Genomic DNA, 288,358 nt, shown 5'->3' with positions numbered 1-288,358 from the left:
ACAAAATAATACAAGCCAATGGTTTCCCAACAGCATGGTAGGGATATGGATATGGTTGCTTAACTTCATGTAATGGCTGTATTCCCTTAGCTCTGGGACAAGCAACACTCAGCCTCCTGGCCAAAGCCCATTTCTGGCATCCTGGGTTTGTTTGTCTTTCTGGCATGGGAAGAGAATCTAGCTGGGTATGACCACACTCATATTAATGGTAGGCAGCCTTGGATTTCCCCCACAGTATAAGATTGAATGTGTATGTTGCCTGCCACAAACCAGTTGGAAGCAATTGCTTGGGTGCTACACTCCAGAAGCAGCCATTTAGTTCTACCAAAAATAATGATAATGTATGCCCCCCCCCCGGCTGAAATGTTGACTGAGATTGAAAGATATTTCTGTGGTAGGACACAACAGTTTTCGTAGCAGAGATGTCCATTGCACAATAGTTATACCCCAGTCAATGGATTTGCACACCTGGTCACATTATGATCCATGTGTCACGCAATCTTACATTCTAATAACCCACCATGGCTCAATTTGTAGATAACTAAATCTGCAGATTGGGGCCACGTGGAGACCAAATAGATTTTTCAGCAAACTTGGGGCACTACCCAGGTTTGCAGAAAAATCTGATTTTTTTTAAAGCATGAGGGGTTAAATCCTCTGAGAAGTAATGTTGGCTGTGCAAGCACAAGCAGTGCTTTTTCCTTCTTACCTGTGTGGTGGAGCCTGGGAGCCACGGTGGGCTATTCAGGAGCTGATCTGGGGTCAGCAGCAGTAAGCACTATGAGCTGCTTCAAGACACTGCTGCTGCTGGGCTCCAAGGCTGAGCTATGTGGTGTTGGTAGGGAGGGGGGAGATGGAATATCTCCCTGTGTTTCCCAGGCCCCCACCTGTATAGTATGTTTCCTTCTGATATGAGGAAGTCTTTCCGGGTGCTAAAGTAGGAAAGAGCTGGAGAGGCTGTGGTTAAGCCTCAAGGGGAACAATATTCCACAGGCAAGAGCTGAGCAGTAGAAAATCCCTGTCTCTAGTTGACGCTCACATCACCTGATCGGTAAAATCAGAGTCCAGTAGCACCTTTAAGACCAACAAAGATTTATTCAAGGCATGAGCTTTCGAGTGTAAGCACTCTTCGTCAGACTAAGAACTGATCATCATAACAGTAGGAATATATAAGCAAAAGTTAATCCTGTTACATTAGCAAACTGTGTCACGACATCCACACACAGCCACATGATAATTCCCTGCCAAACCAGCCAATCAGACCCCTCGAACCCATTTGTAGTTCACAAAGACATATCAGAACTAAAACCGTCAAAGCCAGTGATCCACGGCTTTGGTTTGGCAGGGAATTATCATGGGGCTGTGTGTGTCTTAAAGGTACTACTGGACTCTGATTTTATTGTGCTACTTCAGACCAACACGGCTACTCATTTGAATCACCTGATCAGGTTGTGCCCCAGAGAAAAGTCTTAACCGATGGGCTGGACAGCACAGTTGGAGGTAGCCCTTCAAGTACCTCCACCCCAAATGGTTTAAGACCTACAAGACAAGAAGCAACCCTTTGAATTGTGCCCAGTAGTAGATGGGGGAACAGAGCTGTCAGCACAAGAGTGACACGATGCCTACCCTACATCCAGCTCCTGACAATGACTGCGTTGTATTCCCATGTAAAAAAACTTTACAGTAACCTGATCTGGCTGTGATCAGAACATGGCTCAAAGAACCAGTCTTTTTAAATGAATAAATCAAATTGAGCAGCAGAAGGAAAAGGGTTCACAGAAATGTTCACACTGAAGAGATTCCCATAAGGATGGAATTACCATCCCAAGTTGCGGGAATGGGGCACGTTTGAGAAAGCTTTTGTGAAAACAATCGCTCACTCCAGACATTGAAGAATACCAGAGCAAGGAACATCAAGAGATTCTTTTTTAAATGTAGTGTGCTTCCTTGCCAACAGGATTTGTTTTGGTAATCTCTAACGTTGATAATTTATTCATAGCCTTCTATTTGAGGGTGAGATGAATGTCCAGCAGGTGGCAACATATTAACATATAGTTTCCCCCCTTCCCCTTGCAATACTTAATATGAAGAATATTTCTGCTTCACATTTAAGTAGCTTTGCAGACCCAGAAGAATGTCTATTATACTGCATCAGTGTTACTGCTACTGTTATTGCCAGAAATTTGGGCGTTTTGAGTCGTTTGGACTTTAAAAGCTTTAGTGAGAAAATAATAAACTCAGATTTCTTTATTCATCATCAACTGTATAGTGCATAAGAATGTGGGACACCTGACTAACAAGGAGATAGGACTGCAGGCTGGGTTTCTTGCTTTGCAGAAGGGCTTCAGCTAAGTTTTGGCAGAAATTATCTTGTAAAAGAGACGTTGCATATTTGTGAATCTCAAATAGTAAAACATAATTCACTTTTTTAAAAGGGGGAATAGCTGGCTATTGCCCTGGAAATTGTGTGCTATTCTGTTTATTGCTTCAGTGCTTGAATTTTGGGCCTTCTACCTACTTGATCGTCTTTTATATGCAAACCAAATGTACTGAAAAACTTGGTATCATTTCACTCATACACCCTCTTGCTTCTGACATCTTTCCATATAGAAAGAGGGTAGATCCAGGACAGTATTGTTCGCATTCAAAGATCGCAAGTCATGTTCTGCTGGTGGAAGGAATCTTTGGCATCTCCCTTTTCTGCGGCGTCATGAAATCAACTCATAAGGGCCCTTTTCAAACAATGCAAGTGATGGTGCAGGAACTTGTAATAGCAAGAGGGCATTGTAAAGCTTCTAATTGCACAAATAAAGGAACATATGCAATTTTTAAAAAAGAGAGAAGAAAGAGGAGATTAGTAAACACTCCCCACTTTTGCAGTGTGAAATTTCCCAGCTTTTAGGAGCGGCTTTTGGGCACTGGAGAAGTAACAGCATGTGAGAACTTTCATCAATGTGAATACTTTGTCTCTAGGGGGAGGAGTACTGTTCAGACTGAGTTTGTTGCTTGTTTCTCTTGTACTTCCCTTGCATCTTGTTGTGTTTCCTTTCTGCCTGTAAGTTAGTTCTGTTATCTTCCCTACTGTTGGAAAGTCTACAATCTGCTATTGCGTTTTGCGTTCCTGATGTTGCAGCTGTTGTGATAGAATGCAACTCTGGACGTGTAAGGCTGATTTATTCTAACATTCGGAAGGAGGCGTCTATAGAAGGAAGGCAAAGACAGCAGGGAACTGTTCTGCGAGTTGAAGTCCACTTATTGTTCTCTGGATCCAAGTCCATTAACGTGCGTGCTGCCTGCAAGCACTAGGTGCAGGGCAGTGATCTGTAACTCCATTTAAATCACAGAATAACAAATTATCCATTGAATATTATGATATTATAGGTATTACCAAGTCAGTTCCTAGTCCAGGTTCGTCATGTCAAAGGATCTCTGTCATCTGCAGGGGTAGTCAACCTGTGGTCCTCCAGATGTTCATGGACTACAATTCCCATGAGCCCCTGCCAGCATTTTCTGGCAGGGGCTCATGGGAATTGTAGTCCATGAATATCTGGAGGACTACAGGTTGACTACCCCTGGACTGAAGTATTCAAAGTACAGCAAGAGATAAATATAAGGAAGACCAAGTATTCAAGCTGCAAGTTACTTTGTTACCTTAACAAAGCACAGATTCTAAAGATATGAAAAGTAAGTAAAGCAAAGCCTACAGTAAACCATGTCTTGGAGAGGAGCGTTCCAAGATCTTAGTTCTCCCACTGCTCCCTCTGTTTTTCACTTCCTTCAGAACATTATCTACAAGGAAGGGGACTTGCGTTGTCCTTACTCACCTGAATTGGATGCTTGTGGGGAAAATGGCTTTTGGGCGAGAACCTTTGTTTTTGGCCCTGCTTAATGAATAAAACTCTTTAACAGATTCTGGACCGAATGTCTCCCCAGTCGTTATTAACATAGCAGAGGCCTCTCTTTGTTGCATCAGTGACCAAGAGGTCGCGGAGACGTTAAACTTGATCTTGCAGCCCTGGTATCTGAAAGTCAGAGGGTATGTAAAGAATGCCTTTGATTGTGTGTAGACCAAAGGGATGCACCTGTACTGGTCTTTACTGGGAACAACTGAGTTTAGTCACACAGGTTGATGATGTTCTTGCCAGAGAACAGCACCTGTTGGTATCTGTTCTTCATTCAGTTTAATAACCCCAGAGGCTTGCTCACAAGCAGATAATCTGAAGTATTAGGAGTATTTACGATAAGGAAGGAACATGATCCACTGTAAACAGACTGGTTCAAACTGGAAAACTTTAGATACAGTTTCTCTTATCTTCCTCTGTGGTTAATAAATTTAAAAATGGCTGGGAGAACCTGAAATGGATATGAAACTAATCTAATCTTCTAAAGATGGATCTGGACCAAAGAAAGGTTCATCTGGTCAAATACTTCATCAGCACCAACTGAGAGCTATCTTAGCTTTTTCTTTTTATTTGCATGAAAATAGTAAAAGTTAAGAGGAATCAAAATAGTTAAGATATAAACCGCATCATGCTCTCTTTATATGCAGCAAACACCAATCGCTAATTTTTCAGAACTATTCATGGAAACAGTAATGAAATATAAACATCCCAGTGGTTATTCTTAATTAATTTTTTTCCTCCTTTCCAGCATTTGGCAATTTTGCATACTATTGTGTGCCAGATCTTACTTGGACGTTTTCCCAGTGAATGATGGTTCTATAAGAGTCATTAGCAAATCCACACCTGCTGGAGGAAAGCCATATATATGGACCTCCAGCCTCAGGTCAGCCAATTAGGGTGGGGATGGTCCCTTGGGTATCCAAACCATTTATGACCTCAAACGCTCAAACCAGCATGTTGTATTGAACACAGAAACAAATCAGCAACTAATACAGATATAACAAAAGCAGTTTCTTGTAGTTAGCCTGATATATTCCCATAAGGAGCCTGATGTCTTCTCTGAATTAGTTCAAACAACAGCATTTAGAAGAAACAGAGAAGACCAACGAGCAACAATGAAAACCAGCAACATTCATTTACAACATGAACAAGAAAAAAGCACCTTCTTGCCTGTTGTTTTCAAGGACAACAAACTCAGATTCTCTCTGAAAACACTTTTCCACCAATGAACATTTTTTGTCTTTGTAAATTGCTGCTCCTCTAACTTCTGCAGATCAGGTCACTTGTAGCAGAGCTTCTGAAGCTTAGGGCAATTTAGAAATAGATATTGTGGTCTAATTAATTAATTATTTCCTTCCAAACATAGGCTTGCAGGTAAGTTGGCAGTTCAATGAAACAGGACATTAACACTAAGACAATGTTGGCCTCAAAAGACACCAACCTCAAAGTAACTGTCCAGCAGAAATGAAGTGTTCCCCCTTATTTACAGACCCTTATAGAAGAGATCTAATAAGTTAATAATATGATTTAATTAGGGAAGTGAAATTGTTATTGATTGTTATTAAAGTAACTTCATTGCATGTACATGCCTGTTTGAGGGAGAGGGAGAGGGAGAGGGAGAGGGAGAGGGAGAGGGGGTCATATGGGCCAACTAGTCCAAAAGTGCCTGGTCGCTTCGCTTCCCTTCTGGCCCTGCTTCCGCTGGGTTGTCTGTGTAGAAGACCAGTTCTAGTTCCAAGAGCAGTTTTGTCCTCTGTATTACGACAAAAAGGGAGCCAAGTGTTGCCTATATCTTCACGGTGAGTGAAAGAAGGATGAATTTTTAAATGCATGTAACTTAATCACTTCTTGTTCCACCATTTCCTCATCATGCAGCTTCAAACATTTAAAAACTCATCCTTCTGTTATTGATACTGATTATAAATGTTTCCCTTTTTACCTACATTTTAGCATTTTATTACCATAGGACTACGTCAAGAAGCTTCCTCTTTTATTCCATCTTTATATGTCTAAATGAATAATAGAAGCAGAGTCATGAGAAGGGCAGAGGGAATAAAGATATAAAAGAGGAACAGACAGATGTGAATTGGTACAATATTGAATTCGAGTAGAATTCTGAAAAAAAAGAATGACAAGCCTAGTATCTGGAGCTGCACTTCATCTCTTTCATCTTGAGTCCTGGGTGAAGAAATTGTGCTTTCCCCCTATGGTAATATGACCTTGCCTAGAGTAAGATAATTCAATATTGGGGAAGTACAAAAGTAATGCATTCATGTGTGACCTATCTGGCCTGCTGTGGAAGGATAACTCTGTGCCACATGACTCTGATTAATATATTTTTGTCCTGAAACCTCTGAACACTGGAATTCTAAAAAAGCAACTGACGTTTATGTGGAAATTTATGTAAAGGATGAGGGAATTTAACATTTTAATATGTTTTGATTTATGTAATGTATATCCTTATCCATTTTTGGATAGCAATTATAGGAGAGACCAAACAGGCATAAATGGGCTCAAGGTTCAATCATCCTTCCCCCCCCCAAAAAATAAATAAATAAGAGATCACATTATTGCATTCAACAAAATCACATACTGGTGCTTCCTGAGCTGTATCACTTCAGCCTTATGGAAAGGGAAAAGCCATACTCTCTGGAAGCCGGATCAAGGTATTGGGGTATTCAATCAGGGTAGCCTGCCATGCAGAGAATCCTGGTGTTATCATCCTACCACAGAGTCACCTAAGACAGCCGTCGTATAGGAACTGTTCATGTGTTGCTTCTCTGAACTGATCTTTCTTCCCAGAAGTCAGCTGTGCAAGAAAGCTAATGTGTGATTTTTCCCCCACCACAAGATAATGAGCCAATTACTATGTTAATCTAGCAAGTGGTATTATTTCCCTCAGCTTCCCACTACTTTGAGGCATTCTCCCAACATTTAAAAAAGCTATTAATTTCATTAAGAGTAAATTAAAACTGGACAGTGCCCAACTCCCTGCCATGTCACTGATTTGGACTTCACATCACGTCACTTAGTTGGACATCACATCACTTAGTTAATAGCCTGGCTCATTTTCATGTAATTTGGGAATGGTTAAGTGACATCAGTTCAGTTTAAGTCGCAGATTGTGAGACGGCTTCAGATCTAAGGCATTTGAACGGTATGAATAGCTTAATCAGGGGTAGTCAAACTGCTGCCCTCCAGATGTCCATGGACTACAATTCCCAGAAGCCCCTGCCAGCATTCGCTGGCAGGGGCTTCTGGGAATTGTAGTCCATGGACATCTGGAAGGCCGCAGTTTGACTACCCCTGGGCTTAATCTTTGATCAAGCAAGCCCACTGATGGATAGCGTTAAGGCACAGAGATACATAAAGCAGTGAGTTTTGTTAAAATAAACTCATGAATAGTAAAACATCATTGGAGTCCAAAGGCACCTTTAAGACCACCTTTATTCAAGGCGTGAGCTTTCGGGTGCAGGCACACTTCCTGAGACAAGGGAACCAGAGTCATAAGAGTACAGATATAAGGAGAGAGAACATTACAAGTAAATTAGTAAACGGCCTCACAACAGATATGCAGCATGATAATGACACTCACCTGAATAAATAGTAAGAACTTTTAGTTAAGCCTTTCTCACACATGCATGCCCAGAGGCCTCCATCCAACCCATTTCTTATTACTGCTTCTCCCTCCAGTACAGTATAGCCAGGATTTTTTTTGTTAGGGGAGCTTTTTTGTTTGTTAGGAGGGCAGTTTTGCATGGTGCTGAGCAGCCCGTTACGAGTCTTTACAGATTCCCAACCTACAAAACAGAAAATATACCATCCAAAAAACTGCCAACTGTCCAACTATAAATCAGGCTCCCTCCGTAAGTTTAAGTAGGCAGGTTCACAAATAGAAGAAGAAGAGTTGGTTCTTATATGGCACTTTTCTCTACCCGAAGGAGTCCCATACCAGACACCCTGTGAGGCAGGCAAGGCTGAGACAGCCCTGTTATCCCTGCCCGGTCAGAACAGCTTTATCAGTGCCGTGGCGAGCCCAAGGTCACCCAGCTGGTTGCATGTGGAGGAGCGCAGAATCGAACCTGGCATGCCAGATTACAAGTCCGCACTCCTAACCACCACACCAAACTGGCTCTCTCTAACTTGATATAATTTAATTAACATAATATAATTTAAACATTAAGAACTATTTAGCAATGTCAGGTTAATTGTGTGAATCCTATTGTTACCTGCCCTGAGCCAATGGGGAAAAACAGGCTATATAAAGTTGTTGTTGTTATGAAAGGAGGAGTTAATGGAATTGGAGTCTCATTGTAAAAACCATGACTATGTGATACAGAGTAATTCCCAGCTAGTATATTGGGTCTGAACACAGAAAATTCAGCTTTGAAGCTTACTGCATGGCTTCTGACAAGTCTCCAATTCAAAGAACAGTTATTAGCATAAAACAAAATCAGGACCATAGCCTGCATTGTGTAGCAGAATTGGATAGAAGTGACCAATGTGGTGCCCATTGTAACCACCAGCACCTTTGATCGGGGAAGTTGTAAATGAGGGCTACAAATCGGGCCAACTTTGTGCCAAATTTTGCACATGAACCAGCTCATGTCCAACAAATAATGCCATGTTTGTTAGGATCTGTCAGAGCCATGAGAAACTGAGTTTATTAGTTGGTAGAGATGATGGGGGATGGCATGTCCCAATTAGTCCTCCAATCTCACCTTCTCCCTCTGATAGTCCTTTTGATAGCTAAACCCTTTTGTGTCGCTGCCCAATGATAAGTTCTTTCCAGAAGTGTACCCCAACAAAAATAAGCCAGACGGTACAAATAACCTTCCTCAGGACAAACCCAGGAACTGTTAAGGCCCAGCCAGAGATTAAAATAGCATCTGTCTGCCCTCCATAAAATGTGCTGGAAGTCTATGACAGATATCTCAGATACGAGAGACAGAAAACAGAAGCCAATAAAAATATTATGACTATGTTGGAAGAGTATAAGAGAGAGGAAACATATCCATTTGTAGAACTCTTAGGTTGGGCGTATAATAAAGTTGGATTGTAGAGCCCTGAAATAAATGAGTCGACTGTAGACCTTCCTTTTCTAGGTAGGGGATACCTGTTTTGCTATTTCCTGCATATAAAATTGCAGTAAGAGAACTAGCATGAGAGAATTTAACTTTCTGCATGTCATACTAGTACTTGACTCTCAGGATCCGCTTTGAATCTTTCTTGCTAAATTCAGACATTTTCTTTCCTTTGTCTTCATTGTTTTTCCTGTTTAGCAGGAGAACAGTATTTGAAAGATCTTGAATGCCTAGTCTGTAATAGCACAGTCTGAGCATTCTGTTGATACTGAGATCAGGGAGGAGAAGAAACAAACAACGCAGTAAAACAGAAGAAACCTCCATCGGCTCTTGATTTCTCCCTTTCGTGCCTTCTGGACGCACCTACACGAAATGTCTCAATTGAGGACGTTTTCCCTGCTGACAGCTGGGAGAGAGGAGGCAGAGTCAACTCCCGAAGGTTAAGCATGAATGATAAGGAATGTGCAGTAACAATGCATATCTGCAGATGTTAATGGATCCTAGGGCATCTTTGGCTTGAGAAGGGACTGTGAAATCAGAGGCAGAGGTTCCCAGATAAACCCTGTGGAGAACATGCTGCTGCTCCCATGGATCTAAATCACCTCCTTTTTCCAGCTGTTCAGTTGTGATAAGACTCAACTAAATATATATTATATATTCCCTTAGCGCTGCCTTTTGGTGGCAATGGATGGAAATCTTCTGTTGTGTATTGGAGGGGAGGGGCTGCGAAAGAGCTGGTAGAATCACACTAATAACCATGACATCATAAGGTTATTTGAATAGGTACAAGGTTAGATTCACGGTTGATCTCAGTAGACATAACAGTGTTGGCATGAACAAATGATCTGGAAATGTATAATCCATAGTACATTAAGCAATCCATGTTGACTCCATGATGTCAGGCTTCTTATGGAACATGAGGCACTGCTGTGACTGGCTCGCCCACTGCAAAACTTGCACACTTGAGTCCAGTATGTCCAGACCATGGCCAGAGATGTTGCATTCATGACTGAAGCAGTGTGGGAGAGAGCACAAAGCTTTGTGTAATGTTCTTGCTACAGTATTTCCCATAGAGAGGGACAATGAGCAGTGGCTTATTGCTTCAGTAGTGGAAAATGCTGTGTGCAGAAGAAGGGTGGCATGGTTCTCCTCTCTGGGCCCATAACTCCTTCTTTGGGTCCGAGTCACACATCAAATTTTATTGTGGACAACCATAAAGCAGTAGAGCTAGAAAAAAATAACATAGGCCCAGATGGAGTAATGCATGAAAATGATGCATTAATAACAAAGTAACACATTACGAAAGTGTGACCAAACCAAACACATCTTCCCAGTACATTCTTTGTATCATGACAAAATAACAATAAAATATTTGACAACAGGATGCAATTTCTTAGGAGTCTGAAAATTTCAAGAATCTTTCTGTGTGTGTACATATGTACATACATGCACACACCACTGTATAAATAATAATTCTTGTTTACTGGAGAACTTCTCCTGTTTGTTTACCTGGGTACACATAGGATAATTCAGTATACTTTGGCAGCTGGATTTTCCTGTGCGGAACAGGAAAATCTACTTCTAAAGTGCATTGAAAGTGCATTATCTATTGTGTGCAGAATAGGCCCTGGAAGATCAGACTGGCTTTCATGTCACAGAATCTGTCTTTCCCTGACAGCCATTTCTTATGTTTGCTCTTAGTGGATCGTTTTCTGAAGTTACTAAACCATATCTCTAGATATAGCTGGTGGCCTGTTTCAGAACCCAAAGCAGGCACTGCTGTTTAAAAATAAACTTTGTGGGATTCAAGGCCATGGAAGAAACACAAGGATCCATGAATTTAGGTAGGTAGGATCAATTGCACTACTAGAGATCAGCACTCCACTGGTTCTTTTTAGCTCTTGCTTGCAAATAAAATCATCCAGCTTTCACAGCCATCCTTTGTACTGTCAGGTCATCCATCCATCCATCCATCCTTGATGGAGAGTGACAAAATCCTACCATTGTTATTTTCTGATCCACATTTGGGCAATGTGCCCTGTACTGGTAAGAGAATACATAGCTGGGACCACAGACAATAAATGCTTATTTTCTCCTGTCCATAAAATTTGGACATTGGTTGATGATCTGGCTCCGTATATCTGGTTTTCTCTCCTGATCTCCTTTGTATTAATATTGGCTGTACTGTTAGAAGGTACATCAATGCCATCCAAAAACTGTTATGCAGACATTCTACCGGATGTTGTAGCCAAAATTTCATCTCCCACCCCCACCCTAGGATCCTAACTACTAAATAGCTGGCACCAAACACCTTCTCCTAGAACTCAGTTAGTATAATTTAGTGTTGGTACTCTTCTTTCTAGGACTGCTTATTCAGGAAAATTGCTTATTGACTTCATTGGGTGTCTTGCCCGCCTAAGCGCTGCCAGATGCAGCCCTTAGAAAGCACCACTCCATCAATCAATGTTAATCAGCTAAAGGAAGGTACACAGTACAACCTTATTGAGTTCATAGCTTTCTACAATCTCATTCCAAATCATTAGCTCTTTAATTATGAGGGTAATTAAAAGATGGTTAGGATGAATCGTAGGAGTCTCTGCTGCCCCAAAGTTCTCAAAGTAGTTTGTTAAATTAAATTATTCCAGTGATGTTGTCTGTAAATATTATTTATGGACCATTAAAACAATCTACAGTCTTTTAAAAGAAAATGATTCTAAAGAACAACATAGTCATTAAAACAGGATTACACATTTACCCAATAGGGAATACCAATTCTTTCTCCATTGATAAAGAACAGGCAGTATCTGTTGTTGGGTATTGTAACTCTGCTTGCAAGAGCAGTGGTCCCCAACCTTTTTATCACCAGGGACCACTCAACGTTGGGGACCACTCACCAGGGACCACTCAACGCCTTTTACTGAGGCCCGGTGTGGGGGGGGGGTAGTTTACTCCTCTACTCTCAACCACTGCCCTAGCGCTCTCTGATCGCTACGGTAATGTTTAAACATCCCTTCAAAATAAGATACAGACACGCCACCACAATGAAGTGTGTTGTAAAGGGCTGGGGGGGGGGATGAAGTAAAGGGCCGGGGGGGGGGGGAGAAGGCGTCCTTCGGGGCCCACCTCCAATTAGTCGAAGGACCACATGTGATCCGCGGCCCACAGGTTGGGGATCGCTATGCAAGAGGACCTGAGATGGAAAGCGTCAAGAGAATTCTCCCACTTGGGTCCACCCTCTTTGGCAGTAGCTTGCTTTCTGTTTTTATCTTATATAGGGCCTCTCTTCCTCTGTCCGACCTGGACTTTGAGGTGTAGCAAGTTAACCTTTTTGATCCAAAGGCTGGCCCCGGTCCTGTTCCCAGCCCAGCAGACTAGGCCACTGGGCTGTTTCTGGCATTGGGGGCTGAGGACAATGGAGCTGGGGGTGATATCACATCCAGTGGGAGTGTCTGAGTGTTGCCACTTCTGGTGACATGTGACTTCTGGGGGTATGGCAGGGAGGTGTGGGCTGCTGACATCACTTCCAGGGTTTCTTGAAGCCTATTTCAGGGGTTTCTCAACAGTAAAAAGGTTGAGAAGGGCTGCCGTTTGTGTACCTTGAATTTGTGAAGCTTGAATATCAACCTAACATCTTTTGCACAGATGAATTTCCCCCTGAGAAGCTGCTTGTGTATTTAGAAAAATTGTTGGCTGCCTCTGAGAATCTCCTCAAGGATCAATTGTGCAAAGTGTTTTTTTAATGTACAAAATCCTCCTGGGGATGCATGAACCTGCTGGTGCACCTAGCATAGCTCTTTTAGTCCTAATATTTGTTTTCCAGTGGGTCACATAGTATGTTTGGATATTGAGTAAGAACTTTGGAGTGCTCAAGCAAGCAGTAGCACTCTTAGCACAAGCAGGCTATTTTCACTATTGCTTTTGTCGGTGTTGATACAAACCACCACAATAGCGTTCAAGGCTGAAAGGGTGCCAACTAAATAAGGATCTGACTCCATCCGCTGTGTATAACACCTTACTTTAGGGGTAGTCAACCTGTGGTCCTCCAGATGTTCATGGACTACAATTTCCATGAGCCCCTGCCAGCATTTGCCCATGGATATTGTAGTCCATGGACATCTGGAGGACCACAGGTTGACTACTTACTTCAAACTGCCCCTGTGTGTTAAAGAATGAATAAACCTGGATAGTGTTCAGAATTTAAAGGTGTCTGATATGGGAATATAACTGCTTTTCTTATGGTAATGAGAAAGTTAAGTCTTCTCTGTGGAGATTTGACTTGCTATTAAATTTGGAGCATGAGATTCACTGTTAAGTAGAACATATAATTTATTCACATGCAACTTAGACTGCTGAAATATTAAAAATGAAATATTAAAACTGTCTCCTTAATTACCATTTCCAGTCCTTCTGGGACAGTGAACAATTTTGTACATTAGAATCTTTAGAATGGTGGAGCAATTGTAAATTAGACTTCGATGACCTGTTACTGGAACTGTATTTCTCCACAGTAGTCCTATAGGAATGGATTCCTAATGTCTAAACTTTGAGGCAATTCAATATGCAATTTTAGGCATACAATTGAATCTGAAAGACAAGTTTCCTTGGTGACCGGTTTGAATAATTAACCTTCCATATACATTTTTTTAAAGAAAAAGGGCAGAATAAATGGAGTATAGATAGAGTGGTAACCTATTACGCCCAGTAGGAATTACTGGTTCATTAAAAAGACACACATCTAACTTTCCATTCTTGACCCAAAGACAAGATCATAGGTGCAAGGCATGGTTCTCCTTGAATACTTGGGGACAAAAAAACCCCAAAAAACAAATCAATAGAAGATCTGATTCTGAGTCCACATGAGGCTCTGAAACCACTTTGAGTCCTATAAATTTTGGATTATGATTAATTGACCAGGAAGACTAATTCTACTTTTTGTTGCCATTGCTTTACAGCACCTCAATGATTGAAATATAGGCTACTATATGGAAGCTTGCCCTTTGATTCTTGGGCCCCATTCTGCACCCGTCTCCACCTCAATCTTGATTCTCCATAATATTGACAAATAGCTTTTTTCTCTTCCAAGCCAAGTTTCAAAGTCTAAACTCACACAAGCTCCTGATAATTTCAATACCTTTTCTTCAAATTACCTGCCCTTACTGTCATAGGCAATATAGCTCCTGCCACTGGCAAAAGACAGACACTTCAGTAATAAGTTTAACTGGATGCCATGAAGAAGATGGCTTTCCAACTCATCATGTACTTCACAGTCACTCATAAACATCATACAAAGGATTTTAGGGGCCGTGACTCAGTGGTAGAACTCATGCATGTAGAGTTCATTTGAGGAAGAACAGGATAAAAATGTGAGTGTGTGGGAATAAGAGTACATCCCAGATATCTCCAGTGGAATGATCTGAGATAGCAGGACTTAGAATAACCTCTGTCTGAAACCTTGGAGAGCCATTGCAGGTCAGACTAAGCAGTGTCTGACTTGGCATGAGGGAGCTGTAAACACTGTTTGTCTGGAAAATCAATAATCAGTTTGAGGCGTGAACAGTTATTGTTACTTCGATGGATAATTTAAAACAGTAAAAGCATCTGAAGGAGCAGAGTGAGGTACCATAGGCGCCACAAAGCAAGGCGTTGTAGAGGTGAGGCTGAGAGAGAACTGATGAGCTTTGTGGCTCAGGTCATTTTGGACCTGGTCTAACGCTGGTCTCTGTACCACATACACTCTCTCTTGGATTTGTTACCCTTCTGTTATTTGGCGTCTTTATAAAGACACAGAGAAGTGGCGATAGCAAACTCAATCAGCACCCTCTGCATCGTCCCCTCTAGGTGGTGAAGATTCGGGGTTTTGGCTAGCAGTTTTTCGCCATTTCATCTTGGTTTTATGGGGAAGGATATTTGTATAGGTACTGGTTTTTATATTGTTTTATTGGATTGTATGTTGGGGTTTTTTATGGAGTGATGTAACCCCATCTCGAGACTTCGGGGGGAGGCTGGTAATAAATAAAATGATGATAATAATTAAAGAATAATAATATTGTAAAGGTTTTACATGTAGGTCAAGATTAAGGTACCCACTCAGGTTCCTGCTCTTAAAGTCCTACAGCAGAGATGGGCGTGTTCAAAACAAACTAGGCTCTCCAGGTGGCCTTGGGACTGAGGAGCTGTGGTGACACTGAGTGTTTGGTGCACCAGTGTCACCAGTGATGTGCTCATATCATTTCCTGTGTGTACCAGAAGTGATGTCACTGCATCACCAGCAATGTCGGGGGCATTTTGCTACTTGGGCAAAACCTCATGTTTTGTCTCTAGCATTTTGTCCAAATGCCAGAGCAGCCTGATGTTGGTGACATACTTATATCACTTCTTGGACACACGGGGAGCACTGATCGTCCTCCCCCCCCCATGAGTTTTGCCATCACTTGTCCTCTGCCAGCCAGATGAACAGCTGCAGCGAGCACCTCCTGGGCGGTGGGGATCTTCTACCCCCAGCAGTAGCAGTATCTTTTCAACATGTGTGATTTATTTTTATTTATTATTAGATTTGTTACCCACCACTCCTGGACCAGCCGGCTTGGGTTTTTTTTTTACATCAGAATCAGGGGAACATTTGCACATGTGCATGTAGAACTCATAACTATTTTAGAGAGCAGTGAAATAATTAAAGTATCTTCAGTAGCTTAATTTTGGGCTAATTAATCAATTAATTCCAATTCAGATTACTGGCCGTTTTTCTGCCGAACCATTTTTCTGCGTGTTTGTTTTACTGTGCCATCCTGAATAAATATCACAGTCTGCTAATGGAGAACTTGGAGAGCTCTGATCTTTTATCTTCTGCAGGGGCTTGAGCTTCTATGGCAAGCCGTAGTGGTCAAGAGAAGACATCTGTCCACTCAGTTTCCATGAGCACAAGGCCAGGGGATGTCCGCATTTTTATTGCCCTGTGTCTCTCGTACATCCATTGACTCTCCAAGTGGGGAGCCATGTTGGTCTGAAGCAACACAGCAAAAGAAAATCAGAGTGCTTGCACTTGAAAGCTCACACCCTGAATAAATCTTTGTTGGTCTTAAAGGTGCCGCTGGACTCTGGTTTTCTTTTGTTGTACTCCATTTCAGAACTCAGTAGTTTCACAAACTGAGCAAACATGCCTTTATTCTCAACTTCACTGATTAAAATTTCCTTCCCGGTTAGTCAACTAAATCTTTAGTTGATTAATCGGTAAGGGCTAATGTAGCCTTAAACCCCTACAGAACCCAGTGGGTGTTGTTCAGTACTAATATTTAGTGTATATGATTACAGATGACCTTTCCTGACATAAAATGTATATGTGTGTGTGTGTGTGGGGGATTCTGAAATGCATAGTTTAATGCATAAATTGCATATTATGAGCCATGATCAGTTGATAATAAAAACCCAGCCACGTGTGATACACATTGGATACATAAGCAGGTGTTCTCTGCATAACTCCTATGATAAAATTATTTAAAAAAATACTAAACAAGTTGTTCGTTTCCATATTGAGAAAACATTGTGCCAAACCTTGCTACTTTAAGGGTAACTTAATTAAAACAGCAAGAAGAAGAATGTCCTTGAAGGGATGATTGTATATCAAATGTCCTTGTAAAATGGATGGTATAGAACGACACGTTCAATTGTTTCTGTTGTATCAGACCGACAGGGACAGCGGATGTTGTACATATGGGGCATGGACATAGATCTTCCTTCATAAAGGACAGATGGGAGAGTGTCAAAACGGTCCAAGGTAAAAAGCTGTAGGATATTTGGGGAATTCTAATGTGTCGAGGCAATTTGCTAGAGTAAAACCTTGGTCACTGTTCCCCAGAGCTGGAAAGTGGAGGCTCATCTGTCAACTTTGAGTAACGTATCTCATATTCTCTGTTTAATTATTACTCTAGCTTCCAAGTACCCACGACATGGTAAACCTAGGCAAGAGACATTGTATTATTATAATCTGGCCTCTGTTGTACGCATATGATTTTAAAATGATGGAAGCTGCCCTAAACTGGGTTGCTGGGAGGAGTGAGGCTCAAATCCAATATAAATATAAATAAATATTGCTCTCACCTAACTGGAGTGGAAATTGCCTGAAAGAATTAATAAAGTTAATCTGGGGAGAGGGAGAGATTAGTGAGCCAAAACCATATAGCTTGGAGTCAGCCATGTGCTTATTACCAAAGTCTCTGTACAGGTGTGTGTTTGGGTATAAAAAGAAGTTTGAGAGAAATTATATAATAAACTATGTAATAATAATAATAATAAATTTGACAGTAAACAAGATAATAAGCAGGAACTTACTGTGATAAGGAAAACCATCTTTAGTGTTTTCCCCTCTGCCTGGAAGAGAGGTCTACTTCTCTTGGTCAATATAGGATGCCACAAGAACTAAAATCACACATCTCAAAGAAAATGGAACAAACGGAGAAGAGAGTACACAACCACAGCAGTTATTACTGAAATTGGTACTTCTGTGTTCAGAACATGAGCTTCTTTAGCTTGAAATATCCTTCAAGTCATAAAAGGAAACCTCTTGTTGCCACCTCTTCCCTTTCTACAACTCTTCTGACTTTGCTGCTGGTATTAGAGCTGACTGGCAGCTTGAAAGGCATCACACATACGCACACACCTACTTCCTCCCTTGCTTCCTGTTCCATCGTCTTTAGGTGCATCTGACGTTGTTTCAGCAGTGTTGGGTAGCCTGCGGCCTACATTTGACAGGTCGCATTTCATTGCCTCAAGTTCTGCCAAAACAGTATCTGAGGTTCTGGGGAAGTGGGAGGGGGAGGGGAGGGGGAGGGACAGCAAGAGGCTGTCTCCATATTCACCTGCCTCCTTGCTTGGCTACTGGCTGGACACCATCACCAGCTTGCCAGCCTGCTAGCTACAGTCGCAAAGGGGCAGCATATTTGATTGGGGAAGATGGAATGGCAGAGGCTGGAGGCAGCTACTATGGGGGCAGTCTGAAAGGAGTGATGAGAAATTGGCAGGCTGTTAAGACTTGTCCAATATTACTGGGCCCTTTCCAGACTGAGCCTTGGGCAGTTCTGCCACTTCTCAAAGGTAAACAGATAATCATCATTCACATTAGTGGCATCTGCTTTTTTTGAACCAATATCTACTGATATTTTTGACAGTGCTGTCCATAATAAATATCACAGTCTGCTAATAACGAGGTATTTAGCAGGCACTCCTTCTGTGTCTAAATAAGGCATTTGACATGGACTTTTATTTTGGCAAATCAATTCCGTCAAGCATCAAATGACATTTTAAAACTTCTAGAAGGACAGATCTTTCTCAAAATATGATTAACTCTTGTCAACATCAATAAAAGAAGGAATATCACATTACAATTTGGCATGTCGTTTCCTGCCAGGGGTTGTTCTTATGAGCATAACACTACTATAAATTGCTTGAATGGATTTTTATGATGGCGACAAAGACAACAACAACAGTAATAATAATAAACACTTTCTCTGAGAAAGGCAATGGCAGTCATCACATGAGCTCATTGGTGAACAGACTTAGAGGATTATTAACACAACAGAGTTTGTAAAAATTAGTTGGGTTTCCCCAAGGCAATCATGTTATGAAGTCATACCCAATCTTATGCATTAATTTTAAATGTGAATGTAACTTTTCTTCATTGTTTGTATGTCCAGAAGGAAATTTACAGTGTAGTCATTAGGACATAGGATGAAATGATATCTTGCATGAACACAGTGTTGCTGTTCAATTCTTGCAGCCTCCTGGCACTTTTAAGCATGTGATTTATCGAAGCACTGGACAATGATTCATGCAAAGCTTTCAGTAGAATCCACAGTAGGCTCCTAGTTGGAAAAAAAAAACATTTACTTGAGCTTGTTTCATGCTGACCTTTCCTAAATGCATTAAGATTTCCCTCCCATTCTCCATCAACTGAAAAAAGCTAGTAAGTATCTGCTGAAACAGCGTGACCTAAAAAACAAGCAATATATCTTAAGTTTATATGCCATGTTCACACATTTGTCCAGCTTCACTGTACAGCAGCATATCTAGAATTATTGCTGGGTATTGTTAATACAGTGAATAACAAGCAAAAGGCAGCTATGGTGCAAACACTTCCAAATACAATGTTACACACTTAATACTTGCTTAATTTTTTTGTATAAAGATGTATTTCAAAACGGTGGTAACTGTTTAACAATAAATACTAGAGATTTAAATGCTGATATATGGTTCAATGTCTGATGCACCATCAGCAAATGCTGTGTTTCAAAACGTTCTATATCAGCAGTAGTAATTTCCAGATGCAAAACTAGAGCTCTTCATAGGGAAAAAGCCTCAACTGACTCCAAAATTTATCTTTGCGACCAAATCTCTATACTGCAGCATGCATGCTTGCAAATCAGAGGGTCATTAATAAGCAGTCATTCCCACCACCACAACCACCACCCTGATCAAATACTGGGTGAGACTGAAAGCCATTTGCTCATTAGAAAGAGCACACTTGAACTATAACAGTCTGTTGTGTCCAACAAATTCATACTTTGGAAATTTGCTATCTATTGCAGCAGTGCAATTTGCAAAAGATATTAACCTGATGAGGGTCTTTGCTAGATTTGTGAGAATTTTGACACACTGCTTATGTAATTCTGCAGTGTGGATAAGCATACTGGTTAAGATTTTAAAGATCAAAAGATTTTCAAGCTTTTGACAGAGTTCCTTTGGTCAGATTTGAAAAAAACTTATATTCTGGTCTTTTAAGGCAATGGTCCCCAACCTTTTTATCACTGGGGTTGACAATTTTACTGAGGCCTGGGGAGAGTAGTCTTTTGCTGAGGGACATCACCGCTTCCTGAGCCCCTGTTCCGCTTGCTTTCCTTCCGGCGCTCCTGACTTCCCGCCACCCACTGGGGGGCGCTGCCAGCAGCAGCTACGCAGTGCCATGCCAAGGGGGAGCCCCAGCCATGGCGGCCACTGGAGAGCACCAAAGGTAAGCCAGTGGCCCCCGAGGCAGCAGCCAGGGAGGAGGACGAGGAGGAGCCGTGTCCCAGTACCGACTGATCTACGGACCGATACCGGTCTCCGAACTGGGGGTTGGGGACCACTGTTTTAAGGTACTACTGGACTCAAATCTTGCTCTTCTATTGCAAACTAATGCAGCTACCCACCTGAAACATTTTTAAAAATTTATCTTCATCACATGTTAACAAAAATCCCACATGGTGCAGGTAGATGACAGGATGTTCACTGTTTAGAATCAGGCTTGGAAAATATTCTTACAGCAATACTGTACTGTTGGAACAGCTGACACAAGCTGAGATCCTTTATGTATCTGAATAGAAAGTCTATTATCTACAAAAGAGCAATCCAATAACATAGTTCACAATTCCTTTGTCTGTTTTTCCTTGAAGAGAAAACACGGCTTCTGCCCAAACACCATGTCTATATCGCTAAACAACAATGCTCCAAAAATTCTGTAAAGCCATTTGATGTCAGTGGTGATGCTAGGAAACCTGCTGTAAAGTATATGTTGAAAAATATCAGGGAAAATTATACCAACTACATTCTAATTAGAGCAGAAGCTCAGGTTCAGTTCTCAGCTTAGCTGTGGACTTGCAAGTTTAGCACTGACCCATTTGCAGTGTCCTCCTAAAGAGAATGACATTTACTTAAGTGCATTGGCATCAGTAGAATGGTATAACTCTGAATGGTATAACTCTGTTTGGGATTGCAGTGTCAGATTGCAATAGAATTTTCTGCAGAACCCTCATATGAAATTAGCCATTTAATTCTGTTGATTGAAGATACGTAGGAGGGCTTTGCACAAAGGGCTGCTTCTGTTTGCTTTCTGAAATGGGTTCTCAAGCATGAACATCAGGCTACTGGTCATATATTGACAGAGATAAATCAATTGCAGCTTCTGTCAGGCTCTCCTTCAAATGTGCATTTTTAAATAGAGCCGTGACTTACTCTGTGCTTTGGAATCAGGTCTGGAGTAAGAAAAATGGCATGTAGATTTTCCACCATCCTAAATTTTGCTAATGCCCTTTTCAGGGCTGTCCCAAGGCCTGAGGAGTGAATGGACAGAATTTGGGGTCACCTTGCATAGGAATTTCAGCACCTTTTTTATTTTATAAAAAGAAGTACTGAGATTTGAGAGTTGAGAGTTGTCTGCACATCCTTCTTTCTGCATAGTCTTCTTCTCCCATTCTTTGCAGTACATTCTGCCTAACCAAGTTTCTGGACTCTTCCAGCTCCTCAGCACCCACTGCATTACATCAGTGTGCAGCAGTTCCATTATGGCGTCATGAGTTGTGACACTGCATGGGTGAAGCTCATTTGCAGAGTCTTCTTTGATTGGGTCTATCTGCTCGTACCTCAGCTCTTACAATTAAGGCTTGTATGCAAATTACAATTAAGTCTAAGTATGCAAAATAGAATTCTTTCATCAGCATCGCACAAGCGTAAATATCTTTTTAAAAATGATAATGCTCTTTGCATACAGCAGGCATGGAAAAGAAAACCTGAAATGTCTTCCACCTGTTCTGGAGCCAAAGAAATGCTGCACCAACCTTCTAGCTATAGGGTGGCCCATATTTAATTTCACCATAATCTTCCATGCATTTCAAATTGTGACCTTTAACTAAATGTTCTTCTTTCTGAAGATATAGTATTCTTGAATATGGTTTATTCCCACAAACGGTTTGAATTGAGCTGTAAACCTCAAGCAGCAGGTTTATGAGAGAAGCCAATAGGAATGAGGCACCTGCTCATACTACTTTTATTCACACAGTTTATGCTGCGTGCAAATCACTTCTAGGCAGCTAGAAAATGTTGATACATTTTTAAAAAATGGCTTTCAGTGCAGGGACTGGTCAAAAGGTAATCTGAAGGTGCGATTGGCACCAATCCCAACCATTGGAGAGTGGAGTTTGATATCACACTCTGTTGTGAAACATCTCAGGGAGATTCATGCAGCAAATCCTGTTACTTGCATAGTTGTGGCAATCACCAAAGAGAACTAGGTTCATGAATTATTTGGCACATGGCCCCAGAAAAGCAACAACCCAACTCCAACGGAACTAATAACATTGTTTATACGAGAGAGCAAATGTTCTGGAATTGTATTACTGCATTACAGTCTGAAAAATCAAATAAATGTAATTCCTCTTTCTAAATGGCATGTAACGCAGTTTCCTCTGTTTATCCAAGAGTTCCTTAAATTTTATTTTGTGATGTCCTGAGCTGGCAGAACATGACAAGGCTATGCCAAACATAATTATGATGAGAAGTAACATCCTTGCACTGTCAATCTTTTCATTTATGATAGATTGCATCATTAATGTCCATGGTAGGACCGTAACCAAACGTCTCTGACTTTAAAATAGAAATGTTGATATAAGCAGAGGTGACCATGAGAGGTCACAAAAGGTAGAGCCAAAGGTAACAAACAGAGAGAGCTGAGTAACAGGTAAAGTGAAGGTTACAATGGATGAAATGTGAGCAAATGAATTTAGGCTTCTCATCAGATGTACAATTTTTGTACCATTTAATGCGTAATGTTAAGACTTATGCAGCCCTTAGGTTCTTTCTGGTTGCTCCAGACTTTTGCAATCCTTATGCATTGTTTAATGAATGTCCCATTTTGTTGATTGTACTGGCTTATTATGAATCCGTGTGAGAAACACAGCCTATAAATGACATAAATAAACAATGTCATGCAGACAGGAGGCCACACAGGGATAGTCGTAGCATATTGCCATGCCCATCCATAGTACATTCCAGACAGGAACTCCTGGGGGAGCGGGGTTTAGGGAACAAAATTACAGGGATCCCTTAAGGTCACCTTGGAAGCTCCTAAAGATGGACATGGTCTATGTTTGTGATGTTTGGTTAAGGCGTGGATAGTGTAATGGTAACAAAAAAGGCATCTGTGTCAAAGAGATCATGGTAGCTCTCAGAGATCTTGCCCCAGACCAAAACCCTGAGAGAAACCCCAGGTAAGTAGCCACTGGAAAATCTGTGATTGCCTAGGCAGCTTTTGTTAAAACTATGTTATTCACGTGGGCTTTCTGCTCAGGCAATATAGTTCCATTGTACTAAATGATTCATAAATCTATTGGGCTAAATTGTTAGGGACTGTGGTCCATACTACAGTGTTTAGCTTGCTGAAACTAGAATTCTACTGTGTACCTTTTGCCTCTTTTAATGTGTCATATATTTACATTTTGCTTCAGTTCTGTTCTGATTGATTCTACAATCCTAACCCTAGTGCACTGTTTACTGAGTGTCCCATCCTTGTTAATTGTATTGTAACCCACCTTGAATCTAAATGAGAAAGGCAGGCCACGAATAATGTCCATAAATAAACAATTATCTAGAAACCGACATTCTGAAATGAAATGCGACATCTCAGAAGACTACTAATCCCCACCCCAACATAGTTAAACTCAGTCAGTCTCAGTTAATAGCTTTCTGGTCCTTCCAATCCTCCAAATATTTCTTTCTTTGCAAAAACTAAAGCAGTAAGTTGGCCGTTACAGAGATTGGCTAACAGCAGCCGTGTTTCCAGCTGTTGCAGACTGGTTGAACACCTTAGGAATGTAGTTTCCATGGTGTTTTCAGGGATTAGACAAGAGAGATAATTATATCACTTGAACCAGCCATTCTTCCTTTCCGGTTTGTATTTGAGACCTACGCAGATGCGTCCTAGAGCAGGGGTAGTCAAACTGCGGCCCTCCAGATGTCCATGGACTACAATTCCCAGGAGCCCCCTGCCAGCGAATGCTGGCAGGGGGCTCCTGGGAACTGTAGTCCATGGACATCTGGAGGGCCGCAGTTTGACTACCCCTGTCCTAGAGTGTGGAAATTCCTATTTGAAGCATGGAAACATCTGGACAAGCCCTATGCCTAGTTTCCCACACAACAAAACACGATCATTGGGTGTTTATTTCTGACAGAGAGATTTATTCCCTTGTTGTAAATATTACACACGCACACCCTTTTGCTTTATATCTCACCAAAGCAATTTTTAGGATAAGCATTGGCAACAAAAGGCATATATTTGAATCACTGGAGAATTATGAAATGTCTACCTACTGGGGAAAATCGGGGGAAAGCTCTCAAAATGCACATATGGGATTTAGCAGCTGTAAGTCTTAAAACAAAAGGTGAAGGAATGCAAAGCATTTCTGCTGGTTGTGAATTAAAAGAAATGGGGAACTGAAGTGCCCGGTGTAAAATTATCCAATGTTTTATGGTGGTTTTCTGGTCCCGTTTCCTGGTGAAGTCAATAAAGATTGTTGTGTCCTGGTGTTTTGTAGAGAAAATACCCCCCCCCACCGGCAAGCTAGGCATGTTTTTTTGTTCGATGTCAACTTAAAATAAATTATATAGACCTGTAATTGTTATAATTATCCTGGCATATTTTTAAAATGCAGGTTGGCTACATGAATATTAGCCAGCCTCTAAATACAAACTGGCACAAGTGAAACAGCTTTGATCAGAGGTTGGGTCACACACAGGTAACGAATTATCTCTTTATTTGTAGGGGAAAATAATACTCATAATTGCAAGTTAGAAACTAAAGCTGAATGAGTATCCTCCTGCTGTTTCCCAGGGAATGAACTCTTGTGTTAGTGTTGACTTCTAATCTGGCGAGCCAGGTTTGATTCCCCGCTCCCCCACATGCAAGCATCTGACCTTGGGCTCGCCAGGGCACTGATAAAGCTGTTCCTACCAAGTAGTAATAAAAGGGCTCTCTCAACCTCACCCACCTCACAGGATGTCTATTGTGGGGAAAGGAAAGGAAAGCAACTGTAAGCCGCTTTGAGACTCCTTTGGCTAGAGAAAAACAGCACAGAAGAATCAACTCTTCTAAATTCAGAAATGGGGTGAGGCTGTTTGGAACTGATTTCAGCTCCTGGTAAAATAGCAGCCTTACAACGTTTTAAACAAAAGATAACAGGTATGAAGATTATTCTCCATATATATATATATATATATATATATATATGAAGGTTTCAGAGCTAAAACAATGCCTGCAGAAGGTAGAACCAAATTGATAATCTTTCCCCTGATACCTCCTAGGAAGAAGGAAAGCTTGGAAGAGAAGTGGAACCACACACTAACTGAGAAAAGCACAGGTTTTTATCAGTCCTCCTCAAGATCCAGTTGAAATCTCTTTCGCTTGAATGAGGGCAATAAGCCCTGCCTTACATTGGCCCTGCCCACTTTCCCAAAAGCTCAGTGGACATCAAGGGAAGTATCAGAAGACATTATAGTGCCTATGGGCACCACATTGAGGGAACTTGATCTGTATGCTAAAGGATGCTTCTCTTTCTGACCACAAAGAAGCGTGTTTTGCTAAGGTGTGTACGGAAAATGCTGTGATTGTTTGCCCTTGAGCTCATCCCTTTCATGTTTTGGGTGTGTTTATTTGTCTCTGGAAGCAGAAAGATGTTCTAGAATGGGGGGGGGGGTTTCCACGAAGGAATTGCTGACAAATAGTTTTAGATGAGGAGAAAAATTGAGAAACAAACATTTGTTTCCCATGGAATAGTCTTATTATTGGCAGTTACAGTGAGCATACATATTTTTCTTCCACGGAAAAAAAAAGAAAAATGTGGAAGCATCTGGAGGCTGTCTTCCAAAGATGTGGCCAAAGTACCAGTGCCAAGTAGATAGTGGCTGAACTGGACCAGAAGGCTGGGATGTGAAAATTTTGGATTAGAAGGTTACTGCAGGAAATGGGTTTTCTATAGTGTTAAGAGTTCTACAAAATTCAGTCTTGTCCCCCATGGTATTTAATCTCTGTATGAAGCCCTTGGAAGAATTGTTCTGGGTTTTGGAATACAGTGCTTTCAGTATGCTGATGACACCCATCTCTGTATTGATCTAAATCACCTGGTGATGTTGTAGTAGACTCTGTGAACCAATGCATGACTGCTGTAGTTAAAAGGCTAATGGTAAACTAACTGATACTGAATCATGATGAGATGGAGGTAATACTGACTGGGAAAGCCAAGGCCCAAGAGGTCATGGGGCTCCCCACTTTTGACTTGGTCCGGTTGTCTCTTGTTAATTTAAGAACCTAGGGGGGATTTTGGATCTGGTTTTATTGCTGAATTAACAAACAGATGCAGTTACAAAAAAGGCATTACCAAGTTAACACACAGATTAACAAATAGCTTGGAAGATGGCCCCTTCATGCAATTGACCTGGCGACATGAATTCACACTAAGGTTCCCTCAGCGCTAGGCTATTGTAATGCTCTCTACCTGGGTATGTTTTAAAGACAGCTTGGAAACTTCGTGTGGTACAAAACACTATGGTCTTGCTGCTATTAGGTGCTAAGCAAAATCTGCATGTTACTCCTACTTTTCAGACACTCAGTTGAGTACTGATCAGTTCAAGGTTCTGTCACCTACAAAGCCTTCAGTAGCATCAGATCCACCTACCTGTCGGGCCACCTCTTCTGCTATGTTCTACTAGGAAAGCATCACTCAACACAGCAAAGCCTTCTGAAGGTGCCACAAGTGAAATTGGCAATGGCTAGTTCCCATACATTCTTTTTGAAGTCTCACGCATTATGGAGTAGTCTTCCTGAGGCTTTTAGAAATGCCCCCACCACTTCTATTATTTTGCACATTGCACAAAGCAGAATTGCTTGGGAGGACATTCTTGTAAAGGAGTGGACTTGTGATCTGTGATAGAAAGGATCATCTCAGCAGGAGATCTGTATCAGGGATTATATGATTCCCCCCCCCCTTCCAGTTCTTAAATCCCAGTCCCACTGCATTATGTTGTTTTGCTAAGAATCTTTGCTATTAGGCTCAAATGTTCTAATTGTATTTTAAAATCTGATTGACTTCATAACTTGGTTTTACTAGGAATCTTAGCTATTAGATACAAATATTGTGATTCAAAATGTTTTATTTTGTAATCGACCTACTGATTGACTGAATAGTTTAATGGACTAATCTGTCTGGAATCCCAGCAAGAAAGATGGACTATAAATGAAATTGTTAAAAAATGTAAGAGTTTATATGCTAATTCTGTTTAGATGGAAGGGAAAGTATTTGATGGAATTATATGGATTGTATGGCGATAGCTGATAGAACAATGAGATTCAATACTTATTATTATTGAGATGAGATTCAATAGGATAGAGTTATCCATGGATATGAAAATATGTAGGACATTTGAACTGTGAACAGTTATTTATTGGGCAAAACTGGAATAATGTGGAGGAGACATCATGCCAAGAGACTTGGAGATTGTTTCTCTCTTTATATTTTAGTTTCCTTTGATGAAAATCCATGTGTAATTGAGAGAGTCTTGTGTGTAACATCTTTCCCAAAATTCACTGCTGTTTATTTAGGTCAGATGAACTCTCCCAAATCCCTGCTATCTGTTATTTTATACATGGCTGGGATTGAGCAGAATCCCTTAGCTCAGAACTGCTGAGAACAGTAACTCCCCAAATTAGAAAGGACCACAGATGCATGATGTTATGCCCCGTCTTGTTTTGCAAAGACCTTTTGCTTCTCTTTGTTTTTATGCTCAAAGGCCTCTAGCAGTTCTCCAAAGAGTCTAAAACCAACAAAGGAGACATTAGGGGCCTAGCCAGGAAACATGAAAACAGAAATCCATAGATAAGTCAGACCTCATTGTCCAGAGCCAGTATCCCCAACCTTCCCTTTAAGAAGAGCAACTTCTGAGCAAAGGAAACTATTTCTGTGTTACTCTCCTGTCTCCCAGCATGTTGCCAGGTCAGTTCTGTCCTAGAAACAGAACATGGATTAGGAAGTACACCAGCCACGAAGCTATTAGCTAAGCACTAGTAGGGAAAAAAATCATCATGGAATAAAAGATTTTTTAAAAAGTCACTCAAGAAATCCTCCCAGTTGGAGACCCTGATCCAGAAGCTTCATGTTGCCTTTGAAAAACTGAGGCTAACGCTGCACATTTCTATTCCTTTTTGTGCTGAAGTTGTTCGTAAGGTCTGATTCTCATATAGTTCTCACTGGGCTATGACCCATTCTTGGAGTACAAGGCTCCTGGTTCAGAACAGAACCGTCTGCACAGTGGAATGTGTGCTGGGATGCAGACTTTGTTAGATAGCTTGCAATTATTACATTATTAAGCAATACACAAAATGAGAGCACATCAGTGCAAACACAAGAAATTGGAAGTGTAGTGAAAGCTGAGAAACTTGACAATCTTCATTTGATGGACATTCTGTCCCTGAGGTCTAGACAGCTATGACTGCATTCTATAAATTCACTTGATGGATCAGTGAACTGAGTGCATCTGAGGCTGCCCTTCGGTACAGAGCAGGCTTTTCATATGCAAAGGGTTGTGAAGTTTTAGCACTTTTAGCCAAACATGTGGATGGCGACTTTATGCTCTTAAATAATGAATAACTGTTTTGCATTGTGGGTCTCAGCAGCATAAAATATCTTGATGCACATCCAAGTGCTGAGCTAAATTTTGAAGAGGACGTTAAAATCTGAGTTAGGCCGTACTACCATCGGGATTACATAAGCTACTGTACTGGGCAAAAGTGAGAGAAGATAGCCATGACGTAACGGGCATTGTGTCAATACCTTTCACGTTTTTGATTGGCCTTTTCTTCAAGGATCTCAGGGCAGTATACCAAGATCTCCCTCCTCCAGTAATGCCACCATTTTGGTGAGGTGATTTTACAACAGAGTTTTGTTGGGAAGTAAGATGACCTGATTCTCCGTGTTAGGAATTATAGTGGGGTGGATCCTATGCCTATCCAACCATTTCATTTAGTGAAGAGGAAAGTCTTCCTTAATAAGCCATCCAATTTTATATATTGGAGGAAGAATCACTTATGTTTAGGCTTACCAAGCCCTCTGGTATAGCCTGCTACCATAGGGCACTTTCTCACTGCCACTCTGATGGTCAGTGGAGGGGGAAATGGCAGGAAAATGGGGGGGGGCATTGGTAGTATCCCAACCTACTGATGTCATTTCTATGGGTCACTGTTGGAGACTGGTTAAACTCTAGAGCAGGGGTAGTCAACCTGTGATCCTCCAGATGGGAATTGTAGTCCATGGACACCTGAGGACCACAGGTTGACTATCCCTGCTCTAGAGTGTTGCCCAAATGCCAGAGTGCCTCTGTAACACACTGATGTCACATCTGGGTGCAAGGGGAATGACATTAGTACATAATTGATGACATCAAAAGTACGTATTGATCCAGAGACAGTTGTGTACAATAAATCATTGTGTGTGAATAATGTTGGCGAATTACCATACTTGATAGTGTATGGTAATTCCTGAATAAACATTTATGTACTCGTTAATCAGGGCTGTGCACCTCCCTGTGTTATTTACTCTGCTAACACATAATCCTATGCATAACAAAACTGAATGCGGTGGCACTTGTTGGCATACTTAGATGTGTATTCCTTTTTACATTGGAATCAAATGAGGAGTAGATAGGAAGGAGCATCTTCTTCTACCTTTTGTATATGGATATTGAGATCACGATTAACGAGATGGATGCACCTGCAAACTTGCTTTCACATATATTGTGGGGAATCTGAATTTGTACATGCGTATATTGCCTTAATTTAGCTTGCATGCACCACAAGGTGTATGGAAAGCAGATTCTTGCATCTGTTACCTTGAGTTTGTAAGCCTGCATCATTTCTTATACATATGCAAAGACCCTACTAGCAAGCTGGATGCTCCTTCGGAGTGCTGGAATGCTGTCAATCCTATTGTTCCCCTTTTAAACCAAAAATGATAATTTTTACAAAGAAATACCAAGGATGTTCCCAGAGCAAGGTATCACTACAGAATACAGATGATTAAAAACAGTAAATGTACTTAAGGATATATTGAATTAACTATTGAACTGAACTACTGAATCCTAGGATAAAGTACAGATTTGTTAAAAAGGTGAACGTTCAGTAAATTGGGAATGATACTCATTACATAAGAAATAATGTATGCATGTGGGGTTGGGTTACATTACATTAATAGCAACTTGCTTTTTTATTTAGACATTATCCCCCACAGTACCATATTGTTAAAAAGCTTTTATCAAGTTGCTTCTCCAAACAATAAGTATCTGTATAGCACAAATAAATGAAAATGCAAGTTGTAAAAAAGACCTGCTGCAGGAAAACGATTTTATTTTTATCACAGCAATCGTAAGTACAATCTCTTTGAGAAATATATAAATTTCTTTTTTCAAATACATTTTTGCTCGGGAGTTAGAATTGTTTTGTTCAGTCAGAAACTGTCTGAATTCCATAACTTTCCTGAAACTGGAAGTAATTTTTGATATAATAAAAGACCTCTCTGTGTACTCATTGAAGGAAGGAGTCAGAAGAACACTGCAGAAAACATACAATATTTTGTAGGATCAATGGCCTGGAGGTATAATAGCCATGGAAGACTTAAAGTATCCTGGATAATTCTTACTAGCAGAGCACACTTTGACACTGTGTATGTCAGACATTTTTTTTCTATGTACCAAGTTAGAAAAATGATAGCCTGCTTTTTAACGTATAATTTGAGTGTCTTCCAATCTTTATTTTTACTCGCAGCCGTCTGAAGGCAGATTCAAACCAAGAGATAGTTGATACTGAGTCAAATAATCAGTGCTGGCATTTGTGGCCCTCCAGGGTTTCATCTAGTGTTGGGTCCTGAGTGGGTCCTAGAGAGCACATCTGATGATGACAAAGAACAGTCCCCCTGGATAAAATGGATGCTTTGGAGGGTGGAATCTGCAACATTAAGCCATGGTTGAAGACCTTCCCCTTCTCAAATCCTGCCCTTTCCAGCCACCACACTCAAATCTCAAGAAATTTCCCAGCCTAAAAGGTAAAGGTATCCCCTGTGCCAGCACCGAGTCATGCCTGACCCTTGGGGTGACGCCCTCTAGCAGACTGCTTTTCATAGCAGATTCAATACAGGGTGGTTTGCCAGTGCCTTCCCCAGTCATGACCGTTTAACCCCCAGCAAGCTGGGTACTCATTTTACCGACCTCGGAAGGATGGAAGGCTGAGTCAACCTTGAGCCGGCTGCTGGGATCGAACTCCCAGCCTCATGGGCAGAGCTTCAGACAGCATGTCTGCTGCCTTACAACTCTGCACCACAAGAGTCTCAACACAAAGTCTGCAAACACCCAGGATTAAACTGTATTAGTGACCATCCACATGCAAATATTTGTTTTGAACAGTGATTTGTTCTTTTATTTTAGCCGCTCACGGTGGCTAACAATGTATGAGACCTCACATTAAAACCAACCGTAAAACCCCATCACATAAAAGATATAACCAATTCAAGACAGCGGTGGCAAACCTTCCCTCCCCCAGCTCATACAGATGGATGAGATCTCATGGTGGGTTAAGGGGAGCTACGCCTATCTAATTTGCTCTGTGAAAATACAAACGCAGAGAACTCTAGGGTCATAACTCTGTCACAAACTTCTGACTAAATTTATCCTTCGAGTGCTTAATAATTGCGGTCGAATACTTTTCATGCCATCCCCACCACCACCACCAATTTGTTGTTTGTCTCATGTGGGGCATGATATAACAGGCTTTCAAACAAATTGTTTCTGTTTAAAATTTGACTTACAGTGCTGCAGATATTTTGACCTTGTGGTTTCACTCACCCTCCCGGCCTGACACTTCATCTCCATTTCTCTTTTCAAGACTACTATCTACATGGCCCTTAGGGCAATGGAGGAGCTTTTAAACCCTCACCTAGGTTGTTTCTCACATAGATTGTTTCAGAGATAGCTTCTGCAATTTTTGTGGCAATTCTCAAGATGATCCAGAGAGTTATTTTCAGGAAAAATCTGTTTGCAAGGCCCACTGGTTTTAGGGTCACAGATTTTAAATACATAACATTGCCTAGGAGGAAGTGCTAATTTTTCATCTCATTCCCATATGCATTGGCGATTACTGTGAACCGACCACTATAGAGGAGCTAAGGAAGAGTCAGAATCATAAGAAAAAGGGTAAAATTAACTGTGCATTCATTTGTGGTAAAAGCATAAACAACAGACAGGTTTTTGTCTGTGCTTATTTATTTTATTTATTTATTTAGATTTCTATAGTGCCCATTTCTTTGCAGCTCTGGGCAGTTTACATTGAACATTATATACAGGACATGGGATAACTTGGGTAAAAGTTCAGAATGAGACTTCAGTGTGAAAGTAATGAATTAGAATTAATCAAAGTGTTTGACACCGGCTTACATAACAAAGACATTAATCAATTCATCTCTATATTTACATGGTTTCTATACTTATTTGCTTCATATATAAGTCTCTCTGCGAAAGTTGGACCATAAGGAGGGCCGAGCATCAAAGAATTGAGGCTTTTGAACTCTGGTGCTGGAGAAGACTCTTGCGAGTCCCTTGGACTGCAAGGCGAACAAACCGGTCAGTCCTAGAGGAGATCAGCCCTGACTGCTCTTTAGAAGGCCAGATCCTGAAGATGAAACTCAAATACTTTGGCCACCTCATGAGAAGGAAGGACTCCCTGGAGAAGAGCCTAATGCTGGGAGCGATTGAGGGCAAAAGAAGAAGGGGACGACAGAGAATGAGGTGGCTGGATGGAGTCACTGAAGCAGTAGGTGCAAACTTAAATGGACTCTGGGGAATGGTAGAGGATAGGAAGGCCTGGAGGATCATTGTCCATGGGGTCGCGATGGGTCGGACACAACTTCGCACATAACAACAATATAAGTCTCTGTAGTTTGATTTTATGTTAATTCTACTCTGATTATCTACCAACAGGTGGGACTAGGCATGTGCACTGAATAAAAATTCAGTAAGTTTCAGATTTGAACATCAGGTGATTTGGCTGACTCCAAATTACTGGAATTCAGATCTGGCTGATTTAAATGTGGCTGCCAAACAGCTGATGCCACTGAGAGAAGTCTCTCAAGGAGATCAGCGCTTTGTTGGCTGCGGGGGGGGGGGGGGGTAGTTCACCTGACAGCCAGCTGATCTGGGGAGAAACTTCTCCCCTTAGATTGGGTTGAGTTGTAGGGGTGCGTAGGTGACTTGGATCGGGCAGAGTGGGCATGGAGCAGAAAGCCCACTCTGCCTGATCCCCGCTGAAAGCTGGCTCCAGAAATCTTGGGGAGGACATGTCCACACAACACTTGCCCTCCCCAATCCCAGCTGTCAGCCAGATGCAGAGGGCTTGGGGTGGCTTCCCCCACACACCCAGACCCTTCCCAGCCAGCAAAGGGAGAGGAATTTAAAGAGCTCTCTGTCCCCTTCCCAGGCTTTGAAGAGCTCTCTGCAATCTGCAGCCTAGGAAGGCCTGCTCAATGCCGAATAAGCTTGAATCAATTCAGGCATCTATGATTCGGCTGATTTAAACGGATTCATCTTTAATTTGGCTTGAATATGGCCAAAAAGTTCCTGAATTGGTATTGGATGCAGGGACTTATCGGTTTATCCAAACTAAATCAACCATCCCTAGTCTGGAGTAGTTCCCACACACCCTGAGTGGACTGATTCCTCTTCAGTTGGTTCTTATCATATATTAGCCTCTCCTTGTAATTTCTCCATAGTATTCCCTAGTATGAATTTAGCTGATTTGAGTGGTTACTCTGGTGATCTAGTAAAGTGAGGATCACTAACTTAAAAGTTTATGCTGGAACAAATTCTTTTTTAACATGCTTCCGGCCTGCTGTTTATCTCAGGCAATAGTAGACATTCGAATGTCCAGATACTTAGAGATGTTTTGCCCTAAACAGGTTTCTTTAGCAACCTAGATTAAATGCTTCATTTCATATTCATTACACTTGACATGCCTGTCACACCTGAATACTGCATGCATCCATCCATAAGGAAGGGTGATTTACATAGTGACCTTCATCTGTAGAATAAGTCCCGCAAAACATAAAGGGAACAGACTGCCAGTTACTCATGCTTAATTTTTGAAGCTGTAGAAAGGAGGGAGGGCCGGAGTGTGGCTTCCTGTGAGGAAAACAGGTGTTTGTTTTTTCACCTAATTATGAAAAGAAAGTTACATTTACAATCTGGAAAATGTTTGATTACTAATTTTTTAAAAAATTAAATATCTTTAAAATAACATTTCTTCCCAAAACTAATGCATTATATATGCTTCCCTCCCACACTAAAACCCCATGCCTGTAGAATTGGGATCTATTTATTAATTGAGTGCTTTTCACCATTTTTATAAACTTGTCATTTTAATGGATACACATTATAGACATGCATTATGTACCAGCTAAAACTCTGTGTATGCCTTTGGGAAATACAGATGTCACAGGTCTATTAGCGTATGTTTTGGCAGCATACACCATGTGCACAACCGAGTGAAGGCATGAATCATAGAAGGACCAATATCATACATTGTTACTCCTAAGTAAACTCACATGGTAAATCTGCAGGATTGCAGCATTGTGGCCCCAATATCATGGTTCTTTAATCTGAAGTTAGGCCTGGTCATTACATGAGAATTAACATCCAGCAGAAACTACTCTTGAACTGCAACCTGAGGACTGTGATTTTAAGTAACTGTTTACTGTAAGCCATCAGTCTGGTTCTGCCTCTCAGACAATCAACAAAACTAATAATGGATTCTGCTCCCTTTTCTGAAATCTTAAAACTTTGATTACTGGTAGTGTAATGGCAAGGCATCTAACTGCTAAATAGCGATTAAGTAGTGTTCCATTCAAAGCAGAAAAATTACTCTGCTAATTTACACAAATAGAAATCTACGTTTTGATTTGCCTGTAGCATAGTAGCAATACTAATACAGTTTGATTTAATGGATTTTGTATGTGTTTTTTTTTTTACCAAAAGTCCCCAAACTGGTTTTCAACCCAAAGCTTTCCCAGACCCACAACTGAATACAGTGAAAACCAACAAAATCCAGTAAAATAAATGCAAATTCAGTTCAACAGCAGTAACAATAAATAAAACCCCACTCCCTTTCACATTTTTCTTATTAATCTAATTCAGAGGCCCTCCAGAAAAGGCAGGCGGTCAAACCCATCCCAAAGACCTTTCGGGAAGCAGTTATTTTCCCTTGGAAGGACAATGAGGAGTAGAAAACTCTCATGGTGGCAGGAAGTCCAGCATTTTTGTTCTGGAGGGAAGGAGTTCCACAATCACCCCTTCAGTCTTTTCCTGGCAATAAAGAAGGCAGGATTTTGGAGATCTGAGTGCTGTTGGTTTCAAAGCTCCTGCTTGAAGTACAATATCTTGATTCACTGCATTTGTCTTATCTTCAGCAATCGCCCCTGACTTGCAAAGCCATTAAGACAACTGGTTTGGCTCAGTGGAGCTTTGAGAATTTGTAGTTTTGCAGTAATACTGCATGGAAATAGCAGTTCATTGAACTGTAGGAGGTACTGTGTGCCCAGCCAAACTCTAAGCACCCTAAATCAGGACATAGAGCTCTTCCTGGACCATTCTCTTCTTCCCCTCCTCTGTGAGTGTGCACGTAAAGGATGAGATGGCAGTGAGTGCCAGCATAGCGGTGTGCTTTCTTCCCATCAAAATGTGACCATGCCTTTATCGCCTGCAATAAGACAAGTCAATTGCCCATCACTGTTTCCAAGACTTTCTTCCCTAAAAGCAGGGTTGGATATTTACCTATCAGTGACCGTTTATGCACTGGGAACTTCACTGCTCCAGCTCCTATGCAGGAGCACAAATCGTGAGCGGATGAGGTACACCAGGCCAAATGCTCCTGCATATGGGTATAGGAAGAGGTGGGACAACCTGCCATGACTAAAACTGCAGCCTGCAGCACGGCATGAAACCTCCAGTGCATAAATGGTCAGTGACTCCAAAGGAACTGGAAGGAGAGACAGGAATTGCAACAGGAGACAGGAATTGATAAACATCCCCCTTCACCTTTCACAAATGGAAGAGCCATACCATTGGATGGGAGAGCACCTTAGGATCCAAGCCACAGTTTAACATATCCGAAAATGCTTAACTATCCTACTAAAATAAATTGAATACCAAAGAATTTATCTATCTTTGGCTTGGCCATGCTCAAACACAGTTGAGCAAGCAACAGCTATTTGTCTGGTTCTTCTTTTGTATCATTCAGCTTTCTTATAAAGCATGCAGTCAGCCCCTTTCCCCTTGAGAGGACTGATTCTTTTTTCCATCGAAATGTTAATCTCCATTTTTAGTGCTGATTTGCATTTTATTTTAATTATATACACTGATGACAAGCAGTTCGATGTGCAAGATTTCACTTAATTTGTATTGATGTTCAATTCCCTTAACCATATCTTATGTTATGAGGGGAGGTTTGATACATAAAGCTTATAAGGGATAGTTAACAACATTCTTTAAAAAAAAGATTGTCATAAATATGAGCATGTAAGTGGACATGAGCTCCATATCAATAGAATTTAAACTATATCAAAACTGGTGCTGGAAACACTTATTGAGCACAGTATTTAATCAGGATTCTTGCTTGGCTCCACTGTATATCACAGATATGTTTCTTTTTGTGGATATGTTCTAGTAGTAAAACATCTAACTATTAGAAATCAGTCAAAATTATGGTACTGGACAGTATATTCCGCACACAATGCTTCCTTTGAAATAACCTTGGGAGTATGTTGGGGAAATTTTAAACTTTAGATAACCATCCAAAGGTGAGCATATTTAGATTCTTCAGCCTTGCCCAGTTTGCCTATACAATTTTCGGACATGTAAAATAATGGACAGGTCAAAAGTGACATGATCAGGCTACAGGCTACTGTTGTGACAAAAGCCCCTAACCCTTTAATGAGACAACTGTTCTTTACTGCTTAAGGAGGAGATGTTTGTTGGATTTAAGCTTATTTATTGCCCAATCTATATTTTTTTTCCAAAGAAGAAGTAGAAAATATACTGGGTTTTTTTGTTGTTTTGCTTTGTTTTGTTTTTGCTGTTTTTCTCAGTCATTTTTAATCACAACAATTTGTCAGTGGAGTAATGCAGAAACTTAGCTGGCAGGAGGTGGTCAAACCCACAGCTCGATAGTTATTTATTGTTTATGCATGACCACAGCTGGCTATTGTTCCGATTAAGATTTATGCATTTGTTTTAGGGATGACCTTGCTCCACCTTGAGTCTCACAGAGGAAAGCAGATTGTAAATAAAGCAAGCAAGTAAATGAATAAAATATGCCTTAGTTGTACTAATATGGACAAAACAGAAGTATCTGCCAGGAAACTAAACTGATTTTCTGTTCTTGAACAGTGAAGTTTGTCATCGTGTTATGTCACTTCCACTGCAGCAAAGCTTCCTCCTTTTTAGCAAAAAGAGACCTGACAGACTTAAGCAAGGCTTAGGGAGAACAGAATTGTCCTACTATTCCTTTACTGTCATAAGAGATGGTTGCATGAATAGAACAACATAAAGGTTGAATCCAAAGAGGCTGTTCCACCGTTGGAATGGCAATGATCAAAAAGGTTAAAGTAATACAAATATGTGGCCTAATAATTCGCCAGGTGAGACAACTTGCTATTGGTACCTGATCTGGTCATCATGATCCATGCAAAGTCACCTCCAGGCTAGACTTCTGTAACTCACTCTACACAGGGCTGCCCTTGAAGATGATCTGGAAACTCCAACTGGACAGGAATGCAGCAACTCAAAAGAGGGGAACAGACAATGAGTTTGGGGAAAGAGACTTTCATAATTTAGGGCAACTACTGAGAAGAGCTTACATCCATATGAAATGGAGAGTTGAGCAGGCCTCACTGGGAGGAGAGAAGCATCATGCAGCAGTAGACATGGAAGTTCCATTTGCCTATCAATCGTTCTGTGTTTCTAGTGGCAGATCTACCCACAACATACAGGCCACCACAAAAAGGAGCCAATGCAAATTGGCAGTCAATGCAAAGCTTTCAACATAAGTGTGATAGAAGCTTGTCCCTGACAATATGGACTGCTATCCTTCACACTTTTTGCAGTTTCCAAGCGGTCTTTGAGACAGCTTCACTTAGATCCATTCTGCATCTTTGAGGCAGCTTCAATTAGACCCAACTTCATTTAGACCCATTCTGCATCTGGTGTTTCCTGGGTCTTCTCATGGGAGAAGATTTTCCCTGCCAGACCTGGGCCACCCCCAGATTATTGCCTCCACATGAGGCAGCCAGGGCAGAAAGGTTCTGCCATCCTTCATTGTGGCAGGGTTTTGTTTTTAAATTTTCACAAAGTGGGGATTGTATAACAATTAATCCAACCCATTATTTGGTTATATATCATTAACGTCTGCCATAATTCCAGAATATAGGGTCCCCAAAATTCCATCTTCGACTTGAGGCTTCTTTCCATCACCACCAAGACCGTGGTGTTGTTCTCCCAAAGCTCATGGTTTTTGTGGAAGGCCAAATGAATATCTATAGCAAGTTAATGTTTTCTGATGGAATATGTTCTATAAAAAGCTGCCTCTTTCCTTTACCAGCATTTCCTTTCACAACTGAGCGCTGCCGATGACTGGTCTTGAGAGGCAAGTACAACTCTTCCCACCCCCTCTCCTCCACCAGATTCCAAAATGAAGAGCGTTTTGAATTGTCAACCAGATCAGAAGGCAGCTGCTTATCTCCAGCTAAGCTCTGCAGTTGGGGATCATATCTGCAATGTTATTAGTCTGCTATCATACTCCACAGTTCACAAGGCCTCTAGTCTCACCTTCTCAGCTGCGAGAATAATTTTTTTTATCTCTAAAAACCAAACCCTGAAAAGCACCCAGTTAACAATGCAGAAGATTGACCGCTGGAATCAAAATGTCAAGGAAGCAATGATGTGAGCATTCGCGTAAACATAATCCACTTCGGAATCTGAAATGACATAATCATCTGGTGTCTGCCCTTGGTTGGTATAACACCCTCTGGGATTTACAGAGCTCCATGCTGTGTGTTGATGAGGTTTCTCACAATTAGTACGCTTCCTGCCTCTTGCAGCCTTGCGATCTAACAGCTGCCTGATTGAACCCACTCACAAAGCTGAAGGAAGCAAGACTTCCCTTATAGCACAAGTGTAGTGTCAGAACAGTAGGAAATCATCAGCTTAACCAGCCATCCCTCCTCTTGGCAAAGTGTAAGGCTCCGGCTACGTGCTCAAGGCCTTCTGCTTTTATAGCAGAGACAAATTCAATTGGGTGAATATATTGCAAATGATACATTCAAGGGGCAGGAATACAGGTGGGGATTGGGGAGGAAATAGACTGAGCAAAGGTTGCTGAAAGGCAATCTAGAATCTTAAATTGATGTTTGAGAAGGGAAGGGAAAGACGAGACGGTTGGCTGCTGGGTCCGTCTCACATTGTGTTCAGCAATTGTTTTTGGCAGCTTTGCAGCAGTTTACGACACTGTGAGCCAGAGTTGCCAGACTGTTATCAGTTTCAGCCAGTGTGCAGTCACCTGTAGTGCTATTCCTATTTAAGGAGCGTGTTTAGCTTCTAATAGAGCTGGGCATACTAGAGAAGTGTTTGTTTTGCTACTCTCTCCATCCCTTAAGGTTGCCAGCTCCAGGCTGGGAAATACCTGAAGATACTGGGGGCAGAGCCCAGGGCCTGAGGGATCTCGGCAAGGCAGAATGCCACTTAGTCCTCCTTCCAAAGCAGCTGTTCTCTGTTGTCTGGAGACTATTGTAATTCCAGGAGCTTTCCATTCACCGCTGGGAGGTTGCCAACCACAGAGCCATTGCTTGTATCATGGGAGAAGTTAGTTGCTTTACAAATGCTTTAGAAACAAGCACAGCAGACTGTTCTTATAAAATAGGCAAAAAAAATCACATTGATACGGGGTCAATCCAATGTCTGATTACCCTTTCTGGCTGATTGTTCCTGGGGAGTTACCAGATGTTGAACTCTGCAATCTGCTTCCTTTCCCCTAACTTTTCCTTTCCCCTAACTTTTCCTGTTCTTTGGGTCTGAGACAGGGCTCAACTCTTACTGCCATTATTTACTAACCTGCAAGGATGACATGGCCAGGTCAAATGGCACCATACTTCAGCATCCCAACTAATCCAAATCTGCATAAAGTTATTTCACAGGCAAGGTTTAATGTGTAATGCCATCTGCTGTTTTGAGGGATACCCTCTGAAGATTATGTTCTTGCGGTGTCGGTGCCAGTGAATCCCTAGCCCATATGATTTACTTTGCCTTTTATGACCCTCAATGTAAATTTTACAAGAAGAGTTTTTTAGCTGAGAATATCTCTGATTTCATTAAATCCCATAGTCTTCTTGTAGATATGGTGCCTTAGATATTTGAGAATGCAGCTAGCTTCCTACAGGGTGTTCAGTTTAATTTTCAGAGGCGCTGATGAGGTTACAATTGAGATTTTATTTGTTTTATGTACTACTGTCAATTGGCTTTCTTTTGTATAATGCCAATAAAGGTCTTATGTATGTATGTATTAACCTGCAAGTTGAAGCTATGCATCATTCTTACAACATTTACACTTCCTATGTTTAAGCTCTGTGTCACCCAGTCTACAGTAGTATGTATCATAAGTAAGTTCTGGAAAAAGCCACTCTTATGGAATCAAGGGATGGGTCTAGGGGTTGAATTCTGCTAATGGAATAGCCTTCTTCTGATGACCAGCCATATACATTCTACTTGAATTATGCCCACTTTCTATTCCTGAGTTTAGAAGCTAAAGAGTTGGATTTTAAATGCCACTTTTCTCTACCTGAAGGAGTCTCAAAGTGGTTTACAATCACCTTCCCTTTCCTCTCCCCCCAACAGACATCCTGTGAGATAGGTGAGGCTGAGAGAGCCCTGATATTAATGCTCAGTCAGAACAGCTTTATCAGTGCTGTGATGAGCCCAAGGTCACCCAGCTGCCTGCATGTGGAGGAGTGGAGAATCAAACCCGGCTCTCCAGATTAGAAGCCACCCCTCTCCACCACTACATATTTACTGATCTAGACCATTTATCACAATAGCCCATATTCAATATAATGTAGATTGTAAGTAAAAATGTATAATTTCTTGTTTAGAAATGGTGATCATGAGCTTTAGTTTTGGAGGGTTTTTTTTCTCCTCTTTATGATCCAGGATAGTTATAAAGTTCCTTTCCTCCTGCTTTAAGATTAGCATTCAAACATTGTACTGCTAATTCTTAACATATCATGTGGCATCTTTGAAATATTGTGTTGCCAGGCAATGCAGAGGCTATCAACAGATCCAAATGGGCTGAAATAACCCATGATAATGCGGAGCCTTTCCCATCATTTGTAGTGTAGGAAATCATTTTCTGACTCAAGAGTGGCAGTTAAGAAGAGAAGTTTTAAAAATAAATTACATTGGCTTTTCAAACATGTTTCATGCTGTCCTTGCAGTTAGATGCCATGTTGGTTGTTAATTTCAATCACAGCTGTGACTTGTTTCATCTGCATGCAACATTTTTAGACACTTATGAAGTCTGTGTAATGTTATGGTTACTCCTGATTCATAACCATGTTTACTCAGAAAGAACTCCTGTTTATTTCAGTGAGATCTACTCCCAGGTGTGTATTATTAGGACATGAGCCTAAGTTCTATATTTCTGGTTTCTGAACTGTAGTTTGTAAAAGATCATATCTCTGAAAAGAAAAGCACCAAAGTGCTTTTCTCATTACAGCTAACTTGAAATTTTCATTTTTTAAAATACATAAATGTTTTAATCCATGTGTAATTTCTGTAAAAAACAGAAAAATTCTGTAAAAAACAGAAAAGATTTACATTTGTGGGGCATGACTTCCTCACCTGAATCTTCCTTCTGGAGTCCAAAAACACCCTGGAAGGCTGCTTTTGGAGGACAGAGAACACCCTGGAACAGAAGGGGGAATAATAGGTTTGTGCTGCAGAGAGTTAGCAAAATCCTTTCCATCCATGGAAATCTTCTATTGGAACTAAGCTGAATCCTTGCCAGATATGATCTAAATAACATCACCAAGAATAACAATATCAGTACATATATTTGGTTACATGCTACAACCACACAAATACAGACTAATAATTTATCACTTGAGGCCTTTGTTGGTTCCAATGCCACATTAATGCTCAGTTTCCATTCTATGCAGACAGATTTCTACAAAGAGATTCGGCTTAAATACAGATGCTGGAAGCTACACCATGCCCTGTCATTGCAGAGCAAATGCAAATATAATGTGTTCAAGGTGTGGAATAGGGATTGATGGAACGCAAAAATTCCTGCTTAGCAAAATAAGAGTAGTGATGACCACCACCACCACCTCCACAAAAGGATGCACAGTAACATTTCAATGTCGGTACAATCATTATAGATAAAGAGGCTCGACCCGCCTTTGAATGTGTTTATCAGTGCTCTTCATTCTTATCGTTAAAAATAACCAAACTTCTCTACCTCATGCTGGTGACATTGGCAAGGGTCCCTGTCTGCATTTGGAAGTGCCTGGGCCTTTTTTGTGATTGCAGCACATTTATTATTATTATTATTATTGTTATTATTGTTATTATTGTTATTATTGTTATTATTGTTATTATTGTTATTATTATTAACATTATTATTAACATTATTATTATTATTAATAATAATAATAATAATAATAATTTCTAAACCACCCTCCTGAGACTGAGATTTAGTACATCGATTCCAGACGTTCCTTGAGAAGAGCCATTTGGCCATGCATGGGCAGACAATTCCATGTCTCATACAAGATAGATAGAGCAGGGGAAGTCAAACTGTGGCCCTCCAGATGTCCATGGACTACATTTCCCAGGAGCTCCTGCCAGCGAATGCTGGCAGGGGCTCCTGGGAATTGTAGTCCATGGACATCTGGAGGGCTGCAGTTTGACTACCTCTGGCTCAGAGATCTGAGCAATATGGTCCTCTGGGATTCTGCCCTCCTCTAAATAAGTTTGTTTTATTCTTAGCTGGACAAAAGCTGTCACAAGCTGGGGTTACAGGAGTCACAAAGCTCCTCAGCATGCTGTGCTTGAGAAGAATCCTGCTAGGGAACACCAAGGCAATAGGTAATTGAATGAGTTCAGAGGAGAGGTGTGTGTGTGTGTATACACACACATACCCCTAGTGAGCGTGTTTTCAGCAAAGTTCTAATATGGCCACTTCTGAACACTTGTTGAAAGAGAAATGGTTTATGGGCTTCACTACCTTTTGAAGCTGAATAGCTCATTTTTATTCTTCCCCTCCCCACTTCATCATCCTTGAAGAACTAGCACAGTGTAGAACTTAAAACTTTTATGGCCCAGATATAATGTTGCTTAAGTTTTATGTTTGCTTATATACTCATCATTTTTAGCCAGCAATAAATTGCTATGCCTGGCTTACCATGAGCCATTTTTTTTTAAAACTGTCTCTTTGTTCCCAGCAGAGGTGGAATTCTCAATTAGTAATACCATAATTCAACATTTAGATGGGACAAGCACTGAAGATATAATGTGTTGGTTAGGATGGACCACATCTTACGCAAGCTATTTCAATATTCATTATGTGGAAGAGTGAAGCCAAAATAAGCAAAAGTATGTGAGAAATATCAAAGCTGCAAGAAGAAACAGCAAGAAGTCAATAGGTTTGATCAGTTATGCTGTGGTAGATTTCCCAGTGCTTGAGTTAGTCTCTTGCCATGTTAAGTGTTCCCTCGATATATTTATTTTCTTCCAAGGGTGGTTTTAGGTCACTCAAAGCACAAGTATTGGGAAAGGTTGGTGGTAAGTAACTCCACAGACTTTAAATTAGAGCCAGGGTTTAAATCCAGAACCTCTTTTCAATGCCATGGCTTTGACTCAGAATCTGCGAAGTGAAAGATGAATGCATCTACATGGATTGCACATGCTAAGGAAATGCAGGTCCAAGTTGAATCTCTCCCAGATACCATCAGCATAGTTCTAGAATTTAATACTGGAATGGACATTAGTGTGGGGGTCTAGGGATAAGCTGATTCTCCCAGCTCCATATTATTATTATTATTATTATTATTATTGAATTTATTTCCCGCCACTCCCTTGCGGCTCGTGGCGGGTTACAACAGTATAAACCCCATAAAATACATTAAAACCAATTAACATGTCAATATTAATGACTACCTGGCAAGAGCGGCTAATCAACTACCCATTCCCCCTTAGCAAGTGGAGAGGGGATACTGATGGTACTCATGTCTAATCCCAATCCTCAGGTCCCGGGGGGGCGTAGGTGTTAAGCCTGGTCTCAACCGTAAACCTGGCGGAAGAGCTCCGTCTTGCAGGCCCTGCGGAATGATGGAAGGTCCCGCAGGGCCCGCAGTTCTCCCGGGAGCTCATTCCACCAGGCAGGGGCCAGGACCGAGAAGGCCCTGGCCCTGGTCGAGGCCAGGCATGCTTCCTTAGGGCCGGGGACGACCAATAGATTTTCTCCCGCAGAACGTAAAGCTCTACGGGGGGCATAGGGCGATAAGCGGTCCCTCAGGTATGTGGGTCCCAACTCGCGTAGAGCCTTGAAGGTTAAAACCAAAACCTTGAACCGGATCCGGGCAGCAATTGGCAACCAGTGCAGCTGCCTCAGCACTGGCTGGATATGGGCCCTCCAAGGTGTACCAGTGAGGACCCTGGCAGCTGCGTTCTGCACTAGCTGAAGTTTCCGGATCAAGGACAAGGGAAGGCCCGCGTAGAGCGAGTTACAGAAATCTATTCTGGAGGTGACCGTTGCATGGATCACCATGGCCAGGTGTTCGGGGGACAGGTAGGGCGCTAGTAGTCGGGCCTGGCGAAGTTGGAAGAATGCCTGGCCTGCTACTCTTTTGATCTGTGCCTCCAAAGTTAGGGAGGCATCAATGATCACGCCCAAATTCCTGGCCTGGGACGCGATGGTAAGATGCGCCCCTCCCAGGGTGGGCAAGCGCGCTTCCTGATACTGCCCCCTGCGTCCCAGCCACAGGACCTCCGTCTTGGAGGGGTTGAGTTTCAGACGACTCTGCTCGAACCATTCTGTCACCGCTTCCAAACATCTGGCAAATGGTTCCGGGGGAGAGTCCGGGCGGCCGTCCATGAGGAGATAGAGCTGGGTGTCATCAGCGTACTGGTGGCAACCCAGTCCAAAACTCCGCACCAGCTGGGCCAGAGGGCGCATAAAGACGTTAAATAATGTGGGGGAGAGGACCGCGCCCTGTGGGACTCCACATGGAAGTCTGTAGGAGCGCGAGAACTCATCCCCCACTGCTACCCTCTGGGTCCGGTCCTGGAGAAAGGAGCGTATCCAGCGTAAAGCTGTGCCCCGTATCCCCGTTTCGGCGAGGCGGTGGACCAACAATTCGTGGTCCACGGTGTCAAAAGCGGCCGACAGGTCCAGAAGAACCAGCACTGCCGACCCGCCTCTATCCAGCTGGCGACGGAGATCATCCAGCAGGGCGACCAGCACCGTCTCCACCCCGTGGCCAGGTCGGAAGCCAGACTGATATGGATCGAGTGCCGAAGTTTCTTCCAAGAATGCCAGGAGCTGGTCTGCCGCGGCCCTTTCGACCACCTTGCCCAGGAACGCTAAGTGCGATACTGGGCGGTAGCTGTCTGGGTCTCGCGGGTCCAGCATAGATCTTTTCAGGAGAGGGCGGATATAGATCATAAATCATTCTTGTTTACTCTTGGGGTTTGGTGCCAGCAATCTTCTATTAAATGTTGTGAACATTGAGAAATCCTCAAGAAGCAAAGAGAAAATGCTCCTTTCTATGGAAGCTTTAAAGTGATGCAAGTCCAAATTTTCCTTAGAAACACGGAAATCGCTTTTAGTTTTTTTTTGAGGATCCAGAGACGAATTCTGTGCCACCTAGTAAGTAGCTAAGAGTGTTGAATTCTCAATGAAAAGGTATGCAAATATTGTGTATACTGCTTTGTGACCACAAATGGAAGAAAATGACTAATGGAGTAGGTGGCAGGAGACCAGCCTTTGCTGGACGTGGCAGAACACAGCTGTTTTCTCAAAAAAATTGTTTTTAAAGTGCCACATCCTTGGACCAATGCTGAATGCACAAAAGTTCACAAAACATCTGGCAACAAAAAGCCTTTTATGTCTTCGGCAGCTCATTCTTTAGTGCCACCATTTGGGCACTCATGGACCTTGGCAGGCAAAAAGCCACCACCTCTGCTGTAGTTGCTTCCTTGGTGGTGGGGCCAGGAACTGAGTGGGTTGGGAGTGGTGGGACACTGCTCCAGCACTGGAGCAGTGCCTCCAGCACTGCTGCTGATCATGTGACACATTCGGTGGCAGACCTGGGGCTGCTAGCACCACCCAAGGCTGTCACTTGCTGCAGCTTCTCTGGACCCATCCAGGAGCCCACCCTGAGGCTCTTTTAGCATCCTCATCCCAGCACCTTAGGTAATAACAGAGGGCTAATAACCTAAGGGCTGGCCCTGCCCTAGACACAAATGACTAAAAAGGCAAGTGGAACTGGGTGAGGATGTGTCTGAAATTGTGTTGCTCTGAAATCTGCCCTAAACCATAAATCCACAGCAGGAAGAGTATTACTTCCTTGTTGTACCTTTGGCATTTTTAAAAGATCGACAACAGCAGAAGCAATACCATTACAGCCTTTGCATTTCACTTTGGGAAACAGCAATTACCATAGCATCACACATGGTGTTGACACATTGTGGTTTATGGAGACAAAATCAAAGATGCTTAGTACATTGAACCACACCTTCAGCTGCTACATGTACCACTGGGGTGGTTTATCCTGGCTTTAAATGCAAGCCTTTGGGGTGAGATGAATAGTTTCCTTTTAGGATTTTTCTGTGCCTTTCATCATGCATAGACTCTGATGTTAGCATTGTGCATTTTACAAAATGTAGGAAAATGGCACGATAATAAAGGGGCTTTATTGTTGTATGAAGAGCCTCTTGTGGTGCAGAGTGGTAAGGCAGCAGTCATGAAGTCTGAAAGCTCTGCCCATGAGGCTGGGAGTTCGATCCCAGCAGCCGGCTCAAGGTTGACTCAGCCTTCCATCCTTCCGAGGTCGGTAAAATGAGTACCCAGCTTGCTGGGGGGTAAACGGTAATGACTGAGTCTGCCATGAAAACGTTAGAGGGCTTCACCCCAAGGGTCAGACATGACTCGGTGCTTGCACAGGGGACACCTTTACCTTTTTATTGTTGTATGGGATTGGATCCAGACCAAAGTTTTCCATCAGCATAATAAAACGTCCGTGTTTCATCTTCCCATTGCAGCCCAACTCCACAAAATGATGGTCTGCGGGATCAGGGAAATTGGTAGAGATTGCCAGTTTAGGGCCAAACAAGGTTTTACAGCATCCACAGGTCCGACCCATGGACACTGAAGCCATTCTAGAGATTTATTCAGCCATTCCTAAATGCCACAAGGCTGGATCCTGATCAAGCCCATGGTGCATTTCCCCTCTCCATGCACCTTTTCACATGCTGAAAGAGTCCCACCCCCAGCAGTTTCAGGACTTGAAAAGGTGCGAGGAGAAATACGACCATCGAATCCTGCTTTGGGTTCATGGCACTTTTACATGGCCAAATACACTTTTTAAATGGTGTCAGAATCCACTAAATGTCTAGTTTGGCCTTCAGCCTGTATCCAGTCCATAAACTGTAACTATGAAACGTCAGCAAAAGATGCCTTTCATGGCCAGTTTCATAAATCATTCATATTCTGGGGCTATAGTGTATCGATATGGAGAGTGAAATAGTAGCTCATTCATGCAGATTCAGATCTAATAGCGTTTTCTCTCAGCAAGAAGCTGCCTTAGAGAAGAAGAACTGGGGGGGGGGGGGTTGTACCCCAGTTTTTCCTACCTGAAGAAGTCTCAGAGTGGCTTACAATCCCCTTCCTCTTCTCACAACAGACACCATGTGAAGTAGGTAAGGCTGAGAGAGCGCTGAGAGAACTTCACATGACTGGCCCAAGCTGGCTGCTTGTGAAAGAGTGGGGAATCAAATCGGGTTCTCTGGTTTACAGGCTGCCACTCTTAACTACTATACCAGCCTGGTTCGCTGTAGGAATATAACAGACCTGGGAACTTTATTACAGATATGGATGTTGGTTCTCTGATATTATATGGTTGTACAGCCAGGACGATTCTGCGCTGTGTCCTCCTAGCTTGAACTGCCTGCAGTTTCTTCTTCCAGTGGTAGGCGCAGTAGTATAGGGCAGGGGTAGTCAACCTGTGGTCCTCCAGATGTTCATGGACTACAATTCCCATGAGCCCCTGCCAGCAAATGCTGGGAGGGGCTCATGGGAATTGTAGTCCATGAACATCTGGAGGACCACAGGTTGACTACCCCTGGTATAGGGAACAGGGTCTCAACTGGCTGGTGTTGACACTTCATAATACATGAAGTTTCTAGAAAGTAATTTGAATGCATCAGCAATCAAAATCCTAGACACGTGAAACTGAGATAACACTTGTGCTTCCTTTGTGTCATATTGGATGCACATGTAAATGTGGGAGGGTCATTCTGAAACTGAACGTGTGCGTTGTTTTTCGATTAAAAATGCACAAAACACAGTTCATGTGTGAAAAGAACCCAACTGTGCATCTGTGCTATAAACGGCAAAGTATATTTTGTCGGAATGGAGGCAGGAGTGGGGGGAATAGAAAGGTGGCAAGAATAGTGGTAGAAGTGAGGGGAGAAAGTAGCCTTGGAGAACAAGGGGGGCAATGTGATGTGACTGGACCCTTTGGAGGAGGAAAAATGATGATGGTAGGGACTATAAAGCATCCCGGACACACAAAGCAGTGGTGTGAATATTGTTGGAGAAGAGAGAAACAGAAATCAGGCAATAGGGTTCCTAGCCATATGACAACTATAATATGTAGCTCTCAGGGACTTTGGCCACTACTGAATGTCCATCTGATACTGGTCAGGAGTTTGTAAAACCTTAATTTTATTAGACCAACAACAAAATGGTTCATTCATCATTGACAGGTTTAATACTTGTGCAGTAAAAAAAAAAAACCCAAATTAGTCAATTGTTATTATGAAGCAACGAAATTATTTTTATTAAAAGTATAATCAGCTATCACTTTCAGCAGCGTGGCGATGGTTTCTACAAAAGATAATTCATTGGATAGATAACTATTACCTTTGTCTTTTGTTCTGAACACCAGAGCCAGCCTGAAATGACGGCTTCAAAAGGCAATAAAGCAGCAAAAGGGAAGGAAAGCGGCCATTGAAACAAAAATCCGGCTTTCAAGAGCAGTCGTGCTAAGCAGGCATCCCGCCAATTCAGCTGGCTGATGCCTGCCGTTAAAGCCGGGTGCCATTAGCAGATGTCTGCTGGGCTGCTAGATCAGCCACTGTGTTGCAAGGCAAGCATACAAATAGCCCACACTCCGCGGTTTCTGCCAATGACTCCGTAATGAAGGACCTACAGGGTGGCATCTTTCTTGATGAACATTTGGCGGTATTTAACTGCAGCGACAGCCCTGCGCTGGGACTTGCTAAACAGCGATGACCTAAAGTTTCTGATTGCTTTTAAATTGACTGGGAATTGATACCTCCCTGAATACAAGATCCTTGTTTTGCCACGCTCAGTGTTGCCTGCTCTGACAGGAAGTCTCCATAGACACAGGAGGAGGTCTTTCACATCACCTACACAGACTGGTGGGAGATGCTGAGAACTGAACCTGGAATCTTCTATGTACAAAGGAGATGCCCTACCATGAGCGATGCCCCTCCCCTTCAATTCTCAGAGCAGCAAGAGGGACATGTATTGCATCCTCACTGTGGCTGTGTGTTCCCACTGAACATTAGTGCAGAAACTGTTTTCAAGCTATCGCCTACACACATAGTTGCCTCATACCCACTAGACCCCGGGTGTATTTAGTGTATTTTTTTCATACTCTCTTACGTCCTCAAACCAAAAAAGATCTTGAGGTTCTTTACATGAAGATGCCAGGGGTTGAGCCTAAGACCTTCTACCTGTTTGCCACCCTTGACCCTCCCTGAACACACGAGATACAACATCCTCTGTTTTCCAGGTAAACATACACATAAGAGAGCCAGTTGGGTGTAGCGATTATGAGTGGTAGCCTCTAATCTGGAGAACCAGGTTTGATTCCCCGCTCCTCCTCCACAGGTAGCCAGCTGGATGACCTTGAGCCTGTCACAGTTCTTCAAGAGCTCTCTCAGCCTCACCTGTCTCACAGGCTGTCTGACATTGGAAGAGGAAGGGAAGGCGATTGTAAGCCGCTTTAAGTCTCCTTTGGGTAGTAAAAAGCAAGCTACAAAAACCCTGCTCTTCTTTTTATTTTTCTCTGATTTCTGCACAACTTTTTTTTTTTAGTGGGGGGGGGGGCTGGACCTGGAACCTATAAAACTGTTTCCCTTGTGCTGCTCCCCAGTGGAGGCTTTTCTCTGCTGCAGCACTCACTCCTTCAGCAACTAGCCCTTCCAGGAATGTCAAGACTCCCTGAACAATACTGACTTTGCATACCCAAAGGCACTAGCAGCAAAGGAAGGGAGCTCTGCAGTGGAGGAAAGGCTGGGAGAAGCACAAAGGGGACAATGCCATAGGATCTGAGCATGGTTTATCACCAGCCCAAATAACACAGAAGAAATCTATACCAAGAAAAAGCAGAGTTCTAATATGTGGTCTTTCTAGATAATTTGTAAATGTGTTTTTTAATTCTGCCCCTGGGTAACTGGGTTCATAGAAACTTTTGATCCTGCGTGCAAATTTCAGGCTTCCGCCCCATCATTTAACGGAAGTGAAAGAAAGAAGCCTGTTTGGAGCAAGGCATCTTACTTGGCTGTTCGCCCCTGCGCTGTCCCAGAATGAAGACACGTTTATTCTAGGAGCTTTGATCTAATGTGACAGAATTCCCACTCCCAATTAAAACAAAATTACTGCACACTCCGCTGCATGTTTCTTTACCACTCCAAACAGAGCCCACTCCATTCATTTCTGAATTATGAAAGCAGGAAACAAATGATGTGGTGGGATTAAAATTAACCATTTAATTAAGAGTATTTATGAACCACTGAAGGCAGAGATCTTGTTTTGGAAATATAACTCACATCAGGAAATATGCTAAATTAGTTCAATTATTTTTTAAAAAAAATAGGCGGTGATAAGTTGTTGTTCCTTGATGAGAGAATGTTGGTATGAATTTGATTCCATATTCTGCTTTTGACGCACACCCTTTGATACCTTGTCTGTCTTATTAGGGGACAAATTCTTAGACAAGGACTGGTGTCCAGTAGTTTCAGAGTAATCACTGAAATAATTATCTCTACATAAATGTGGTTAGAAGTGAGAGGTATAGATCCTCGAGTTACACCCAGATGTTAACAAGCTACAACAGCAGGGTTCCATCTAGATTCAATTTGGCTTCCTCTCCTTGGCAGGTACGTAATGCCTGGGTAGGGCTTAATGCCTCCGGTGTGAGCGAAAGGGCTCTTATTCCCTGGATTACAGTCTGAGACCTGCATTAGGCTGGCTCATCAAAGAGCACGAGCCCATGATCTCCCCCCCCCCCGCCTTTCATTATATTGTGCTTTAGTATTTTTGCCAACTGCGTTGGGTTCCTTTGAGGAGAAAAGGAGCATAGCAGTGCCGGAAATAACAAACAACCCATAATTTATGAAAGTACCCAAATACTGCTATAGTGGTCCCATTAAATCAAGCTGTACAAGATCACTGCTGTTGCTCAACCCCCGCAAAGTAGCAAGTTGTTCTTCAGGAGTGACCAGCCCTGCTGTGACAAGCTTGTGCTCAGCCCTTTGTGGGCGGTGTGGTTGTGTACACTTAGACTGAGCCATGCTGAGCAATTGCCATGGAGCTGGTTTCAGATGCCAATAAGACTGTTTATGCACTGGAGGTTTCATGCCAGGCTGTAGGCTGAAGTTTTAGTCGTGGCAGGTTGCCCCACCTCTTCCTGCATCCACATGGGGGAGCATTTGCCCTGGTGCCCCTCATCCACCCCTGATTTGTGCTCTGGCACGGGAGCTGTGGCAGTGAAGTTCTCAGTGCGTAAACAGTCTAAGGGAGCTGTTCTTGCGTTATTGCCTTCCGGATCTGACTTCCCCTAAAATGAGTTGTGAAGCTTATTTACTAGCATGAATGATTCTAGAGATTCATTCAGCTAAGAGATTCCCTAGAACAGGCTTTCTCAACCAGGGTTTCATGAAACTGTAGGAAGGAAGAGAACAGACACACTGGATCCTGTTTTCCAGTCAACATTTATGTGCCTGGCCTGCACAGTGCTGCCCTAATCACTGGACCCCATGTTTCCACTGGGGTCTTAGGAACAGGAGGCTGTTCTGCTATTGAAATAATAATGAGTCATTAGTTACTTTTACCAGGAGTTTTAAATTGGCTTCCATGGTTTGTTTTGGTTTGTTTCTTGGCATGTGTGCAGTCTTACATTCCTACTCGGAATTTTGGGATCAGGAGGGCATGGCACATTGCCTGGCAACGATGTGATGCTTCTTCCCTTGCACGTACACTGTGTGTCACTACGATGGCTTGTCCCACGCTTTACATTTACCTACGTGGATTCCCTTACGGGAGAGAGGGAGGAAACTGCCACAGCTCTAGTGGCTTTACGATTACGTTCACAGATACTTCAAGACATTTTTTAGCAATTGAGACAGTTTCATTGATACAAGGGGCAAAATAATCAGACACTGAGAATGTGATGTCGGTGGCCCCTGGCATCTGCTGTCTAGTATGATTAATGGCGGGGACACAGATGCCAAGCAAGCACATAAATTCCACATTCATCTCGGTTCAGGTTGCAAATGGCCCAATCATTTTGAGGCACTGGAGGGCGATTGCCAGCAGACTAGGCTGGGCTGATCTTGGTAGACCAGTGGGCCGATTTGAATATCTGACAGCTCCATGGGAGGGAGGCATCGTCCCACTCAGGTGTCTCCCTATTTTCTATCAGGTTGCCTCTGTAGCTGCCTTTGATTGCATTCTTCTGCTGCCTTTGCAGTAGTGAACAAAAGACCAAAAGAATATGAGCTCTGGAGGCACAGTTACACCTGTGTTCCTTTGTCTGAGAGGATCTTTTATTGTTCAGTGGTTATTTTATGTTGCAGAAAATATGTAGGAGCTTCAGAAGTAGTGTCCAAGGGTGCATCAAGAAGAAAATTGAAGCATTTATAAGTCCCATTGGTTTGTATCACAGCACCTTGTATCTTTGATTTGTAATGGAATCAGTGAGGCTAAAGTGTTTAACTTGGGACTGAGCTGTGTCCAAAAACTACACATAAAGAGAGTTGTGTTAATATTGAACTGTTATTGTAAATTCACAGCATCCTTAAGGGTTTAAGAACTAAATATTAACTTATAAAAATTATGTGGAACATACTGTAGGAGACAAAACTATATCACTAGCCTGTCCCAGTAAACCTTAATGGAGAATGTAACCAAGAAAGTACCACCATACTTGGACAGCTTACCTATCACCTGAATAAAATCAATTATAGAATCACAGAATCATAGATTTGGCAGGGGCCATACAGGCCAGCTAGTCCAACCCCCTGCTCAAATGCAGGATTAATCTAAAGCATCCAGGATAAGTATCTGTCCAACTGCTGCTTGAATTAATTGGTCCGAGTTTATTTTAGGACTTTTGAAGTCATTGAGGCTGTGTGCTCTGAGGGTATGGAGTCCTCTCAGTTTGCATAGAAGTGACCTTTCACATTACTATTCTAAACAGGATGTGATTCATCATTTGCCCAATTTCTAACAAAATGATACAGGAATGGGGGTTTCACTCAGCAGATTTCATTCCATTCATGAGCCATCTCTGAAGCGTTATGGTCATTTTAAACAGTGCCGATTCAAGTGGGGAGCCATGTTGGTCTGAAGCAGCAGAACAAATTGAGAGTCCAGTCGCACTTTTAAGACCAACCAAATTTTATTCAAGGTATGAGTTTTTGTGTGCATGACATTGTATCTCAGGGATTGTGTATGCACATGAAAGCTCATACCTTGAATAAAACTCCTATTAGTTTTCCTATTAGAATCTGAATAACATGTTTTGCAGAGAAAGAAAGCCAACCTTATTGTCCTTGAGCAGTTTGACCTTTAAATGGGGCCACATGCTTCCCCACCTCCTGGGCGCTGTCTGGAAATCTTGGAGAACTTTTGAAGGCAAATAGGAGGCATATAATGGATCATGAAACCTTAAGGATCCAACCATTTACTAATATCCACCTTAATATAAAAGACCTGGCTTATGGTCACCTGTCATAAGAATCTCATAAAACGTATGCCTGAGACCCGTATATTTTATGCATATATGATAAATGCAACTTGATAAGTGCCTTTAAGTTTCTTCCTTCCAGCTAATGGTGATAATATTTCATTCTTAGAGAGTGGAAGTAGATTACATGTTAAAAACCACTGAGCTAGAGGTGTTATCCACTGTAAGAAGCTACTTATCTTTTTCATATTTTGGCTATTTTTTGTATTACAAAAGGAAATCTTTTGTGGTGTTGTAGTCACTCTTTTGTATGTTCACATATGTAGCGTGTTTATGACCACAACTGAAGAGTTGGATAACTTCTTGATTGACAAATGAGAACTAATGTTGTTTTTCTTCCATTCCCAGTAGGTCCAGAAAAGAAACATTGCTCTACAAAGGATCTATAATGGACAAAGAAAGCAATGGCTTCTTACTAATTATTCTACTAATTGTAAGTAAAAAGGACAAACTAGCCATCAAAAGTACTGCTGTGTTCACCATAAGACCTAACAGAATGGTTGAGATGTGTGTTCATGTACTGTTGATTAGCTATATTCTTATACTACATCAAGGGATTGGTGCTCCTATATACATGCATTTGTCTCTTAATAAAATTTATATCCCACCTTTCTGTACTTTCAAGGGCCACCAAGGTGGCTAACAATTTAAAAGATAAAATATATTATATTTATATTATATTATATTTATAAAAAGGAGCCTCTTGTGGCGCAGAGTGGTAAGGCAGCTGTCTGAAAGCTTTGCCCATGAGGCTGGGAGTTCGATCCCAGCAGCCGGCTCAAGGTTGACTCAGCCTTCCATCCTTCTGAGGTTGGTAAAATGAGTACCCAGCTTGCTGGGGGGTAAACGGTAATGACTGGGGAAGGCACTGGCAAACCACCCCGTATTGAGTCTGCCATGAAAACGCTGGAGGGCGTCACCCCAAGGGTCAGACATGACTCGGTGCTTGCACAGGGGATACCTTTACCTTTACCTATATTTATAAAGCCATTAAAATAAACCCACTTCCAAACAAAAATTGATAGAATAGCTAGTAATAGCTGGTAATAACTAGTAGCTAAAAAAACAGAGATCAAATACATCACAACCTTAAAATTGTTTAGGAAGCAGGGATCATTAAGGGGAAACTAAATGAACCGAAAAAGTTATCACCCACTGGTGGAAGATGGCAACATAAGGGGGCAGACAAATCTCCCTGAGGAGAGAATTCTTGGGCTTTGGTGCCAAGTCTGAGTAGACCCTCTTCTGGGTTGCCACCCACCTCATATCAGAAGTTGGTGGCACCTAGAGCAGGGTTGTAACAGTCATACAGGTTCATAAGTGATTAGGTGGGCCTGCAGGCATGTTGGCCCCAAACCATAAAGGCCTTTGAAGGTCAAGATCAGCACTTGGATTTTTCCCAGAAACAAATTGGGAGGCAGTGTAGATGAGCTAAGAGTGGAGTGATGTAGCCCCACTCCAGTCAACACTTTTCAAGGCAGCCTCATGAAGAACATATTGCACTAATCTAATCTAGATGTAACCAGCTTCTAAAACTGTAGACCTTTTTAGACATAATTGAACAGACAAGCAGCCCGTCAATTGCACCTACTGGGACTGCAGGTTACCTATAGCCCCCCCCCCCCCAGATATACACCGCAGCCGTTTCATCCAAAATAGGCACCACATGTATTTTCTGCTTCAATACATCAAACTTTGATTTTCCAGGTTCATGTTGATGTGTATTGAACCTGAAAATATCCATGTTACCTATTTCAGACAAAATGGCAACCATATGTATCAGGATATTTGCCAGCTGTGTGTGCTTCTGGACCTCACAGTCGGATACCGTTAGATTTAACATCTCAAAAGGTATTATGAAATGTAGAAGGCAAGCATCTTTGGATTTGTTACCTTTGGTTTGAACTTTTGTTATTGTGGACACTGTGAAAAATCGTCAACAAAGCCTCGATTAACCCAGCATCAGCTTGATAATATTTGAATTCCGTGAAGATGGATTAAATAATGAAGGGGGTGATATAAGATTAGCCAGCATTTGAAAGGTTAGAAGTTTTAGAATCTCATGTGTGCTGGTTTGCTTTGGTAAGACTATAAAGCACATTTTGAGGTTTTTCAGTTCCCTGTTGCTGAAGCTCACTGATGCTATTTAAAATGGAATAATGGTCTTTAAAAAAAAAACAGAATTGCATTGGGGGAGGGGAGAGAATTGTAAGCATAGTTGACAATGACTGATGACAGAGCTGGGTTACACATTGTAGATGTCTCTGGAATGGGTATATTTCTGGGTAGTTTTCCAGAACCTTCAAGCACTAGTCATTAGCAGTACTCATTGCATGAACGCTGACATCATATTGTGGATTTGCCTCACTTTTTTGTCATCTGGAGTCTTGGCTGCAGAAACGGTAAATTCTCCAATTCTTTGGTTGCTGCTCAGTCCTGGATTATTGGAAAGTGTCTAATTCCAAGTCCAAATTAAGAGAAAATTGCTTCTAATTAGACTACATTTTAAAAACTTTTAGGTATGAAACAGGTCATCAGTCAAAGACATCTACTCTTGTATTCTGTGTTCATGTACTTCTTATAGCAGTTGCGTAATGCGTGATGGCTTGGTGGTCGTATGTATGATGTCGTTTGCTTGTACTTTTAGGAGTGACATCATATATACGGCTGCTAAACTGCCACATGGGACATCTGTTAATCAGTTTTCTTCCGAAGGATTATTTCTGGCCCCTTTTTACCACAGGACAACTTGATTCCAAGGCTCTGGATTACTCATTTGTCTTTAATAAAAAAATACTTTATTTTCTTTGCATAAGGTTTTCTACTTTCCTATATCTGGTAAATGCAACCTGGTCCATCTTTATAAAATATTGCCCTGGGTAATGGTTGTTTTGAGAATGTATTGTGAAAGTGAATGTAACACGTCATGTTGACCAGGTTCCTAAAGAACAGTGCAAATAGGTCCAAGCCATTGGAGCAGCTTTGGGCTGGTAGTTCTCAAATAGCACCTCCCCTGACTTATGGCACGCTGAAATGAGGGGGAAAGCAGTTTGCAATGTGGCATGTGTGTGGGGGGGGGGAGGGAATTTGTCACAAGGGATATTTCAGTGCCAGAAACCATCATAGCCTTGCTCTTAGGTGCACCTAAAGAGTGATCGGAGCTATCCAGCTGGGGATCCCAACCTATTTTTTAAAGATCAAGACCTCCAGTTTCCCGTTGCTTATGGAAAACTGAATACAGGAAGTGTTAAGTGTTACATTTTGAGCAAGCTCATCTTTTCCATAGCCCAAGCAAATGCAGGAACCATTAACAAAATGGATGAAATCTGGGATATATTTGCTTGCCTATGTTTCGGTGGACTTTATTTCACAAAGGAATTAGATGTAAGGCTTGAACAGCAAATCAATGAGTATGATTTTGTTTCACTGCTGAACCCCATGAAATTATTCAGATGGTCGAAGAGTGTTCTCGAGCTGACTGAAAAGGATAAGAAATAAAAGCATAAGATAGGAACTCCAGGTGGGGGTAGAGGTTGTTATTTAACTCGGCAGATGTTCATGTTTTCTTTTTGAACCACATCTGTTTAAATCATCCCCTATTTTTGTAAAACTGCAGAGGCAAGTTGAATGTTTTTAAGTAGATAATCTTACTTCCAGGCCCCCTCATGAAAGGCTAAATGCACAATTTAGCCAAGGCAAATGTAGCAAAAGTTTTAATACTGGCAACAGAGTCACCTGCTTATGTTCTCAGGGTAAAGTGAAATTGTGATGAGGGCCGAGAGCCAAAAAGTAAACATTAAAATGAACAAATATTTCAAAGTTTGCCTTTAAAGCACATTTGAGATTTCACCTTTGATCCCCTGCCATTGGGGAAGCACATCAATTTTATGAGCATTTAAAACTAAAAATTCAAAGGAGAAGCAGATCCACGGGTCCATAGCTTTGCATGTGTAGATCTGCTTTGGGACGTTTGGTACAAGCAAGTCAACAGCAGTGAATGACTGTGCTGCCAAGTGGAGATGTGCTGCAGAGCTCATATTGCTGGACTCAAGGTGGGGCCTGAAACTTCTCCGGGAATTACAGGCTACAGAAATCAGCTGTCCTGATTTCTATGCAAAACTCTTGTATGGGCACAAAATCCTCCTAGGGTTACAATTGCAATCTTTAAGGCAGGGCCTAGGGGTTCTCCCAGAATAGCAGCTACTCTCCAGACATAGCTCGCCTGGAGGAAATGGTAGCCTCAGAGTGTGATCTCTGTGGCATCACATCCTCGCAGAGCTCCCTATCCTCCCCAGATTCCACTTTGCCTAAACACCACTCCCAAATATCTAGGAATTTGCCAAGCAACCCTACGCCCTGCTCCTTGCAATAGAAACAGCAGCACAGCTCCTAGGTAATAGCACAATGTTTCATAATGAATACCAGTGAACAATGTAAAAATCCAGCATAAACAGCAGGGGAGAATAGTGGTTAAACTATTGGACTAGGATTTGAGAGACCCAGGCTCAAATTGCCGCTCTGTCATGGAAGCCTGCTAGATGGCCTTGGGCCAGTCCCACACTCCTCACCTTATTGACAACGAGTTGTTAGAGAGAGAAATAGAGAAGTAAATGGATGCATAAGTAAGATAACAAACTATCTCAGACTATGCTGTCTGCTTGCTGGTCTTGCGGAATTAGAGTTTCCAAAGAGTAGATTTCCTGGCTTCCACTCCAGAACTTTTTCGCATGCGCATGCCACAAGCTGGAGCACAGCCAGAGAAGCAAACCTTCATATTGTCTGACAGCCTAGTTTAATTATGTTGTTAATAGTTCACCTTTCTCACAGACGCTCAAGACGAATTACATAACATAAGCACGATCAATAGGATTTCTAATGAAATAAAGAGACTAGGACTGTTGGGAAAACAAGGCATAAATATTAAACACAAATGCAGTGGGAGCAAGAGGAAAAATGTACAGCAACAAATAAAACATATTAGTAACTAGGGACAAAGCCCGTTGCATTCAGGAATACAACAGGCGCTAGATTGGGGGGTGGGGGGTGGAAGAACTTTGTAGATGGCCTCTCCCTCCCCCCAGGACCTGGAAAGGCTGCAGGCTGGAGGCCACAGGCAGGGAACTCGCCAGCAGGGGCAGCTCTCACGTAGCAGGGATCTGCAGCCTCTGAGCCTCGGAGGGAAGTGTAAGGAGGTGGGAGTGGTCAGGGGTGGGGAATGAAAGGCGATTGGCTGGACAGACAGGCAAGCCGGTTGGAGGAGGAAGAGGAGGCATTCGGGTGGGACAGCCGCCCTGAGTGGGTGTTAAGCACTGAGTGGCACTTGAGCCATGAGACCAGCTCCTCCTCCTAGGCCTTACCAGAAATATTAAGCGGAACAGATATTGTCCACAGTCCTATCAAAAACAGCTTCCTAGATCACCCTGTTACAGTGCAGCTGTATTCCTTTATAAAAATGCCCTCTTGAAAAGAGTTTATGGAAAACAAGATGTGGAGGAGCTTTCCTGACCTTTTCTGCGGAAACTCAGGGGGATTTGACACTCCAATTATGCTGCTGCCTGAACTCTTAATTAATGCAGTCCTCACTTAGTGGACCACATCCAATCCACTGGGGCTGCTAACCGCCCCCCAGGGAGGCTTCCTCTTCTGCACTTTTGCTCTATCCCCAGCGAGTGCTCCTGCGTAGTCTCAGCATGGTTGGGCACAGCAGGTGTACTGTGGAGGTGAGGACCAAAGAGATGTCAAATCCTGCTCCTGAGGGCTTGCCTGCTCTGTCGTTTAAATGAGTCACAGTGCCCTGGAAATAGCACTTCTGCGGTACGACACACGTTGTACAGCTATATTACAAGAACAGAAACAAAAACTTCAGTTCCCACAATAGGTTGCCAATGTCACAAAGTCTTCGAGTTGTAATCCCTGCTGAGTGAACCACTTATGTACACTGTCATGTGGAGTTCCTTTCTGGCACCGTTCCCTCACCGCCGCCATATGGAAACTGACAATTTAGCTAGCACAATCATTGTTGCTGAGGGAATACCTAAAGATGACAATAAAACTAGACAGTGATCTAGCAAATCCTTTTTTCCACTGACTGGCACAGTCACGGTGGGGTTTTCTTTCCTTTTTTTTTTCTTCTGAGCTGCAGTTCAACAGGAAAAAAGAAATCTGTTCACAGATGTGCTCACAGCATGAGGCTGTGGCTAGAAATCCACACAGGGAACGGCTGATCAGCTTCCCTCCATCCATAAAGATCCACCCCAGAGTTCCCACACAGGCTGTACTTAAATGAATGGATATTGAAACCATGGCTCCTTACAGATTGATTCAAATGGGTTGGTCTGGAGTAGCACAATAAAATCAGAGTCCAGTAGCACCTTGCACTCGAAATCTCACGCCTTGAATAAATCTTTGTTGGTCTTAAAGGTGCTACTGGACTCTCCTTATGGATTGTTACCTTACAGGTCACCCGCAGGAGCATCTAGCCAAGAGATGCTCTTGTGGGTAATCAAAGTCAGCAATTCTTGGCAATGTCTCATTCCATCTTGTGTTTTGTCTGCTCTAAAGGGAGCTGTTGTGAAGGGATTGGTCCATACATTTTGCCAGCAGAAACACAAAGACACACACAGAACCCCAATTACATTTCCATAGCAACGTTGCACACGTGTGTGGATCAAAAGGTCTTTGAAGTAAGAATGATGGGCACCTGCAACTGAGTCTTATTCTGTTCTCCTGCGTTTTCTCAGGCATTAACAAGTTTCCCTCTTTGCACAGAGAATGGCTTCAAGTCTTTCTTCTGCTGTCAATGATACCGACCCCCTGCCAGAGCCTATAGCAACCGAAAACGCAGCAATCCGCCAGAAGATAGTCGATTCCCAGTTCAAATGCTATGAGAGGATGAACAAAGAGCCACCTTACGCGAAAACAGGTAAAAGGAGAACAGAAGACTTTGAAATATCTTTCGGATTCATCAAGGTTGCCGGAAGAACTGACAGTGTAAAGGCAGAAATCACAAGGGGAGTTCTGCACTGAAGTTTTGCAGCTCCTTTCCTTACAGCAGTCTTGCAAGCACACAAAAAAAGTACAGATCTTGAAACTAGCTGGATACATTTGCAGTAGTTACAGCCTTCTAGACTCACAGAGTTCAAGAAGTTTAGGAGGGTGTGATTGTCTAAGATTGCACAGTTAGTGAGGCCAACAATCTTCTTAAAATGCCATTATGGGCTTGCCTGCTAATAAACGATCCCGAATTTTCCCCAGGCCTTTGGCCATTGCACCCTCTTCTTTGCCTACTGCATTGGAAGGATTTTTTTTTTAATTGCACCATACAGGTATTTTAGGGTTCATTACCGGATTACAGCTTAGTGCAGTGCTGCAGTTTGTAAGCCAATAGGCTTCTTTGAATGGTTTCTAATTCCTGCTCTGATGTATTTTTTATGCTACTGGTTTTGTGTGGCTTTCATTGTTTAACAGCATACTATGAGAGATAAGTGTTTTAAACAGACAAAAACTGCGGAAAGGGAGTCATTGGAAGGGGGGGGACCCAAAGTGCTGCAGAGATTGGGATATAGCGATGATTCCACAGGGGGCAATGGGCGATAGCTAGCCAGGACTTCTTTCTGGAAGGACTTCTCCTTGTCTTTCTGCAGAAAAGCTACTCTTGGGCTTTTCTTTTAGAACAAACCCTCTCTCAGCTAAAAAGGCAGCTAGGTTTAACCTCTTCTCTTCCCTAGCCAGTTTGCTAGCTCCTAAATAAAGCTTTATTGATCAGTTCAGTGCTCCGACTGCTGCTCAGGCACAGCAAGGGTAATGCCCAGCACCCTGTTCGCACATGAAGTTCCTGTTCCAGGCATACATGGCCACAACAACAAAATCTGGAAGAAGGCACTGTACTTCATCCAAGTGGCTTGACTCCTTTCTGACTTCAAATTGCCTAGTGATTGATAGGCCTTGCGAGAGAAATAGAGACAGGCCTATGAAGACTGCCAGTTCTCACGATCCATGGCTCGCCGTACAATGTAAGTTGGGGCACTGTTGAAGGAGGACAAGCTGCATGTGCAACACAGCAAGGTAAATGTCAGGAGCTCCTCTGTCTCCAGTTATCCAGAGCAGTATGAATATTACCACCATCAATGTGTTGGGGGGGGAGGGGGTTGTGATTTGTTTTTTGCATTTAAACTTGAAAACACCAAAAGCACATCATCAAAATACTGTGAATCTGTTTCCAAGAAATCTGCAGGATTTCTTTTCATACCTTGGATTAAGAATTGGAGTGATATTCTCAAAAAGGATGGTGCTGGGAGGAAGTATACCCCCTCCTGAGTTTCAAACGACATGTGATTATTTTTCAGAAGCTCCTGTATAAAAGGTTATTATGAGGGACAGAGGAGGGACTACATACAAGAGCTCTTTAAAACAGTGGTCCCCAACCTGCGGGCCGCGGCCCGGCGCCGGGCCGCAAAGGCCATGGCACCGGGCCGCGGCTCCCTCTCCCCGCCCGCCCCCCCCCCCCACGCAGTAAAAAACTTCCCAGGCCGCAAGCTTGCGGCCCGGGAAGCTTCTTACTGCGAGAGGGCGGGGAGAGGGAATCAGGGCCGGGCCGCGCCCGCGCGGCCCGCGGGCGCGGCCCGATCCACGGGTGCGGCCCGCGGGCGCGGCCGGGCGCGGCCCGATCCGCGGGTGCGGCCGGGCGCGGCTCGCGGGCGCGGCCCGATTCGCGGGTGCGGCCCGCGGGCGCGGCCGGGTGCGGCCCGCGGGCGCGGCCGGGCGCGGCTCGTGGGCGTGGCCCGCGCGGTCCCTGCGGGCGCGGCCCAATGCCCTGCCGGTCCCCAGCCTAATAAAGGTTGGGGACCACTGCTTTAAAACACTGTATTTCAGTAGTATACTGTCAGACATAGAACAGGGGCTTTCAGTCCTCCAGTGCTTCCATAATTGCACTGAAGGTCCTATCAAAACCTGAAATGGTCCCAGTGTCATAAGGGAGATCTTGTTTGATACCCATCAGCAATTTCATGGAAATTTAAAGATTAACCATCTTCGTTCCAGCATAAATTTTCAGGAACTACAGGCCACTTCATCGGGTACTCTAGTTCATGAAAGATTATGCTAGGATAAAAATATCTATTTAAGGTATCGGAAGACCCCTAAATGTTCCTCTGTAAACAGACTACCCTGAGTACCCTTAGCATTCTTAGCATTCTAAAGGCCTTTTTCCTAGTGTGAGTTTTAATGGAGAATGAATTCTTTGTATCTGAAAGTCATTGTTTAGCTCCGTACATCATCTGTGTTCAGTTTCAAGGGCTGGTTCTTACCTCTAAGGCTTTGGGCTTGGCTTGGGGTCAGGACACTTGAAGGACTGCCTCTTCCTGTACTCCCCAGCTAGACACTTAAGATTCTCTTCCCGTAGCCAGGAGACACACTGACATCCTAAACTATGACCCATGAGGGCTCTAAATTTTACAAATTTTAAATTAGTAAATTACCATTTGTTGTTATTAATACTGTAGGGCCTCTTAAACACGACATAGATTAATGGATTGGTCCAGTTTACTTCCCCTAGGAAAAATTATGTTGTGTTGGAAAATGCAATGTTTTGTGTGTGAGAGAGAGAGTGTGTGTGTGTGTTTTCATTTTGCTGAATGGCCAAATGTTTTAGAATTAAAAACAAAAACCTGCATGCCCCTAAACGGCTGACTTTCGGAGATGCGGTCTGGCTCTCCTTGCTTATCTCTGTCATTGATTGCATGAAGTGGTTCTTTCAGCTTGTACACATGCAGCCAAGTTCTGGAAGAGAACAGTCAGAAAGAAAAATGATTTTGCCTGAGGAGAGTGTAATTGGAAACCAGACAGAAATGCTGCCATGATTTGTTAATAATTGGACCAAGTATTTTACCTCATCCATCTTTATAAAGGAGGGGGAAATATATACATTGTGCTTGGATCGCAAGTGAAACAAAATGGACTTGGGTCGCTTGCCAGTTTCCATTTTTAGCCAAGCCAGTCTTCTCACTTGTCAACACCCAGCACTAAGTTTCCATAGTCATTGTCATCTTTTAAACTCTTCCTGGGTCTGTAAATCTGATTCCTTTGCTTCTTTGAGAAACGTTAAACAGAGCGATCGGTTCTTTTGATTGGTTAGTTCCTTGGCTGGCAGAAGCCCTCATTTGCATCAGTGGCCAAATGCCCACAGACATAATATATATACTGGGTTTTTTTTTTGGGGGGGGGGTTAGCAGAGTGAAATCTTGTCCTTTCTGTATCATGTACTCTCACGATTAAAGAGCTGGGATTTAGGTATTTTTGTGGGAGAGCCAGTTTGGTGTAGTGGTTAGGAGTGTGGACTTCTAATTTGGCATGCTGGGTTCGATTCTGCACTCCCCCACATGCAGCCAGCTGGGTGACCTTGGGCTTGCCACAGCACTGGTAAAACTGTTCTGACCGAGCAGTGATATCAGGGCTCTCTCAGCCTCACCCACCCCACAGGGTGTCTGTTGTGGGGAGAGGAAAGGGGAGACGACTGTAAGCCACTTTGAGCCTCCTTTGGGTAGAGAAAAGCGGAATATAAGAACCAACTCTTCTTTTTCCTCTTCCTCTTCCTCTTCCTCTTCTTCTTCTTCTTCTTCTTCATCACCTGGGTATGGAATTGGTGTCACTGTGGGTGTGCAGGTAGTTGTGAGTTTACTCCATTGGACTAGAATGACTCTGAATTACCTTGGACCAGTCACAGTCTCTCAGAGTTCTCTTAGCTTAACGTGTCCACTGAGGCAAGAGGAAGGATAGGCGATTGTAAGCTACTTTGAGACTCCTGCAGCTAGTAAAAAGTAGGGTACAAAAAAACAGCTCTTCTTCTTCCTTCAAAGAATAATCTTTTGAAGATTATTTTAGAAAGTGAAATGAAAGCTGCACTCAAAGCAATTGGGAGAAACAAATCACCAGGAGGAGATGGGATATCAGTAGCCACAGATATTGAATCCATCAAAAAGCAAGACTCTGCCAAATATTTACTATATATGGGTGTGACAGGTGGACAATGAAGAAAGCGGAGAGGAAGAAAGTTGATTCATTTTAAATGTGACATTGGAGTAGAGTTGTGAATACCATGGGCCACCAGAAAGACAAGACAAATGGGTTCTATATCAAATCCAGCCTGAATATTCCCTAGAATCTACAGTAACAAAATTGAAGCTATTATACTTTCATATTATGAGATGACAAGACTCAATGGAAAAGACAGTAATGCTAGCAAAAGTTGAAGGCACCAGGAACAAGACCCAATATGAGACTGATTGACCCAGTCAAGGAAGCCATAGCCGTTAGTCTACAATACCTGAGCAAGACGCACATCTTGAATTCACTGTGTCAAAATGTGTGGCTACTCTTTTCTCTCACGTATGTGGCATGAAAGCCATGGAGTCTAAAGCTTTTTATATCTAGAAGTACAAGTCCATACCGGAGACATACAACATCTAATGTCTGATCCTCAGGGGTAGTACACCTGCCAAGTGTTTCACCCCATACTACTGGTGAGCTAGGTGTGCCCCCAACAATAATTTACAGATATGCAAATTAATTACCTCCACTTGTTCCTTGGCAAGTCTGTTCTACCCAGTCCTTGGCTCCATGCAGACTACTCATTCCAAGAGCCTTCCATGAACCACAACTGAGAACCTCCTGTCTCCATTCTCAAGAGCAGGATTATGACCTTTGTGAGAATTTAGTCCAAATTTAAGTCCCTAGTTTTTCATTTGTGCCTAGTATTTAATGTAATTTCCAATTTTAAAATAGTAGAAGTGTTAATAATTTCTGCAAATGCATTATTTTGTCAGGTAAATAAACCAGAAGGGTCTTTTTAAATAGAAAAAATATGGTATCCCCTTAAAAAAAACACAGTAAAGTCTTGTTCTTTTTGAATTTTCTAGGTCTGTTCTGCAACCGCACATGGGATGGATGGCTCTGTTGGGATGACACACCTGCTGGAGAGGACGCTGAGCAAAATTGCCCTGATTATTTCCCAGACTTTGATCCAACTGGTAGAGTACTTCTTGTTTTTTTCCTCCCTAAATAGTCAGCAAATGTATTTTAGAGTTTGGAAATGAAGGCACAAATCACATATTTAGAAATAAAAGTTTTGCTATTACTTTTCAAGGGACTTAAATCAATCTCCTTTATTTATAGCAATTCTAAATTGCCTCTCCGCCAACTAGACCCCCAAGAGGAATGCTTCTCTTAATAGCCTGTTGTCGCTCGACTTTATCCATGTGCTCCCCGAAGCCAAAGTAATGAAAATGGCGGCATTTCTTAATGTCTGCCTTCTTTTATAATCATTCCATTTTTAGATATAGCAGCTGTTAAAGCTGGTTCCATCCTGTGAAATGAATCTTGTTATTCCCAGGGTCTTCCTCTTGTATTTCATGCACGGAGACAACATTACCAAGTTCCTGGAAGAACAGTAGTGCAAAAAAAAAATCCACAAAAATCCAAGAACATTTTATTACAGCACAGAGGCCTTCTGCCCCTTACTGTTTCATGCATTATTCATCAAAGTACACATATTATCCCCCAAGTTGACAGATTGCAACCTTCAAAACGATCATTGAAAACTGTGCGTGTGTTGTGTGTACAAAAACGAATAAGCAACAGAAGAGTTCCCCAAATCTTCAAATCTGAGTCAAAAGGGTCAAGCTACAACAAATAAAACATTTGATTTTATCTACTGGTTGATGTTACACACATCCGGAGCTATTGCAAATTCAATACCAGATGGAAGTTGTGTGAGTACGGGCATGGTGAGGAGGATCACCTTATATATAAGAAAATCTTTGCCTAACCACACCGCGTGGGAGATAACAACAACTGGTTGTGAAAAATATATAATATTCTCTGAATATGTGTTATGCATATTTAATGTACTGTATTTGTAACCACTGAGGAAGGCTGTAGAAGCCAAAGTGTTTTATGTGGTTCTTAAGATATATTAATCTACCAAGAATGTGCATAAATCATACAGTGTGACATTCAAACCTCTTATGTTTTTTAATTTTACATGTGCATACTATATAATAAATATTTGATGTTTTGTTTGTTGTAGCATGACCCTATTGACACAAATATTAAAATCCGAAAATCGATAGATCAGTAAACAGGGTGGGCAGCCTGATCTACCTTCATGACACTAAGCAACACAAAAGTTTTTTCCATGCTATTTTAGGGCCACTTCTGCATGGTTGAAAACGCAATGTCTCTGGAATCCCCCATCTTGTGAGTGTTATTGATCTTCATGCACATATTAAAAGTTGTGTATAACAGTAGAACTTTAAACATCAGCTTAATATCTAAGGGGGATGGTAGGGATATAATATCCCAGTGCAAAGTAACTCAAAGCTTTTGTACCTTTGATGATTGCATAGACTTGTAATCTGGTGAGCCGGGTTTGATTCCCCGCTTCTCCCCTACATGCAGCCAGCTGGGTGACCTTGGGCTTGCCAGGGCGCTGATAAAGCTGTTCTGACCGAGCAGTGATATCAGGGCTCTCTCAGCCTCACAGGGTGTCTCTTGTGGGGAGAGAAAGGGAAAGTGATTGAGACTCCTTTGAGATTCCTTTGGATAGAGAAAAGCAGTATACAAGTATGAACTCTTCTTCATCATCTGCAAGATTCTGAAAGGTACATCATTGTATCCAATAACTGAGGGAAACTAGTACTGCAAGTATTGTTCTATTGCTGAGAAGTATTTCAAATGTTACACGTTTTTTCCCCGAGGTATAATTATCACAAAGAAAATTGCTGTTCTGTGTATTGTTTGTTTGTTTATTCATTTGTATCCCACCTTTATTTTCAACTGGGAACACAATAACAAAAAAATACAGAGTGGCAATCCCCCCCCCCAAAAAAAAAGGTAAAAGGAGGAAAAAATGCTTCTAATTGCTCTGGAGATTTCACACACATCTACACCTGCAGATCTTTCTGCTGGCTTTAGATTATATGACCCTCAAGCTAAGTACCTGTACAAAAGAGAGAAACTTGCAGCCTGGATGTTACAACCTGGCAAGCATCTCTCCACCATTTTCCTTCCTGCTCATTTGCTTTGTCACAGTTACGTGCTGTGGGGACCCATCGTGGATCAGAGCACCATATTCCATATACTAGTAATCAGAACTTGACATGTATGAAATAGAAGTCTCCGTTCCATGTGACATGCATAGATGGTATGTGCAATTTCCCACAGGAAAAGACATGTAAGACATGCACCATTGATGAAACAGCACTGACCTGAAAAAGCATGCAACTTTCTTGGAAACTGATTGAAACTGGTTGATAGTGCTTGTCCGTGCATGCTTTCTCTCCCTTTTGAAAGCGACAGTTAACATTTTTGGTGACTGGAAAATCCATTGTAAAAATGGGTTTTCCATTATCTTTACAAGGTGACATTATTTGGCACTAACATCAAAAACCTACATGATATCTCGCATACAGTGTCTTCTAGGAAACACTTTGCACCAGGTGAGCTTTTAGCGAAATCATATCATTCAGATTCATTCTTTCTTTGAAAAAAATTCATGTCAAGTTTTCCTTTCACTTTCTATTTTTGCATATTGTGGAGTCTGCATACTGGAGTCCAGGTGCTTGATAGTCCTCCCATTTCCCTCCGTGCCTGCCCATGCCTCTGCTTCCCTGAATCTTCTCCACTTGGCGCTGCTCCCTTACCTTTCTGCCCTGCTCATTAGTTTTCATTTCAACTGGAGCGCCTTCTCTGCAGGTCAGTTTATTGTGTTGCACTGGCGCACATCACAGTTGCTGGGCATGTCAGCGTGAAGCGAGAAATGGACTTCACAGGTGACTGATCATCGCTGCAAGGTTTAATCAGAAATGGTGAATCGGAAAACCTGTTAGCGACTGCAGGCCAGCTCCTGCTAATAGACGGGGCTGCCATTTGATGGCGGCTGTAAAAAATGTATACCGTACTGCATTGTCTGGGCTAAGCAGATGTGTTAGGCAGTGAAATGCAGGCAATTGTCTTCAGCTCTGATTGGCCCCTGCTAAATGAAACCGTATAGATTCTCAGATCGATGTTTTCCTGGGTTTTGTAACTAAAGCCTAATCAAAGCTCGGGGCAAAACATGGAAAGACAATCAGTTATGTTGCTTGTAAGAAATGCTCAGTGTATGAAACAGCTGTGACCTGAAAAGCTGGGCAACTTGGTTGGAAAGTGGTTGATAGGGGGAACAGGGCTGTCCAGGCAGGCATTTTTACATTCATGAAACCCTGAGGTTCCTTGACGGACCTGGAATGGTTTCCCAAATGCGTGGTATTTATTTATTTTTAATTGTTAAACTTTCATCAGGTGATAAAACCATATGTGGTCATGTCAAACCCATCCCCCCCAAAATGACCAATGATGGGCCTGGAGGGGGTAGGAAGGGAAGGGACCCCCAGATGGGCATGTCCACAGCTATGCTTCCCAACCATATTCTGCACAATTGTGTCACATCTGGGGTTTCTCAAAGCCTGAACAATGTTCTAGAGGTTTCTTTATGGTGAGAAAGTTGAGAAAGGCTGAGGTAGAGGGTGGTAGACTGAGGAACTGAAAAATGAAAGAACAGGAGGTTAGAGGACAGACTTGTATGTCTTCAGGGGGCCTGAGTTCCTTTGTCAGGAAAGACAATGGAAGCAAAGCCAAGACTTAATCAGTATGAGAGGCTCCTTTAATAACAGGCCAAATGGTGTACGCACAGCCCATCAAGTTTTAGATTCTTGGCTTTAAAAACAATATAATCATTTCCATTCAGACCTCTAGCCTTAGAACAGACTCCCTTATGAAGAGAGGCATTTTGGATTCACGTTGTTACAACTGTGTCCTCTTGAGGCCTTAATGACAGGCTAAATCTATCATCATTTGTGTAGGGTAACTGGAACAACAACGTGGTGTCCTCATTTACATGGAGCACAGTTAGAACATGTCCCTTTTAGTCAGCCATTGGAAGCTGTTCTCTGAGGCAATTGGCTGAGTCTTTTTAATTCTTGCCACGTAACTTCGCTTCTTCATTCTACGCTCCACACTCCCGTTGGACACAGAAAAGGTGTTATTAATCAAGTTCTTACCTTGACTCATATTGATGTGCACTTTTATCTTTATCATCATAGGAAATGGTTGTCTTCGTGGCCTTTGACGATTTCTTTCACGTTTTACAGTGCAGAGGTATTGGGGGGGGGGGGGGCTGGTGTTAATTTGCCAAAAGGAGACCAAACACTTAGACCTTAGTAATTCTGTTGTCTTGTTCTTGTACATTCATAGTAGTTCTGTTTTCTTGCACATTCATAGGAGAGCCAGCATGGGGTAGTGGTTAAGAACAGCAGCCTCTAATCTGTGGTGCTGGGTTTGATTCCCCACTCCTCCACATACAGCCATCTGGGTGACCTTGGGCCAGTCACAGTTCTGTCAGAGCTTTCTCAGCCTTGCCTATCTCATAGGGTGTCTGTTGTGAGGAGAAGAAGGGAAGGCAATTGTTAGCAGCCTTGAGTCTCCTTTGGTAGTAAAAGGCAGGTATAAAAACCAACTCTTCTTTTTCTAACTGTAAAAAACAGCCTGTGTTGACATTGTTGTAGCTTAGTTATTGCAGTCTACTTCTATGCTTTCAGGATAAAGGAACTGAATGGCTGTATAGCTGCTTAGAGTTACAGTAAATTAGATTATTTTGTAATATCTTTCTATTGATATTTCAGATTGTTAGGAAGGTAGAATCCTTTCCTATCTAGTACAACTATGACATCTGCTGCTATTATATTCCCCCTCATGAGTTGCTGTGAGGATACAGGGTCTTGTAGTTTAGGAATGTATTGACAGGGTCTGTAGATACTATGAAGAAAATATTGTGAGAACATTGAAAGGATCTTGTCATTCTTCTGTCTCTTGTGAGTTGCTATTTGTATATGCTTAACTGTAGGAAGATCACTGGCTGTGACATTTGTTATTTTGCATTGCTTTCACTATCAATGGATAGCATACCAAGCATTTAGAAATACCTCTTGGCAATTTTACAATGTCACCTATGCAAGGTGTTATGTTATCTAGAACCACACATTCCAGATTCAGTTTGTTGTTGTTCTGCATCGCTTATCTGTTAGGTCTTGGTTTTGCCTCTGTCTCATCTTTTAGGACTTTTTATCTATATTCTGCTAGGAAACACCAAGTTTCAGTGTTCTGCTGCTGAATATAAGATCAGTCACGCACATTGCCAATCTTGCATATGCCAACAAACAGAAGTAGAAACTCACTTTCTTTGTCATCCTTCTTCTATCATTTTCCCTTCCTTTTTAGTTTCCAGTTAGAGCAGAAGATGTGAGATGGGCTCCTTTCTCTTCCAGCATTCTTGTCCATGGGATGACTCTCTGAGTTTATTAAAGTCAGCCCTATGAAAGTGTTACATACACATTGGAGTATGAACATCCTAGCCCCCCCCCATCTCAAAAGGAATACTAGGAGGACATGACACTCCCCCCCCCGGGTCCCCACCTCCTTCACCCCATCGACCAGCTCTTGCCTGTTGGTCACTATTAAGTCAAGTATGGCCAAACCTCTTGTAGGTTCTTTCACCATTTAATAAATGAAATTGTTCTGGCTATACCCACAATTGCCTTTCTGTGGTGTAAGATGAGCTGCTGATGCCCAGTTCTCATTCACTGTAACAGATGACCAATACGGGACAGGACTTTCAGATTTATCCAGCTTAGTATGAACAGTGCTTTTTTGTGACAGTACTCATTGGTACTAACATCTTGTGTAGGGGGGGGGGGTGCTCTCCCAGGTCCTGAATTTCATGCACTGAACAACATGTTATTTATCCAAATATTTACATCTTGCCCTTCGTCATGATTCAAGGTGGCTAACAGGTCACAACTAAAAGCACCACAAAAGATACCTGCAGTTTATGGCCTTTCAGCATACCACTTCCAGGCATTTCTGTTTGTTTTGCTTCCCCCTGCTTCTAAGTGGGGGGAAGCAAAATGGACTGGCCTGAAGCTGGCTGGTTTGTTTTGGGGCTTCTTGGTTGTTTGAGTTTGGACGTTCAGTTCTGGAACATCCCAAATCCCAGAGTGAATCAGAATTTTCCAGTTTGTTCCTCTCCCTACATTAGAGGCCTCCCAGTAATTTCTGTCATTTTCCACCAGTGCCTGAAAAGCCAGTGGAATAAGAATAATGGCAAATGGGGAGACATGCGCATTAGTGTCACACTGGCACGTAAGGGTGCTCCCAATGAAAGACGTGAGTGACATTATAATATCAGGGGCATTCTAAGATTTGCTACAATTCTGCAAATCATAGAGTGCCTGCCCTGATGTCATGATGTCTCACCTGTTTTTTTTTAGGAAGTCATCATGCACTGGGGTCATGCTAGCACACCTGTCCCCATCCCAAATGTCCCTGAGACCATGGACTGTGACATGGCAACCCTATCTACAACCGTGCTGAAGTTGTCTTAGAATATATCTTAGAAATCCATTTTAGTGTAGTTCCATCTTTTAAACTGATTTTTAATGCAGCGCAGCCATTGAGGCAGAGACTGAAAAGGAAATTTTGGCTGGAGAAATTCCTAGAAATTTTGGGGCAATGCCTGGTGAGGGTGAAGTTGGAGGAGTGGAAGGAGGTCCCTGAAGATCCATACTGTAGAGTCGGCCCTCGAAGCTGTTGCTTCTTCCAGCAGGACTGATAGTTGTAATCTGGAGATCTGTGGTAATTCTGGGAAAACTCCGAATCCCACCTTGAGGTTAGTAACCCAGTTTGAAAGTAGGAAAGCAGAGGAATGCACCTTTTCCTTTCACGCCATTCCCTTAGGGGAAATCACCACCACCAAGTGCTTATAGAGCATCTGCTCAGAAGAAATCAAGAAGACTTCTGCTCTTCTGCCAAGTCTGTAAAACAGAAATCTCCCACAGAGCTTTCAGAGCAGCTTTCTGAGGGAAAAGGGATATGTGCACAAAGTGTTTGTTTTGAATGTTTCTTTATTTCATGTTTATTTCATGTTAACCTTTTTGAATTTTATTCTTTTATATGTTTGTATTTTGTTTCATTATATTGTTGCCTTCCTCGGGGCCTGACTTGATGGGGAGAAAGGCAAACTTTATATATATTTTCAATAAATATTAGAAGTAAAACTATAGCTGCTTGGTGCCTTGACCTGAGTTGCAGCCATGTGGTGAGCTTGCATCCATTTGTCCCTGCTCAGTTTTGCAAGCAGCCTACGCCATTTCTTAGCGCTTTTAAATACCTGTCTAATAAGCTAATAAGAGCAAGGGGGTGATTTTGAGTATCAAAATCTCCTTCCCTCCTCACGTTGCCCCAGTGAAACAGTGTGGCACTATAATTTGCCTTCAAAGAGCTAAGGGGATTCATTATTTCCATCAGATCTAGTTTGGCACATAGTACACATCTTTCATTGCCTCGTCTGGGATTACAACCATGGCTTGGTTTGACATGGAGGGTGGCAGAATGAAGCAATCACTTTGACATCTTGGGACTCTTCGTCACTGGGACAAATCTGCCATCATGCTTGTGATTAACTCTCCAAAAGCTATCTACCAGCTACTTATTAAAGCCCTACAGAACGGAAGGTTGTCAATGTAAATATCCGCTGATTAATGATTCTTGCTCATTGCCAATGAGTCAGGCTGGCTGAACAGAGTCTAGGGGAAAGAGACACTGTTTGGATTTCATGGTTACTACCACAATGATCCTGCGGCCCTTAATCACAGGAATTTTCTAAGCAGTTGAAGCAGTATACCTCTCCAGCTACTGTCGTTGTTAATATTATGATCCCTTGGATATCAATGGAAGGACATGTAAATTTGTCAGTACATTGTGTTCTATAGCAGAGTCAGCTTTAATCTCTGTTTAAGAGCTCTGATGCTTTCCAGCTTTAGATGATATCTGGCCACAGATGCAACGGAGAAGATAGCAAGAAAGCAGTCTAAGGTTATCTGCAAGTTAAATTGATGGAGAGCTAAGATAATACATTCTTTTCTTTCTTGTATCTCTTGTGCACGTACTGCAGTTGAACATAGGATCCCCAGTGTGATTGTTCTGAGATTTATTTATTCCAGGATAGTTTCCTTTTGAACTGCTGCAGCGTGCTTATTTCATGGGTTTCTATATAAAGTGTGTTCCTGATCATAGAAAGTAAACACATACCAACCACTTCTGGGTCACCATGATCTCATACGTTTTTTTCCCCCCGTTAAGGTGGGTAGAAACGAAGAAAACATATCAAAAATTAACACAAAAAAAACTTAAAGCATTCATGCTGTTCACTTATGCATTCTCTATTTGGGAACTTTCCTGCTGCTTCTTCAGAAACCTATCCAAGGCAGTTTACAGAATAAAAGGGCTAATAGTGATGGCCTAAAGAGAGTTACACCCTTTCAAGTTCAGTGGATGTAGGAGGAGGTACCTTGTAGTTCAATGGATGTAGGAGGCAATTAAGATGCAGTGTAAAAATGCATCAATTAAATTGCTACTGAAGAAAATAGCATCAGCCTGTGTGGCTTACCCTCATATCCCAGGAAAAACTTGACAGCAATGGAAAAGTCAGACTAACCAGCCAGCTAACAGTTGGCTTGAGATTTCACAAGAAAGGAGGATCAATCTATCCCACTATCAGTACAGATTACCTTGTCCCTATCCCCGAGGCTCAAAAAACACATGGTCCAAACAGGAGGATATTAGGATGTAGTTTTTAGCATGGATCCAAATGAACATTTCTAGGGACACAAGGACTTCTCTGGGTGCATTCTGGTTTTCTCATCTTCTGTGGTGGTCCAGATTGCTCCCCCATCCCCCCACCCCCATTCAAAGGCATTTCTGGATTCCGCTTGAGGGAGAAGATACGAGATTCACACACTGCAGATGGAGGCCCTCGAGCCCATGGAAACAGTTGTCCAGATTTAGCTCATGATAATTTATTTGGCCATCTTTTGTTATTTTACTACAGCAAAGTGAAGACGAGCGCTGTGGTATTTGCTAGCCTGTTTTCACTGAGATAATGAGTGCGAGTGAAATGCCATCTGTAATTAATTAGATGTTTAAAAACAAAGCATTTAAGTGTAGCCTTCTAAATGACGTTATGACCTCTGCCTTTCTACGATCACAGAGTCAGCCTCAAAGACCTGTGACGGCAACGGAAACTGGTTCCGGCATCCTGAGAACAACCGAACTTGGTCTGATTACACACGGTGCAATTCCTTCACAAATGAAAAACGGAAGGTAGGCTGCTAAAAAAATCTGGGTGGCTCTGTCTGCTGCTCAGATTTTACACATTTCCGAGGTATTATGATCAGGGAGGTAGCAGCTCCTCCTTCTCTCCCCTCCTCCTCCGCCAGTATTTCCGATTCCATGCAAATCTCTCCCAGAGGCACAAATTCCAAACAACAAATGGCTACATTTCAAAAACGAAATCATCAGGAAGTTCCTATCCTAAGTATGTTCAATACACATTTCCTCCAGTGCACCCTCTTTATGTTCTGCTCTATCATGCACACTGCTACTCTTGAGTATTCTAACAAACAGCAGTAGAAACTCACCTTCTTTGTCATCCTTCTTCTGTCATTGACATTGTTGGACAGCCAGTCTGTAAGGCCTGGCTGGCTTCAGTGCGCTGCTGACAGGACCAAGGATTTTAGCCATGCAATTTTGCACAAGTTATAGGGTTGCCAGCTCTGGCTTAGGAAGATCCTGAAGATTTAGGGGCAGTACCTTCTGAGGTTGGAAGGAAAGTGAGCTCAGCCAAAGAGTCCACCCTCTGAAACTGCCGTTTTCTCCTGTGACATCGTCTCTGTGGTCTGGAGATGAGCTGTAATTCCTAGATTTTGGTACCCAATTTAAACACAGCCACCTGGGTAAGATCTCTTGCCTCACCAGCACTGTGTTTTAATCAGCCCTTAATGAAATCTGGGATTCCTAAAAGAAGTGAGGATTGCTGTTACAACAGTGGTGTCTCTGGGCTCTCTCAGCCCAACCAGAGCCTTTGTAAAAGCAATATCCTCCCGTCAGGTAGGCCAGCTACAGGTGTGTGGGCTGTGATGGCCTGTGCTGCATCTACAGTGCAGCATCCAGGATGTGGGAGAGAGGGAGCCACGACTGCCTGCCTGCATTGAAGATCGCCACTGACCACTCCTCCCACCCCTTTTCCTCACTGAACCATTGCAACAGAGCAGTCCATCCTATTCAGAAAATTCATCTGGGGAAACTGACTTAATCCATACATGTCTGCAGAAACACTTTATTTGTTTTTACAGATGCCCATTTCATCCTAGTTTGAACAATACAAATGACCTTTGCCGCTTCTGTTGCATTGCTGCAAATGCCACTTTGCAGTAGATTGTGTCAGAGTTGCGGGCTTGTTCCCCGTCAAAAGATGTGGCTGGAAGTAGTTTTGCTGCCAGTAACCAAGTGAGGTGCTGTGAATAATCAGGCTCCCATTACTGTAGATGGACAACATACATTCCAGGAACAAATTTCTTCGAGGAGAAGGGGAGCTTGCTGGCATTTGCCAGCTGCTGCTTCTATTTTAAAGGGTTAGAAGAGCATTCTTGATGGAGCTGCTTAGCAGGGAGCCTAAACCCCTAGCAAATAACCCTTAGCAGGCCAAAAAAGAGCATCTTGAAAAGCTTTCAAGCAGCACAGATGTTAAACACAAGTAGAGCCAGATTTGTGTGTTCTAAATAGTAATTGGGTCGCCAATTATAAGAGGCATCTGGGTTTGTGTGTGGCTGCTTTTTTAAAAGATAATTTTAATCAAGAGTTCTCTACTGGCTCGTGAGGATTTTTGCTTGCTTTTCCCTTGGCACAGGTGCATTCTTGTACTGCCACTTGGGTATTCTGGTGATAGGCAAACACAAAATGCTGCCTGGCAGCCGGGCGATGCTTCTTTCCTTCTAAGTGTCACAGCCCTGGCCTGTCCCATGCGGCACGTTTACCAGCATGGATTTCTTCAAGGACAAGAAGGAGGAGGCTGCATCAACTCTAGTGGCTGTGCAATTACATCCCCAGAAACTTCCAGCTATTTTTAGTGGTCAAGACAGTTCCATTGGTCTAGGGGACTGAATAATCAGCTGCCGAGAATGTGACAGCCGTGGCCCCCAGCATCTGCTGTCTAGTGTGATAAGTGGCCGGAAGATAGATGCCAGGCACAGGAGCTCAAAAACACATCCTGTTTGGAATTGCAAATGGACTGATAATTTTGAGGCACAGAGGTATAACTCAAAATTTGTAATAAATGCTTATTATTTGAAACTTTGCTGCACCATGATGGCTCACTGGTAGAGTCTCTGCTTGGCATGCAGAAGGTCCTAGATTCAGTCCCTGGCATCGCCACTTAACAAGGATAAGATTTGAGGTTGCGTGAAAGACCTCAGCCTGAAGACCCTGCAGAGCCACTGGCAGTCAGGGGAAGGCAGCACTGGCCCTGATAGACCAATGGTCTAACAAAATTTGACTCCAGTGACACCACTAAGACGAACTAGACCAGTGGCCTAGCTAAGGATAAGGCAGTTTTATGTCTTCCAGTGACTTTTCATACTTCCACCAAATCTGTGACTTTCTTCTGCAAGAACAAATCATAATCTCAAAAGCATTCAAGTGAACACCTGTGCAGATTTCATTGATCCAGGTAGCCGGTGGAAGGAACCATGACAGTGCCACCTTTAAGATCAATAAAGTTTTACTCAAGGTATAAGCCTTCATGTGAATGCACAATTCTTCAGATTCAGAAGTGTGCTTGTACAGAAAAAACATAATGCCCCGAATACAAGTTTGTTGGTCTTAAAGGTACTACTGGACTGAAACGTTCTTCTAATGTTTCAGACCAACATGGCTACCCACCTGAACCTCTTAAGGTTTGTGGGAAGATGTATGAATGTTATTTATCTTAAATGCAGAACAGAAAAAGCAGAAATAGTATGCAGAAGAACATGAGTGTTGCTTGAATGGGTTCCACACATCTCAAAATGGCCGCTGCTCATTGTGGGGGAAGGGGGAGAAGCTTCGTATGCATCAAGATCTCTTTTTTGGAAAAGGAGTATTTGCCTCCTTCCTTTCATTCCTTCGGTGGTTCATTTATTTTCTTTCAGCAAAAGAGTTTCAGAAGTTTTCTTTCCAACACCCACATGGTTACATAAAGAGTGAGCTGAGTAATTAGGAATGTGCAAGATGCTAATTGAGCTAGATTTACATTATGAATCATTCAGTGCCAGACTACACGTAATGGTCACAGAGGCTTTTATTTAAGTACGGGTCTCTTCCAGTGGCATATAAATTAAGTGGGTTCAGAATGGCACATGATGTAAAAAAAAAATGAACCCTCACAGCACCCATGGTTTACTTTGACACAATTTGTATTCTTTTTTTTTTTAATTTCAGATGATAATGATTCTGTATTACATGGCTATAGTAGGACATGCATTATCTATAACTTCCCTACTGATTTCCTTGGGGATTTTCTTCTACTTCAAGTAAGTGTTTTCTTCAAGCTTCTGATTTCTTCAATGGCTTCATTAAGAGAGATATCCATGGTTATAAGAAATGCAAACAAAAAGCCTAAGGCATCCAATAAACAATGCAGACAAAAAAAACAGCTTGACATGACATGCCATAACCAGTGCAGAAAATGGAATTACAACAACTGGATGCAATGCAATAAGGGCAGGCTTCCTTTAATAAAAAAGCCCCTTCCTGAACTTTTCCCTTCCCTTTATGAAAATGCCCTTGTGAACAGTTTTGTTTACAGAGACTGCATAATGATCGAAATGTGGTCACATCTTCCTGACCTTCTCAGGCAAGCTATTCCACTTGGTGGAAGCACCTGCAACTGAGAATGCACATCTACAGGCAGCTGTCAGTCTTCCTCATTTGCACGATGGCAGAAGACTTGGCTATGATAAATGGAGATGTTGTGGCAGGGCAGAGCAAGAGAGACATGCATGAAGATACATGAATCAATAGCCATGAAAGGTTTTGCAAGTGACAACCAGTAATTTGAACAGAAACCAGTAATTGATTGGTAACCAAACAGAGTTGCAATATGTATACTCTGCCCAGCTCCCCATCATCAACAAGCCTGGACCTTTGAGTTGCCTCCAAGGGCACATCTCTATTGCATGCATTCAGTAGTCTATAGCCTCAAGGTTGCTGTGGTATGGGTCCAGGTAGCCAGTTCTGCCATCTTGCTCCCTCTTCTAGCAGAGAAATACAGTGCTGTTAGTTTGATTTAAATGTACAACTATTTATACCTTCGGGCTTTCAGTTCTCAGTACTTTATGCAGAATCCCCTTGTGCAAAGTTGATTCTTATGCTGGTCATGTTGTTTGTTTTATTTACTTTGAATATTTACTTATAAATTGGATGTATGAAAAAGGCCAGTTTTGAGAAGAAAACCTTTTAAGTTATGCTGCATGGGGTTTTCCCATCTTTCCCCTTTAGATTAAGAACGTCACCACTTGTACTGGCACTGTGGCTATCCTGGCTTGTCATCTGGCTTTGTGTGCAATGACAGGCATGTAAGCATTGGCTTGCCACACATAGATGCTTAACCAGAGTTCGGGAGGAACCATGCCTGGAGACCTGAGAATATGCAGAACCAAGACAATGATATAATGCTACAAAAATTGTGATTAGTTCTAGTAGAAATCTGGCTGCAAAATGTGGAGATCGTGAAAAATATGCACCAGACTTGACAATTTGGTCCAAATTAAACAGGAAACGGTCTCTTGCTGTATCACCCAAGGAGGAATCAAAACCATTCATAATGTGGATCCAGGAATCCTCCTGACATCCGGGGCGAGGTCCTTCAACTCGGCTGCTTGCCCATTCTTACCACGTTGTATCGTTTCCAGTGTTCCAAAGGACATGTCCTCACCGAATAGTAATTCCACAGTTCACCATTTACATTCGTGCACATTCTCACTGTAGGGTTATTATTCGGGGGGAGGGGCATTATGTTTCGGAATGCAAACTATGAGGTCTTCTTTGCAGTGGGTTGTGGGAACCATATGATTTTAAACAGGTGTAAAAGAAGAACCAAACACAACCACAACCCTTTGTTAGCTCCCAAGGCTTCGGTGCCAGGCATGTGTTTCGCAGCTGCCTGTTGCCGGTTTGCCTTCTGCAAAGAGCGTTGCCAGCATGTGCTTGTAACAAAGTGACATCAGGATCAAAACACTAATTTGCAATTTGTGGTGCTTATCTTTCAGGAGCCTCAGCTGTCAAAGGATAACACTGCACAAGAATTTGTTTTTTTCTTACGTCCTGAATTCAGTGTTTACGCTCGCCTACCTCATCGCTGTTGTGTCTGAACCAGGCCTGGTAAAAAAAGATCCAGTAAGTACTCCACTATTCCCCTTGGCTTGACTGGAGGGAGAATCTGTGATGGACAGAACAGTTGGCACGGGAAGCTTATGCAGCTAAGACAACACGTTTCTTTCTGCCACGGAAACTCTATATAAATCTTAGGTCATACGAGAGTAAACATTAGGAAGATCTCAGCTAACTGCTGTCAACAACTGATTTTATCTTTGTCCATTATTCTCTTAATGTGGCATCTTTATTGTATGCCAATTGTTTCTCATGCAATTCAATCTCAAATGGTTAGGAGCGCAGACTTCTAATCTGGCGAGCTGGGTTAGATTCCTCACTCCTCCACATGCAGCCAGCTGGGTGACCTTGGGCTTGCTACAGCATTGATGAAGCTGTTCTGACTGAGCAGTAATATCAGGGCTCTCTCAGCCCCACCTACATCACAGGGTGTCTGTTGTATGGGAAGGAAAGGGAAGGCGATTGTAAGCTGCTTTGAGACTCCTTTGGGTAGAAAAAAGCAGCATATAAGAACCAACTCTTCTTCAAATTCAAATAGCTGTTTTTTTCCTGTTTATCTCTGGAATCTGTTAAGTATTTTCATTATGCTGTATGTTAATTCATACTCCCTCACTCTGCCTATATGTTTGAACCGATTACTTTCATTCCATCATATTGTATCTGAGGAAGTATGCAGTAGAATGACACCCGTATTCCACAATATATTATATATAAAAAGGTAAAGGTATCCCCTGTGCAAGCACCGGGTCATGTCTGACCTTTGGGGTGACGCCCTCTAGCATTTTCATGGCAGACTCAATATGGGGTGGTTTGCCAGTGCCTTCGCCAGTCATTACCGTTTCCCCCCCAGCAAGCTGGGTACTCATTTTACCGGCCTCGGAAGGATGGAAGGCTGAGTCAACCTTGAGCCGGTTGCTGGGATCGGACTCCCAGCCTCATGGGCAAAGCTTTCAGACTGCATTTCTGCTGCCTTACATACATATATATATATATATATGGAAAGCTAGCAGTTCAAAGAGATTTTTGAAATATGGGAAAGCATTTGTATGTTTGTAGACAGGCCCTGGGCTACCTGAAGCAGTGGGAAGTGCAGTAGGCTTGGGGTAACCTGCTGGTGTCCTGGTTTGGGGCCATTTTGTGACACAGAGTGTTGGACTAGATGAGCCATTGGCCTGATCCAACATGGTTTCTCTGATGATCCATCTCATCTCCCACCCACTAACTTTACTCCAGACAGGTCCAAGCGAACGGTCTTTAATAAGTCCTTCTCAAGATATGTGCAGAGGGCTCATCACTGTCCTGCCTTCCCAGGAAGTTTCCTAACTCCTCCTCAAACAGAGCCCTGCTGACCTAGTCCAGCCTTACTTGACCCACCCTGGGTTCTTCCAGACCATCTCTTTTAAAGTTTGCCCCAGAATTTGGACTCATGTCTGAGATAGGGCCCACCCCTACCCACCCCTACCACAGCCACCCAATGCCCAGGAAAATACCATCCCTTCCAATGGCAGCTGTAATCACCAACTATCCTTGTCCTGTTTCACTTGTCCTGGCCAGACCTGCCCCATGGGCTTTCATGGGGGAGGTTGTTCCTCTACTGGGGTCAGCAGGTTGCTGTCTGTGCCTGCCTCTGACCCTGCCATCTATACCACCATTCCCTCTATTGCTGCTGTGGTCTCCACCTGGCTGGTGGCTTGCAGCTCCAGCTCTTCCAGCGACAGCATTCAGACCTCTGCTTGCAGCATCCCCTGGAAGTGTGCACCTACCCACTCACTCATGCAAACCATTCCACTCTACAGTTCTTCTTCAAATAAGGGAAGGAATCCAATGGTGCGGTTTGCCATTCTTAACACTATTTCAGATATGCTGAACAATCTCTCCTGACTCTCCCACTGTTTCTAGGAGCTATTTGGATACATGCCAGTTTGCAGTCAAGTGAATCAGGCTGAGAATTTAGGTTCAGCCAGGAAAACCAACCCTCAAGGTTTCCTGCTAGATATATCCTCGCCTCCCTCTCCTAGTTTTGTAAGCAATTACCATTCCTTCTGGCCCAACACCTTTATGAACTGTGTTTACATACCTGAAAATTGTCGGGGTTTGCCACCCTTCTGTTTTTCGTTTTCTTAGACTATATATATCCTGTTGCTTTAGCCTCTCTTTGTGTCATTTGTTTTCTAAAACCTTGGGCTCTTTTCAAAACAGTTTCTGACTCACCAGCATTCTCAGTGGCATTGCAGTGATCCAGAATGTAGGGGTATTCCAAAGGAGATCAGACAAGGGCTTAAGACATGGCAAATGCTAGCAGGGTCTTGGAAATGATGCTGATGGGAGTTTTCCAAAGGAAATAATCTCATCATAAATAAGGTTGATCTGGAAGATGAGAATTTAGATTCTGAAACAGATTTAAAGAACTCTCCAGTCCTTGTTTAACTTAGTCACTGAATCCTGCAAGTGGTCAGTTTGTCAAAGGTCAGCTTTGTTACGAATACAAAGGGCAGACAGCAGACAAAGGGCAGATGGCAGCCGGGTTGGAACTCTGCCTTCCAATTTACCATTATTAATCTCCCAGTTTTATCCTTCTTAATCCCTCCTGCCTCTAGAATTTCTTGGTGCAGTGATTAGGAGCGGCAGCCTCTAATCTGGAGGGCCAGGTTTGATTCCCCCCTCCTCCACATGCAGCCATCTGGGTGAACTTGGGCTCACCACAGCAGTGATAAAGCTGTTCTGACTGAGTAGTAATATCAGGGCTCTCTCAGCCTCACCTACCTCACAGGGTGTCTATTGTGGAGAGAGGAAGAGTAGGCGATTAGAAGCCATTTTGAGACTCCTTTGGGTAGGGAAAGGCAGGGTACAAAACCCCCATTCTTCTGTTATTCTTAAAGAGACAGTTTGGGCTAAGTTATCCTTCAAGAGCATCTTGTCTCCTCTCAAGATGCTTACCAAGAAGCATACAGTTCATAATCTTTTGTACAGTTTAATTTCAAGAGAATGATCTATACTGCATGCAGTGGAGTGATGATGAAATAGATTCAGAACGAGTGCGTTGCAAAGTGTTGTTCTCATCCTGCCATCTTCAAGCAGAATTATACCCTTCTGCGTCCAGTGAGGTCAATGAATTTAGAAGGGTATAATTTTGCTTGGATTGGCAGTGTTAATGTGTTCAGTGATCCAGTTCTGCTTGGCTTCTTTTAGTAGCTAAAATAATGTTAGGTCTTCAGAATAACTTATTGGCCTCTGTATGAGACAGGGCTGGACTGATAACAGCATGGCAGATGTTATTTTTTAAACAACAGCATTTAATGGATACATTTAGTTTTATGTTCCTGTCTAATTCATGGTATGCCAATTTTATAATGGCTTTGTAGACCAGCCTTTCTCAACTTTTTTAGCGTTGAGAAACCCTTGAAACATTCTTCAGGCTTAGGAGAAACCCCAATAGTAGCACAATTGATCAGAATACAGTTAGAAAGCATACATGCCCACCCAGGGCTCCTCCCCTTCTCACCCTCTCCAGGCCTATCATTGGCCATGGGGAGGGGGGACAGGTGGGCATGGCCATATATGGTCATATCTCTGATAAGTGTTTAACAAATTTTAAAAATCTATGAAAAATTAACACCCACTCATTCAAGAAACACTTCCAGGTCCGTTAGAAAATCCAGGGATTTGAGAAAGCCTGTAGTGGACAGTTGCCCAGGCTCAGATGATGGAAAGGCAAGTGGATATCTCATTGATACAAATCTCCTATCTGCCCTATAATTTGGAAATGCAACCAAAATAATATATATACAGCCTTGCATACAAAATGGCCATCATTCATGTGGCCATCAGTAATGAGAAATGTGGCCCATAATGGACAGGGGAAAGGATTCTGGACATTTTAATCACTGTTTTATAATTGTGACCTTTGTAACAGCACACACTTAACAGTGTTAATATGAATACCACACTGTTCTGATCACGCTGCTCTATATTAATCACATTAAAGTGGAAATTGTATTAAAGCAAATCACTGATCCACTCATGCAGTTTATTATTACACAGAACAGCACAGGGGACCAATCATTTGCTAAAAGTTAGTCATAACTGAATGACTAATGTTGTACATTCCTAAAGACTTTGTGATAAACCCTTGAACTCCATAAAACCCACTGCTAACAAAATGTGTCTCATTACATTACGCATCGTGCTGTCTGTAAATGTAATAATTCTTGCATCTTTGTGATTTGCAAAAGTTTGACCAATAACTGATAAAATGTCCTCCAAAATGACAGATCATGAGTCATAGAGTTGCCAGCTCCACCTTGGGAATGTTCTGGAGATTTGGGTATATGGTTGCCCGCTCTGGGTTTAGATGTAACTGGAGATTTTGAGGGTCGAGCTGGGAGTGGGTAGGATTTGGGATGAGGAAGGATCTCAGGAGGATATAATGCCATAGAATAGATCTGACTTCAATTGTCCAGTTTTTTTTAACTGCAACTGGATATAGCAGATAGTTCCAAATCTGAAAATAGGTACTGTCACATCAACAGCTATAATATGTTCTGACACAAAATGATTTAAAGTTGCACGGCTTAGTCAAGTAGCATTTTGGAAAAGGTCTGGTTCTCATTTATTCCAGGCTACGGACACTTGGAATTTAAGTGTGCTGTCAGAGAACAATGATCTAATAACCAGGGCAAGTTTAGTTATCCAAACTCAATGCAAGCCTGCTTGAGGCAGAATTATATTGTCTAAGAATGTCCTACTGTCTTCTTCAGATGATAAATATAATCAATTGTGGGTCATCTGCTGTACTCACAGGCAGTGGGACGAATTTTTAGCTGTATATCACCCTTTAAGATGATATGACCAGAACTGTGGATAGTGATCAAAATTATTCATTGAAATGTCACAGGGGATATATGTAGATATGTGTAGATATGTGTATACTTCAACATACATCAGAAAAATGCACTTAGAAAACAAAATCTAACATAAAAGATATATATTGTTGTCTTATAGTTTGGGTTGCATAGCATCGAAATGGACTTGGAATAAATGAGCCCCTTTTGATAAACTTGTTTTCAGAGTTCTACAAGCTAGAACTGTGTATTTGGGTGGGTTGTGATTATACAGCTCAGGACAGACCAAAATCTCTTCCGGCAGTGACTATTTCCACCCTGGTCCTCCAGAGCCTTCTACAAATGCCTGTTCTCCAAACAATCCATGTAGCAAAGTATTCCAATCCCCGTGGTGACTGATATCGTATAAAGACACTGCCAGCCTATACCACTATCCTAGCGCAATGTCTGAGTTTTCCTCACTTATGCAGCAGTGGCTATACTCCATCCTAACTGCCCATTTTTAGCAACCAGAAAGGATTAACCTGTTTATATTATGCATAACTGCACATAGCATTTGCTTCAGTGGTCTAATAACTGCATTTCTAAAAATGACTTTTTCAAAATTACCATATATAAGCTCCCGAAAATTATTCCAAAGGCATAAACTGATGTATTTAGTAAAAACAAACAAACAAACACAACTGGAATCCTGATTCCCCTGCTATATGCATGGCAAGAGTATTGAAAGAGAAGGGTCTGCTGTTCTCATGCATCGTCTGGTTTGCTCCTGCCTTTGAATTTAGCACCCAGTTTATTCTCATTGATCTAGTTCATTCCCACTGCAATCCTAAACAGATTTATACCTGCCTAAGGTCTAAAACCGCTGTTCAACAAAAGTTCGATTTCTGCCTTATTCAACAAAAGTTCTATTTCTGCTGGTTTCCCAATATTTATACTTATCGAATGAACTGGTGCTTCTTCATCAGTAGTGGCAACTGGCATTCCTAAGCTTAATGCTTAATTATTACTTCTGGTTTCCTTGGGAGAAGGGGCTTTTATTTCATTTGCACCTGTGTGTGCAGACAGTCACAGTTAAGAACTTTAAAGTCCCTTAGATGTCAGTCACAGAGCTATGCATACTTGTAAATCTACCATTGACCTTGTAGTACTCCATTTTTTTAGCTCCTTCCTCTCATGTGTAATAATCAGGCCCATGAAACTTCTACAAAAGCAGTGACCCGGTGACTATTTTTCAAACATGGCTTTTCAAATAAGTTGCATTTCATTTTGTAACACAGTGGTTCTCAACCTTCCTAATGCCGCGACCCTTTAATACAGTTCCTCGTGTTGTGGTGACTCCCAACCATAAAATTATGCAAGTGTTCTTTCTCAGAAATTAAACCGAAACTGACCAATGGCGTGAAGATCCATGGTTCATGATTGTATATAGATTGGGTTTTTTTTCCCAGCGTTTCTCAGTTCACTAATGCCTCTTGTCCCGCCATGCCGATCTTGTCTTTTCCGCTGCTCCAGACAGACAAACGCTGTATCTTGATCTACCCCAAAAGGCTGTTGTGTGGATGGTGCCTCCCTCGGCCAAGCTGCCTGCCCTGCCGTGACCCCTGTGAAAGGGTTGCTCGATCCCCAAAGGGGTCCCAACCCCCAGGTTGAAAACCACTGTTGTAACATATGTGATACAATGGTATAATCTCCATAACCAGGGTTCTTTTTGCCTTTATATTTTCATCACATTAAGCTCCAACTCAAAGACTTGAGAACTAGCCAATGGCATTTCACTGGATTATTGTAGTGCAAGTGATCAGAAGCAAAAAACAACAAACATTTGTGGATCAAATCCTTTCCACTTCTCTCAGCACATGCTGCCTATTGTCTATTCATTTATCTTCCAAAAGAAGAAGAAGAAGAAGAAGAGTTGGTTCTTATATGCCGCTTTTCCCTACCCGAAGGAGGCTCAAAGCGGCTTACAGTCGCCTTCCCATTCCTCTCCCCACAACAGACACCCTGTGGGGTGGGTGAGGCTGAAAGAGCGCTGATATTACTGCTCGGTCAGAACAATTTTATCAGTGCCGTGGCGAGCCCAAGGTCACCCAGCTGGCTGCATGTGGGGGAGCGCAGAATCGAACCTGGCATGCCAGATTAGAAGTCCGCACTCCTAACCACTATACCAAACTGGCACCAAAAGTGCTTGAATTCTTAAGAAGAAGTAAATTGCTGTGATTTCCATTCATTGTGAGTTTCCTGTGGGAAGAAACTAGGCAATACTGAAAGATAGGTGACATGCTGGAGTCCAAATGCAGAATTAAATCCTCTAAATCCATTGATTTTAATGACCTTGGACCAGAGTAGGATTCTCCTGGGAGTAAATGAATGATGGCAGTTTCAGATGGCAGCACAGAGAAGGAGGATCTCTGTTAAATGCCTGTAGTTACTGGTGTTGATAGCTGCCTTGACATTTACCTGAAGGCTTCTGGACATATAATGGCTGGTGTAGAGGTTTAGGCTGCCTAAAGCAGTCTAGGAAATCTATTGCATTGAAGATTAGAATGAAATTATCTTTAAACCACTTCTATAGAAATGAAAATCCCATAAATCTTTGTAAGTGAAGCTTTGTTTACTCTGTGCTGAATAAGAGTTCTTTAACCCAATTCATCTTGAAATATGGCTGAGCCTGAACACTTCATTCTAACATTTTCTAATATATTTTCAATTGATGAGATAGAGCTTCAAGCACTAACCTGGCTCATCCTTCATGCCTTATCTAGTAGCTTGTCCCAAACCTATTGCCCATCAAGAGAGTAAGCTTCTGGGAAAGCCATAAATTGAACCAGTGAGAATTAACTCAGAAGTTGGCCGCAGAATTTTTATCAGAAAGCTACAAATGGTGGTTGCTACACATGATGAGGAGTATGAATATGGATGAAGTATGGGAAGTATGGGAAAGTATGGGAAATATTGAATGGAAATGGAATTAAGGCATCACAGAAGCCTACAGTGTTTGCTCAGCAGTTCTGCCAGAAAAGACTATTCTGTTGAAATTGTCTAAGAAAGCAATGGATTAGAGTTGGAAGGACCTCCAGGGTCATCTAGTCCAACCCCTGCAGGACACTCACAACTAGCTCTTGACAGTATTGTATGGCACTAAACTAACATGTCAGTAAAGCTGCAATTCTAAAAATGCTTTCTTGAGTGTAAGACCTGCTGAATGAAATGGGACTAACTTCTGAGTAGAGATGATTAAGAGTCTCCCTAACTGTGACTAGAGGGCATATGACCCAGAAACCTTGGATTGTCTGAACTGAATCTATGCCTGGAAGCAACTGTACGTTTAATCAGAGTTTAGCTTGAGTAATCAGTAAGTTTTCAAAAAAGAATCTTTTGCATCTTCGGAAACTCATTCTAGAAACATTAGTTAATGCCTATCTGAACATATAAATAAAACAGGAAGGGGTGGTGGGAGGAGTTGAGACTCATCGCCTAACTGCCAGTCAGGTAGGTTGTCCCATCCTTGATTGGCTGTCCATCCAATGAATGTTCAATCAGATAGGATGTCCTGCCCTTGGCTGCATCCCCCTCCAACTTCCTCCATGTGGAAAAAGTGTGAAAAGTGTCTGCCCATGGTAAGCTAGGCAACCAGCAGGAGCTGGTAGGGATGGCGCACAGCCTGGGACTGCAGGCCGGGGGGGAGCCCCCTCCTGTGCCTGCCAGGCCTCACCAGGGCCGTCCCTGTATTTTTAAGTACAATGGACTTTTTTCTAGTAATTGCATAAGAATGATCAAGAAAGAACAGGCTACTGTGACCTCCTGGAGTAGTCAGCTAATTCTTTTCCAGGATTTAGGGCTTGAAGTCTACTTATTTAAACATCAGTCTGGAAAAGAGTGCTCTGAAGTGTGAGTTTCTGATAGCAGCTTTTGGAAATTTTGGCTCTTTGAAGCTAAAGCCTCCTGATTTAAGAGGAACATTTACTCAATACGTCTGATTTATTAGTCGCTCACAGATACTGAGAGAGGTGGAAAGCCTCCAACAAATATTGGGGAAGTAAAATCCCTTGTATCCGAGCAATAGTATTTTTGCTTGTTTACTTACCTAAAGTATGCAAAATGTTGCCTTGCCTAGTTCTTGTCCATGTATATTTTAATTCTTTTCCATTTGTCTGACAGGTAAGCTGCAAAGTGCTCCAGTTTTTTCACCAGTACATGCTGGGCTGCAACTATTTCTGGATGCTCTGTGAAGGCATTTATCTTCATACGCTCATCGTCGTGGCAGTGTTTGCTGAAGAACAGCGTTTGCATTGGTATTACCTCTTGGGCTGGGGTAGGTGGGTTTTTCCCCATTCCGTATAAATTACAAATTACTACTTTCTTCTACTGCTGTCACAAACTACGCCCGTAGTCCACAGGAGCTTGGCCCGTCTGCAGAAAAGCACAGCGAGGTTCCTTTTCTGAGTTATGAGCTCTCATCCTAACCATGGAAACATAATGATTAGTGCTTGTAAATCCCGTTTCCTAAAGGTTCACAGCGCTAGTAAATCATGGCTGCAATCGTGTAAGGTTGACCAATGTTGGCCTCATATTTAGGCTTGCTAGCCCCCAGTTGGGCCTGAAGTTCTCCTGGAATTGCTCCAGTCTGGGCCTACAAACGACAGAGATCTGTTTCCCTGAATGAAATGGCAACAGCTGGGCTGCATGGCACCCCACCCTTGCGGAGTTCCCCCCCTCCCAAAACTCCACTTTCTGAAGGCACCACCCCCAAATCTCCTGGTATTTCTCCAGCCAGAGTTGGCAACCCTGCAGTAATGTTAGATCAAGGGAGGTTGAGGGCTAGCAGAATAAGTAGAACTGTCCAATTATATATTTTGGTTTATACTTTTTGCCCGAGTAGCACAGTTCAGATTTGGGGTGGGGGGAGAACAATGAAGGAATGAATGTTAAAGTATAATATCCTTAGCACAGTGCAGCCTTTCTCAACTTTTTTACCATTGAAAACCCCCTGAAACATTCTTCAGGTCTTGAGAAACCCCAGAAGTGGTGCGATTGTGGAGGATATGGTTGGGAAGCAGGGCTGTGGACATGCCCATCTGACCCCCACCTTTCCCGCCCCCTCCTGACCCATTATTGGTCATTGGGGGGGGGGTTCAATATGACCATATATAGTAATATCACCCAATAAATGTTTAACAAGCATAAAAAATATATTAAAATTAATTAACTCTCACCCATTCAGGAAACCCTTCCAGGGCCATCAAGAAACTCCAGAGTTTCATGAAAACTTGGTTGTGAAATCCTGGCATAGTTTAAAGAATTACATATATCCTAGCACTATATGCTTGCAGTGCCAAGTTTTCTTGTATTCCTCTCCTATTCTCCCTTCACAGTTATTCTAAAAATAGCCATAGGGAACTGTTGTTTGTCCTCAGTGGGGCAAACACACCAGCACCTGTATAGGGCAAAGAATAGCTCCACAGGGCCATTTTGGGTTGGAAAATGGCACAGGGAGGGAATGGATTTTCCCCCTGCAGTATGGTCTCAGTCTAAATTATATAGATGCTATTTACAAAGAAAGCACAAGCCTCTCATCTAATTCAACCCTCAGTAGATGAGCTGGATTGTCATGTACAGGTAAAGGAAGTCATTTTATTTATTTTTAGATTGGGACCAATGTACTTAACTTCAGGCCCGGAGCTTGTGACCGGCTTAATCTTGTTTGAGGCACAAAGTTATAACAAGTACCAGTCCCATGAATTTAACATGAATCAGTACCCATGGGAAAGCTATCGGGGAGACGAGCTGAATGAAATATCTGAATTTTATTAAGCAGAACTGTTAAAAATGGACAGCTGTACCCTGCCATCCTTCCACTCCATACAAACTCCTGCCCTTTTCCTTTTTTTCTGTCTAACGGACAGATTGGCACATTGCTATAGTTCAGCAAATATGAAACCATTTGTGTGAAGCGAGAAAGGAAGACTCACCCGTGTTATCTAAGGCTGAAATTAGAATTCATAGAAAGAGAATTGCTAGAAGAGGAGCAGTGTCATGTTCTGATTCAAGCAATATGAATGCCAGTTATTTCTACATGCTTTTTAAAAGTTGTTCCTGTATCATCAGCACTAATACTGGGTTAAAAATCATTAACATTAAGCCTTATTTATTGATAGTTTGTCACCTGCCCTTAGCCTACCAAGAAAGGGGTGTGTGAGCTATATGATTAAAGTCTGTTCTTGTTGCATAAGCTTTGAGATGCAGCATTTCCGGCAGCCCGTTGAGGCTGCATTCCTGCAGACTCTTATTAGGGAGCAAACCCCATCGAGTGCAACAGGACTTAGATCTCAGTGATCTGTTTAGAACTGGACCCTCTGTCACTGACCGTGTTACAGGAAAAGGAGCCCACATTTGTTTTTCCTTAATCTCTACCGAGAAGTATTATCACCCCCGTAGCCTATTCCGTACCACTTCTGCACTTCCAAATTCTTGCATCTGTCATTCTTTTGTCGATCACGTGGGGTATTTTTATGCCCTGCAACAGGTTCGTCTCTGACGAACATGGAACAAATGCTTATATAATATGAGATCTGATATCTGTAATTAATCCTTCTAGGGTTTCCTTTAGTGCCAGCATCAATTCATGCTGTGGCAAGAGCGAAGTACTTCAATGATAAGTAAGTAGCAAGACTTTCAAAATACTTTTTTTTAAATTTAGCACTTTTTTTAATAGCCCAACCAATTTTACTTGTGTTTGCCCTGCTGTGACTGTTTATTCGGTATTCAGTTTATTGATCGGCCATAGGCCGTTTCAATCAAATGTAAAATGCACACAATCAAGATTTAAAGATTAAAAAAAAGATTTAAAGATAAAACACATGGAATCCTAAAGAGGAAAGAGGTGTAAGAGGTGTATAATCATTTCTATATGATTATATAAATACAGTATAACAAATCATAATAATTAAATCTCCAACCTAATCATGCAGTTTTGATCTTGTCTTAACCTGTTTTACTTATTTTATCATTCTTTTTATTCCAGCTGCTGGATGAGCGTTGACACTCAGTTGCTATATGTCGTTCATGGGCCAGTCATGGCAGCTTTATTGGTAAGAATATGAGGTGTATTTGCGTTACTAGTTCTTATAGTGCAATCCTATGCATGTTTACTCAGAAACAAGTGCTGTTGTATTCAGTGGAACTTGCCGTTAGGAAACAGTGCGTTTGATAGGGATGTTCTTCTTCTCCTAGTTACAAAACATAATATTTGAGTCATGTTTGCTCTATTCTGTAGGTCTGCGTATGTTCACATGGTGAGGCTGTTAGCATAAGGGCTTTCCTGTATGATATTTTGCTAACACAACTGAGAAATCCACAAGCTCTGCATGTCCCTCCAGACCCACCCTCCGCCCTCCACATAGTCAAGCATCAAATCCTTGTGATGTATTTTCTGTATGCCATGGTTTCTATTAAAGGATGGGATTTTGATACCCCAGGTTAGAAAACACTGGACATTAAGACCCCAACTTTATGTGATCTTAGAAGTCCATATTTGGAGCTTCTATTGTGTCTTACATCCCTAACATATATTTAGTGTAGAGAATTCAGGGCCCCTGAGGTAAAAGTATGTGTACCTTGACTTTTGTGTTCTTGTTTTTCTTTGGATAACTAATGATAAGTTATCAATGACCAGGTGTAGAAGCATAACAGTGGCCACAAATATCACATGGCTTAATTTGGATATTATGACACAGTTTACTAATTTACCACAATTTATTTTGCCTTATATCTCTACACTTATGATAAATGTCCATTTAGTCTGAGGAAGGTACACACACTTGAAAACTCACACTTTGAATTAATCTTTGTTGGTCTTAAAGGTGCCATTGGACTCAATTTTTGTAGTGGCCACAAAGTTAGTCATTGTTTCATGGAATATCATGGGATGGACTTTGGTCAAATCACAGTCCATCAAGTTGATCATAAAGGGTAGTATTTGACCTTACCTAAGTTATAGAATCAGGTCCCCTTTGGGGTTTATGGAAAAAGCATGAGGTATTTAAAAGGCCAGAAACCAAAGCAAAATGCCTATTAATACGAACACAGCCTTAACACTGTTACATTGTGGAAATACAAATTATAGTACGCAGGATCCCCATGCTTGCTCAGAAACTCTTTATTTACCAGAACTACAGACCTTAGATCAGTGCAATGAAACATTAAGACAGTGATCATATTTAGCTTGTTTTGGGACCTTCCTCTTCTTGGACCCTTTCAGTGCTGCTCAGTCACAGTACTGCAAAAAATGGCTTTAAAAATACCTAGGAGGCAGCAGTGCTAGCAGGCCACATTCTGATATAAATCACACTGCTAAAAAATACAAGACCCAACGCTTGCTGACAGTGGAGATACAATCCCACACAATCCTATACATAGGAACAGAACGGTTGATGAGAACAATGTCTAGAACATAGGAAAGCCAAATGTTTTCTTTCCTCCCCCCTGACATCTTGTTATATATCCGTAGGCAGCCACCATATGTCATTCCTTTTAGGTCAATCATGCGCAGCACCCTCAGTCTTCCCTCATACAGATTGCCTCCCGTTTCTTGCATTATTGTCTCTTGATCAATCTTTATCTTCTAATTAATAAGACTCATGAGGTGCCTTTTGGCAGCTGATTCGTTATTTTGGGATATGTGGCATCAATAGTCCCAGCCCCCCCAGTGATTCCAGATGGCTGGGAGGCACAGATGGTAGCATGGAGATTTTTCATGCTTCTCAGTATGCCAGTAATTGTTTCATTGAAATGAAACACCTCCTAATTCAGTGCAAATTATATCCATTATGTGATATTATATAAATGCAATGCAAAAAAAAAATTCATTCATTTAAACTGCCAGCGCGTCCCATGGAACAGAACAGGTTGTTTAGTTCTGACAAGCTACTGTCATGGACAGATTTCAGTGAAGTGATTGATGGTTGCCAGCACTTCCCAGGGCAACGGCCTACTCTACCATATGCACCTTCACATTATAATCAACCAACTATTCTCTCCAGTGACACAACACTTTCAGACTAGCCCAGCATTCTGTGTGTCCATCACCAATGTGCATATGAATAACTGGAACATATAGGTTCTGTTTTCATATCAGTGGAAGAACCAGACTGCCCTTTCGAGCAGTTTACATCAAAATCACCCTGTATGCGGGAGAGCTTTATATTCACACTAGGACCACAACACCCACCTGGTTCAGAGCCCAAAGCTCCAGTTGTAAGCATCCCTAGAAGTCAGTCCGCATACATTGCCTTCTATGTAGAAATACTTGGGATGGTTATGAATCTGTCATAAAAGGACATTTTGCAATAATTTTGTAGCTGTTCCATTAAAATAAACTCAGTTTTTAGGAAGGATCCATGGGTTGGTGGGAGGGCACATATTTTTCAAGCAGAAAGATGGAGGTCCAGCCAATGGTGACTCTAGTCAAAGGGTCTCTGATGGCAGATATGGAAAAAAACCTTTCTCTACTGTGACCCTGGAGAGCCATTTCTAGTCAGAATATACCATGCTAAACTTGGTGGAACAGTTCTTTGACTCAGTGTCAGGCAATTTCATAAGCTCAAGTTACTTATTAGTTATTGAGTTTCTATTTCTTTTATTAACTCTCTACAGTAACTTGAAAGCGAGCACTGTGGCCTTTATTTATTCACTTAAAACATTTTAAATAGAATTTACTGTCAAAGGTATTAAGAGGGCTACCAGACTTGTATCCTAATCTCTTTATGTACTGCACCGCCACATGAGTACTGATTGGCTTCATCTGTGCCACATCATGATCTCCAACTCTTCCTATTAGCTAGGGATAATTCTGTTTTTGTGTAATCTATCCATGCCTCTCTTTTATCCCCATTTTCACCCTTTGAGAATTCCTTGCTAAGTTTTTGGTGTGAATTTCTAGAGTTGCCATGCTAAATCCACATAAAGTACTATCAGACAAAGAAGAGCCTGTAACAATGTACAATGTGGAGGGAGCTAAGGCAATAATATCTTGGATGAGCATAGTGGTATTGAAAGCATGTCCCTGTTTTCCTCTTTTGAAGGATACATCATCACTTCTTGGTAGGTAGTACCACAATCGCATACTAGCATGGTTTGGTCATGCAACACTAGGAATAATCACTGTTACCAGATACTGCTGGGAATTATTATTGTTGCTGTTGTTGTTGTTGTTATTTCATCATCATCATCATTAATTTATTTGTTGTTGTTGTTGTTGTTTATTGGACTTGTTCCCTGCCACTCTCGGCAAGCCAGCTCATGGTAGGTTACAGAATAAAACGCCATCGTACAATAAAACTGCGATTAAAACCCCAATTAAAATTAACATTAACAATACACAAGCATGGCGGTAAAAACAAGCCCTCCCACACAACGGAACGGCTCCCCAGCCAGGGCGACAGGGCAATATCCGCTGGTCACCACTGATGTATTACAGAAGTGTGGTGGAGTATCTTTCTTAGGGGGGCCCAATTTATATACCGCCCTCATATGCAGCTCAGGATACATTTACATCAATAAAGCTTGCGTATTAAAACCTTAAAAGCAATAAATAGATCAGAATATTAACATCTCAACTTCTCAGCAGTTTTCCAATGCACCTGTCAGAAGACATTCTCCAGGGGGGGGGAGAGTTGTCTGGGGGAGGCCCATTTGGTGATGAAGCAGCATAAAAGCTGTTCACCTTGAATCCTAAACTCCTTTTATGCTCATGGATTCCTTCCTGTCAGTATTTGACCAGGACATTATACATGGGGGTTGCGACCGGCAGATGTAGCAAGCACTGGCTTTTGAAGAAGAAGCTGCCTCTGCCTCTTTGAACCAATCAGTATCCTTACCAGAGCTTTGCATACATACCTGGCACTCCTAACCAATACATCAAGCTGGTTCCTGAGGTCAGAGATCCACATCGAATGCCAAGAATATCATGTGACAATTATATGCCATTTAAAAAAATGGAATTTTAACAGACCTTATTTTTAACCCATGTTCTATTGAAAATTGATGGCATATTCCTGTATGTGAAGTTTTATGTTTGATTTTTCCTGGTAATTAAAAAAAAAGGAAACCCTTTTAACAATGAGGTTTCTGTTCTTGCAGGTTAATTTTTTCTTTCTGCTTAACATCGTGCGAGTTCTCGTCACAAAGCTGAGAGACACCCATCGAGCCGAGTCCAACATGTACATGAAAGCTGTTCGAGCCACTTTAATCCTCGTGCCCTTGCTAGGAATTCAGTTTGTCATTATTCCTTGGAGACCGGAAAACAGACTTGCGGGAGAGGTTTACGATTATGTCATGCACATATTGATGCATTACCAGGTAAGAGTTTAAATCATTAACTAAGAGTTGTGGATGATGTATTTGCTGGTAGGTCTCATCTGGCAAAGGCATTTTTTCCCAGGAAACACAGCTGAGTTCAGCTAATGGATTAGTGCCACTGAAGTCAATGAGCGCAAGTCAGCTGTACACCACCATAATTGATTTGTGGTCTGGTATTTCCTAGATAAGTGATCCATCCTTAAAATATCTGCAGCAGCTTGCCAGTACTTGAGACGCAATTTTATATGCATACTAACTTGGGAATAAGCCTTATTTAAATCAGTGGAATGTATTTCTGAGTAAACAAAGATAGGCTCATGCTTTCATGGCTGGGTCTGTATAATCAGGGAATCTTTTATTGTAGATTGAAATTTAAAAATATATTAAATACAGGAGGCTGGCTAGAGTAGCATAGTGACCGTGGAATGCTCCTGCTCACCGTTCCCTGGCCTCCGCTGCCAGCCAGGAGACTGGTGATAGCAGCAGGGCCAAGATGGAGAATACCCACTTGCTGCTGGGCAGGAGGCCAGCGAGACGAGCAGGACCAGGCAGAGTGCAGTCACTCCCCCTTCCACTGGTCCTCCACCAACCAGGAAGCTGTTGAGAGTGGCAGGGCCAGCACAGAGCATGTGCTGGCCCTGCCAGCTCTTCATCCTGTTCGGAAGTGCCAGGAGGAAGAGGAGTAGGAGACCAGGAGCAGTAAAGAGCCTCTGATTGGCCCTCTGCGGGACAAAGCTCTCATCCCATTGGGGGAATGCTCCCCCGGTGAGGGTCAATCAGAGGTGCATGTCATTAGAAGGACCAAACATTTTTATGTGGTATGATAACAATACGCCAGTCAGGAGGATCTCCCCACCCACCCAGATGGTTTATTTTGTTTGTTTGTTTGTTTGTTTGTTTGTTTATACCGCCCTTCCCTACGGCTCTGGGCGGCTTACATAAAACATTTTTGAACATTCACATAGAACACTATCAAAATCAATATAACAGTATAACAATAACAACAACACATCAACTGGAACAACTAGAATGGCACTTCATCAATAACTTGACAATCCCTCAGTAGGTTCGATCCCTCAGTCTGGGGGGGGGGGCACCTGTAGATGTTATGGGTCAGTCGGCCCCACCAAATGCCTGGTGGAAGAGCTCCTTTTTGCAGGCCCCGTGGAATTGTGGACGTTCCGGTTTATGCCTCTCTGTGTTAATCCATTCTGAGCATGTTGAACAGAAATTATCTGCTTGTGTGACAGAAATACTTGGTGTCCTACACAGTTAATAGGAAGATGGAAGGTGCTGAACCAGAGGCTGCGTGTTTCCATTTGTAGCAGTATAATAGCATTTTCTCTACAGAGTCGTATTCTCAGCTGGAAAATAACACAATAAAGCATCCCCTGCCAGGTTTCCAGACAGAAAGTGAACTTGAACAATAGGAGCCAGTTCAGCTCTAACTGTCCTGCTCTTTTCACAAGATTGTCCTTAACACATCACACTTTTCAGTCGAAGCAGCAATGATCCTTGTCTTGCTGGGTTCTTAGCTTCATAAATGCTTCAGTATTATCAGATCGTTTGGGCATAACGAATGGATGCAGATGTCATATCTGATAAGCTGAGCAGTTTAAAAATGAAACACAAAAATAAAGCAGACTTTCATGTTCTTTTCCAATATGGCAGTATTCTAAAAGAGTTTCTAAAAGTGAAGAGCCTCTTCTCTACTTCCAATTCATATACTTACAGTATTTGCTGGTGTATAAGACTACTTTTTCCCCCTGAAAAACATGCCTCCAACTGGGGGGGTCGTCCTATACGCCGGATGCACTTCAGTTGGGATAGACATAGCTGCCCATAGTGGCCCATAGTACTGTAATGTAATGTAACAAACTCTATATTTTGAGTGGAAATGTTGGGGGGTCGTCTTATACGCCGGCAAATACGGTAGTTTCACTTTACTTGGTCCCCTTATAACGTTGTAGGTTTCCCGCCCTTTTCAGCTCCCTGTGGGTCTCTCTAACGGCTTATCTGTTCCATCATTTTTCTGCTTTCCTTCCCATCATTGTATTTTTCAGTCTTCTCCTTTTCTTATGACAACCATTATTCATTTGGTAAAGAATGTTTCTCTTCAGGACTGCTGGCTGACCACTGTCTGGGAAAAAATTCTGAAGTAGATAGACCACTGTTGTGATCCAGCAGGGAGGGAAAATATGCATAAGGAAGAATCTTTTATATATCTTGTACCAGATAAGGTACTCTTAGGGGGAACTAGAGATCTCTGGATATATCAGCCCAGTTTAAAATGAATCACGTGGAAAAGCACAGTTGCCTTAAAAAAAAACAACAACCATAAACTGAGGAAATCCGTAGATTAATCTGAATGTGTGAAATGATTCCCTAACCCCATAGCTAGTGAGAGCAAGACAAGATGAAAATGATGTCTCTCCACACGAGTGAAATGCCTCAGCAGCCAGAACTGGATACTTCATTTGAGTAATTTGCAAATGGGAAAATCGCCATACATGAGAGTCGGAATAACTCAGACATTGTAAGAAAAAAAAACACATTAAGCGAGTCAAATTTAGGTAGATGAGCCACACAGCTGTAGAAGTCATGATGTGATGCAAATTTGTCAGCACAAAATGCAAAGGACTGCTGGCCCTGAGGTCAGACTATGCATTTCTTTGGAGTCCTCTCTTACCGCCTTTCCACCCATAGGTCCTTGTGGTCTCTCACAACTGGATTTGTGCTCTCCCTGAAGGTGTTGGTATGAGACTTGAGAGTGGTATTACATCCTGGCCCATGGTTGGAAGCTAAAGTTATGTAATGCCATAACATGTAATGTGTTTTATCGAACTCCACTAGTGCACCAACTATGGCTCTTCCCCATAAACCATGATCTGGCTCAAGTGATCCATCTTCCAATCAAGCTCTTCCCTGTCCCTGTTTTCTGTACTCAGGATAGGAGCATAAGTTGAGAGGTGAGGCAGGTGTGGCAATTAGAAGCAGAGTTTTTTTTTTCAAAAGTGGCACCTCAGCTGTGGAATTCCTGGCCCCGTGATTCTTGCCTGGCCATCTACCTTACCCTCCTTTAGGTGCTGGGCCAAAACAGTTTTCCACAGGCTTTTAACCGAGAGGGTCCATTTTCTGTCATTGTTTATGGTCTGCTTCTAGCCTGGGGACCATATTATAAAAAATAACTTAGTCTGTTGACATTTTTTATGATCTAATTTTATATTTTGGATGGATTCTATGCCCAGACAGAGTTTTATGGAAAGATTTTGTGGCTATTAATTAATTTTGTGAGCCACCTTGAGCAAGTCTCTGAAAAGTCAGTGTAAACATTTTCTAAATAAATAAATGAAGGTATAAAACAAACACAAATTTAATATACAAGTTCAGGGGTGAAATTATAGATGCCAGCCCTCTTCTGGTCCCAATTGAAAGCATTCTGGAAAAGGAAAACCATTAAAAGTCAAACTGGTCTCTGAAGTGGCAGCATATAGGTTTCGTAAATCAATACTTTAGCCCTCAAGGGGCCAACATCACTTCTTTAGGAAGAAATTTGCATGGTTTGGGGCAAGTGACCAAAAAATCCTGCATGAAACAATTGATCCTTGAGGTAGCCCATATGACAATGACCAAGATGTCATTGTCTTTGTTGATCTTTGTTGATCTTAAGACAGAAGTCTTTGTTGATCTTAAAGAGACTACTGGACTCTGCTTTTAGAAGTCCCCTAGTACCTGCTCTGAGTGAAGGAACAAAATCAAAATCCTTCAGCGTCCATCTCAGGTAGGAGGTCCAAAAGGATACTATGGTCATGGGCTATATAGTCGCCCAAGGGCTATATAGTCGCCCAAGCTTGCAGCCTGGGAAGTTTCTCACTGCGGGGGGGAGGGAGAGGGAGCTGCAGCCTGGTAGCTGGGGACCACCGGTCTAAGTCATTGATTCTGGTGAGAAATGCAATTCAGTGCCATGATGGGGTGTTAATCCAGATTGAACCCAGGATCTCGACACTTTAAACCAAGAATATTTGAAGCTGTTTAGCCACAATTGTCTCCAAGGTACACTCGGCCCTGTCCGCATATGGCCTTAAAGGTGATTAACAGAACCTTCAGCCTGATCCATAATTTGACTGGTAGCCTTTGCAGTTGATGGAAGATGGGCTGAATGGGAGACCTCCACAGTGTTACTATGAGGACCCTGGCCGTTGCATTTTGGACCATCTGTAGTTTCCAGATCAAGGTTGAGGGCAGGCCTGTGTAAAGCTAGGTGACATTTCCATTTTTCCACACAAACGTTCTCACTAGGAATAGCAACAGGAATTCCATACTAGTATAATTACCTACAGAGCAAGCAGAATAATGCCAGGTTTAAACAGCCCCCTGTTTTCACATCCAAGGTCTATTCCATTTCACCTTATTTTAAAGCAGGCGATAAACAGAGACATCTTCTCACTGTCTTCCCCTGTTCAGGCAATGGCAGCCCTCTTTATTGTGCTGACATTACCTTTTTATTACCCCATTTGTTGCTGTTACTTTCTGTCTTGTAGAAATAACAACTATGTCTCGCTTTTCACACTAGACTTTTATTCTCACCTCAGACAGCAACTTCTACTGAATTGTTAACTAAAATCTAATTTCAAGGTCATCTGAACAAACTCATTGTCTTCAAGCCATGTTCTTCCATTACAGACTTGGGGGCGGGGGCGACACTATATGGCTATAAAACTGCAAATGAGAACAGAAATTAGAAGAGTGGTGGTTGTCTATGATCAAAATGACTTTATTAGGAATAGAAAAAAGAAAAAAAGCTCTTTTTTCAGCTATTAAGAAAATGTTTAAGACACCCTTATAAGTCCATACCACCAGCGTGCTTTCCCTGGCCACCATATGACTGCGTACATCTAAATTAGGACTGAACCCGAGTCTTGTCATGAATACACACCAAACTGTACCTTGGAACATGCTGGTGTCTTTCAGAGTTAGAGCAATGGCCACCAAAGCAGCTGTCCGCGCCCGGTTTGGCGGCTGAAGCGCACAACCCTAGTCAACACACTTTGAATTTGTTTTCAGAGACATTGATTGGTTACATGACATTTTCAAAGCTGACCGGCAATATGACATCGCTATTTCCTGTGATAAAGCAGCTCTCAGTAAGAGATGTGAACAACCAAGAATAAGAGGAGCCTAGGCCTATTTTGTTGTTTTGTGTACTTCTATATATCTTTCTACCACAATAAGTATCCAAGGCCACTCACAAAGATAAAATCCAGTCACAAACATTTCAGATCATAAATATCATTTAAACATGTCCAGAAACAATAAAAAACACTGCCTCCTCATCTATCCAAAGCCTTCTGGAATAAAATTTCGTTTTTATCCTTTTCCATACAAGGCCTGCAGAGACAGTGCAAACATCACCTCCTTTAGAAAGGAGCTCTAGAGTCACCCAAGATGCTGGCATCTGCTGAAAGGGCCTTCACCAGGAGTCTAACTTCAAAAAAGTCAGGCTGCTGGGTTTCTGTAGGAAGCCCATCTCAAAAGATAGACAGGTTGATAGGGAAGAAGGCAATTCTGCAGGTAGTTTGAGGGTGCCTTCAACCTTATAACAGGACCTCTCTCTTTGAAGAGTTAAGTTTCAGGCGACTCTGCTTAATCCATCCTGAACTGACATCAGGGCAATGACAGTACCTCACATGTCCACACTTTTCAAACAGGTACTGTTATTTAAAAAAAATAAATAAAAGGAAGTTAGAGAGACTGTTTTATGAATGTGACTTATGAGACCTTTCTGTGGACTGCCAACCATTAGAAATGAATTTTAGATGCAGTCATAATCCACAGGCCATATCTGGAAACCAATAATGTTATTAATAGGCTCTATAAAAACAGTTTCTGGCTTAGTTTGAAAATTGTATCTTCCTGAACTGACATAAGAGCAAAAATCATGCAGAGAGCAATTTGGTCTTCTAAAGGCAGGTGAAAATGGCTTTCATTTGAAGATGATATAATTGCACATCTCAGCTAGTGAATCTTAACAGATGGTCAGGAGTGATTTTGCTCCAGTTAGATTCAAATGGGTAGCCGTGTTGGTCTGAAGTAGCACAATAAAATCAGAGTCCAGAGCACCTTTAAGACCAACAAAGATTTATTTACCCTGAATAAATCTTTGTTGGTCTTAAAGGTGCTACTGGACTCTGATTTTATTTTGTTCCAGTTAATCCTCCTTAACTTCACAGAACGTAAAGAAGATACCAAAAAGAGTGTCTATAAATGACATTAATCTAAGGGCATTGTAACTTATCTTTGATAACTCAGATACTGCTTTCTGGTGCCATGATATGACTTGAGAAATAAACTGGGGATGTGTCATTGCTGTTCTAATGTCTGAAAAAATACTTGATTCTGTCATTCAAATTACCTGTCCACTTACAGCCACTGCAAAAATTAATCAGTCCATCGTTACCCTCCAGAGAAGACCAATTTTTTTGGCAAATATCTACCCAGGGAGACACTATCGCAGACTATATTCAAATGGGTAGCCATGTTGGTCTGAAGTAGCACAATAAAATCAGAGTCCAGTAGCACCTTACTATAGCAGACTATCATACTGTCAGCAAAACCATCACCAGAAATACCATTCATCCGGTCCTCGAGTGACATATGCTGTCACCTGCCAACAACGCCCTCCTGCTACCTGCATAGATAGGGCTGCCGACTCTAGGCTGGGAAATTCCAGGGGAGTGAACCTTTATCACGGCAAGATTTAGAGAGGGGAACAAACTCAGCCGGGTATAATGCCACAGAATCCATCCTCCAAAGTAGATGATTTCTCCAGGGGAACTGATCTCTGTTCAGTACGCAGGTGACAAGTCTTCACTGTGACCACAAGGATGGTTATTGTGTGAACTGGCCTTATAAATCAGCAGGAGAACAATTCAGTCTCCCAGGACACTCGGCTGCCAATCTCAGAGTCTCCCTACTTCAGATATGGAGCTCTAATATGAAACTGCTGAATAAGAATAAGTCAGAACATTTATTTGATTTGAACAGAATCAAATGCCAGGTTTCCTTTCACTACAGATGTTAAATTAACGTTCTTTAGCTAGAAAAGGGGGGCTGCTTTTATTAAATGGCTCCCTCTCTTCTGAAAACAAGAATAAATTCACTGTGATACCTTGTATTAGTACTAACCAAATAGATCAAAAACGTGTGCAAGTTTCTGAGGTCCCTGGAGGTCTTCATCAGGCTGGATGTTACACATTTTGAAAAGAGAGAACGGAAGAAAGGCAGGTTTGTTGGTCCTTGATATTAAGGTTTGATCTTGCAGGCATTTGCAGTGAAATGTAAGCAGACCACAGCCTTTTCCCTGTTGCTGAGATGCTCAGCTGCAGCACAGTCTCTGGGACTGTGCAGCTCTGCTCTCTTGGATTCTGTTCTCACTTTGTACAATTTCACATATTACGGGCATTTCATAGATTTGAGGGGTCATTCATCTTTCCCCCCTTGCAGTGTCTGTATGAGAGACAGAGACTACATGCCTTTTACGAAGTGAGAAATTTGTGCCACAATAAATCTATGAAGTTTATGGTATTGTTCTTCACCTCAATATCAGTGTGCTTCTCATTTCCCTTTGACAGTGGCATCCAGATAGTAGTTTCTCCTCAGACACCTTTGCATTGATGAGTCCAAATAGTGCAGTGGTTCTCAACCTGGGGGTTGAACGACCCTTTCATAGGGTTTGCGGCAGGGCAAGCAGCTTGGCCAGGGCAGGTGCCATCCACACAACAGCCTTGTGGGGTAGATCGAGATAGACCGTTCATCTTTCTGGAGCAGCGGAAAGTAGTGAGATGGGCATGGTGGGACAAGAGGCAGAACTGAACTGAGAAACCCCGGAAAAAAACAATCTATGTACAATCATGAACAATGGATCTTCACGCCATTGGTCAGTTTCGGTTTAATTTCTGTGAAAAAAACACTGGCATAATTTTATGGTTGGGGTCATCACAACATGAGGACTGTATTAAAGGGACAGCATTAGGAAGGCTGAGGACCACTAAAATAGTGGATATGCCCATCTTATGTCAACTAGTTTTGATTTTACACAAGAGAGGTGGTGAGAGCTAATATTACTGGGGAAGAGGAATCAACACTGAAAACTGTCACTATTTAGCAATCAGAATCTCTACAATACACAATTACGTCTGTTACATGGTGCCTGTATTATGCTTTGTACCATAAACACAAAAATATGAAAGTCACAGGAACAAAATCTAAATCCATTCATTTTTTTTTCTTAGGGTTTACTTGTGGCAACTATTTTCTGTTTCTTCAATGGAGAGGTAAGCATTAAAAACATTTCATTCTAATGTGCATAACTTTAACATAAATGTATGGCAATGAACAATATCTCTGCTCACGCCTGAAAAATGTCACTGTGTCCATGGATCCCTGGGTCACAAACAGAGCATGATGTGCAAGTTATGCCTGTGTGCAACAACCTCTTGGTGTAGTGGTTAGGAGTGGGGGCTTCTAATATGGTGAGCCGGGTTTGATTCCCCACTCCCCCCCCCCCACATGCAGCCAGCTGGGTGACCTTTGGCTCACCACAACCCTGATAAAGCTGTTCTGACCACGCAGTAATATCAGGGCTCTCTCAGCCTCACCTACCTCACAGGGTGTCTCTTGTGGGGAAAGGAAGGGAAGGCGAATGTAAGCCGCTTTGAAGCTCCTTCGGGCAGAGAAAAGCGGCATATAAGAACCAACTCCTCCACCTCCACCTCCTCCACCTCCTCCTTCTTCTTCAGTAATATCAGGGCTCTCTCAGCCTCACCTCCCTCACAGGGTGTCCGTTGTGGGGAGAGGAAGGGAAGGCGAATGTAAGTCACTTTGAGGCTCCTTTGGGAAGAGAAAAGCAACATATAAGAACCAACTCTTCTTCTTCTTTTTCTTCTTCTTCTTCTTCAGTGATATCAGGGCTCTCTCAGCCTCACCCACCTCACAGGGTGTCTGTTGTGGGGAGAGGAAGGGAAGACGAATGCAAGCTGCTTTGAGACTCCTTTGGGTAGAGAAAAGCGGCATATAAGAACCAACTCCTCCACCTCCACTTCCTCCACCTCCTCCTCCTTCTTCAGTAATATCAGGGCTCTCTCAGCCTCACCTATCTCACAGGGTGGGAAGAAGGATAACAAATGTAAACTATTTACAATTGCAGAGGAACCAAGGTGCTTATGGTTCCTCTTGATGGTTCAGGTGCCATTCATTCATTCTTAGATTTGTCCTGAACCGATACCGATAAGTGCTTGAAGTAGTTGCTTCAATCCATGACCTTTTAAAATAAGAATTAATCTTCATAGTTAAAAATAACAACATGGGCAAAATTCCAAAGAACAAGAGCCGTGTCCAAGGTGTTTGCAAATGCACACATGGAGGGTATATACGTTCAACTATAGATTTCTGTAGGATACTCAGGAGTATGAAAGAATCTGGGCACAAACACAAGTGTGCACTTAAGGGCTCTCCTCAGTCATGTTACTGAATAATTGGCAGTTAAAGCATTAAGTGTATTTCTCATTCCAGTTACATGAGTTTGACCTACAGGTATGTGAAGCTCTGAGCAGACTAAGATCTTGGTAATATTCCCCCTCCCCCCCCCCTCCAGGACAGCAAATGCAAATCATACCATATGATTGTGCCATACCATAAGCTGCTTTTGAAAAGTTACTTTTACTTTTCAGATATAACTTAAACCCCCCCCCCCAACCCATCGTGCCATGAGCAGGTGACTCTTTGAGAGTCTCAAAGCCCAGTGTTTCCTTCTGTGTTAACAGTAACCCAAAACAAAACTAAGCAGCAGAAGAAAATATGTCTTGGATCTCACCTGCCAATTTGCAAGCATGTGCTGTGAGACTCATACTGTTTGAGAAAGCAGTGAATGGACCATTCCTAGCGCACATGTAATATGTCATTTTATTCACACATTCAATATGTCATTTTGTTCACACATTTGGCACTGGCCAGTTTCCAAATTTAGCCATTTTGAAGAAGTCAGTGGAAAATCAACCCCTTGAATGACTGTTCTCTCACACACCCATCAATATTTTATATGCTTTCTTGGCTTTTCATGCCTTTTCTTCTGTAACGGTAAGGACTTGTCAAGCACTATAATGGTAAGGACTTGTCAAGCACCAATTTGCTACCTATTAGAATCTTTTCTTGAAAGACCCTTGAAAAGAAGCATTGTGATCCTGTAAGAGGAGTTAACTAGAACGAGCTCCTGAAATAAAAGAAAGGGTCTGATAAAGAAAAGCGAACCAGGTTTGATCTCTATGCAAAGTAATACAGACATTCTGTAAAATGTTATGTGCATATACATACAGATTTTAACAGTTTGTCCAGATCAGTTGCATTTGTTACCTCATAAGAGGAAGAGGAGTTTGAAGTATAGGTTTCTTTGGGCCACTAGATTGGTAGAAGAGGGAGGTTTTCGATTTCCTCACCATTAAAAACTAAACATTTAAGACATTTTGCAGTGTGTTGGACATGAGGAAGAGAGACAGAAGCCAGGGCATCTGTTTCGTGATGCCAAGATAAAGTGCTTCTATGAGGAATGTTTAAAATCTATTAGTTATGCATTTAAACCGATGAACAGTTCCATTGACATTATTGTATTCTGATTTTAACTTTTGAATAGGATAGGATATGAATGCCAGAAAAGCCATGCAAATTATGCCAAATTTTAATAGGATGCAGGGACTGTAGAATCTCTTGATCTTTAACCATGCCTGACAATTCAATCCTAAAAACTGTTTCCTGGGAATAAGGCCTGTCAAATATATGTGAGTAGGATTCTGTGCAGACCTGCTTTAGATGGTAGTATTCCCATCTCAGAGCCTCAGCTCAGAAGTTGATATGTGTTTGAATGAGAGTAAACTACCTTTCAAATGTCAGATATAATGGGATCCCTGGTTGCAGCCTGGCTTCACTAAACTTAGTTGGAGATGGGTCTCATCTCTCCAGTACCAACTTGATGCTTGACTGTAACCAGTTTAGGATAGTCAAAGAAAAAACAGTGATTGGTGAATAACAGCCCCCCCCCTCCCCCAAATTATCAATCAGCTGCCCAATGCAAGACCTTTCTGACTAAAGAGTTGCCTGGCCTGAAGGACAGAATTTAACCTTCTTCTTTTTTTTAAATCCAGGGCATAAAACCTAAGAGGATGGTAAAAACAAAAATTAAATTGTACCATTGATATTCTAATAATAAAGTTGTTTACTGCACATGCTCAGTAGAAATAAATATGCTCTAATTTCAAATGCTTGCCAATTAATCAGAACGCAAATTAGCTGCCACAAATTACTGTTTGAGATGCTATTTTTTCCATTATACATTTTTAGAAAACCAAAGCCCTAATTTCCAGATCATAGCTATGCATTAATTCATTATTTCCCACAGATGTTTTTAAAAATAAATATGCATTAGAAAGGCATTCAGGGACTTCATCTTAATAGATTTGGTTTGCAGACCCCTGTTTCCATTGACTGCTCAGATTCAGAATTTTCAAGTCACTGGTTTAATTTGCTTATTAAAAATGTAATTTTTGCGAGTGAAAAGCATCAAACTGTAGGCTGTAGTCTACAACCAAGCCAAAATTAATTTTAAACTTAATTGGATCCAAGGTTATAGTCTAATCTTACAAAAAAAAAATAACCCTCCAAGCAAAACTCCTTTTTTAAATCAGGTTGTTTCCATTCAGTGAAAATCTCAACAGTGTTTCAATGGGGTTATATACAATATATACAGACTGAGCATTCCGAATGCCCTCTAAGATCCATAGAATGTTGAGGGTAAGTTAAGTTTGGCTGAAGTTACAAAATTAAAACAGAGAAGAGGTGATTGGCCTTATTGATCTCCTAATAGTGGGTATAGCTCTTCAACCCCAAGGGTCCTTTCCGAGTTCCAAAGGTATAAACCCAAGGGTCCTCTCAGGCAAAGTGGAAAAAAGTAAAAAAAAATCACCCTGTTTCTAAACTGTATGTGTTGCTTATGTCTGGCATTACAAAAGCAGCTTCTATTGATGTAGTCCTAACTCCCAATAACCTATTCTACAGGTCAAGGTAAGTGGGAAATTTCCCCTAACCCCTGAGGTCATTTGTGCCACATTAGGATGAAGAGATGTTTCCTGTTTTTATTGTTATTATTGTTATTATTGTTATTATTGTTATTATTATTTTATTTATTTATTTATTTATTTATTTCCCGCCACTCCCTACAGGCTCATGGCTGGTAACAGTAGTCTTAAAATCCCCCATTAAAACCCCCGCTAAAAGACTATAAAAATACCCAACACGGCGGTAAATACCACTCTCCCCTACCCAAACAAGGGCATTGGGGGATGGAGGGTAATGATGACTACTTCACACCCCCAGGGGGGCAATGTTCTTCCTCGCCAACTTATCCCCTGTAAGTTCTTACAAATTGCCAATTTATATATGTAGACATGAATGCTCCCTATAACACTCTTGCCTTGCAAACTGTTCAATAGCTGTTACCTCCGTCATGCTCCCAGTCTTGCAAGGTAAGTTAGGAACAGCCTGAAATGAAGCTTTGTCTTGAGGTAGATAATATGCTTCATACTTCAGTGCAGCTTTTCAGGCTCTTTGAGTTTAAAAAATAATGCAGAGTACGTGGGCACCGGCAGAAAAGACAAGGAACCAAAACGATTACATCTTCTGTGTACGGCATTAACTCAACAAAAGAAAACTGGTGCCATAAAAGCAACCTGGAACTTCCCATATCTGCACAACTTTTTTACCTTCACCTCTTAAAAACCTGAAGAATCCAAAGGATTCAGATATCTGCCCATTTTCAGGAAAAAAAATGTTACTCTAGGTAATCCATATTTTTATGTGGAAGCCATTCTCTAAGAAACTTCTAAGCAATTACATTAAATCCCCGCCAGTTGCATTAATTTCCCCCAATGTACAAATATTACAGTTATGTCGATCTGATAATAGTTTAACACTTTAAAAGCTGAACATACAAGAGCACTGTTTTTCATAATAGCTTTTCTTTGTCTCTGGAACAGCCCTGTGCTGAGGTTGATGTGCAATGTCCAAAGGTCAAGGCCAGGATCCGCAGAATTCACAGTGCAGCTTTGCTCGCTGTGTGGCATTTGGAAAGCCTCTTTATTTCAGATGTGGTTTGACCAATTTTGGTGGAGCCTTTTCTTGGGGAAAGCATACGTCTTCCTAAGTAATTTGGCTTGATTCATATTTCCAAAGAGCATTGTTCTAGAAAATTGTCTTCAGGCAAATGAAGTTCGACGCCTTCTGTTCTTATAATGGGCAAACCTGAAAAGGAGCTATTATTTTCCACCGCCGTGCCATTTGCTCTTGCAAGTGCACAAGGAAAGGAAAAGAGCAAACAATATATGAGCCAAAAAGGAAGGAAGGAGGGCATGACAGCGGAGCCGCTCCCGGGATTAGGTGGAGTGAAGTTGCTGCTTCAAGGACACAAATTGTCAGAAGCTGAATTTAGCATGGCTGGAACTGAACAGTGAAAGGGTTTTGTATTTGTTTTTGCCACCTCCTTCTCCCCATTGAATTCATTAACACCCCCCCTGCCCCCAAGCCATTGGTAATGGTCCAAAACCAGCATGGGTATAATAAGGAGTATTACAGATGGAGAAATAATCCCCCACTCTTATATGAATGCTGGCATGAATTCAGCAAGAGTTAATGCAAGGTGAAATGTTAGTCCCCTGTTACACATCCCCACCCCCACCCCTTAACACGAGAGTCCAGAGGAGTGTCTAATTTACGTTGCTTTGGAGAAGCTGGGAGAACTCTGGTTTCCGCCACCAAAAGTTTTTCCATGGGCTCCAGACATGCCTTAGATCAGGGGTAGTCAAACTGCGGCCCTCCAGATGTCCATGGACTACAATTCCCAGGAGCCCCTGCCAGCGAACGCTGGCAGGGGCTCCTGGGAATTGTAGTCCATGGACATCTGGAGGGCTGCAGTTTGACTACCCCTGCCTTAGATCCAGCACAATCCATTAGATGCATCAGATGGCTATCTAGCCTCTGTTTAAAAATTTCCAAAGATGGAGAACCCACCACCTCCCGAGGAAGTCTGTTCCACTGAGAAACCACTGTGTCAGGAACTTCTTCCGGATATTTAGATGGAATTTCTTTTTAATTAATTTCATCCCATTTGTTCTGGTCTGTCCCCCTCGGGCAAGAGAGAACAATTCTGCTCCATCCTCTACATGGCACCCTTTTAAATACTTGAAGATGGTTATCAGATCCCCTCTCTAGGCTAAACAGACCAAGTAGTTTACATTAGAATAACATTTCCCTATGTACTCAGATAACATCCACAACATTTTACAATGTGATTTATTTAGAGTCTATGCATTCTCTCTACTGAATACATTTTTCTTGGAACAGATTTAGTATTTTTTGTTGGGTCTTGTTTTACTATAGAGGCAGAGCATTAAAATAAATGGATCTTTGACAGACATTGACTGCATCATTCCATTGCAAAAATTAATCTTCACCATCAACTCTGTTTATGAAAAGCTACTTTTAATCCTGTGAAAACATTTAAATGGGCATTTATGGGATATTATAGATCCAATGTATTAAGCTTGTTCAGATTCTAGCTTCACTATTCCAAATGTGCTTAGGAAGGAGAATAGGCATATACGGGAAACTTTAGCCCTTCCATCTATCGTAAGAAAGAACTATCACATGTTCACTTTACAATTGAAAGCTGAATAAATGTGGGGCTTGAATCACACAATGAGCTGCACACACTGAACATAACATGAGAATTACCCAATGGGACATAGAAGTAAAATTCAAATTTACACTATGCATGCATTCATCGTAATTTGTAGACAGAGCTTTTATCTTAATTTGTTCAAACTAACCCTAAACCCCTCTTAGCATTAGTCTTAAATCCAGTTTCTTTCACTCACAGGTCCAAGGAGCTTTGAAAAGGCAATGGATGCAGTACAAAACCCAGTGGGGCCAAAGACGCCGAGAACATTGCTCTACGCGATCTACCTCCTATACAGCAACATCTATCACAGAGGTCCCCATTTATCTATATCCCCATGATTCCAGCAGCGAACAATTTAATGGAAAGTATATAGATGACTCTGAACTTGTTGCATTAAAATCTGGAGAGACGTCCGCCTAGCTTACAGGAAGGGGACACGGTTTCCTGTTTGCCCAGGAGACCGGGAGGAGAAGACTTCAAGGCCATTGCAAGAGCAGACTCTGTCAGAAGACAAGATATGTCATGTGTAAACTACAGAAACTCTGCTTCCTGATGGTGACAGTTTCAAGAGAGTCTGAAAGAGAGGGTAGAAAGGGATAGAGAGGGAGGTGTTCACTGGATCCAGTTGCCATGGAGAGAGAACCAAGGCTGAGCTGTTCAGTGAGAAAAATGGGACTTCCCTAGTTCCAGAACAAAGCCAGTATGAACTGAGGATGCTACAGTAATACAAATTTCTATAAGATGCTGCATGAAGATCTGGGAACTATTGGTGTTTCTGTAAATGGATTTTTTGTTCTCTCAGCTGAGCTTAAACACAAGAAAGAAATGGTCAGTACTGTATAAGGTATTTTACAGTAGACTCCTGATCCATAAACATGAGTCACTTGTCCGTGTCTTGGGGAAACATTGCATTTGAATAGCTCCAGTGCTTTCTTAAGAGTTTTTGCACTTAAGGCAAAACAATTTTAAAAATATCATTCCATTTTATTTAAATCCTCACTATCTCAAGAGGATTCTTTTACAGTATTAAACTGATATCGAGCACAGGACGGAACTGAAAGAAACTATTTATTGTGTCAAAAGTGCTCAAAAAAAGATGACGCATGTGAGAAATACAGTGTGCTGTTGGACAATCTGATGTGGGGACCCGAGACTTTGCTCAGAATGCTCAATAACGGTTGCTTGATAATAACTATTGAAAGGGAAATGATCAGCCATATTTTTCATCCCAGCAGTCAGATATAGGGAACAACTTTTCGCTGTGAATAAACTGTGAAATGTACTTGGGAAATGGTTTTCTTTTTAGAATTTTACCATCGACATTTCTCTAGTTCCAGTCATGCAGACTTTCTTTTACCAATAAAGTTGTCGTCCTTCTGTTTAAAGAGTCCAATGTTCCATGGCGTAGTTAACCTCTAGGCCCAATTCTTAAATTACTGCATAAATTATGCACCTGGTATGAGAGCTACTGCAGTGTGACTGCTCTGGATATAAGAAATGCGTAGCTGGAGGAGGGGGCGGGGCTTGCACCAACTTCACACCATTCCAGTATTACTCTTCTGGATACAGAGAAGATTCACCATGCACATGTGATCCCTTCAAATAAACTTTATGGGAACAGTGTAGAGCACAGAAATATGGCTCTTGTGATGTTGCATGCAATGTGTTGTGCCTAAATCTAGTACTGCAATGGAAAGATATCAAAGAAGTACGTTAATATTTTGTCCGATCATTACATGTGATCATTCCATGCCAACTATTACTTTATGGTTGCACATGGTACTAGAACTTCCCCTTCCACAATAAAGATTTCCCCTTCAGAGCTGCATATATATTCATTTATGCATGGAGATTGGCTCCTGCCAACATACTCAAGAAACCTCTGTGTGCTGACTGTGCTAGAAACAGTATATCTGTGGTGATATACTGTGTAAGGGTGCTCCTGGTACATTTTTTGTCATAGGGTGATGAACAACAACTTTCACCTTTGTAAAAAAATGCACATCAGCTTCCATACCTTACAAGATAAATACCTTAAGTTCCTAGCTATGCTTCGTTTTTGGAAATCGGTAGAAAAATTGGTAATGCCATCCTCATTTTCATGTTTGGACAACCATATGATCTATTTAAATCTGAAAGTACCTAGGAGGTATTTGTCCGCAAGAGTAGTGTGGTGACTGCATTGCTTCCAGCTTTTTGATTTGGGCATGTGTTAGAGTACAGAATGTACAATTTGGTCTGATTTGCAGGCTAAAATTTCATGCTATATAAATTGAGATAATAATTGAACAAACCAGGTTGGAAAGAGTGTAAAGGGATCTTGGACGGCATACAAACCGACCCTGCACAGAATGCATCAGACGAGCCTGTGGATCCACCCAATCTGACGCTCCACAAGCTTTGAGAATATTGCAAATTTAAATTCGTAATACAGTATAGACCAGGGGTAGTCAAACTGCGGCCGTCCAGATGTCCATGGACTACAATTCCCAGGAGCCCCTGCCAGCGAATGCTGGCAGGGGCTTCTGGGAATTGTAGTCCATGGACATCTGGACGGCCGCAGTTTGACTACCCCTGGTATAGACCATGCCCTGAACTACTGGAAGAGTGACATTTGTTAATTGATGCCTTTTCGTTTTGCAAAAAAGGAAGAAATATGGAGAAGTCTTAAGTTGAAATAAAAATGTAGAGGAAATATTAAACTGTTTTAGATTTCGTTATAAAATACTTAACCATATGGCTGAGACTCTGGAATTGTTAACATTAATGGGATTGAATAATGTTTAATTTCAGCTGGAGTAGAGCCAGGGACTAACATACATAGCAATTACATGCTGAGTAGTCTGATCTATTTAAATTCATTACTGCCTTTGTACCAGGATTCATGGACAATAGGGTTGCCAACCTCTAGGTTGCAGCTGGAGAGCTCCCAAGATTACAACTAATCTCCAGGTGATAAAGATCTGGATAAAATGGCTGTTTTAGAGGGTGGACTGTATGGCACTATACCATAATGAGTTCCCTCCCCACCCCAAACCTCACCCTCCTCAGGCTCCATCCTCCAAATCTTCAGATATTCATCACTGATCTGTGCAGTCCCATGTGGGGAATGCACATGAGCAGCCTGCCATAAGTGTGCAGATCTCTGCTTTTTTGCAAATTAACTTCCTTCTTCATGTCTCGTACCAAAGCAGTCTTCCCTGATTGGCCAGGATGTCAGTTCAAAGACTTCCTTGTTCCTGGTTGCAAGACTTTCCTCCCAAGATTTATTTTTGCCCTCCTTTTGGAATCTGTTTTAAAGTGACTGCGTTCCAGAATCCCACACTTCTCTCAGCAGAGATTTGCCGCACACTCCTTTAATGCCGGCTGGACTTCACCTACTTCCCCTCCGCTGTCCCCCCTCTGAGCTTCCCCAATCAACTGCAGAATGCTTTCTGTTTCAATTCAGGGGAAAGCAAGGAGGAGGACCCGAGTTCAAATCAATCTGAATTCAGCAGGATCAACAATGGAAAAAAACAAAGTAAGTGCAGAATCAACCCTGGACTTCCCCAAAAGATACTGGTGAAAATGATGCGTCACCTTTTCCTTGTCTTTCCTATAATATGTAAGAAACCTTTGTTGTTGTTATGTGCGAAGTCGTGTCCGACCCATCGCGACCCCATGGACAATGATCCTCCAGGCCTTCCTGTCCTCTACCATTCCCCGGAGTCCATTTAAGTTTGCACCTACTGCTTCAGTGACTCCATCCATCCACCTCATTCTCTGTCGTCCCCTTCTTCTTTTGCCCTCGATCTCTCCCAGCATTAGGCTCTTCTCCAGGGAGTCCTTCCTTCTCATGAGGTGGCCAAAATATTTGAGTTTCATCTTCAGGATCTGGCCTTCTAAGGAGCAGTCAGGGCTGATCTCCTCTAGGACTGACTGGTTTGTTCGCCTTGCAGTCCAAGGGACTCGCAAGAGTCTTCTCCAGCACCAGAGTTCAAAAGCCTCAATTCTTTGACGCTCGGCCTTCCTTATGGTCCAACTTTCGCAGCCATACATTGCAACTGGGAAGACCATAGCCTTGACTAAACGCACTTTTGTTGGCAGGGTGATGTCTCTGCTTTTTAGGATGCTGTCTAGATTTGCCATAGCTTTCCTCCCCAGGAGCAAGTGTCTTTTAATTTCTTTGCTGCAGTCCCCATCTGCAGTGATCTTGGAGCCCAGGAAAATAAAATCTGTCACTATCTCCATTTCTTCCCCTTCTATTTGCCAGGAATTGAGAGGGCCGGATGCCATGATCTTTGTTTTCTTGATGTTGAGTTTCAAGCCAACTTTAGCACTCTCCTCCTTCACCCGCTCAACAGGCTCTTTAGTTCCTCTTCACTTTCTGCCATTAGAGTGGTATCATCTGCATAATTGAGGTTGTTGATATTTCTCCCTGCAATCTTGATCCCAATTTGTGACTCCTCTAATCCCGCATTTCTCATGATGTGCTCTGCATACAAGTTAAATAGGCAAGGCGACAGTATACAGCCTTGCCGAACTCCTTTCTCAATTTTGAACCAGTCAGTGATTCCATGTTCAGTTCTCACTGTTGCTTCTTGACCTGCATATAAATTTCTCAAGAGACAAATAAGATGCTCTGGTATTCCCATCTCTTTAAGAACTTGCCACAATTTGTTGTGCTCCACACAATCAAAGGCTTTAGCATAGTCAATGAAGCAGAAGTAGACGTTCTTCTGGTACTCCCTAGCTTTCTCCATGATCCAGCGTATGTTGGCAATTTGATCTCTAGTTCCTCTGCCTCTTCGAAATCCTGCCTGTACTTCTGGAAGTTCTCGGTCCACATATTGCTGGAGCCTAGCTTGTAGGATTTTGAGCATAACTTTGCTAGCATGAGAAATTAGTGCGATGGTGCGGTAGTTTGAACATTCTTTGGCATTGCCCTTCTTTGGGATTGGAATGTAAACTGACCTTTTCCAATCCTGTGGCCATTGTTGAGTTTTCCAAATTTGCTGGCATATTGAGTGTAGCACTTTTACTGCATCGTCCTTTAAGATTTTGAATAGTTCAACTGGAATGCTGTCACTACCACTAGCTTTATTCTTGCTCAGACTTCCTAAGGCCCATTTGACTTCACATTCCAGGATGTCTGGCTCCAGGTCAGTAACTACCCCATTGTGGTCATCAGGGATGTTAAGCTCGCTCTTGTATAGTTCTTCTGTATAATTTTGCCACCTTTGTTTGATCTCTTCTGCTTCTGTGAGGTCCCTACCATTTTGGTCCCTTATCATACCCATCTTTGCATGAAACGTTCTCTTCATATCTCCAATTTTCTTGAAAAGATCTCTGGTCCTCCCCATTCTATTGTTTTCTTCTATTTGTTTGCACTGTTCATTTAAGAAGGCATTCTTATCTCTTCTAGCTTTTCTCTGGAATTCTGCATTCAATTGGGTGTATCTTTCTCTTTCTCCCTTGCCTTTCACTTCCCTTCTCTCCTTAGCTATTTGTAAAGCTTCCTCAGACAGCCATTTTGATTTCTTGCATTTCTTTTTCTTTGGGATGGTTTTAGTTGCTACCTCTTGTACAATGTTGCGAACCTCCGTCCATAGTTCTTCAGGCACTCTGTCTATCAGATCTAATTCCTTAAATCTATTTGTCACCTCCACTGTGTATTCGTCAGGGATATGATTTAGTTCATACCTGAGTGGCCTAGTGCTTTTCCCTACTTTCTTCAATTTAAGCCTAAATTTTGCAACAAGAAGCTCATGATCTGAACCACAATCAGCTCCTGGTCTTGTTTTTATTGACTGGATAGAACTTTTCCATCTTTGGCTGCAGAGCACATAGTCAATCTGATTTCTGTGTTGACCGTCTGGTGATGTCCATGTGTAGAGTCGTCTCTTGGGTTGCTGGAAAAGAGTGTTTGCTATGACCATTGTATTCTCTTGACAAAATTCTACCAGCCTGTGCCCTGCTTCATTTTGTACTCCAAGGCCAAACTTGCCTGTTATCCCGGTTATCTTTTGGCTTCCTACTTTAGCATTCCAATCCCCCATGATGATAAGCACATCATTTTTGGGCGTTGCTTCTAGAAGGTGTTGTAGGGCTTCATAGAACTGATCAACTTCATCCTCTTCAGCAGCAGTGGTTGGGGCGTAGACCTGGATCACTGTGATGTTGAATGGTTTGCCTTGGATTCGAACTGAGATCATTCTGTCATTTTGGGGATTGTATCCCAAGACTGCTTTTCCTACTCTCTTATTGATTATGAATGCTACTCCATTTCTTCTGCGAGATTCTTGTCCACAGTAGTATACCTGATGGTCATCTGAATTAAATTCACCCATTCCTGTCCATTTTAGTTCACTGATTCCTAAAATGTCGATGTTCAGTCTTCTCATTTCTTGTTTAACCACGTCCAGCTTGCCTTGATTCATGGATCTGACGTTCCAGGTTCCTATGGAATAAAAATCTTTACAGCATCGGACTGTCTTTTCGCCACCAGTTACTTCCACAACTGAGCGTCCTTTCGGCTTTGGCCCAGCCGCTTCATTCATTCTGGCGCTACTCGTACTAGCCGTCTGCTCATCCCCAGTAGCATATTGGACACCTTCCGACCTGAGGGGCTCATCTTCCAGCGTCATATCGTTATGCCTATTGGAACTGTCCATAGAGTTTTCATGGCAAAGATACTGGAGTGGTTTGCCATTGCCTTCTCCAGTGGATCACCTTTTGTCAGAGCTCTCAGCTATGACCTGTCCGTCTTGGGTGGCCCTGCACGGCATAGCTCATAGCTTCACTGAACTACGCAAGCCCCCTTGCCACAACAAGGCAGCGATCCTTGAAGGGGGGTAAGAAACCTTAGCCCATATCAAATCATCATTTTAGGTGATTCTAGCAGCAGTCAATGATATGGCAGAGAAATGCACCACAAGATGCTGTTATGGTGTGATATTATGGAAGAGTTAGAATGAGTTTAATATAGGGGCGCCATTTTCAGCAGCAACCACGTTACCACTCATAAGCTTTGGTTCGGTCCATAGCGAAAAGTATGTTAAATGCTAGTTGAATGCATTATGCCTTCTAATGGGCCCAACGATTTCAGATAAGACAGATTTTAAAAGATGTGTGCGCCAGATCCCTTCTTTACAGGAGCTCTGCCCAGATCAAAATCTCATGTCATGTCCCAGTAAAAAGAATGGATCCATCTCTCTCTTGAACAGAGGCAAGCTGTACTTGGCCCGGTTCAAAAATCTTGAGTAGAAAATCTTTCACTTCTGCTTGACCATTTCATTTAACAAAGCTTGTGCCCATGTGAAATGCTTGCACTAATAATTTAAAAGAGTACAGTACAAGAAGAGGGACTAACACGTAATGAATCATTGATTCAATCTCAATTTTTGCAGCATTCCCCAAGCAAACTGTCCTTTCACAGCCCAGAATTGTCTAGTTTCTTTTTTTAAGGCAGGGAGGGGTTGTTTGCTGGGAAATCACAGCTGATTTATGGTTTTCAAGGCAAGATACCTTCAGTGGTGGGTAGCTATTGCCTGCCTTTGCACAGAGGTATCCTGTCCAGAGACTAGCCAGAGCAGGCCCGGCTTAGCTTCCAAGAACAGACAAGATCAGGTTAGCCTGGGCTATCCAGGACAGTTGGTTTAGGTACAACTAATTTGTTGAATTGGGCTAATCCAGATACAGATTTGTAATCTGTATCTTGTAGATTTGTGTGGCTCTTTCATTATTAATTACAATAAGGAAAAAGGGATGCTTCATAAGTAATATGAAAATGAAACAATTTCCCTGTCCAATAACAACAACAATCCCCCATGATTTTATTTTGTTTTGTTCTGTTTCTTCAGTTTTCCTGGTTTCACTTCTAAATGACAAACGAATTTAATTGCTATGGACAGTTCCAGCACCAAGTGAGTGTTCTGCTTCCTCCTGGCAAAGCCTGAATGGTGGAACACATAGGGACTGGGTATAATAAATCAATCACCTGGCATTTCCACCTTTTTATTCTGTTGACCCATTGCTGGGTGCAGCTCAGTATTGCTTTAGCCTTACTTCCAGGAGAAGGAGAAGAAGAAAAGTTGATTCTTATATGCCACTTGTCTCAAAGCAGCTTACAATTGCCTTCCCTTTCCTCTCCCCAAAACAGACACCTTGTGAGGTGGGTGAGGCTGAAAGAGCCCTGATATTACTACTTGGTCAGAGCAGCTCTATCAGTGCCGTGGCAAGCCCAAGATCACCCAGCTGGCTACATGTGGAGAAGCGGGGAATCAAACCTGGCTCGCCATATTAGAAGTCTGCACTCCTAACCACTACAGCAAGCTGACTCTCTACTACACCAAGCTGGTAGCCAACCTTTTCCTAATAAATGTGCAGAGAATGCAGAATTTTCCTCAGGGGAGGATGAAGAGAAATGCTTTGGGTTTTCTTTATGGGTTTAACCACTAGGATAACCTACAGAATTGTTCTCTCTTGCCTCAGAGGGACAGACCAGAACTAATGGGATGAAATTAATTCAAAAGAAATTCCATCTAAATATCCAGACAAAGTTCCCAACAGTTAGAGTGGTTTCTCAGTGGAACAGGCTTCCTCGGGAGGTGGTGGGTTCTCCATCTTTGGAAATTTTTAAACAGAGGCTAGATAGCCATCTGACCTAGAGGCTGATTCTGTGAAGGCTCAAGGGGGTGGCAGGTTACAGTAGATGAGCGATAGGGGATGTGAGTATCCTGCATAGTGCAGGGGGTTGGGCTAGATGACCCTTGAGGTCCCTTCCAACTCTATGATTCTGTGACTCTATGTGTGAAGGATCTGATGTGGGACTTTGCCTCCCTTTCACTTTCCAGTGCTTGCCCTTCTCCCCTTGCAGTCTATACTTCCACATTATCCCTAGTACAAGCAAATGTACCTTACTACTACAAATAATGATAAGCTAGCATACATGGAACCTGGCAACTCAGAAACGTATATCCCTCCTCAAACGACCTTTACAAGAATACAGAGCATTGCAGTCCCAAAGTATTCCATCTATACATTGTGGCTAAGAGCCACTGATGGGTCTCTGTTCCATATGTTTATAACTATAGCTAAAGAATGGAGGCAGATAAAAGTGAGTTGGTGAGTGAGAAAAAAAAAGGTGGGGATATGGGCGCTGCCAGGAGGAGAGGAATGGAAATGGCATGGAGGAAATGATGCAGGTGAAAGTGGGGGGCATGCTGGAACTCCTTGTTGTTTCCTCATTTTGCTTCTGGCCCAACCTGGAAGCCAGCACTGCACAACTGAGCTTTAGTTTTCCCAGCTAAAGGCTGCGATGGGGAGTGAAAGCTAAAAACGGGAGGTTGGATTTTAAAAGGCTGGCTGAAAGGGGAGGATTAGGAAAGGGAAGAAACGGTGGGCATTTTCTGAAAACTGGAAGAGGATCTAGTGGGAGATGGAATGCCCCCCACTAGGCCTTCTGGGTTCTCCACGTGTGCATCCTAAAACCCAGAGAGCTCCTTCTCCATCACTGTTTTCATAATGGCATCACCATGGTCAACATATTTTTAAATGGTAGACCAGGATTGGAGCAAAGGGAGAAGTTAGCATAAAAAGCCTCACCTTCCAATTTCTGTCCATTAGTTGGACAATTATTTACTGCTGTTTAGCCTCTCTTTCCAGAGCTTCCACCAATCACTACTTTTCTAGGCTGAACGTATTTCTACTCTTGTCAATGTTTCCTTGCGGAGTTTGCATCTTTCATTTTAAAAAGCAAATCACCAATAGACAGCTTCACATGACTCAGCAGAAAATAGAATTCTACTTGTGGCAATAAGTGTAGTATAAATTAATGGGAGATGGCATGTTTTTACAGGACAGGATTAATTAGACTTTATAACAAAAAACAGTCATTAAAGCTTTTCAAGATAAATTGTAGTGTTTAACCTGTATCAGAGCTGTTTTACTTTTTAAGCTACCCGTCTCTTTGTGGTTCAATTCTTGCTCTTCTGAGCATTAAAAACCCAAATGCATAAAATATAGAAGAACAAGCTGGATGTTTGAGTGTTGCTAGCAATACTTCAAAGAAAGACAATAAACTTATGAAAGGGAAAATACTTTTTCCAAGATTTTACATTTGCTAAATGAATGTCAATGTTTAATGCTTCTTAAATGTGCTTCTTAAATGTGCCTCATTGTAATAAAGGCTGCATTCAAATAATTTTATTTAACTGATGCCTGTCTTCAGCAATTAATTGAATTACATATAAATGCCAATACAATAAAAAAGAATTCTACCCAACATAATCATGTATCATGTCAACCCTTTTGAACACATGAAGCTGCCATCTACTGAGGTATACCACTGATCTGTCATGGAAGAAGTTGTCCAGTAGAAGCTTTTTCATATCACCTTTACCAGATACTCTTAACTGGATATCCTGGAGATGAAACTCAGGACCTTATACTCTATTATATCGCCATGCCCCTATCCCTAATTTTTGTTATATGGTAGGATATAAACATGGATGAGGATTTGTATCTCTCCCTTGACAATGCATTTCACTGGTAGGACAAGGACAATCCCTTCCATCTTAACCTACCTTTGTTGAAGAAACTATGAAATAACTCCATCTATAGATACAACACTCAAAGAACGAAGGTGGGATATAAACAAGCAAGGAATGAAATATCAGTAAACAATGTCAAAAACAGGGTCATCGCCAGAGTTGGTTCTTATATGCCACTTTTCCCTACCCAAAGGAGGTTCAAAGTGGCTTACAGTCGCCTTCCCATTCCTCTCCCCACAACAGACACCCTGTGGGGTAGGTGAGGCTGAGAGAGCCCTGATATCACTGCTCGGTCAGAACAGCTTTATCAGTGCTGTGGCAAGCCCAAGGTCACCCAGCTGGTTCCATGTGAGGGAGCACAGAATTGAACCTGGCATGCCAGATTAGAAGACGGCACTCCTAACCACTACACCAAACTGGCTTATCTTTGAATGTGTCAATTTTGTCATCTTTACAAAGAGATACTGGTAGACTTATTCTGAAGTTGGTGGTGGAAAATGCCAGTGAGTCACAGCTGACCTCTGGCTGTCCTGTAGTACAACAAAAAGAGGTAGTTAACACTTGCCATGGGGAAGGGTAGCAGTATGATTTGTCCCTTTTGTGGTAGCCTGGTCCATTTCACAATGGCTGGTATCCATTGTCAGTCCAAACATTTTGCCCATATGATCATCTGCCAAATACATATCCCTGTTAACGACTTGCAGAAGAACCACTTTAAAGACTTCTAACATAGGTTTTTGTGAACTCACTCCAGATGTATGAGGTGTACATCTATTATGCCGGTTTATAAACACAACCAAAGGGGGCGATGTTACAAAGAGATGCCCGTTCAAAACAAGATCCGATCCAAAGAGAGATCATTTCACACAAAGTGAGTGTAAGACGCTGCCAAGAGTTCTGAGACAGGGAAACAGGACTGCAGGGTGAGGTAAGACTACAGGGTGAAATGAGATGAGCAGGTCTGGTCACAGAGGTATGGTTGAAGAAATTAATGTACATAAGAGATGTTCGCCAAGACATGGGTACATAGGACTCCTCACCCAAGATGGACTGCAAAGGCCACATTGTGACTTGAAGATGGGAGATAGAACAACTTATTTGACTCTGCCCATACAAAACCTTTTCCAGCACAAAAGGACTAGATAAATATATGTGCAAACCCCACAGAAATAGGTTTATTGTACTTCCTTATGACAGAATTTTCCAAAGCCCATCTCTTTTCTCTGTGTTAAATTGCATCCATCCCCTTATTGTCAAAACCTATTCAGTGAAATGAGAAATGGAAGTAACGTAGCTAGTCGGTGCTGTTGTGGCAACAGAGATTCTATATAATCATCAGGAAGAACAAAGCAAGCAGCAGAACGGCAAAACTGCATACTCCAGCAAATATTCTGCCTTCCAAAAAATAAATTTCTCAGAGTTGCAATTGCAAAGAAGAGACAAATCATTACTAATTTCATTTTGCTTGACATTCAGGGGATTCTGCATTCATTTAACTGCTGGGGCGGGGAACGGATAAAGACTTTGACAGCTTTACCATCGAGCTTTTCCCAATTAACACTGCCTAAGTTTGCTAACAGTTCAGTCTTCTCTGTATACATTTTGTACAGTATCAGAGCAAAACATCAGAAATCAGGAACTACGAGTCTTTGTTGCAGAACAGAAGGTGGGAGACCCAATGACCCGCCTGCAGAAAGAGTTCAAGGAGTGAATGGCTTCCCCTTCTCCTTTTTTTTCTGGAACCCCTTCCCAAATGCTGCTTCTGAACTTCTTTGGACCTTGAGAACTCAGTGGAATTTACTGGGCGCAGTTTAAGGGGAAATTCACAGAAATCATAGGCACTTCTACAACTAGGGCAAGACCTGAAGCAGGGGAGGAGGGTGTCTGCCGCCCTCCTGTGCTGGACATTGTTATTTAGGTTTTCCTAACCCTCAGTAATGGCTTTTTCGGGACTTCAAGAGAGGGCTGTATGACAGGTTCGTTCAAATCTCATAGGATTCAACGTCTACTTGGATTAAGGCAAAATTCTATTGGGTTTTACAATTCAAAAATGGAACCCTTGCTTTGTTGTTTTATCCATTATTTCTTCCATTATGAACATATTTGAAATCCAGGAATTTGCAGTACCCCTTAGCAAGTCATGTCCGAGTTCTAAAACTGATGTTTCATCATTTTATATTTGAGAGGAGAATCATTTCATTGTGGGCTAAAAACAGCCTGCTGATTTCAGCTGGTAGAGCACACATTATAATAAAACATTTTCCTGATTGAAATCCAGTGATGTGTACAGGACAGAATAGGCAGCTGTGTCTTCTCTCGTTTTTCTTTGTAGTTCTGTATCAGTAGAGAGAGAAAATGTCTGACCAATCCTGCCCACATATTTCAAGTTATGCAACTATGAATGTGGGATTTCTTTAAAATGCTTAATGACAGGTGGAAGACCCGTATACCTCCAAATGGGTATACCTAGAAGTTGGCACACTCCATTCTGAAATTCCTGAGATGAAAAGATACACCAAAATTGCTGTTTTGGGTCATTACTATGATTCTCCAGAATGGTAAGACAAATTGAGGATTCTTAGGCGCTATCAAAAAGAATGCCCCCCCCCAAAAAAAACAAAATCTTTGTTGCTTTCATGTATGGATGTTTACCATCAGCAAAAGGTATCTTGTTTTTCTTCAACTCTCCCAATTTCCAGGGCAATGACATTTCTCCATTCCACTCAGGTCCTTCCAAGGGATCAGGAGGGGTGTGCTCCCAAATAATTGCCTTCAGCACACACCCCAGAAGACTAATTTGAACCTGGGTCTCCCAGATCAAGTCACTAGACACACATTTGCCACTGTCAGGGAACAGAGAATACAAAGAAAAATGACCCTTCAGGAGTTGTGGTGAGCAAATGAATGAAGGAGCTGATGGATTTGTAGGTTTGTAGGTTGGGCCACCAATACTCAGTTCCCCATAAAGAAGATTATATTTTTGCAAGTAATTTTCTGCATATAATCATTATTTTTGTTAATTACAGAGTTATTGCTTGAGTCTTCGTGCAAACCAGCATCAAAGTTGAATGCATAACTTGTTGTTATTCTATTAAGCCAAAGAGGAAAGTTGTGGAAACCTGTTTATTTTAACCAGTCCATTTTTTGACATTTTAATTAATTTGAATTAAAGCCCCTGCTTCTTCACAGTCAAGGACTAGTCTGTCTGGCCTCTCCACTGGGTGACAGGTCCATGCTAGTGAAATTCTGCAAGGCAGAATAGAGTTCCTCTGCTCTAAAAACCATATAGAAAAAGACACCAAAAATGTCTCTAGTTTCTTCCATGAAAAATAAGCAAGATATGAAATTGCATTTTCACATTTGTTGTTTTGACCCATTTCTCCATTTTTTTAGTGTCCTATTATCAGAAGAGTTAAAGAATCAGTAGGCTTCTCTGATATTCTGCCATAAATAATAGACATGCACAGGAAGTCTTAATTATGCTTGCAATTAAGAAATGAACTAAATTAGGCAGTCAAATCTAGAAGGTTGTTTTACACTTCCAAACCACTTTCATGGCAAAAATGGAAACTTCCTATCTCTCCAATAGTAGCTTCTGCATGTGTTTTCTTATACTTTTGGAATAATTGACTATAAGGATAGTTGTAGAATAGCTAATGGTTCTGGAAAGGCAAGGCAACCGAAGTGAATAGCCTTGAAATTATTTGAAATAAAGTATTTCTTTATGATGATTCATGGCATGGTTCCTGCTCAGCAGTTATTTAAAATGGCCAGTCTAGCAGGCCAAATCAGAAGCTAATTGACCATTAGTCTCGAAATTGATGCTGGGTTAGTCCTACTCCCAACAGATCCCATTCCAGCTGTAACTGTCCATACAAAGTAACTTAAACTTCCTGCATATTTAATGCAAATGAGATTTGAACCATTATTATATTGGGTATCTTCTCCCAAAGCAAGCAATATTGGCAAAAGCAATACTTATTTTGTTGCCATATCAGAATGATATATTCTGCATTTGGATGTCTCCAAGGGAATCCTATTTGTCAGATCTCTAGAACTAAGTATTCTTGGGGGCTGCATGAAGGCCTTTCCTGCTCTTCCAAGCTCAACCTTCTGTTTAAAACAGATGCTGCCAGTCGGCAAAGGCTGTTGCCTCCACTAATTCACCGGCTGTTCCTTTTCTTTGATGATTTCAGTGTACAAACATCGGCCCTTTTTATGGTTCTTTTGGTTGTAGAAAAGCCAAAAAAACATTATCTCAAAGAATATTTTGAGCATCACCACATGTCTTTTCCTCATGTGCATTCCATCATTTTGATAAGAATTTTACCATAAATAGAAAATTATTTGGGATATGAATGTCTCCATGTCTCTGTCATAGATGCTGGAGTGAATCCAAGGAGAATCTTCAACCTAACCACCATTCCACCATCTCAAGCAGCTCTTTTACTGGAAGAAGAGCTAACTTGAGTCGCTACTTAAGTCTCCTGAGTCTAGTTGAAGGCTTCAAACTTTGTGGACTCTGATTTGGAGAACCTGGTTTGATTTCCCACTTTTCCATGTGAAGCCTTTTGGGTGATCTTGGACCAGTCACAGTTCTCTCAGAGCTCATAGAATTGAGTTGGAAGGGTCCATATAGGCCATCTAGTCCAACCTCTCTCAGCCCCATCTACCTCACAAGGTGTCTGTTGTGGGAAGAGGAAGGGAAGGTGATTGTAAGGCACTTTGAGACTCCTTAAGGCAGGGGTAGTCAACCTGTGGTCCTCCAGATGTCCGTTTGCTGGAAGGGACTCATGGGAATTGTAGTCCATGAACATCTGAAGGACCACAGGTTGACTACCCCTGCCTTAAGGTACAGAAAAGTGGGGGTATAAATTTCTACTCCTTTTCTTCAGGTATTTATGTTTTCACAATGGGGATGGGCTGTGGCTCAGTGGAAGAGCCTCTGCTTTGCATGTGGAAGGTCCTCAATTCAATCCCCAGCATTAATAGTTTAAGGACTGGGCAGTAGGTGCTGTGAAAGACCTCAACATGAGACCCCGGAGAACTGCTCCCAGACTGAATTGACAGTACTAACCTTAATGGATCAATGGTACGATTCAGTAACAGACAGCTTCATGTGTGTCCATGTGAAAAACACACATACTTTGTTCTGTATATACGTATATTCTTCCATATTTCTCATTCAACCCAGCCAAAACTTCAGCAGTGATTAAATATTCATTCATTCCAACAGATTTTGACAATTTTATCGTTTGCAGTAAAACATTGTTCCAAACAACAGCAGACTCTTGAGTCAGTAAACATTTCAAATAAAAGAATATAAGCTGTAATTGAAACCATCTCTGGTTTGTTTAGCATCATTCATTGTTCTGAATGTCATATCTCATCTCTCAAGCAGTTATTGTGAAGCGTTGCTGGAAAAGTCATTGGCATACATAATAATGCCAGGAGGCATTTTGCTAAAATTGTTAATTTTACAACAGCATGATCAGGAATTAACTGGGCTGTACATAGAACCACATGTTGTGGTCACTGTAGCAATTATTTGGCTAAAGAAAAAAACTCTCAACGTTTTAATTGGGTAAATGGGAGGCCTGCTGATATCATTAAAGATTTCCGGCCACATTACCCGTAATCTCTTAACCTGCAAAATTCTGAGCATCAGAATTCGTGGTGTAGAAACACATAACTATAACAATGTGCTCCCCTCCCCCCACAAACTCCTACCCATTCAGCCATCATGTTAGGCCCAGAAATTTTTAGGATTATAAACATTTCTAACAAAGAGATTGCCCTGAACAGGGTGCTGCTTTAGGGTTCAGCAATGGAGGGGTGATCCAGTTTTACAAATATCCAATACTGGGTTTTTGAATCTTGCAAAGAATCTTCACCCTAACTGAATACTGAAATTGACATCCTAATTGCACCAGATTTTTGTCCTCCTTTTCCCTCCTGATGTTTCTGAAGAGTAAGGGAGAGGTTATGGCTCAGAGACAGGACATCTGTTTTTCATGCAAAAGGACTCAGGTTCACCTCCCAGCTTCGCCAGTTAAAATTATTTAGTAGTAGGTAAAGTGAAAGGCTTCTGCCTGGCACACTGGAGAGCTGCTGTCAGTCAGAATAGCCAACACAGATCTTGGTAGTCTGCTTCAGTATAAACCAGGTTCTTGTGTTCAACAAAAGAACATGTACTAAATCTGCGTAGGGAAGGTCTTGTACGTGAACTTCAATAACAAAACTGTTGAACCTAAGATTTAGCAGCAAACTCGACTTATTCTGGGCTAGAAATGCAAATTAGTATGAGATTACATCATAGACATTTGGGGTATCAATCCAGATGAGCGACAATTAAATTCCCACTGGGCAAACCCACCGTTTGTTGTTAATCTTGCACAAACCCCTTGCCCTCCTCCTCCTTGAGCATACAGAGCTTGATTATAATTTCCCCTCCTTGGTCGCACTCCCATTTGCCATTATATCCAAATTCAGGTTCCTTGTTGAATTGAAAAAGGAGTCATCTTGGTGTAGTGGTGAACAGCAGTAGTCTCTAATCTGGAGAGCCAGGTTTGATTCCCTGCTCCTCCACATGCAGCCAGCTGGGTGACCTTGGGCCAGTCATAGTCCTCTCAGTCCTCCCTCAGTCCCATCTACCTCACAAGGTGCCTGTTGTGGGGAGAGGAAGCAAAGGAGATTGTAAGCCACTTTGAGATAGAGGAAAGTAGGTTATAAAACCCTTCTCTCCTCCTCCTCTTCTTCTTCTGAAATTAGTTGACTGCATAGGTCAAAAGGTTCGAAACTTCAAGTTAATCCAAGTTCCGAATCCTGTTGAGTCAAGCAAATGCATCCCAACTTGCCAATGCCTGCGTTTGTACATCGCAGTGAATTGTACCTAAATTGAACTCTGAAGTGTTCCCAGACAAAGAGAAGGGAGTTAAAAGGAATAAGCAGCACGCATGAACAGCAACAATTTTTGCACCCAGTTGGAGATCAAATTGCAGCTTGTTGGGAATGCACCCAAAATACAAAGATAGCTGCCCTGTTCCCACTACTGTGGGTGTTCCACTGCACATAGTGAGCTCTTTCTTGTCCGTCAAGTGCTCCCACATTCCTTTCAGCAAGGAAGCAGATGGGTGTACAAAGACATCTATAAGTACAATGCATGCATAGCTGTGCCCTATTTACTGAAATAGGTGTATTAACCTTTTTCTCATATATGAGTGTCCACATGCCTGAAAGGGGATTTTACATTAAGTGGATTGAATATTGTGCTTACAGTCTGGACAGAAATGTTCTGAAGCTAGTGCTGAGCTGAATTTTCAAAGACAGGGGGCAAAGTCAGTTTGGATGTTTAGGTTGTGGATTTCAGTGTTCTAAAATCTGTGGGAGGCTCTATTAAAATCTGTGTGAGGCTCTAGAGGAGGGGTAGTCAAACTGTGGTCCTCCAGATGTCCATGGACTACAATTCCCAGCGAATGCTGGCAGGGCCAGTGGTGGGCATTGTAGCCCATGGACATCTGGAGGGCCACAGTTTGACTACCCCTGCTCTAGAGAAAATGGATGGATGACCTAATGTGTTAGTAACTTTTCTTTCCAGGTCATTTTGTTTGCTTCTCAATCTCCTTGCCAACTGAAGGGTATTCTGGAGCCATTTTTTAAAGCTTTTCTTTGTTCTCTTGCTCTGGAAGCATTGATTCATTCATGAGGAGAAATGGCAAAGACACACCGGTTTTAAAAAGGAGAGAAAACTATATCTTACTAAAAAATACATTTTTGTCTGAACCATAAAAAAGCTCATTGACGCCGCAAAAATCTTGAGATACAGAAGTCATCATTTTTAGTGCATTCTGGTCATTGATAGGTTTCTACAGTTAGGAATGGTTACGTTGTATACTTCTTGCATCTTAATGTTTTCATTCAACTGGTTTTACAGCACAGATGTAATGTGTAATGTGTTTATAGCGTCTTATATACTCAAAAGGTATAGATGGAACACTTTGTCCAGGGCAGTGATGAGCTGTATTCTTAATGTTTGGGGGCAAAAGTGGGGAACAACAACAACAACAACAACAAAGAACAAGAACAGTGGTTCTTATTTGCTGCTTTTCTCTACCTGAAGGAGTCTCAAAGCGGCTTACAATCGCCTTCCCTTTCCTCTCCCTACAACAGACACCCTGTGAGGTGGGTGAGGCTGAGAGAACCCTGAGTAATCTGCTCGGTCAGAACAGCTTTATCAGTGCTGTGGTGAGACCAAGGTCACCCATGTGGGGAATCGCAGATTCAAACCCGGTTTGCCAGATTAGAAGTCCGCACTCCTAACCACTACACCAAGCATGCTCTGGGACCAGAGCAAAATTTCTCCAGCAGCTTCCAGCTGATCCTTCAGCAGGATTGGATTCTGCTGGCTGCAAGGAGGCTGTTCCTGCAAATACATATGAGCAGGCTGCAATCTGTAGCTGGATCAATCTATACTCGTGTTCTTTCTATTCAGATTTGGGATTGATTTTTTTTGGTACTTTTTAAAGGAAAATATTAATTAACTGAACCAAGTTCTCCTAGCATTTTGTCATGTGATGAAATCATACAAGATTTAAGAGCAGGCCAGAATCTGAGGGACCAAACAAACTTTGCATGGTTTGTTTATTGAAAGAACAGTCAAAATGTATGAAAAATAAGGCAGGGAGAAAGAATCTAAATAGATGCATGTCCCTTTCAATACAGAGGACCATCTGATGTATACTAGATCAGGGATTTGGAGAGCAAAAGAAGAGGCCCTTGGATCAGAATGTTCCCTTGACCTACATACAATAACATAGTACAAACCTACTAATGACTCAAGTTGAATCAAAATCATTGGGAGATCCTGGCAACACATGAACATCTCTGCCAAATCTGCCATTGACTGTAATTTGCCAATGGTATGTCTATGTGCACAATTCATTACAAAAAAAAACTGCTGATGGTTCGTGCTGCCTCTTGCACCCGGAGGACAGTCATTCCCAGACAGTGAATCACAGACACTGTATAGCTTATAGCTTATAGCAAGTGATGTGGTAGTACAAGAACCTAAGGGCATCAGCACAGCAAGCTGTTTCCTCATGTGAACTCAGCACATCCAACCGTGGCATTTGGTGCACCTTGTCTTATGAAGAAGTATTCCACAACAATATTGAACTTTCATCGAAAAGATGCTCCCAGCCTTCTCCTCTTCCCAAATTCTTCCTAAATTCTGGACATCCAAATGGTCTTTTCTTATTTACGAAGCAGAACTAATGCGCTAGGACTCTCCCCTCGTTCTGATTTTTAATTTCTGAACCTGTTAAGAGTGGTCTCCATAGTGTAAGTGAACTAAAAGGGAAGAGGGGCATGAAAAGGGTTGCTCCTTTTGTTCGATGTCATGCTGGCATAGCATTCACCCGTGGAAAAGCTCTCTCCCGGTGTCTCAGTGAAACATGGCTGCCAATATGATCCATCTCTAGTGTGCTTCTTAAGCATACATTGTTGCTTTGCATAGACAGCCATTGAGTTTACATGTGAGTCTGCAAAAGGTGCACCAAGTCTCACTGGTAAGCGCTTTTGTCACATCTGCATGGCATGAAAGCTAGGAGATGGCTTGGCTCTGACCCTTCTCAAAGGAACTTGCAAAACCTGGAGCCATCCAAGGCCCTGCAGCTGATGTCCTGTTCTTGGCTCCCTGTCCTGTTCTTGGCTCCCTGTCCTGTTCTTGGCGCCCTGACCTGATTACATTTTCTAATGCGATTGCATACACCAAAGACCACGGCATTATCCCATGGGTCCCTAGCCAGAATAGTAAGTTTAACAATGAACAGGCTTCCTGTGTGCATGCTCAAAACGCCCCTCACATTAAGAAAGTGGTGGGGGAAACCAAATTGTTTTATAATCACATCAAGAAGGTGTGGGGGGGGGGGGAAGACTGCATTGTTTTAGCAATGAGCATGCATGCCTTGGCAATGTATAGGCAGAAAAGAAAAACAAACAAAAGGCAATAAAGGTCACAGCCAAGTTTGCATGCTTCGATTCTGAAATTTAGAAATGTGACTAGATAGAAGAAGACTTGGTTTTTATATCCTTCTTTTCACTACCCAAAAGAGTCTCAAAATGATTTATGATTGCCTTTCCTTCCTCTCCCCACAACAGACACCCTGTGAGGTAGGTGAGGTGGAGAAAGCTCTGACAGAACTGCTCTGTGAGAACAGCTCTAACAAGACTGAGACTGGTCCAAGGTCAGCCAGCTGGGAGAATATGGAGGAGTGGGGAATCAAACCCAGCATACCGGGAAGAAAAGATGTATTAGATCATTAGACAATTAAACACAATATGCTATTAACAACAATCCATGCTCTGTATCAGGGATTTGATTTTTTTTAAGGGAGTGAACCACACTGAAGCCAAGAAAGCAGAGCATGATGGCTGCAGAATGGCTAAAAATAACTGCATAACAGGATTTAACCGAGAGCAAGGAGTTGCTTCATTGAAGCTGCTTTTGCTTATTATTGAAAGGGAATAGAACAGTTGGCAGAAAAGATGGACCACCAGCTGATGACAGCACACACAGAGAGCAATCACCATCCAGGGAAGTAAACATTGGTCCCCTCTCAGCAAGCGTCTCCAAAAGGTGGCTGTGGAGCCAATTATTACTTGATTGTATGGTTTCTCTAGCTGTCCATACCTGGGACTAGTTCTCCTCGCAGCCAAGCCTTAACTCAATTCCTTTTTACCGGCATCACTTAGGGATCATTACACCTCTGTTCAAAGGCCAGACCAGGGCCTAGAGCTGAGGGGAAACCAAGTGAGAAGTCAGACACACAGCAGTGAGTTATAAACAGGGGGAGAGAGGTCAGAGTGTCTTTAGCTTCATCTCCCTTATTAGCAACAGAACAAATGCCACGTTTAATCAGCAAGGGGAAAGTCAAAACTGCAGCTGATGAACATCTACAGGCAGAGGAGGCATTGCCCCTTTTGGAAATCCTAATATTTTCTGTGCCAAGCTTCACAATAATTGCTCAGCCTCATCTGGAAAGCAACAAGGGTTAATATTTTGTTTCATCTTTCTTTCTTTTCTTTTTAAGCCCCCAGCCATCTAAAAGAGAATCGGGATGGGCTTCCTTCCCTCCCCTTAAGCAATAGAAAAGGATGCAGTCTCGCGGGTGATGGATACCATGCTGTGTGGCCGTGAGTTAAGTGAGTGGGGCAGAGGGAACCCAGGTCCAACGCACCGTCTCCACAGCTATTCAGCAACCTGTTTTGCAGGGGAACCTGGTTCGTTGCAAAGCATAACATTCAGTTAAGCCCTTCAGGCAAATTCCACTTATGCCAGGGAGGGAAGGGAGCTGTCCAGCAGCGTGAAGAGCAGGATCCAAGTCAAGGTGACTGAAACAGCAGGAGAGCTGTCCAGCCAGGTAAGTAGAGCTTGAGGCAGAATACAAGGAAGTGGTGAGAAAGAGCGAGTCACACCAGCAATGATGACGCAGCTCCTGAAGGACACGGTGGCTGGCCCTGCATCTCTACCCATTCCCAATGCAATAAGGGAACCACGCTGGTCACAGTTAACTATGAGGCTCTTCTGCAGAAGTTCTGCGAGGAACAGGAAAGCCTCTTGCTTGGAACTGAGGGGTTGCCCTTCACTTAGGATGATCAGCATCTTTGGTCTGAATTGGGAACCGTGGGAGAGAGAGAAGAGATGTTTTAATACCCCACTTTTCTCTACCCTAAGGAGACTCCAAACAGCTTACAATTGCCTCCCCCTCCCCATCAACAGGCAGGAGGGGCTGAGAGAATTATGAGAGAACTGTGACAGGCCCAAGGTCACCCAGCAGGTTAGGAGGTCACACAGCATGTGCAGGAGAAGGGAATCAAGCCCATTCCTCCAAATTAAAATCTGCATGGATGAGTGGTGTAGTGCAGGGATCCTCAACCTATGGTCCTCCAGATGTTCATGGACTACAATTCCCATGAGCCCCTGCCAGCATTTGCTGGCAGGGCCTCATGGGAATTGTAGTCCATGAACATCTGGAGGACCACAAGTTGAGGATCACTGGTGTAGTGGGTAAGAGCAGTGGCTTCTAATCTGGCATGCTGGGTTCAATTCCCTGCTCCTCCACCTGCAGCCAGCTGGGTGACTTTGGGCTTGCCACAGTACTGATAAAGCTGTTCTGACCAAACAGTCCTGTCAGAAGCTCTCTCAGCCTCACCCACCCCACAGGGTTCCTGTTTTGGGGAAAGGGAAGCGAAGGCAACTGTACGCTGCTTTGAGACGCCTTCTGTTAGAGAAAGGCAGCATACTCTTCTTCTTCGTACTAGTTTTGTTGTGAAATAAAACAACAGCTGAAATCGCACTATTGAAGTAAAGCATGCAGGGCATGAGCTGAGCAGGATGTTTAACTCTAGACATTTATTTGTTTGTTTGTTTATTTATTATTTATTTATTTATTATTTTTGTGATGTGTTTTATTCTAGAGTTTATGGTGCCGTCTTCTTCAAGCCAAACTGTGGATGATGCCACTGCTGAAAACGAGGCCTGTCTCTGAGCAGCCCTCCCTAAATCGCAGCTGGAATGAATTTTTCAAAGGGATGAGGAAAAGCCAAGGAATAGTGGGAGCTGCACAGAACAGTCTACATCCAGGTTGTTAGAACTGCACGGAGAAAAGACTTTGTGGATGGCGCGGCACCCTGTCTCCTTTGCCGTAACGCTCTTTGTGCAAGCACCTTGTTTTGTGTAGATCCAAGCAACGCTCCGCACACAGCAGCAGGACAAAAAAACACAAAGAAAACAATGGAAGAATCCTTCAGAAGCAGGAAAAGCAAATGAGAAGGCAAAACCAACAGCAATGGAAGAAGGAAAGTAAATGTTAGCAGCGTGGAATGAGGGGAAAGTTGGAAAACATTCTCTGTGTAGCAGGGGGAAAGGAGGAATGGATGGAAATGGAAATATGGGTAACTTTCCTAAGTACAGAACATTCAAGCACGTATTTTAACAGCATTCATAGTGTAGGGCCCAAAGGATTCCATCTCATCATGTGGAATTTTAAACATCCTTTGTAAAAGTAAAAACTGCTAAACCAAGACAGAATGCGGGCTTTGGGGAAAATGGATGGAGGAGGAGAGCATAAAAGTCAGGACTGTCAAGAGAGGCACTTAGTCCAAAACTGAAACCAAACAATAAGACCCCAGAATAATAGTGAGGCTGGGAGGTCTCAAACTGCTCCCAAATGCCTCAAATGTTGATCGAGAGCATTTAATGTATGTAAGAATAGGCATGGTTCAAGTTACATTCTGATTAGTAAACTTTTGACTGTACATCCTGATATATTTAGTATGTAAGACTGAAGTTCAAGAGGCATTTCTAAAGTCCTCTGAGTCACATGTAGCTAGTCAGAATATTCTTTTGGATCTCAATCTATATTTGGAAAATGGGTAAACAGTTAATATTGTCTCTAGCTGGGCCTATCAGTTTATCTTAAAAGGTTCCAACAGAAAATAACTACATTGAGCCTATTTAATAAACCCCTTAAACAAACAGATTTAACACAGTGGGATGACATTATTTAACTCTGAGCATTTAATATGAATTTGTTCTGTAAATTATAAGTTCAACTTCTCTTTTACATAGCAGCCAGACTGTTGTAGTGGTTAACGTGTCAGACTAAGGTCAGAGACACCTACGTTCAGATTCCCAGACTGCCAGGAAGCTCACTGGGCAACTTTGTGCCAGCCACAAGTTAGCCAGATTTACTGCATGTAGAGTTGCCAGCTCCTCCAGTGGAGGTGGAGGTTCCCTGCTGCCAGGACCTTCCCATTGCCAATCAGCTAGCTGGCAGAGGAACTAACTAGGACAGAGAGGAAGGCCCAGGTGATATCACCAATGATGTGGTGACATCATTTCCAGAGCACACAGGAAGTGACATCATCACTCAAGCAACATCCAGGTGGTGCTCTGGTATGTGGGCAAAACTTTGTGGTCGGAGACATTTTTAACCATGCCAGAGTATCACCAAGACTTCAGAGTTTGACATCATCATCTACTGTGCACACCAAAAGTGATGTTTTCACATCACCTGGGCTTCTCTCTCTCTCTCTCTCCTGGTAAGTCCCCTAAATCTTCTCACAAGGTTGTTGTGAGGATAGAGGGGGAACTGATGTATGCCATCATGAACTCTTTGGAGAAAAGATGAGAGAAATATATATTAGAGAGATTTTTTTAAATTGATTTATTTAATCTCTCCTAGAGTGTGTTGTAAGACCCATCATCTGTTGGAACCTTTATCTAATGTACCAGAGGAATGTTTTGAAAAATGTGTCTACGTGGGAGAAAAAGAACTCTTTGCTCAAAGAGAGCTGTAAGTGAGACACCAGATTAAAATAATCTCTATAAAGCATAATTATTCAATTTAATGATATTTTCAAAAAGAAATTTCCAATCCTGTACTCTGGGTTATTTAAAACTTGATTCATTACAAATGAAAGAAAACTACACAACCAGAGAAAATCAAGTTATAATGGATTTGACTCTGAATGAGAGCTGATGTACATTTCCAGGCAACACAATAAAAGAGATTTGTCAGACTTGAGGTTACCCTGCTCTTGGAAAACATGATGATGAGAAATTTAAACCACCCCCCACCCCCCGACAAAAACAAATTCATCCTTTTCATAGGCCAATGTGGCTTGATCAGATTTTCTATTAGACATAATAATTCAGTGCCATGACATTTCAAGAAGAAAAGGTCTATGAAAGAACAGACACTACACATCCCATTCTGTAAATGACCTTACAATCATGCCCAAACCTGAAGGACTCACTGGAGAGCTACTTGAATGATTGCTACATGAAAGAAAAAAAGCTGTGATCTATTCCCACCTCCCCAACAAGGGCATTAAAAAACCCCTCTTTTTTCTGCACTTCCCAAAATTCACTCAGTTCTTCTCTTGTTTGCTCAGGCATAGAAGAGTGATTGAAGAGCTGCATAACTGGTGGGACGTTTCAGGTCCTGTCTAGGATGTCCATCTTTTCTGAAAAGGCATCTCTGACATTTTAAGCTGCTTTGTAGGATTAGAGGAATTTCAGACCAGAAGACAAATTCCCTAGAGAAGACAATCTGTGCTCATAAAGTACTGGTCCTACTCTACGTTTGAAAGATATGAATTGACTCCTGCAAATTGTTCTGGCAATGGCTAATTACTGTGATAGACACTCCCTCTCCCCCAATATATCAGAGCTAGAGATAATGTGGTAAATACAAGCTCTCTTCTGAAATATCTGGGGTTTCCTGCATGCAAAAGAGGTGCCTTACTTATTGCTACACCTCAGCCCCTCCTCAAAATCAATTTAATGCTAGGGCTTAATAGCATTTTCAGAAAGGAGAAAAAGCAGGGCCCTTCATGAAAGATGGATTTTGTGGATTGGACCCACCTGCTCCTTATTAATATGTCATGGCAAAGTGGCAGAACATCTACTTTGTATGCAGAAGATCCTGGGTTCAGTTCCTAATAACCTCTGTGTGTGTTTGTTTTAAGTCAAATAGTAGTGAATGTGGAAGATAATTTGCCTAAGATTCTGCTGAGCATCTACCAGTCAGAGAAAGAACAACAGTCTGAGTGAGTCTACAGCAGTTTTATGTATTTAATAAACAAGGGAGATGTTGTGGCTGATAGCTGCCCATCTGCAGTCTGTCTTTGTGGATGCCTTTCCCTTCACATCTCTGCTATTTTCTCCCCAGTATTATCCCAACCGGATGAGACATACATCAGTTTATGTCACAAGAATAATTCACTCCAAGCACCAGAGAAGAACATTCCCAAACAAAGTTGGAGTTCGGCCTTCCAAAGTGTGCCCGTGAAATCTCAGTTGTCTCTCAGTCCAGGCTTTAAGTAAATGATTCATTCCACAGTGACACAGGTTCCAGGTTTGGTTTGATTTTTAAATCAATTCAAGCTTTTGACAATGATTCATTAGGGCTCAGGAGGAAGATTTTAATAATGCACATCATTCACATCTTCAAGGTGTAATGAATATTTTAAAAAATAGTCCTTATGAAATGAGGGCATGCAAATCAAACATCTGAATCACTTTTGAGTCCTCTCTTTAAATTTAAGGCGCTCACCAAGTCAAATCAGGTTATCTACTAAGTCCACCTGCCAGAATCATGGTCGTAGGGCAAAGAAAATGTTCACTTCTGGACATGAATTTCAGAGGGATAATCATGTGAATAATCAAACAAAAAAAGTGGATCTGTAGCTCCACGGTACAGCACTTGGTGTGCAAAGGATCACAGATTCAGATATCTTGAATTATTTAATTTGTATGCCACACCTCCGCAAATGGGCTAGGAGCAGATCACAGCAGTAATTATTAGTTATTGCACTTATTTCCCACCCTTTCTCTTTAGTCTCAGGCTGAAGTAAATCATACCAAAATATACAGAAATAGTGTCCGTGCGTGCAAAACATAGTTCAAAACAGTTAAAAGTAGCATACGACTTTCATCTGGCGAAGAACCACTTTCAGCCCAAATACATGAGCTGAGCTAGAGATCAGCAGTCTTACTTGGGAAGCTACACAGCCCTGTTGAACCTTAAAGATTAAAATTAACTATGATGTATACTTTTGTAGAACAGAGCCCAGCTGATAAAAGGGACTTTGGTTAATGAAACCATACAACATCATAAAATGGTGAGTCTTTAAAGTGCAACAATAGCTTTTGGGGTTCACTTTGAAGCACGCTGTCCTGCAATAGTTAAAGGTAAAGGTATCCCCTGTGCAAGCACTGAGTCATGTCTGACCCTTGGGGTGACGCCCTCTAGCGTTTTCATGGCAGACTCAATACGGGGTGGTTTGCCAGTGCCCTCCCCAGTCATTACCATTTACCCCCCAGCAAGCTGGGTACTCATTTTACCAACCTCGGAAGGATGGAAGGCTGAGTCAACCTTGAGCCGGCTGCTGGGATCGAACTCCCAGCTTCATGGGCAAAGCTTTCAGATGGCTGCCTTACCACTCTGCACCACAAGAGGCTCTGCAATAGTTATCTGAGGGGAAAAGGGAAGGCATCTTAAAATATTCAGAATGGACGTGCCCAAGCCACTGGCTCTGCCAAATGTAGCTCAGCATCCTCAGTATTCCACCCCGCCTAGTAACCTCCAGGTAGAGAGATTAGGGCAAGAACCCCCACTCTGTTTGACTAAGTGGAAGGGGGTTCACAGAGAAAACATGTAACTTTTCCAGGACATTTGCTGGATTGCTTTTATGCTTCTCAGTTCTGAGGAAATCAAAGGCTATGTTCTCAACTTGGTGTGTTGTGTAAACATTATTTTTACATCCGACAAGAATGCTTTCCTACATAATAAATCTTAATTTTACTTTCAGAGCCTTTTGGAGGGACCGGTGACTTGCTTGCCGTAACGGGCTTTTTGTGTTGGTAAATAGGTTTGCAGGGTTCCCAACCTCCAGATTGTGGCTGTAGGTCTCCAGGAACTATAACTGGTCTCCAGGCAACAGAGATCAGTTCCCCTGAGGAAAATGGCTGCTTTAGAAGCCCCTCCTCTCCCCAAATCCCACCTTCCCCAAATTTCCAGGCATTTCACAATCCAGAGCTGTCAGTCTTAAGGCTGTAGCTTATCCCCTTGGTGGGCTTACTGTGGTCTTCCTGCAGCTGAAGCAGCTCTCCCAGTAGCAGTAGGAGATATACAACCCTTTGACAAGTAAGGAAAAACTTACACTGCTATTAACTGAAAAATAACTCCAGAATAATTCCAGGTAAGGTCTTCCAATAGTCAATAATATATATAGTTCAGCATCTTAAGTGTAGTTGAGAGAAAGGGACCTGGCATACACTTCTTTTCCATCTAATTCAAAAACCACTTTTCATTACAATGATATAAATCACAGCTTTTATTTCATAATGTTGGATACTATACAAGCAGGATTTTTTAATTTTAAAAAATGTCTTGAGGTTTTTCTGTTCCGAAGATTGTTTTAAAAACCACAGTTCTCTTTGTTTGGTGTCCAGTTGAGTGAAACGTAATGCACTGTAGTTGCCTCTCAACTGGGCCGAGAGTGAAGGAGCCATTATGCCATTAGTCACTTTCCCATGGAGTTCTAGAACAACACTCTGGGTCTACTCTGAAGCCAAGAGCAACATTTCCACTAACATCTCAGCTACCCTCCACCCTTGCTATGTTTATGGACGGGAGTATTTTCTCATGATCTTTGGGTGCATGGAATATGCTGGAAAGCTGCTTGAAATCATTGCCCACGGAACCCTGTAGGTCAGGGAGGACAAACACATCGCCTGAGGTCCAGAACTGCCCATCTGACCTGCAGGCAACTGGTGCAAGGGAGGGAAGACAGGGGAGGGTGGGGGAGGGGAAAGCTGGTGCAGGTGGTAAGATGCATGTGGTCAAAGCTGTCAAGAAACAGAAAGGAAATGGCTGGGGGGGGGGGCTAATGGGCTGAGGTAAAATAATGTGAGGGGGAGGCAGCAAAGGCAGGGAAAGAGGTTTTCTCTTTTCTGCTTCCTCTGACCAATTCAATGAGGACCGACCAATTCAATGAGAACTCACATGGGGAAGGCAGTGACCATGTGGTGGGTTGGCAAGAGTGGCCGTGCTGAGGGGCAGTTTGCCAAAGAGATGGGACTGGTGGAAAAGGGCTGGATTGGGAGGCAACTAGGCTGTCTTGTACATGCCACTCTGAAGGAAAATACGTCCCAGCTCTGGAAGCAAGCGAAGGAGTAAAGGGAAAAAAGGATGTCACTGTCACTGCCACACATCTGAACAGCCATAGAGCTGGGAGGCAGAGCGTCCCAAGAGAGCAGATCTCTCTAGGATAAGAGATCTGAATTTTCTTGAACCTACATTACCCTTGGAGCAAATATTTTATTCAAGTAATGTAGCTTTTAAAATATACATTCTATAAAAATCAGTGGAAAACCTGGTCAAATTCAGACATGAAACACTTTCAGTTAAGACTATTACACACTTCAATGTAGGACATTGTGTCTCATATTGATTATGGTAGAAATATAGAATTAGCAGCAGTAGCTGGGATGCACACATGTCCATGTACTGCACACACAGAGAAAGAATCAACCATTACTGCAGTTGGGTTTTGTACTCTATTTCACTGAAGAGGGTGAACACTTTTCTCCTCCCTTCCTCCTTGTTGTTCTCTCAGTTATTCTGATGAAAGGTGGGAAGTACCTGGAGAGCCAAAGATGGAACCAGCTACAGTTCTTCCTAGCACAGGTTACTTGAGTAGGCCTACATTATACAGCCCCATACCGAGATTTGATTAGGGAGGATGAGGGGAAGAGAAAAATGCAGCACAGCCAAACAATGGCATCGCCTCTCAAGCTATCTCTATCATACTGACTCTAGTGGGCCTTTTCTACATTACTATCTACATTCTCATAATCCCAGCTGCAATCTATCTATGCGATCTCTTGGCCAAGACAACCTTCCATTGAGGATGCAGCAGTTACAGAAATGGTCAGTAATCTCCCAAAGGTGTTTGTTTCTAGATCAGAAATAGTCAGAGAAGGGCCTGTGGCACATGCTGCAGATGTTGGTATCTTGTAACTCAAGATTTCGGTAATGTAAAAAACAGCTGCATTCAAAAGCTGAGCAGCAGAATTCTGCTAGAAGTACAAAGATACATGGGGAGATTGGGTTGAAGACCCTTCCAACCAGTGTATGTTGAATATTTTAACGTCACATAAAGCCAGCACATATGTAGGAGTGCTAAAATGAATCAGAGAGTACATAAACAACCAAGAACAGCACACATACTCTACACGCTAGTGTACACTGTTTATTAACTTTTCCATAATCTGCGGTCAATTCTTTTGACAAGACAGAATTCATTTCGGAAATGAACTTACATTTAAAAGTACACCAAAAGGCAATGGGGCTTAAACATGACAGTAATGTTTTGCTGATGTACATACTCTTAAAGGACATGCACAATTCATAATCTGAGGTCTCTGTAGCAGGCTATCTTTTTAAAATATTGGTTTGTAACAAAGGGAGTTCTCAATGCTGAAGGAAAGTCTACTAGAGCAGTACTTCCTTCACAAAAATCAAAAACAAAACCACGAACTAAAAATATTAACTCAACGTATTTCCTTCTGCATTTTTTTATTTACTATATAATACACAATTAGGACAAATATACAGCCAAAAATGGGACAATAGTGCCCTCTTGGCCACAAAGAGAAGCAGGGGGAGAAAAAGACATTATAAAAATTGTATTTTTGAAGACCACACACACTGATTTTGGAGTGTTTCCAAAGCCAACAGGAAAAGGAAGCTCACAATGTCATTTACCCATCAGCAGTCTATTCACATTAACTGGCCCAAATAATCACAAGACTGGACACTTTGCTCCAATTATCTTTTAGGCCTATCTATATCATCAATAGCTGCCACTAATTTCTGTCGTGCTTTTTTGTTGATGTGCGATCCCAGACAAACATTCACCAAATTGTTCAATTGCTTGGTAGAATATTCCTGGCCAAAAAAAGAAAAGAAAGAAGTTTAAATTCAAACAATCTGAAGAGTTTGTTTGTTTGTTTGTTTATTTATTTATTTATTTATTTATTTATTTATTTATTTATTTATTTATTTATTTATTTGATTTTCATACTGCCCTTTCGTATGGCTCAGGGCAGTTCACAGAAAACATTGCAAGGGTATTACATAGAACAGTCTGAAAGCAAACACAGTCACAAATAACATATCAACAATAAATTAACAGAGGCTTCAAGTAGGGAAAAGGCAGGGTCCAAACCTGTTCTGCACCATACACAGAACCTGTTACTACCTAAAGAAATATTAAATGTTACATGTGGCTACTATTTCTGGCCATAAAGATAAAAAAGTATGGCAAATTATAATGGAAGTTACTCAGTCAAGTGCTGGTCAGAATGCAATTTTGCAAAGAAATTTAAATATCTTAAAGCACATAAAATTTTATTTTCCATTCTTTGGGGGAAAATATGAAAAACTGGCTAAGACTGAAAATAATGAAGAAAACAGACACTTCAAAATGCTGTTTCAACAGATCTGTTTTTAGGCCTCCCGCTCATATTTCTGATTTAGCTTTAGCTAAAGGATTGGAGAACAAATTAACAACATTATATCAGATCAAAAGAAACACAGAATTTTTAATTGCAAAAAACTCACAAAAGTTGGAAAACAGTTAACTGCTACAAAAACAGTGAGGTGTGCCAGGAAACAACTGCCTATTCAAACAGAACTCTGCTGTTAAGACACTGCCAGAACATCTGAATGATTAACAGGGGCAAAGACTAACAGCTTTTAACATTTCTTCTGCACTAGGAAGAAGGGTGAAAATGCGAAAACTCCTATCCAAGAAAAGCAATAGTCTAGCAAGAGAGAAACAGAAGGTGATCCAGAATTACACATTCAATGTGTCATTTTGGAAATTTCTAAATTGCAGCCATCCATAATTCCAACAATTCCACTGACTATGCCTTTAACTTCTATTGTTTAGAGCAGAGGTAGTCAACCTGTGGTCCTCCAGATGTCCATGGACTACAATTCCCATGAGCTCATGGGAATTGTAGTCCATGGACATCTGGAGGACCACAGGTTGACTACCCCTGGTTTAGAGAATGCAATAGTCACCTATAGCATATGTACCAGAATAACAACATACACATCTAACATAGCTATTTAGTATCTGGCACAGGGTCTTTGCATGAGTTGTGGATGGTGTAGTACATGTTTATGTCAGTTTTTGAAGGCTATTTTATTATCCCTGCTCTTTTAATTTTTTTTCTGGCAAACATAGGGAGCAAAATTTGCAGCTGAATTTAAGACTTTTTTTGGGGGGGTCAGATGATTAACTGGTGATCTTCTAGTGCCTGTGCACTTTGTCCTTCAAATGTCTCATCGAGTGAGAAAAACTAAACACAGCCACTGGCACATCCGAGCCATTTTGTTTCCAGGCCTTCCAGATGCAGCATATGGCATTGCTCCCCAGGCTATTACCACCCAGAATATTCCACCAGCTCACTGCAGATTAACGACAGTTCTACTGCATGATCAAAGGAGCATAGAATTATTAGCCTCCAAGTCAGCCTGCATGGTGAGAAGCCATGATTCTGGGAAACTTTCTCTCCAGTTTTTCTTCTAGATCAGGGGTAGTCAAACTGCGGCCCTCCAGATGTCCATGGACTACAATTCCCAGGAGCCCCTGCCAGCATTTGCTGGCAGGGGCTTCTGGGAATTGTAGACCATGGGCATCTGGAAGGCCGCAGTTTGACTACCCCTGTTCTAGATGGTCACATTACTTTAAAAATGTTTTTGATCTACCACCAAAAGGTTCTAGCACTTCTGTGAGCTCAATTCAACAGGAGAGGCTGCTGAAACTGGAGGATGGTTTGGTGCAAGGAAAGCAGGGCCTCACTGGCCGTGGCCTCAGCCTCCAGAAATGCACTCCCAAAAGTGGCCTAACAAGTTAAACAGCCATGTGGATGACAGGATATGAAATTCCTTTTTGGTAAGAAATCTAAAGAGATTTTATTGTGGCTTACAGAAGTTACAATAAGTTATGTTTTTCAGTCTGTTTTCACATCAAAACTGTTAGGGTTGTGCGTGGCAGCGTCCAAATCGGCCGTTCCAGGATGATGCAGCCAGCGGCGCGGCGTGGCGCTGGCTGCGTTGGCCTTAATTGGGAGATCCGGATGCCGCCACGCACAACCCTAGCTACAATAGGACTGTGTGACTCACATGAGTAGATTACTGGAACGGAATGCTATGGAGTTACAGATAAATTATTTTTCTTACTGCTAATTTGTAACAGCAATGTCAAAGATCCGAAGTGAACATTGTTTCCTAGCATAACTTTGACAGTAATAACAGAACATTGTTTAATAACATAAACAGCTAAAAATAACCAAGAACGGGTCCTAAAAGGCCTGTTTCTTAGCATCATGGAAACAGCAATAGATGGGAACTTGCAGTTACCTAATTGAAAAGCAGCACCATAAACCCCTGGGGTTTATGATAATGAGCCCAATGCATTTCAAACATAAATACTTTATTTAGCAGCATATGCTATTCTGGGAGACTAAACAAGTACCACCACTACCACTGCAAAAGATCTAAAGGGTGTTATGGAAAAAGGCTTTTACACCAAGCAATTCCTGGGGGAAGGGAAGGCACATCTTGCTGGCAGTGAGCTAGCTGCAGCTGAGTTCCATTTCAGCTAAGTTTGTTTTCCTCTCCTTGCAGGTATTAAGCTGGGGCCAGAAAGTGCAAGCTGGAGAGCAAGAGCCAAAGAGTTCCTGGCTGCTGGCTCACAGGCTGAAGCTTGGGCCACCAATTAGGATCAGCCTGGGTCGTGTCTGTCTTGTTAAACTGTATTATTATTTTGAACTGGTAAACCGTATGTTAGAACCTCTGCATGATCTTCTTTGGGTCCTTTCGGGGGGGGGGGGGGGAACAGCACCGAAGTACAGCAAATGAATAAAATTTCAACCAGCTGTTTCCTGCGATCACAATTTCTCCCTTGTTGCCTGAGAACCCAATATCCGAGCATCAGTACAATAGATGTTTTGGATTGGAAATTATTGAATCACTGGAAATTATAGGCTCAATAACACTCAGAGTGTGAAATGACTTACCGCTTTGTGACAATTGAAGTAAATGTGTGTATGTGTGTGTGGGGATTAGAGTAGTGGGCTATATTTCTGATTCAGCACATTCTTCCCTCCTCTGCTCCCATATCCAGGGTGCGAAGCCAGTTCTTACCCTGTGCTCCTTGATCCAGCGCTCCATGTCGTTCTCAGTCAGATAATAAGCTTTGATGTAGGTCTCAACAAATTCCTTATCTGGAATTGGTCTAATATCCGTGAGCTTTTCCAGTTTCATTAAAAACTGCTGGAAGTCCAGCTGCATCAAGGCACGGCCCTCGTTGCTGCACTTCTTGACATTAGCGTAACTAAGAGATAAGCAAGACATTAGCAGATAAGCAACAGATTTGTTCAGCAATTGCCTTGATGTTCCAATCAATTTCCACAACTTACTACAGGATGTAGGAAGCGGCTCAAAGCTGTTACGGAAATTGCCATTTATTATCTGTGCGTGAGATATTTGCAAAGCCAGGTCTACTAAACTAACCATTATAGGGTTGTTTTTAATACATATATACTCGACTCGACAGATCAAACCAGATGTGGAGAGGGAGGACTAGGCTCACCTCTCTCCCTAGCGCTGCAATCCCTTCCCTCTAAGGAGTTATTCTGAAGGCTCTCTTTTGTTAAAGAGCAATCCTCATCTCCCACGTCATCTATGCTGACTGCAATCAGTCTGGAACAGGCATAGTCTGGCTCTTGAATGGGCATCCAGGAAATGAAGCTGGAATGCATCCAATCATTCTAAAATGCTATTAAATACTCCCTTGGGGAGAAAAAGCTGTGTGCTGATACCGCAAGCAGCCTGAAGTGCTGTTGCAGCTGTTCCTCCCCAGCAAAATGATGAGAGAAGAGCTTTCACTAATAAGGCAGTAGCCTCACACGTTTGTAGTAGTTACCTGTTAAGGCTCAGTTCAAGGATGCCACTTCCCATGCTGAACAGTCAACAGACTTCTACGTTATGATTTTTATAGGTTGTGGACACAGCTATTGACCTTGAAGGGAAGAACGGGCTACAATAATCTGACTGTAACCAATTACACCACATAACCTGTATTTTATGGTGCCACGAGGAAAGAGCAGGAACAAATCACGTGTAACAAGGTGTGCTTTATGTTTGAAGAAAGAGAATGGTGCCCCTACCCTTCTACAAGAGTTCGATTGGCTAGTCGTATACAGTGCTCCCAAAGAATATTTGACACTGGCAACGGAATACGGACTTTTTTAGATACTTCGCTCAGCCTCCTGTTGAACTGTTCAAACTCCTAGTAATGTATAAAATGTATGTTAATCAGTGCAGCATAACACAGCTACCTAGTAATGAGAAGCATAACTGTGCAGAAAGTACATAAAGCAAAAGTGAGAAATATAATTTATTTATTATATTTATACAGCGCTCTCCCCGGAGGCTCAGGGCGGTTTACATAAAACATATAAACAATACAGGAAACAATTCATAACATATAAATAACCGTAACAATAATACTGATAACTGATAGTTGTAACGGTGCAAACAGTGTAAACAATGCAAACAGTGCAACTGTGCACAAACTGTGTGCACACACGCACATGGGAGCGCGCACACACTGCTTATGCTGTAGTTGATCTATTTCAACATGAGGACTTTAGGCTCAGTTAAAGCATCAAAACAGGAAGCATTAGCCTAGAATCAAGGTTGGTATGGTAGCAGATTAAACGGACAAATAAGTAGATTTGACAAAAGTAATGCACACGTCTTTGCAACCTGTCTAGGAAATTTAGTGAAAATAAAAACCTTATAGGATTAACATTTTTAACTTAGTCTAGGAACTCCAATGTTCTTTTCCAGACCACAGAAACACTTAATAAATGGAAAATAAAAGGATGAAAATTATACTACATTATTACTCAAGGTCAATCTGACCAGGTCCTGGCAAAGCGTGCTATTTATCCAATTCTATTTGGCTCTTTTTCTCTGTGCAGTGTTTCATCTGATCCATTTTTCAAAATTCAAAGAATGCCAGACGCTAAAAATGCCATTGTGCAATAGAAAGTCCAACTCACAATCTGAAATGGACGCTTATGAAAAACAGATTTCAACGTTGAATGCTAACTTGTTACTCACAAGTCAAACTACTATCTTTAATGCCTCATCCATTCTCCAGTTAAATCCTTGTTAAACTTTTAGATTAAATAATGGATAAACCAAACAGGATTTTTTCCCCTATCTCTAGCAAGCCTAACAAAAAATACCACCTACAGAGGAGAGGGGGAAAATGTAACTCTTTTTCAATGCAATCTTGTGTAGAATTACTCCAGACTAAGTCTAGGGTTGCATGGTTTGGCACCCTTAGCAGCTGTTCGCTCCCGATGCAGCCAGGACTGCGCCGTGGGGGGGGGGGGAGAACGCAGGTATTGGCGCACCGGCTCCGCACCGGCGTGTGTGCGCCAACGCCCAACTGCCCAACCCTAAAACTGACTTAGGCTAATCTAACACAGCGTAGAATTATACTGCTGCAAAAACAGCAGGGACAAAAAACATATTTACCTTTAAAAGTGAATCTACATAAATATTGTGCTGGGACATGATTTCCTTCACATCCCATTTCACGTTGGCCATAAGGTGTAGCATCTGTTCATAATCAATGGCTTTAGCAGCTACGATCCAATAAATAGGTTTACGCAACTCACTGGCCGTCGAGACCGTCTGGAACAGGTAAAAGAGGAGTTTTTGTTTTAATCCACATGCCACGAACAAATTGCACAAGATTTTATTGGATAATATAGGACAGTGAACGATTCCTATGTTTTGGAAGTAAAACTGGGGATTTCGTGCAGGATCCTGACCTGAGAGTAGAACTGCTGAAGGAAAGGCTTCTTGGCTGGAGGCATTACAGTATCGAGATGAGGCTGAAGGAATTCAAACTGCTCGGCTAAAAATACTCTGAGAAACAATACAGAAAATCCATTGTCACTGGGTACAGTCTTTCACAAGCCGACTCTCATGTGGTTGAAAAACAAAAAACAGACTTTGGGGGGGGAAATAGTTCAAGCCATTTTGGGAGAGATTTGTATCAATATTGCATCCTGTAAACACAAACCCCAAGATTTCCTCATTAAGTCATTATATTATTGAAAGAAACACAAGCTGAGAAACCTCCCAGGGGGCCAGAGTGATGTCTTCGTTACAGAGGTATTATCTGATTATGTCTGAACTGAAAGCCCACTCTTTCCTATAAACATGCACACACAAAGCTATTCAGACGTGCACTGAAGGAAAGACTTTATAAAACCAGGACAGGTTTTTAAAGAGAAAGGCAACAACTGGCAATGTGAGCCCTGGCAGAGCACTACATAAGGCCTACTAAGAAAGAACCACATGAGGGCACTGACCTTTGTTCAAGATCTGCAATAACATTAAAGTGTATTTCTTTTATCGAAATTCTGCTGCAAACGATGGCTAAATGTTCACATACTTTTCTCACTCTGAGAGTTTCAGCTAGCTTTGTTTTTTTTTTCTAGATTAGAGGGACCCAAAAATCCTAGAAATGTATCCAATATTTATTTATATATTTACATTCGTTGACCGCCACTCCTGGATCCTGCCAGCTTGTGGCGGTTGACAGTAAAACATACTAAAAATAGTAAAACATAAGACCCACCTAAAATTTGAGGTACAGTGATTAAATCATTTGAGGTTACAACCCCTCTTCCTGCCACACAAACCCTGGTTGTTGCAAAAATTTAACTACTGGGTCCAAATATTACCTCCTTAACACAACCATGAGAAAGCTTTTCCTTGCACAGATGACAAGGGGGCTTAGTTGCACACAGGGCACAATGGATAGAAGATTTCTCACTAGAGTAAATCTACAGAGTGTAAATCTGTCCAAAACTATTTATCAGGCATTCATTAACCAATTCCACAACACCTTTCAATAAATGGAAAGAAACCTGGTTTACGAGCTGTAACGCACAAGGATTCTGTGGCCACCACCCTCTCAGCCAAGCCGTACAGAGTGCTGCCAGATGTTAGAACTACAAGGTGACTCAGATGCGGGCTTGGAACTTTCTCCTTTCTTTCTTCAGTGCCGGTAAGAGTTCCAGTGGCATCAGAGGACATCTCCTGCAAAAATTAAAAAATTAAAAAGCAGGGTGAGGGGGAGAAAACTAGCTGAACATGATGCGATGAGCTAGAGAATTAGGGCGTCAGAAATTAGCATGTCGCATTTGTATTCCGCTGAATTTGAATGGAATGAAGACACTCTAGAGCAGGGGTAGTCAACCTGTGGTCCTCCAGATGTCCATGGACTACAATTCCCATGAGCCCCTGCCAGAAAATGCTGGCAGGGGCTAATGGGAATTGTAGTCCATGGGCATCTGGAGGACCACAGATTGACTACCCCTGCTCTAGAGTGTCTTCATTCCATTCAAATTCAGCCGAATACAAATGCTAGAGAGCTAGACAGTTCCACCGCTCTATTTTAGTTTCCAGTGGACAGGTTACCCAACCCCAAAAGTTCACACACTTTAATGGGCTTCTAAGGCAGAGAGGCCTGAAATTTTAGAAACACAATTAATAAGATAGTTCCTTATCTCCAGAGCATGTTCATAGCTACAAGCATAGAGTACGTTTATCCTGCCTGGCTCTAACCCTGCCGCTATTTTACTGATAAAATGAATCCATTTTCATCCATGACTTTTAAGTTTCGCCAGCACACGCACAAAGAATATATATTATTTTAATAATAACCATATGGTTTTTATTCAGTATGATCTCTTTTTCAGTTGCTTGCATTTAATGTTATTCAAACAAATCCTTGCAGGAAACTTGAGCTGAAGATACATCATGCGCTAGCATACTCATTTGGTCCCTAGTGCTTTTGAGAAGAAACTATTATCAGCAAGTTAGAGGAAATTGCCAAGGTAGAAGAAATTGCCAAGGTAATAAAAACAAAACCAATAGGAACCAATACCACAATATTCTAATGCAGATTACCCCAAAAGGTACATCAATGATTTACAATGCAACTGACTATATGAAAATCCTACCACCATCCTATTGAGCATATCTGCATCTATAATTAAATGGATACCCAATTAATATTCAAATCTCCAACATGGACTATTATAAGGTACCCACTGGATATTAACCTGTATCAGACATCATCAAATGCTAGTTTTAAGCACCGTTCTGGTCTTATGGGATCCTGCTGTGTCTGGAATTAATTTCTCACACCAGGGACCTTTGCTGGTTTCTATGGTCTGCATACCATATCACAAATCACTTTTGACAGCTCTCCCACATGTACATGAACATGTGGAGAAAACAAGCACATTTGAGTAAGGCAACCCAGGTGATCAGTGAAAATGTATTTCATAAACTTTTACCAGGTGGGTACTGTGCCAACAAAGTATCAGAACAAATAAGAGAATAAATATGAACCACTTTTGTAAGGCACAATTTATTTTGTATTTATTTATATTTCAATTCCTATACCGCCACAAGCCAGTTTAGGCGTATCTCAACAATAAAAACCCCATAAAACAATCATTAAAATTCCCCAATTACAATCCCCTTGATGGCAAAAAACTCCCTCCAACCCCCCCAGCTCAACAGACCTTCTAGTACTAGGCCTCTGGGGAGATCGTCCTAGGGAGAGCTTGATGACCTCAGTGGGGGCCTGGATCATCTTTGCCCCGGCGTCAACCAAAAACCTGGTGAAAGAGCTCCCTTTTGCGAGTAATTGCTTAATAAAGTTGCTCCCACCAAACAACTTCCCACATCAAAGCAAAAAGATAGCCAATGGAGCACATGGACAGAAACCTACAGAAGCTAAAAGAATTCTTTGCTTCTGTATTCATTATTGAAAGTGCCGGACATATACACACGCCACAGCCCCTACTTTCACCAAGAAACTACCAAGAATAAGTTCAAGTTGATGTGTCGAGTGATAAAGATCTAGACCTACCGGGGAAATTAAAAACTGATAAGTCTCCAGGTCCCTATGGCACACATTCAAGAGTTCTCACTCAAGTGTGAGACTGTTGATGAACTACCCCATATATGCAACGTACTAGTAATTCCAAAGCGCTTTAAAAGGAGATTCATGGGCTATGGCAGGGGTAGTCAACCTGTGGTCCTCCAGGTGTTCATGGACTACAATTCCCATGAGCCGCTGCCAGCAAACGTTGGCAGGGGCTCATGGGAATTGTGGTCCATGAGCATCTGGAGGACCACAGTTTGACTACCCCTGGGCTACGGGTTGGCTATTAGTGACAGGAGCCAGAGGGCATCATCAAGGGGAGGTTTCAGACTCTATGCCCTAAAGAGTAAATGGCTGGCCACCTGGCAAGACAGAATGCAGGACTAAATTGATCCAACAGGGTTCTTCTTATATTCTTATGTGCAATTAAGCAAGGGAATACGACTAAGTAGTACAGCAGTCCCAAACAAAGCAGTCACTCATCCCTAGATTTGTGTCTGCAATAACCAGCACTGAAGATCTCAATAACTTAATGTCCAGTCTTCTCCACAGTAGTAAATATGTGCACCTTCTCTCAACAACTCTATTTTAGGGAATATTTATTACATCAGACATCCCGTCAGATGCGATGCTGTGTTGTCTCTCCTGCACATTAAGATAGAAAGCTATGTCCTATAGAAACACTTTTTAAAAATCCACCTGTGTTTGCCCAGTGAATGAGAAGCAGGCACTACGTTCAGAGCAAACAACTGGAAAATTATTGCAAGAAACTGGCCTGGGGAGCCTGTGCCAAAAGACAGCCTCTTTATTACTGCCTCCGTCAACCTCAAAAAGCTAGTCATAAATTAGAAGAAAAATGCTGTTTGACATTGAAACACCTCTCCAGCATCTGACAAACCTCAGTGCAACAAGATTTCATACTGCTAATGCTTACTGCAAGCATTTTAAAAAACAAATCTGGCTAGAATTACCATTTTTAGGTCAGATCCATCAGCTGTTTTGAGTATACTTAGCAGCAGGTGTATGGAAAATGGAAAGGAATGAGGGTACAAATGGAAAGCTATAATGCAAGCATTTTACAGAATTTAAGTTTGATTATAATTTCAAGTGCATATTAGACTGCTCAGAGGGAACTTATGTGCTCTTTTTCTGATCCCCCCCCCAATAGACTGCAACATGTTTTGTGCCTTCCTTGTACCACATTTCCCAATTCACTCAGGTGTACCCAGCTTAGAAGTAGAGTAGTTTTGTTTAAGATTGCATTGCCAGCTCTGGATCAGCCTCATTTGGAGTACTGTGTTCAGTTTTAGGCACCCCAGTTGAAGAGGGATGTTCAAGAGGGAAGGCAACAAAGATGGTGAGGGGTTTGGAGAACAAGACTTATGAAAAAAGGTTGGGGGAGCTTGGTCTGTTTAGCCTAGAGAGGAAATGACTGAGAGGGGATCTGATAACCATCTTCAAGTATTTAAAAGGGTGCCATATAGAGGATGGAGTAGAATTGTTCTCTCTTGCCCTGGAGGGACGGGCCAGAACCAATGGGATGAAATTAATTCAAAAGAAATTCCATCTAAACATCTGGAAGAAGTTCCTGACAGAGTGGTTTCTCAGTGGAACAAGCTTCCTCGGGAAGTGGTGGGTTCTCCATCTTTGGAAATTTTTGAACAGAGGCTAGATAGCCATCTGACGGAGAGGCTGATTCTGTGAAGGCAAAGGGGTGGCAGGTTACAGTAGATGAGCGATAGGGATGTGAGTGTCCTGCATAGTGCAGGGGGTTGGTCTAGATGACCCATGAGGTCCCTTCCAACTCTATTATTTTATGATTCTGATTCTAGAAGCAATTTTAGAAGAGTATCTGTGTTGGTCTGCAGTAGAAAAGCTACATTTGAGTCCAGTAGGATTTTAGAGACCAAGATTTTCAGTATCTTGCAAAGGGAGACTCTCAAAAGCTTAAACCCTGGCAATCCCGGTGGTCTCTGACTTTAGTCTAGCTTAGCTACAAGCACTCTGTGACTCAGAGCTCTAAACATGTGTTGCACTAGCAACAGCATCCCAAGATAGAAAGGATGCAGATGAAGAACAAAATGGTCTTTTGCATCCCTTCCATGTACGAATCCTGATCAAACCAACCAACCTTTAACCAAGTGTGCTAAGAAAATGCACTAACTACCTGACCCTTATTGAAATTTTGGTTCTTTGGAACACAGCTCTGTACTGGCTATGCACCAAGAAAAGCATTATTTTACGAGAACAAAGGGAGCTAGACATCGAGAAAAGCCTCCTATTATATCAGTAGAGTTTGTGCTGCAACAAAACAGGACAGATGTTATTCTGTCTCAAGTATTTGTTACATTCAGAAGAGAGATATTTTCCTACTCTTTTGTCCTCTTTATTGAACAGGAAAACACAATGGCGCTTCTGAAAGTCATCAGGTTTATAGGTGTCATTCAGACAAAAAAGTCTCAGCTTCTGGAGGGTATTTTTCCCTAAAATTAGAGAGGCGGAAATTGATGTCTCATAAAGGCTTTCAGACTTGTGTTTCTCCAGCGGAGACAGGAGCGTACTTGAAGAGAAGCAACTTTTCAGACACTAGCAAATATTTCCTCATCGTCTTATATGCAAAATAGATATTTTTAATTGGGTTTTTAGGCCGTCCCCTCTCTAGCAATGGTCTCAAGGTGGCTACGCTCAGCAGTGCAAGACTGGATGCTTCCAATCTTTCTTTCTTTGACCAGCTGGTTAAAACAAGAAGTAAAGCCTAAAACCTTGGAATTAACAGCTTACAAAAAAACCAATGAAATAAAACCTAACAATGCAGACAATGATTGCTCTACTCTGAGTGAATCAAAGAATGTGATTTGTTTGTTTAGTTTCAAGGCATATATAAAGTTATAGCTGAAAAATATAAAACACAATAAAATAGTAACCATTAATCATGAAAACAAATTTGCAGCAGAGCTCATTGAATAAGCTAATCGTGGTGCATCTCCTGGAAGACTCTGCTGCTTCCTCAGCTGACCCATCTCAAGTTAATCTTTCTCCGAGTCCTACTGCCAAATCACAGGATTATTTTTTTCAGACAACTCTTCTTCTGTTAGCCTGTCTTCTGAAGCTCTTTCTGCTGTCATCCTCAGGAACCAGCTCTGCCATTCACTGTGATTACCATCCAGGCTCCGGGCAGACCCATCAGACCGGGTAGCTCAGGCACCCAGTTCACTGGTTCTGAGCTAAATATCAATGTCCAGAACTGAATGACCATCAACAAAATAACCATGTGTGATATATTTCTGAAAACCTCACAGAGGTTCCTCTGGCTATAGGAACTGAAATGGCAACCCTCCTTGGCAAGCTGCCCAGAGGCAGTTATGCATGTCCAGGAGTTCAGCCACGCAACCCAATCCTATACTTATTCAGAAATATCACGGAATCCTAGGGCACTTACAGGGAAGCCTGCAGAGAACTGTAATTTATGGAACATTTTCACAAAAACCTGTTTTTAGCAAAATTTCAAATGATATATATTACAGTTTTCCTGAAAGAAAGAAAGAAAGAAAGAAAGAAAGAAAGAAAGAAAGAAAGAAAGAAAGAAAGAAAGAAAGAAAGAAAGAAAGAAAGAAAGAAAGAAAGAAAGAAAGAAAGAAAGAAAGAAAGAAAGAAAGAAAGAAAGAAAGAAAGAAAGAAAGAAAGAAAGAAAGAAAGAAAGAAAGAAAGAGGCAGGGTTCTAGACAAGGTCAAGCCTCCCTAGAAGTTAAAATAACTATTGTACTTTAATCACATCATGAGAAGACAAGATTAAATGAAAAAGGTAATAATGCTGAGAAAAGGTAAAGTCAGCAGGGAAAGAGGAAGACCCACCAATGAGATGGACTGACTCAACAGTAAGCCTTCAAAAGTTTGCAAGACTCAAGGCAAGGATGTTAGTAATGGGATTGGAAATCATTACTTCATAGGGTTGTCATGGGTTGGAAGCGACTGGACAACATATAGCACATACATATGATTATATGCACTGCATTGCTTTAGAAACATGCTCAGCCCATATGAGAAGCTATGAGCAAGAATGAAAAACAATGGCATCTCAAGTAGAATGTTTTCAATTATTTCCTGACGGCCTAGCTAGTAACAGTCTGATCTTCTAATGCGGGGGTGGCCAAACTGTGGCTCTCCAGATGTCCATGGACTCCAATTCCCATGAGCCCCTGCCAGCATGTGAATTGTAGTCCATGGATATCTGAAGATCCGCAGTTTGGCCTGCGCAGTTCTAATGGAAGAGGTTCCATAAATTGCCTTCTGTACTTTGAACCAACTGACATTTCCAAGCCATTTTTAAGAACACCTATTTATCTTACAGCACTTACAGAAAGCATTTCCGACTTAGGTCTCATATTAGCAACTTCCTCTAGTAAGCAACAAATAAAATGACCAGCATATATACATCTCACAAAGCTCAGGCCAATCTTTTCTCATTCTGCCTCTGGATAGTTCTTTTTCTCTGACAAACTGTGCTGATTGCCTATTAATTGCTTTCATTTTGTATGGTCCCAAGAATACAGCCGTGCGTGTGCTGGAACACAGGATTTGGATTTAGCACACCCCACTCTGGGAACTAAAAACTTGGTGGGATTACCCTTATGATAAAAGGATCTAAATAATGTGACTATTGAAGAGAAGCCCTTAAAGGGGCAAGAATTATTCTTGGACAAATTGTAGGATTGTGGGGGGGAATTGACTAAACAAAACTTTTTTGAGTTGGCTGAGCATAATACTCTACAAGAGACATATTCAGAAAGGTGGTCCTTAAGATATGCTGGACCCAGACCACGTATGGCCTTGGAGGTTAATACCAGCACCTTAAATCTGATCCATCCATGTCCACTCTGCTTTTCTATAGACCATATTGCATCCTTTATTCAGTGCTTCCTACAGAAAAAAATAATCACTGACTCCAGCTCTAATTTACAAGAGAAATACATCCAGAAATAAATAATACTTTGAGTATCTAGGGATGTGCATGCAATGCAATTCTGGGAAATATCCTGTTGAGGATGTAATAACACACAAACAGCTCAACCCTAAACAAACTCCAGCTGTTGCTTTGGGCAGCACATTGCCCATAACATTTCCATAATGCACAGAACACCAGGAAAGCTGCTAGATATTAAATTAGATCACTTGCAGGACAGATGTTTTGCAATTTGGCGGACTGGAAAACAGAAGACCAATCCACCGGACCAATGGTACATGTCTCTGAAGTTATGCAGGGTGGCATTACTAAGAATCTGTTTACTCTGGTACTAATCACAATGGTTTTCAAATTTTCATATAAAAAGTAAAGCGTACTTAGATACATAATATGGGACTGATGGGCCACTAAGGATATTCAGTGCAGCTGTCAATGATATAACTGAAGGAGTGTCAAGCTGGAAGTATTCATGCAAATTGCAATTTATATTCATTCCCTTTGCCTCCAGTGAACACATGGTTCTCCCATCCTTCATTGTATTGTCATAACCACCTTGTGATACAGGCTAGGCTGAAGGAGAGCCTATGATATCCATGATATCATTTTACTTTTGAGTTCCACTACTGTCCTTACCTGTGAATAGAAATGCAGTCTCTGCATGGAAACCTGCTGAATTTTATACCTACTCGTTTTGCAAATGTCACAATGACTATACAATGAAACTGTGGATCTTTAGGGAGAGGATCATTCTTAAGAAATTTCTTTAGAGATTCATAGCGTGTTCCAACCCAAATTTGTTCAGAGAATAAATCAAGTCTCCTATGGGTTGGCTTAGTAGTAAAAGCTTTAATGTAATTTCTGCCTTATGTTGTCATAAGTTCTGTAGGGCCCGGAGTCCTTTGCAGAGGAATATTTAAAAGCATAACTTATCTGTGATGCATTTGGTTCCATTCACCTTATCTACACAGGGTAGGTTTTTCTATTTGGATATCCGAGTTCTGTTCAGCTTATAAATTTCACCCTGATAGTTTAAGCAATTAAACCAAAATCATATGTTAAAAATTGGTGTATCAGCTTCAAAAGTTCATACAGTATTCAGACAAATATGCTGGCTAGCCTTTGACCAACCTCTAATGGAAAGTTCTTTTACTGTGGATCCTACAGTGGTATAATATAAAGGTACCCTCTTCTCTTAGCAACAGCAAAAGGATGTAAAAGTTGAAGCATTTAGGGCTATGAAGAACAAAGAAACAGAGCTCCAGTTTCCCAGCTACAATCCAGATAAGGAACTGCAGTCTCCAAAGGATCAGTGGTCTTTCATTAAGGTTTTGAAGACAAGCACATGTAGTGCTCTCTTGCGGGTTTTTGCGCTGCCACAAATGTAATGGTTCCAGTGATCATATCCCAAGAGCGTGCTCTCTACAAGTTCTTCTAATCTAGTTATACTACCTGAGGATACCAATGCTAGAAAGAGCCAACTAGTCACTTCTAATTTAAGATAAATTGCAGCCCAGTGTTCTTGACATGTCCCCTCTTTTTATCCCAGAAGATTTAAACCTAATGAGCAGTAAATAAAGCACCAGGTAATTGGAAACTGGAGAAGGTTAAAGTAGTAATTGGACTCCAGGCCTGCAGGACAGTTTGAAAGAACTGTGGTATGATTGAAAATTCACCCTCTAATTGTAAGACCAGAGAGTCTTTAGGTAATTCTGACCCCTTCCAGAGACAGCCACTACCTCTCTAAACACATGAACCCTTCTTGTACTGATTTATGCCATTATTATTTTGATATATTTTCAACAACTGTTTCATGTTTAAAATCCTACAATTATCTTGTTATCCCCCAATCAGAGAGATATGAGTCACTAAGTTCATAGACTAGGTGGCAACTCATATGAGAAACTCCAGTGGAAGACTTCTGACAACACTATTCTACTTGAGCAGCACTCTTCCACGTTGCAGGGTATCAGGTATGAGTTAGCCCTGATTCAGAACCATCAACAGAGACATCAACCCACCCCTCCCCAAAATGGCCAATGATGGGTCTGGAGGGGGTGAGAAGGGGAGGGGCCCTGGCCATAAATATCGTTGGCTAAGGCTTATTGCACATGGTAGATTCAGGTGGGTAGCCATGTTGGTCCAAAGTAGCAGAACAAAATTTGAGTCCAAAGGCACCTTTAAGACCAATAAAGTTTTTTTACATGGTAGCAACTGGAGTCCAGAGAGGTAAGTAGTCTCGATTTAACTTAACTGGGGGGGGGGGGGAGTGGCACAGGTCTATTCTGAACCTGTTTCTAGTGTTGGGATGGACAGAGCAGTATAGGCCTGCCCCGACCGTTTCTGCAGGTTCCATTTGGTAAAGAAGAGTCAACTGGTACCCAGCCCAGAGTGCAGATATAGTTCTGTTCACAAAGCATCTGAAAATATTTCTGTGCTGTTACTACCTGTGCTGTGGGAGTGGCATAGGTATGTCACATCCAGTTGGGAATGTCTGGGTGATGTCACTTCTGGTGACATGTGACTTCTGAGGGCGTGGCAGGAAGATGTGGTCTTCTGGGGTTTCTCAAAGCCTGAAGAATGTCTCAGGGGTCTGAGGCATAGATCATTGAGAAAGCAGACATCATATTTTAATGGCTTCACCATCTACCATGAATTTGTTCAGCATGTTCCTTCATTCTGGGAGCATCAGTTTGAAGGGGTAAGAGCCATAATTTGAAAAATGTTCCCATTACTTATTGATTTACAAGTATAGCTCACCTCAATATGTACTGTAAACTTGAATATGCCAACGAAGTTTTGAGATATCAACATTTTTGAAAATGTCCGTATCACATCAAGATTCCATTCACTTAAGCAAGAGACATGCCTACTAAGTGGCTAAATCTTCACTTTGCACCTTAGAATCAAAGCTTATTATCAGAGGCAATGAAAACCGCAGTTATCCAAAGCTAGGCAGAGGGACCAGCCAACTTAAATGTGAATTATTCCATTGAATCAGAGAGTTTCACTTGCTCATGAAAACATTAAGTGCTAAAATGACTTGTGATCTTGAAAATATAACAAGGAAATGTAGGGGTGAAAGTACTTATTACCATTTGTTCTCATCACCAAGACATGAATTAAGTCTCATTATCTAAATAACTCTGTTAAACCATCATGAAAATTTGGATGGCACATCACACCTTATTTAAATACAATATCCCTTCCATCAGATAGACAAGCTACCAGAAAATAAATTCTGTGCAGAACAAATTTCCATAGAATAAAGGACATTTCTCCTACCATTATCTACTATCTAGCTCCTGCTGTGACAAAATGTGATTCCGTGACAAATTTATGCCTGCACTTCTCTGCAATATTTCAGTAAGACTTATGAGATTTCCAAATTGGATCAAATAAGATGCTTTATAAGCATTGCTGATGATTCAAAATGATCAGGCAGAATACAAAATGCAGTTAAAGAGACTTTTAAATATAAGCTTAGGTACAGATTCCTATTTGGATCTCCGTTGCAATAGTCTTCTCAGAATATACCGTATTTGCCAGAATATACCGCATTTGCCGGCAGACGACTGGGCGTATAAGACAACCCCCCAACATTTCCACTCAAAATATAGTTTGTTACATTACAATACTATGGGCCACTATGGACAGCTACATCTATCCCAACTGAAGTGCACCCGGCGTATAGGGCGACCCCACCACTTGGAGGCATGTTTTTCAGGGGGGAAAAGTAGTCTTATACGCCAGAAAATACTGTAATTCAAATTAACGGCAAAGGAAATGGAATTTGAGTCCGGTGAATACTGAGCACAATCAGCATCAAGGATTTTGGAACAGTACAAAGTATCACCTATACAGGGATTCTCTTTTGTTGTGGGTGCAAAGAAAGAGGTAAGAGCAGGGGTAGTCAAACTGCGGCCCTCCAGATGTCCATGGACTACAATTCCCAGGAGCCCTGGGAATCCTGGGAATTGTAGTCCATGGACATCTGGAGGGCCGCAGTTTGACTACCCCTGGGTAAGAGAATACTAAATCCTAATTACACAGGAACTGTGAAGCATTAACCTTAGGGCCGTCACACATGTTCTTTTAAAATTTAGTCGGATTTCAAGGCTAAAATATATTTCTTTCCTCCCACTTACCTTTTCAGCTATCAGGCAGAGCATCTACAGCTGAGCAAGTTTCTCATTCTTGATCAGCTTAAACCATTGATACCATTTAGACCAAGCCATATAACCTACCACATCAATGAGACTTTCCTGTATCCTGTTTAGAGTGGTACGAAGTCTGCTACTGCTGAGTCCCAGTCCTGTGGATTCAAACTGGAAATAAGAATAAAATCTAAGTTATGTGCAGAAAAGCACAAACAAATCAAAAGATGTTTGCATTTGGCTCATATCCTCTGTGATGCTGCATAAAAACCCCTGAAGGCATTATAACCAAAACCATGACATCCCTCCAAGAAGCTTGAGATTTAGAGAGCAAAACATGCTCAAGATCCATGGCCCCAAAGAGATCAAATCGGTCTCAACCTGGCCTGCTGGAATGCTTTGCCTAATGAGATCAGGGCCCTATGGGAGCTTAAGCAGTGCCACAGGGCCTGTAAGACAGAGCTATTCCACCAGACCAATGGTTGAGGCCAAGAAATAACATCAACATTCTGGCCTCCCTCCCTAAAATGCCCAACATACAGGTTAACCCCTACCACCAATGATAATGGATACACTTTAGAAGACAAAGAAGCAGCGTTGGTTTTTATACCCCACTTTTCACTGCCTGAAGAAGTCTCAAAGCGGTTTACAATCGCCTTCCCCTCCTCTCCCCACAACAGAAACCTGAGAGGTAGGTTGGGCTGAGAGAGCTTCTGACAAGACTCTTTGGCCAGGACAGCACTATCAGGACCATGACTAGCCCAAGGTCACCCAGCTGGCTGCATGTGGTGGAGCAGAGAACCAAACCTGGCTCGCCAGATTAGAAGCTGCCGCTCTTAGCCGCTATGCTACGCTATGTGCCCTTCTCCCTCTAAAGAGAAAGAAGTAGGTCTGGAATTGTGAGACTTATTTTAAATGCTAATAATTTTAGGATTTATGATTTTACAGATTTTATATGATTTTATTTGATTTATAAATTGCCGTGAGCCACCCCAAGCTCCATGAGGTAAGGCAGCATACAAATGAATGAATGAATAAATAATAAATGAGGATTCATTCACCCATCTCTACAGCCATATGCAAGAGACACAAGCCACCAGCTGTCCTGGAGAATTAAGTGCTAGGTTATTTTATAGTAGTTCTTCAATAGGATAATGATGAGACTTAGGAAGAACATAGGTTTGGTATTCTTGGTGAAAAGGGCATAAGACAGTAGATCTTTTTGCAAGGGAAAAACCAATGTCAATCTGAATGAATAGTTAAACAACCTGTTTTGTGACAAAGTTACAAATGTAATATGAACAAAGGAAAAAAAATATAGCACTGCCCCAGGTCATAAAAGACCCCGAACAGTGCCCTACTTTCAGGAGGTATTTGCTGGCATACTTTCACTGTATCAGTGAATTGTACCAGCAGCAATTGCTTCTTAGCCAATTTTAAATTCAGGGGAAACTCTAAGACCGTTTATGCACTGGAGGTTTCATGCCGGGCTACAGGCTGGAATTTTAGTTGTGGCTGGTTGCCCCACCTCTTCCTTCACCCACACAGGGGAGCTTTTGGCCCGGTGTGCTTCATCTGCCCCTGATTTGTGCTCTTGCATGGGAGCTGGGGCAGTGAAGTTCCCAGTGTGTAAAGAGTCTAAAAGCTCAAACAGAACTGCTTGGCTACTAAAACAACATCATGACAGGACTGCTGAAGCATAACTATATTACCAGGCTCCACTTTGGTTATATTACTAAAATGGTTGCATATGTTTCATATCAGGAACATATTTTTTCACTTTAAACACAGGTGTTGCTTTGATTGATTGAACAGAACAACCCTTCCTATTTTTTTAAAGTAGCATTAAAAAAAAACACAATGTTCTTGTGCCCCAACTCCACTCGATGGCTAAAGTCATGAAACAGACGTGGTTACTTTAAAGTTTTTTATCACTTTAAACAGAATATAACTGTTAAACTACTATGATTTAGAGCACGGGTAGTCAAACTGCGGCCCTCCAGATGTCCATGGACTACAATTCCCATGAGCCCCCTGCCAGCGAATGCTGGCAGGGGGCTCCTGGAAATTGTAGTCCATGGACATCTGGAGGGCCGCAGTTTGACTACCCCTGCCTAGCAGAAAACCGTAGCTGAGTGTGGTGTTGAATTTGGAGGCTTGTTTCCACGTGGGTATGTGCCTTGTTGAGCTTTAGCAGGAACCTCATGGGCCTCATGGGAATTGTAGTCCATGGACATCTGGAGGGCCGCAGTTTGTTTACCCCTGATTTAGAGAAATGCATACTGAAGAGCACTCACACTAACACTGTTTCTTGGCAGCGTAAACAGAGTTGCTTCCAGTGAGAGAAAGGCACAACACCCACTAATTTATCTTTAAAATTCCAAAGGAGTCCTTCCTTATTTTTGATTGGCCAGCATTTTAATTGGCAAGTGGGCAAACGTACACAACCCAGCACTGAAATGTGTCCCAATCAGGATTGCCTCAAATATAGGTGAAACCAGCTGAACTGATCGTTCCTACAGGGGATTGGAGAGCCAGCTTGGTGTGGTGGTTAAGAACGGTGGCTTCTAATGTGGCGAGCCAGGTTTGATTCCCCACTCCTCCACACGCAGCCAGCTGGGTGACCCTGACGTAGTCACAGTCCTGATAGTACTGTTCTCGCAGAGCTCTCTCAGCCCCACTTGCCTCACAAAAGGTGTCTGTTGTATCTAAGAACCAAATTCCACAAGACAGCAGAAGACTTGTGATCAGATCTTTAGTAGTTTGTTTGTTTTTTAGTTAAAAGCAGGTAAGGAAGGAGAAATTACAGAGTACTTGTACATTTTCCCTTGTGGGCAGTTAGCAGGATGGCAAGGGGTTAAATCCCTTGGTCTTCTCCTCCTACCCCGGCTCTGCTTCCCCAATTTAGTTCAGACACATATTCTCCCAAGATGTTTATATTGTGTAGATTTAACCATAGATCTTCCAACCTCTCATCTAAATCAGGCTTAAGTTTGGGCTTCTTGATTAAAAGACAATAGCGGCATTTCAAAATATGTCAGAGGATCTCTCCTTCACATGTACCAGTACATGACACGGAGAAAACACTTCTCAACAGATTATCACAAGTATTAACAGAGATAAAACTGAATATGGATATTTATCTAGAAGTTTCCTGGAAGTGATGACATTTAATTCACTGCCTGTGGATATAACTGGCGCAAAAACAGTAGTGAATTTGGAGCAACAAGAAGACACTCCGTGGTCGAAAATCCCACATAAGCGCAACAGTGCACAGCTTCAGGCTGTGACCCTCCACGCCTAACACAGTCTAAGAGGTGTATAATATCTGCACACAGAGACAGTTTCTGTGAGCCAAGGCCAAAACAGGAGGCGGTGGGCTCTCCATCTTTGGAAATTTTTAAACAGAGGCTCGATAGCCATATGACGAAGAGGCTGATTCTGTAAAGGCTTAAGAGGGTGGCATGTTACAGTGGATGAGCGATAGGGTTGTGAGTGTCCTGCATAGTGCAGGGGGTTGGACTAGATGACTCAGGAGGTCCCTTCCAACTCTATTATTCTATGATTCTAGGAAGCTTAACGAGAACCTCTTGGGCCACGGTATAGGGCTGATGGAATGGTCTAAAGCCCAGACCAAAGAAGTATATCGGGCATTACATAAAGTTGTTCTAAAATCTTGGAGCTGCTAAAATATGCCATCATCTTTATAAGAAATCTGAGCTAAATCCACTTCTTGCAATGTGATTGTTTCCTATGACCAGGGAGCCAACAATAAGGCACACTAAGTTCTTGTGTTATTCAACTACCAGCCAGGCCTTTATCGGCTTAGCACTCTGTTCTCCCGCTAGATGTGGAAAATGCAGAATTGGGTAGTTTTAAAATATAAACAGGAAGTGGGAGGGGGAGTGAAATAAAAGAATAGCTAAATAGCCAGTGAAAACCAAATCTAATTTAAAAGAGGCATTTCCTTGCCCACCGCTATAAAACAACCAAATCTCAATATATCATTCCCTCTGAAAAAGAACATGCTGTGCATGTTTGTATCTGTCAAGCAGATAAATTACTCATTTCAAATATTATTCTTTTAAGGTTCATCAGGCAGCTGATTTATATTGTATTGTTTTGCAATTGCGATCTCATGGGAAATACCTTGCACTTGTTTATACTGATGTCCTCAAGACATACTGAGAAGATTTAAAAGTCTTAAATTATTTTTTGCCAAGGTGAAATACATTAAAGCCAACTGAAACCACACTTTTTGATGTGGGAAGGTATGCCTATTCACTGAAAAGTGCCAAGAGAGACACAAGTACTTTCTATTACCGTCAGACGGTGCATCTCAAAATAGTCAAGAGGCCTGCTGATGACCATCACATTTGTATTCTCGAAACTGGTTTAACAAAAAACAGTGCCAATCCCTCTGCAAATTGTGCCGCACTTCTAGAACCACTGACAAAATATGCTTAGTCCTATACCTGAAACATGACCATGGGAGCTTTCATCAGACCATAAAGCATACCCGCAGGCCTCTTTGGTCAAAAGCGTTCTTTTTTGTCCGTGTTTCAGCACAAATTATCCAAGGAAAAGAAGCTTAGTAGCTCTCCTGGTCTATGAAGTCTCACTATGACATGCTGTGAGAACTTCTGAGTTAAAGTAAAATGTTTGAAAAGCTGGATTTTAATTCTCGGAGTATGGCTTCCCCTTGTTCTATGCCTATATTTCATAACTCAGGACCTTGTTCGTCCTTAGCCCTTGGCTTTGCTTCCTTACAACACATCACTTTGTATCCCACCTTGAAAACCTGCTGACCTTGCAATTGCTGGATTTCAACAATAACTCACTGTTCCAGTACAACAAAATAAAATCAGAGCCCAGTGGCACCTTTAAGACCAACAAAGATTTATTCAAGGTGTGACCTTTTGAGTGCAAGCACTCTTCCTCAGACTATCACTGTTCCAGTAATTACTGCTCCTCTCCTCTTCCAGAAAAAGAATAGCCATGACCTGCTTGCACCTGTGCACCCCACACATTAATTAAATGGTTAAAAATCTACTTACTGTGTCATTTCGGCCAAAAAATGTATATACTGCATACAAGTAGTAGTCAAAAAGCTGGGACATGAAGTGGATAACGTCAAAGGCAATTGGTTTTAAGATGTTCATCATCTGCATGTATTTACCTTGAAAAGAAAAGACAACCCACAAAAACTAAGGTTAGAAACATCGAGCTAGAAGGGACCTCAAAGTTCATCTAGTCCAACCCCCTGCACAGTGCAGAGAATTCATGGCTATGACTCCCCATTCTCCCAGTGACCAGTTTCCCAAGCCAAATCTTTCCATAAATATTAGTGTACTTGGTAAGTTTAAATACTGATTCCGAGAGCTACTCATTGTTTCATCCTTGAAAATTACAACTTCCACAGGCGTAATGGATGAGAAACAAAATGCATGCAAGGAAGAAGAGTTGGTTCTTATATGCCGCATTTCTCTACCCCAGGGGTAGTCAAACTGCGGCCCTCCAGATGTCCATGGACTACAATTCCCAGGAGCCCCTGCCAGCATTCACTGGCAGGGGCTCCTGGGAATTGTAGTCCATGGACATCTGGAGGGCTGCAGTTTGACTACCCCTGCTCTACCCGAAGGAGGCTCAAAGCAGCTCACAGTCACCTTCCCTTTCCTCTCCCCACAACAGACACCCTGTGGGGTGGGTGAAGCTGAGAGAGCCCTGATATCACTGCTCAGTCAGAACAGTTTTATCAGTGCCGTGGCGGGCCAAGGTCACCCAGCTGGCTGCATGTGGGGGGGGGGGTGCAGAATCAAACCCAGCATGCCAGATTAGAAGTCCGCACTCCTAACCATTACACCAAACTGGCTCTCTGTCTCACCAAACTGGAATACCATCAATAGGCAGAATGTCTTTGTGTATACAACATTCTCAGAAAGCATCCTTGTCAACATGACTCTCCACCCATTCATAGAGTACGCCAGGTTTTGACTTCAGTATAACATTGTCCTGAACAACATGTGTATGTGTGTTTTCCCTAAAGGAATGAGCAAATTAAAGGAGCAAAATGAGGAAAAAGATTCAAGGACCTGTTCTGATAAACACAGTGATTAGGATACAAGCCTGTTGCTAACTGCATAGCTCCATTCTCCGTTCTATTTCTTTATCATGCTATGGGTGGATCGATAGATCACCACTGTGAAATCAAAAGCCTGAAAGTTATGGTTTAAGCATACAGCAAATCTTCCTTAAAAAATCACACTAATCTCTTTAATCTCATATGGTATGAGTTTTTCGATGGGCAACCCTTGTCCTAGCTCACCTCTGGCCTGCACTCTGAACAACAGTCATTAGCTTGGAATATCCCAGGTTCTATTCCAGTTGCTCATAAAGTTGGTGAGTACATTACTCCTTCTCTCCCACATCTTCTTCCCCTCAGCAGAAAGCATACAGTGCTAATCTGAAGTCTACTGGTTACAGTAAACTTGGGAAGGGGGAAATTTTGCTTTGAATGGCATTGCTAGTTCCCAGAGGACATGATGTTAGGAAGTCATGCTTCCTGGGGACTATGTTTTCAGGAAGTACTATGGCAGAGGGCAGCAGGGAGACTCTTCCCTCTTCTCCCTCGCTGGCCTGTTCATCTACCCCAAGCTTTCTCAACCCTGGGGTTTCTTGATGGCCCTGGAAGGGTTTCCTGAATTTTAAAAATTTGTTAAACATTTATCAGGTGGTATGATCATTTATGGCCATGTTGACCTCCATCCCCACCCTCCCAAAATAGCCAATGATGGGCCTGGAGGGCCCAAAGTGCATGGCTATACTTCCTGACCATATTCTGCACGATCACCTCCATACTGGCTAGCTCATCCACTGCTAATTCCTGCTTCTAAAACAGCCAGATGAGGTGAAGAGGGAAGTAATATCCAACACAAATGCAGCAGTTGAACAGAAGAGATTTAGGAGTCAAGTGGATCTCCTCAAAATATATCAGAGGATAATGAAGTGACAAAAGCTCGTCTCCAAGTACAACAGTGAGGTGTTAGCTGTGCCTCTAGTCACAGTGCTATATTGTCTACTCCAGCACATTAAAGAGAAATAAATCCACTCCTGGAAGCCTTTGAACATACAAGTAACCACATGGGAACGAAATGTATAGGACCAATTTGTAAAATAATCGTTTTCACAGTCCCAAGTAACTGAAATACAGCCAAGCAAAGAAGATATGTATGGGAGCAGGAGAAAGGAGACAAGATATCCTACTAATCCTTCTAACAGCACCAATAGGGGCGTGCATTCAGCTCAGTTTAGTAGGGGGGAGACAAAACCAAAAACTTTACTAGTATTTTTCATTACTGGAGATCTGGACCCCCCCCCCCGACACACACACACAGGGTTATTCTTGGTGGTGAAGCGACTACTGACTCCTTGCCCTCTGGGATATGAGTGGGTTGAGTTAGGTTCCGCTGCCATTATTTAATATTAAATAATATTAACATACGAATACAGATTATAGAATCCGTTTCAGCTACCACTACAGCAGACCCAGATATAAACATAATTCTTCCAGATTTTATTCAGGGATACTCAGCTATATCAATCAGCTGGGGCTGCGGGAGCTGAGAGCTTCCGCAGCCCCAGCTGATCCACCCAGGTCTGGACGCCCAGGTGGGAGAGACCTCCCCACGGCAGGCAGATCCTGGGTGCCCACCGGACCCCAAGCCAATCCTCCAGGGATAGTTCTCCCTGCAGGGTTGGTTGCTCTTGGGTTTAAAGGGATTTGCTGTCATTTTTTTTTAAATCCTACAGTTTTCCATTTGGGTCTATTGGACCACCAACCCGTTCCCTACATTTCTGAAAAATCTCAGATCCACATATTCTACTGGCATTTAGACTGGCTTTGTTTTTCCAGGAATACCTAATTTTTTACAGGCCCAATAAAGCAGAGCCAAAAAATACTGGGTGGAGGGGTGCTTGCACATGCCTAATTCCTAAATTGCAAAATTCTTTCTGTGGACATCTAAGGGTTACTTTCTTCCCTGCTTTCTCTGGGTCAGCTTACACAAAACATCTTTGAACATCTGGGTAGTCTCAACAATCCTGGGGCATACATGCACTTGAACAAATATGCCATGCAAACCAAGTGATCAAAGAATGAGATTGCTGTTGCAATCACAAACCATGCTGTGGGTATGTGTTAGACGCCTATGCATGACCAGAACGCCTTCAGAATACTAAAATATGTATCTATTTTACCCACTTTGCTCCCAAAATGGTGATCTAAACTGACATCTGAATCAGACCAATAGTCCATCAAGGTCAATACTGTCTACTCAAATGGGCAAGCAGCTCTCCAGGGGTTTAAAGTCATCACCTGCTACTTGATCTTTCTAACTGGAGATGCCAGGGATGGAAACTGGGGTCTTCTGCAAGCCAAGGTGATGCTCTCCAACTTAGCCATGGCCTCTCATCAAAATGGCTTACCAGATACAAAAATACCATTTTAACAAGCAATACAATCCAACATGCCAGTCTGGCACTAGTTTCATAACCAGGCTCACATAGGGGCCCCCATGTTACAAGACATGAATGAAGAGTCGTTCTGCTTTTGCCATCTCAAATGTGCATGCTTCTTGCCATACCAAAGATTTAAAATATGGGAGGGACAGACGATCATCCGAGGTCTTACCCAAGTGGTTCACAGTTGATCCCAAACCCCATTCAGGGGTATTTTTTTAATGCTAATGCTATCACTTCCATCAAATTCCTTTCTGAGCATTTATATCTTTCTACCACAGTAATGCTGAGAAAGTTATATGATTTGACTACAGTTCTTCTCCCTTTGGAAGCACAATGTGACCTAGACAGCTCACGATAGTCCATCAGCTTTCATGAAGTTAAGCAGGTCAGACCTATTTTATACTTGGATGGGATACCAACAAGAAAGTCCAGGGACCCTATGGACAGGAAGGCAATCGCAAACCACCTCTATACTTCTGCTTAAAAACTCTATGGGGTTGCCCAAAAGTTATCTGCAACTAGACAGCAAAAAACAACCCCCCCCCCCCAACTCCTCTACCTTAACATGGATTTGACTGTCTGTGCTCTGAAGAAAGCTCTTTCCACATTCTTTGCAGGTGTATGGTTACAATCCTGTGTGAACACTTAGATGTCAAATAAAGCTCAATTTCAACGAAATGTTACAGTCTGAGCATGTTGCCAGGTACCTCCCTTAGATAGATTGTTGATGTCTAACAAGGCTTCCTGAAGTTTGCCACATTCTGATCAGATTTATGGTTTTGCTCCTGCATTAACTATGAATAAGACTTGGGTGAAAGTGGCTGTCTGCCCTTCACAGAATACTCAGCAAGAGAGGATACAGAGAACATGCAGGATAAACCGGACAACTAACTAAATCAACAATGTCCCACAGAGCAAAAAGCCTAGAAAGGAGCTTATACAAGGGTCGGAAGACAAAGCAATTTATCTCCCTGGAGCCTGACAATGAGATCAAGGTCAGAGGAAAGTGATGAGAACCTCTTCCTTACTTCCTGTGCTTGTGGTGACTTCTTATGTAAGAAGACAAAGCTCTGGTTTTAGACACAAACAGCAAACCATCCAGGGGGGGAAATAGCCATAATATAATTCCACTTTAAAATTTAAATAGAATTCATTTAAAAACATAATTTGTTCTCGTTACGTTATTGTTGCACAACTGTTTTCACTACTGAATCTGTTCCAGTCCCATTGGTTTCAGCAGAAAAGCCCCCTTGTATCTATTCTCCACTGTGTTGGGGGTAGCAGCCACCACTAGTGTCTCTACCCAGCTCGCTTTAACCAATAGGTACATCTGCAAAGAACCTTTTCCCCACCTCCCTGCTGCCTCAGAGGCAGTTCCATTAGAGACCCTGGGAGTGGTTCCATTAGAGACCCCTCAAAATAAAATGCTTAACATTTTAACATTGGGCATCCTAGATACCAGGGGTAGTCAACCTGTGGTCCTCCAGATGGTCATGGCCTGCAATTCCCATGAGCCCCTGCCAGAATACGCGTTTGGTGGCAGGGGCTCATGGGAATTGCAGTCCATGAACATCTGGAGGACCACAGAGAAGCTGACTTACCGGCTACAGGCTTGGCCAATTGCCACAAGCACAGGAAGTAAGGAGGAGGAGAAAAAGCAAAGGGAGAGATTCTCCTTGCTTCACTCTGACCTTCTTGAACTGATAGACTCCAGGGAAATAAATTAATGGATGCCATTTGATTTTTTTTAAATTCAAATTAATAAGGCTTTTCACATATGTGTATTTTTTTCATTAACTTGGACATAAGAACACCCTAACTTTCTAATATTTCTTTCTGTTTTGAGAAATAAGTTTTGAGAATAATATAGGGATAAAACCACAGTTCATAATTTAGCTTCCAATTTTTTAAAAACTAGTTGGCTCTCACCGTTAAATACTATCGTACATCTGCTTGCCACTATGACAGAGAGTGTTGCAGGCACGTACCAAAAACACAGCCACGTATGTAATTCATCCCATATCTAATAGTGGTCTTGCACGGTCTCTCGATGTATCTAGAACAATTCAATCCTTCCCACTTCCCTGCGGAGGTCAGAATACATGGTTCTCCCTTCTACACTTCATCCTCATAGCAATCCTTGAGGAAGAAAAGAGCAAGAGTCCTGTAGCATCTGAAAGCGAATAGTGATTCGCGAAAGGTCATACAGTGAGACAAATGTTGTCAGTCTTTAACTTTTGGACTTTTGTTCTTTTCTTACTGCTACAGAGCCTCTTGTGGCGCAGAGTGGTAAGCGGCAGAAATGCTGTCTGAAGCTGCCTGCCCATGAGGTTGGGAGTTCGATCCCAGCAGCCGGCTCAAGGTTGACTCAGCCTTCCATCCTTCCGAGGTTGGTAAAATGAGTACCCAGCTTGCTGGGGGGTAAAGGGTATTGACTGGGAAAGGAAATGGCAAAACCACCCAGTATTGAGTCTGCCATGAAAACGCTAGAGGGCGTCACCCCAAGGGTCAGACATGACTCGGTGCTTGCACAGGGGATACCTACCTACTGCTACAGATGAATTAACATGGACACCCACCTTGATCTAAGGTGACTGTGACAGACATACAGCACACCAGTGAGTTTCATGGGATTCCAACTCCCGTCTCCATGAAGCTAGTCAGACACTAACCGTGAGACTGAATCCCACAACGAATGGGCGGCAAGTACAAACTCAGTGCACTTCCAGCTGCCCCAGTAGTAATGCAGCAGCAACTCCAGGACACAGCACTTTCAGCGAGGACTGATTTTCACACTTCCACTGGCAAAACATCTGATACACCTCCAGAAATGACTTGGGAGAATCCAACCATTGCATATTTAAATTAGTTTTATTTATTTATTAGGACATTTTTATACCACCCTTCCAAGAAAGCTCAGGGTGGTTTATATACTAGCAAAAACTTACACTTAAAAATCTAAATAATAATCTAAATAAAAGAACAACCACCATCGCACAGAAAAAAATAAACAGAAAAACAACCCTGTTCACTCATTATAGGGAAGTGCTGAACCAGGACAAGAGACCTGTGCACCCTTGTTTCTTTACTCACAGGGGGAATCTGTTTATCTCTATAGCAACCACCTTCCCGGGGATATGAGACTTCCCCAGCGTGTTTTGCCTTGGAAGTGAGAGAAAAAGCATTACAACTCACTTGTACTTCCACATGCCACATGAAATTATTCCGAAATACTTATGACCACACACATTTGAAAGATTATTGTTCAATGTAAACCACCCAGAGCTGCAAAGAAATGGGTGGTATAGAAATATAAATAAATAAATAAATAAATAAATAAATAAATAAATAAATAAATAAATAAATAAATTTGCTCATTACAGACTCTGAGCAGCACATCCCATTAAGTAACATACTTATATCCTTTTAGACCCATTTTCCTTTTCTAACCAACACAGATGCCAACTGGGACATATGATGTAGTTTATCTGGCTTTTGGAACACACAGGAAGATTTCTTAATTTATCTCTACATGTCTGTCAAAGGGATGTGAGAACATTTCAAAAAGCATTAAAGAAACTGAAGAGTCTCATGTATATTCTCTGAAATTGGAGTTTAGTAACCTACTCTGTTCTAAATTATCTGCATTTTAACTCTGCACCAAAAGAAATCCTTAACTTAAATGGGATATAGAAATAATGGGAAAGGAAGGCGACATGGTAAAGCCTGATCTCATTGGATCTCAGAAGCTAAGCAAGGTCAGTACCTGGAAGGCAGATCTGCAAAGGAAGGCAATGGCAAATCACCTCTGCTTCTCTCTGGCCTTGAAGGCCCCTTGCCAGGGTCTCCATAATTCAGCTTTAACCTGACAGCACTTTTGCTGTCGGAGAGGAATCCTGTATTACAGTCTATAAGAGATGGCTTTTAAATGTCTCTTCAGAAGGTACATTTATGGGACAGAAGACAGCACTTGAGACTATGGCCAACACAAGGTACTGGTCTTCCCCTTAAATCTTGTCCCTGTAAAATCTTCTCTCTGTAGATGCCAAGAACATTTCTTTATCACTGCATCATCCTGCATCTTGACACCATTCACGTTCCAAGAACATTTCTTCTTCATTCCTTCCGCCAATAATGCCAATTCTTTTTCAACAGTCCTCTGTAAAACTATTAAGCAACTAGTTTGTGCTAAACAGGTATCTGAAACGAAATCAGACCACCAGATACATAAGCAGTTTCTTTTTTTAAAGTACAGAGGACCCAAAGTGAAGCAAAGAACCCCATTAAGAATGTTTTCAGAAAAACATGTCAGTGCTTCCGATATGTAACGGGCTTTTAAATATGAGATTCCACTGTACATGCCTAAAGAATGTACATGTCTAAAGAATGAAACTTTTCAGATATCTTAGCATGGTTGTAAAATGATTTACTCTATGAATCTGGCTACTTGTCTACTTAGTATTAGCCATGAGATTGAACAAGCCATTGAAAACAGAAATGACAGCAAAAGAGTATAGTATAAATGAAGTATATCATGAAGAAGACTTGAGGTCACCATGTCCATAAATTATTTATTTATTATATTTATATACCACCCTCCCCGAAGGCTCAGAGCGGTTTACATCCAACAGCAAAAATACAAATAACTCTGTTTTGAAGCCAAAGATTCCTCATTCCTGCATTAGAAGACATCCCTCCCTATCCCTCCATGCCAATACATTTGTAACACACGTAATTTCTAAAAGATTTTCCACCACCCGAATTCCTCAACAAAATTCCCATTTGTTTGTTTGACTAATGTTATGCTGCTAGGACAGGATTCTTAGGAACATTTTAACTTAAATGGACAGTCTTTTAAGACTGCAAGTTGTGACTAGTTACGTTCAGTTAGATCCAGCATTTTTATTTTTATTTTGTATTTTTAACTTAAATATATTGCACATTTTACCAAGTGGCTAAGGTTGAGTTTACAACAACCCAGAAAATAAAACGAAAACACTCATATGCTTACGAGTAAAAGACATCTATTTTTATTACACAGTAGCTTTTTGCAGCCATATACTAGTGGTTACAATCGGAAGTGAAAATACTTATGAACTTATTACATGAGTTCACCAGAAATGGGGCAATGGTCAAAGTGTCAAACTAGAATCTGGGAAGCCCAGGTTCAAATCCCCACTCAGCAATGGAAGCTTGTTGGATGACCTGGCGTCAATCATAACTCTCAGCCTAACCAACTCACAAGACTGTTGTGAGGATAAGACAGATGAAAGAAGGGCAAACAGCTGATGCCTGTACCGACCACTCACAGGCCCACCAACCAGTTTCAGTTATGAATTACTGTCTTCCATTATTGTTCCATTGTAAGTAAGTAAGCAAGTAAGTAAGCAAATAAATAAATAAAAAATAAATAAAGCTGCTTGTGGTCCTCCTTGGGGAAAAAACAGGAAAAAATAACCTAAATAAATCTTCTCTTGTACTTAAACAAGAAGGCAATACAAAGGGATGTTTTTTTGTTCTATGTTGAAAGAAATTGAACAGCTGTATACTGTCTATGTAATAAACCAGTGGTCCCCAACCCCGGGGATCGGGACTGGTCCGTGGACCAGTTGGTACCAAGCCACGGCTCCTCCTCATCCTCCTCCCCGGCTGCTGCCTCGGGGGCTGCCCTGCCACTCTGCCACTGGCTCACCTTTGGTGCTCTCCAGTGGCCACCATAGCTGGGGCTCCCCCTCGATGTGGCACTGCACAGCTACTGCTGTCAGCGCCCCCCAGCAGGCGTAAGGAAGTCAGGGGCACCGGTGGGAAAGCAAGTGGAGCAGGGGCTTAGGCAGCGGCAGCCCTCGGCAAAAGACTACCCCCCTAGGCCTCACCCCTAGGCCCTTGTTTGAAAGCATAGAAGCAGACAATAACTAAATCCAAGAGATAAAAAATTTAAATATGGAATCTTTCTATTTCTTATAACTTTATTTCCCCCTTTTTTCTGAAGAGCTGAACTTGATTAAGAGCTGAACTTGATTGCTACGGGGCCATCAGGGGCTAAGTCCAATCTGAAGGCCAACACTCAGTCATCTCTGATGGAGGTGATGGATTCCTTTCAGATTTCATAATCACGGACCAGCATATACAGAACCTTTGGAACAATGCTTTTGTCCTGCAACCACAGCCAATCTGGGGCTAGCTGTTAAAGAAACTGTTGAGCAAAATTGTAATTTTTAAAAGATGAAGCTTTGGGCACCAGGGACTTTGCTCAATTTCTTTGGCTTGTAACTGCTGACCAACATAAATTCAGCCTTCTAAACATTGTAAAGTAAAATGAAAAAGTAAAGCTCTTGTTCAGACTTGTAGGTCATAATTCTGAACATTCAAGCAAAGAGATGCATCAACAGGCAAAAGAAATTACAAAATGGCCAACGACTACTGGGTAATATTTACTAACTTACTACAGCCAAATCCCAGAAGCCTAAAAGTGTAGCAACACTACCTATTAAGTCAAGCTAATGAACACAGCGTTTTGTCCGAAATGCAATGAAGTTCAGTAAGAGCTTGGAGAGAAAAAGCTAACTAAAGATGCTTGAAAATGAGCATCCACATAAAACAATTCAGTTACATTCTCTGCGTTCATCAGATAAAAACCAATTTGTCCATATTAGATTAAGTTAATGACTTTAAAATAACTTTAAGTACTGCAAAAAAATAACTACCCCCACCCAAAGTATGCAAGATGCAGTTACATGCACAATCATAAACAAACATTTGTCCAGAGAACCCATAAGACAACTAAACTCCACATATTTGCCTCATTGTAACCCAATAATTACCCTAGAAAGGACTTCCCTTCCAGGTTTCTCTCAGCCACAGCCAGGAAAGGGAGGAGGGGAATTGCCCGGGAAAGTATTTCCTTTCCATTTTTCTCTTGGCCATGATGAGAAATGGGGCAAGGATCACCCAGGAAGGGTTAAATGGCTGGCAGCCATTTAAACCTTGCATCCATCTAGCCATCTATCTATCTAAAGAAAGGGAGAGAATATGAGCTTCCTACTATAAGTATCTTGACAACCTTTCAAACGTGCATAAACATACAATACAGAGTACACACCCAAAAAATTAAGACAAGAAACAAGTTAACTTACCAACAAGTCTTATAACATTAAGTGTAGTGTTGGTTAAAATGGGCGCATTCACCTTGTTGAGGCAGTAATCTGAACGCTTCTTGCTCCTCAGGGTTTCTCGAGAAACACTGGGTGGAAAACATGTAAATTATAAATGCTTAAATAGATGATGGGGGTAAGCAATATCACTCGCTTTTTGTTTATGCCAATATACAAATAAATTAATATCAGCCGATTAATAAGAGATAACACATTTAGTCCCACTTCTGCATCTTAAGGTCAGGCAGGAAAACCACTCACCTCAAGTTTATATTACTCAAGATGTTGGTGTGCCAGCAAACTTAAATGGGGCCAGGGGCCAGGAGGAGAGGGAAATTATGGCCAGACATGCCTGAAGCAAGCCAAGTCTTAGGGACAAATGCAAGCATCTCAAGGGTTCACCTTGGCGTCTGCAAAGGTGAACCCTTGAGATGCTTGCATTTGTCCCTAAGACTTGGAGTCTGCCAGTGGATCTGATAAGCAATGACAGGCATCAATCGTGCCAGGTGCCTTCATCTGCACCACTGTCTCCAACAGTACTAGGGCCTCAGTACTGGGTGGAGATCTGGCCCTAGGTTCCTGTTTATAGACCATATTTTTCCAATTATTGCCACCACAAAACCATAAGAAGGTAACCATGAATGTCATCAAAACAAAAAGCTAACCTCTAATCCTAACTTTACAGAGAGTACTTTAAACAGTACTCACTAAAATTAGCTTGCTTTCCCTGAAACCAGGGTGAGACAATATAGTCCCTCTTCAAAATATTTGTAAGTCTCAATTAGGCCTTGAGACCCATCAAATCTCCTGAGATACGTTCTCTACAAATTCAACCCCCCTGAAGACTCAAATCCTATCTGACTGATAGTTTAACAGATTTCTCATTCCTATTCCCTTCTGGCTCCTTCAGCTTTTCACGGGTCCTTAATAGCTGTTCACTGCTCTGCACACACACTGAACAGAAATACAGGGGGTTACATCCATCAGGGACACCCGACAGGATCTGTCAGCCATCTTTATAAACAGAGTCCTAAAAAACATCGATCCTTCTCCAATATGAAGGTCTTCCATGGCAGGTGGATACATGTGATATACAGCAAACAAGTGAATATGAAATGAGCATCTTCAGGGGAGCAAAGTGAATTTACAGAAAGCACTGAGTTCAAAGCATAGTATAAAAACAGATCCTCGAAATCAGCGTTTGCTGGCAGGGACTCATGGGAATTGTAGTCCATGGATATCTGGAGGACCACAGGTTGACTACCCCTGCTCTAAATACGAAACATGTAGTTCCAGATACCTTTTCACTGGGGCATCTCCAGTCTGCTCATCGACATAGTCTCTTTTCAGCTCTTCAGGGACATCACTATCACTGTCGTATTCTTGATAGGCACTCTTTTCCTGCTCATCCGACTCGTACTATATCAAGATAAATTGGAACAGCATACAGTCACTTCACAGTAACTCGGAACACATGCAAGATCCTTCAGTAGTCCTTAAACTTTAATTCTCTGCTCTGTGTAACGCAATTTCAAGTGAGGCTATGCTCCCCATATTGCCCTCCTGGTGAATGACAGATAAGCTACCAAACAAGACAAGAGTTCCAGAAAAAAGCACACCTGCATCATTACAGGTTTCTTAACTAGAAAAACAAACCTCTCTGCTTTGTGAACGATGTAAAATATATAGTATATACTAGCAAGAAAGCCCATTGCAACCAGAAATGCAATGGGTGCTAGGACCCAGGGGACACCGGCAGGCACAGATCTCTCTCTCTCTCTCTCTCTCTCTCTCTCTCTCTCTCTCTCTCTCTCTCTCTCTCTCTCTCTCTCTCTCTCTCTTTCGCAGCAGGATCCATAGGAGGCAATCAGGGCTCTTAGCAGGGAAGCAAGGATCCTTTGCAGTTTGTCTCTGTCTTTATCCCTCACAGCAGGAGCCAAAGCACGTAATCAGGGGTCGTTTGCAGTTTGTCAGGGCTCTCTGTCTCTCAGGCATCTGAGAGCAAAGTGGCTAGCGTCCAAGGAAGGAGGGTGGGAGCTGGAGAGGAAGGGCCAATCAGGATGCAGCCAGCTTTGGCCCTATTCCAACTCAGACAGCCAGGACACTCTCCACCCCCAGGACCGTTTCACAAATATTAAGAGGAACAATGGATAAAGATAAACAGTGATGGAGCCGAAGGCCAAGAGTGGAACATTTTTGTTTCCTACTGTAGCCCTCTATGGTCCCCCAAACAGTAACTTGTGGAGGTTGGGGGGCTCTCAGGAACAGCACAGAGTGTGATGTAGGAGTCTGGTGTGAGAATGAAAAACTGAAGAAAACATCCTCCTTTGTATGAGCAGAAGTACTTTTCTGACAATGGATGAGGGACTTTAGTATAAGCCAAAGGCATACGCATCCCACATCCCCCCCCCCCCGTGATCTGGATCTCAGATTTCTAAACTGACATATGTAAATGTGTTTTATACCTCTGCTACCCAACCTGAGCCAGCAGAGGGTGCTGAAATGGAAAGACAAATAAGCACGTTGTAATCAACATCATTCTTAAAAATATTCCATCAGCGCATTCATTAAGCAAGAGAAATGTTATAATTGAAATCCTGATCTAAATATAAGATGCTGTTAAATGGTAATAAATTACAAAATCACTTGAGGGTTGTTGGTTTTGTTTTGTTTTTTAATAATAAAAAAGCTCACCCAGTGCTTAAAAAAGGTAAGATGCCGCGTGTAAGATTAATGAATTCATTTATAATGTCTGCCTAACTTTTTTCAATCAAGTTTAAGGAAAACATGTACATAACTCATTTTTTTTCAGCATTCTAATTTCCTCCTCACAGAATGTTCTGTATTGCAAGTACTACAGAGAAGCCAATCACCCAGCACAAATTCATTTTCGTGTCACAGTGAGGATTAACTAATGCAAAACGCTCTAGATTGGCATGCAGCCCTGCGAGGGACAACACAAAATGAAGCAACCAACCACAGCACAAGGCCACATCTGCCAGTCTTCATAACAAAGAGAATGCAATATGTCAGGGGCAATCCACAATAAGGTTACAGATGTAACAGTATTCCCTCTTTCAGAAAACCACAAGCTATTGCTAGCTGGCGTCCTCGCTGCTCCCCCTAGTGGCTAGCCCCAATAACAGTGTTGCCATGATTGCAAAACTGACACAATCTTTTGATTTGCAGGGAAATGTAGATATGATGAACTCGTTCACATTCTAGCAATGGAAAGGTAAACCTTTATCATGAGATCAACAATGAGCTGGAACACAGACCAGAACTTATAAAGGCAAGAGAAAATACTTGAGGCATTCAGTCCATTCACTATTAGCTGGTCTATGACCGTAACAAAGATCTAACTGACTGCTATCAGCAGCTTTATATGCATTATATAAATAATTCCAAAGAAATAGCTGTGTTTGGTAGCAGACAACCCCACACACACACAAAGAAAGGAAACAAACCCTTTAAACTGCAAAAGCAAAGAACAGGGTACAGAAGGTTGCAAAATACAAGTGCATGAATATCAAATAAACCATCTGGAGCCCACAAGTAATAAATATACCCCAACAATGCTTAAAAATTATCACAATGCTATTAGGTTGCCAATGATGTAACCGTGCACCGGAATTCTAAATCTAATGCAAATGCTATGAAGCTCTAAAATAATGAGCAAAACTGTTGAAAAGATCTGCAGCATACTAAAAATTAGCAAACACACTGTGTCCTAAGCTTTCAGAGCCAGTGACCTCTCCCTCAGGTGCAGGACAAGTAGATTTAAAGAGTTCAGAAAGAACGGCTTAATTTTTTCCAAATGAGTCCAAAAAAGGCAAGCAATTCAAGAGATAGCAATTCAAGAGATAGCAGGGGTGGTCTACAGAGCACAAATCAATACAAAATCAAATTAACACCAGTTCCAACCAGCACAACTGTGAACCATTCCTGATTAAGCAGCCACTGGTGATGAATTGGGAGAAAGACACCAATAGAAGATGACTCATTCTCCATTACAAACTAAGCATTCCAAGGATCTCTCAGACACACTTCCAGAGTGTCAGCTTGCTAATGGATTCCAATTCAACAGCTTCAGTCTGGAGTCTGCCGTGAAACTATTTCACTGGAGCATTCCCCTGTCAGTTTCCAGGACAAGATGACACATGGGTATCATCTGTACAACTGTCTTGTGGTATGCTCAAAGTGAGTTCCAGGTTAAGCTTAATGGGGAATTCTCAAAAGCTTTCTTCCTATGGGTCCAGGTGATAAAGATGCAATGTGTCGTAGCAGAAGAGAAGGACGAGGGGGCAGTTGCTGAGACTCTCATAAGAATGCCAGAAGAGAATGAAGCCCTGCTGGTATTGAGAGCCACAGTGCAGGGTAGCAGCTGGACTAATATCTGGTTTGAATTCCCACCTGCCATGAAAGCTTGCTGGGTCCCCTTGGGCCAGTCACATTGTCCCAACCAAATCTACCTCACAGGGTTGTTGTAAGGATAAAATGGAGGAAAGGAGAATTATGTAGGACACTGGGGAGAAAAGTGGGGTACAAACAAATTAAATAGATCTCTGCTTTCAGCATATTGCCATGGTGCACCTGCTGCACTCTCCTGCACTTTCTGACCTCTGACTTGAACCCTAAGGCTCTTTTCCTCTCCAGGATTCATCCTCCAATAGATAAAACCAATTTAGTAGACTAGGGCAGGGGACAAAACACACAGACACACACATAGGTGCCCATGTAGTGACCATGATCTTTTCCGCACAAGGGGAAAAGGCCAGGCTGGCGCTCATATGGCAGCAGAGCTAATCCCCACTTCCACATGATGTGAGCACCAGCTTGGCCCCAGCCCGGGCCTGGCACACTCTAGGGCCTCCGTTGCCCCACAGCAAGGGAATGTGGATATTTCCATGTTCCCTTTTCTGCTCCAAGTGCCAACAGGGCCTATCCCAATGCAGGCCCATTTAAATGGGAAAGAGTTGGGCCTTCCAGGTTTGGGTCTTCCCCTGCCCACGGCATCCCCGAAGGAACAAAAAATGGGACATTCATTTTCACAAAGGTAGGATTGTGTTGTTACTCAGTCCCAACCTTCGTGAAAATACCCCCTCTGCTATACACACACACACAGACACAGACACACAGTGGAACCTTTCCACTTCAGCTGCTTCATGTAGAGGCAGAAATCCAGAGCAGATGGAGTCCACTGCTGAAAACAGTGCCCCATGGAGACATAGGAAATGGTGGGTCAAACAGCCTCATGGCAAACTCCCAGTGGCAGCCCAGTGTAGCTGTCCCCATTCGGAATAAGTCCATGTCATGCATCTGAATAAAGCATGCTCCAGTCCATGACAGCTTCTGGCACACTAAGTTTGTTGGTCTTTAATGCTGCTACATATAAGCCAGGGCATAAGGAAACGGCTAGATTTTTGCACAGATGACTGGGGTTCAAATCTCACCACTTCTTCCATTTCACACTTGGTCTCAACACACAGCAGGATGAACTGGAAATAAATTGTGCATGAATCACTTACTGCTTCTTTAGAGGCTGCTTCTTTGCCAGCAGTCTATTTGCAGAAAGGTTCTAATATATTGGAGCTTTGAACTCAAATGTAATACCCATTAGATTTAAAGTGTGAGAATCTCATCCATCAGAGACCTAAAACGGGACCATCTCCCCTCATCCAATTACAGTACTCCCTGATACTGCAAAGAGAAAAGAAATTGGGTGGGAATAGTCCAATTTGTCCAGATTCCAATAAGCTACTGCTGTTCCACTAGATTAAGGATTGCAATATATCCTCCTTGAAAAACTTGGTCAATTCCCCCAAATTCTTTCAAACTACCAGAAAGATTCTTCTTACAGTTATTTCTAAACTCTGTTAGAAGAATGGCCATTAAACCTGGAAGAAATTATCATTCTCCTCTTTTCCCCCCTAATCTGGTACCCCAAACTGGACAAACAAATTTTGTTAAGACTGAAAAGCTATTATTTTAAGTGTGTTTCTTGTTCCAAAATTTCCCTGAAAAACAATAAACATAGCTACCCAAAATAGAATCTTTGTTCATAAGCAAAAGCCACAGATCCGTCCAGTTATAACTCCCTGACAGGGAGCTAAACACACTGACATTTTACCTCCACAGAAGAAAAAGGATCTAGGATTTTAAAATTGGCCTGTTAAATGCTTCCTGCTTCTGGAGAGCCAGTTTGGTGTAGTGGTTAGGAGTGCGGACTTCTAATCTGGCATGCCAGGTTCGATTCTGCGCTCCCCCACATGCAACCAGCTGGGTGACCTTGGGCTCGCCACGGCACTGATAAAACTGCTCTGACCGGGCAGTGATATCAGGGCTCTCTCAGCCTCACCCACCCCACAGGGTGTCTGTTGTGGGGAGAGGAATGGGAAGGCGACTGTAAGCCGCTTTGAGCCTCCTTCGGGTAGGGAAAAGCGGCATATAAGAACCAACTCTTCTTCTTCTTTTTCTTTTCCTAAGGAAAAGCACTGCCCACAAAGAACTCAGGAAGACGAGGCTTGGGTGAACACAATCAACCCCTTTCACAAAAAAGCACATTTAGTACACTAAGTTTGGTGTTAGCAGTTTAAATAAAAACACAGCCTGGCTACTGGATTTTAGAAATGGCATTAAATTTTGGAGTAGGTGTCATGGTTTGAAAACTCAGAGGTAAAAAAATAGCTAATGGTATCCTAAAAATAATTATTAAAAATATGGTATCCCAAATTCACTGCAAAGAGTGTTTTCATACCCCATTAGAAGCCAGTACATCTTCAGTCTCATCATCTTTGTTGCTGGCAGGGATTTCAAATGGGTTTCCCCCATTACAGTACTGCTCAAACAGGGTTACAGTCCTTTCTATTTCTGAAGCAGGCTGCTTGCTCGGTGAGACGGAAGGAGACCGTGACTGGGCCATGAACTTAAATTCCTATTAATATCAAGAGAAGACAGTTGTTTAAAGACGGCTCATTAAAAAGCAGCTTCTGCACACCCGTAGTCATACCAGTAAAAGAGAAACAGGCTGGTGTGATTCCTGCTGCCTGGTTAATAGAAGTGAACAAAGTAACCCAGAATTCATCAAAATGGCTCCTAGATCATCAGTCCAGTAACATATCAATAAGCTGAGCAAGAGCAAGATTTAAGGATTCTGCACAATACAAAAATTCATTCATTCATCCATCCATCCATCCATCCATCGCACTTATAATTGGCTTCCTCCTTGGTAGAACTTAAGGCAGACTACATAAAAACCCATAAAATCCCCAATCCTTAAAATCATAAACCCCAAAATGGCAAAAAGAAAACCCTCCCCTCCCGCCCACAACCATCCACAAAATGGAACTAGATGGATAAAAGTCACATTCCTCTGGGGCTTGTTGAAACTTCATTCCAACCCCACTCTCTAGTACGCTAAAACACATTCACTAGCAGGAATCCTTTATGCTTTTGCCACTGCCCATTGCAATTTTTACATGTCCAAAGAGATCAGCACTTTCAAGTGCGAGAATAACATTATCTCTGTGTTATTCTTGGTGTTGTCAAAAGGGAAAAAGAAGACTTTCTAGACTAGCCTTTCTCAACTTTTTTTACTGTTGAGAAAGCCCTCATACTTTCGTCAAGCTCCAAGAAACCCCAGACAAGTTGCGATCATGGCAAATAGGGTTGGGAAGCTATGTACAGCTATGCTTCCCAACCCTATTTGCCATGATCGCAACATGGGGCTCCTCCCCTCCTCACCCCCTCCAGGGCCATCATTGGCCATTTCAGGATGGGGGGGGGGCAAGTCTACATGACCACATACGGTGATATAACCTGATAAATGTTTAACAGAATTAAAAATACATTAAAAATTAATTAACTTCCACCCATTTGGGAAACCCTTCCAGGGCTGCATGAAACCCCATTGTTTCAGGAAACCCTGGTTGAGAAAGCCTGTTTTGGACCCTTTCCCGTCTGCTGATTTCCTGCAGGGAATTACTCCTACCCTCCAGCTGTTTTACTCCTGCTACTGGGGGAAAAACACCAGAAATTTCCTAGAGAAAAATGGTATAACAGAAAAAAAGTTAGAAAGCCCTACTGCTGTGAGGCTGTAAATTCATCCTATGCCTGACTTTTAATGTGACTGGCACTTACATGCAGCTGCAGTATGCTGAAGCTTGATTTAACAGGGCAAAGTTCCCACGTCTCATTCTCTAAGAACATTCGCAGTTCTTCCAGGCGAGTTCTGAAACAATACATTTCATGTCAGCAAAAGCACACCAATCCTACACTGTGAATGCATGAATGGAATTAAAACATTTAACACTGGGGAAAAAATTATAAATGACTACAGTGGTAGTTCCCTTTAATATTTTTTTTCCTCTAATTTAATTACAATAATTAAAGGAACTGTTTATACCCTCATTCTGCCATAAGGTACTGCAAGCAGGACGTCCTTTTAACAATACACCAATGTAATCAGAGCACCCAGTGAGAGAGAACAAGGATTTGGGTGCCGGCTATTATGAAAAGAACTGCAACTCATCTATTACGCCTATAATGAGGAGCGAACACAACGAGAAGCAGAATGAGTCTTCGTCTTGGACAATGGGTACTGCAAAGCCGAGCACTGGATGCAACAGCATTTTTCCTTCTATGAGAAAAAGGCACATTCTGCAACCATCTCTGCATAACAAGTTCGTTTTGCATAACGTATTTCATTTAGACTTAGGTGGGTAGCCATGCCAGTCAGGAGCAACAGAACGAAGTTTGAGTCCAGTGGCATCTTAGGACCAACCAATTTTGTTTGATGTATAAGCTTTCATGTACAAAACCACATGAAAGTTTATACCCAGAGTTAAAGTTTGTTAGTGTTAAAGGTGCCACTGGACTCAAATTTTGTTTTATTTCATTTATTTATTTGCTTTCATTATACATGTTTTACACTTTTTAAACACTTCTCTGGAAAGGACTAGATAGTAGCCAGAAGAAGAAGAAGAAGCAGCAGCATTGGGTCTTATATGCAGCTTTCCTCTACCCAAAGGAGTCTCAAAGCGGCTTACATTTGCCTTCCCTTTCCTCTCCCCACAACAGACACCCTGTGAGGTGGGTGAGGCTGAGAGAGCCCTGATATTCCTGCAGTTTTATCAGTGCCGTGGCGAGCCCAAGGTCACCCAGCTGGTCGCACGTGGGGGAGCGCAGATTCAAACCTGGCTCGCCAGATTAGACATCCACACTCCTAACCACTACACCAAGCTGGCACTCCTAACCACTACACCAAGGTCGCAAACATGAAGATACAGGCTACCTCCTCTTATATGTCTTACTTCTGTTAGGATTATGGTGTACATTGTCCTGCTAAGCAGTGAGGAAAAAGAAATCTGGGGAAGCACAGTAGAGTCAGATAGGAATATTCTTCTCACCATTTTGCAGGGCAATGTAGGTTGTCCCTTCCCAACATTTTTCTTAGTGAAAAAAGAACCTTTAATAAATAGCTGTCCTCTTCTATTTCAGATGCACATTAAAATGTTCATGCCACATTTTTGCTTTGTTTAATGCCGAGTATAAAATAACCATATCGTTCAACTGTCAGAAGCCAGCCTTTTGAAAAGTATTCCAAACCGTTCTGCCAGAAAACCAAAGGAAAATAAGAAAATCCAAGTGTGTGAGAGAGAAATTTAGTAGCAATTAAGCAGTCTCCGCAAGGGCATATTCAAAGCTTTTTATTTTAAAAAGCTCTCACCCTCATTCTGAGCAAGAAATGTAGCAGTCAGTACTTCCTAATCTGCCTATGAAATCACTGCAGAAGTATAATTACATAAAGGCTGCTAACATGATAATTACTGTTGACACATTGTAAGGAGCCCCGTGTGCGGAATTACTGCATTTCTAATCACTCTACAAAAAACAAAAAACAAAAAAAGAAGCGCCGAAGAACAGTTTTCAAAAGGCACAATAGACATCCGTCTAAGTCGTCACATCCTTTAAATAAATGATTCCCTGATCAACAAGACTGCCATTGATACACAATAGCAATGACTTAAGCAGTAAGCAGAGTGCCAGTTCCAGATGGTTCAGTGTCTCAGTGGATTCAAAAGTCTGAAAAAGGAAGTTATTGTGCTTAACGGAGGCAGAAAAAAAGCAAGTGAGAATGAAGTCAAATTCTATAAGAAGTTCAGAGAGAGCAAGGGGGGGAGAGAGAAATTTTATTCTGAACATCTATTGTAAACATGCCTACATGCCCTCCTCTGCCCCCTTCTGCCATCCTGGGCTGATTGTGAGCAGACTGGCTCATTATTACACCTGGCAGTTGCAGTGAGTGGTTTCATTTCTATAAGGATTTAAACTTTTAAAATCTTTAAAGTCTTTTACTGCTTTATTGAATTGTTGTAAACCGCTCGCCCCGAGATGGCTATGCTGAGAGGGGCGGTCACAGGAATCGAATTATAAATGACCCAGGATTTAAGAAGAAGAAGAGTTGGTTCTTATATGCCGCTTTTCCCTACCCGAAGGAGGCTCAAAGTGGCTTACAGTCGCCTTCCCATTCCTCTCCCCACAACAGACACCCTGTGGGGTGGGTGAGGCTGAGAGAGCGCTGATATCACTGCCCGGTCAGAACAGTTTTATCAGTGCCGTGGCGAGCCCAAGGTCACCCAGCTGGTTGCACGTGGGGGAGTGGAGAATCGAACCTGGCATGCCAGATTAGAAGTCCGCACACCTAACCACTACTTAATTCTATCTCACTAAAAGAGTTGGAGGGTTGGCTTCAAAGGTTCTATTCCGCTAGTGGGCGACTCTGCCTCTGAATCAAGGAATCCTTTCAGTGGAAGAAGAATGTTCCATCAGATTAAAGCCTGAAGGAAGGCTCCACTTTTAATGACACGGAACCTTGAATCCAGCTCGTGATACAAATCAAGCAGCTGGCTGCAATTCCATTGCAACTGCACAAGGAACTAAGGTTGGTGTCCGAAGCGGCCGTTCCCACCAATGCCGCTTCGGACGCCGAAGCACCCAACCTTACAAGGAACCTCCTAAATTCATGTCCTTGCTCCCAGTCTTCTGGATATCAGAGATGATCTGCTTCCCTAAGAAAAACATACCCTAGTTCTGCCGCTACCAAAGCAAATCAATCGGTTCCTTCTATAAACCTTTTTCCCTCTGACCTAAACAGGCCTTTCACAAATATACCCGCCAACACTTAACTCTCAAAAATAATGGCATTTCCCATTAAAATGCTTCATGCACTTAGCCTCCTCCTCAGGTTTTATACATCAGTCAGCTTGATCTCCCTACATTATAAAGTTTGCATCACTCCATCTACAGCCCACTTGTTCACATATGTCAAGATGAGCAAGTGAAGGCCATGCTCTCTGAACAGCTCCCGCAGGATAGCTTTCATGTACTAATGCATCTTCAAAAGCATGTAACATTTCCTAATTAAGCACACAATGGGAAACAAGAACTGTATGTGCTGTTATTAGAGAACCCTAGATCTCCTAAGGACGTTATGTAACTTTCGGTAAAATACGTGAACAAGTACATTTACTGCTGGGTAGAAACCTTAACATGTTAAAAAGGCTTTGGGGATGCTACTAACTAAACCAATCTTTACAGCACCCACTCAGCACCAATATCCAGCTGTCGTCGTTAAGGACTATTTGCTTGGATTAGCCAGGAGAACCTAGGGCAAGTTTATTTGTCTATCGATTATCAACCATTGCTGAATGGATAAAACATTTCTAGCATTTTAAACTTTTCTGGAAATGCACAGTGACTACAACAATTGTTTAATTTATCCACCGAAACGCATGATATGCACATGTTCAATATTTGCGTTATAATTCTTCATTAACAGGGTTAGAAAAAAAACAGAAAACAATCCCAATAAGCATTGGGAGACTTGTCATGTATGTATAAGCACCTGTGAACCAGACTCAATCTTTCAGAAGCCATGAAGGTTTTCCCCTTCATTTCATAGTAGTTTCTTCTAATTCTTAGTAGAGACTCTGAACAAAGGCCTTTGCTGCTATCACATTTAGTTTAACCCTAAAATTTAGGCACATGTGTCATACACAAACATCCTTGAAAAAAATTATTGTAAGCTACCTCAGGTTCTTTATTTTAAAAGAGTATAAAGGCAGGATAAATGCTTATTATAAAAAAATTAAAGTCTTCTTTCTCAGAACAGTCTGGCTTAAACAATAGCTTTTTGAACCGCCCCACTAGACTACTAGGCAGCCAGAGCTTTATAATAAATGGTATTTCATTTGTTGTCTGCCTCCTGCACCAATTGCAAACAGAACCTCCCAATATGATCTAGGACAGGGGTAGTCAACCTGTGGTCCACCAGATGTTCATGAACTACAATTCCCATGAGCCCCTGCCAGCATTTGCTGGCAAGGGCTCATGGGAATTGTAGTTCATGAACATCTGGAGGATCACAGGTTGACTAGCCCTGATCTAGGACACTCTTGCTACCAGCCAGCAGTAATGAATAAGAGGGAAACGAAGCCTATGGCAAACCAAGTGTACTCCTTGGTTAAAGTTCATAGACTTCCCCTCTGATCCAGCCGCCTCGGAGAATTTTATCTGTAACACCAGTGGGTGAATAGTTCAAGACAGAACTGAGCCCCAGAGTTGTTGTTTCCCTCATTTTGTTTTCCTCCATTTATACTGCCCCACCTTTCTCCACAATGGGGGCCCCAAGCAGCTAACATTGCTCTCCTCACCTCTATTTTATGTTCGCAACAATTCTGTGAGGCAGGTGTGTGACTGGCCCAAGGTCACCCAGCAAGCTTTTGTGGCAGGGCAGGGACTCCGACCTGGAGCTGCAAGATCCTAGGCTAAAACTCTGACCACTACGCCACACACCAGCTTTCATTGGGTAGCTGCTGTCGTGAATCATGTAAATTTTTAAAATTTCCATTCTCAGTTTTAACGTTTTTAGAAGTTAATATAACCTGTTTTTATGAAACCCGCTATGAGATGGCTTGACTGATAACGGTGGGTAATAAATCTAATTATTATTATTATGATGATGATATAATCCATGCAACTAATCTGTTTGGCAAGCCTTACCTGTGATAGTTCTTGAAATAATTAACACTTTGTTTTCTAACGGATTCTTGCAAAACTTCTGACTTGCTGCCACAGAATTCTTCTCCTACTTGCATCAGCCTACAGGAAATCATGTTTAGTTATATGCTTATGTCAACATACAGACCTGTTACAGAAACATTTACTAATTCCCCATCTTCCCTGCATTTATTGCTTACCTAACCCCACGGAATATAAACCTGTACATAAAGTCTCTTTCTCTCTTTCTTATTATGTGCCATCTGTTCATACCCACAAAGAACCAACATGCAAGGAGATTTCTAGCCAAGCAATTAAAATATGTAGTACTCTGGAGTCTATTACAGATTCTGCAGTCTAATAATGAGTCTGCTTATTCATTGTCGTTTTCCCCTCAGGGAAGAAACTGAAGCACCAAAACAAGTCACAGTGAATCCCTGCATTTGGAAGTCAAGGAAAAAGAAAATGACTTCTCATATTTTTCTGCCCATGAACGTTACTTATCATTTATAGGACATATTGACGGGGTACACCGAACTAGAGGGCATGTTAACCACGGCTGTAGAGCCTGCTGATAAGAAGAAGAACTAGGTTTTTGCCCCACTTTTTACTACCTGAAGGAGACTATCCTTCCTCTCCCCACAACAGACACTCTGTGAAGTAGGTAGTGCTAAGAGAGCTCTGAATCGTGACTGGCCCATAGTAACCAGACTGGCTGCACGGGGAGAAGAATGGGAGAATCAAACCTAGTTTTCCACTGCTTCACACCAAAATAAGCCACTCGTAGTTAACAGCGGCTACAGACACTTCTACATTTAAATCTTGTAAATCGTCTCAGTTCCAACACCCTGTTCATCCAACTTGGGATACTTTTTTCTGATGGACCTTTCACAGTTTTCCCAGCAATTCCCTAAAGATCCTAAAGGAAAGCTATGACATTTGAGGTTTTAATCAGTCTAGCCTGTGGCAGGGATGTGGCCTGAAAGGACCCTGATACATCTGAAGGAATTAGCATTCTCTGACTAACATGTGACATGGGCAACATGATCTACGAACCACCAAGTCAGTTAGAGTATCTGGTCCTAGGCTTGTCTAGTCTTATCAAATAAAACCTCCAAATTAGTTTTGTCTCCCATAAACTGGACCAACTATTTTGTTACCAGAGAAGGAAAAAAACACAGCAGGCCACTTTATCACACCTACAACTCAGATATTCTGCAGTAAAAGAGAGTACAGACAATTGAAACAACCTTCACACACAGCTGTTTATCACCTAGCTAAATTCTTAGCAAATACTGTCAAGTGTATTGCATGACTTCACCAAAAGGATGCCTCTCCCCAAATACCTGCTGATTATATCCAGCACAAAGATAAAATCATCGTATTTGAAGTTGGACATGTCAGTCCCCAGCAAATAAGTCTTCACTTTCAGCTGAACATCCTATAAAAATACAAACACATTGAGTAACTCCAGGATATGCAGCCAGTGCTTTTGTATTGACCATCCATGAACATATTGCAATTGGGCATCAACAAATGAAACTTTTAAAAGAGAACTTTGTGCTCATCTCTAGGGTCCAGGGCATCAATGGCTATTTACCTAGGAAAGAGGTAAGAAGGTAATTATTCAAAATTGTTTTTAAAGTTACAAAGAAATTCTGGCCTATTCAAACAAGAGAGCCTGTGATTCTATTCAAACATTACAATCATTTAAACACACTTCTGGGATTTTTGTTAGTCTCCCAGTAGCACATAACTGCCCTAGCCTGGATGGCCAGCTTGATCTCACCTCTCAGAATGGTCAACCTCAGAATGGTCAGCCCTGGTCAGTACTTGGATGGGAAATCACCATGCTATGCAGAAGCAGGCAATGACAAACCACCTCTGAACATCCCATGTCTTGAAAACCCTATGAAGTAGCCCTAAGTCAGCTGCACCTTGACAGCACTTCCCACCACAAATGCACCATAAGGTAAAGGTATCCCCTGTGCAAGCACCGAGTCATGTCTGACCCTTGGGGTGACGCCCTCTAGCGTTTTCATGGCAGACTCAATACGGGGTGGTTTGCCAGTGCCTTCCCCAGTCATGACCGTTTACCCCCCAGCAAGCTGGGTACTCATTTTACCGACCTCGGAAGGATGGAAGGCTGAGTCAACCTTGAGCCGGCTGCTGGGATTGAACTCCCAGCCTTATGGGCAAAGCTTTCAGACGGCTGCCTTACCACTCTGCGCCACAAGAGGCTCTTACAAATGCACCATAGTTTGCTAATAAATCCCAGTTAGTCTGCTGTTTGCTTCCTTCCTCAACTCCACAGAGAATCCCTTGAATTAACAGAGATAGGAAAACTGAGGAAAGTTGGCAAGGACAAGTGTGTAGTTAGATGGACACTCCCATCCTAGTCAACGAAAGCAGATAGTGAAAGGTGTGAGAAGATAATTTTCCTACCTTGTCAAACAAGAAATTAGCTCTGAAGAATGAAGAAACCCTTTTTCTGGGGTGGCTAGAAACTGAATTTAGAGACTTTCAGAATTAATTTAAGACAACCTCTAGTTTTTCAAGAGAAAGGATTTCAGTATTGGAAAGATTGTACCAGTCTTGTGAAAACCCAATGAGTCAGAGAACGCTGAAAGCGTGCTGGGCTGTCTAGAAAACAAAGATTTTAAGAAACTAACATAAAGGTTTTAATTAACTCTGAATAGCTTAAGAAACTATCATTAGCCTGAACCATAAGAACTAATGTCTGAGCATGAACTGGCTTTACTTCAGAGTTATCTATATTGAGTTACCATAGAAATTTTACCTCTGATACCTCTGAGGGCCATGGCTTCCTTGATTGAGTCAATCCATCTCACGTTGAGGCTTCCACTTTTCCTGCTGCCTTCAATGTTCCCTAGTATTATTGTCTTTTCTATTGACTCTTGTCTTCTCATAATGTGATCAAAGTATAGTAGCCTCAGTTAAGTCTTTTTAGTTTCTGGACTAGAGTCACTCAATGAACTTGGGCCTGTTTGATCCTAGTCATGCTGAATTTGGGGTTTGGGATTACTATCCCCCCCCCCCATAGCATCAAAACAGCTTCAGCTTTACTATGTAACAGAACCTCAAATGACAGACCATTAGTCAAGAAACCAATTTTTAAAGAATAAAAATAACAAGCTGCTTACAAATATAGCAAAGTATTAGCTTTACCTTTTAATTCCTAGAGAACATTCTAAGTGCTTCCATAAGACAACCTGGCAAGATTTTCTAGAGAACAAACAATTTGAAGGTATGACGAATTTGTCTTAAAAGGAATGAGGGCAAAACATTGCCTAGGAAGTAAAGGTCACTGCAAGATCTCAGTTTATATATTTCATGCCATTTTAGGACCGTGTATAACCTGAATGTGCTTTGAATATTCTTTTAAAGTCTGTTTATAGAAAATTGAATTGTGCTGCAAAAATAATCCCAGCTAAGCTGGATACTGCAAACAGACTTGAAGAATGTTATTCCTACTTGGATTTTTAGCACAGGATATTTTTAAGGTAACTATGGGAGGGGGGAGCATTTTGCCAGTTCCAAAAACAGACCTGCCATATTCGCGAAAGTCCGTGTTCCAATTTCTTTTTCACATAGCTGCGGTCAAAATTGGTCTCTTCGCCACCCATCGTATTGCTTCCATCTGGAAAAGAAATTTAAGTCTTTTGCATTGATGTAGCCAGAAAAAAAAGTAGCTATTTGTTTTTCTCACACAAGTCCAAGTAACCCTCATTTACTCCGTGCTTGCAAGGTTACAAAACTTGAGAGGCAGGAAGTCCAGCTCTTCAAATGTCAATCATTCACTTTCTTACCATCAGCCTAAAAAAATGTTCTAAGAAGTCTCATTTTGACAAAACCAGGCGTATATATTTTATGTATTAAAACATTTCTACCCAACCTGTCCTCATGGTTCTGAAAGGATAAATGCTTAGCAGGGCCAATTAACTTCATGGCAGGAAGATGCTAGCCTTGCACTACCAATATTTTGCGACTTGACCCAGTACCCAATAGCAGTTATTTTCTTATTGGCCTTGACCTCCCAGGGCTGCCATTTTGTTCTGACACCCATTCTCTGTTCTCAAAACTCTAGAAGTGCCCATAGACTCAACTAGATGGGTTTAGAATATACCAAAATAACAATAAAAAAGAATATACCAATGAGATAGTTACTGCTGCTAAATCTCCTGAACTCCTAGGAAACAAGAGGCTGCCTAAGTAACTAGCAGAGAGGAACAGAAAATCCTTCCAAGCCTATTGACTTATTGGATTGAGAAGCAGGGTTGAGTGCGCCGGAGCGCTCAACCCTATTGAGAAGGAAGTAACCCTGTTTAAGTCACCCTTGTAAATCATCCATTTTCATCCTCTAACACACACACCCTGCAAAAAAAACATCAAAAGCTCTCCAGAGGAAACACACTGACACAAAAAGACTACTATCAAACCAAATGAACATTTTTACATAGGGCTTTTCCATTTTACACAGGGCTTCCCTACTGCAAGTCGTATACTGCAGGGGTAGTCAACCTGTGGTCCTCCAGATGTTCATGGACTACAATTCCCATGAGCAAACGCTGGCAGGGGCTCGTGGGAATTGTAGTCCATGAACATCCTGCGGACCACGGGTTGACTACCCCTGGTATACTGGGCCCACAATTCTTCTGTCGGAAGGGAAATTTTGAGAACCTATTTCATTTACATACTTCATTTCGATGTTAGTTTCAAACAGCGAGAGCCACTGCCTACCAGAAGGTGAAGCAGACGCATCACAATCGCATTTCTCGTGCCACTCCATGGTGCGATAGTAACTAAGCATTACCTCCCACAGAGCTTTGCAGAGGTCAGCAAGGCAAGGAATGTAGCTGTCTGATGTAATGTGCTGCAGAACACACAAGAAAAAGAGCTCTCACAATCTCATTTGCTTTCTAATTCAACAGATGCAAAATTTACAAAGGGAAAAAAGGGACAAATTCCTAATAAGCAAAAACACACTCACTACTTGTGTAAAATTCCAAAATGCACTAGTAGCACACAAAGACAGGGAAAACTAGGGTTGTGTGTGGCAGCGGCAGAATTGGCTGTTGTAGGCCGACGGAGCCATGCTGCGCCGCAGAGGGGAAGGGAAGCGCTTGTGTCAGTGCATCAGTTGGCGCACACACGCAGGCGCGGAGCTTCGTGCCTGTGTGTGTGCGCCAAGTTGTGGACCGGCGCCCGCACCTCCCCCCCCCCGCAGTGTGACACTGGCTGCGTCAGCCTGGAATGGCCAATTCGGACGCTGCCACACATGACCGTAATGGAAACCTTTTCTTACCCCTCTCCTTCAATATATCAGATACAAAATACATATGCACCCATTTCCATAGATTGCAAAGTATAATAATTCAGTAATAATTAGTTAATATTGCTGTTCTTAAGGAGCAAAAGATTCTATAAACATTCATGCACAGTGACAACTTCGCTAGTATGCTTAACATAATTAAGCACAATTAAAGACTATAAAGTTGCAAATTTAAAAGGTTATAAAGTTGCCAATAAACCTAAAATTCAGCATGAGCTAAGACTTGGAGATCGGATTTTTCCAGGTCCAGCGATGAACATGCATAAACTCACAGCACAGGGATATGTAAGATTTTTAAAATAAAAATTTTCAACTAGTGTACTGATTGTGGTAAATTTGCCCTTTCATGAACTTCTTTGAACAGGAAAAAGAGAGAGGCTGTTAAGTCTGGATCCAAATGCCATAAATCCCCAATCATGAAATTCTCCCCACAAATTTTTAACGGATGAAGTCTAAGGGGAAGCATGTAGAGCAAAGGTGCAAGATGTACTAAATTCAGTGAGCCATATAAAACTGGCAAACCTAAAAACCGTATTTGTTACATGCTTAAATACTCTGGATTCTGTTCCATAAACTAAAAAGACAGCATGGCAGCTTAGGATATGCTAGACCCAATTACTAAAGTTATCTTTAGAAGCACGGGCTCCTTTAGTACTATCTAGTTAAGATTTGCTCCTCAAACCCTGCTCTCTGTACCCCTGCCTTCAGGACATTTTCTGTGGTGCCATCTTGCCTCTGGAATGCCCTCCCTCTGGAGATTCTCCTTGTACCTACTTATCCATGGTTCCTCTATATATTTTGGAAACTTCCAAGGCAGTGAAGTGTATCCAGCCCCCGGACAGGGTCCAATCTCAAATCCAGCCTAATCAGAATGTGGCCAGCACAGCTGGCTGCACCGATCTGGCAGGCCCCTACATCAGGGGTTGTCAACCTGTGGTCCTCCAGATGTCCATGGACTACAATTCCCATGAGCTCCTGCCAGCATTTGCTGGCAGGGGCTCATGGGAATTGTAGTCCACGAACATCTGGAGGACCACAGGTTCACTACCCCTGCCCTACATGGCCTGCCCTCCCTGACTGACCACTCACCTCTCTGGCAGCTTGGCTGCAGATGTGCCAGACTGCCACAGCTCATGCTTCTCCACTGCCCTGATGCTTCTTCCGGCTGCCTGCAGCAGCAAGCAGGGACCGACGCAGCCACTGAAAATGATGCACCGCCACAGAGAGGCAGCCACGGGGAACAAGAGCCACCGACGGGGAACAAGAGCCACCGACTCCAACTTGACGGGCCCAGAGGCGGAGAGCCGCGGCTGCCAGCAGACCCTCCACAGGCCTCCCCCCCCACCTTCCTGCCACTAGCAACCGCTGCATTTCTCCGTGCAGTGGGCTTAACTACTAGTAAATAATAGTTAGGTTCTCTTAATAAATTGCCCTGAAACACACAGATTACACATCTTTGCTTTATAGTGGCAGGTGGGTAGGCTTCTAATGATAGTGCTGCATACTTAAAGCCAACAGTGGATTAAAAGTATGGATAGTAAAAATGTAAAATGTTCATGTTAATCTGAAGTCATTTTCAAATCTTTTTTCCCCATATTATACCTACACATCAGAGTGTAGGTATATTCAACAATAAACACAAAACATTTCAACCACCACCCATTACTACATACCATACAGAGGTCCTTATACTGAAGCTTCTGGAATTTCGTGTCTGTGTTTCCAGCACACAGCTCTACATACCCGAGAACAACTTGGAACACTGTGTTGTGAATGGCCTGAGTAAAGTGCATATGTAGTTGGTCCATCGCTGTCTGATGAAAAGAGGGAAGCAGAATGCATAGTTAAAAAGCCAGTTTCTTGATTCCTATGCAGACCCCGTGAAGGAGAAACTTGCCGGCCACCCCTTGCTGTTTTACTCTGCCCCTTCACGGGGTCTGACTGCCAGCACAAGAAAGCTTCAGCACTTTCCCACAGACGTATCATCTTTATCATTCAATAATCAGTTCCAAGTCTCCCTAAAGATCCTAAATTCATGTAAGCTATTTTAAAAAGGTAGGTCTGTGCATATGGAAGGCACAGATAACACGGTAGGGAGAAGCAATGGATGAAAAATGAATGATCAATCACATTAAGGAAACAACTGAGTTATGTGAGCCAAGTTTCTTTCGCGTGTTCTTGGTATATTTTTCTCTTGCAGTGGACATACAGGAACAACTTGAGAGATAATGACACAGGTTATGTATCTGGAATTTAGTAAGATTAGGAAAGGCCCATGAACCCAGGAAGAAAGCATTTCTATTTGCTGCCATCCTAAAAAGAGATACACCCTTTTTAACTCCACAGTAGTCACTCGGCTTAGAAAGTCATAACTCTGCTTAGAACTGCACTGTGAAATGCTGAAATCTCCAGTCAGAACGGAGGGGAAGCCCTTTCTCTGCCTGAGACCTTTGAGAATCATTACTAGTCAGATAATGCACTGCTGAGCTAGAGAGATCAATGGTCTGACTCTGGATAAAGAACTTTCATAGATGCATGATTAAACGGCATCAACAGAAAATGTACTTGTACACTGTGGTCATCAAAAAAATTATTAATCCCCTAAATATCAACACATGATTTCAAACCAAGTATGCTAACCTGTGTTTTTCCCAGTAGTCTGTAAGCTTGTTGAACCTTGGTATAATGGCTGATATCAAAGTTCTTGCAGATTTTGGAAAGGGCAACGTCTAACTGCTCCTAAAAAGATTTTGTTTTTAAGTGAACAGAGTCAAAAGGAGCAATTATGCCATATCAAACGACAATTAATGTTGAAATGTTCATTGCCCACCCCCACAATCAAGTATAATGCTACCCCAATAACTCAAGCAATTCACCAGTCAAGATGCATTTAAAGCATTCCCTTTGTTTAAAAATGCAAATGATGAGCTCTCACCTCAATTTGCTCCAAAGTGTCCTGCAGTTTTGAATTCAATTCACTGCAAACAATAAAGTCCAACATCAGAATCTGTCTAAAACCAAGCCAGCAAGTTACAGAAGCACTTCAGGACAAGGTGAATGCTTTAGCACCACACTTTAATTTGGCAGATCCTTTCAGGGCCAATTTTGCTGTCAATATATATGATATTTTGGTCTAATAATACAATACCGTGACCGCAGACACTTTTCTCCCTTAATGACACTTTCAAAAAACAACAATACAATATAAAACCTTTAATGGCATCCAAAATATATGACAGCATACAAATTAGTTCTGTGATACAGATCTATAAAACTAAAATAATTACAGCAGACGAGAGAGCAGCAAGTACCAAAAGATAAAAACAGTGACTTTTACTGTTTTACCCTGTGGGTCACAGCTGTCAAGTCACAGCTGAGAAGGGACATTCATCGGTGCAATAAAGTAAGAGTCCAGTAGCACCTTTAAGACGAACAAAGATTTATTCAGGAGGTGAGCTTTCGAGTGCTTGCACTTGAAAGCTCACGCCCTGAATAAATCTTTGTTGGTCTTAAAGGTGCGACTGGATTCTGATTTTATTGTGCTACTTCAGACCAACACAGCTACCAATTTGAAACTATTAATCGGTGGTCTGCCCTTGCCTGCCTCTGTGTCATGACCCTGGTATTCCTTGGTGGCCTCTCTATCAAATACTAACCAGGGCTGACCTTGCTTGGCTTGTGGAATATGAAGAGCCTGGCCTATCCAAGAATCCATCAGATGCACGTAATTACTAAAGTCCAGAAACTGGACTAAGTCCACCAAACATTCAAGCAGCAGCTTCCCATACAGCCAGTTTCACAATTCAGTGTTAAACTGGAAGAAACATGATAAATCTGAGTATCCGGCTATTTTTGTACGGGCCGCATAAATTAACAGAGGGCTATTACAATTCAGGGAAAAAACCAACATTCTTTAGATATTTAAATCAAGTACATTTTAATTGTATAACACAAGGAATAGCCACTGTGTTCGACTGAATGCTGCGCATTTCAAATATTATTTCAGCTTTCTGGAACTACTTGACACAAATGGCTTTTATGTGATTTACTGTATGTATTTTCTTATATGGATCCTGTACATTAGGCTGTGCAACTGATTTGTTGTACACGTATGAAGGAATAAATGGAAGAACAAAAATTCTCCTTGTAAGAAAATCCAAAGAGCTTACAGTTTGGTCTAATTGGGTTATTTTATATCGTTAATATACCGTTATATGCCCAAGACTTTGGAATGGGGGTGGTAATTATTTATTTAGCGATTTATATCACACTTGTTCTCCCTTTCCCCCACTTTATTTGAACATCCTAACTAACAGGTGAGCAAAGGGAGGGAGAGGGAGAGAGAATACCCCTTGGATTCATCCCTGTCAACGTGTCAGTCTCCCACTCAGGATGAGACGACACCTCTAATAATCTGTGACATCTGAGTCCGTAAGCCTAAGGAACATCAGATGCAGACTTCCTGTTGCTTCCAACATGGCACCAATTGGCACTAGAACATGGCCAATGCATATTTATACATTACAAAGTCACTACACATTACAAAGCACGTTGTTAAACATTCTATTCAATTTTAGCAGGAAGGAAAAGAGACAAAAAAGCCAAGAAGAAAGGAGAAAGTTGTCACTTCACAACCCCCCATGTTCTTCTTCGCAACTATTTTCAAACTGAAGCTCACACTTGGAAGCTGGGAACAATAAGCTATGCTCAGAGCTGATTATTTTCAGGACAAATTGTTTCTTTGGTACACCGCATATGAGATAGGGAAGAATGTAGCACGGATTCCACTTCGTATTTCAGCCAATGTGTTCTCATATGAACACAACCAACTAAATGAAATTCAACCATTTCTGGATAAATGATTCAACTGATGAAAGGTGCAATCAAATATAGTCGCTAAAGTAATTGGTGGCATTCACTGAGCCAATTAATAAATGCGTATTAAAAGGGCTCTACTTCCCTTTGCCAATATTAGTCTCACAGCAGGGGGGGAAGAAAAGGGAGCAGCAAAAGGCCAATAAGGAAAGCAGTAGACGCAAAGGTGCAAATCTCACATAATTGGGAGGGGGGGGAATCCAGTTATGGACTTATCTACTGCACATTTAAAGGAGAGGTGCCTTCTTGGGCAAATTACAAACATGGATACAAAAAATTAAAAGGTGATTAAAAGCCAATTTAGACCAGCCTTACCATTCATGAAAAGACAAAGCATTTAAAACATGACTCACAAATTAATGATAATACTAAAATAACAGCAATAAGAAGGTTCCTAATACATGCTGAACGGATCAAAGCTTTCTTCTCCTTTTATGCGTTTTAATTAAGCTCTGTTTTGCAAGACCAGATGTCAACCCTCAGAGGTTTTTGAGCAATTCATCTGTGTGTTCTTTAGAGAGACAAAACACAGTCACTCTAAATCAATCTTTTCAGGGCTGTTTTGGCCTCTGAGCAACCACCAGGTGACTTAATAGCATGGATCATGCATGGCTCACAAAGGCCAGATTCCTTGCTATTGTGCAGCAGTAACCACCCTACAAAAACCAGCATGTTGTGGTGGTTAGAGTTTCAGATCTCAAATTCCATTTTCACCCTGGAAATTTACTGGCTGACACTGGACCAGTTAGATATCCTCAGCCTAACTTACCTCCCAGGTTGGGGTGAACTGGCCACTAAAAGCATCAGGATGGCACTGAGTGAGTTAATGGCCTCTCCCCACCAGGGCTTGGCCAGCCTTGTGAAAGAAGGGTTGAACCCAGCCTGCCGAAGCCCTATGCAAATCAAAGGTAAGGCAGTAGGGACAAAGCACGTCCCACTGGGGGGCAACGCCATACTGGGCTGGGGGGGGCCTTTCCCAGAGTTCCCAGTCTGCCATACTGGGCTGGGGGGGGCTTTCCCAGAGTTCCCAGTCTGCCTCTGCTCACAGGGCTTGCATGGGCAAGATGGAGGAGAGGAGAATTATGTAAGCTGATTTAGGTTCCTACAGTGGAGAAATGTAGGCTATAAATGAATAAATAAATATAGATGAAGAAGGAGCAAGGAAAAGTTATTGGGGGGTGGGGTGGAAGGAAGCCAATATTGAATTGAAGGCCAACATGGCCACTTAAGCCAGGTAGACCAACACAAGGAGACTCCACTTTCTCTTCCCTTCTGCTTTAATCAGACTCTATTATTCTATGATTCTACACAGGCTGCATTCACACAGCTGCCCCTATGTTTGCTGGCAGGGGCTCCTGGGAATTGTAGTCCATGGACATCTGGAGGACCACAGGTTGACTACCCCTGCACTAGAGGGTAGAGATACTGGATCATTTAGTTCAATTTAACGGAGCCTATGTTCACTTTCAGCTCTGCATGCAAAAAAAGTTAAGAAGCAGTAGGCGAACCCAACGATTTTGAGCTCATTCACATGAACGAATGATGACTTCTCCAGATCTGAATGCTGCCGACTTCAGCCACTGCCAACAGCTGGCAGTTTTCCCCTTGCCTCTCTTCTGGGTAGTCCCCTCCCTGACTCAGCTAGTCCAAGATCACGCTATTCCACAGGTCAATAACTTTCCTTGTGAGAGGTCTTATTGTAATTTTCTCACAACAATAAGAATTAGCAGTGATTCATTTAAGTCACGAAGCCAAAGCTAAAGTTCCAAATCTCAGGTTGAATCAGGGGTTCTCCTTACTTCCTTAAACCCTGTGAGGCAGGTTACTATTCCGCTCACTGTAATAATGCATCGGATTGTGAATGCAAAACAGCAACCAATTTGAGCAGCTTGCTCAAACACCTAGAATTATGCACTAAATCTGTACCCAATTGCAATACGTTCTGCAAAGGGCACATAGTTTCAATAACTGGCCTGATCACAGTTAGAAGATTACACCATGCAAATAATGCATCTCACCAGATTAGAAACTCTACCAGGAAAGGCCTACAAGACCCAGAAACGATTAAAAAAATTAATCCTTTGGCTGGAGACAGAGATATTCCTGAAAAGAAACTAGAAGCAGCAATGGATGAAAAACTCTCCTCTCCTTTGCCAAGAAGTCCTCCAAGCTCTCCTCTAGGGTTCTGTGGCAGTACAGCAGAAACTGCTCTCAGGTTTCCTGACTTTATTTAGAGCATTTTTCTTTAAATGCTGCCTTTCTCCAGTCACAGACTCAAGGCAAGTGACAGGGCTAATGAGACCAAGCCATCACATTATCATTCAAATCCACCTATTGAACTGAAAAGCCTTCCTAAACAAGTCCACCCTGAAACCTGGGTTCCAGGTGGGAAATCTACAATCCAAGGAAAGGCTCCAAAACACCCATGAACTGTTAAATGCCTCTAATCTACCAGCAGGAAGGAATATGGTTAGCCAGGACAGCAGAGCTCTGAAAGGCAGTCCCACATGTCCCAGAGGCCATAGGCAAGAACCAGCTCCTAGAGTTGAACTCAGAAGTACAAAGGCAAGTAGTGCAATTTTCTTAAGAGGGGAATAACATGTGTGTCCAACACAGCCAAGCACTACATGATTGCCTACATTTTGCACTAACTGGAGCTTCCAAATTGTCTTCAAGGAAGGGCAGCAGCCTGTAATACATGTGACAGTAAGTTTGAGATGGAGACATGGTTGGTATGATTAGGTCATTTTGAGTCCAAGAAAAAGGACAGCTTCTGGGCATGGCAGAGCTGGAAATATATACTTTTCTCCACTGCATCAACCAGCAAGAGAGTAGAGTCCAACAGTCCCTCAAAACTCCTGATTGAGTCAAGGAGTGATGAACTTGCTCTATCCACCATGGAAAGCATCACACCCTACAAGACCTTGCCAGCGAGTATCATGTTAGTCTTCACTGAATTCTTCTCTAATCTGAAACTAGCTCAACAAGAAGCCCTCTTGTTTTCAATAAAGAGAGCAAAGATAATCAAAACATTTTACACACTACTAGATATCCATTTACAGATTGTTTTCCCAGCATGAGCAGAACAAAGTTTGTTATGTCACCTGATCATTTTGGACCATTTTTTATGATCATGCCCATTTATAACCTTGGCTCCAAAATATTCAGTTTCCATTGTTTGGCAGAGCTCTCAAGGAAGCAAAGGAGCTCCATTCACATTCAAAGCAGCCCTATTCTATGCTAAGTTGGGAAATGAGCTGCAGGGACACAGTTTCATGAACTTCATGTACACGTGGAACATTCCTGGTTGAAAAAATATAGCCTCCGTATGGGCAAAGAGCCTTGGTTTGGATCAGATCTCTATGGTTCTTCCCAGAATTGATTGGTTATTTTTGCTTTACGTGGCACTATGAACAAAGCAGAACCTTAAGCTGCTACCCAAGCAAATGCATTATGCAGCACCGCACTCCTCCGCCTTCAGCACAAAACAGCATTAATGTTAAAAAAGAGAGAATCTATCCAGCCTAACTATTAAGCCACTTAGAAGCATGTGACATTTGCATTAATAGCAGCCACTATATGCGTTCAGGAAATTTCATAAACTAAATTGCACTTTACAAGCCTTTAAAAAAAAAAACAAAGCAATACCTGTCTTTCTAACTAGAAAATTAATTTACATCAACAATGCCACAACAAATTCAAATTAGCTCGCAACTCCCTCAAGTGTTGCATGTTCCTTCTCAGCCCATGCTGTAACGGAAGAATAGGAGGTGCGTCAGAGAACATCTGTCACCCTACCTTATGCAACTGTAGTGTTTGAATGTGCTTGCTGCTTTCTGGCACTCGAGGCACAACTGTATAGCCCCTGGATAATCCTCCTCCTGAGGGAAAATTTAAAAAAAATAAATTGAGAAATAAATCCACACCGAATCTTCTTTCACCCAAACTGCTAGCACGGTGTGTGAACAGGGGCAGTCATCTGCACAAATCAACTTTTCTGGTTAGCTGGGCTAACTTCAAAATGCACAAATCTATTTATTTATTTATTTAGATTTCTATACTGCCCATTTCTTTGCAGCTCTGGGCGGTTTACATTGAACATTATATAATACAATGGGCCAGAAAGCTGGCTATGGCTGGCCTGCAGGTGGACCATCAATGAGAGGCTGAGTGGTGTTAAAATTACACATTAGCAGAAGCTCTGCCATGTGCACCATAGCACATTTCTGTGTGGGCAAGTAGGAGAGAGCTGTATCCACATCTCCTCTCCCAGATATATCCTTCCTTAAATAAAGGAAGAAATTGAAAACCAAATTACCCAACATCCAAAAGATTCTATGAATGGATTAGCGTTTTTTGATAAAAAGCATTTGAGGGTGAGAGTTACAATCTATATCAAGGTTGCAGCATTGGCAATTTAACCTTCTTTTAGCTTGTGCAACATTTCCCCAACAAATCTCACACATGCATCCCTCTACAAGCAGCTATCATCCTCTAGTACATTCAGAATGCATAAGAAGAAAATTTGCGTCTTCCACAAAAAATTAAATTCTAAGCCGAAGTATTCTTACCTCCAACATTTCACTTAGGCGTACATCAGTCTGTTGCTGAAATTTTTAAAAAAGAGAAATCGGTCACTGCAAACGGTCATAAAGGCACGCTGCCTTCGCAGATAGCTAGACACATGCGGTCCATACCAAGGTTTTTATGGTTCTCAGAGACTTGAGCAGCCCCATCAGCAACTGCCGCTTCCGTTGGTTTGCAAGAAGGCCCAGGCTGGCTTGTGTAAAACCTTCCTTTGCAATGTTCAAATGTCTGCAGGAGTTAAGAATGGAAACAAATAAACAGAATTGAAACAAAAAACCCGGTTCAGGAGAGTGGTTCAGGAGAGTGGTGCAATGCTAGGCTAAGACCTAAAACAGCAGCAGAATGTCTCAATCTCCCAGAAGTCCCAAAGCAGAATGATGTACGCCAGGGGTAGTCAACCTGTGGTCCTCCAGATGTTCATGGACTACAATTCCCATGAGCCCCTGCCAGCGTTTGCGGGCAGGGGTTCATGGGAAATGTAGTCCATGAACAGCTGGAGGACCACAGGTTGACTGCCCCAGATGTACACCACAGGTCAACAGGGACATTCTGTGCCATGATACTGTGGGGCAATGATAAGATACATCCTACACACACCAACTTGAGCTCGCGGGAGGAAGAAAAGTCAACTTCACAAGAAACTAAGTTTCATGTCAATTATTTTTGTCTGAACCTGAAACATGCTGCACGATAATTTATTTACAATACTTATAAACATCTTTCTCACAACAACACAAAGTGATTAACACAGTGTTAAGTGGCTATACTCAAGATGCAGGGATATCTAATAAACAGTATACTGAGACTAGGATTAGAGAGATCTGAATAAGCATTATATATTGTACAAAGTGCAGATATAATGAAGAAAAATGGTATTATAACAAAATAAATAACCACAGTAAAGTAAAAACTGTTATTTTACCGTCTTCCATTTGTACAGATGACTGCAGCTAACTGAAGTCCAGTTTGTAACGATGTCACTCGTTCAAGTTCCTGCAAAAACAGAACGGCATCTAAATTTACCCAAGGATATAAAATCATTATGTTAAAAAGGTGATGCTCTACAAGCTTATTCTTAATTTACATGCGCATTATTTAAAGGAGGAAAAAAGCTTAGACCAACATGTTAACAAGTAAACACCAAGGTACTGAGTGTAATTTTGACTGGTCTTAAGAAAAAGCATCACACACTCTTTGACTTTGGATTCCTCAAACAGCAATCTCCATCTTCCTAAATCCCACTGCAAGCTATTTCTGACCTGTGGAGAGTTTCAAAAGCCGTTTGTGGTAGGGAATGGGAACTTAGAGAGTCCAAAATGCCATTGAATGTATGAAAACATTGGGTGGTCAAGACCATCATCAGAGGCTAAAGTTCTTCCCAGGTCCCAACAGACCCAATTTTCTAAAGCAGTGGTCCCCAAACACAGGGGTGCTGTGGCACCAGTTGATGCAAAGCTTTCTTGGAGCCCACCACATTCTTCCTCAGAGCATCCTTTCCAAAATCATGTCTTCAAGCAATTAAACTATTAAAAGCAATAAGAACCTTAAACAGATAAGATTAATTACTTGACTGAATATCAAATAGTTCTCTATATACCTTTATTGTGACGGATCCCACAGAGGATGTCCACAGATGGAACGGAGTTCCATCAGCAGAGTACTACTCCCCACTTCTGCTGCAACTCCAAATGTCTGCCAATGATATTTCTAGGACCCCGAGTGACATTGGGGGGGGGGATCTTCAGTGGGAGGGGTGGAAGCAGCAAAAATTCTCCCACTGCCCACTGAAATCCTCTTAAGTTACACAAAGCACATCCTTGACAAAGGTTGCTTGCTCACTTCCCCTTGACTTCCTATTTCAATATATAGCTTAAAGATGACAAAACTAGAAAAGAGATGACCCGTCTCAACAAGAGATGACCAGTTTTCGTTATCATTGGTAGCCAATGACAATCTCAATGTTTCACTGGTCATCCTTCCAACTAGTTCTTTTCACGCCAAGGCACCCTACAAAACTTTCTAGTCAAGGACTGATCCAATATGTCCATAATATGCTTGGCACCTTTCAACTCAAATCAGGTAACAAACACACTCGGGCTTTCAGAAAGCGCTCTTATCACCATGACAGGTTTATACCAATCCCTTTGAAGCCATTAGCCTGCCATGCGGGAAAGTAAATCTAGGCACAGAACTATTTTTAAAAGCTGCTACACTGCTGGTGCTACTAACATTAAATACCTACTTTGTGGGGTTTTTTATATATGAGCAATAATTCTCTTGTGAAATGAAAGCATTTAAAAGCCAATCATGCAAAACACTAGAGACTAAGTTTCAAATTATGGTTTTGCAAATGACGGAAATAAAGACATACCTGAAAGAGAAAAACCGACCACACGTGTTATTTTTATAGTAAATATGATATTTATCTCACTATCTCCCTAAGATGAGCTGTAGCACTTAACACCCATTAGCTCCATATGGAAGGCAAGCCACACAGTGCCAGGGTCAAGATTCACAGTGGTGCCATCCATCCGTGGCACAATTTAGAGAGCCAGCGTGGTAGAGTGGTAAAGAGTGGTGGACTCTAATCTAGAGAACCAAGTTTGATCCCCCACCACCCCACATGAAGCCAGCTAGGTGACCTTAGGTTAGTCTTGGTTCTATGTCTAGGCTATTCTAACCATAATTCTTTGGAAGATAGCCAATTACATTGATAAACTCACAGAAACGATTTCCTAGGAACCAACATTTTGCTACATATCATGAGTCACAATGTATGAAGGAGACAGGACTGAACTGTTTTTGCAAGACAGAAAATTGCCAGGGATATACAAAAGGGGAAAGGTCTTCCTATTCCTACAACAATATTTCATCCTTGGGGTGAAAGACAGAAACCAAGTTGCCTTGAGGAAAGACCTAGTCTGTTGAGATTCATGAAGAAAATAGCCAATGATCTATTAAACAGACAGATCTCTGGATAAGTCCAATCCTGTCATGAAATGTCATCTTAAATACAGATTTTCTGCACCCCAAGTTATGTTTTTTTGACCTTCATTGTGTTTTTTTTAACCAACACTAGGCCAATGAAGAAAATTATGGTTTGTTAATTTAAAATATTTTCAGCAATTTTATACAAATGGCCCAAGTACTCTGTTGTTTGGATCAAGCATACTCTTCAGAATAGATGTGCCTCAGGTTTCTGAGATTAAGACAACAGTTTCCCATTCACTAAAGCATGGACAATTGTGGCTAATGGGAGTTACTAAATGAAGTAGCATTCACCATAGCACTTAATAGATCACACAATGCTTCTACTGTAAAACACACCACCCACCACCCTGTTCATTGCCTTACCTTGACATAGGCAGGCTGTTTTTCAAGTATCAAGTCAGCTACTTTTTTAGATACCTTAAAAGAACAATATTAAAGTGAGGGACACAAATCATGGAAAATGTGAAATTTGAGCAAAACAATTTTGCCCAAGTACATTGAAAAACACCCGAAATTTTAAATAGAACACCAATTGTATCAAATCCTTTAAAAATATATCAGCGCTAAATTCGTTGCATGAAAACATTTGCAAGTCTAAGTGGTCAGCATTGACCATACGTCACTAAACTGCAAAAACAAGCAGAATTACAGACTCTTTCTGGAAATTAGCAGCCATACAGAAAATAATCTCCTACTTGCCCAATTGATGAGCAGACTTGAATAAAAATTATGATGACCCAGAACAATGAAGCTTAATATAGTCCGTTTACTTTGTCATTAGTGCATAAACATCAATGATTCACCTTTTAGGAGATTTAAACAAATCCCTTAAAAAAAATAAATGTATTACCCTGGAAGCACTTTATATAACGTCGCAATTAGTATATACATGCTAGTAATGAGTTATGGTTTTTCCTTTAATGTGCAGACTATGCTTTTGTCTTCCTGCTCTTTGAGGGCTCCCGTAAATGAAGCAATTACATCTTGCGCTTAGCATTGAGCCGCATAAGCATCTTTATGCTGTCATATAATCATGCACAGTGCAAGAAAGGACACAGAATTAATGACATTTCCATCTTGGTCTAAAGACACTCATTTCTGCCAGGCAGCCCATGCCATGAAAAGTTTGGTGTGCATCCAGCAAAGAGCAGGACTCTCCACCTCCCTCATTGTGCCAATACCCCGTACACAAGCACAGTAGAAACGGCTACACAACTCAAGCAATTCAGGAAAGGAAAGTCAAGCCCAGCCCCAAAGGAAAAGTAGCCAATCTGAGCTAGATTTGATGGAACCGTGGGTAACACTGCTCTGTGGAAACCGTCTGGCACGAACTACCTGTTCCCACTTCCTTCAAATTTCACATCCACTGCACAGCACTTATGAGGAGGCTTCTCTTGCTACAGGGAATGCCACATTATACCAGCCAAAGAGAGAGGGAACAAAGAATGGAGCCAAAGCAGCACACACACACCCTTCACAGAAGATAATAAGAACTTGCTTATAACTCCCTACTTGTCATTATGGGGACCAACACTGAAGGGTTTTGCATGCAATGGTCCATCAGCCTCCCCTACACTGATTTTAAATACTACAGCACATTTGTTCTTTGTTAAAGATACACTGGAAGCGCATAATTGTCCCATAGTATGTCACAGTACATTTATCACATACTTGGGAGGCTGCAGTATATGAAAATGACAGAGCAGTACTCTGCATTCATGTATGCACAAACTTACACACTCCAACCTCTCCTTACAGCTTTCATTTTGAGAAACCCTGGAAAAGGAGCTGAGGATGTTACCAACAAGCCAGTCACAAATGAAATTTGGAATCAAATAGGAGAAGTAACTTTGAACGAAGAAGGAAAGAGCAGGAACAGTGCCCTTACCAGCTGCCAGGACTTCAGTCTCCACACACACCCTTTCAGGTTCTTATGAAGCTTGGTCATGCTAGAAGCTAGGGATGGGCACAAACCAGGGCATGGACCAAAAAATGCCACAAAACTGCCCTGGTTCAAGGTACCCAAACCAAGATCCAGGGAAACCACCTCCCCTGAACCTTTCACAGACTTCTATCCAGTTTGGTTCAGGGTTCAGCTGGCACAATTTTAGGCTGACAGGCGACAAGTGTGAATGCCCTGCTATCAGCCTAAAATGGCTTCAAGCCATTTCAGCTCATCAGTTCACTTCCCTTGTTTGCAAAGGCACTGAAATGGCTGCCACGGCTCCCCCACTCCCTTTTAAGTGAAAGAAGCCAAAAAGACCGGCATCAATTGAACCAGTTTGTTTCAAGGGGCTGGGTCTCCAGGTGCTGGGTGTTCGGGAACACTCCAACCTCTGGACTAAACCTGCATTGTCGAGTTCATGCCCATCCCTACTAGAGGAATTAGTCAAAGCCAGGCCAATGCCTTTGGACAGGCTAAGCAACAAGTCCAGGACCAGCCCAAGATGCAGTTTGTCGTTTTGTTGGTTGCCAGTTTATGTATATGGTAGACTTTTCCCTGCTCCAGATGTCAACTACAATGAGTCCCTTCAGGTAGAAAGCAGAGTACAAATGAATATTCAATAAAGGATCACATAAATAAGGTCAAGTAAATAGGGGTAGTTGTAGCAATGTATACAAATGCTGGAGTTCGGGAAAATAGAGGAGTGTGAGAATCACCTGAAATTGCAAGGCTGCACTGAATTTACAAATCTCTGCTCCAATTCAAAGCAGCTAGCTTTTTCGCTTTTGGCAGAAGAATTAATGACCTCATGGGGACCATCCGTTCTACTTACAGCTGCTTGTTGTTGCTTTAATTTGTCTCTGTACTCTTCCAGTTCTTGAAGACTAAGCACAGGGGGCAGCTTCTGGATGTAAAGCACAAATAAAAATGTTCACAAATATTGTTGATTTATTTAGAGATCAGCAAGCACTAGGGGAGAACACCAATCTACAACCACTAAGTATCTTAGTCTACCAAGCAACAGAAAAGGTGCCTCGGATATTTTAAGGAAAGAGGAAAAATACAGATCCTGTGCAGAGTACTAAGGAAGAAGAAGAAGAGTTGGTTCTTATATGCTGCTTTTCTCTACCCAAAGGAGTCTCAAAGCGGCTTACAATCACCTTCCCTTTCCTCTCCCCACAACAGACACCCTGTGAGGTAGGTGAGGCTGAGAGAGCCCTGATGTTACTACTTGGTCAGAACAGCTCTATCAGGGCTGTGACTAGCCCAAGGTCTCCCAGCTGGCTACATGTGGAGGAGTGGAGGCTAGCCAGATTAGAAGTCCGTACTCCTAACCACTACACCAAGCTGGCTCTCCTTTGGCAGCAGTATTCCAGTTCTTCTTTTCCTTCATGTTCTTAGACCATGGCCTTGAACAACAAGACCAAAAAACTTAAATAAAACCTATGCCTTAAAAAACCTCTCCAACACTTCTCTGCAGCTTCTAGAAATCGAACAACAAAATAAGTACATTGGCAATCAGAATCTTCTATGAGGAATTGAACAATTTGCTCTAATGTAGCAAGAGGAGGCATGAAATAATCCAGCCTAAACTGGAACCATAAGGACATTGCAGGAAAACCTACACAAGGGAGCCCAATGATTGGAGGGGGCAGGGACACAGTCTATCTCACAAGACATCATTAGCAGAGGACTTAGCAAAACCACTGAAAAGGGGCAGTTGAATTGTGAATGTAGAATGGTTATACGTAACTTTGGCCTAATCAAGGAATCTAAAGAAGGGAGAGGCCCAGAGCAAGCGGAGAACATGCCCTCCAAGCATCAAAATGAGTATAACCCTTTTCTCTGGCATAAATCACTTTGGGGAAATTTTTTCTCACATTGATTTAAGAGTAAGAATAATGATCCTCCACCTTAAGATATACAAAAGGTAACTTTTGTTCAAAATGCTGGAGCCAGTGAGCCTTATAAGAGCCCTTTAAAAAATGTTTATTTTCCATTATAAGAAACAAAGACAGAAGCACAAAAGAAAATTACAAAGCTTTTAGGCAGTGTTCTCAACCTTCCTAATGCTGTGACCCTTTAATACAGCTCCTCATGTTGTGGTGACCCCCCCCCCCAACCATAAAATTATGCAAGTGTTTTTTCACAGAAATTAAACCGAATCTGACCAACGGTGTGAAGCTCCATTGTTCACGATTGTATGTTAATTGGTATTTTTACGGGGTTTCTCAGTTCAGTTCTATCTCTTGTCCTGCTGAGCTGCGCCGCCACTTGGAGCACCTGGCAGGAGACCGTGCTGCGCTGGAGGCACTGCTGGAGGGCTGGCAGCCGAGCGCGAGTGCCTGCAGAAGAAGCAGCAACAGTGGCAGCACCCCCCCCTCAGCCAAGCTTCTCGCCCTGCCACAACCCCTGTGAAAGGGGTCCCAACCCCCAGGTTGAGAACCACTGCTTTTAGGTAACCTCCCAACAATCTTCAAACTCCTCTGGAGGTCTCTGGTTGACCAGATTAGTCAATTTCACCATCAGATAAGAGTCCTTGATAGTTTGGGCTTACCAAGCTAACTTCAGGGGGGGGGGTCAAAGAATAGGTGAAATCAAAAATTAAAGGTATATACCCCAGCATATTCTTCTATATAGCTAAGACCAAATTCATAACGAAAGGTTAGATTTATTTATATATGTATGTTTCAAATTATATCTTCTCAACCAACATCTCGCAGCAGTCTACAGCAACTCAATAATTCACGTTTAATGATAATGTCATAAAAATTGGATTAAAATTATAGACCACATCAAATTTTGATGACATGCTGTCATCCAGTTCAAATTAATAAAATAACCCAGCACTAAAATAGGATTGAGGGAGAGATGGAAATATAAAAAACAGAATGGAGTGGAAATGGGGGAGGCCCGAGGTAGATGATGGATCTAGAGATACTATTCCCACTGGCTTCAACCATAGCCTTGGTGGAAGAGCTCTGTTTTGCAGGCCCTGAAGAACTCTGTGAGCTCCAATGAAGAAACGCACACTGAGAGCTGCCCAAAGGAATGAGGACTGTAATTTATAGCATTGTCTGCTACCAAGATTCATATAGGACACCATGCAAAAGTTGTGGAGTTCATTCGAAAAGTTAGAAAAAAGAAAATGGTGTAGGCTTTAGACCAGGGGTAGTCAACCTGTGGTCCCCCAGATGTCCATGGACTACAATTCTCATGAAACCCAGCCAGCGTTTGCTGGCAGGGGCTCATGGGAATTGTAGTCCATGAACATCTGGAGGACCACAGGTTGACTACCCCTGCATTAGAGTGTTGGACTGACATTAGGAAGATCCAGGTTCAGTCTCCACTTGGCCATGAAACTCACTTGGTAGCCTTTGGTTAGTCAGTCTCCCAGCCTAATCTTCCTCATGGGACAATTATGAGAATGAGAGGGAGGAAGAGAGGACTTGGCACACCACCTTAAGCTCCCTGGAAGAAGAGCAAGATAAAAATGTAATAAATTGTTCTTACCTCCAACTCATACTTGACAACATCAAAGGAATCATTGGAAAAATAGACCTCCTCAATGCTGTTAATTATTTCTTGCTGTGCCTGAGGATCTGTTGGTTGTTCCCGAAGCTCTCTAAGTTCCTCCTTAACACATAAGGCACAGAAATGAAGTGTTACCACATTAAGAGAACAAGTGACATGTACTTCCAAAGGCCATTTACAATGCATAGCGTAAAAAAGGGCTTGGTTACAACAATAACAACACTCCAGTATTTCTTACTGTTTTGAATAAAGAAACAGCCACCCACAGCATTCTTGTGCTCAAGCGTCTGTCTCTCCTGGGGCAGGATGCCCCTGACACTGCTATCTGAATCTCTGCAGGATATATTCATAATAAATGTCACCTGCTCTTTCTAACAACAGAGCCAGTAAGAGAAGCTGGGACTCCATCCTGGTCTTTCAGGGTTCTGGCATAGACAGGACAGGCTCTGCTGAAGTGGGCTTCCCCACTGTATTAGAATACACAAAACATTTGTAAGAAGAGCCTCCAATACAAGGTTGCCAAACTTCAGCTAAAACCTGGGAGGACCACATTCTACCAACCAAGCCATGGGCTGTGCCAAAAAATAAAAGCTTTTTCTGCTGCCAGGGATAAGACAGATTTATTGTTCTAGAAAGAAGTATACATAGGACTACATCATTTGATCTACTAAGCCAGTGATTCTCAGTCGCTTGGGAGTCTCATGTGGCTTTTTGACATGCCGCTTGCTGCTTTTCTGAGTACTGTTTCCCCAATGTAGTACCTGTCCCATGTTTCAAAGAACACAAGGATGAATAAGCAGAAAGCCTCCCTGAGCCATCATGCCAGGGATGCTAGTAAATGTTACTCTTTTGGTTGGCTGTAACTGCAAAATGAGGTTTTCCATGAGCCATGGAACAAGTACCACTTGCTAAGCCAAGGTGAGACAAGCAGTCTCTACCTACTTCCTCAGCAGAATACAGAGCAAAGGCGTCTAACTGTTCCCAAGACAATCATTATGTGAGTAGGAAACATGTATCACCCACATTCTTATTGGCTTAGCAGTATCTAACAATACCATCCTAAACTGATCGATACCTTTAGAAATCCAATGACGTCAATGGACTTAGAAAGCTTAAGCTCCTTTTTTTAGTATTTCACTGCAAACCTAGCAGCAACAAAGGAATATTAGGATTAGTTTGTCTAATACATAAATATTAAAAATATATTTAGGGAAAGATCTGTCACTCAAATCTCAATTCAGCTGCATGCCTATCTTGTTTCTTTTAATTTGAATAATGAGTCTACAGTACCTCAGATTTAATTATGTGTAATATTAAAGACTCTCGGCTGGAGTAAAAAAATAATACTTTGTTCATTTAATTAGCACAGTACATTTGCATATCTGACTGGTTTAAATGATATTGTATTCAGTTTCCCTTTGATGTCTTTTTGCAAGACAAAAATTGCCAGTCAATAAGAGATGGCAAACCATCATCGCACAATCAATTCTCAGTGTTTGTATCAAAGAGGATTTGTTGACTATCCTACTACAAATCCCTTTGTGTTCACAAAGTCAACACTGTTTTCCACATCCTAACCATACACAGAAGGCTCAACCCATTGATTCACATGCTCTCCTAAGTCTTTCCTCTCATCAGAGTTATTTGTAAAAAGAATTATGCCACCTCTCTTGGAATCTGCCCAAGCTAAAATAAAAATACAAACAAAACATTAAAACTCATCAATTAAAATCTAGCATTAAAAAACTCTGTTCAGAATAAAAACAGATCACTGACACCTTAAAATAACTGTTCCAGCCTAAAACTCTGCTTAAAAGGCTATCTACTTAAAGGCCTGGAGTACAGAAATGTGGCACCAAAAAACAAAAAAGAAACAGAGGTGCCAGGCAGGCTTCAAGGAGAAACACATTCTGTAATTGAGGTGTCACCACAGAAAAGGCCTAGTCGCTGACTGCCATCCTCACCCCCTGTGAGGGCGGGCCCACAGTGAACACAGCTTGTGGGGCAACTCAACTAGCAGACTAAACAATATGGGAGGTAAAGGTATCCCCTGTGCAAGCACCAGGTCATGTCTGACCCTTGGGGTGACGCTCTATAGCATTTTCATAGCAGACTCAATATGGGGTGGTTTGCCATTCCCTTCCCCAGTCATTACCATTTACCCCCCAACAAGCTGGGTACTCATTTTACTGACCTCAGAAGGATGGAAGGCTGAGTCAACCTTGAGCCGGCTGCTGGGATCAAACTCCCAGCTTCATGGGCAGACAGCTTCAGACAGCACTTCTTCTGCCTTACCACTCTGTGCCACAAGAGGCTCTTAATATGGGAGGAGATAACAGCAATTGGTCACCAGCAGAAGACCAACCTAAGGCCTAACTCTTGCCAGAGGTGCAAACTAAAGAGCAAGAACCAAAGCACTCTTGGCCTTGGTCCTTAGCCGGGATGCACGATTTGGGGGGGGGGGGCTCAGGGCCCACAACAGAAGATCTCAGGATTACCTGATGCTGCCACAGGTGTTGAAGGTCAGAGACAGGCTATCTATATCCCTGTCGTCTACCCTTGGCAACTGGCTGCTGGTGGTGGAGTTTTGCATTTTTTGTCGGGGTACATGTGCATCAGGGTAGGAAAAAGCAGTGCCACAAACTAAGTGAGGATAGTTGTGAGAAAACGGAGAAGAGAAAACTGTAAGCTGCTTTAGGTTCCTATTGGGCACAAAAGCAAGGTACTAATTAAAACATCCAGCTTGACACAAAATGACTGAAGACATTTTCCTCTCTACTGGGATCTATAAGGCTCCAGAGGTTTCTCTTCCCCTACTGCTTTGATTGCTTAGCCAATGGCACTCTTCTCTCTCATCCTGCCAGCATCAACACCAGGAGGCTGGGAGAGATGTCAGCAACTGTCACAGAGCAGCATCTGGGTTTCTCCTCTCTCTTTCCTGCTCTTAAAATGGGGTGGGGGCAGAAGAAGAAAAAGAACATGGGTCAGTGAATGGGCAACCGCCCTTGAAAACACAGTTGTCGTAAAGGACTGGCCTACAAGATGAACAAACGAACTGCAGCTATTCAAGCCGTGTGCGCCAAAGAAATGTCCAGGCTAACCCAATCTCGTAAAACCTGAGAAATTAAGCAGGCTTGGCCCTCGTCAATGTTTGGGATGGAATACAAGGGTCACTACGCACAGCCAGCCAACAGCAAACCACCTCTTGCCCTGAAAACCTCGCTGGGTCACCGTATGTCAGCTGTGACAACAGAGGAACAGTGCCAAGGAAACAGGGGTTCCATCTGACTGCGGGAGAGGCATGTCAATGCTTCTGATTCATCTCAGCAATGCAAGACATAAAAACAAATTCAAATTCAAAGGGTGATGGGCGTGCGTTAATGCACAATTTCTTTTCACACCTCATCTAGTTTTCAGAATTAAATAAAGCACGCCTCCAAAATGTTGCAGCGCAGATACAGACTTTAGTCAACAGCTTCCTTAAAGTGCCACCTTGTGGAGGATCTATGAACTTTGGCTGTAAAGTCTTTTAAGGTCTTGGTTTCTAACACAAAGCTAACAATGGCTGAGTAGGTCAAGATCAACAGAGCTACACAGCGTTATCAGGGCATTTCTGGCAGAGTGAAATCTTAGGGACCAGAGATCCTGGACATGCATGAAAATTTGACAACGGAGGGTTTTAAACTAAATTCAAAGGAGATTTTTTGAAAATTAAACTGTGCTTCTAAATGTGAATTATAGATTAATTGAAATTCATCAATCCTAAAGCCCCCCTTTTCCATTTTGCTTCTGTCTTGTAGAAATGGAGCCAAGGATGCACTATGTCAGACCATTTACCACATACTAAAATTTACGAATATAAAGCATGCATTGCCAATCTTTCCTGTGCATCAGTAAATTAGTGTTCTGCCTTAACCATACTCTAGGCAGAAATGACACACACTTTTCCAAATACCACAAAAGCCACAAAACCATCAGCAAAAGTATAAGCCGAGAGAGCAGGACGAGAGTGTCAGCCCATCCTAAATCTGAACCAACACTTTACAAACCAGGAAGGTGTCCTGTGAAGCACGGCACGGATAACCCAAAACATGGCAACCCAAAACGTGCCTTCTATTGTTCTCATGAACAACAACACTGTATATTTCCCACCCACTTTTTCAAGACAATTACATCTGGCAAGTACCACACACACAAGACCACAACTTGGCTTTCCCAGCTTTGCAATTCCTAGCTTTTTCCTGTGCGGTGGCATATTAGAGCTTGCGAGGGGGAATGGCACAAAATTTCATTATGCTTTAGAGCATTTCCTCTGGTCTACAGAGCTCTGCCAAAATGTAATTAACAGTCCTTGGAGATTCTTATCACAAGCTACTCACGGATGTACAGGGAAGTGTTTACCTATTCCTTTTTGTTTGTTTTAAGCAAGAATATCAATGATGAACACACAACACCCCTGACTTTGTTTTGTTTTCAGAAAATTCTTCCTTCAAGAAAGTTCTCCCTAGGTAGCCTGGTCTGTGAAGTAAGACCGTGTTGAATGGGCCTGAACAACCCAAATTGAAACTGGATTGCTAAACACTTCAGTATAAGTTCTTGAGTTTAACAGACTCTTCAAGTTTCAGAAGGCAGAGCAGCACAACCAAATACCCCAAATCCTCTCTAAACACACCAGGGTGTAAACTGCACAGAGCTTTTATTCCAATCCCAGGTCGATTCAGTCCCTGCTATCTACACAGAATGCGATTTCCGTTTTGATTTTGGGTGATTTAAATTTTCCTTCTGCAGCAAGAAGGATTGATCCGGAGTGACCCTACCTTTATTGTGTAATATCTTAGAGTGCTTTTAATGCTCAATATTTTAAAATCGAATTGGGAAAGCAGGCTGTTTTGAATCTGGGCTTTGCTCCGTGGTAGAGAACCCCTGATTGGCCAAAGCTGATCATGTGACAAGCTTGCTTGAAAGGAGAAGCCCCTAATTTCTCTCAACTTCTGTCCATCTTGGATTTTTTCTCCCTCCTCTGCCTTCTTCGATCCTCTCCCCCCCCTTCAAGAAAAGAAAGAAACAGGCTTGGCTCCCCCCCCCCTTCTGAACTATCCTAACCACGTGCAGAACACTTTCCTGTTTCAATGGAGGGGGGGAAGAGGAAGACCCGAGTTCAAATCGATCTGAATTCAACAGGATTGTCAATGGAATAAACAAAGTGCAGACTCTGCCCAGGGATCACTCTTCTCTTTCAGCTATCTCCCTTTTCAACTGGGCATGAAATCACTTCTGTAAACTAGAAGCTCTGTCCCTATTACCATCTTCCGCAATTCTCTCACTTCTCATTGCTACATCCCAGCACAGACAGTGCTAAACAGAGTTTTTTTCCAGTCCGTACTCAACTATTTCTCCTCAACTAACTCCACCCAATGAAATCTGTTTGAACAACCTGTCAGTCAAAGGCTTTCTGGCTCTGTGAGGCATTAACTCTTCACAATCCACAACATGTTTACACAGCACTTATGAGCTTTTAAAGCAGTCTGTCCCAGCCTAACATAAGGATGCCAGCCTCCATGTGGGACCTGAGATCTCCTGAAATTATACCTCATCTCCACACTACAGAGATCATTTTCCCTGAAGAAAATAGGTACTGCAGAAGGTGGGTGTTATGGCACTATACCCCACTGAGGCCCATATCTTTCCCAGATTTCATCCCTAAGTTCCTAGGAGTTTCCCAGCCTGGATCTGGCCACCCAACCTCCCCATTCTCTACCAATGGCCAGTGGGGACCTTGGCAATCCTGGTTTAATATACCCACTTTTCTTTACAGGCCTCCCAACGGAAATCTAACAGACAATCCAAAAAGGATCCCTCGGCCTGCCAGGTTGCATGCTTTCCTTCAGAGCAACAATAATTTCAAGGTTCCAAACAAGTTAATTATTTTAAGTCCAAAGGAAGTTCTCTCATCCCTAACAAATCACACCACAAATCAGCTGCTAGGGAAAAATAAAGTATCAATGGTGGGGAAACACCAGTGAACAGAGTATTTTGCAATGGAAATTATGAGGTTTTGAAATTGCACTCATAAGCAAGTCCCATATCAAAAATCAAATGCTGGCTTTAATCTTACTTCAACCACTGGGTTCCACCCGGCTGGCCTAGAGGGCCCTGAGTCACCAGTTACTGGGAAAGCATATGAGATGGGATCTGCTTCCCTTTTGGAAACTAAGGCAATACAAATCTCTTCTCTTTCCCCTTTCACCAGAAGTAAGTATCAAATGCAGTCATCCAACCAATGGAAATCGGAGGGGAATGCAGGGCCTCATTTCTGACTCTCTATAGCAGCTTATATATATTATTCACCTTGCTTGTCTACTTCATCACCGACTGGGGGAGGTTTCTTCCCACTTGGACCAGACTTCATTTTCCTCTGTGATCCACATATTCCCCTAACATACAGTCGCTGGCTTACTGGGCCTTCTGAATCCACCTTGGTCATCATTAATCCTATCTTATGGTTCTATTTTATGGGCACACCCTAAAGAGGATGCCTGGGGAAAGTCAAAGACTGTGCAAAAGGAATGGTAATGCTTCGAAGGCCTATTCGAAGGCTGAAACGGCGGCATGGAGAACGCGGAGAAGGAAGAAGCTAAGCAAACCGCTTACGCATGGGACGGAACGCAACGGCGGCAAAACCCAGAGTATCCGATTATGCATGTGGCTACTCTGAAGCCGCTTCTGGTTGCGCCCTGGTCCCAGGAAGCTCCACTTTCTTCCGCATCTTGCTAACATGGCTTTTTCGGCGGCATACATTGACTCTGCACCCGGTTGCCACCTGCACCGTGCATAATTGGTGATTTCAGCCGCCACCATTCCACCCCGAATGCGGACCTTCCACTCCATGCATAATCAGCCTTAGTGACTATGGCTACCTCCTCAATGGGCTTTATTTCTTAGGAAAAGGCCCTGGCCAAGAACCCATCACAATTTGAAAAAGCTGACCTGCCCATACATACAGTTGAAAAGAAGATCCAAAGGTTTGGGTGTAGAAAAGTAACAAAGAGCAGAAAGACTGCAGCTGTCTGGAAGAGAGATGCAGAAAAACTGCTGTGAACTGGCTGGATTCCCGTTATGGGGATTTTATAAGGGGTAGTAGACTTATGTGAGGTAGTGCCTCTTTACCTCCACCTCTGTTTGTACATTTGTCAATAAAGCAAACACTAGAAAAAAGCCGTAAGCCTTTTCCCATGGGAATTGTAGTCCATGAACATCTGGAGGACAACAGGCTGATTACCCCTGCTCTAATGCTTTCTCCTCCCAGTGGAATCAACCTAATAAGTGCTACTTCAGTACTTCTAATCGCTTGGAGAAGTAAAATACACATGAGTATATTCCTGGCAGTCAAAGGAAAGACTGCTTGCATCTGATGAAGTGGGTTCTGGCTCACTGAAGACTGTGTTTTGCCATCGTTGCTATGGCTTAACAGCCCTTTCCCCATCCAATAACAATCACGATTGACTAAACACACATCTCAGATCCCTAGACCCAACATCATTGATGTTCGTATCTGAGGCAACCAGGTCCCTTAGGTTTTTCCAGCCTTGTTGGATGAAAATGAAGACTAGTCAAGCAAAACATGTTGTGGGGCCTTAGAAACATACAGGTCTATTTGAAACCTGCAATAAATCAGATAAATGCCTATGATGTGAAAGTGTAACATAATACCTGATAAGGCACCTGATTGCCACTGGGAATTCTGCATTACTGGCAGCAAGAATATCAACAGGCTGCTAATATAGCAACACATCAGAGTAGAGGGACACAACAATACATGAAGTCACATAATTTTATTTCTATTTTGATTTTTATTCTCAGAGTGGATAATCAGCATCGTAAACTGCTTTTAATTCTCAGGCAGCAATCCTAAGGACATGTTTCTGGAAGTTAGCCCCACTGAATAAAATTAGCCTTGCTTACAAGTAGACCTGCTTTGGGTTGTTCAGTTCAGCATCAACCTCAATGTTACTCCCAGACGATGAATGTACTATTGTTAGGATGTGAAAGAATTTCTCCAGCTAAATCACTTATTTGGATCTCTTGGATTCCATCCATTCTTATCCTGATGAAAACACACACATTTATTTATTTATTTATATTTAGACCCTGATTTCAATACTGCCCGTCTCAGGACAGTGAACAGATCCAACATTGGTTATACAATAAAACAGTAATACAAACATTTTGGAAGCCCATAAAGTAATTCTATTCATCACTCACTTGTATTACAATTATTTCTTGTTTTGTTAATTTAAAATTTTTAAAGAGTTTAAAATTTTTAAATTAACAAAACAAGAAATAATTGTAATACAAGTGAGTGATGAATAGAATTACTTTATGGGCTTGTTCTAGAAGATAATAAAACTACTGTTTCTGTGCTTTCTCAGCATATGTACTTCTTTTCCAAAATGTTTGTATTTTCCAACAAAGGTTATTCTGACCCTTGTGTTCTTTACAAACTACCCCAAAGTAATATAGTTTAAAGCGGATTTAGTTCATTTCCTGCCATGATACCATAATCCTATACCTCATGACATTAATATGTTGCCAAGGAAATACATATCAGAGCTACATCTGTGTATGCCAAAAGAACCAAATGGAGAAACCATCTGTATCACTTCAGTTAATGTTGCTAACAGTCATTATACAGCATGCCAATTAATAACATCAAAGATCAATCTACGGAGAAACAGCTAAATTCTGAACAATCCGATAAATGCATACAGATTTTATTTACTTTTTATTTGTAATTTCTTGACCACCTCCCTAAGCATAGCCTATTCTAAGGCTAGGGAACAAGCAGATAATAACCTCCACTTTTAAATTATCAGCGGTCCACGCTTTTGTTAGAAATAGTAGTTACACCCTGGACGTATATGAATGCTCAGATCAGTAGAGACAAAGAACTCTTGTACACAAGACCTCATGCATTCTACTTGTACATAACCATTCTTGTTTGTGTTCACACAGACTCATAGCTTAAACCAGGGGTAGTCAAACTGCGGCCCTCCAGATGTCCATGGACTACAATTCCCAGGAGCCCCCTGCCAGCGTTTGCTGGCAGGGGGCTCCTGGGAATTGTAGTCCATGGACATCTGGAGGGCCGCAGTTTGACTACCCCTGGCTTAAACCATTATGTAGAGGGGAAACGACCAGTTTCTCCTCCCCTGGTCAAGCCAATGCAGAACTGAAAAGGAGACGAAATGTTTCTTCCTGTTCTCTTCCTGCCCCCTTAAACTTCTCGCTTTGAGTGAATCGCTCAACAAAATACAGGACATTCATTCATCCACCCAACAAATGTATAGTTTGTTTCACTGCAACCTTCAGAACAGCCCACAATAAAAAAACAACACCCTCAGTTTGAACCAACAGCCTCTCACACAATCCATCAGCCATCAACAATTCTCTCCGCCGACAGTCCAGTTATAAAGCATAAAAGCTTCTCCTTCTTTACAACTGCTCTGGAGACATTAACAGCCACAAAAAAAAATCTCTCAGTTCCTCCAAAGGTCTACTGAACACACACCTTCTCCTAAAATATAGTTTAGACAAAATCAAAAGTCAGTTTCGGGCTCCAATACAAACTGAAGCAGGGTGTTACAACTCACGGAGTTCTAAGAGGCTATGCTTTCTTGCTTTCTTTCAATTGCATCCTTTTAAACTACTGGGAAAATTTCTTCTCCCCATCTCGCATGATGCTTGGGTGATGAGGTCAAATTAAGCCAGCCAAGGGGAGAATATAAACAATGGCAGAAGTAAAGAAGAAGGGAAGGACAGAGGCCACGTACTTCTGTTTGCAATGACACTAAAGTCTTCTCGTTGCCTGGCAACCACACAGGTATGGAAGCAAAGAATGCAGCTGGTCCAGTAATGCCTTAATCATGGAGTCCCGACGGTAACATCACTAAGATCCGCAGCAGCTAGCTGGCTTCTACAGGCTATATGACCCAATGCTTTCAAGGAGGAATGTTCAGCGGGGCAAAATGTCCCACTGAAAACAGACAGCAGTCAACCAGCTTGGCAGGAGATGAAAAAGTATGAATCCCTTCCCATTGGCTAACCTGACTCATCTCCTCAGACTCTCTCAATGGCCAATGACCACTGCAACACCCAGCCACAGAGGGAAAGAGAGGAAGACCCAATCAGACCTCTTCCATCAGTTTGCTTCTTTGTTAATTATCTTAAATTTTTTCCCCTCCTTTTTGAAAAGAAAGGTTGGTTACATATAGAATGAATGAAGTAAGCACGTAAATGTACATTAACTATACCTTGGTAGGAATTCTGAAGTTCTCAAGCGGGCTTAAATCATGAATATCTCCCTGAGGACTTTTGAGACCCTTGGGGAGAGAAAAAAAAACAGCATGTAAGATATTATAATTCAAAACATTTCTTTGCTGCCTCCCCACTGAAATAAGGTGCCCCAAGGAGGCAAACATCAAACATTTTGCCATTAAAACATTAAAAATAAAGTATATTTACACAATAATTCAATAAAAAACATATGAACAAGCATAATATCAAGCACAGGGAATGTCAGTAACAGTAATTGTGGATATGCAATATAAAACAAAAAGGCCTTCGCTCACTGGCCCAATAGAGGGAGACAGAGAATCTCCCTGGGAAGGGACTTCCAAAGTTCTGGCACCATGACTAGGAAGGCCCTTCTCAGGTCACCACCCATCTAGCCTCAGATGAAAGATATGACCATAGTGGATGGAGAGGTACATGTGGGAAAAGACAATTCTCCATGTATGCTGGGTCCAGCAGCACCCCCAAGCTATAAATCTACTCCTTTACCAGTAGTACAACCCATCCAGAACAGGATATATCCCATTTCCTTGGTCAATCCTTCCTCCCCACTAGTAGTATCTCCATTCTGTTTGGACTAAGTTCTAACTTGTCAACTCTCATCCATTCCAAAACTGCCTGCAGGCTCCTGTCCACAGTCACCACAGCCTTCCTGGGATCTGCTGGAAGCACAAGATAGAGTTGAGCATCATCTGCATATTACTGGCAGCTCAGCCCAAAACTCTGCGTGACTTCTCCCAGCAGCTTTACCTAGATATTGGAAAGCATAGGGGACAAGCTGGAACTTGACAGAACTCCAAAGGCCAAGGGGCAGAGCAGCAGCCCCCAGCACCACTCTCTGAAACTACCTTTAAGGTAGGATAGAAGTAAACACCAAATAGTGAGACCAAACCCTAAAAGGCAGTTCAGAAGGATACCATGATTAATGGTGTCAAAGGCTGCCAAGAGATCCAACAGAATGAAGAGAGTCCTATTCTCCTTGTCCATCTCCTATGCAAGTCATGCACCAAAGCAATCAGGGCCGTTTCCTATCAGCTCCTCAGGAATCTCTGAAATTCTGTGCACTCTACAATTAAATTATGCTGTACTTAAGCACTTAAAGTGGATTTAATTTTCCTAAGTCTATGACAGTCAAATACAGCTGAGTACTAATCTCAGAAACAACTGCCACCCCATGAATTTGACCACCCACTTATAAGTTTAGGGAGGAATTCATAGCCAGCATTTACTGGCACCAACTGAGTAAGAGCATCAGCCTCTACTGACAACTTACACTGACATGTAACCTACTACTCCACTGAGCAAAGTTTGCAGCCTTCCTCCAACTAGAATTGCCAAAAGTCCTTGCAATAGAGGCTTAATGTGAAAAAACTGGCAGCTGGAGCTTTTCATGGGATGGAGGTAAATAACATCAGCTGGTAAACCGTATTCCATTAAAATTCTGCTAAAGGAACAGAACATTTACTCCCAGCCAGTTGGCAACCCTTCCTCCAACTTAAGTGGCTCTTCCTCCAACCGAAGAGCCACTTAAGCAGAGGAAAGATAATTCCAGCTGCCTAACGTGAGATATGCTCACTACATTCCAGCGCATACTGCTATTTAAATTCTGCTCAACTAAATGAAAATATAAGGCAGTGTATGGCTTTAATCTGATAACAGTAACGTTCCGATAATGATTAAATGATTCCTATATAGTACCAGTCTATCCCAAGATCAAACTGAACTATTTATAGTGCTGGGTTTTTGTCTTATGCTATCAAATTGCAGTTCAGTTGGAATGGCTATAGGGGAAAAAAATCAAGTTCACAGCCAGACAGACATTTAGAGAAAATTGGTATTAAGCGTTTTTCCGACAATGTATTACTCCTAAGGACATTGAAAAATAAATTAAAAGGAAAATGTTAGACATGTCAAAAAATAGATGAAACCTTTTATCATTATGTGGTAGACCCATAAAAAGCAAAAATAATGGAATGAAATACATGGGGAAATGCAAAATGTATTAAAATTTAAATTTCCTGCCAAAGGTTTTGGAAAAGATATTTGAATATATGGTTATAGCAGCTAGAATAATCTATACAGCAAAATGGAAATCCAATATCTTCCCAGGCTTAGAAGAGTAGAATAATAAATTGGCCAATTATTCAGCAAAGGCAAAATTAGCATCATATCTGAAAAATAGATCACTCTTGAAATTGGAAGGAAGATGGAGAGTTTGTTATGAAAGCAGAACAGAAACTTAGAATGAGAAGCAATTTTAAAAGAGTATATAAATATATGGCAAAAGTATTATGTTAAAGCAGAATGAGAACTAAATTTGAACATAAATGTATAAAGAATTAAAATTTGAATAACACTGATTTTTTTATTGTGAGATAAAAGTTAATGTTACAGTTGATATACAGAGGTGATGAGGTGTAAGACATGGAATATGTACTTATTATTTAATTTCTATACTGCTTCTCCCCATATGGGCTCAGGGTGGTGCACAGCAATAAAACCACATACACAGTACAATTCAATAAAAATTGTACTAAAACACAGTTTTAAAACCCCATCCCTGCCCCCCCCCACACCCTCTTAACTTGCTCTGCCAGTTAACCCAGACTGAAGATGACGTAATCAATAGGCAGGGGGAGCCACAGATGAGGAGACAGAGGGGAACTCTTAAATGTTTCGGAAAGCCCTGGTGGAAGAGTACAGGCTTGGCAAAACTCTGACAGCTCCATCAGGGCCCAGATCTCAGTTGGCAACTCATTGTGCCAGATTGGTGCCAGGAGCAAAAAGGTCAAAACCAGGTGAACATTTTTACGGCCAGGGATCACCAGCAAGTTGGTGTTTGCAGAGTGTAATGCTATCTGGGAAACAATTTTGGAGAGGCAATCCCTCAGAAACACAGGGCCCAGACCTCATAGGGCCATAAAGGTCAGAATCAAAACTTTGACTCTGACCTGGAACTCCAGGTAACCCATGTAGCTATTGGAGGTAAATCAAATTATTATAATTAGTATCAGTGATAACATAGACTAGTTATCAAGTTTAGAATTTAGAATATTTTTAAGAGAAGTTATGATTAGGAAGATGTTGGGGAAGAGTAGTGGGAAATAAATTGAATAAATAAATAATAAATAATACCTTCTGCTTTGTTTGTTCATTTGAGGTACCTTGCAGCATACGGTAAATTCTGAATACTGTTAATCCCTTTTATTTTATGTATCCCTCATATATTTCTCTTTTTCCATAAAATACAAAATATTTATCAAGTTGTAGCTGAGTTGTGGCAATCCCATAAGGCAAGAGACATCCAGTGGTGGCTTGCCATTGCCTTCCTCTGTGTAGCAAGCCTGGTATTCCTTAGGGGGTCTCCCATCCAATTACTAACCAGGGCTGACTCTGCTTAGCTCTGATGAGGTCAGGGCATAGTGCTGTACCTGGGCTATACATTTCACATGAGTGCAGAGAAATATCAAACACCTAGCTTTCAAAGGGACATTAAGAGCACAATTCTAAGCACTGTGTCCACTCAGAAATAAGTCCCAGTAAGCAGTGGAGCTAACTCCTACGTAATAAGTGTGTGTAAGACTGGACTGCAAATCATCATCTCATTTTATAATACTTAATAATGGCATACTCTGCAATATCTAAGGCACTGTCTTTAGATGTCAAAATATGCTATCTTTGCTGCCTGATCCAATGAATTCTTAAATGACCTGATTGTCATTGAAAGCCATTGTGGTGCAGTGATCAGAGTGCTGGATAAGGACACGGAAAACCCATGCTAAACCCCCAATTCTATCATGATGCTTGGTGACTGGGGCAGTTATTCTCTCAGCCTAATCTATCAAACAGAGCTGTTCTGAGGATAAAATAGAGGAGGGGAGAACAATGTAAGTTGCCCTGAGCTCCTTGGAAGATGGATGGAGTAAGAGAATAACTGAATGAAATGAGTCCACACACAGGAATTCAGCATCTTCTTTCCCCCTTTCTTTTAGTACAGGTTTATCCCTGCTAGCCCCTTTAGAGCAGGAAACAAAAAATATTAATTCTCCAGTTGCAAATATTTTGCAATTCCCCCTGAGTCTTAGCAAGAAAGGAACAATATAAATGAAACAAATAAATACACAAATTATGGCTTCTCTAACCAACATCAGGAGCCAAGCTAGTCTTCTCTGGACAAGACCTGGCTCTTTATTGGCATAGGCCTCTTCCCAGAAAAGCAAGAGATAAATATTGAATACATTTAAACACCGATAAGGGGATTTAACACCATCATCCTACAAGGGTGTTCATTTACTATGACTGCTGCTGAGAAGAGCTGGAAACTGGAGATGCTCCAGTTGTCAGGGGGAGGAAGAGGAGGAGGAGTTCAGCCCTCTTTGGAACAAGAACATCCAGTACTACTTGGCTCAGGTGGCATGTTTTTGGGCAGAAGGGTTAGTGCAAAACCTCTGAAGAGTGACACTTGAAACAGCAGCTGTAGCCTCCAAGGACTAATTCTCCTCTCCTTCAGTCAATGCTTTCAGCAGTCAGCAGCACAGCCTGGGATTTTCAAATCTTACTACATTTGCTTTATCTTCGTTATCTTAATATGCTGTCTCTATCTTAATTTTCTCTTAGCCTGAGCTGGTGGCCTAGTCAAGCAGATAGATATAATACAAATACGGGGGGGGGGGGTATGTGCCTACAGCCGTAGCACAGTAAAGCCATTATACTGGCCAGAGATTTTGCATGAATTGGACATAACTGTGGGTCAGGGGTAACATGGTTTTAACAACTTGACAGAAGGATTCAATATGAACAGGCAGATTAAGTACTGATAAATTATACTAGGAGCCAAATTCAATACGAGAGTCCTAGACTTCAAGAAGCATCTACTATTTTTTCATTTAAATTATATTTAAATCCCACTTTATCTTTTTGTCTTAATATCTTTCTAGTGACAGAAGATGAACAATCTCGCTTTCCATTCTCCTAGCAAATTTATCTGCTTCATTCATTCATTCATTCATTGCCCACTTAGGAAGTATTGCATGGCAAGCTCTTCTCTATGCATAAGCTTTTTTTTTTTTTTAAGGGGAGGGATATCAATAGACCATGGGTCCCCAAAATGGTGCTCTGGGGTACCATGTTACTCACCAACCCTTTTCCTGGCACCTGTTCAGTGTTCTTAGAAAGTGGTTAGGGCCAGGTAGGGGTTGTGTCCAGCAGGGAATCTAATGGGTTATGCAGATTAAAAGACAACCTACTTAAACAGAGCATTAATACTGGAGCATTAATAACCTTACTCTGATAAATTGGGATTGCAGAAATCATTTTGTTGTTGTGCCTACTACCCTGTGACATAATATAAAAAGTGCCCACAGGCCCAAAAAGGTTGGAGATTTCTGCAATAGACTAACAAAGCTCATGAAATCTTTTCTACCCATTCACTGGAACTGAACAAACTTCCTTCCTATCCCCAGGTCAACAATCCCAGCATAATCTTATTTTTTAACAGACACACGCCAATCCCTGCCTTTTCTCTCCCACACATCTAAATGAGCAGGTCCATGCCATGTTTATTTATTTACATTTATTTACCACCCTCCTCGAAGCCTCAGGGTGGTTTACATAGAACTGAAAACTACACAGGAAACATTACATATAAATAACTGTAACATTAATATTATTAACTGATAATAACAGAGTAACCATATAACATTAAACAATAATAATACAAACAGGTCCAGGAGTCTTGGTGGATTTCTGGGGGAGAGGGAGCAGGGGCCCTGCTGATGATGTAGATTGATTGTGCCTGGCCTCAGCCAAATGCCTGGTGGAGGAGCTCCCTTTTGCAACCCCTGTGGAACTGCCTTAGTTTATACTAGATTCATGTCACGCTAGGTTACTAGCCCTTTTAAAATGTACAATTTCTATATTTTACTGTAATATTACACCTATCTTTCTAAAAACAACTCTCAGGGCCTGTTCAACACACAAGTGAACCAAGCAGCCATATGTTAGGATACATCAAGAGGGGCAGCACAGAAGAAAACTCCCCACACATACACTTGGGTACTGCTGCATGGCTGTAGTCCAACGGGGTTAATGTGATAGAAGTTCCCACTTATACCTGCATGCACTTCAAGCAGGGCTACAAAAGAACTGTTTCTCCAGCTCATCTTGTTCCCAGGTGTCTGTGCTGGGGTCCATAGCATTAAAAAACACCTGCAGAGGAGCTTCCAGTTTTACAGCCCTATATTAAATAAGAAATGGTGGAGCATTGTAAACTATCTCCAGGGATGGCCGTTGTGGCTCTCCAGATGTCCATGGACTACAATTCCCATGAGCCCCAGGACATTTGAAGAGCCACAACTTGGCCACCACTGCTTTATCTAAATGCCAATGGGAGTTTAGAACAAAATGGGAACCAAAATTAAATGCTTCTCAAAATCAGAGGACTCAAGAGGATTACAAAATGGTTCCAAAACTGCAAAGGAAAAGGGCTTCAGAAAGCAGCAACAGGCCTCACATCCATCCAGACACACCCAGCAGTGCAAAAGAAGACTAGTTGACTCACCAATCCAAAAAGAAGAAAACTTTGACTTGCTGTCTAACTGAATTGTTCCTTTTTGTCTATGTATTATTCAATTGTAATTCAAATAAATATTAATCATATTTTGAAAGATATTAACATAGTATCTTTTATCATGGAAAACTCAACAATGACCAAAGCGAATTCCGGATATGTCCAAGCCTTTGGGACACTGTATATGAAATAACTGAAGACCACTGAAATAAATCTTGATTTAAAAATATTTCCCCTAATGAAGACGGTTTGAAAACGGAGGTTGAAATGTTGAACATATTTTGGTCACTGCTGAGTTTTCCATTCTCTAACAAAATATGAACATTTATTTAAATCACAACTGAATAATACATAGACATTCGCTTGAAGAAAGGAACAATTCGTACGGCCAGCGAGTCTAAGTTTTCTTCTTTTTAGACACACCCAGCAAGCAAAATACTAGCAGAAGCCCTTGCTGCAAAACGGCGCTACTGGGAACCTCCCGGGCCTGCTTCTACCACTGAACAACACGCCCCCGCCGCCGGCACCGCACTTTCCTGCCATTTCCCTCCGCTTGCCGCTTTATTGCCACTCTAACAGCCTAGGCTCCCCCCGCAATACCTGTCGGGTCATCAGCGACTTGATCTTCTGCATGGCAGCGCCAGCCCGGGCGCCTCACAACCCTCTCCCTCCTCTCGAACGCCGCTTTCCCGGACCCAGGGAAGCCATCTTGCGCGTCACGTGACATGCTAGTCTCCTTTCAGGCCCAAAGCCCCGTGGAGGAGGTAGGGCAGCGCCTCATTGGACGTCCCTCCTGTTACGGAGCACGAACTACAATTCCCATCAGGCACATGGGCACGCGGTCCCTCCCCCCCCCCCGCCCGCGGCAAAGAGGGACGGAGCTAAATAAATAAACAGGAAGTTAAAGAAGATGCTTTGCTTGAGCAACCGCGCCTGGAGAAATGTCAGAGCGGCTCGGCCGCGTCAAAAACGAAACTGAACGGGTGATGGTTTCCTTGGGAGACGCCTCGGGTCCCTGTTTGCCAGCGCGGGAGGACGCAGAGTGTCTTGTCTTTTCTGCGAAACGTCCCCTGATGGCTTCTGTAGATGTAAAGAGAAATCATGCTTGCCTCCGCTTGTCAGAGGTATAATACTGTTTGCAAAAAAACCAGCTCAAAGCAGTTCATAAGTTTTGGCGGTTAGAAAATCTTTCATGAATAAAACACAGGAAGACCCAAAAATTAACCGACCAAGTGACAGAAACTCTGAAGAACGCAGCAAGCACATCATCAAAATTCAGCCTTCACGACGCCCGCGACCATCCAATAACAAAATAATTCTTCGCCTTCCACTGTGATTCATGGAAATCTAAACACTGCAGAACATGAGGACCTTTTCCCCCAGGAGGAGACAGTCTTTGATTCTTTCTCATTTGAATCGCACACTAATAATGGTCTCACCAGGGCCATCCTAAACAGGCTACTCAGAATCCTGCTCACGTCTCCTCAGCGGGGCTTTGGATTGCACTGTTGGCCTTGTACCTTTAGTGTATTTTGGATTTTGCAACATTGTGCACGAGAAAAGAGCTCCAGTGCACTCCTTCAAAAGCTGTTTCTGCCTCGAGGCTCATATGGGTGGAGCCTCACTTCTCTCGTGTTTGGTGCTGAAGCTGTGGTTTCCCATGTGAGTTCACATTTTATGGATTAGACAGGATGGATTCGGAGTCCCTTGAGTCAGGCTTGAGTTCCAAGTTCTCCTCAGTCACTGCCAGTCTTTCTTCCCAAATCATTATCCCAGCTTGAAATGATCTTGGGGACTGCTATATGACTTGCTGGGAAAACTCATATGTGAATGGTCCCCAGCTAGGAAACATCAAAATGACCTGTTGAAGGTGGCCAAATCTCCTGTGTGTTAGCCACAAAAGAGGAGAAAAGTGTGCATTGAAAACTGCAGGTAAACTGAACCCTTACCTACCATACCTCTGGGTTTACCACTCTCTGTACTCACCAGAAACAGCTGTGCCAAAATACTACTGACACCTGGGTGTAAACTCCTGCCTCCCAGGGTCTGTTTAAGTACCAGATTATTTAAATTTCAGACAGAAATGGCAAGCCTGTCTACCAATCAAATCTTCATTAGGAGAGCAAGAAAAACCTCAAAAGTACATAGCTTCCCCAAACTTCCTAGTAATGCTATAATTTAGGAGAGATTTAATCCCTTGACAGTCGGGAAGACCTGGTTACCCTGTATGTTAAACCCTGTGCTGAACAGAAATATATCAAACAAGACTCCAGGGGTACATTTATTTTGTGACTCAAAACTCACTGCATAATATGTACTTAATTCATCTGACGTGAGTACTGATTCATAAAAGTTTGTTCTGGAATAAATTTTGTAAGTCTTGAAAATGCCACTGGACTTGTTTTATTTTGCTGCTGCAAACTAAAATTTGCCACCCATCTGAAATAGAAATATGTTAGGGAGGCACTGTGTTTTTAAATCAAGGAACCAACTTTTAATAGATTATAGGAAATAATAATATTGTGTCGTCTGGAAAAGACTGAAGTGATCTAACCAAATCTTTCCATTTCTAACTAATGCCTATGTTACAGAGGTTTGGTGTATCAGTGATATTCTTCTGTGCAGTTGTTTCCCTGTATGGTGTATTAAGGTGTATACAACTTGCACCCAGCCTAGGCTCATTTATTTTTTATCAGTGCTGAGTGATTCATATTGTATGCCCCATTTATCATGTTCTGTGTTTGCTGTGAATATACTGGAGCAGGGAATTATGGTAGGGTCAAAGGCAATGGAGATGTCAAATACTAATCCAACAGGTGTTCCCACTCCCTCTGTCTTTTGTATACACATATTCAAATCACCTAAAGCAAGACAAGGTAGGGGCTGTTAGAGCTGATTTCCCTAGCAAATAAACGGACGGCTGTTGGACCAAGCTGTGCCTGCACTGAAAAGAAAGGATCATTTGCATGGGACAGGATGCATACATGGAGCCCCTTAGCGCAACATTTTATGACTTGCGTTGCAAAATCTATGTTTTGCTTTTAGGTAAGAGTTTGTTATGTTCTTTTTAATGTTTCCACCAAATGCAAGATTTTATTTCGTAACTTCGAATGCTATAAATGCAGTAATTTTACAGATATAAAATTGTGCTTCTGCTAAAAAGAGGTGGGGATTATTGTAATGAAACTGCTGTAAAGTGTTAGTGATAAAGTTAATCAATGTATAGCCAGCAATTTAGCTAGCTAATTGATGTATGGGTGTTATATATATATTACATGTTCTTTGAAAAGCATTAGGAAATTTTACAGTGCAGTCCTAAAAAGTGGACTAACAAAGCTATAACTTTAATTAGGATTGCCATGCTGGTGTAAGAAAAAATTTCATCGCCTTTTTGAAAATCCATGCATGTTTTCATTACTTTTCTGAAAACTACTTGTTTGTAGTAACATAATGTACGTTAGGAGGGGTCTGCAATGAGTAGCTCACGAGTTTCCAGTAACTTGCAGCCCCAGAAGACCCAGGAAAATACTGAACAAAGATCTGCTCTGGACTTTAAAAAAGAAGCAGCAGCAGCTTTTATTTCCTAGTATTTTCTCTGTGCTGCTTAACTAACAGTTTCACTTCTGCAGCAGTTTCTAGTCCATATTCTATTACTAGGACAGAACAAGACTGTAACATGCCCCCAGGGGAGGGGGGGTAGCTTGGGATGTTATTAATTACTCTGAAGTAGCTCTTATTAAAGCAGAGGTTTGGTAACTCATGTTCCGAGTATATCCTTCTTCAAGTTATGGTCATTTGTTTTGTATAAACAGAACATATATTTAGCATTTAAATTGTTTCTAGTGAAGTTGACCAGGCTGTGTGCTGGAAGTCCAGGGTCCCAACTCACAACTCAACAGGTGAACCTCAAAAACAGGCTGCAGGTTTGTGTCTGAGGTAGGAAGGAGGAAGAGATGACTCCAGTAAGCCTGGAGTCTAAAATTACTTAGTTGCCGCATTGATAAAGCATGAGAGCATTCATGAGAATCTCTAACATTCATTTTCAATAACTGTGTTTATGAGCGTGTTTCTATTATTTGTGGTAATGCGGAGTCACTGAGGACTTTGTTGCATGAGAGTTTGCTTCATGAATCTGAAGAAGTAAATTGTAGCCCATGAAGAGTTATTCTTTATTAAATCTGTTAGTCTTTAAGGGGCCACAAGACTCTTTTTAATTTTTATCCTCCAGAAGAATTAGTCTATGTACGATTTCTGGCTGTGAAGATGAGTTGTGGCTTAAATTGGCCTGTAACAGGAGAGGCATGGGGTGTAGTGGTTGCTAGTGTTGGCTAAGACCCATCGTATGCCGAACCTAAAGGAAAGCTAACTGGGTCACTCACACTCAGCCTAACCTACCTCACGAGGGTGATTGTGAGGGTAAAACAGAGGACTGGGGAGCAATATTGTAATCTACATTTGGGGAGAAAAGTGAGCTACAAATAATACAAATGTAAATACAATCTTGGCTTGGATTTCATGTACATTTGCTTTCTCATCCATATTCTCCCTGCACTAACATTTGATGGCCAGTAGAGTGCAAAGCATCTTGGCATTGTTTTTAATATGCTTATGTTGAGAGTGATCAATAGTTCCCTCTCAGCATATCTCTGTGAAGAAAGGTACGTACCACCAACTGGGAACTCATAGTTTCCCCTCAATTCACAGTAGAAAGGACATATGTGAACACAAGTTAATTTAATGCTTGTCCGCCAGCTGTGCCCCCACTAACTGAGCAAAGTTTAGCCTTGAAATGTTTGGAGATCGGCAGGTTACAACTATTTTAAAATAAAATAGTAAGTGGCAAAGGATTTTACAGATAAATACCTAACATGGTGAGAAACTGCACTGGTCGTCCCGTCAACCGAGTCCAGCCTAGTCCATGGGCTTACTATGTACCTCATGGCAGTAGGCGATCTTCTATCCCTGTTCTCTGTCTCCCACCCTCAACAAGAAGATAGAAAACTGGGGAGATAGTCTCGATCGTGATGCTTTAGGAATTTTCCTTGATCCCTATGGAAAAGGCCAGGCTTCTTGCCCTCTAGATCCCTCATGTCCTTGGAGGATATCCTAGCCCAGTGATTCTCAAGCTTCCTAATGCCATAACTCTTGAATACAGTTCCTCATGTTGTGGTGACCCCCAACCATAAAATTATGCAAGTGTTCTTTCACATAAATTAAACCAAAACTGACCAAAGGCATGAAGATGCATTGTTCATGATTGTATATAGATTGGTTATAAATTTAAATTGGTAGGTGCCTTCAGGAGGAGTGGCAACAGTGGTGGTGTGGCGTGGCGTGGTGTGGCGCCCCCCCCAGCCAAGCTGCTCTCCCTGCCGTGACCCCTGTGAAAGGGTAGTTCAACCCCCAAAGGGGTTCCAGTCCCCAGGTTGAAAACCACCGTCCTAGCCAAATCACTCACAACAATTATGGTTTCAGTCTCATTCAGTTTTAAGATATACATACCTGGTCATTGATTGCATCCTGGATGAAAATGCAAACAACCAGTGTCTTACTACTCCCAGAGCTAAATAATATATGTAACAGGGAGGAAATGATCCTGTGTTACTTTTGGGGATGCTAACTAGACCCTGGTAGTCTCGGTTCTGTGCCTACAATATTACAGGTAACAGGTGCTGATACTGATGCTCTGAAACTGACAGACCCGTTTAGAATGCATCAGCTGTCCACCACCTGCCTAGTTTTGATGCAGAACTCCAAAGCAGCAATCCAGTTAAGCCCTTTTGACAGCACAGCCAGATACATTTCAGTAGGTGGGTTTGGCTTTATCTACTGTACAGTACAGAGCTTTCTTAGATATTTTCTTATATACACTCCTGACAGTCACATCCACATACAGGTATGTATACCGCATAGGAAGGCATACATTTTTGAAGGTCCCACCTATGTTAGTACCATTCACTTTCCATCAGTCCTTCACAGCTGTCATTTTCTTTGCCATATCACGGGAGGACTTTCCTCTGGGTTTTATTCAAAAAGTCATCAGTAATTGCTGCTGTAGAATACTGCATCACTATTATAGTAATTGGCTGGTGTGATCTACTACTTTCTCTGGGTTCTCAGCTTCCTTTTGTTTTGTAGTACATCTCTAGCCCAATTAATTGAGGAGTTGCTCTGCTTAGAAATAAATGGTGATAAAAATGCAAAACTGGAAAATTAAACTCAGGCTACTGAGACATGCACGGATACACCTTGAAAATTAAAAAAAGGAACACTGGAGCTTTCTTCGCTGATGCATGAGACACAAAAAATGATGTCACTTTTTTATTTAAACAAAAGCTGCCTGATGTTTCCAGTCAACAAAGGTGGTGTTGTGGTTGCTAACATTTCAAGGCAGAAAGCAGCCTGAGCTCCACTTGGAGGTCACTTTGATAAAATTGAGCCTGTTGATATGCAACACAGATAAACTGACCTCAAGATATCATTGGGGTAAAAAAACATGTAAACAAACTTTCTCTCTAACTATTTTTGCATTTCGGAGACTTGTGGGCCTTCAAACAAGTGTTGTTGGGTTTTTTTTAAGCAACATATAGTTGATATGCCAAATGCTGTGGAATAGTAGTGACATACATTGTCAGACCAGGATCTGTGAGACTCTGGTTCATATCTCTACTTTACCATGGAAGGTTGCTAGGTGACCATGGCCCACTCACGCACTGGCCATTTATGCACTGGTATTTTCCTTTGCTTTCACCATGCATTCCCATTGGGTATTTTTCAGTCTGCCTTTCACCACTGTGCACTTGGGTTGGGCTCTCTTTTTTTGTTCTGCATTTTCCTCCCCTCAGAGTTCGTTTTACTTTCCCTTCACTGCTTCTACAGGGTTTTTAAGCTTGCTTTGCTCAGAAGGCAAAGGTAATTCAAAAGCATAACAATTCCCTCAGATTCCTCCTCCCTTTCCTAGCCTCTCAGAAGCCACTCCTCCATCATTCACATTGTGCGGTGTGCTTATTGCTTATTGGTCAGGTCTCTGCTTATTGGTCAGGTTTATTCTGGGTGTGTTTTTTGAAACTGTTATATGAGATTATTCCTGCTGCACTTACTGTGTTCTCCCCTTCATCATTTATTTCCCCCTCTAGTCAAGCAATGCATCATCCCTCCCCAAAAAAACCCCTCAGTGCTGCAAGAGCATTCATTTTTTTTCTCATTACTATACAGAATACATATTCTGCAATTCCAAAGGAAAGGGTTTTTTTTAAAGGTGCAGAGTGCAAGCATGGGATTCAAATTAAAGAGATAATACCTCAATTTCTGTGATAATGGGGGGTGGGGGGGAATCTGTGTGTGCAGAAAGGGCCAGACAATCTAACCTACCTCCCAGGGCTGTTGTGAGGCTAAAATGGAGGAAAGGAGAACAATGTAAACTGCTTTGGATTCCCATTTGGGAGAAAGAAAGAGTACAAGTGAAGGAGAAAACCTAAATCCCTGATCTGGTCCTGATCAACTTGCACTGGTAAAAAATATGGATTTTGAGGCAAAAGTAAGCAAAGCTTTCTCTAAAAATTTTAACATTAAATACAAGGATGCAATAATAGTTATAACACTCACATAAGATGAGCCAGTCTTTGTCTCAACCTGATACTGAAGCTATGGGGGTAGTGAGAGAATTGCTTCCTTAAGACCAACCAGTTTTTCTGCTGGTAACACAAAGAGAAGATGATCCCCTTTTGCTTCCAAAAAGACTGTACAGTTTTCTGTAGAAAACTAAGTAGACAAAGAGTCTTGTTTTACAGCTTCCCTAATTCCTGCTTCCTTCTGGTGGCTGTATAGCAGTCCTTCCACATTAATTACATCTGAATAAATCATTAAACCATATTTAGAAAGGACAAGTCTACATCCCCTACAGGCAGCTCCACCCTTCCTGACAGCAAAAACAAAAGCATTATTTTTCAGCTGTTCTTTGCTTAGCCAAGGTTTAAACAGTACAAATGCTGCACAGACCCATCTGTTTTGACCATAAGCCTCCACTGTGTTCTATTTCACAAGAGGCAGACATGTGTAGGGTACATAAATACCTTCCCATGGGTACCTACTATGATGATTGTGTATATATTCAATATATTTCTATACAGCATTCCCAAAAGTTGTAAATTCTGCTCTGCCTGTAGGCTGAGATCCTGGATGATCCTATCAGTGGTTGCAAATTGTGGCACAGTATGCTTTCATTACTTTTTAAAGCTTTTTTTCCATATATGCATTTTTTCATTTATGTATTATGTTCTTTTTCTAAAATTATCCTTCTTTATCTCAGTATGTCAGCTCCCTGTGTGTAATGACTATTGGCCAGACGGATACGGAGCTGGCACAGCTCCACAGAGCCTGTAAAATGGAGCTCTTCCACCAGGCTTTTGGTTTGGGGCCAGTGAAATAATATCAACCAGGTCTCCCCTAAACACCCCCTGATTGATGACTAGCTCTGGGTGATCAAATGATATTCTCACGACTTTGTTGATATTCAATCCATATATATGTTCACTTGTTAAAAATCTTTATGCGGACCTACTGTTTACATGTTTGATTGTTTTGTAATTTTATTTTAATTTTTTTAATGATATTTGTGTTTTATATATCTAAATGAGCCATTTAACTGGGAGGGCAGAATAGACCTTTAATCAAATAATTAATTAAAATAAATAAAATAAATAAAATTAAATAAAATTTTAAAAATTGCTTATTGCAACAAGGTATGGTGTTCTGCTTATTTGCAACTGAGATTTTTAAAATCTTTCCCAATTTAATAGCTTCTTAACTTTTTTAGGTGTTTGTTCTGCATTAAAGCTGACGGTACCATCACATACAATCCATGGCATCGAAGGGCAGCCACTCCAACTGTTAGTTGGCTATCATTTCAACATAACAGTTTCTGATATTCAGATAAAATGGATGTTTGAAGGGTCATCGATGCAGGCCATACCTTTGCTTATGTCTGTAAATCAGACAGTAGTTTCAGACTTGGAATATCAGCACAAATTCACATGTACACCTCCAAATGCATCACTGCTGATAAAGTCTTTACACTTTAGCGACGAAGGCAGATATACTGTTGAAATCAAAATAGCTGGAAATGAGAGAATATCAGCAAGACAAAATATTCATGTTACTGTTGATGGTAAGTAGCATGACCTTTTTCAAAAGTTATGGAGTTTCTTAAGGAGTGACCGGTTGGCCAAATGCAAAATCACAAAGCTCTGGAGTGTAAATCCTCACAACATACTATAACTAGTCCCCTTAATTAATCCAGCGGGCAGAGATTAAGGGAAGAATTTCTAGGTCCTAGGTCTAAAATTAATAAATGCTGCATGGTGAGACATTTGATGATTTGATAATTCAAAAGAAATTCCATCTCAACATCCGGAAGAAGTTCCTGACAGTTAAAGCTGTTTCTCAGTGGAACAGGCTTCCTCGGAAGCTGGTGGGTTCTCCTTCTTTGGAAATTTTTAAACAAAGGCTGGATAGCCATCTGACGGAGAGGCTGATTCTGTGAAGGCTTAAGGGGTGGAAGGTTACATCTCTTGTTTTCTTTAGGCAATCTTGCATATGTGTTTCATGTGCTTTGTTTATTTCTTTAAAAAAGAACATTTCCAGTTTACATCTAACTGGTTATTTAGAGTTTCTTAAAGGCAGCCATCCCCATAAGGACTAGTAGTTCATATCATGCAACTATTGTGCAGGAATAAATCTGGTTTATACGTGCTGCAGAATGAGGGGGCAGAGAAACAATTTTTCTCTTTTAGGAAATAGGAATTAAATCATAGACACATGTATTGTTTCAGACTGCAGGTGTGGGGAAGTTACATTTGTAATACTCAGTGGAAGCATAACATTAGTGCAGTAGAATCAAGGCTAGGATAGAACCTGTTCCTCTTGTGCTTTTTTTTCTTGCTTGCCTTAGTTCTTTACATCAGAGAACAGTGATGAACCCTGCCACAGCTTCAAGTGATATAGGCTGCAGTTCTAAGAACACTTTCCCAGGAATAAGCCCCATTTGGAATAAGACCACTGAATTACAAATAGTCTAATGTAAATAGAAATATCTTGGACTAACTTCTTATCTCTCTTCTATTACAGTTCCTGTCACAAAACCAGTGATATACACTGAACCTTCAGCTGGAGTTGTGGAATACAAGGGAAATATTACTTTGAAATGTACTGTGAGAAATGGCACACGGGTTATCTTCCAGTGGATGAAAAATGGAAATCCCATTGAAGCCAGCACCAACTACTCTTTGTCTGCAAACCATGACACACTGTCAATTGTCCCTGTTGTTAAAGAGGCCGTTGGTAATTACAGCTGTTTGGCCAGCAATTCTGTCAGTGCCCTGCAGAGTGATGTGATCATGCCAACAATATACTGTGAGTAGATGATATTTATTATTGTTGCATGTTTATATTGTTGTGTGCATTAGTTGAGAGGATGAGAGTGAGCAGGTAGAAAACAAATCAGTATCACAGTAGGCAACTGAGAACCCAAACAGTTCCTCAGGGCCTGCAAAAGGGAGCTCCTCCACCAGGCATTTGGTTGAGATTGACCCGGACCATCGCTTCCAATTGGCCCTCAGGCCCCCCACCTCCTGTTTTGACCACCACTAATGTGCCTAACGCACTGGGTCCCAGTAAGAGTTGAGCTGAGGTTCCTTTGCAGTTCTATCATATTATTATTGCTGTTATCATGTTGGGGTTATTGTTGCTGTATTGTTATTGCTGTTGTCACATGTGTTACCTCATGTTATCTGTACCTGTTTCCTGTTCCCTGTAAACCGCCCTGAGCCTTTGGGGTAGGGCGGTATATAAATATAAATATTAAATAAATAAATAAATAAATAAATAAAATAGAAGGCTTTGGCACCAAACTGAAACGTGTACCATCAGACTGAAGATCCATGATGACACAAGGCCTGTTCCTGAAGAGACCTGAAGACAAATGAATAATCCATACAGAATGGATGGAAAACTCTGTGTTCACCCGCCCTTGTACCCTAAACTCCATGTTATAACAATGTATTATTTCTAGAATGTTTAAAATGTACAGTCAGTATATTTGCTTACATTTCCACCTATTACATCAATTAGATTGTCCACAGCTAGGGTTACCAAATGTCTTCTTTCTCTTTTTTTGTTGTGTCCTCTTTGGGGCTCTTTAAAAAAGAAACTGGTTAAAATGTCTTTTTTTTGGGTTGGGAGTCTAGGCCTATTTTGCTTTTTATCCACCAAGGGAGGCAAGTTTCCTTTTAAATAGTAGGGGTATTTAAAATGAGGTTTGTCATAGAAACCAGTTATTTCTTAGTCAGAAAATACATTCTCTCTCTCTTTTTTTTTTTTGTTTGTTTTGCTTTTAAAATATAGTTACTATTATAGTAAAGTGTTTGCATAATCTGATTCCACATTTGACTGGGATCAACATGGCAAAAACTATGACATCCTTTGTTGGGTTAGAAATAATGTTAAGAATGTGCAGTATTCTGGAGCTGGAGAGATTTGACTTACAAGACAAAGGGCTATGACAAATTACTCTGTTTAATCTAGTTTTAAGCAACTGGTTTGCTCAACCCTCTCTTGAAGGAAGTTTTGTTTTCTAAGGGGGTTAAAACAGGTCCCAAAACAGCATAACAAAAACAGTGACTGTAAGCAAATATAAAGCTTAGAAATTAAATAACAAAAACAACAAAACAAGATAACTAATACAGTAAAAGAATTAAGACTGAACAGATGGACTTTCCATTATCATATGCAGAAATCCAACTTATTCCAAAGAGGTTTGTATCAATTTACCTACACAGTTGTGAGCAGTTTCAATTTAATGGGCCACATGCATTTGAAACCCTCAACTCCTGATGATACTTTCAGTAATAAATCTGTGAAGTTGTGGTTCAGTAATAGAACATCTGCCTCATGTGTATAAGTTTCCCGGTTCAATCTATGGCATCTCCAGGCAAAAGTATCAGATAACAGGTGTGAAATACCTCTACTTGAGACTCTGGAGAGTTGTTGTCTGTCAGAGTTGATATACTGACCTTGATGTCAGTGATTTGACACAGTATAAGGCAGCTTCATGTATTCATTAACCAAAACTATTCCTTGGTTGCCTTTTAAGTTGTGCATAGTCTACAATGACTTGTCCTGCTGTGCTTTCTCTTCTTACTTCTTTCTATGCCCACCCAATTACGTTTCATAATAGTATGCAATGTCAACATGACTCTATAGACTTGAGAGGGCTACTTTAATCCATTATGATGGGCTAATGAATATCCTTCTTAGCAGCATATATGAAAGAGAGAATGGAATGGTTTGAAAGTTAAGGGCTAGGTATGGTGCTGAAACTAGAATGTCAGGCTTGGATATGAGAAACCCAGGCTTAAATCCAAGACAAAATTCATTTGGGCCCTTTTGGGAAGACAGCATGTTAGCGTTATTCATCCCACTGCATTGCTGCGAAAGTAAAATACCACTCTGAGCCAATGCTTCTAAGCGTGTAGCTAACAAAACAAGGCATCACGGATATCATAGAGCCAAATCCCCATTCCTTACTTTAAGAGCTGAACACCATCATCCCTGAACAATGCTGTTTAATAATAAATCCACCATAGGGTTCAATAAGCTTCCCTGTCGACCTACAGACCTTTTTCTTGATTTCCTGACGTTTTTCAGACCTTACAGACCTTTTTCTTGATGTCCACTCTCTCAGATGCAATGGCTCCCCTCCATTCTTTATGCTCTAGCAGCTCTGACCAAATTAATTTCATGGTTGATAGACATGAAGCAAAGATCTGACAATCTGAAGTAATGGAAGGGAGCAGCAAAGCCCTGCCTACAGCTTTTTCAAGGGACAGTTTTTATATTTAAGAACCAACTTCAACTTATTAAGGAATCTCTTGACAGTATAAGGTCATACAATAGCTAAACGCGTCTGAAGCGCCACAAGCTAAGTTTAGCGAAACACGTTGGGACTTGTGTGAAATAAGAATAAAAGAATTACTGAAACTGAAGAGAAACGACTAAGTCCAATTTGGATATTTTATTACCATATTGGTTTCCCAGTGCATCTGTATTATTCTATAATTGTCTCTTCACTGGGACCCACCCCTACCAGTTCATTATTTTTGTTACCTACAAACAAAGCAAGGCTTCAACCAACAATATTGTTTTGGTTGCCTAGCAACAGCCACAACAATAGAGGGTTTTAACCATTCATGGGGGGGGTTTGAGGAATCTGGGGCTTTCCTCGAGGTTGTAGAAAAATCTGTCTTGCCTTTTCCATTCTTGGGCTTTCCTCAAGGTTGTAGAAAGATCTGTCTTGCCTTTTCCATTCTCTAGATTTAAGTATCTGCAGATCTGGCTAAATTTATTAACACAGAGAGAGATTCATCTCAGAGAAGCCACTTGGTTTGCCTTCATATTTCATCCATCCCTTGCCAGTTGCTACCATAGTATTCTGCAATGTAGAAATAAAGTTTATCTATAAATATATGTGGTGATTTATGACTTTCCATATTGGGTGTTTTGTAATAAGAATGATAGCCAATATGAACGCCATGCTACAGTAACATAAATCTCAAACATGGAACCGATGGTTAGATACCAGTAAAGTTAATAGCATGGAAGTCAGCAGCAGCAGAGAACAATGATCTCATCTGCCAGATTTTTACTTTCAGGTCACATAATTCAATTTAAAACTTGTACACAGCAGTCCTGTTTTCCAGCTACTTCTTCTCTCAAGAAGTGCAGCTCCAGGCTCTGCATATGCCATATGCCATTTCTGCCAAGAGAGTTACAGTAATAATAAAAAAAGGTCACTCACAGTCAATACTTACCATCTGTTTGGAACCAAGATGGATAACAGTTTCACGGTGACAGGAGCAATTGGTCATGTTCCCAGTGAGAAGTAAATTGTTGCTAAGAAGTGGTGATTTATTATTTTACAAGCCATTTAGTAAATAGGTTTTAGTAAGTGAAAAGCTTCAGTCCGCTGAGAACCATACTGGAAAAGAAAGAGTTTTGAGAGAATTATACCAAACACGTCCTTAAACCTAAATGCTTTTTTATTTGGAAAAATAAACATTGCTTCTAACAGATGCTTTTATCAGGACTACTTTCTATTTGTCTATTAATTGAAGAACAAATGTACTACACAGTTAATGCATTTTGTACAGAAAGAGATCAGGGCAAAACTCAAAAGAACAGATTAGCCTGTCAGAATGACTGCACAGCCAAAGCTGACATTCTAAGTAGGTTGAGTTCAGTAGTTAATCCGGGCCTTCCCTTCTGGCAGTTCTGGACTCAGACAAAATAACAAATTTTGAGACTTAAGTTGCCATCTCATCCGTTTCCTAGGAGCACGGGTCTTGCAAAAAGCAGGGCCCCCCCCCCATTACATGAGATGAGCCAATGAAAAAAGGGATGTTAAACTTTCTAACGGGGAGGGAAAAAAGGACTTGGCCTGCCCACATCAGAATTATTTTAGGGGAGGAGCTAATATATGCCTTGTTAGGCTCAGCCAGTTGGGACCCAAAGAAAGCTTTAAAGGAAAAATCAACCTATTCCTTTCTTACCTGAGATGATCATGCCAAGCTTATAAAGTACATAGCCTAATGCTCACGAAAATATAGGAACACTCCAGATAACATGGGCAAGTTTATATTTAGCCAAAATGTCAAAAAGACATTGGTAAAATATGAAATAAAGTTCAGTTCAAATGGAGGGGTCAAAGGGATTTGGTAAACTCAAAGGCAGAAATTAAACTTAAGGACATCAGGCTTCGAGTCTACATCTAAAGACCTTGTTGCTAGAGAGATAAACACTGCTGCCCCTCTCTGCGCCGCACCACAGCACTGGCGGCTTCGGGCTGGAACAGCCGCTTTGGACACCGAAGCGCACAACCCCAGAACTTCATGCTGCCTGCTAATGACTCAGGCCAGTGTGGCATGTTCCGTTTCCCTTCTTTGCTATTTCAGCTAAATCCCAACCCCAGATATCCTCAGGCCCTGGTTGCTTTGATACATGACCAGATCAATTCACCTGGCCATGTATCGAGAGAGTAGCCATGGTGAGTGAGACACATGTGGATCACTGTTAAGTGTGTGTTTCTGTGTTTTGTTCTACTGTGTGATTGTTCAGTAAATAAATACCCAGCTGCAAGCACTATAATCTCTATTTACTCAGAGCTACTCCAAAACTAATTTAGAGATTTTTCCCCCCTGCAAATAAAAATCTTAGGCAATTAACTTTGCTAGGTAAACAGAAGAGTTTCACCCTTCTGTAGAAAGGCCTTTGCCATGTTTGTACAATTGTTCATAATGTTGTAGCCATTGTGATCCATCGCGTAGAATGAAATGATGATCGTCCTGCTTGGCTTTTGTACGCCTTGATCGCTAAAGACATTGGCTTCATGGACAAAGAGATTCAGCTGATGTTTCTAGAACATCCTAGCATAGTGGAGGCTAAAGCCAGAGTGGTGAGGCAATGGAAAGTTTTGAAATTTGCATCTGACCCCTGCCTGGATTTCATGAATTGACAATCAAGAAACAGTCCAGCTGGAAGAGTGTGTTGTTGGGTGGGGTGGGGGGGATAACTGATGATACTTTGCTTCATTCACTGCTCTACATATTCAGGTATTCAAATCACTACAGTAATTAGTACCCTGTAAGGTGTCTGTAGTACCTCCTACCCTTTAGGAAAGTAGATGACAGCAGAAAAAAATATTTCTTCTACTAGATATAGATGGGACAAACCTCTGTATGCAGGTGAAATTACTAGGATATTTACCTAGAAGTAAGCTCCATTTTATACAATGGAGCTTACCTAAAGGTAAGTGTTTTTCAGGATTGCAGCCAAAATGCTTATGTGTTTACTTATATGCAACCCCAAGGACAGGGGAATCATGCAGTTCATTAAAGTTGCACCATTTAAAGGGTGTTCCTGCACTGCTTGTCAAAAAGCCACCTGTGATGCTTGGGATCTGAGATCTCTTCTGAATCAGGTCCGGGGTACTGGAAGAAAATAATTTCCCTTGTACTCTCTTTAAAAAAGAAAAAAAAACAGCCATAATCCCCCATATGCTGATTGAGCAACTGATGTGGGGGAGAGGGTACAGGTACATGTTTATGTCTTTTTTACTTACAGCAGTTTAATAGCTGCTTGTGAGGTTTTGAGCTCAAATTAATACTAAGTTAATACAAATTAGCAGCTGAGGATCCCTGGCCCCAAGGAAATACAGCTGGCCTCAACTAGAGACCTGGTTCCTGCCTGGTGGAACAAGCCCCCGAGTGTGATCAGGGCCCTGCTTGAACTCTCTGAGCCTGCAAAATGGAGCTCTTCCGCCGTGCCTATGGTTGAGGCCAGCTAGATAACAGCTATAGCAAATATCGGACCTCCCTCCTGCCCCCCCTCCGCCCTCCTTGCCTCCCCCTTCTTCTCTTGCTGGCTATAACTTGCTCAGGAATCAAGACTGACGCAACAGTGTTAAATTGTGTTTTTATATAATCCTTTATCTAGTTTTATCTACATGAATCATGTTTTTAGACTATGTAAGCTGTCCCAAGAGGGACAGCCAAGAGGGAAGGTATATAAATTGCAAAATAAATAAATAAGTAGAAGTTATGACATGAAACACGTTATTTAGTTGATTTTATGTTCTTTTTCACCAGTATTTCTGTCTTCATGCAGATGGACCCTATGGACTTACAGTGAATTCTGAGAAAGGTCAGAAAATAGGGAAGGTGTTTACGTTTGATAAAGGTGAAGCAATCCAGTTTTATTGCTCAGCGGATTCCAATCCACCAAATACTTATTCATGGATCCAGAAATCAGAGAACTCCACACATGTCATTACACATGGAAGATACCTGGAAGTTGCATCTGAAAAGATGACACGAAAAGCAGAAGAATACAGGTGCAGTGCGTACAATTCCATGACAGGAAAACGGGATGAAACTGGAGTTTTTGTCATAATAGGTAAGAATGAATGCGTAGAAGTCAGACTGCAAAGGCTGTATGGTTTTCCACTAGGAGTTCAGGATAGCATAGATGATTGTCACATAATTTTTAAAAATTCTTTGGGCATAAAAGTTCAAGGGTGATATGTATAAGAGAAATCTATGTGATTACTCAAGATATCTGATCAAAAAAGGTTTAATTAGCTGAAAGGAAAGGATGGATTCAGCTGGTTTTTTTTCACACAATCTAGACCACTTCACCTCCATACTGTACCCCACGCCAATCAAACAGGGCTTTTGTACATTCAGGTATCATAAGCCTTAACATAGCTTTCTGGCATGGTCAAATAGGATTCTTTTTTCCCTTTTCTCCAGCAGAAAAGTTGACTGGATCCAAGCTCAGGTCTAGGGTGGCTCAGGACTCCATAGCTACTGTAATGGGCCTAATGGAAATTAGAGCATGCCATAAATGGATGGCACTCTTCAACAAACTGCATAAGACAAAGCCTATGAGTGACAGCTATTTTCAACATAGCTGTATTAGGAGGTTGAGTTGGAATTATTATTTAAATCTTACCTGCAAAATTTAAATCATCTTTATGCAATGTATACAATTCACACATTGATACTACTTCATCTGAGTATATTAATGCAAATTTGTATGGATTTTTCTTTTTTTCAAAACTTTTGCTATTCTGCAGCAGAAAAGATTTCAAAGGAAAGAAATGGGAAAAAAATCATGAAACACAGGCCAAGAGTGAAGCTTTGACCTTCAGACTTTTTAGACGCGATGACTAATTATGGTACTGGTTTCTATGATGTCAATATTAGCATGTTTGCAAAGGGAAGCAACAGTTCATCACTTCTTATCTTGAAAAGCAGGACCTTAACTGACAAGAGAGACAGTCATAAACATGGGATGTATTGACAGGTAAAAGATCATTCCCATGGCTGCCTGTACTCTAGAGCAGGGGTAGTCAACCTGTGGTCCTCCAGATGTCCATGGACTACAATTCCCATGAGACCCTGTCAGCATTTGCTGGCAGGGACTGATGAGAATTGTAGTCCATGGACATCTGGAGGACCACAGGTTGACTACCCCTGCTCTAGAGAAACATCTCAAGATATTGATGTCGCAGGACAAATTAGCAAAAACACCCGTGACAACCAGTACTTTCCTGAAGCTAAAATTGTCATTGGAGACTTTTCTCTGGTAACTCCTACTTAAGATAAACCATTACTTAAATCATTTTTGTGTTTGTAACCCAACGATGGAATTCTCTCTCATGGGTACATCACCTTGTTTGCACTTTTGGCTTCATTGGAGAACAGGGAATTTTCTTGCAGTGTGATAGATCAGCTAGTTAATCAGTTGATTAGTTAGTGTACTTATTGATTGCTTTTCTCCCTAACAGGACCCAAAGCTACAAATAAACTAGTCAGCTGCAAGCAAAGAAATCTCATTGAAATATACAAACAAGACCAGTACAACCATATGTTGTACATCAGTTTATCCAGGAATCCAACAAGACAGTTGTTCAAGCTCACAAGACACAAGATACATGCCAAGAGTCCTTTGGCTCATACCCCTCAGAGAGCTAGTGTGGTGTAGTGGGTAAGAGTGGTGGGCTATAATCTTGAGAACTGGGCTTGATTTCTCACTCCTCCTCCACAGGCAGCCAGCTGGGTAACCATGGGCTAGTCAGAATTCTCTTAGAGTTGTGCTTGTAGAGCAGTTTCTTATTGCTCTCACAGCTCCACCTACCCCACAGATTGTTTGTTGTGGGGGGAGAAAGGGAAAGGTATTTATAAACTGCTTTGGGACTCCTTTGGGGGAGTGAAAAGCAGGGTATAAAGAAAACCACCTTCTCAGTCACACCCAAGGGCACATACCTGTTCTTCCATCTTGATGTGCACCTGCATACAAAAAATAGATATGAAGGTAAATTGTGTACTGATTTGTTTCATTTGACATCTGGATACCACCTATCCTATGATCACAGTGATGCTACAGGCAGTGCCAGAAATGGAATTAGTGAGTTTTATCTGTGTTCTAATCTTGCACTGTTACCCAGAACAATTACTCAAATTCATTTGCAACTTTGCCAAACCATGAATATAATTTATCTCTTCTATATTTAAACTTAGTGACATACCAGTTATAGATTAAATTGATTTTTCATCCTCCTCCTTGACTTTAAATTGAATAGTTTTAAAGGATTCTTTTAAACTTTGAAGGTGATTGTTTATTAATTGAAGATTACTATCCAATTTGCATACTCTCTGATCCAATTTCTGGTCCATTTGTATCAAAACTTCTGAAATGTGTCCTTACTTAGTTTTTCAGATGTTTGTTTGGTCTTAGTAGCCTTTTTGGAAGGCATCCTGCCACTGACAGTATTTGTCCACTATATGGTAGTATTGTATCACAAATGGATTTAGCTGAGTGGCAGTCTGCCAATGAAGAAGGAATTCCAAAGTATGTAACAGTGACTTTTCCCAGGGTAGTTTTCACAGTCTCTGATTTAAAATCACATCACTGCATGTAAACTTTGTTAATGAGAATAATTTTCCTTCCAAACATTCTTCGGAGCTTAGGAAGTATCCTCATAATTTTCACCATTGTATCTTCAGATAGTGAAAAGCTGGGTATAAAAAAATCAACGTTTCTTCTTCTTACATCCCACAGATGTCCTGTTTTTCCTCCTTTCACAAGGCTTCCTTTTGCTTTCTCCTCTTCATGATCACATCATTTATTCCCTACACAAGCCATCATATCCTGAAAGACTGGAGACTGGAGTATCTCTCTCATTTCCTCCCATATGAATCTACCGGTTTATTAAGACCATCTTAATAAAGGACCTGATCTGGGTATTAGTTATGCAGGCCTTCATATACCTCCATTTCACTTTAAGAAAAATGTTTACAAAGCCATCCAGTTTTTATTTTTATATATATATATATATTTAGTGTCTAGCCTTATGTCAAAAGGACTACAATGTGGAGGTTAAATGCAATTTCAGGGACCTAAAGATTAGAGATGGCTGCCAAGTCAACTCTACCACTTTGGTGGTGGGAAGTTCCTGCAGCAAAGCCTTCTTGGAAAATCTCCAGGACCAAATCTTTTGGAGGTTGGATGAGATTGTATGGTTTTGTTTTTTAGTTTTTAGGCAAACCAAAGATGATTTATTATATAAATAAAAAGGCAGGAATATTGATGATGATGATCATGATGATGATGATCATGATGATGATGATAAACTAACACATAGAGTTGTATGCTATCCTGGAACCTTCCTCCAATACTCTGTAAAGTATTTCTGCTGGAAGAATGCTCTTTTGGACAGAGGAAGGTTCTGCAGTTAGCTGAGCAGAGTCCTGCACCGTAAAAGCATCTTCTTGTACCTGCTCTTCGTTTTCTTGTCCTTAGGAGTTTTGGTCAAAGCTAGAAGTACTCAACAAAATGTGGCGTGCACCCTCTGGCGGTCACATGCAGTCACTATGCGTGGAATGACTTAAGACACCAGTTAACTTTTTTTTTAATGTACCTAGAATTATGAAGGTGACAAGATCTTTAACAAAAAAATGCCAAAAACAAAGATTCACAAATTTCTATCAAATATCTTGATTGGATAAAAAACATATGGTGATTTGACCTTGCTAAACTGACAATGGGACATTGGCATTAGAATCATAGAATCAAAGAATTGTAAGGGTCCTCTTAAGGTCATCCAATCCAACCCCATGCAAAATGCAGGAACTCACAACTACCTGCCCACTCACAGTGACCCGTTTCATCCTAAATGATCCCCCTCCACCAAAAATCTCCAGAATCTAGCATGGCTTGGAGGAAATTCACCTACCATCCCGCAGTGGTGATCAGCAATTCCCTGGGTATGCAAGGAAGGGACAAACAAGAGACAAACACTGGCACATCTCTTCTGCCCAGCCACTCACAATCCACCTAAGTTCATGGTTTAAGCCCCCTATGTAGACGAATTCTACATAGATTCCATCTTTAAACAGCCCGTGGCGCCACGGGCGCCACGGACTAAATAATTCGTTAAGCCCCCTAGAGGTGGGCTTTGTCCGTGATGAGGAAGGGTCCGGGTTGGACCCTTCCTCACGACAGACAATCGGAGGGACCAATCGGCAGGTGCGAAGCGCCTGCCGATTGGTCCCTACGATTCCCAGCCTGAGCAACTGCGAGCCGCGCACAGCGCGGCTCGCAGTTGCTCCCGGACTGACGCGGCGAGAGGCGCGAAGCGCCTCTCGCCACGTCAGACCGCCGCCCGAGGGAACCCCCAGCAGTATGCTGGGGGTTCCCTCCCTGCCGGTCTGATGCGGCGAGAGGCGCGAAGCGCGGCTGCTGGGGGTTCCCTCCCTGCCAGTCTGATGCGGCGAGAGGCGCGAAGCGCCTCTCGCAGCGTCAGACCGCCGCCCGAGGGAACCCCCAGCAGTCGCGCAAAGCACGGCTGCTGGGGGTTCCCTCCCTGCTGGACTCATGCGCCTTCTCCCCTTTCAAAACCCCTTTTTATAAAGGGGCTTTGAAACTAGTTAAATTATATTGCCAAACAAGGTAAAGTATGTGTTTTGTTATATTTGACAGCACAGGCATACTTCTGTTTACCTGAACTACTGCTGACTGACAGTACCAGGTTGATCTTATGCAAAATTAGGTGTCCATAGTTCTGTCCATAGTTTTCTGTCCATACGCCCTTGTCAGTTCCACGGAGCTGCCCAGAGACTTCCCTCACCCCCACCTTGGTGGGAGAGCGACATGCCGCACCCCACCATTGTACGGTGGGGGCCCCATTCCCCCGCTCTCTACCCCGATGCTGCTGCCTTCAGGCAGCATGCTGGGCTTTCCAGCCCCAGCGTTTTGCGCATGTGCGCACACTAAGCTGGGGCAGCTGTATACACTGGGGGATTCCCTCCTCTATGAGTACACAGGAAGCACTGGGGTATGCTGCCCCTTGGCGCAATGCCCAGTAGCAGCCCAGCATGGTTACTGCCATGCCTAATGGATCAATGAATGGCTATTCCCGTAATCCTTTATTTGAATGAAAGTAACTGAAAGGGAAGGACGCTAAATATTTGCTGCCACAAACTTTGTACAATGACCCAGCAGACTGATATGTGATACCAACAACTTTTACCTAATATGGTACAATTTTTAAGTCTTAAATTGGCTGTAATACCAGGTTTCAGTTATCTACTGGTGTTTCCATAACCACTCTCATTCATGTACCAACCTGTGGAACAGTTTGGTTTCTCCTTGCAGATACTCTTGACCCACTCTGTGGCCAGATCAGTAAAGGGATTAATTAAATGTTTAAAGCTAGATAAGTCAGACATAGAAATAAGGCATTTGAGATGTCAAAAAGTCAGTGGTGATTGTTTTCCACTGCAGACTTTAAAGCAATAGCAGCTCTTCACTTAAATGGTGGCAATGTTCATCTTCCAAAGCATCCTTATGGCGTAACATATTGGGCTTGCCATTATGTGCTCGCCCACCTGACTGTGGTCAAGTTCTTTCCACAAATCAAGCATCAGCTTTACCTTTTTGTTCTTCCTTAACACAGGATCAGCAAAGATGTCCCAAAAAGGAAAATATTTGTCTCCTCTTGCTATAATAACTGGAATTTCTGTATTTTTGATAATATCAATGTGCCTTCTAATATTATGGAAAAAATTTCAGCCTTGCAAAGGTATGTCAAAATGAATGTTCAATCACATTCACAGTTTCTGAAATCAAAGAGAAAAGTCATTGATAACATGTCTTTGTTTTTTATTTCCAGCCATACAGCGGAAACTACAGAGCAGGTAGAAAAACTAAATATTCATTTCCTCACGAAATATATTATTTTACTTCTAATCTGGATCATGCGTGTTAAATGTTTGGATTTTTTTAATTATATTTCTAGGCCGGAAACAGATTACAGAAAAGCACAAAGCATTTCAGGTAACATGGAATAATACATGAAGTAGGTATACATGAAGTAGGCTTGCTGGGAGTGACGGGTATTAAATAATAATAATAATAATAATAATAATAATAATAATAATAATAATAATAATAATAATAATAATAATAATAATAAATCCTTTAGATGTTGCTGGGGAAAGGATCGTTCAAGAAATATAAAACTGATCAAGAAGGAAGGAGAGAGAGCAAAGTTGTGAAAATTGTACCTAGGAATATACTCAAATGTTGTGATTTTGCTGGTTTCACTGAAAAAATATAAGGTTGTTGGGTTTTTAAAAATTCTACTCAGTATAAAAATCAATTTCTTAGTTTTGCTGCTGATTTTTAATGCAGCTGGTTTTCTTTTCGGATTTTATAATATAGGATTTGTTTTACTTTGTGCTGCTGGCTAAATTTGTTTTAATTTTTTATCCTAGATTTTGTGTGTGTGTTTTGTTTGTATGTTTTTTTCAATTATTTGTTATGATCTGTCTCCAGTGCCTTTAAAAAGAGAAGTATATGCAACTGTTTGTAATAAATTCATAGGATTTCCATCTCTCAAAATGTTTCCCCATTATGGTTATCTTCTGTACATCTTCAGGGTTTTTTTTCCTCGTAAGAGTTCATGCAAACATAAAGTATTTCAGTGAGACTGAAGTTTAGGTTGAACACTTGTCAATGACTTATATTTTTTGTATAACTATACATATTTTAGGACATGAAAATGCACTAGATGATTTTGGAATATATGAATTTGTTGCATTTCCGGACCCTACAGGAATTTCTCGGGTAGGTGTTTGTTCAAATATATCATATACCAAGTTACAGATATTTCCTTTTATCTTCATATAATAGCTGTAACAATCTACATATTATAAAACAGATACAAAACAAAGCTTTAAAGTGTCCAGAAATGGGAAACTATACATACTACTCAATATAGAAAGTAGTTGTTCTAGCAACGCTAAACATGGCCTTTGTTTTCCCGTTTGTTTGTTTTTTTCATCCTCATTGTGGTAACCTCAGCCAACACTGAAAATCTGTAAAGCTTTTAACCTTTATCTAGCATGACTCAGCTTGTTCAAAAGTGACATCACTGCAAAAGAACTTACAGTCTGTAGAGTGAATATTAGTTTGTAATCGTTTTTACACTCCTATTCATGTTTTGCCTATTTTTTTCTCAGAGAAAACTATTATCTCCCTCTTTTAGGTTTCCAGTCAATCAGATTCTGGCTCTGGTATACAGTGTCAGGATTTTCATGGTACAGTTTATGAAATTATTAGAAAAATTCCTGTACAGCACCATGACCAGCAGCAGTAAGTCAAAGAGGCCTAATGCTTAAACATGGGTTCAGAAATTCTGGTTGCTAGTCATCACGGTCAACAAGGAACCTCTTTTTATAGTACAAAGGTATTACAAGGATGGGAGGGACAGGTAACATCTAACACCATCCTAGAAACTCAGAAAGTTGAAAACTGCTTCCAGTTTATAGGAAATATTTGATGCAAGGAGACTTAAACAAGGGATAAGTGTATTGTCATACAGTGATTGGAATGAAGGGCTAGGCTTGGAGAAACGTGAATTCAGATTTCCCTTCAGAGCTAACTCTCAGCCTATCTTGCTCATGAGAGTACTAGCAGAAAAAGATAGATGTATAGACATGTATAGATTTGTGTATAGGCCTCATTTGCACTCTGCTTTTCTCCCCTATGGTGATCCCAAGTTGTGTATATAGTTTCTCTTCTCCTCCATTTTATCCCCACACAACCCCTGTGAAGTAGGTTAGGCTGTGAGTGTGTGACTGGCCCAAGGACACCTAGCATCTTCTCATGGCACAGTGAGGATTTGAACCAGTGTCTCCCAGATCCTAGCGTGATCCTAGGGCCCCGTGCTGGCTCTCTGAAAGAAGGGAAGGATAAACATTAGATAGACATATTCCCACCTCCCACCAGGGGAGCTTTTCGTTGGGAGAACAGCCTATGGGCTGCCCTCCTTGATTTAGGTCACATGAGGTTTTTAGCACTGTAATATTGCAAGCAGTCCTGGGTCCTGCTTTGGGGGAGAAAAAGTAAAAGCATTTAAAAATAAATAAAGATGAAACACAAATTGAAATAGGAATTTAGTATCCAAACAGCAGGTATGAAAACTACCAACACACCCTTAAACAGTTTGTAATGCAGGAAGGGAAGGGAAACTAATCAGGAAGGACAAAAAAGCCTCGATCCTATTATCTTTAGGACATCTCTTTGCTGTTTTCCAACAACTGCTGACTTTCTTCCAAGAAGCTGTTGATGCCGTACACTTAATTCTCCATTCCCCATGCTGGAATGGCTAGGCTTAGAAATTTGTTACCAAGCTCAGGAAAGAGCTTTAAAAACACATTACGAACTCCTCTGGGTCAGGATTGTTGATTAAGAATATGTTTACTTTGTTCCAGTTGTACATGAAGAGGCAAAAGAAAGCATGTTGATGACATCTATTTCTGAAGGTGAACAGGAGAAGCAACAACAGCTGGCAGGGGAACAGGACAAGCCATGCCACTGATAATGAAACCGCCATCTTGGTTTACCAAAACCTTTTTGCTATTGCTGCATTCCTAATATTTTTGTATTTGCTATGTTTAAATTACATTTCCTGTAAATAGCTGTCGATTACAAGTTGTACCGGAAAAGTTGCAAAAACAACAAGCAGAGACAAAAATGGCAAAATGCTGGATTCTAAAATCTGGGATTACTGCATTCCTATCCAGATAGAGGGATTTCCAGTGCTTACTTTGATTTAAACTGGAGGTGAATGTGCCCTACAACTTTACATAGACTTCCACTGCTGGGGACAACCTATCACTGCCAACTTGATTACCGCAGTACGTGTTCTTTAAGAAGCACCTGGTTCTTTTTTTTCTTTCTTTTTTTTTGTAAGCCTAAATTTTTCAATGCCACATCTGAAAAAAAAACACAGCTGAAACAAACAAATAAAGTGACTTCTGTGACTAATTAAGTATTGTGTGTAAATGTGTAAGCATGCATACATGTTATGGCGGCTAGTGCTTCCTACACATGGAAGTCTCCCCCCACCACGCATTTACACTGTACTTTCCCTCAGGTCTATTCAGCCATAACTTTCCTACTGTTTCAACAAAAGTCCTTTGCTAAATAGAATGTCAATGTTCAGAAACAGAATCTCTCTGATGACCAGCTGTTGGGAGTAGACAATGAGGAGCATTGTTGCCCTCATGCCCTATGTGTGAAGATTCCAGGGAACCCTGAACTAGATGGAAGCAAGACCAAGGTTCCAAATGGAGTACAAGACAGAGATTGACTCAAATCAAATCCCTGGTGTCAATTCCCCTTCAATTAGTTTAACCTCAAAACATTCAAATCCCAGTTAGGTGTCCTAAATAACTACCGATAAATCTTGCCACAGATAAACCTTACCTATGGGTTAAAGAAACAGGACTCTGGCAAAGAAAATATGAAGGACTGCTGTTACATCAAGTGCTCAGCAGTCTGATAGCCAAACTACCTCCACTATCACATAAGAACATAAGAGATGCCTCTTGGATCAGGCCAATGGGCTGTCCAGTCCAACTCTAGCACAGTGGCCAAAACCCAGGTGCCATCAGGAGGTCCACCAGCAGGGTCAGAACTTCAGAAGCACTCCTGCTCTTGCCCCCTCCCCACAAGCATTAAGAATACAGAATAACACTACCTCGGCTCTTCCTCCTGATGGACAGCTGCCCTGATTCTCCCCCAGAAGTGTTAGCCAGTTACCTGGAAGCGGTGACGAGATGGCTCAAGCAGAGTCGTCTGAAGCTCAACCTTTCAAAGGTCCTGTGGCTGGGAGGGAAGGGCTCAAGTGAGGAAGCATGGCTACCCAACCTGGACGGAGTGCAGTTATCAGTGGTTCACTCTGCCAGAAACCTGGGTGTGGTTTTAGATGCATCCCTCTCTGTGGAGGTTCAGGTGACCCAAGCAGCACGGCTGGCATTCTACCATCTTCTCCAAGCCAAACTACTAGCTCCCTACTTGGCCCCAGAAAACCTAGCCACAGTGATCCACATGATGATCACCTCTAGACTAGACTTCTGTAACTCACTGTACACAGGCCTGCCCATAACCTTGATTCAGAAACTGCAACTGGTCCAGAATGCTGCAGCCAGGGTGATCACAGCAACACCATGAAGGTCCCACATTCAGCCCATCCTTCAACAACTACACTGCCTTCCAGTTGAATTCCGGATCAGGCTTAAGGTTCTGGTAATCACGTTTAAGGTAATCCATGGTCTGGGTTCAGTGTCCCTAAGGGATAGCCTCTCTGCCTACACCCCTCGAAGAGCCTTACACTCTGCTACTACCAACTCTCTAGTGAGCCCTGGCTCCAAGGAAGCTCTCTTGACCTCAACCAGGGCCACTGTTTTTGCCATCCTGGCCCCCATCTGGTGGAACGAGTTCCCGAAGGAGATCAGAGCCCTAGTGGAGCTTAAACAGTTCCACAGGGCCTGCAAAAGAGGAGCTCTTCCGCCAGGTCAACCTGAATTCAATCACCTTCCATTGGCCCCTGAGCCCTGTCCCATGAAAACCACCACAGATATGTCCATCCCACAGGGCCGTCAGTATAGTTAAATGAATTTACTTACCATATTGGTTCTATTATTATATTGTTCTACCTTTACGACTGTATTACTATTGTTCAATTTATCATGTTATTCGTATTGTTTTTCTCCAGTTCCATGTAAACCACCCTGAGCCTCAAGGGAGGGCAGTATATTAAATAAATAAACAAACAAATAAATAGTGCTCCATCGAGCCTTTCTCAATCTTTGTGCCATTGAGAAACCGTGGAAGTGATGTCAGCAGAGCACACGTTCCTGACATTCCCCCGGAAGTCATGTGTCACCAGAAGTGACATCACCCAGACACTCCCACCAGATTTTGGGAGGAGGATAACATGGCCATATATGGTCATATCACACAATATTTTTTCAAGGAAATTAAAAATTATATTAAAAATTGATTAACTCCCATCCAATCAGCAAAACCCTTCTTGGGATCTTGCAAAACCCAGGACCCCAAGATCTTTAACCTATCTTCACAGGAAGGTGTTCCATCCCCTTAGTCATTTCCATTGCCCTTTTCTGCACTTTTCCCAATATTATATCTTTTTTGAGGTACAATGACCAGAACCATACACAATATTCCAAATGAAGCTGCACCATAGATATAATACTGATTTAAAACCAATAATGATATACATTGATTTTTTTTCAGTCTCCTTCCTAATAAGCCTCAGCTTAGCATTTGCCTTTTTTATTGCCGTCGCACCCTGACCTAATATCATCAGTAAGTCGACTACCATGTCTAGCAGAACATTACCCAATGACATGCCAGACTGGAAAACCTTTACAGAGTTGTTATTTTAGCTTCATCAAAACAAAACTCACAGGGGGACGAAGTGTCAAAAGCTCCTGCTTAAAGAAATGAAGGGTTACATAGGGTTTTATATATCTGCTTCATGTCTACCTCATAAGGCTGTGCCTGGATGGAGACAATAATGCCACACCTTCAGTGTCATCTCCAGGGTCACCTCCAAAGTCTCCAGGGCAGCCCTGGAGCTCCTGACATGGCAAGTGGTCACCGAGTCAGCGCTCTTACACACACACACACCAAGTTTACACTTGACAGAACATTCCCAGAACTGGCGTCAGTTTGTATCTGACCCAGCTCTATCTAGAAGGCTAAATTACAATAATCCTTAATTTTTAAGCTAAACAATTAAAAAGTATTTATAATTCACTTCCAATCTAATTCATTAACCTATCTGAAAACCAAGCATGAAATGCAGCCTTGTGCAGCCTGTTTTTTTTGCTCCAGGTAAAAGGTTACACATAACAAACAGCATTTTCTTAATACAAAGAGAAACCAGATCTTGGTCTTCAATATGGAACTGAAGACAATTTCCAATAACTTCAATTAGAAGGTTGTAATAATTTCCTTAAACTTTACCTTATCAATGTTAAAATTAGTATCCCTATGGTCACTGTCTATTCCTAAATCCAAGGAGCAATTTAGACACTTCTTCAAGATATGGCACTCATGCTCCACAAATGAGCAGCACTTTATTACAACAGCACTGTACATATTGAACAACTGCAGAACTTGGTTGTCTGCTCTGGGAATGAAGCCTGGGGAAGGTGAGGTTTGGGGAAGGGAGGGACCTCAGTAGGGTCTCATGCTATAAAGTCCATCCTCCAAAGCATCCATTTTCTCCAGCGGAACTGTTCTTGGTCATTGGTAGATCAATTGTAATAGCAGATCTTCAGGGGCCATCTCGAGGTTGGCAACCCGATGCAGAACAGTGAATCTTTTGCCAGCAGCAAAAACAGTGCAAATTTTGAAAAGTGAAATGAAGATTTACCCCCCCCCCCCCAAAAAAAAGTAGTTTTTCAGGAAGCAGAAAATTAACTGAAAGAACCGGCTCAGTTACACAATACCACAGGAATACTGTAATATATCATAAATGTGCAAAAGGAACACAGCCCATTAGAAACAAGCAGTGCTCTTTTAGTATCAGTTTTTTCGGGAAACGAAAGTGAATATATGAATGCAGATAGTACAGAACATGAACACCCATATTTATCATCAGTAATCCCTGCACAAAACAGCTCTGAAATAATAAGAATGTACATCCATGAGTCATTAGATCCCAGTAGCTAAAAAGGAGTGGACCCAGTGACACATAGGCACACTGCACACTAGTAGAATATCAGAGCTGAACCTCAGTCTGACCCCACCCTCAGCAGTTATTTCCAGATAAATGTTTTCATCCATATACACATCCTCTCCTGTAGATTAAAGTCCCATACTGCCCCTGGGCGTCTCAGTCTTGTAACCTTCTCAAGTTGTCTTGGACACGATGGTATCTAACCAGGAAATTAATATATGGAGTATCAATAAAGGATCGGAGGTTGCAAACCTTCAAGCAAAGTTCAGTTCCCCTAGAGACAGTGCCTGCTTTGGAGATTAGAGTCTATGTCATTGTACCCCACTAAGGTCCCTCTCCCAAATCTTCCCTTCCCAAGAGCCGTCCTCAAATCTCCAAGAGCTTACAAACCCAGAGGTGGGAACCACAATCTGACTGGTTAGGTCTCTTCCGTTATATTGCCTCACCCTCAGATTTGCAGTTTATATTGTTCAGAGACATTTTTACCTGAACCCAGAAGTCATGGCACTTCTGGACAATGCTCTAGAAATCCCCATGGTCTTTACTGTAAAGATGTAAGGTTTCCTAGAGCACCACCCATCATTTCTATGTTCTGATATAATTCCCTGCTTGCACACACGTTCCCTCCGTCTTTGAGCAAGTGAGCCCAAGTTGACCAGAGCTTATCAGTGTATTGGGGGAGGGGGGCTGGAGATGCCCCTAGTGTACCCCACCCCCTGGTGTCCTAGGTAATAGATGCTGTGTCACAGGTCCTATAATCAGAGCATTAAAGTCTTAGTCCATGTGACAATTTTGATCGGGAGCTCTTAAGAATGCAAGATGGCCAAGGAAAGGTCTCTTCTTTATCCTTGAATATATCTGGTGGGTTGAGGTGTCTCTGGGCTCTGTCAATTGCATATAGGTTCTACTGAACCCTTCCTGAGGTCTCTCATCCTCATGAATCACAGATAAACCTCTTTTCCTCAAAGCAGGAAAAGCTGCAAGACACTCAGGATCAAACACCAATATCAGAAGATGGCCACTCTCCTGATGGCTGCCTTTCTCCTCTGCTCTTCTTCAGAAATACTCCACACCCTCCGGAGAAAAAGCCTTCAGTGTCTTTTCTCTGCTTCAGCTCCCTCCTTTTCTTGTTCTGTTGCCAAGCAACCACTCTTCTAGCCTCTCCATAGAAATCCCCTCCCATTAGTGGGCAATGCCGCTAGGCCAGGGTCTGCATAATGCAGGTGAAAATACGTCACAAATATTTTATAAGCTAAATATTTTTACAAAGCTTACAAAATAATAGCCACACATGATGCAATGCAACGCAATGCCCTTTTGGGTGCTGAATTTCATATGCAGTGTGGCATTTTGCTATTTCAAGTGACTGATGTTAGGCCTTTACTGTGGGTTAGGAAAATATATTGTTTTTTAAATGATTACTGTTCCTGATGGTGCATGAATTTTCAGACGAGGAAAGCTTCAGATAAGGTGCGATCCAGATGTTTGGGAGAATGTGGACAAGGATATAAAAAACATTTCTATTCATATATGGAAGACTTCCTGTCAGGGTTACCAGCTCCAGGTTGGGAAACCCTCAAGATTTTGGGTGTGGAACCTGATGAGGGCTGGGCTTGGGGACTTTAGTGAGGTATACTGCCACAGAGTCTACCTTCCAAAGCAGCCGGGTGAACTTTGTCACATGAAGATCAGTGGTAATCCAAGAAGATCTCCAGCCACTACCTGGAGGTTGGCAATCTTTCTATATATTTATGGTAACTTTTAAACAAATTATTGTTGCCATGAGTTAACATTTTATGTGAGCATGGTTTTAATTAACTGCCAAAGAAAACTCACAAGCAACAAAAAAAGAAAAAAAAACAGGGAATCTTGTGGAAAAATTCCGAAAGGGTAAATAAACCACAAAAAACCCTCAAATGCAACAAAAAATATTATGCTAATTGAAAAAGTATGCAATTTTAATAGCAATATTCAACTCTACAAAACTGTTCTCAACTACAATATATGCCACTCTGAATTATCAAAGGACCATATGATATGTGAAGAATTGTTTTGTGAAGAATATATTGTGATGGTGAGGTGACATATAATCATCTACTCTTGTGACTTTATGAAATATTGTGCATAGGAGATATGCAATTTTGTATAATTTTATCTGACTTCACATATCATATGATCCTTTGAGAATTCACAGAGTACATTGTATTTGAGAATAGTTTTGCAGAGTTTGTATATTGTTATTAAAATTCCTTGTACCCTTTTAAAACCTGCATAATATTTTTTTGCATTTGAGGGTTACCTGTGCTTCATTTATTTATCCTTAAAGAAAAATCAGAGACATAAGATTCCTAAAATGAGATTCTTTCTATTATAGATATATACTCTTAGTATAGATATATAGTCTATTTTTCAAAAACACTGCCTGATCTCAATTCGCAATGATTAGTGTGCTTCATTAACAGGCGGCTGGGTGTGTGTTTTGTACCATTTGCTCAGGCGAAAAAAAGGGTGGGGGAATTTGGAAAGCAGCCACAGGGACCCATTGCTGGTCATGTGACTAGTAGCTTGTCTTTTAAAAAAAAATACTTCTTCGTGGACTCCGGCAAACCTTGCTTTGCATATTCATTTTTCCTCTCTTGCAGCTCTCACGAGCCTTTTTCAAACGGAACAAAATTTATTTCTCAAGCTGTGGGAGGAAGGCATCCACACAATCGTCTTGGTAAGTGACCAAAATCAAATATATACAAGATATCTTTGCTTAGAAGTTGAGCAAACGAACTATGCAGCATCCTATTGCCTTTTGAATACGTTCTCAGTGTTAACGTCAAAAGAGATTGCTGTGAAGTAATCCTGTTAGCTCTTGGCTGCATCAAGGGGGCATTTGAGGGACGCTTTTGTAAAGGAGAAGGGGGCTAACGGTTCTCTGAATAATATGACTTTGATACTAAGGAAACAAGCTGAAAATAGCTGACTTCAGAAGCAACGTTCAGCAGGGTGCTGTTCTGCTTTTCTCCTTTGTTTGCCAAAACATCTATCTGCAGTTTTGTCTGCTTTGAAGAATGCAATAGGCAATTTGTAAATATTTTTAATGAGTATGTGGAACTGTACAAAAGCCATGAAAATAAAAGAAGAGGAACGAACTAGAAAGGCTTTAGTTTCAGTTTCCATTTCCAGAACTGCAGCTCTCTAGAGCAGAGCATTCCTATAAGGGATTCTAGCCTTTCCTTTCACAGACTTATAAGAAAAAGATACAGACATGAAAGCACAGTGGAAGTGCCTAAATTAGTGAATGAAGAAAAATAATTTTCAGGAGGATCTCATGTTAATAAGAGGCTGGAACCCCTTCCAAAGGCATGCGGGAACAAGTCCCCGCCCTGGCATTTCTTTACCATGGTGGAGGATTGTGCCACTTGTTGATCTCAGGTTCCCGGTTGCCCCTAGCCACTGGTAGGAGGTGTGATGGAAACGTTTCCAGATCCAAGATGGGTAATTCCTAAAGATTTAGGCATGGAGCCTGGGAAGCACACAGACCTCAGTGGGTACAGTGCTGTAGTCCATCCTCCAAAGCAGGGGTAGTCAAACTGCGGCCATCCAGATGTCCATTGACTACAATTCCCATGAGCTCATGGGAGGTGCCTTGGGTAGACATGTACACAACTATTCTTCCCTGTCACATTCTGCATGATTACACCACTTCTACAGTTTCATGAAGCCTGAAGAATATTTCAGGGGTTCCTCAATGGTAAAAAAGTTGAGAAAGCTGTTCTATGCCATTATATCTGGTTGAGTTTTCCCTCCCCAAATCTTCAAAGGCTCCTAGAAAGGGCCCTGCCCCCTCCCCTTGTCTTTAATGGCTGAACTAAGCTTGGAATACTGTGGTTGCTTAGCAACAGCCACTATGAAAATCTATTCCTTAAAGCTTCAGGTGCTCCTTTTATCATTTGGGGTTTTTTTAAAAGCCCCTCAATGTCTGTGTTTTAGGTTTCACATTTTTCTGCAAACCTGGGGCCCTTTTCAGGTTTATAGAAATATCTGCCTTGCCTGTGCACAGATCCAAGCACTGGATTTTAAGTACCCCAAGATTTGGCTAGAAGTATATAAGTATTTATTACCCTTCCTCCAAAGACAGTGGGGAAGCAATGACAGTAGTTTTATCCCTTCATAATTCTCAAGAACTTAGCACCTATGACTAGTATTGCCAGCCTCCAGGAAACAGCCTTTATCTGGAGTCCAAAGATTGTTCAGTTTCAACTGGCACTGTCTCAGAGGCTCCAGGATGGAAAGGTAGGCTTCCACAGCTTTCATTTAGTTAATTCCAAAGAAAATGACATAATGCTTTCTATCTAGCATCACAGAAATGGTTCTTAAGCAACATTTACAGACCAATAATTAAATGTAAAGTCATGTATTTCCCTGATTCAGAGAACACTGGTCTAAATACTTTTGTTTGCATCCCCACACTAACTCTTATTAGTCTGTACAGTATATTCTATTGGTGTGTCTATGTGTTTTCATTGTTTTTAGGTATGTGTGTACATGTTTGACATTTTTAAATGTTTGCTGTCTTGGAGACCTTGATTGGCGTGGAAAAGTAGCATAGAAGTGTTTATCTAGCATTAAATGCTCTCTGAAATAAAAGCATTTTACAGGCCTTTCTGAATGCTGAAACTGAAGGGCCCCTCAATCGCCCACTTTGTTAAGACATTCCAAAAGACTGGGCCTGCCACAGAAAAAAGCCCGTGGCCTGTCACTAGGCAGACAATGCCTAAGAAAAGATCTATCCGAAAAACACAAAGTTGGCTTGTAAGAATACACCAGGAGATAAAATTTGATAAATATGAAATGCATTAAATTGTTCAAAAATACCTGAAATAAACTTTTGGAGACTTTTGTTTCATTTGGCATTCCCTCAATGACCCCGCCTTCCTAACCAGCATTTTATGTTTTGATTTTGTTTTATATGTATCCTAGGGACAAGGCCTGTTGCATTCAGGAATTAAAAAGGTGCTAGATGGGGAGGGGGGCGGGTGGAGGAAGAGAGGTCATCTGCACATGACCTCTCCCTCCCCCCAGGACCTGGAAAGGCTGCAGGTAGCTGTTAGGGAACTCATTGGCAAGGGCAGCTGTCATGCAGCAGGGATCTGCAGCCTCCGAGCCTCATAGGGAAGTGGAAGGAGGAGGGGTGGGCGGGGGTGGGGGATGAAAGGCGATTGGTTGGCTGCTGGACAGACAGGCAGGCCAGTTGGAGGAGGAGGCATTTAGGGGTGGGACAGCTGTCCTGAGGGGGTGTTAAGTGCTCAGTGGCACTTAAGCCATGAAACCAGCTCCTCCTCTAATCCCTTACCAGAAATATATAGTGATACAGATAGATATTTAACTCTTTTTTGTATCTCTGTTTTTTAATTGTTTTAATGATGTATGTTGGGAGGGCGTTGATTTTATCATGTACATTTAAATTGCTAGCTGTATGCGTGCCGACAGTCCACTACCTGATGATGATCTAGCCTGGAGGGCCCATGTGATCTCCTGTGCCCTGAATTCATCTGAAGACCTGGCGGAAGAGCTCCATCATTCTGTGATTCATATATCATGGCTAGAGAGGAAGAGAAATCATTTGAGTTCCATATATTATCGATATATCATTTTTTTTCTTTTTCAGGATATAAAGAAAGAAGAACAAGACATTGCATCATTAGAAAGCAAAACTCAAATATGGGGAAGAAAAGGTAACTTTAATGGAAACCATGCCAGTGATTCAGACAAAATGTCTGAATGCCATAGAAAAGTGATAATGAACCTGAAGTATCAAGGTTTCCCAACTCAGTATGTTCAGAATCTGTGAATCAAAAGCTATAGCTCCAGGAACAAATGGCAGTGTGCTCGTGGTGAGCATCAACCTGTTTTGGCCTAGGCTTGGATTTGGAAGTCTTCAATTAAACGACAGTTTGTTCTGACATCCAAATTGAAGTTTATTTCATGCTCATATATCAAGACTAAACAATTAGAACACTAGTTATTGGGAAATAAACACATCTACATTTAGACATTACAACAAGTTAAAGAGGGTAAAGGCTTTATTTATCTTAATATAGCTAGACCCCCACTTTTCTTCCCAAGGAAGACAAAAACAATGGTTGCTAAGCTCCCACTCTCATCTTTCATTTCCCACCAGCATTGTTACAGCCACTGGGAGAAAAATGATCTGTAAAAAAGGCTGGCAGCAATAACATAGTCACTTCTGGGGGGAAACCCTGAAATGATCTTGGGCCTCTCTAGGAATTGCCAGGTGATTCCAGTGACCTCTACAGAGGTGTTGTGATAACTTCCTGGTTTTTCCCAGACATCATGCCATGGGTGACATTGCCCACGCATTTTCCTGCACATCCTGGTTTCCTGCTGCCTTAGATCCAAAGCAGCTTACAAAGCAGCTCTCCCCTCCTCTATTTCACCTTCACACCAGTAACCATGTGAGATAAGTTAGTCTGACAGAATGAATGGCCCAAGAGTCTGTGGTAGAGTGGAGATTTGAATCTGGGTCTTATAGGTCCTAGTTTGTCTCTAACCACTACAGTACAATGGCATTAATTAGTATCTTGCCTGGATTCCAGTTGTGCTTTGTAAGCAAGAGGAGAGAGAGAGCTTAACAAAGCAAGCTGTTAAATACCACGAACAAACTCCAATTTGTTTTTAACATCTAATTGTAGTTTTTCGCAGATTCCCAAAATCTTGCTATTTCCAAATTTAAACTTTTTCACAGTTACAAGTTGAACAATTACGATCTTAGTTTCAAATCAAACCTTCATTAATGTTTGGTATGCCAGATAGGGTAATGTAAAGGATAAGTATGCTCAATATTAAAGGGATGTAGGGAAAATGTTCACATTTTATTTCTTTTTTTTTTCAAGTGCCGAATTTAATAACTTCTGGTTCTTTTTCTTAAAGGGCTAAAACCAAAAGTGTTAAGAAAAATGACCAGCAAAATTTGCCTGAAAAAATTGATGACTGGACAAAAGAACATGTGAAACAATGGGTGACAGATGAACTTAAGATTGAGGAGAAACATGGTAATACCCTTCTTCAGCAAGAAGTGACAGGCACCAGTTTGAAGCTCTTGCAAATGCAACATCTCATTGCTATGGGGATAACCTATGGCCCAGCCATACAAATTATGCATGCACTAAAAGAGAAAGATGATCCAGGAGAGGGCACTAGCAAAGTTCCCAGTAAAGAACCCAGCACAGAGACTCTTGCTGCTAAATCTTCCATGAAAAACAGAGATGGAGGAAGAATGGAAGAAAATGCCCAAGGAAAATCAAAGTCAACTGATATTTATGAATCATCGGAACTTGCAAAAACTGAATCACCACAGCCTGCCATTCAAGAAACAATAGACAATGTCACTGGCCCAGAAGAGGACAAAAAATCATTTCCAAACCAACAAACGTGCCTACCATATCCTTTCGATGACTTCCACAGCGGCCACCGTTATATACAACAACATGTTCTCAGCATTCCTGAGACAGGGCCACTTAACCTCATTGAGCCAGCTCACGAGTTTAAACTTTTTGCAAATGCAATTGAGAATGCAACTGAAGAGAATCTGAAGATGAAATTTTGCAATGAGGTTTTCAGATTTGCTGCAGCCTGCATGAATTCTCGCACCAATGGCACTATCCATTTAGGAGTACAGGACAAACCTCATGGGGAAATTGTTGGAGTGAAAGTTGAAAACAAAGATATATATGTTTCCTATTTTAATACCATGATAAAGAAATATTTTGAATGTGTTGTGGATGTTGCAAAAGAATGCATTAGGGAACCTAGGTTTGTGGAAGTATTACAGCAAAATAATACTGCCTCGTCTACCTTTGTCATTGAAGTAGATGTGATACCAAAGCATTCTTGTTGTCAATCTAAATATTTCCCTAGTAAGATATACAATTACAAAGCAAACAAATGGGAGTCATGTTTTTTTATAAGGGATGGCGCGTCTTCTAAAAATCTCCCTGAACAGAATAAAGAACGTAATTCATTTATATCCAAGTTGGACAAATTAGCAGCTTTGCGGAAGGAAGCTGAGGAAGAATATCGAGAAAAAAGGAGGAAGAGAGATTGTGAAGGTCACAAGCTAGTGAGCCTACTCACTGGAAATAACGACTTGCTAGATGACTCTCATTATGACTGGTATATTTTAGTCTTGAACAAATGCCACCCATCTGATATAACACACGTGAACTTTTTGCAGGAAATAAACCTATTTGCTGTTCTAGAGTTTGATCCTGAGTCAGCAAGCAGCGGTGTGGTCAAAGCATTCAGAGAAAACAGAGCTGCAAACCTTCATATTCCAAATAAATACCAGAAGCCTGGGAAATTAGCTTCTGAAACAATTGAAGAGCTGAATTTGTATCAGCAACCAAGCTGGGTTTTCTGCAATGGTATGTCACACCTGAGGGGTGAAGAATTGCAGCCATTGGACCCTAAACTATGGCAGCAACAGAGGGCTGCAGAGGTCCGAAAACTGATTTCATTTCTTTCCCATCCAGACATAATGCCAAGAGGGAAGGTTCTGGTTGTGTTTCTTCTGCTATCCAAAGTAGAGGATCCAATTGATCCCATGATTGAAGTATTTTGTATGTTTTATCAAGAGCTTCGAGGACTTGATGACATGCTGTGTATTTGTATTGGGAAAAAAACTTACCAGTGCTGGAAAGACCTCTTGCAAGCCAGATCTATTGAACCAGATGCACTAGCAAACAGATGCATATCTAATCTGAGCCTGGACATGGTGAATGGTACTATCCTAAAATTAAGATCAGTGACACAAACCTCTCAGAGGTTTTTACCATCAAAAGGATTTTCTTCTACAGTTCTCCCAAAGAAAGAAGAAGACTGCATGACAGCGTTGGAAATACTCTGTGAAAATGAATGTAAAGACACAGAGATTGAGAAAGATAAGGATCGTTTTTCTAAATTTAAAAAATCCCAAGAAGAGCATTTTTATAGAGGTGGGAAAGTGTCTTGGTGGAATTTTTATTTCTCCTCTGAAAACTATAGTTTGCCTTTCATTAAGCGTGACACGTACGATAAACTCAAAGAGCTGATCGAATCAGAGTCCCAGCTCCTGAAACAATCTCCTACAACAATTATCAACCTCTACCATCATCCAGGCTGTGGCGGCACTACCTTGGCTATGCATATTCTCTGGGAGATGAGGAAGAAATTTAGATGTGCTGTTCTGAAAAACAAAACACTTGATTTTGCAGAAATTGGAACACAATTGACCACCTTAATCACATATGGGACATCAAACCAGTTTGATTATTTGCCCGTTTTGCTTCTTGTGGATAACTTTGAAGAGCAAGAAAATGTTTACTTGTTGCAGCGTGCTATCCAGTCTGCTGTAACCGAAAAAGGTATTAGGTATGAAAATCCTCTGGTTATCATCTTAAATTGCACGCGGTCACAGAATCCTGGAGGAAGTTCAAAGAGCAATAGTCTGAACAGTATTGCTCTGAAGCAAAATCTAAGTGTGAAAGAACAAAGAGCTTTTGAAGAAAAACTGAAAGAAATTGAAGACCAGTATGAGAATCCTGAAGATTTTTATTCATTTATGATTATGAAAACAAATTTTGATCAGCAGTACATTGACAATGTAGTCAAGAACACGTTGAAAGGTCTTGACATTACAAGCAAGCAAGCTCAACTTATTGCCTTTCTGGCACTGTTAAATTCTTATGTTACAGAGTCCACAATCTCAGTCTCACAATGTGAAGAATTTTTAGGAATTAGCACCAAAAAGGCTTACTGGGGTAGAGAAAGTTTAGAAGACAAGATGGGAAATTGCTCCAACATCATAATACAAACTGAAGTGCAGGAATGTGGCCGCTACAAGGGGGTACGGATCAGCCATTCACTCATTGCTAAACAATGTCTAGAAGAATTTAATCACACATACAAGTTTACTAAAAGTGAGATTACGCTTTCATTGTTACAAAATAATTTATTTTATGACACTGGCATAGGGAGAGACAAAATACAGCAAGATGTGCAAAGCATGCTGCTTACAAGACACCGAAAGGAACATGGAGATGATACAGACACATTGTTTTCCCCATTAATTGAAGCCATTCAAAAAGAAGAACGAGGAACTGAAGTTGTACAGGTGTTAACAGAAGGAACCCAAAGATTTAGCCAGAATGTGTTTCTTAGTCAAGCCTTAGCAAGGCACTTCTACATTAAGGAGAAGAATTTTGGTCATGCCTTAGAGTGGGCATTGAAAGCAAGAAAAGGGGCACCTAACAATTCATATATATCAGACACTTTAGGCCAAGTTTATAAAAGTGAGATAAAGTATTGGCTTGAGGCAAATGCACAGAAATCTATCATAAGTGTTGATGTTCTGAGAGATTTGTTGAACCTTGCCAAGAATGCCTCAGAGGCATTTAAAGTATCCCAGCAACAAACAGAAAACAAAGAGAGTGAAAGGGAAGATTATCAGCGTACAAAATACAAAAGAAGATATGAAATATATAATACATCTGGTTATCTGGGGGAAATAGAAACTGGGCTGTACACTATAGAAATTCTTGAATATATTCCTTTGTTCAGTGAAAAAGATGAACTCTCTAGAAAACATCTCATACACTTCTTATCAGGAAACCAGGGCATCCCAAAATCCACATGGAACACAAGAAGTGAAGAATATAGGTTGATCCTTGAAGAGTATGGGAGCTACTTAAGTGCTTTGCAAGGAAGTTTTAAAAAAGCATTTGACTTTTTTGAGAACTACTTTGTCTTTCTGAAACCAATGAACCCTGAAAAAGAAATCGTTGAGCTCAAAACACGGAAGAAAGTTCAAGAACTTTTCAAAAAATATGTAGAAATATTTTGCAAGTCTGATATGGAGCAGTTAATGAACTCAAAGCTGAGTTCATCTTTGCAAGTGGAAAATTATAGAAAAAGTTTAGAGGGATCCAAAGCAGACAAGTTTTCTGGGCTTTTGGAACATCTCGGTAATCATGAAAAATCAAGAAGCAAACTGGAGGACATAGTAAAGAAGTATAGTGTTTTGCTTGCTCAGAGCTCTACCAAATCTCTGCAAAGAGATAAGCAGAATTTTATCTTGGCCAATATCATTCTCCATTGCCTCAATCCAAAATCCAAGACAGTGAGACCTTTTTCAGAGCTGAAAGAGCAGCTCAGAACAATCCTCCAGTCACTTGGCCCAGAGCACCGATTTGCAGAGCCATACTTCTTAGCTTCCTTGTTGTTCTGGCCTGAAAATCAAAAGCAGCTAGATAAAGATTCTAAGCAAATGGAAAAATATCTCACCTTATTAAGGAAGGCATTTAATGGGCAATACTGGCAAATGTGTCGTTCCAAGCAGCCTATAGCCCTTTTCTACCTTGGGAAAAGCAGCTATATGAACAAATTTATTCACAAAGGAAAAATCGACTCTTTTCTGTGCAGCAAAAACTTGAGCGCCTTATGGCAAAGTGGAGAGCTATGGAAAAAGGAGAATGTTAAAGACCTTTTGCTTCGGTTGACTGGCAAGGCAGAAGATAATCTTGTATATGTGGATTACGGCACCGAGGAAGACATTAGGATACCAGCACGGCCTGTTTTCTTGGGTCAGCTGAAGAGTGGCCGAAGCATAGAAAGAGTGTCTTTTTATTTGGGTTTTTCCATTGGAGGCTTGATAGCCAGTGACATAGAGATCATTTAACAGTTTAAAACTGATGCCCCTCTAACTTTGTAAACGGACAGCAGCATTTCTTTTGTCTATAGCAGCTGCAAGAGGCATATGCTACCCCCTACCCAGTGTCTGCCATTGTCAGCCTGAGCAAGCTAATAATGACTAGAGTAAGGGTCCCCCATCATGCTTTTGGAAAGTAGGCAAGGCCAGGTGGGGATTTTGCCCAGGATGGTTTCTGATTGGCTGAGCAACTTTTGGGGGGAATAGCTCCCACCAATGATCTTCACTGAATGACTGAAAGGAAGCTGAATGTTCAGGCAAGAAAATGTTTTTAGTATGTTAGTTTTAAAAGGTATCCTATTCAACACAGCTTCTGCCGGAAATGTTTAAGACTTATTATTAGAATTATGCATAACCTCATTCTGTGATATTTTGTATTTGGCGCTGCTCCCTGTGATGACAGTTTTGTAGTTGTACCCACTACCCTGTGTCAGAATTCCAAAGACACTGGCAGGTTCAAAAGGTTGGGGATCCATGGGCTAGACTCAGGGTAGTCAAACTGCGGCCCTCCAGATGTCCATGGACTACAGTTCCCAGGAGCCCCTGCCAGCAAATGCTGGCAGGGGCTCCTGGGAATTGTAGTCCATGGACATCTGGGGGGCCGCAGTTTGACTACCCCGGGCTAGAGAATAGATTACCAGGACTATTAGTTATTGATATTCTTGTCTGCTACCAATTTTCTAACAATCTTTTCGTGAATATTGTTACACTGTCAGATATCACCCAGCTTGTTCAGTGCATGTTAGAGATCAAATTTTTAATGTTATTAAATGTGTTACATGTCATCTGCCCTATTGCAAACAGAAAGGCGGCTTTAATTTGTCATAAAACCAGTCCTTGATTTTTCCCCAAAATGTAATTTTTCTATTGTACTTGATTTTTTTTCTTAGAGTCTTTTCTTTTAAATTTCTCCTTCACTGTTTCAATCAGCCTTTCTCAACCGTTTTGCCATTGAGATACCCCAGAAGTCGTGTGATCGTGCAGAATATAGTTGGGGAGCATAGCTGTGTATACACCCACCCATGGCCCAACACTTTCCTACCTCCTTGAGGACCATCATTAGCCATTTGAGAGATTGGCGGGAGGGGTGTCAACATAACCATATATGGTCATTTCACCTGATAAATGTTTAACAATTTTTTAAAATATATATTAAAAATTAACTCCCACTTGGGAAACCCTTCCAGGACTATCAAGAAATGCCATGGTTTCATGAAAGCCTGGTTTAAATATTATGTTTGATCAATACTCTGTCTTTCAGTGCTGTTGACCCTTTCTTTATCCTCTTGGACTCATGAAATTTGTCACTTTTAACATTGTTTCTTGGGAGGGGGGGTCATTGCTAGGGCAAGGTTTTTAAAATATAACTGCTCGCCTTTTTTTTGATGCCATGATACTTATTTTAATGAGCTAGCATGCCTTCCTGCTGAACTTCTTATAGAATCTCCTAACCACAAAAAGTTGCTGTAGGTAATTGTCAAGGTTTCTACATGGCTTCTTAAATAATGCTGGACTTACAAAGCTTGACTAATATTTCAATTATTTAGAAATGTTTTAACATGGAAGACAGAAAGGGATGATGGATTTAGGTGGGTAGCCATAGTGGTCTGAAGCAGCAGAACAAAATTTGAGTCCAGTGGCACCTTTAAGACCAACAGACTGAGTATAAAGTTTCATGTCCAAAATAACTTTTTTTAAAAATTCGACTAGAAACATCATTCCCACATATTCTATATTATATGAGCTTACATCTGTCACTCAAGCAAAATTCTAAAGAAATAATTCCAAGCAGGGTTTGCTCAGAAGTGCATCCATTTTATTCTGCAGGGATCCCTGAAACCATGACAATTATTTTCATAAGGAATAGAGCAACAAAATTCTTGAAGAGGGCAGGAGATATTAGCTATTAGCCTACTTGCCCAGGAGGCAGGATAGATGATGGTTGTAAAACATGATCTGGAGTATGGAGATGCATGCTACATGACACTTGTTGGAGAAGAGTTTGTAGGGATCTCCTTTGAGGGGCAGGTTCCCACCAAGGCAAACAAGGAAAGTTTAAAAGGTGGACTCTTCCTTTATTCATTGGTTAAATGCTTGGCCCAGATGCTGTGACACTGATCTTCGGGTCCTAGACTCTTCTACAAGAGTGTAGTCGGGGGCCTGGGGTGCGTTTGCTTCACAACAACCATACAAGTTGTCAAGGGATAACTGTCTTGTAACTTACCTCAACTTATGTTTTTATATTATTTTCCTTAGATCTGTAACTATAACAGCTATTTTCCATGTATGAGCTCTTGCTTAGACTTTGGTAATAAAGTTTATTTCCTGTTTAAGGAGATTGACTGATTCAGATTGTACCCTTATGTCTAGATCACTCATATGCTAAGACCACATAATGGGGAGGGGGGTTACTGAAAAGTTCTGCCCTTTGTACTTGCTCAAGGGCAGCCTTACCAGGGTTCCCCAATGCATTGGTTACAAGATATGCTGAGGGGCTTTGCACACAAGGACCAATTTTGCTGAATGTTTGCAGTATGCAGAAACGCTATATTTAATAGTGAAATTTCGTCATTCTGCATACCTTTAATTCTAGTGGAATATTGAAGTCCTAGTAGCGTTGTATTCATTCCCCACATGTTTCCGGTCTCGCTGGAATCACAACAAAGGAAGCTATATTTCTCCACATTTCTTCCTGCCCCTGGCCGTCAATCAAACAGAACAGCCAATGAACTGTTGTGTTCGTGCTCCCGAAAAGCCCCTTTCCTTTTAAAAACTGTTTTTTAAAAAGCCGAAAACACCAGTAGCAATTAATATGTGTTCATTCGTAGCAATGAATATGTGTTCTTTCCTTGTCTAAGAAAGACCTTTTTTGCTGGTGTAGGAGCTGGCACTTAATCGTTTACACGCCCTTCAAGTAACCCCCCCCCCCGTGGGCGCGATTTGTGGCCGAAATTATGGGCAGTGTCAAACAGGGGGCTGTATTGTGCTTGGGAACTTTAAAGACACTTACAGTAGGGAGCTTTGTTTTACTCTTAAGCACTTCTGTGGAAGGACTTTAGCTGGAGAAGCTTCGCTTGTTCGTTGCTTTACCGGTCTAAGGGGGGGGGGGAATGGCGATCGCTTCTCCGGAAGTTCGGGGGCGAGACCGGGGGAGGGACATTCTTCCTACCGCTACATTGAGAACGCACATGTCTTTCGCTGATGTGTTGCAGCTTGTGCTCAGAAGTGTAGCAGTTTTTTCAGGGGGAATCCACTTTTCCCGATTTCCTGACAAGTGCTACAACGAAGCGATTTTTGGGAGAGTGTTGCAGGAGTGTTGCAGATTGTGTGCGATGTCATGCGGAACGTTGAATCAGTAGCGTTTACCAAAGGTACGACTTCTGCTACATTTAAGTTGTGTGGAAAGGCCCTGAGTTTTGGAGTAGGGGCATACAAAAAGGGAGTACATTTTTACATGTGTGCAAACACAACACAGACCCTGGATGGGTTGTGACAGATAACATGGATATAACTTGTAATAGGTTCCATGCAATTAAATAATGTTTCAGTGAAATAATTTTGAAACAATATGTTTTATGTCCCAGGCCCATGACTGCCAGTAAACAATCTAACGGACAGGGCAGGGGGTGGGGGATGAGCTGGACTACAAACTTGCAAGAAAATTACTCAAAGCAGCTGGTGAAAGACGATGCAACTTGTTCTGGTTTGGTGATCATTCTAGAGCATCAAGCACATTGAAATCAATAAGTTAGCAACAGTAAATACATGAAATCTGATTAGAACAGTCCCTCCCCCCAAAAAAGGCTGGATTCTATCCATATCCCTGATTCAAATCAAAAATGTTTGTTCTTTAACATATTTACAAAACTATTTCCTGCCTTTCTGCCCAAACAATGTAAACCATATGTGATAAAATCACACCATAAAACCATTACACTCAACCTTTCTCCCTAACATACATCATGAAAACAAATTTTAAGAGTTAGAAAAAACAAGATATATACAAAACATTTAAAAATTAAGATTGATTAGGAAGGAGGGATGATTGAGGGAATGCCAAATAATCCAAAAAAAGTTTTCACTTGTTGCTGGAAGATGGCTGTGGAGGAAGACAGACAAAACTTCCTGGTTTCTATAAAACCAGGCAGCTTGAGAAATGGAATGGTGCTGAGGAGATTACTAAAATAAGACAGCATCTCAAGTAGGAGACTAGTCTGGCCTCGACTACATGTAAAAACTGGTTCCCAAATTCCATCAGATAAACTCCTGCTCTCACCAGACTAAGATCAGTGCCCCACCCTGAACAAGGTGGGATTAGAACAGATTTATGCCGCCATTGTGTTGTATTGTGCGATTGGAATTGATGGGTAAATATTGGGGGGTTTATTATTTTTAGAATTTTTATGATGTAAACCAGTGGTCCCCAACCTTTTTGTCACCATGGATCACTAAACGCTTGACAATTTTACTGAGGCCCGGTAGTGGGGGGTAGTTTACTCCTCTACTCTCAACCACTGCCCTAACGCTCTCTGACTCTGGTCGCTATGGTAATGTTTAAACATCCCTTCAAAATAAGATACAGACACGCCACAACAATGAACATAAGGAACATTTTATTTTCATGGAAATTTTAACTCATGACAATGACAAATCAATGGGAACCCTGAGCTTGTTTCTCTGCAACGAGATAGTCCCATCTGGAAGTGATGGTAGACAATGACACCCGAAGTGTGTTGTAAAGGGCCGGGGGAGGATAAAGTAAAGGGCCGGAGGGGGGGGAGAAGGCGTACTTCGCGGCCCACCTCCAATTAGTCGACGGACCACGTGTGGTCTGCGGCCCACAGGTTGGGGATCGCTAATGTAAACTACCGCGAGGCTACAAGATATGAATGGGTTAATTGGCACGTATTTCAAACCTGTGGCTTAGTATGAGGATCGATGCTTATAGAATTAACCTTACAGAATACTCCTATTTCCTATTACAGATATGACTTGTAACAAAGCACTTTCTGCATGCCAGCAATTCTATACATGCATACTTTGAAAAACCACAGTGATCTGTGTGGCCACATCCTGACATTCATATTTATCCAGTAGGTGTCAGGATAACACCATATACTGAATTGCTCTTGTCACAGTGCCCTCCTTATCCCCTTTTCTTCCTCTACTCCTACTTGTCTGGAGATTAATGAACATGGTTTGCATAATTCTTACAGGGTTTAAATTCTAATACAAATATTTTACCTTCGTATAGACATTAACCGTTAGGCAAGGAAACCTTAATCTGAAATTACAAAAATTGCTATAACTGCTTGCTATAACTGATACAGTTCTAGAAACCAGAATGTTGCCTTTTGAATTTGTATTTTGCCCTTCAATATAAATATATAACTACGGAGGATAAGCAGCACTTTATCAGTTATGTTCCACACCTATTTATAAAAGTGGCTATTATCCAGAGGAAGATTATATCTGAGTTAATTTGAAAATGTTCATATTAGGAATTTTTCCTGTTCAACTTCTGAACTGCTTTTAAATGTCCTCAGATTTAACCTAATCCTTTCCCTTTCTGCTTGCATACTTTTATTTCATATTGGTATTTATTCGTTCACTGAAGTGTGGAAAACGTCCAATAATTGTTCGCATGTAAACCTTATGAGAATCAGCAACATGTAAGACTAAGCAACATTTTTATCGGAAGCTTGGTCTGAACCCGGGCACCTTCAAACACCCTAGGACTTTGTAGCCTTAGTACTGGGGACAGGGTTAAATTCACCTTGTATCCTTTCTCTCCCTTGCTAGGCCATTCCGCACATAGCCTAACATACAGCATCCAGGTATGTCTTCCTGAGCCTTTGTTGACTGTCCTTTTAAAGGAGTCATTGGAGCCCTACCACCCACAAGGAAAGCCTGCACTGTATTCTAGGAACGAGGCCACTCTTGAACAGAACAAGTTACAATGGTTTGCAGAAACAACTGGCAACTATATGGTGTATAACCCCCCTTTCCTGCCTTATTTTCCCATGTATGGTAACTTCCCCATTCCAGAATTAATCTTTACATAACCAAACAAAACATAACACCCTGCCACACCTTAAATGGGGTGTGTTTTTTCTCTCTTACTAAGGAATTCCCTTGGCTATATATGGGGCCTGCTGGTTGAGTTGGCAATGGGACCAAATACTATGCATGGATCTTCGAAGGAGCCATGAGTTTTAATGACACTGAAAGCTTTTTGAACCCGGTTGTTGTTCATGTGCCAGTAGAGTTGCAAATCTCCAGAATGGTTCTGGAGACCTCACAGGTGTGTGTGTGTTTGGCATTTAACTGTCAGTAAGGTTATCAGGCAGTATCTGGCATCTGGTGTGACAAGGAGAAAAATTAAAAAGAAAAACAAGGCCTTAGCTACTTATAGGAAGTTCTCACCAGAGAGTTCCTGGCAATTCCTAGAGCTACTCTTGTCACTTCCAGATAGGTCTAGGAATTACCAGGAATTCTCTGCCAGAACTTTCTTTAAGTGGACAAGGCATTTAATTTTTTTAATTTTTCTTTCCAGGATGATTCCCCCCCTTCCCCTTAACCTCAATTTCTGCCTGACAGTCAAATGAGGAATGTGATACAGCAACCATCACAATTCATATATGGCTTCCCAACCATATTATGCATGATCACACCACTTCTGGGGTTCTTGGAAGCCTGAAGAATGTTTCAGGGGTTTCTCAATGGTAAAGATATTTTGAAAATCTGACCTGTACGGTCTTCTTTTTTATCTGTAATTCAAGGGCCACTAGATGGCAGTCTTTAGGGAGTCTTTACCATTTGAACAGCAGACGCCAGGATAAATTTTTATCTGTAGTTATTGATGTTTTCTTTAACAATGTTTTTTAAACTATAATAAATGTGACATTCAAAAAGTCTTTTTTTTTGGGGGGGGCTAGTGTCACTGGTAGAAAACACAACGTGAGGCTGACCAGGCACGAGTGCACATTAGAGCCTATTCCGTGGCAGTGATAGGATCTTTTCCATGGCAAAAGGCATTATTTTCCTGACACCATTAAATCTGTATGTAATTGTCCAGCTGAACTGTTTGTTTGTTTTTTCTGCTTTAGGGTCTTTTACACCATATGTCCAGGGAACTGGACTCTGGCTATAAGTCTGCCCACTGTGATCAATTTGCAGACAACATTGCCCTGATGTGCTCTGCGTTAGATGCTTTCATGGATGCATATTCAGATGATGGGTATCTCGTCCAATTTATATGGATATCTTTCAACTTGTGACACCTGTTCTTGGGAAAGATACTAGAGCAGATGGTTGCTTTTGAGACTGGTTTGCTGCACCCATTTCCATTAGGTCAGGATTTGGAACAGAGACTGGATGCCTTGGTTGATAACGTCTACTGAGAACCAGAGAGAGAAAGTGGGATCTTGCTAGTTCTGCTGGATCTCTCGGTGGCCTCCGATGCCATCAACTACTGGGTTGCCTTTCAGCCCTAGTACTAAGAGACATTATGCTATAGTGGCTGGAATCATATCTGGGAGGACAGAAGGTGGTGCTGGGGTATTTCTGCTTTGCCCCGTGGCTGTAGACCCGTGGGATTCCATTAGGGATGCAAGCCTCCAGGTGGAACTTGGAGTTACAGCTCATCTCTAGGCTACAGAGATCAATTCCTCTGATGAAAATGGATGATCTGGAGGGTGGGCTTTATGGCATTGCACCCCACTACGATCTGTGTCCTCTTCAGGCTCAATCTTCAAATCTCCAGGAATTTCTTAACTGAGATCTTGCAACCCTACCCCCCCACACACCTCACTGGTGGTCAGAGAAGGTTCCACAGGGTTTCATCTTATTCCTCCATGCTATCTAATATCTCTAAGAATGAAACCACTGGGTGAAGTCATCAGGACATATGGGCTGCAGTGTTACTAATATGCAGGTGATACCCAACTCTACCATTCTACCCTTCCTTTGATGAACTTGGAGTGGTGAACATAGATAGGGATTACCCTACTTCATTATCACAACAGACCTGTGAGTTAGGTTAGGCTGCTGGGAAGGGCCGGGCCCAAGTTTACCCACTGCTTTTTAGGTTAGTAGAGATCTAATTTCTCCAGCCAAAATTCAGAACTTCACCAGCTGTGTTATCTCTGCTGTTAGTATAAAAAGAAAAAAAAGTAGGGAAAGAGTAAAAACAATTCATCACCGAGTCCCAAATCTCTTTGGCTTCATTTGGGGACAGCACATTTTTTAAAAAAGGAAGAAAAGATGCACAGACCAGCCTAGGCTGTGTTAATTCAGCTTCTTCTAATGCTTCTGCCTGCAGGAATAGATGGTATGCATGCAGCCTACTGCTATTTTTTAAGAACTTCATTTTCACCAGAAATCTAAAGACTCCCACAAATATATTGCTAAACTAATGCAAGCTATTCAATACAATCTTTGAAGAAGCACTGAGTGACCCATCCTCTATCCAAGGTGATCAAGGCCAACCAAGGGTTAACATTTTTTCCATAAAGGCGCAGAAAAAAAAAATCACCACAGCTGTGTTTCCTCAGTTTTGGGATTGCCAGGGATCCCAGCCATGAGAGGAATGCAGCTGGGCTCAGCTGTAGGGACTTACCCTAGCCTAAGGGAATATCAGGAGAAAAATCTGCAGAGAGCTTCTTGCTGTGGGCTGGTCTGAGCTGGAAGTCAGTCCCACCCTGGAATGAAGGGGAAAATTGCCTCACAATTTACAACTGACTGAAATTAGGAAGCCTAGTTCTAGGAGAACCTTCCTAAATTAGGAATTCTGAACAATTAATTCTGAACAATAGGCCCACCAGTGTCACTTTTATTCAATCCCTATTTATTTAAACTGTTCATTATGTAGCTACTGTCTTGGTCTGTTTGTTCAGGCTGATGTCTGGCCCTGAGCTTGGGGACAAGATTTTTATGAGGTAAAGAGGCTCCAAAGGTTGACCAGCCACCAGGCAGACTAGCTGCCACAGATGTATTGGGACAAAGCAGAGACGTGTGAGAGCCATAGTTGTTGTACAGAACAATCCTATGTTTTCTGTAGAGTTGCTTCCACTATTGGTTAGTGTGGCTTAATTCCAGGAAAATCTGCATAGATTTCAGTTTTCGCTTTAGACTTCAAGGTGGGGCCTAGAATTTCCTGGAATGGCAACAGCACCTGGCTATAGAGATCAGTGCCCCTGGAAGAACTGATAAAGGGGTGGGGGGCACAGACACTATGCTATCAAATCCAGCTCCCTCCTGTCCCCTAAGACATTGTTCCCAAATCTCTGGGAATTCTCAAAGCCCAAGTTGGCGAGCCTGTGCAGAGCTCAGGTTCTCCGAGGAGTAACAATTAACTAGGCCCTAGGAAAATTTGGGGATAGGGCTCTAAAATAAAGTACAAACAATGACATGTTATATTATATAAATATAATAAATAAAATAAAAAATAAAATAAAATAAATGTATTCCTTGAAAGAGACTCTAATCTTCAGATTTTCATCACTAGTCTTTGCCATACCTTCTAGATGAATTTTTTAGGAAAACAATGTGAACTGTTATGCACTGCACTGTTGGAAGCTGAGGCCTGGTTTACTCAGTAAGATGTTTGAAAACACGATGTCAAACTGGACATGATGCCCCACATAAACAATGTGAATGTTACCCAAGTTATTTTCTCTTTAACAAGTTATTTTATGCCTATTCAGGCTTGCAGTGGCAAATAGGCCTATCTAGAACATGACTGAGGGAACAGCTAATTGATTTGCAGGTACAAGGCAGAGAAAGAAAGCAGCAAGGGTCCTTATTTATTTTTTGTTTGTTTATTTGTTTGTTGGATTTTTTTTAACCCGCTTCTCTCAAAATTGACTTGTGACAGATAACAGTCAAGAATAAAACCCCACTGCATAAAAAAATTAAAACCAAATTAATTAATAATACTCTGACAATGAGAAAAGTTTTAAATCCACCCCTTCTACTTCCCGTACCCCCCCTAAATCCAGTGCCTAATATGGTTCTTAGTTGTTAGTTGTGGAGGGTCCCCTTTGATCTTCCGCTCCCTGGCCTCAACCAAAGACCTGGTGGAAGAGTTCTGTTTTACAGGCCCTGTGGAACTGTGAAAACACCCACAAGGCCCTCAGTTCTTCTGGGAGCTCATTCTACCAGCTGGGGGCCAGGAATGAAAAAGCCCTGGCCCTGATTGAGGCCAGTTAAACCTCTTGTGGACTGGGAATCACCAACAGGTTAATACCCACAGAGTGCAGGGCTCTGCGGGAAGCATAATATGATAGGCCGTCCCTCAGATATGCGGGGCCCATACTGCAAAGAATCTTGAAGGTTAAGACCAAAACCTTGAACTTGATCTGGGCTGCAACTGGCAACCAATGCAGCTGCCTCAGCACCTGCTGGATGTGGGCCCTCCAAGATGTTCCAGTGAGGACCCTAGCTGCCGCCTTTTGCACCAGCTGCAATTTCTGGGTCAAGGACAAAGGAAGGCCCCCATAGTGAGTAACAGAAGCCAATCCTGGAGGTGACCGTTGCATAGATCACTGTGGCCAGGTGTTCCCGGGACAAATAGGGCATGAGTAGCCTTGCCTGGCAAAGATGGAAAAATGCGAGGCATGCTACTCTTGTGACCTGCGCCTCCATGGTAAGGGAGGTGTCTAAGATCACTCCCAGATTCCTAGCACAGGGCATGATGTTAAGTTGCACCCCTTGAAGAGCACACAGGGGCGGGGAGCAACAGCACTGCTCTTAGGATTGCCAAATGCCTACAGAAAAAACATCCAGTCCCTTTAATAGAGTCTTAATGGGATGTTATTTACCAGCGGATGTAATTTACCTTCACATGCTTGCCAAGCCATCTATTTAACTGAATACCCCCACCTTCAACTCTCCCATTGGAAAAGATGATTTAGGAGAGGGTTCTATGTAGCCAGGGTTATGCTGGGTTAAACAAACAGAAAATTGGAACTGTAAGAAGAAAGATTCTGTCCCCACTCTTTTTGCTAATTGTGCTAGTTTTCTGTTTGTACCAGAACACAGCTGAGTGGGTATGGGTATAAACCAGAAGGCCAGTACTAGTCCTCATAGAGATGCCAGCTTTCAGTTGGGACCTGGGGATCCCCCAGAATTGCAGCTCACCCCAGACTACAAAGATCAGTTCCCATGGAGAAAATGGATGCTTTGAAGGGTATCCTATATGGCATTGTGCCCCAGTGAAGTCCTTATCTTCCCCAGACTCTCAATTATGAGATGGTGAGCAGAACATTTACAGATCAGCGAGTAATACAAAATTAGAAGTGGCAATAAATAGTTGAAGTAAAATACTCCCTATCTCAAAGAATAGTTGTGGAAGAATGACAAAAGGAAGCTCGGCAAAGCCAAGAGTATAGTGTTACACCCAGCAAAATACTTGGGTTTAACTAATTAGGCTGCAGTATCTCCCAAACAAATAATGTATAAATTGGAAACCCTTCAGAGCATTCATGAGGGTCTATTCCAAAACTCTTTGAGGATTATTATCATTAATATATCTGAACTCCCCAGTAGTGCTGTAATCTTTTCAGAGAAGGATGAATTGTTATAGAACCTTTGACATTCCATGAGGTGTGTTTGCTTGCCTGCACAAGTATATGCGCTTCCCCATTTTGTGACAAATATGAACATATCTCTAACTGTCATTTTGGATTGCCTACATAAGAACACTTCCTACGTAAAATGTCATCTTTCATAGAGCACAAGCAAATTGGCCGATGGCTATCATTGATTCAGCAACCTGGCCTGTCTTCTTCGGTTAGTGGTTGTTTGGCCTTATCCTCAGTATGTTCTCGAAATGAAGCCAGTACCCATGGCCACACAGTGGGTGTGCCTGGCAGTCAGGGGGGATGAGATGCCAACCACTGGAATGCATTTAATGTACCATTTTTTCCCAGCTGTGGCTGGGCTTTCTGGCCAGTCATGAGTGAAGATTCTTCTCTGGACTCTTTTCTGGCTCCAGTTCTTCATGCTGTGGAACTGATTTGGGATCATTTTACAGATGAGCTGGCTCACCATTCCAGGGATAATTTTCCTGTACAAATTCCAGTGATACATACACAGACCAGCTTTTTAAAGGGAAAATTACCACAGCTCATAATGGGTCTAATACCATCTGCATGGTTATATCTCCACTATAAACAAGGGATTGTCATAGTCTATGGTGTGGTAGACAACATGTAAATATTTTATTCACTGGCAGTTGATTAAGCATTAAACCTTGGCTCCACATGAAAGGCTGCCCTCAGAGGTATGCCGCAGTTCTGAAGAAACATCTATTTGAAATTCCTGTTAGCAGAACTGCTCTACCTTTTGGCTATCATCAAGGCATGGTCAGCTTTGCCTTATTGGGAGAAATTCAACATACAACTCAGTCCCAAGATTATAATCCCTAACAAGGGGCAGAAGGCTCATAGCTAAGTGGTAACGCACATACTTTACACTGACAAGAAACAAGACAAAGATCACGAGGACTGATAGTCCTGTCAGGCTGCAGCTTTCACAGCAATGGTAGTGTCATAACAGTAACTAGACTAGGAACTATTCAAAGGTGTTCACTAATGCTGGGATTTGATGCTACAATAACTGGTTTTGTACCACAATAGCTGTGCCATTCAGGATGATCAAAATGAAAAATAGGTGGGAAATTTGGTATGTACAGGCCCATTCCACACAGCAGCAGCCGTGCCATGCCGCTGCTGGTGCATTGCTGCAGACCTGCATGCTCCGCAGCAGTATGTGTCCCCCCAGGAAACAACACAGTGACAGACTAGTTATGCTGCATGGAGGCGTGTGGGGGGTTATTTTAAAGGATGGTGGGATTCCATGGAACACAATCCCACTTTCCTGCAAAATGAAAATAGGTGCCCCAGTCCTCCTGCAGTGTGACAAAGTGCTGCAAAGCCAACCGGGGCATTTTCTGCTCCCTCCGGGTCACTGTAGGACAGGGAGGAGCCGGACCTGGAAGGCCCGGTTCTTCCCTGTCCACACAGGCCTGCCGTAGGACAGCCCTCGTTGGCCCCCAAAGTGGGCTAAGAGAACTCAGAAAATTCCATGTTCAGTTAGGGATTCTGGGGCCTGATCTGCGCCAGGCCTGGGAGGGTCGTGGCCTGGTGGCAACATCATCTGAAAATAGGGATTTGCCCCACTTCCATACAACAGCTTTCTCAGCCTTTTCTGCCCGTGGGGAATCAGCCATGCACAGGCTTTCAAAATATTTATTAGGCACTCCATAGAATGCTGACAGGATTCCAGAGGAATCACTCATTTGCTTTCACTGTAGACTGGTCCATTGGTTTTTCGGGGAACTCTTTATTTCCTTACTGACTTGATTTCTAGTCCACCTTTCTCACAGAGAAAACGCTGGATTTTTAGGACGTCTATAAGGTGCTCTTCAATGAGAAAATTAGTAAACTCTATGGGATGGTACCTGTTTAGCTTCTTGTCCTCCTCAGACTCCATACCCACATCTCCAACCTGGTCTGGCAGCCCTAGTCCTTCATCCCTCACTGGTGGACTGGGGAACTTGGCAACACTAATGTGTTCCAAAGTGGATTAACTTCACATAGGAAGCATAACCAGACTTCCTGACATTGAATGCACTCATTAATCTTTTATACCATGCAGGGGCTTCCTGAAAACAAGTTTTGCAACTACTGGTATAATGCTCTGATACATATCCTTAAATCCCATTGAAATTATAGCCTTTTTAAACAGCAAAATAGGTACATTCCACTGAGAGAAACCTGCTATCTCCTCCTGTAGCCACACAATGCTCTGCAAAGTGCTAAGCTTGGGAACTGGGGATCCCCAAGAACACCTAAAGGGGGAGACCACAGAAATCTGCTGCAGGAGAGGGGAACTGGAACTGGAGAATTCTTTCCATCAATTGAAATGATCAGTGGGATCCAACCCTGTCTCTTTTGTCTAATTCTGGAAGAGTAAAACAGTTGTTGGGGTTTCACATCAATTTTTCCCCACTAAAGACATAGTTAACCCCTGGAACTTGCTACTACAAGATACATAAAGCCAACAGGTAGGAATAGTTCAATGACAAGATTAGCTATTTGTGTATGAATCACAGAAACATCTTCTGTTTAGCTAGACTAGTATAAACTCTTTTCCGGCATCTCCACCTTCAACTCAAAGGCTTCTGGAGAAAAGCCAACACCTAAATATGGCTCTGTACAAGGCATGCAATTGCATAATTGTCAATGGTGGGTGTTTTACATTCTAAAGAATCTGTTTCTGGCTACTGTTGGGTACATGACTGAAGACAAGATAGTCTGAACATGCATAGCAAGTCTTACATTCCTGTGTAATTCACCAAGTATGTGAAAGTAAGAAAAGCAGGAGTATTAAAGTTCATCAGTTTTCATAATGTAAAGAAATAATAATACACCAGGAAAATCTGCTCTTGGGCATGAAGATGGACAAAGGAAATTCTTCTTTTACTCAACAAGTGTTTAACTTGTGGAATTCAATGCCAGAGGATATAGTAATAGTCATAGGCCGTGGCTTTAAAAGGGGATTAGACAGATTCATGGAGTCTAGGTCTATCAGAAGCTGCTAGCCATGGAGACTAAAAGGAACTTCCACATTAGAGGCTGTAAACCAGGGGTAGTCAAACTGCGGACCTCCAGATGTCCATGGACTACAATTCCCAGAAGCCCATGCCAGCATTCGCATTTGCTGGCAGAGGCTTCTGGGAATTGTAGTCCATGGACATCTGGAGGGCCACAGTTTGACTACCCCTGCTGTAAACCATTGAATACCAATTCCAGTCAGCAACATCAGCAGAAGGCCTCAGTCACTATACTCTGCTGAGTAACTGGTTGGCCACTATATGAGATGGAATGCTAGATGGCCCGCTGGTCTGATCCAACAGGGCTCTTCTTGTGTTCCCAGTTGGGCCACGTTTATCTACAATCCTAAATTCACTGTTCTTCTATTTGTGTTCTATGTAAAGCAGTTTAGGATGCTTTTGGAGGGTTGAATGTCATTCCAGTAAAGATATCTAAACTAAATTTGTCATTACACAAGCTTGACATGGCATGGCATGTGACTTATTTCTAGAGCCTACCAGTCTGAATTCCATATTAGGTTATATAAAGAATTCCATATTTGAAGAAAAAGAGCTGTTTTTTAAAATATTTTCCTCCCAAAGATTCTTGTTGCTAGCTTCTTCCTGCTGTGTTTTATGTTTCTTTAGCCAGATCTCACTTGGCCATGTAAGTGTTGGCAGAGTTTAAATGTGCAAAGGAACAGAGCAGCAGCAGAAGAATAGTTGGTTCTTATATGGCACTTGTCTCAAAGTGGCTTACATTCACCTTCCCTTTCCTCTCCCCACAACAGGCATCCTGTGAGGGAGGTGAAGCTGAGAGAGCCCTGATATCACTGCTCAGTCAGAACAGTTTTATCAGGGCTGTGGCAAACCCAAGGTCACCCAATATTGGCTGCATGTGAAGGAGGAGTGGGGAATCAAACCTGGCTTACCAGAATAGAAGTCGATGCTCATCACTACACCAAACTGGCGTAACTGCACATCCCCTCCAATGCCCCCATAGGATATTCTTCATAAACTGTTTCAATCATGCACACTACATATCTTGCATATTGCAGCAGTGAGCAATATCAAAGTGAGCAGAATCAAAAATATTGCAGAATGATCCATATGTAAGGTTGTCAGCTCCAAACTGAGAACTATCTGGAGGTGTTGGGAGTGGAGTTGGGGGGGGGGTAGATTTCAGGTATAATGCCATAGAGTCCCCCCTCCAAAGGATATAACGCCATAGAGTCCCCCCTCCAAAGGATATAATGCCATAGAGTCCACCAAGGCAGCCATCTTCACCAGAGGAACTGATTTTGAACATCTGGATATCAGTGGGAGATCCCCAGGTGCTGCCTGGAGGTTGACAGCCCTAGCCACATGGCAACCAGGTGTATAACAAGTGGCAGCAGCTAAATACAGGAGCATGGGAAGGAGTTCATTACCTTTTAGTTTGTGCATACTTAACAACAAGAGTGATTTCCTTGTTTTTTCCTGCTCAGCTATAGCAAAAGCTAAATGGCATTAAAAGTCCTACCAGCCTGTTATTAATTACAGTGTTTTTTTTAATTGTAACTAAAATGTTGTCAGCTGCCCCAGGATGAAAGTGAGGGGCAATAAATAAATAAATAAATAAATAAATAAATAAATAAATAAATAAATAAATAAATAAATAAATAAATAAATAAATAAATAAATAAATAAATAAATAAATAAATAAATGCATATTTATTAGTATAAATAAATGCATTAGTTTCAGTGGCCTCAGAAGAGGGTCACTGGGCTTATTGTGGCACTGTAAATGCATCTTCTTAATAGCTGGGCCTTGTTCTGCTCTCAGCTCCCATTTACCTTGTATCCGTATATAGAATAATATATTGTGTGTGCTTTATTTTTCCTTAACCTGTCTTAAAGCGCTGTTCGTTGCTTTGAAAATGCACAAATGTATACATGCAACAAGCAGCAGAGGGTTAGAGCAGGGGTAGTCAACATGTGGTCCTCCAGATGTCCCTGTACTACAATTCCCATGAGCCCCTGCCAGCAAATGCTGGTGAGTCACAAAGGCTTCTCCCAGCAGGGTGTTTTTGTCAATGTGGCATTACAGTCTAGAAATGTTCTGGGTCAGAAGATGAGCTAATGGATATGTTTGGGATAAAAATAACATTTCAGTTTTAAGGACTTTTAGGAAATCATCTCCACTACATTCTCTTCTATAAAGAGAGTGAAGATAACATTTATTGTATACAGCCAAAGGCCGTTATAATCTATCACAGCCTCTACACTCTAATATGCACACGTGCGCATGTTTCCACTCATGATCCTTTAAATTATCGGTTAGTTCAGTGGAGATTTTATTAAACGGCAATGGAAAGGTCAGAGTCAAGATTTCCAGTGCTCCAAGGGGATTGCAAAATAGGCGAGGCTTCAAAAAAAGAAAAGCACTTGGAATGATTCTGACTTTTTCGCTAGACACCAGTCCTTAGGCAAATTGTTTACTCTACAAAGCAAGTGTAAAGGAATTCAACAGACTTCTGCAGGCCCAAGAACTGATACATGAAACAGTTAAAAAAAAAACTGCAGGCACAAATCACATTTCCACCAAGT

General features: G+C 41.8%; 4 protein-coding genes across 13 annotated transcripts in view; 3 read left to right on the top strand and 1 right to left on the bottom strand.

Annotated features, from left to right (window-relative positions):
* The window catches only part of CALCR (calcitonin receptor), a 130,715-nt gene extending 17,808 nt beyond the window's left edge, over positions 1–112,907 (top strand). For 3 of the 5 annotated variants that reach the window (XM_077303584.1, XM_077303586.1, XM_077303589.1), the window contains exons 2-13: positions 54,544–54,628; positions 60,964–61,117; positions 66,108–66,218; positions 75,329–75,441; positions 78,595–78,686; positions 80,424–80,550; positions 89,547–89,700; positions 91,984–92,044; positions 92,410–92,476; positions 96,525–96,743; positions 105,035–105,076; positions 111,721–112,907. In XM_077303584.1, the coding sequence (XP_077159699.1) occupies positions 54,544–54,628; positions 60,964–61,117; positions 66,108–66,218; positions 75,329–75,441; positions 78,595–78,686; positions 80,424–80,550; positions 89,547–89,700; positions 91,984–92,044; positions 92,410–92,476; positions 96,525–96,743; positions 105,035–105,076; positions 111,721–111,942 (1,447 nt within the window). In that variant the 3' untranslated portion in view covers positions 111,943–112,907. The remainder of the gene's footprint in view (positions 1–54,543; positions 54,629–60,963; positions 61,118–66,107; positions 66,219–75,328; positions 75,442–78,594; positions 78,687–80,423; positions 80,551–89,546; positions 89,701–91,983; positions 92,045–92,409; positions 92,477–96,524; positions 96,744–105,034; positions 105,077–111,720) is intronic. The other 2 variants (XM_077303585.1, XM_077303588.1) reach the window with 1 other exon arrangement.
* Positions 112,908–141,864: 28,957 nt separating this feature from the next.
* Positions 141,865–230,499, bottom strand: VPS50 (VPS50 subunit of EARP/GARPII complex). Of its 3 annotated transcripts, none has more exons than XM_077304418.1 (28): positions 230,342–230,498; positions 223,134–223,202; positions 212,803–212,925; positions 210,122–210,193; positions 207,708–207,761; positions 205,276–205,346; positions 204,464–204,581; positions 204,338–204,373; positions 203,565–203,647; positions 197,827–197,869; positions 197,532–197,630; positions 196,565–196,705; positions 194,240–194,432; positions 193,108–193,199; positions 190,885–190,979; positions 189,542–189,640; positions 184,619–184,709; positions 183,237–183,413; positions 177,780–177,898; positions 176,462–176,568; positions 165,866–165,987; positions 160,899–160,979; positions 149,685–149,833; positions 148,555–148,651; positions 148,256–148,414; positions 146,872–146,993; positions 145,847–146,036; positions 141,865–142,576 (listed from the first exon to the last, which is right to left on the bottom strand). In XM_077304418.1, exons 1-28 carry the CDS (start codon positions 230,372–230,374, stop codon positions 142,457–142,459), a joined length of 2,955 nt encoding a protein of 984 aa, XP_077160533.1. In that variant the 5' UTR covers positions 230,375–230,498; the 3' UTR covers positions 141,865–142,456. The 3 variants fall into 3 exon arrangements, with proteins under 3 accessions (XP_077160533.1, XP_077160534.1, XP_077160535.1); XM_077304419.1 differs by having other exon boundaries at positions 194,300–194,432; XM_077304420.1 differs by lacking the exons at positions 141,865–142,576; positions 145,847–146,036; positions 146,872–146,993; ... (7 more) ...; positions 183,237–183,413; positions 184,619–184,709 and adding an exon at positions 185,869–186,089 and having other exon boundaries at positions 230,342–230,499.
* A 139-nt stretch (positions 230,500–230,638) lies between these two features.
* HEPACAM2 (HEPACAM family member 2) lies at positions 230,639–255,688 on the top strand. Of its 4 annotated transcripts, none has more exons than XM_077304424.1 (10): positions 230,639–231,403; positions 238,557–238,907; positions 239,867–240,151; positions 246,458–246,745; positions 252,312–252,437; positions 252,528–252,552; positions 252,654–252,691; positions 253,410–253,483; positions 253,905–254,011; positions 255,133–255,688. In XM_077304424.1, the coding sequence occupies exons 2-10, from the start codon at positions 238,682–238,684 to the stop codon at positions 255,140–255,142; spliced, it is 1,179 nt and encodes a 392-aa protein (XP_077160539.1). In that variant the 5' UTR covers positions 230,639–231,403; positions 238,557–238,681; the 3' UTR covers positions 255,143–255,688. The 4 variants fall into 4 exon arrangements, with proteins under 4 accessions (XP_077160539.1, XP_077160538.1, XP_077160537.1 ...); XM_077304421.1 differs by lacking the exon at positions 230,639–231,403 and adding an exon at positions 231,495–232,786; XM_077304422.1 differs by lacking the exons at positions 230,639–231,403; positions 253,905–254,011 and adding an exon at positions 231,492–232,786.
* A 6,284-nt stretch (positions 255,689–261,972) lies between these two features.
* On the top strand, positions 261,973–271,686 carry LOC143820965 (sterile alpha motif domain-containing protein 9-like). The gene is made up of 3 exons (XM_077304417.1): positions 261,973–262,134; positions 265,075–265,141; positions 266,358–271,686. Exons 2-3 carry the CDS (start codon positions 265,128–265,130, stop codon positions 271,138–271,140), a joined length of 4,797 nt encoding a protein of 1,598 aa, XP_077160532.1. The 5' UTR covers positions 261,973–262,134; positions 265,075–265,127; the 3' UTR covers positions 271,141–271,686.
* Positions 271,687–288,358: the final 16,672 nt, after the last annotated feature.

The sequence above is a fragment of the Paroedura picta genome, chromosome 11 (genome assembly GCF_049243985.1).
Source record: "Paroedura picta isolate Pp20150507F chromosome 11, Ppicta_v3.0, whole genome shotgun sequence".
Classification (NCBI taxonomy): domain Eukaryota; kingdom Metazoa; phylum Chordata; class Lepidosauria; order Squamata; family Gekkonidae; genus Paroedura; species Paroedura picta.
Note: the sequence above shows the minus strand (reverse complement) of the source record. Positions and strands in the feature narration are given on the sequence as shown.

Bases quoted from the DNA above. Each gene is read 5' to 3' on its own strand.
- HEPACAM2 (XM_077304421.1), top strand. From the start codon at position 232,708: ATGGGACAGGATGCATACATGGAGCCCCTTAGCGCAACATTTTATGAC. The intron at 252,438-252,527 runs GTATGTCAAAAT...TTTTATTTCCAG, and splicing joins AAAATTTCAGCCTTGCAAAG to CCATACAGCGGAAACTACAG. The intron at 252,692-253,409 runs GTAACATGGAAT...TACATATTTTAG, and splicing joins AAAAGCACAAAGCATTTCAG to GACATGAAAATGCACTAGAT.
- VPS50 (XM_077304418.1), bottom strand. From the start codon at position 230,374: ATGCAGAAGATCAAGTCGCTGATGACCCGACAG. The intron at 210,194-212,802 runs GTAAGAACAATT...CTTTACATCCAG, and splicing joins TTGTCAAGTATGAGTTGGAG to AAGCTGCCCCCTGTGCTTAG. The intron at 177,899-183,236 runs GTATGAAAACAC...ATCTTGATATAG, and splicing joins ATGTACTGGCTTCTAATGGG to TACGAGTCGGATGAGCAGGA.